This window comes from Enhydra lutris, unplaced genomic scaffold (assembly GCF_002288905.1).
Source record: "Enhydra lutris kenyoni isolate GAN:26980312 unplaced genomic scaffold, ASM228890v2 scaffoldscaffold46, whole genome shotgun sequence".
In the NCBI taxonomy this organism is placed as follows: Eukaryota; Metazoa; Chordata; class Mammalia; order Carnivora; family Mustelidae; genus Enhydra; species Enhydra lutris.
The window spans coordinates 6,883,746-7,169,035 of record NW_019154130.1 but is presented as its reverse complement, the minus strand read 5'-3'; the positions used below and the strand labels follow the sequence as shown (position 1 = coordinate 7,169,035).

The window sequence follows — 285,290 nt, the reverse complement described above, 5'->3', positions numbered from 1 at the left end:
TAATTTCACTTGCTATTTCCACCTTTTTAGTGTAGCTACTGGAAAAATTTAAATTCCATCTATGGCTCATATTCTATTTCTAATGGGTTGTACTTTTCTAAACAGTTGCTCAAAGAGATGCTCTATTTAAAAAAAAAAAGATTTGGGACGCTTGGGTGGCTCAGCTGGTTGAGCCGCTGCCTTCGGGTCAGGGCATGATCCCAGGGTCCTGGGATCGAGTTCCGCATTGGGCTCCTTGCCCCGCGGGGAGCCTGCTTCTCTCTCTGCCTCTCACTCTGCCTGCTTATGTGTGCTCTTTCTCTCTCTGACAAATAAATAAATAAATAATCTTTTAAAAATAAAAAAAGATTTATTTGTTTACTCCAGGGTGGTGGGAGAGAGGCAGAGGGAGATGAAGAGAGAGTCTCAGGACCCTGAGATTGCAACCAGAGCTGAAACCAAGAGTCAGATGCTCAATCCACTGCACTGGCCCCAAGATACTCTACTTCTTTTAAATTACTGGAAAAAAGTAATAATAGTTAAATTGTGTTGAGTGCTCAAGACCAAGCAACAGGTTATCTGTCATCTCATCCATCCCCTCACGTAGCTGTATAAGATAAGCACTACTGTGACCTTCATTTTACAGAGGAAAGAACTAGAGCTGAAAGAACCCAAGAAATAAGGTGGTATTTTAAGTAATGATGGGGGAGAGCTTAGTATTTGTGACCAAGAGGGCAGACATAGTAGATTGTATTATTTCCTCAATTTTTCACTCCTTCCTCCTTCCCCTGTAAAAGGATTGCAAGTCACCACCCCCACTTGGCCATATGACGTGCTTTGGTCAATAGAATTTGAGGGGAAGGGCGCCTGGGTGGCTCAGTGGGTTAAGCCTATGCCTTCAGCTCAGGTCATGATCTCAGGGTCTTGGGATCGAGCCCCACATTGGGCTCTCTGCTCAGCAGGGAACCTGCTTCTCCCTCTCTCTCTCTCTGCCTGCCTCTCTGCCTACTTGTAATCTCTCTCTCTGTCAAATAAATAAATAAAATATTTTTTAATAAAAAGAATTTGAGGGGAAGTGATGCACATCACATCCAAGAGAGTTTTAAGGGGTGTTACTAGAGTTTTCTCCTTCTTTCTTGTATGTTCCATCTGCCACAAGAATGGACACGTTCCTCAGGGCACATAATGAGAAGGTGCTCTGAGCAGAGCCTAGCAGAAGCACAGACATTAACGAGACAAGAAATGTGTGCATGTGGTAAACCATTGAAATCTTAGGGCTATTTGTTATGCGGCAAAGCTGACTTACACATTCACCCCCAGCTTCTGAGAAGGGTTGAGTCCTTTGGAGGAAGGCAGGCCTTGGTTCAAATTCCAGGTCTGCCGAGTATCCAATGTTTGGTGCCGTTGAGCAAATAAGTCACTTCACGTCTCGAGGCCCTATTTTCCTCATCCATGATATGAAAATAACAAGAGTGCTTCTACTTCATAGGTTATGGCGAGGATTAGATAATGTACACAAAGGACTTGGTGTTGAGAAAGGGCTCTGGTTCAGAGGAGAGAGAAAAATCTGAGGCACGGTCTTTTTCTCTTAGGTGGAAGGACCAGTTGGGCTGACATTTCAGATCCCAGGCCTGACCGATGCCTGATCCTGAGCTTCAGACTGGGACTGTCACCTCTCTGAATCAGACTCTGACTGGAAATAACCTGGAAAAAAAATTATGTAAAATTTAGGTTGACAAGAACCCCACAACAGCATCTAGCTTAAGCTACATCGGCTTCCTTCCTCCAACCTCTTCTTCCCAGCCTCGGGTCTCTGAAAGAAGCCCTCCCCCTCAAAACCCACAAGAACAGAAAACCCACAACTGAAGGTGCTCTGGGTTGAACTCTGAAAACTCACAACAAATGGCAAATTCGTTTATGCTGGTCTTATCAACAGATGCCCTTCCTGTTAGGCTGTTTGAAAAGAGAAACTGGTCCCTAGTCAAGTCAAGTTTGCCTGCTCTCGGATGGACTGGATGACCTTGAAGTTTCAGGCAAGTTTTTATGGTGTGGAAGTGGCCCATCTAAGAGGTCTGAGAAGACAGAATGTCACACTTGTGTGAACATTCACACACATATACAGGACAACATATACACTTGGACTTGAGAACTTTCCTTGGCAACCGGCAGATAACACAGTTCCCCCCACACCAGACCCAGGGCATAAAAAAATAATTTAAAAAATACGAAGTAGGTTGTATACCATAGAACTGATTTTGATTTAGCCAGTCCCCTGTTTACGTGACCTCCAGGGTTTTTTCCTACGTTGCTTGTTTTGTTTGCACTTACAAACGACATTGATATATACAGGCGGAGTGTAGCGGTTAGGACTTTAGATGCTACTTAGTTTGAGTTTCCTCTAAAGAGACTCAGAGACAAGGATTCTACTGCAAATTATTTAAGAGGTGATTCCAGGAAATATCAGAAGGGGAGTAGGTAAGGGAGGAAGTTAATAAAAGGGTGCACTTCACCAAGCAAATTACCACTGTGGGCGCTGGGACTCATTCTTTCTGGGAGCACTGGGAACCATAGAACGTGCCTCAGAGCTATCCCAGAAGTGAGGAGGAGAAGTACACAATCTCTAGAGCAAGGACTTCTGTCAGGCATTGGCTGAGGGAGGTTCCCATGCTAACTCCCTGGCACTTCTCATTGGCCCCCACACTTGCTGAGCTGGCCCCTGGTGGACAGAGCCAAGTCCGAGGGCTGACAGGAGGTCTGGGACCTGAAGGAGCCAGGTGAGGTGCCTAGGTTGCAAAATCTAAGGAGGTACTCACTTTTGGGGTTGTGCAAGCATGGGGTGGGAGATTTGAAGCATCAGATGGGCTTGCACAGAAAGGTGATTGCTTGAAGGAGGTCAGGGAGGCGCTGACAGCGTCTGCTCCAGGCTCTGCAGCCAGGCTGCCTGAGTTTGAATCCTAGCTTAGCCACTCAAGAGCTACATACTTTACTCCCCTGTGACTCACCTTCCACATCTGTAAACTGGGATAATTATAGTCCTTACCTCATAGGACTGTTTGGGAGGGTTACAATGGAGTCGTTCACATAAAACTCTTAGAACAGAGCTGGGCATAAAGTAAGCTCAGAGTGTTAGCTCTGATGACATTACCATGAATATTGCAGCACATATTTCCTGACATAGATCTTGAGAATCAAGGAAGCAAGATCACCTAATGGTCGAAAAGAGGACCTTTCGAGTCAATCAAATGAGAGTTCAAGTCTCTGATCCAGCATTTACTGTGTGACCTTAGACAAGTCACTTAACATCTCTGGGCCTCAGATCCCTGATGTTTAAAATCATTACTAAGTAATAACATACTTTACCACAACTAAAAACATTTTTTCCTAGTAAATAAAAAGATGAATGCAAGGTGCTTCTGTAAGCATTGTGCCTGACTTGAAGTAAAATGTGCGATAGGTCTTAGCTATGAGGGGAACCTGGGTGGCTCAGCGGGCTAAAGCCTCTGCCTTTGGCTCAGGTCAAGATCCCATTGTCCTGGGATTGAGCCCCGCATCGGGTTTTCTGCTCAGCAGCGAGTCTGCTCCCCCCCCCACACCCCGTCTCTCTGCCTACTTGTGATCTCTGCCTGTCAAATAAATAAATAAAACCTTAAAAAAAAAGATCTTAGTTATGACTATTGCGTGTTCAATTTTCCATACAAGCAGGAAGCTGCTGCTGTGTTGGAGGAGCCAGGAAAATATAATTCACTCAGCAATATTCACTGCACACCCGCAAGTTGTAAGACGCTAAGACGGGAAGTGAGGGCTGTTAGAAAGAAGTGTTAACACTCCGTCTTGGCCCTTTTGGAGCACTGGAGTATTTTTGTTCCTACTTTAATAAAATCATACATTCATGCCCTTTGCTTTGTTCCTCACTCCAGTGGGCAGAGTAAATTTACCAGTGGTCCTGAGATCATAAGCCAGTTCAAAAGAGGGCAAAGAGAAAAGCTAGCAAACCTTGGTCTCTGAGGACTTCGTGGATCCCCCTCGAAATCCCTGAGCTGCCCACTCATGAACCTGTTTTCATATGAGAGAAAGACAGAGTAATATGTGCTTGAGTGTCTGTTACATGCAGCCAAAATTAATCCTATGGTATACATCTCTCTTTGTTTTTTATCTTCTTATTTTTAGGCTCTTTTAGGGTGTGGCATGGGGGAATGGTGTTACCTGGAGGTTATCAGGGAAAGTTCTCAAGCCTGGCAAGGAGGAAACAGTTTCCAGGCTGACTCCTACAGAGTTTCCCTGCCCTGCCTGGCCTCTGCAGTCCAGCCCCTCCTCTTAATCTCTTATCCCCGTCAGAGGCCTCCAACCCCTGTTCTGCTACAACCTGGTGCCTCCTGCTTTCTCTAAAGACATGCAGCAGACACATTCATCTTTTCAGATCACGCCGGAGGCTGGAGAGGGTGAACAGCGGTTCAAGCTACCCCCACACCATCTCAGCCGTCTTCCCTTTCCTCTCTTTCCTGTCCTCACCAGGCACTGGTTCTACTCAGAACACACCTGTCCATCTTCCTGCCAGGCCCATTAGTAGAGCAGCTGGGCCTTTAGATCCTGACTGATACTTTTTTTTTTTTTTTTTTTTTTTGGCAGGAGATTTCAGAATTGCTGGACAATTTTCAGAAATAATTTTCTGGTTCAGCCAAGGACAGCCAGGTTAGAAATTTGGAGAAAGGAAGGCAACCACCATCTTCAGCAGCCATTTACTGTTCACCTATTCTGTTTTTCTACCCACCCATGCCTCATCTTTTCACCCTTCTTCAAGGACCAACACCTTGATTTTCTGCGGGACATTCCCCTCCCCGAAACAATGGTTCTCTTTTCCTGCATGACGGCAATGCCACTTCCTATGCCCAGAAGGGTCATGTGACCCGGCCCTGGCCAATCAAAGCCTCACATGCTCTTGGGCACAGTGATTGCTACCCCAGGTTGGACCACTGAAGAGTCAGACGAGGACTTTTGTTCCATCTATTAGCCAAGAGTTGGCTCCCTTTTTAGCTGGTCTTGGAGTTCTGAGAGGGGGGAGCTGCTAGCAGCCTTTTTTCCACCCACAGGGCAGCATCTGATGAGGAGAGTGGAGTTAGCACAAAAGGAAGCTAAAACTGAGTGGAGACACAGGAAGCCTGCCCTGTTAGCATCATTTGAGCTCCTGGATCAAGCCGCACCTGAATGTTTTCTTAATTATTATGCACTCTTCATTCAGATAAACAATTAACTACTTTGCTTAAGTCACTTGGACTTCAGTTTTCTGATTCTTGCAAATAAAATTCGCAATTTTCTATCCCCCTTCCCTCACTACGTCACCCTACAATATTCTATATAGTTTACTTATTTATCCTGTCTATTGTCCCCAACCTTCCCCCAAGTGCTGCATAAGGGCAGTAATATTTATCTTTTTGGAATGGAGGAGTGGGGTTCTGTTTTGCTGACTGACATAGTCCTAGATCACAAAATGGTGCTTGGCACATAGCAGATGCTCAATGAATATTTTTCAGTAGAAAAAATGAAGAGTCCTGCATAGTCCTGATAGGAGCTCTCTATATATAACCTCATTTGGACCTTGTTCCCATTTTGCAGATAAGGAAAACTAAGGTTGTGAAGTTTAATGTGTCCAGAGTGACTGGCCTAATTAATGGGCAATCTAACATTTACACCAAATCTTTCTGGCTCAAAGTCCACTGCTCTTACATTATATTGCACTGAAGTTCCCTTTATCATTCTGAAACAACACAGTCACCATGTCACCATGACAACTACCATTTACTGAACTCTTGCTGCTGCCAAGCAGACTCAGCTCTCTGCATGAATTGTCTTAGGGACTTAACTCTCCACTCCCCACCCAAGGAGATGCCACTAATTATCCCAGTTTACAGAGAAAGAAATCGAGTTTCATAAATGGTATCAGTGCCTTTATAAGAGACCCCACAGGGAAAAAAAAAAATAAGAGACCTCACAGAGCTCTGTCAACCCTTCTGCTAGGTGAGGACACAGCGAAGAAATAGCCATCTATGAACCAGGAAGCAGGCTCCCACCAGACGTCCATTCTGCTGACACCTTTCTCTTGGACTTCCGGCCTCCAGATCTGTTCGAAATATGTGTTTGTTGTCTATAAATCCCTCAGTCTATGATGGCTTTGTTGTCTATAAATCCCTCAGTCTATGATGACTAAGACATATATTACATGGTCAGAATATTAAAGCAAAAAACAGAAATTTATAACTAAAAAATAAAATAAAAGTACCAGGTATTCCAAAGGCCAGTGTTTTCCAAATTTCCTCATAACGTTTGCCATATCTTTATGCCCTCTGTATTATTACGTACTGAACATATTTAATCAACTTATAATTCTTGTATTTAAAATCTATTTTACAAAGAAAATTTTCATAAGTGAAGATTCAGTGTCACTTACCATAAGTAGAGGATAATTATATGTATATATGTATACTTTGAAGATAAAACAATGTCCTTAAATTCTTTTTTTTTTTTTAAAGATTTTATTTATTTATTTGTCAGAGACAGAGGGAGAGAGAGTGAGCGAGCACAGGCAGACAGAGAGGCAGGCAGAGGCAGAGGGAGAAGCAGACTCCCTGCCGAGCAAGGAGCCCGATGTGGGACTCGATCCCAGGACGCCGGGATCATGACCTGAGCCGAAGGCAGCTGCTTAACCAACTGAGCCACCCAGGTGTCCCGATGTCCTTAAATTCTAACTGGATGTTTTCTCACCTAACAACTGGACCTGAGGTCTAATTTCTCTTTATTAAGAAGAGATTATCAGGGTTAGGACACTGTTAAAGACTTGGCAACACCAACTGAGACTTTCTCTTTAAGTTCGTCCTTCCTAATTAAAATATTAAATTAAAATTTAAAAGTAACTCACCGCTCCAAAAAAGGATTGTCAGCAAAGGCCCATGGGGCTGGCAAATGTTTTCGTAAATAAAGTTTTATTGGCACACCACCACACTCATTCATTTACATATTGTCTCTGACTGCTTTCATTACAGTGGCAGGATTGAGTAGTTGCAACAGAGACTGGTCCATAAAGTAAAAAATATTTACTATCTAGCCCTTTATAGAGAAAGTTTGCCAACCCCTACTCTAAATCAGGTCACATTCAAATTCTGTGGTGTGGATTTTTTACCACTTTCTAGGAGAAGCACCTCCTTTTAACCAAAAACCCATTGCAATCTGAAAATGTCAAATGCCAACATCAGATGCCATCCTGTTTGTGTTGAAAGAAGCTCTTTTTTTAAATTTTTTTTTAAGATTTTACTTATTTATTTGAGAGACTGTGCAGGAGAGAGAGAGAGAGAGAGAGCACAAGGTGGGGAGAGTCAGAGGGAGGGAGAAGCAGGCTCCCCGCTGAGCAGGGAGACCAACATGGGGCTTGATCCCAGGACCCTGGGATCATGATCTGATCTGAAGGCAGCCACTTCACTGACTGAGCCACCCAGGCGCCCGAAAGAGGCTCTTTATTTATTTATTTATTTATTTATTTTTAAGATTTTATTTATTTATTTGACAGAGAGAAACACAGCGAGAGAGGGAACACAAGCAGGGGGAGTGGGAGAAGGAGAAGCAGGCCTCCTGCAGAGCAAGGAGCCCAATGTGGGGCTGGATCGCAGGACTCTGGGATCATGACCTGAGCCGAAGGCAGATACTTAACAACTGAGCAACCCAAGGCGGCTCTTGAAATGCAAAATCCCTCCCAGCTTTCTGAAGGCAACAGGCCAAAAATGCCTCCCTGATCCTGAGTGGGGAGGTAAGAAGAGCGGCCAGAACCACTTGTTTCCAGTGAATGGGTTTGTTGGGTGGTAGAATTGGGTGTGACTTTATTCTTTTCACTTCTCTATATTTTCCAAATATTTAACATGTTGAATTACTTGTTTAGGCTGCCATAACAAAGTACCACAGACTGGGTGTCTTAAGCAACAGGTGTTCATTTTCTCACAATTCAAGGCTAAAAGATTAAGATCAAGGTGTCAGTGGGTTGGTTTCTTCTGAGATTTCTCCCCTTGGCTTATACATGGATGTCTTCTCCTCATGTCTTTCCTAGTCTTCCCTCTCTACCCATCTGTGTCCAAATGTCCTCTTTTTTTTTTTTTTTTTTTTTTTTTTTTTTTTTTTTTTTTCAAGTCTCCTCTTTTTATTAGGACCCCAGTCGTGTTAGATTAGGGCTTACCCTAATTACATCATTTTTACCTTAACTACCTATTTAAAGACCCTATTTCCAAATGCAACCACACTGAGGTTAGGACTTCAAAATATGAATTTTACAGAGACACAATTCAGCCCATAGTGCACATATTATTTGCATTCTTTAAGAATGGACAGTAAGGGACGCTTGTATGGCTCAGTGGATTGGGCCTCTGCCTTCAGCTCAGGTCATGATCTCGGGGTCCTAGTTTCGAGCCCCACGTTGGACTCTCTGCTCAGCAAGGGGGCTGCTTCCCCCTCCCCCTCTGCCTGCTTCTCTGCCTACTTGTAATCTCTCTCTCTCTGGGTCAAATAAATAAATAAAAATCAGTTAAAAAATGGACAGTAAATTGCTAAATATTTTTAAAAGGCACACTAACAATTGTAGCAAACATTTTAATCCAAACTTTTTATTATGTAAGTAATGTGGGTCTAACACTTTAAAAACTCAAAATCATGCAGAAAGGTGGCAAAAGGAATATAGACACCCACCCACACTCAATCCCAGTCCTCCCTGTTGACAGTTTCTTGATATCTTCTAGAAATTTTCTCTACCTGAACAAGGATATACAATATTTTCATAATTTTATTTTACAAAAATAAGATTGTTTTATATATTACTCTACAACTTGCCTTTTTACACCGAACAATAAATAAATCATTGTGTATTTTCAAAACAGTACACACATCTTGTACCCCAAACTCCACCTCAACACTTGCTTTGGGAAAACCCAGCTTGCGAGGGGGTTCCTTGGAAGCAAATCCCAGACATCATGTCATTTCACCTAGAAACATTTCAGTAGCTATCACTAAAAGATCAGTAAAAGATTTTATTTTTAAGCATATCTACAAAATAAAACCAGAGGAAGAATATGGGTGGTGGTTTGGGGGAAGGAGGGTAATTATTCTTTTAATTTTTATTTCTGTTATTGATATTGCAAGGTTGATTTGGGGACTTTGGAATATAAGATTAGTAAAGAGCCATTTGTTTCCTACTTCCATTCCTACCATCAAAATAGACAAGGTTTGGGGCGCCTGGGTGGCTCAGTGGGTTAAAACCTCTGCCTTCGGCTCAGGTCATGATCCCAGGGGCCTGGGATCGAGCCCTGCATCGGGCTCTCTGCTCAGCAGGGAGCCTGCTTCCCCCTCTCTCTCTCTGCCTGCCTCTGTCTGTCTAGTTGTGATCTCTGTCAAATAAATAAACAAAATCTTAAAAAAAAAAAATAGACAAGGCTTTATAAGCCCCAAATATCACTTTGGTGCTCAAACTTCCTTAACCTGTAAAGGGGCGAGGCTAGAGAGAGTAAAAGCTGCTTTCTTATCCTGCAGTGATTGGACACTTCAGGGGCAGGCAGAGGCCTGTTTTGCGCCCCCATGGGATGCACCACAGATGGTCCCTGCTCCCCACTGTCCCCACATGCCGTCCTGCAGGCCTCAGCCAGACATGTGACAAGAAGCAAATAGCAACCTTACGTGGCACATCTCCTTGGTGCCCAGTACTGTGTTAAGCATTTACTGAGATCATTTTATTGACTCCTGCCCCCGACTATTATTGTCCCCATTTTGCACCTATACTATTAATAGCTTCAATTCATTTGTTTATTCAACAAATTTTTAGTGGGACCCTGGTATGTGCCAGGCACTGGGAAAACAGCAGTGAACCAAGCAGATGAAACACCTGCCCACACCGCGACAGAAAATGGGCCAACAAAGACCTGATACAATGACAGATGATGAAGAGTGACATGGCGAACAAGAGAGCAAGGTAAGGGGAGAGAGCATGATGGAAGGGTTGGGGAAGGGGGGCTATTCTAGGCAGAGTGATCGGCGAAGTCCTGTCTGACAGCTGAGGGGGACAGTTGAGTAGAGACTTGAATGGAGCAAGAGAACAATTCTCTGGAGGAAAAAGCATTTCTGTCGAAGGCTCAGCTCTAGGACGGGAGTATGCCTGAGATGTTCAAAGCATAGCAAGGAGGCCAGAGTGTCTGCCGGTGGCAACCAAGGGAGAAGGTGGTGTGGACCTAGGCTAGAGTGGGGAGGCAAAGCCTGCCCAAAGCTGTTCATACCAACTCCCAAGAGCTGGGTGACATTACATTGGTAACTTGAAATTGACCATGGTGAGAGTCTTTACACCAGGAAAATTGGCCAACACTGTACATCAGGGCTTTATTGCTTTCTTTTTTTTTTTTTCCTTGGAAAGTGGACTTACCAGCACACCACTGTTTGTAGACCACAATCTGGAGTTTAGATCTTACTCCAAATTTGAGAATAATCCATGGGAGTCTTTGGAAGCAGAGAGGGGCATGAGCTTATTTCTGTTTCTAAGACCTGGTTCCTGCCCGCCAGGTGGAAAAGAGAGGGCAGGAAGGCAAGAGTAGAAATAGCTAATTTTGAAGCATATTCCCAGAGCCATAGTGCAGTGGAAAGATCCGTGTGCCACCCTGAAGACGCAGATGGCTAGCTATGTAGTCTTCGAGAGTTTGAACAGTTCACATCCACACAACGATGACAGGACCTTCTAAGTACTATAACTGCATAATAGTAAACTTCGGCAAAACATATGGAAGCAACAGGACTTAATATATACAATGATGAAAAGTTAATTTATGTGTTTTGCTGAGATTGGAAGTTTATCCTCGTCTACTTTCCAATGGATCATTTGTGAACGTTAATAAGTAGTCATTTGACTTCTGTTTCTGTCATTCAACCAATAAGGTTCTTACTGAAGATCTCCCTCCCCACCCTAAAAAAACAGTTAACTTTGGTCCTGCAGACAAGGAATGATAGTGGCTTGGACTTGAAGGGGCTGAGTCTGGAATGGGTTTGCATTTGCTGATGGGTGGGGAGTATGAAGTGGGATCAAAAGAGACACATCAATATTGAGATTTACTGTGGCTGTTCATGTGTTCTGGTTACCTATTACTGCGTAACAAAACATCCTGAAACATAGTGGTTTAAAACAATCACGGTCATTTATTCATCTCTGCTCTACTTGGCCTCAGCTGGGCGGGGGGGGGCAGCTCAGAGGACTCCTTGGATGCTGGACTCATCTAAAAAGTCTTCACTCCAATGTGTGATGGTTGGTGCTGGCTGTTAACTGGGACCTCGCCCGTGACCAGAACATCCTCAGGGGACTTCTGCCCGCAGCCTGGTTTCCTCACAGCACAGTAGCAGTTTTCTCAGAGTGAACATCCCAAGGGAAAGAGAAAGTCTGGGGAAGCTGTGCTACCTTTCTCTCCCCCAGCTTGACTGAGATATTATTGATGTATAACATACATAAGTTTAACGTGTAGAAGTGATGATTCCATACATGTATATATCGCAAAATGATTACAATTAGGTTAGTTACCACCTCTGTCATATAAGTGTTGGTGTGTGTGTGTGTGTGTGTGTGTGTGTGTTGATAATATTTAAGACCCACTCTCACCAGCTTTCAAGGATACAATACAGCATCACTAACTGTACTTACCATGCAATGCATTTGATGCCCAGATCGGATTTATCTTAAAGCTGGGAGTTTGTATCCTTTGAGCAACATCTCCCCACTTCCCCCACATCCCCCAGCCCCAGGTAATCACCATTTTACTCTCTCTGAGTTCGGCATTTTAAAATTCAGCTTATAAATGAGAACGTACCGTCTTTGTCTTTCTCTGTCTGACTTATTTCAGGCCAGAAAAGAGTGGGATGGCCTATTGTACCTTCTGAGACGCAGCCTTGGAAGCCGTGTAGTGACTTCTGATGTAGGCATGGTCTCACCCAGTTTCATGGGTCAGGAGCCTGGATTCCATCTCTTGGCAGGGGAGTGGTAAGGTTCTAGAAGAGCAAGTGGGACTGGAAATACTATCATAGCCAATTTTGGAAAACACAGGCCGTGACATTGTGTTTTAGATACCATGTGAAGCAGCCCACGTATATGGTCTCGTTCAGTCTTGCACTATTCTCGCTTCACAGACGACACAAATGAGACTCAGAGATGTCACTTGCCTGAGGCCACCCAGCTACTAAGGGGACACACAGGGGTTTGGGTCCAGGTAATAGGCAAGTACCAGCCAAGCTGACTTGGAAGTGGCAGAGAATGGCATTTGGAGGAGGAAGTCAGAGACAGGGAGACCAATTTTGGGGAAACTGGCTGCTCTGCACCCCCTCGCAGCCCCCCTGGAATCCCCAGGGTCAGCCTGTGTTTCCCAAATGGCTCCAAGGCCTCAATGTTCTGCTAACTACCAAGCTGTGAAGAAGAGATAAGCTTTGAACATTCACAGACAGAAAAGACAATTTGCTCTGGGGCAGGCCCTGGGAGCCTGCTCGGACTTGGCTCTGGAGGGCCCTGAAATCTGGACAGAGCTTCCTGGCCAGGCTGGGTGGGGGCCAGCGTGTGGGCAGATGGAAAGGCTAGTGGAAAGCACTTATTCCAGAAAGCATCAGCGTGTGGCTCAGCTTCTCAGTGAAGGAGCTGGAGGGCCAGGCATTCCAGGCCACACAAAATTCAAGATCCGCAGAAGGCTTTCTAAGCTAAGCCGGCAGCCCCCTCACAGCAGTCGCTACTTCCCAGGAGAAGAGGCCAGGCGGGTGCAGAAACCAAGATGGTCTCCAGGGAGCACCAGTTTCTCTGCCCTGTTGTCCCACCATCAGCTTCCATAGTGGGCAGCCTCCATGGTTTGCCAGCATGCTGGCAAGGAAATGTTGGCTTGCTGCTGGCGAGGAAGCCCTGGCTTGGCGTTTGACACCAGAAAAAAACTGCCAGAATAATATGGGGACAGGGGGCCTCACAGAGCTTATTATTATTGCTGTTCTTTGCATTTCCTTTTTCTTCTTATTTTTTAAAGCGATCTCAGATTGTTTAGATTTTTTGTTTGTTTTTTGTTTTTTGTTTCTTTAGTAGGCTCTGCATTCAGGTGGAGCCTAACACAGGGCTTGAACTCACGACCTTGAGATTGAGACCTGAGATGAGATCGAGAATCGGATACTCAACCAACTGAGCCACCCAGGTGCCCATGTGTGTGTGTGTGTGTGTGTGTGTGTGTGTATACACACATATATATTTTTTTTAATAAACCATCTCAGGTATTTAAAAAATGATATCAAGCCCCCAGACTACAAAACCCAAGTGCCTCCCAAAAGGTGAATGCATAAACATATTCTTCTCTACCCTTCTCTACTATGGATACATCTCAGGAATAAAAAGATGTATTCTACCGACACGCATGACCTATATGAATCGTAGGACCACTGTGCTAAGTGAAGGAAACCAGCTGCCGGAAGGGCTCACTCTGTGTGATCCCATGTATCTGAAACGCTAGAAAAAAGAAATCTAATCTGTCATGATAGAAAGCAAATCAGCCGTTGCCAGGAACTGGGTGGAGGCAGACTGACTACAAAGGGCATGGAGAAAATTTCGTGGGCGACGGAAATATTCTGTATCTTACTGGGTGGTGGTTCCGTGGTTGTAGTCACTGGTCAAAATTCATTGAACTGTACACTTAAAATGGGTGCATTTCATCATACCTAAGTTGTACCCATATGAAGTTGTTCTTTTTCTTAAGATTTTATTTATTTATTTGACAGAGAGTAAGCACAAGCAGGGGGAGCAGCAGGCAGAAGGAAAAGCAGGCTCCCCACTGAGTAGACAGCCTGACATGGGGCTCGATCCCAGGACCCCCGGGATCAGGACCTGAGCAGACGCTTAACCAACTGAGCCACTGAGGTGCCCCAATAAAGTTGATTTTAAACACAGTAATATAACAGGATCCCACATAACCACCATTCCATTTAGAAAATAAAACATGAGAAAGAAAATTGCACTCGGTGTGTACCCATCCCCAATTCCTTCCTTTCTCCTTTCCCCCGAATATGATGTGGCCTTTATATTTTTACTACATGGATGCACTTTCCTGAATATGACATATATTTTTCTCATGTGTTTTTGTGCCTTTACTGCATCGTGTATATTACTAAATCAGTATTTTTCAAACCTCAGGTTGCAACTCTTTGGTAGATTTTAAAATCAATTTAAGGGGCCACACCAGCATTTTTATTTCATTTGCTAAAGATTCATTTGTTTATTTGAGAGAGAAAGAGAGATAAATGAGGAGAGGGGCAGAGGGAGAGGGAGAGAGAGAATCCCAAGCAGACTCCCTGCTGAGCATGGAGCCTGACTCGGGGCTGGACCTGGGATTCGATCTCAGTACTGCAATCATGATCTGAGATGAAATCAAGAGTCAGAAAAGAAGCTCAACCAACTGAGCCACCCAGGCACCCCACCCAACCAGCATTTAAAAAATTAGGATGCGGGGTGCCTGGGTGGCTCAGTCAGTTAAACATCTGCCTTCGGCTCAGGTCATGATCCCACGGTCCTGGAACCAAGCCTCGAATCAGGCTCCCTGCTCAGCAGAAAGTCTGCTTCTCCTTCTCCCTTTCCCTTCTGCTCCCCCTGCTTCTGCTCTCTGTGTGTCAAATAAATAAATAAAATCTTTTGGGGCGCCTGGGTGGCTCAGTGGGTTAAGCCACTGCCTTTGGCTCAGGTCGTGATCCCAGGATCCTGGGATCGAGTCCCACATTGGGCTCTCTGCTTTGGTGGGGAACCTGCTTCCCCTCCCCACCCCCCCGCCGCCTGCCTCTCTGCCTACTTGTGCTCTTTGTCTGTCAAATGAATAAATAAAATCTTTAAAAAAATTTTTTAAATAAATAAATAAATAAAATCTTTTAAAGAATTAGGATAGACTAGGGTAAGATAGGATTAAAAAAAATAATAAGTGTGTTATCACATATAGTAAGGTCAGTATTGTCTTCTGAAACTTTTGCCCTGGTTTTCTTTTTTTTAAAAGATTTTATTTATTTATTTGGAAGAGAGAGAGAGAGAGATCACAAGTAGGCAGAGAAGCAGGCAGGGGGGTGGGGAAGCAGGCTCCCTGCTGAGCAGAGAGCCTGACGTGGGGTTCCATCCCAGGACCCTGAGATCATGACCTGAGCCGAAGGCAGAGGCTTAACCCGCTGAGCCACCCAGGTGCCCCATTGCCCCCATTTTATATCTGTGTGTATGTGTACTGGATGGGAACATAAGATACCTTTCTTACAGCACAATGTGGCCCCAAAAAAGTCTGAAAAATACTGTCCTAAATATACAATACTGTTTTGTCATTTTATACTTTTATGTAAATAGTCTCCTACAGCACTCATCCTTCCCCAACTGGCTTTTGCTCCCCTGGACATGAGCTTCCAGATATACCCATATAGCTCCCTGTAGCTTGCTCTCATTCATTTCCAGCACTGCAAAAACATGCCTGAGTTATCTTTCCACCCTCCCATTGGATTTTTTTCTTTTGCCAAATGGGACATTCAAAAAATAGCTATCTGTCACTATCGCCACCATTTCATACTGGGAACGACATTTTAATATAAATAAAGCTGGAAAGCCCTACCCTGGGAATCAAAGGCAATCTTTTAAATTGAATAAATCTGGCTTTATGAAAATGCATTCCATTAGCCCCTGGGAGTTAAGATTGTTGTTTTTCTTCCTTGTTGACCATTCGCTTGTTCGCATGTTGTTGTAAACTAGGAAAAACCATAGTCATCCACATACACAACAGTCTTGGGCCAGCAACTTCTGGGGAGGAGGAGAAGAATGGAGTAGAATGGAGCCAGGGTTCCAAAGGAGCCTCAGCTATAATGTCTCATTTCCTTTGTTACCTAAAAACAAGTCTGAGTCAGACATGACCAAATGCTAACATTTGTTAATTCTGGAGCAGGAACAGGGTCATCCAAGCTTTGCTCTGAACTTTAAATAGTTCACCAAAAAATTTTTAAAGAATAAAATATTTTTCAAAAATTATCACCAAATTGTACTTGCTCTAGTTTCAAGTTTTAGTTTTAAGTCATTCGTTGAAAATATTTCGTCATCGGGGTGCCTGGGTGGCTCAGTTGGTGAAGCGTCTGACTCCTGATTTTGGCTCAGGTCATGATTTCAGGGTCGTGGGGTCGATCCCATAGCAAGCTCCACACTGGGCATGGAGACTGCTGCTCGGGGTTCTTTCTCTCCCTCTCCCTCTGTCTCTACCCCCCAGCTCCCTGCTATCTTTCAAAAAAAAAAAAATTTCATCACCAACCAGAGTTAGGAAATGTACCTTACATTTAAAACAGGTAAAAGACAGTTTGGTCTTCATGGTTTAAAACCCAGAACTCCTAGCTTGTCTGTTTACTCTGTGATCTTGGGAAAGTCATTTAACTTTCCTGGGCCTCATGTACCCCCATCTGAAAAAAAGGGGGGCTGTGACAACCCAAATACCCATCCATGGATGAGTGGATAAACAAAAGGGGGCGTATCCATATACAATGGAATATTGTATTGATTACAAATTGATTACAAATTGATTACAAAAAGGAATGAAGTACTGATACCTGCTAATGTCAGTGAACGCCGGAAACCTCATGCTCAGTGAAAGAAGCCAGACACAAAAGGTCACAGAGTATTGGATTCCACTTAGATGACATGTCCATGATAGGCAAATATAGGGAGACAGGAAACAGACTGGTGAGAGGCAGGAGTTGGGAGGAAGGAGGAATAGGGAGTAACTGCTAACAGGTTTGGGGTTTCTTTTTGAGGTGATGAAAATGTTTTGGAACTAGGTAGAGGTGATGTTTGCACAAAAGGCCATTGAATTGTATACTTTATTTATTTTTTTTTTAAAGTTTTTTTTTTTTTTAAGATTTTATTTATTTATTTGACAGAGAGAAATCACAAGTAGGCAGAGAAGCAGGCAGAGAGAGAGGAGGAAGCAGGCTCCCTGCTGAGCAGAGAGCCCGATGTGGGGCTCGAACCCAGGACCTGGGATCATGACCTGAGCCGAAGGCAGCGGCTTAACCCACTGAGCCACCCAGGCGCCCACTTTATTTTTTTTTTAAGGGGCGCCTGGGTGGCTCAGTGGGTTAAGCCTCTGCCTTCGGCTTGGTTCATGATCCCAGGGTCCTGGGATCGAGCCCCACATCAGGCTCTCTGCTCGGCTGGAAGCCTGCTTCCCCCCTCTCTCTGCCTGCCTCTCTGCCGACTTGTGATCTCTCTCTCTCTCTCTCCAAGTCTTTTCTAAAAGATTTTATTTACTTATTTTGAGAGAAGAGAAAAATGCCTATAAGAGCATGAGGGGATGCGCGGGAAGACAGAGGCAGAGAAAGAGAGGGAGAGAGAGAATCTCCAGCAGACTCCGAGCTGAGTGTGAAGCCATATGTGGGGTTCAATCTCATGACCCTGAGATCATATCCTGAGCCAAAATTAAAAGTTGGATGCTTGACTGACTGAGCCACCCCTGAATGGTATACTTCAAAATGGTTCATTTTATGAGAACTTTATCTCAAGTTGTAAAGGGGGAGGTCTGTGCCTCCTAGCGTTACTGAGGATAAAAGTACACATGAACACATAGAAGAGGGTCCCAGCACTGTCTGGCTGGGAAGCACCATCATTGCTCAAAGGGCCATCTCTCCCTCATGGGGAGAGGCGGGGCGGGGCTTATGTTTCACCCACAAAGTCAAGCTAGCGACCTGCCCAAAGCCACACAGTGAATCACCTGTGTGGACTTTGCACTAGAGTTTGGCTTTTCCAATCTGTGAGTCCAGAACAAGTGCACTCCATTCTGCTTCTCCAGCTTGATAGTAGAATGGCATTTTACTGTTTGTAGAATATTTTTCCCCTGGTGATTTTCTAACAGCTTTTCTTCAGAGGTTCAGCATGGCAGAATGGTTAGAGATTGTGGCCCCTGGACTCGGACAAATCTGGGTTCAAATCCAGGCTCTGTCTCTTCTCAGCTGTGTGCCTTTAGGTGAGTCCTCTAACCTCTCTGGCCCTTGATTTCTCCAGGTATAAAATGGAAATAATGACTTATCCTATGTATTAAGTGGGAATGAATCGAAAAGATAGATATATATAAAGCAAGAATCAGGTCAATGCCTAACACATAGTAAATTATCAGTAAATGATGGCTGTTGGGGCGCCTGGGTGGCTCAGTGGGTTAAAGCCTTTGCCTTTGGCTCGGGTCATGATCTCAGGGTCCTGGGATCGAGCCCCGCATCGGGCTCTCTGCTCGGCGGGGAGTCTGCTTCCTCCTCCCTCTCTGCCTGCCTCTCTGCCTACTTGTGATCTCTCTCTTTCTCTCTGTCAAATAAATAAATAAAGTCTTTTTTAAAAAAATAATGGCTGTTAATAGTGAAAAGAAGCTACTCAGACAAAGCACTGAACACATAGGGTTAAAGGTGACAGAAGAACAAAACAATTTCAAAGCCATTTTGTCACAGGCCCCAAATGCTTGAAAGCAGTGGTCCCTGACAGGGGGATGGGAGAGGGAGTGATTTTGACTTTGCAGGGGACGTGCAGTGGTATCTGGAGATATTCCTAAATGTCACTCTTGGGGAGGGGGTGTGTTCCCGGCGTCTAACAGGTAAACCTCAGGGATGCTGCTAAACATCTTACAATACATAGGGCAGCCCCCCTCCAGCAGACAACCATCTGCCCCAAGGTGTCAACAACGCCCAGGTTGTGAGACCCTGCTCTCACGTGAGCCTTCCATTGCCAGACTTAGCTCCAAATGATGGGGCAATCCGCTCTCCAGATACTGGGAGAGCTTGCACAGTGAGTCATTTTGTGAAGCTAAGGAACTTTAAGCAAGGTGATAATCATCATAATTTCTCTGTTGAGTAAGTCTGGATGGAAGTGCGTTTGAGGCCTTCTCTAAGAGAGACACACCCAACATCAACATAAACTCCATGAGGCCAGGTGATGAACATTGGGGAGGGTATGTGCTTTGGTGAGAAAATCAATTAAAAAAATAATAATAATAAATAAATAAATAAATAAATAAACTCCATGAGGGCCGATGATGGTTCAAGAGATTTTGAAAGACCCATGTAAATCCTCCTTGTCAGAGACCTATGGGAGCATCCCAAAGAATCTGGTCTCCTTAATTGTCCCTGGGAGGCCATGAAGACAGAGACTGGCACACAGTAAGCCCTCAATAAATGCTATTATTATCATCATCTCCATTGCCACCTTGTTACTATTATCTCCCCAAGTACATTGGAAGGTATGTTCTCACAACAACCTTCCGAGATGTGTGATATTGTCCCCATTTTTCAGATGAGGAAATGGAGGCTCATGCCACATTTTTCATCAGTCCCCTCCCTAATCTCCATGCCACTCATTATCCCCACAGACACTAAAGGGATCTTTTTCTTTTTCTTTTTTTAAGATTTATTTAATTATTTGAGAGAGAGGGAGCATGGAGTGGGGAAGCACAGAGGGAGAGGGAGAGAGAGAATCCCAAGCAGACTCCCCACTGAGCAAGGAGCCTGATGAAGGGCTTGATCTCACAACCCCAAGACCATGACCCGAACTGAAATCAAGAGTCAGATCTCAACAACTGAGCCACCCAGGCGCCCCCAAAGGGATCTTTCTCAAATGAAATCAGATCTATATATCTATATATAGATATATAGATATATAGATATCTTATTTATTTGTCAGAGAAAGAGAAAGACAGCGCAAGCACGGGGAGTGGCAGGCAGAGGGAGAAGTGGACCCCTCACTGAGCACAAGGCCTATGTGGGACTAGATCCAAGGATCCTGAAATCATGACCTGAGCCAAAGGTGGCAGATGCTTAACCAACTGAGCCACCCAGGCATCCCGAAATCAGATCTAATTTAGGAAAAAATGCTCTCTGGGTAACAATGTACCTAATTTTTTTTTTAATTTTCATTTTTAAATAATCTCTACACCCAATGTGAGGCTTGAATTACAACCCCAAGATCAAGGGTTACAGGCTCTACCAAACAGAGACGGGCCAGGTGTCCCTATTACGTACTATTTTCTGATCCAATGTTTCTTTATGATTTAGATGTCTTAAAAAATGAAGAGTGATGCCATGGTTGGGTTAGATGTTAACATTAAAGGGAAACTGAGTAAAAGGTATGTGGGAACTCTTTGTACCATCTTTGTAACTCTCAGTAAACCCCAAATTATTTAAAAATAAAAAGCTTATTTTAAAAAAACGAATCAGGGGTCACCTGGGTGGCTCAGTTGGTTAGGCAACTGCCTTCAGCTCAGGTCATGATCCCAGGGTCCTGGGATGAGACCCTCATTGGACTCCCTGCTCAGCGGGGAACCTCCTTCTCCCTCTCCTCTTACCTGCCGCTTTGCATACTTGTGCTATCTGTCAAATTAAACAAACAAACAAACAAACAAGAAAAAAACAAAAAACTTTAAAAAACAAGTCAGATCATGTTACTCATCTGACTAAAATCCTGCAGTGATTCCCCACTAGTCTTAAAATAAAATGTGAATGTCTTCCCTTGGCTTCCTAGGCCCTGAGTGGTTGGCCTTTGCCCATTTCTTCAACCTCCCCTCCCAACACTTGCCCCTCACACTATCCTTTGGCCTTTTTTCAGTCTACCAACGCTGGAAAATTGTCCCTGCCTCTGGGCCTTTGCACTTGCTGTTCCTTCTGTTGAGAAAGCTCTTCCCCTATGTAGTTCTTCCCATGACTCTCTTTCTTATCCTTCAGATATTGATTCAAAGGTCAAATCCTCAGAGTCCTTCTTCCATGTAGTCATGTGACCCCTTCTAATTCTCTCACAAAATTTATCACTCTGAAATTACCTTCTTTGAATGGTTTCTCTGTTCCTGCCTATCTCCTCTAATAGACTGGGAATTCCATGAGGGCAGAGACTATGTTGGTTTGCCTACTGCTATGTCCCCAGATTCTTACATGGGGCCCAACACAGAGTAAGGCCTCAATGAACATTTGCCAAAAAGAATACCAGTGTCTGCTGGTAATACCACAGGACTTTGAAACAAAGCTGTGGACCTTGTCAAAGGCTTTCACCCATATTTTTTCCTATGGTTCTCCACTTTGTACAAAACCACCAAAATACACAGGCAGGTCCAGATTTGCTGGCAAACCTCATCATCATTTATTTGTATCATTTAACAATCCTGATGCTCATTAAATTGAGATAAGGGAGGGAAAAGAGTTCACCCCCAACTTTCTAGAACAAAGTTCCAAATTTTTGATTAAGGACCAAATGTAGCCCAGGTATGTTTTGTCAGTCTCATATAGTGTTTTAGAAGCATTTGAGGGGCATCTGGGTGGCTCAGTGGGTTAAGCCTCTGCCTTCAGCTCAGGTCATGATCTCGGGGTCCTGGGATGAAGCCCGAATCAGGCTCTCTGCTCAGTGGGGAGCCTGCTTCCCCCTCTCTCTGCCTGCCTCTCTGCTTACTTGTGATCTCCCTCTGTTAAATAAATAAATAAAATCTTAAAAAAAAAAAAAAGAAGAAGAAGAAGAAGCATTTGAGTTCATGACCAGGCAAAAATTGGAACTTTTCACTAAAAAATGGAATGTCCAAGTTCTCCTGAAAACTCAGAGGATCTGGCCACATTGAGCCTGTTTCTCACATGGCCTCAATGGATTCCAACTGAAAGTGGCTGGCTCCTTGGGTGGATGGGTGTGGTCTCTCCAGCTCACAATAGTCTCTACTCTATCCACTTGGCTTAATTCTTTTATGGTGCCTGAATCCTCCTCAAAGCTGAAGTATCCCTAGAAATACAACAGAGTTTCCAAATAATTTGGCCACAGCCCCTCTTATGTGGAAGCTCAATGTATAAAACAGATCACAGTAGTAATAGTTAATATTAAGTTCTTACTGTGTACCATGGTGCTGCTCTGGTTGACACAAGGGATGGGGGACAAGAAACCCATCAGTTCCCCATCATCTCCAGCAGCCCCCTAAGAAAGCTCTGTGAATCCAAGGAAGAGCATTCAAAAAGCACATTTTAATCCAGTATCCTCATTATCTAGATGGGCAAAAGGAGGCATAGAGAGGAGAGGGGACACACCACCTATTAGACGGTAGCCTTTCAGGCAAATACTTGCCTGCTAGTCCTTAGGGAGGCCATTAGTATTGATAATGGCACATGGGAGAACTGGAGGACCAGTTCTTTCTTCCAAGAGCTGTTTGCTGGTTTCTGGGAGCCATTCAGGCCTACTCTGTGAGTCCATGCCATTCTCAGGCTCTAAGCCAGCTAATTCCTGCAGACATATGCCACCAAAACTGGACTCAAGGGGGGGTTGTTCAAAGAAGAATGGCACATGGATAGAGACCCTCCCTATACCCCAGTCGTCTGAATTCTTCCTCCAGCCCTGATGATGTCAACAGATATTAACAGACCAGCCATTTTGTATGTGGAAAATCATGGCACTCTTTTTGTGTTAGAGACACGTTTAGATCATTCCACTGGGTTCCACATTCATGTGTTAGAGGTGTGCTAGGTATAGGGGATTCACAGTGGTGGTTTGTTACATATGAACAAGAGCTTTGATTTCTAGCTGTCCTAGGTACCAGCCTGGATCTGCAACTTACTAGCTGTGTGACCTTCAGAAGACAACCTAGCCTCTCTGTGTCTCACTTTCTTCATCTGTAAAATGGGGATGACAGGAATAGTACATAATTCCTAGGATTGTCTTAGGGATTTGATGAGATAATTTTTGGCACATACCAAGAAAACGAGTGTAGTGTTTGTTTGTTTTCTCCACTGCACTTATCAGAAGCTGATATTTTTATTTGCATCTTTGTTTATTGTCTGGCTTACTAGATGACTCTCCATGAGAAGGGCCTTGTCTGTTTTACTCACCCCTGCTTTCCAGCCTAGAACAATGCCTGGCACAGAGTAGGTGCTCCATAAATATTTGTCTGCTGAATGAATCGCTGTCTTTCATATTACTGCTCTAATTGCCACTGCGATGATGCACCCTGCCCTGGAGGAGCCCAGAGTCTCGTGAAAACCAGCAAGAGCCACCCTGACCTCAACAGCCAACTGTTCACAAGTGCTGGGCATCAACTCTGAATGTCACCAACTGGGCCCTGTGCCCTAGGCTGACAAACGACACTTGTGCATCTTCTGGTGGACAGAGTTACAGCACGGGAGAATGAATTCGAAAGGGGAAAGTGCAGTTAGAAGCTGAGCCAAGGTGTTGGGGGGAGCCCTAACCCTCAATGCTCCACCCCAACCCACCTCCTGCCAGCAGCAGGGGAAGTGCAGTCCACTGTGCAAGGAGCCCGCCCAGGGAGGGCACCCCTGTGGAGGACTAGTGCCTGGGTGGTGCAATCACCTCGATGGCATTTGGGGATGGGATAGGCATCCTGTGTGCCTTGAGAAACAAAAATTAATTTCTAGGGGGTTGGGAAAGGGCTTTGCTAAAACGCTGCAGGAGCAAACAGACAAATGTAAAGGTCAGGAAAGAGAGCAGATGTTTCCCTGAATGTGGGCTGCATTTCCAAACACAGCTAAAGGCAAGGTGCAGCAACCCCGCCCCCAGTCCCGGGGGGTGGCATATTTTGGGGGCTTCTTGGAGAGGGGTGCACTTGGGGAGACCAGGAAGCCGAAGGGAACGGGCCAAAGTCTCCTAGGATGCCCGCAGAAGCCAGGATTGCCTGCACTACCCGCACTGCCGGCCCCTGCAAACTCGCTCCTCTCTTCCGGCCTCGATCTCCGACGCGCGAAATCTGCAGATTTTCCCTTTATCTGCTTGCACACGCTTGTTCTGTTCACCTTCGTTCTGGCTGGAATCAGGGTAACTGTTCCGATGATTATATAATTTGCCGAGTTCAAGAAAGATAATCCAAAGATAGGAATGATGAAAAATTTTTGAGAGGATTAAAAAAAAATTTCCCCAAATGTAAAAGTTACAGAGGACACACACACACACACACACACACACACACACACACAAATACCCATAATCCCACCACGCAGAATGGGTAACTGCTAAACTCTTGATTTATCTGGGAGACGACTTTTTAAATTAGTGACCAAATAAACCTTCCCCTACCCCCAAATCCCAGCAAATCTGAAATCTGAATCCAAAATAAATCAACCTACTTCTCTTCAATACTCTGTCGCCACCTCTATCGCATATTTCTATTAGGGGCTAAATTAGAGAACCTCCGAATTCTTTCGGTGGGCTTTCACATGGCCAAGCCTGCAAACATCCGGCCTAATGAACTGTATCTGGCGGAGGCTGCAATTCCACGAGCGTACAGATGCATCTTCCCCTCATCTCTAACTCCCGCGTGCAACTTTGGAGCTCCCGCTCCCGCCAGGGGGCCTATTTGCTCGGCCGGTTTGGCGGAGGGATCCCGCGCGCGATCGCAGTTACGCTCAACCGTCTTTTCCTCATTCCCGCGCTCTGGCCCCGCCTCCTCCCCTCGCTCTGGTCCCGCCCCCTCCCGCGCGCCTTTTGGCCCATAAAGAAGTCCCGGCCGGGCCGCTGCACTCCCCCGCGCGCATCCGTGCGCCGACCGAGACTGGCTAAGGAGTCGGCGGCCATTTTGTTCTTCTCGTGGTTCCAGTGGGGAGAGAAGGAGGAAGCAGGGAGCGGGGCGGTTGGGGGGGACCCGCCGCGGCTGCTGCCACCGCCGCCACCACCGCCTCTGTGCTCGAGGCGTGGGAAAGGAGGTGTGAGTCCCGGGCGCGAGCCGGCGGCGGCGCCGCTGCGGGAGGGTCGGCGGTGGGAAGGCGATGGCGGATATAGATAAACTCAACATCGACAGCATCATCCAACGGCTGCTGGAAGGTGAAGGGGTCGGCGGACGCGCTGCGGGTGGGAGGGCGGGCGGTCCCGGGCGCTCGCGGGGGAGGGGGGAGTTGGGAGGCGGGTTGGGCTTGCAGCGCCGACGGGAGTGAGCCCCGCGAGTTGGCTCGTGGAGCCAGGTGCTGCAGCCGGAGGGAGGCCGGCCGGGGTCCCGCACTTGGCCCAGCCCGCGGACCCTGCCGGCTCCGCTCATTCATTGCTCGGAGGTGCAGCCTTCTTCCCGGAGATTTGAAAACTCCGCTCCCCACCCCCACGTTTCCGGTCCGTACTCCCCTTGCGCCCCAGAAGCGGGACCAGCCCTTGGAGGAGAGAGGGCTGGGGGCCCCAGTCCGCCCTACAGGACGGCGTGTTCCTTACTTTCTGGTACCCGTCCTCTCGGAAAGCAATTTGATGGGGCTTTGGGGACTTCTTTCCTATCATGCTTATTTTTTGTGTGGGGCTGGGGTCGGACGGCCCATTTCTTGTTACTTGGTGGCGAACGTTCCTATCTGCTGAGGGTGTGGGAACCCATCCCCTCCTGCCTTCCCAAATACTTAATTCTTAAGTTACCCTATCTTGAAGAGGACTCCGCGCTCTTTTCTGAACGTGCCTCTAACAGGAAACCAGCGATGATAACAGTTGGGTTATCTTTCCAGTGTGCCAGGCTCTGTATTAAGCGCTTTGCGTTCCTCTCATGATTACATTCATAGCAATACTCAGCGTTTCTAAAGCGCTTACTGTGTGTCAAACATTCTTAGAGCAGTTTACACACATTTCATAAATTATCCCAACAATCTTGAGAGATGGGTGCTATTATTTTTTTCCCGGTTTTCAGAAGAAGCTAAGACAGAGGTTAAGTCACTTGACCAAGGTCACACATTAGTGACAGGTTTCAAAGCCAGCGGGGAGCTAGAACTTGCTACATGCCACCCATCTTATGTTTGAAGGAAGGAGGTTAAGCTTAGGTTAAAAGAAAGCTTTAATTTTGGCTGACCTAAGACTCCTGAAGTGCCTGACAGTCGATTCACATTGATGGCGGATACAGATGAAGTTTGGATTTTAAACAGGGTAGTTGAAGTGAGCGTCCCCCACCCGAATTTCCAAGCCTGTGTACTAAATCTCGTTTTCTGAGATTTTGGAAGAATTCGGATCCCTTGATTTGGGCACTGGATAATGAAGAGTTGGCTGAGTTTTAACCGCTTTTTGCCTTTATACTGTGCTCCTAAAATGTTGTACTGGAAGTGCTTGAGAGATGGAGTCCAGAGCAAGAACACTTGGGGCAGCTTTGGTACTAGAATTTGCAGATCTTTTAAATTAAGTCATTAAAATGAAATTTCTGAAAATATCTTAATCCATCTTGGATTTTTTTTTTTTTTTTTTTTTTTTTTTTTACTTTTATATTTTCTTAAAAGAAATATGTCTAGGGGTGCCTGGGTGGCTCAGTGGGTTAAAGCCTCTGCCCTCGGCTCAGGTCATGGTCTCAGAGTCCTGGGATCGAACCCCGCATGGGGCTCTCTGCTCGGCAGGGAGCCTGCTTCCTCCCTCTCTCTCTGCCTGCCTCTCTGCCTACTTGTCATCTCTGTCTGTCAAATAAATAAAATCTTTAAAAAAAAAAAAAATATGTCTATAAAGTCCCCTGAAATGCTCTTAAGATGTCGGTGGCATTTGTGGGTGAAAACCTTGTCACTCATTCAGGACTTGGCATTTATTATAAGAACTGTATTTTTCATATGTTTTCATGATAGTTAATACAGTCCTTTGATTTCTGTGAGGCCACAGACAGCCAGAAACCGATTAAAACAGTTTGCAATAAGAAAGGACCTTTTTAAATATTTTCATTTTAAGCCTTTAACTTTTGCGTATCTATACAGGGCAGATTAGCTGGGCTTTCTTTCACTGAGGAAACAAAAAATTGGAATCCGTGTTGATTAGAATCAGAACTTTAAAACCATTTAAGTCTTGTTAAGACCTTTGTTGCTTATAACTATTCACGTAACAGATTTGTTCATTTAGTCTTATTTTTTCAATCATTTTAAGAAATTTACCTTGATAAACTTGGATCATCTAAAATGAGATTGTTTCTTAATAGTTCCTCTTTACATGTTATGTTGCACTGAAAACCAGATTTTTTTATTTTATCATTTTTTTATTGAAATTAATAAAGCATTGCATTTTAGTGTCTCTGGAATGGGCTAATTGCACAATACTGTATACTTCAGATTTGCTTTTTTCTTACCAGTGTTAATTTGGCAGAGGAACGATTGAAGATGATCCATTGAGGATACAGATTAAACACAGGCGCGCGCGCATACGCGTCCATGTTAGAAAATGTTGATAATAAACTTTCTGATTTTTTTTTTTGTACTGTCCCCAAAACCTTTTTTCCTAAGTTGGTTTTGTTTTGTTTTGTTTTGTTTTGTTTTTTAATTTATTTGACCAGTGGTGAGAGAGGGAACACAAGCAAGGGGAGTGGAAGAGGGAGAAACAGCCTTCCCACCAAGCAGGGAGCCTGATGCCTGATGCCTGATGCAGGGCTCCATCCCAGGACCCTGGGATCATGACCTGAGCTAAAGGTGGACTCTTAACTTACTGAGCCACCCAGGTGTCCTTTCCCTAAGAATTTTAATTAAGATGTAAGTATATCTGAATATGTTATATGAGTTTTGTGATTTTTTTTTAAGATTTTATTTATTTATTTGACAGACAGAGATCACAAGTAGGCAGAGAAGCAGGCAGAGAGAGAGGAGGAAGCAGGCTCCCCACTGAGCAGAGAGCCCGATGCGGGGGCTCGATCCCAGGACCCTGGGATCATGACCTGAGCCGAAAGCAGAGGCTTTAACCCACTGAGCCACCCAGGCGCCCCTGTGATCTTTTTTATATGTTCAGAATTGTCTTTTTAAGACTGAAGTTTAGTTGAGAAATGGCTCAGTAATAGTACTAAAAAGGCAAGTCAAAATGAGGTCTTCTTTAAGAAAGCCATCATGTTGGTTTGGACTACAGCTTTGCAGTTGTTTTCTAGTCTAAATTTTAAGTAGTTTTTCCTTAAGTGAGGCATCACTTAGGTGACCTACCTTGGAAGCTTTTTCAGGCTCTGCCTTGCTAATGATAAAACTTGAAACTCCTTAGTTTAACATTCAATAATTTGAAGGACTGTAAGTAAAACTTGGTAGATTTAGAGAGAAAATAAGCCAGCTGTTGATTTGGACTGATAGTCCCCATGTTGGAGAAAAGTGAGAGGGCAGAGTTTTACTTTGTAAGTGACCTAGTTTGGGGAGCAGAGATGGCCAGTTCTTTCCTTACGTAGCAGGTGGTATAACTTACTTCACATCCAGATTTGCAAAAAAAGCATCTGTGGTCTGAAGATGACGATTGTCAAACTACAAGACCTTGTCAGGCTCTGCATAATTGTCCTATTTAAGTGATTTAAATATGACTTCTTCCTTGGCCCTCAGAACACATCTAGTACTTAAATCCTCTGATATGTAAGAGTTCATCTGAAAGTAGGGAGTGTTCAGATACTCTGAAACTATAAAATTAAGTGGCCCATGTATTTAGCTTTTTGGTGTAATATGAAACATGTTTATATTCTAATCTTAAAAAGGCAGTAGTGCCTGGTCTTGAGGATCGTACAAAGGACAAAAAAAAAGTTCTTTAAATTTTGATCAAAGAAAACAAAGTAATCTTCTAATGAGACCTCTGCAATTACTATTTTTTATTTATTTCTTTTTTTTTTAGTATTTATTTGACAGAGAGAAATCACAACTAGGCAGAGAGGCAGGCTCCCTGTGGAGCAGAGAGCCCGATGCGGGGCTCGATCCCAGGACCCTGAGATCATGACCTGAGCCGAATGCAGAGGCTCAACCCGCTGAGCCACCCAGGCGCCCCTGCAATTACTATTTTTTAATTGGTCAGATAATTTAACAATTGGCTTTTCTTGGAAACAATTATAGGGCGTTTTGTTGATAAAGACAGTAATATCAAAGCTTGTGTTACTAATTCCCTAATTTACAAGAAGTCTGTTTTGAGAGACCCACTGTCCTTCCCTCGCCTTGCAGCATGTCAGTAGTAGGCCTCATCCTCTCCCATGAGGTGGGAGAGGAAGGATCTCTTGGGGACATGATCTGCAGCTCACACCAGTTCTAAACCACAGCGTGGAAAGGATTACTCTCCTTGTGCCCAGAGTGCCCCCGTGTTTGTCAGTAGCAGGAGGCATCAGTGAAATCTAACAGGATGGCGTGTGTCCCGAAGTGTTTGAGGGAATGTGAGCCACCAGAGCAGAGGCCAGCCTTTCCTTCTCCCTCGCCGGTGAAATGGAGGCGGTGTGGGGCCGCGCATTAGTAATCCGTTTTCAAAGATAGAGGTTGGTCGGTGAGATTGTTTTATGTCTTTGATATTGCGGTCCTGTAATCTTTGACCTGTTCTGCAGATACGTGCCTGTGCCAGTGTGTTTGCTTGAGGTAGGTGAGGATTACTGATCCTGAAGCTGGGCAGTGGTCGATGTCGGTTATAGCAGCTTGGTGGTTCCACTTCATTTACAGTCACTGCAATTAGAAGACCTTAAAGATGGAAATGTGAAGGAGACAATATTCTGATGTGAATTGCTTTAAAACTGGAAGTCTTATTCAAGATGAATAAGGAAAATTTTCATATTTTTTGAGTTTATGGAATTCTGAGATGAATTATTAAGATTTAGGATCAGACCCGTTTCCAAGCATGTAAGAACAGATGATTTACCTAACAGGTCTTGATTATGCACCTTAAACTTCCAATGTCTCCACTCCTCCAGGGTTTGCTGGCACCCAGAGTGGGTGTCACTAGTATTAAGCCTTATGAAAATGTAAATTATTCATAAAATACGGGGTCAGACCTCAAGTCTAATTAGTGGTATTTTATCAAAATGGGTTGTTAGGCTGAAAAGATAAACATCTTTCAATAAACTGGTTTCACGTTAGGTGTAGAAAATTCAAGATACTTTGAGAGCAGTAGTGTTTTCCAACTATATCCTGAGTATTTGTCTTAAGAAAATTGGTATCACCTCTAAATGTCCAAAGTATATACTGTTGTAGCATTGTGTGTCAAAAAAAAAAAATGCACAAAGTATAACAGTAGCAGTTAGGAAAGTCAAGAAGGAGCGTGTGTGGTGCAGAAGCAATTCAGGTGGTCCCGAAGTAGCAAGTCTTCCTGCTGGTGACTGGATGCAACCAAATGATTCTTGATGACATTTTTGCGGTTTCTATTTTGTGTAGTTGTTTGTGGGAAAGTTTTAATGTTGCACATATTTGCTGCTGTTCGTCTTGGTTTGAGGTCTTCCTCTCCTAAATCTATCATGTAGTGTGAGGTTACTGATATTCTGTCGCTGAAATGAATATGATGTGCAGTAGTTTTAAGATCACCACCAACTTTAATTAAAGATTATCTTAAAACAGCAAAATTTGCCGCACCTTATTTTTATGCTGGTTATGCCATTCTTAGGTGCTCTCTTTGTGTGTGCTGTTTCTTTTAATTAGACTTACTTTCAACAGTTAAGAGACTTGGAATTAAAGAGCAAGAAGAATACTTTTTTATCACTCCTAGATAATCCCAAAGTCTTAAATTCCCTGGCGTGGTTTCATTTCTGCTTTGCTCGCAGCCGGGCTGTCAGCAAAGCTAGTGTTGATTGTGAGAAAAAGCTGTCGTTGCAAATAATCACCGATTGCATTCTTTTACTATTTCAAGTTTTTGTCAATTTGGTTTTGATACAATTGCATGGAAGTTTTTATCATACACTCATTTTAGTGATTTGCCAGGTAAATAGATAAGTTTCTATAGACCATCCTTGCTGTTAACAGCCATAATGCATTTTTCTGAATCTTTCTAGCCAGATAAAGGTTTTTACTCAAAAGTCATAAGTTTAGCATCTAAATTGGTATATTAATGTATTGATCACTAACCCACACATGTTTGCGATGCCTGCTGATTTCCACACAATGCCTAGCATCTGGGTTTGTAAGAAACACTCCCATCTGGAGAATGAAATTCTTATTTGTTGGAATATTTTGGATTCCTTTGGAGATTGTTGAAATAATTTGCTGTTTACTGTTTGAACGACCGTAGCTACTTAGGAAGGTGACATGACAGCTCTTGAATTTCCTACCAAGGGTCTTGTTTTGTGCATGTTTCTCCCATTGCACACACAGCACAGTAAGGGCTTTAAACCTCAAGGTAAGTATTGGTTGATGTTTATTAAGTAGAGCTGCACTGTTTGTAATTAGAGAGGTTTTTATTTAAAATAGAGATGTTTTTATTTTTTAAAAAAACCTTTGTCTTTTTAATGGTACTGAAGATAATATCCTTAAGGTGAACTTTTAGTTTTATAATCGTTATGAAGGGATAGTTCTAGTCTTAGCCTTTCTAATGAGCTGCAGTTACTAGTCTTGTTTTCTGTGTCCTCCACAAAGAAAGGACAAGGTTCTTGTCCATCCTGTTTACCAGGGTATCCCCAGCATCCATCAGAGGAGAGGGTCTGGCACATAGTAGATATTCCGCAACTATTCTCTTGAGTGTTTGAAGCATGGTTAGTAAGTATTGGTAGTCTTAACAAACAGATTGCCTAAATTCGTTCTGATTTAATACTTCTCAGTTGTAAGGATGCTTAATGATTTTATATTCTGTCTCATAATTTTCTTAGGAAGCGGAGACCACCATATATTAGGGTTTTGGTAGTTTGTCCTGTAAAAACTCCTTGGTTTGGAAGTTAAAGACGAACAAATCCTTAGTTGGGAGGGGAGTAGTATGGTAGCAGCACCACCAGACCTAGAGTTCATGGGGGCCTGGTGTTGTTATAAGCTCTGTGACCTTGGACCAAGTCACTGAACCTCTCGAATCCCAGACTATAACAGAAGTGACAGAGCATAACTTCGTAGGATTGTTGTGAGGATTAAGCGGCAACGTAAAGCGTGCTAGTGTGGTGCCCAGCATGTGGTAAGTGCTTGGTAAATGTTAGCTGCAGCTACTAGTGAGTGATTATTTGATGGACATTGAAAATAGTGAAGTAGATTTATGCACTAGTGGCCAATACGGCTATTTTTAAGAAATAGCTAGTGTTTATTTGAACTGCTAAAACCCATTTTGAAATCTTTATCTTTTTTTTTTTTTTTTTAAAGATTTTATTTATTTGACAGACAAGGATCACAAGTAGGCAGAGAGGCAGGCAGAGAGAGAGGAGGAAGCAGGCTCCCCGTGGAGCGGAGAGCCCAATGCGGGGCTCGATTCTAGGACTCTGGGATCATGACCTGAGCCGAAGGCAGAGGCTTTAACCCACTGAGCCATGTAGGTGCCCAGAAATCTTTATCTTTTAATTGTCAGACAGATCATCTTCAATATGAAATTTAAGAGTAATCCTAAATTTTTGCAACTAGAAAAATGTTCTGTTAAAGGCTGATAGGAAAATGACACTGTTGCTTTTTTAATTTTAAAGCAAAGACTCAGGTTTTTTGCTAATCAAAAGCATGTACTCTGGAAAGCATGTTTAATTCTAAAACCACATGTCATCAGTACTCAAGAGATTTATCCAGATTTCATTCACACAGCAGTTTGAGCCCCTGCCACGTCTAGCCATGGGCATGTACACTGCAGAGCCAGTCGTGTGGTCTTGGGGTTTATAGCCTACCAGAGGGTCCAGATGAATAGGTGGAAGCAAGGTGGCATTTATGGTACAAAGTATGATGTGTGTTGAGTGGTAGCCAAGTGTTGTGAGAGCATTTCAGAAAGCATAAACTAGGCTTAAGAGAGGAGAGGAGGTGGATAGGAGAGGCTCTCCAGGGCAAGGTAATAATGTATAAGCAGTCTTGAAGGGTGAGCAGGTATTTGCCAGTTGGTAAATGATAGTTTTCACAGTTTCTATTTTCATAATCTTATTGCTTGAGCTAATTGTGGGGAATTTAAGATGCTTTGGGACCATGTTGTTTTTAATGAGCACTGTTCTCTAGGTAGAAAATCTTTGTTTGTTCTGGAAAAACTGCATTTAATCCTTATTGCACATGAAGAATAATTTTTAGGGGCGCCTGCGTGGCTCAGTGGGTTAAGCCGCTGCCTTCAGCTTGGGTCATGATCTCAGGGTCCTGGGATTGAGCCCTGTGTCAGGCTCTCTGCTCAGCAGGGAGCCTGCTTCCCTCTCTCTCTCTCTCTCTGCCTGCCTCTCTGCCTACTTGTGATCTCTGCCTGTCAAATAAATAAAATCTTTTTAAAAAAATTTTTTAGATTGTTAGCAGTATTGCTTTTTACTTAATCTGTATACTCCACTCAGAGGACAAACAGGAGAACAGAGTAAGGAAGCTATCATAAACTATGTCTAAAGGTGGTAGTGGGAAACCCTCCAAAAGCAGTAAAATTTATATTAGCAACATTAACTTAATCTGGTAGCATTGATTTAATGGTAGCGTTTACATTAACAGTACAGCCTTCATTCCATACAGGTGTAGAATAATTACACACTCTTGAAAGACTTAAAAGTGGACCATTCATTCACAAGTGTGCGGCTCTGCTGAAAAAGATTGAGGTTGAAAACCAGAACCTTCTAGGAGTCACTTCCTAGCCAAAAATAAAAGTTTCCTGCTGGGCAATCTGCCCAAGCTTCTGGCTGACCTGTGGTATAATTGCTAATGATTGGGGTTTTCTGGCCAGTGAAGCAGGAATCCCACCGTCTTTCCATCAGGAGTGTTTCTTGAGTTCCCTACTGTGTGTGTCAGGAGAGAAAATTATTGTGGTTATGGAAAACCATTTTTCATTGCTCAATTGCTGTAGTATTATAGATGTGTCTGTTTCATATCTTCCCTCAAATTATCATTACTGCACTTTCCTCTTCATTACTTCTCATTTCATAATATTTTGATCAGAAGGAGACTGGTATTGGTTTACTTCAGTTACATATTTTGGGATCCAAAGTAGTAATTTGCTCAAGGCTATAGAACCAGTAAAGAAACTTAAGGCTGTAGTTCACTGCTCTCAGCATTTTCTCTTCATTGTGTGCTTCAAGAGTTTGGTCGTTCCCTCTTGTCATCTTTTCTTGTGTACTTTCTTTCATTGAAAAAGCAAAACCTCCTCTACACACTGTTGGGTTTCTGTTCAGAACTTGATCTTCAGAGAACTCAGGGATTCAGTGCTATTCAGACTGAAGAATGGCTTTGCCTAGGACAGTACTTGTCAGACAGTATTTCTCAGCCATTTTTTTTTAAGATTTTATTTATTCATTTGACAGAGATCACAACTAGGCAGAGAGGAAGGGAAGCAGGCTCCCTGCTGAGCAGAGAGCCTGACACAGGGCTCAATCCCAGGACCCTGAGATCATGACCTGAGCCACCCAGGCGCCCCTCTCAGCCATTTTTGATGGAAAAAATTTCTCAACAGACATCAGGTTTTTTACCTGTAATTTTTGACACTCTAACATTAAATACTTACAGAACAAAGCTAGATACAAACCAGTTAAACTTACTGTTTTTATTCACTTATTAGGCTGAATGACTTTGTAAGTTGAGTACAAGGTCTCCAAAACTGATAAAATTTAAATTCGCAACAATAATTTAATCTGATGGATATTGTGGTTTTGCTAAAACTAAATCACTTTATATTGGGTTTAATGGTGGAAGGATGTAACCAAACAGTCTGTATTTAGTCTGGTCCTGTGAGTTTGGTTCAGTTCTAATTCACAGAATGCTTTTATAAATTTTTTGTATAAAACAAGTATTAAGACTGCAAGTTGAGAAGAATCAGTCCCTGTATTTAACCATACCTTACCAGCAAGCAGGCCACTTCCTAACTGTAAGGTTAAGGTAAAATTAGCAATCCAGTGCTCTTTAATCTGTACTTAATGACTGTCTAATCTGCTATAACTGGAATCAAAACAGAAAATTTCATTTCCTGCCTACCTACCGATAAATGAACTCTTACAGGGCTGGAGTGCTTTACTTTGATAGTGAGTAGAACTCAAGGGTGCTCAGATATGGGCAACACACAGTGCTGTACCAGTACTTCTTTCTCCCTTTTCTTGTTTTGCATCTGTTCAGATTACTAGGAAGCCTTCTTTACAGCATCTCTGACATCCTTTGCCCCGTAAGGGCATAATCGTATTCAAAGATGCAGTCCCAGAGATTGCGCAGCAAAATATGTACAACGAGCCTAAAGTGATTCAGTGAAATACAAACAACACTTAAATTTTTTCATAGAACTCTTGAGGAAATACCGATCATCCTTTGAAAAACACTGATGGAGGGAGAGTTCTGAGCTTTTCCAGTCTCACCTTTATTTGTTTGTTTGTTTGTTTGTTTGTTTAAAAATATTTACTTAGAGCATTTGTATGCAAGGGAGTAGGGGGGTGGCGCAGAGGGAGAGGAAGAGAGGGAATCTCAAGCAGACTCCCTCGCTGAGCCCAGAGCCCAATACAGGGCTCGATCTCACAACCCCAAGATCACAGCCTGAGGTGAAATCAAGAGTTGGACACTTAACCGATTAAGCCACCCATGTGCCTCTCCAATCTCACATTTTTAAAGTTTGGGGGTTTTTTGGTGGTTTGTTTTTGTTTTTTGTTTTTTGTTTTTTTGACAGAGATCACAAGTAGGCAGAGAGAGAGGAGGAAGCAGGCTCCCTGCTGAGCAGAGAGCCCGATGCGGGGCTTGATCCCAGGACCCTGAGATCATGAGCCAAGACGAAGGCAGAGGCTTTAACCCACTGAGCCACCCAGGCTCCCCTAATCTCACACTTTAAAACAAGAATCCTTAGAACCAGCTCAGTAATGTGACGGTCTCTGACATCTGTACAAAGACTAGTTCATTTATAAGGTTGGAGAGGAGAAGACAGGAGGCAAAAAGAGATAGCCTGGTGGACAGGTTGTAGGTGAACAAGGCTAGTTTTCTGGCTTGGATACAGAACTGAGGCTGTGGGCTGTGCCACAGCGAGTCTGATTTCAGTAAGTAGCAAACGAATACTTTTCTAACAGTGTTCATACACAGAATGTGGCTCCTTGTTCAAGATACTCTAACAAGTCTTAACTTAGTATAGAAGATGCAACTAAATAATTGATGAAAACCTGAGATTTTACAGTTATAATTAGGAATTAAAACCATGTTCTTTAGAAGGGTTGTGAAAATAAAGTCGACCAGAAAACCAGTTAAACTATACTTTTGCCTCCTCCTCATTAAACCTTGTGCCTTCTCAGGTATTTTTAATTTGTATGTTAAATTGTATTTTGACTTCATTTGACTAACTGGAGTTTTTCTCCCCCACAGTGAGAGGGTCCAAGCCTGGTAAGAATGTCCAGCTACAGGAGAATGAAATTCGAGGACTGTGCTTAAAGTCCCGAGAGATCTTTCTCAGTCAGCCTATCCTACTAGAACTTGAAGCACCACTCAAAATATGTGGTAGGTTTTGGCACGTGAATAGTTGCCTTTGATTATGCCATTGATTGAGTGACTCGAGACTATACAGGTGCCCTTGTGTTAGCCAGCAGAATCGTTTGCTGCTTATGGATGATCGGTAACTACTTAAAATTAAATAACTTTACTTTTAGAATTAATACCTCTAATGGACTTAGTTTATTTAGGTGTGCTTCAGATTTTCTAAAAATTATTTCACTAAAGGAATATAAGCATCGCGGCAGAAAGGAAAGAAATGAGACCAAACAGAGCTGAGAAAAGGTCTGTACCATACGCATACATAGGAGTCACAGTTGAGCTTAAAGCGAGGCTGGTTATGCTTAAAACAGACTTTTCCTAGATACCATTTTGTAGTCTGTTTCTACAGGATAGATGCAGATAATGTGTATAAAAACTGAAGATAATCTGAGTAATTCTAAATATTCTAGAGTTTTTTACTACATTGATAAAGCTTATATGTATGTTTTTAAAGTAAAATGTTCTTTGGCATTATCTAGCAGGAGTTGAGAGCTGAATGAATTGGGTGTGTGTGTGTGTGTGTGTGTACCTTTGTTCACACAGGTCTGGGGCTCACTAGCAACGCAGCAGTTTTGCTGACGCAGTAACTCACAGGCTGAGCTGCCGGAGATCTGATAGTGGTCAGCAGACCTGAAAGGAAAGCCATGTTACTTGGCAAGAAGGCCTGCCTGGGCATTAATAATCCTTTCCACAAAATTAATTCTTAATTAGTTGACTTTGTGTGAGATTCTAGACATAAGTATATGCTTAAAATTGTTATTAACTCAGTTGAACTAACATGATACAAGATTGGAATTTAATGTTAGCCATCAAATTTAACTCTTATTATTAGGGGTCAATCCCATTATGCAATGCATGTTTAAAGGATGTCTCTCCAAAACTTTGTTAGTGGATTGAACAATAAGTATGAGGGCACTGTATAACTAAATATTTGCTTCTAGGTGATATCCATGGGCAATACTATGATTTGCTTCGACTTTTCGAGTATGGTGGTTTCCCACCAGAAAGCAACTACCTGTTTCTTGGGGACTATGTGGACAGGGGGAAGCAGTCATTGGAGACTATCTGCCTCTTACTGGCTTACAAAATCAAATATCCCGAGAATTTTTTTCTTCTCAGAGGAAACCATGAATGTGCCAGCATCAATAGAATTTATGGATTTTATGATGAATGTAAGTACTTTCTACATCTAAGAAGACTTAAACTGAGATACTTGGCCATAAACTGCATATACGTCTGTTATGATTTGTGAACATTTAGATGAAGTGTTACAATCTCTCGTTTTCTATTTCATTAACTTGCTCTTACCTTAGTTTTTTCTTAAGGTAAAAAAAATAACACTGCCACTGCAGTATAATAATGTCCTAGATTCTTTTGTGATGTGACTATTAGATTAGATTAAGAAGTAGTGGTCGCCGTGCTGGCTTCTTTAAGATCATCGTTGAACTTAATCCTTAGTACACCTCTGAGGACCTTTCCAAATGGTTTTGTTTTTAACAACTTTATTGAGATATAATTTCTTTCCATAAAATCTAAGTATACAGTTCAGTGATTTTTAATAAATTTATGGAGTTGTATAACTGTCACCACAGCCCCAGGCAAGCACTAATCTGCTTTCCTTCTCTGTAGATTTGCCTTTTCTAGTTCACGTAAATGGTATCTTGAAATATACAAATAATTGCTTTTTTTTGTGTGATTTCCCCCCCCCCCATGTGGCACATGTGCACCCAGGACAAACAGCAGTTATCCTAAAATGTGCTGAAAGGAGAAAGCAAAATTAAAAACAAAAAAATTATTTGTGTAATATTTTATACATGCTGTGACCCATTTTGGATTGTTTAGTTGAAGGTATACTTTGAGTTGTTAATTGACAAAAAACAAGATTCTTAAAGCCTTAAAAATTGCCAGGTTTGGTGGAATTTTTGTTGTTGTAGTGTTGTTCAGTAAGAATAAAATGTTTAAGGGGAGTTTGGGTCCTTACCCCATCCTCCTTTTGTGCTTATTAATTTCTGCCAGGAGAGGCTTCAGACAGGGAGGAGAGAGGTCATTAAGGAATTTGAATCACTACATTTGCCAGTGGTGATAACAAGGCCAGTAAAGAATTGTCACTGTGTCCCTCCCCTAAACTGTAGTCATAACTGATAGTGTGGTGTTTCTCCATCTCAGTTCCACACAGATGTGTGCAGCTAGCTCATTTGTTAGAAGTGCACTGCTAGAAAGATTATATTTCTAGACTTAGCTCTCCTACTATCACCCTCTCCCATAATTGTATGTTTGCCTAGTCTAAGGCCCTGAGACCTAGCTGGTAAGATGAGGTGGGGAGGGATCACCAAAGAAAAATCTTCGGGGTTTTGAACTGACTAGGGCAACTGAGTCTGTGGCCAGAAAGGTTGTTGTTGTTGTTTTTAAGTAATCTCTACACACAACGTGGGGATTGAACTCACCACCCCGAGATCAAGAGTCAGATGTTCTACCAACTGAGCCAGCCAGACGCCCCAAGAAAGATTCGATTTTGACAATGAAAGAAATACTAGTAGAGCTTATTCCTAAGATAGTGAGATGAGAGGCAGCAAGTTTTATCAGTTGTGTTTTGGATATTTGTTACAACTGATACTTTTTAGAACAGGTTAAGGAAAGTTTCCTTTTGTTTGCTGTTCAGCAAGTACTTTGATGTTTTCATTGATGAAGTTCAAATCCAGATAATCTCTTTGTTGTGACATATATCTAAATGTGAGGATATTAGCGACATTGTTTTCAGATTCTATTTAATGCCGAAGACTTTAAAAATTATTTTAGATGGTCAGCATTGGTCGATTCTTGTTTGGTCCTCAAGACTTACCGATTAACCTTGTGCTCAAGCTCCCCTCATCCCCCATCAGGCAGGTATAACTTGCCATCCAGTCTACTTGTGAGCAGAAAAGTGTCCTTGACATAGGTGGCTTTTGATTGATGGTTTGCAGACTTTTAAAAAAACTGATGATAATTTTATTAAAGTTTTCAAGTTACAGTGAAAAGTTTTATTAAAATGTAGACTTTCATGGAATAGTTTAAAACCACTGCTTTAAGTGATAGGCTTATTTCACAAGTACAACAAGCACTCTTATGTGCTACTGTTTCTCCCTCCGACCCCCACCCCAATTTTTTTTGTAAGGAGTGCAGTCCTGGAAAAGCTGGTATACGTTGTTAGATAAAATGCGAATGTGTGTTATCCTTTTCTGATACCAGAGCTGTCTGATCTGTAGTAATAGGAAACTGCCTTAGGGGTTCTGGCTCTGAATCCCTGGATTTGGAAGCTCGAAGAGACGTGGCAGTTATCCAGGCTAAACCTTTCTGGAGCCAGATGTTCCTACTGGTCTGGAGTGGCCTTAGGGAGGAAATAGAGAGGACAGAAAGGGTCCTAGGACTTAAGATTCTCAGAGGCAACAGGAGGAAGAATCCTAATTTCTGTTGAAGGAGCCAGTGGAGATAGCAAGGGAGTCTGCAAGACAAGTTGGAGTGTGTTTCATGAATAAAGAAACGGGGAGCAAAGCAGACTTCAAGAAGGAAGAGGCTTCGTCGGCACTGGCAAATGCAGCCTACGGACAAAGGGAAAATCCAAGTGAGCCATTGGACGGTCATTCAGAGATAGACTTCGGTAGAATATAGGAGACAGAACCAAATCACTTTTATGAATGGAGGTTAGGACCAGCCCAGCCTTGTTCTTCTGTTATTTTACTTTCTAAGTAAAAGGTTCCCTTTCAGCCTTCTGTTTGGCTTCCAGAACCCTCCAGTGAAGGAAGATCAGGGATAGGGAATTAGTGACCTCCAAAGAAATACGAAACAGGGTGAACCATGGTGAGAGTTATACCCAGTCCTAGAACAACAAACTATTAGGAGGAAAGACGATAGTCCTGTGCAAAGGGAGAAGTCAAGTATTTGTTGAATTTGTATTACATTCCAAACCCTGTGCTGAATTCCATACCTGACTGACTTTACAGTGGAGTGGAAGGTGTGGTTCGGGGACCTGCTGCTTGGGCCACTCTAACTTTCCAAAAATGTTCAGCTTTAAACCTGTAGATGTCCCTAGAATAAGAAAGGAGAGGAGACGAAGGACAGACTTGGCTTTAGGAATGAAGATTGTGCTTTGATCTTTGGGTTTTCTGGTATGGAGGTACAGGACACAAGGCACCTCACAACTGGGCCATTCTCAACCCAATTCAGACAGATTTGTGCTTCCAGAATTTATAAGTAGGTTTTTAACTCAGAACATAATTTGCTTGCAGGACCAGTGCCCTAAAGTCGTGCTTATGTCCAAATCACGCTGTGACTCCAGAATGCATGGCATACAGGTGCTGGTGAGGGGAATATAACCACCCTATAACATTGTTTCTGGGGGGAACGTTCTGAGCATTTCTGGAGTGTTAGTAATAGTTATCCTGGAGCACCTACAGTAAAGAGTCTGTATTCCCCTCTATTTGTTTATGCCTGCTAACTCGAGTCTGTAGGGCTGGGAGTTCTCTGGTACCATTAAGCTCTTAATGATAGTGGTAGATGGGATGGATGTTAACTCTCAGAAGCTTCCTCAGAAAGAAGATGGTAATGGCACATGTGTAAGCTGTTCATAATTGCCTCTGGGTTGGGATTGGAATTGGGACAAAACTGGCTAGATTCCAAATAGTCAGAGCTGCCACATTATTAATGAGGGTTAGTGATAACCCTTAATCATTACATCTGGGATTCTGATTTCAAACTTCTGTGGGATTTTAAAGTATATCTAGTTCTAAACCTGTGCTCTAGGGAATTTTTAATAAATCATAATTCTTGTTTACTTAAAAAGTAATTAGCACCTTACTTTGGGAGAAATTGTCCTGAGACAGTGAACCTGTAGAACACCAGTCTCTTATTTTAACCATCCTAAAATTTTCACAGGTAAAAGAAGATATAACATTAAACTATGGAAAACTTTCACAGACTGCTTTAACTGTTTACCGATAGCAGCCATCGTGGATGAGAAGATATTCTGCTGTCATGGAGGTATGTGGGCTAATTTTAGTTGCAAATAGATTTTGTTCGCTTCTGAAGGGGGTACACTTTGACATTCAAGTTGTCATTGGGATGACTTCTCTGTCAGGTGACTCTCCTTTATTGATGTGTTTACCATGGGTCCACTCTGGCACATCCAGGATCATTTGGATAGAAATCTAAAGTAAGGACTTGATTTGTTACAGGGAATTCTAGGCTCTGTAACAGTTTGACTTGAAAATAGAGCAGAAAGTATTTTTTAAGTATACAATGAAGAGTGATTAATATGCTGTATCATAAATCCTCCAGAATACTGAAAATGTGAGTAGACTTTCCTTGGTCTGTTTTTGATCCTCTCCTTTTAGAAATTTTTCTGACTTGGATTTTAAAAGCAATATTATTTTTCTCCATGATTGCACTTTATATAACATAATTAAAATAGTAATTACGAAAAGGATTTCTTTTCACCCGTGGTCAGAAGTTAGACAACTGTGGAAGAGCCAATACAAGGTATTTTAATAAAGCCATTATCCCTGCCCTCCTATACTTCAGATGGATTTGGTAGAGCTGGGCAAGGGATTTTTTTTTTTTTTTTTAATTTTTTAGTTTTTTGTTCCTGTTTTTGTTTTTGTTTTGTTTTGTTTTTTTAAAGTAAACTCTACCCCCAACATGGGGCTTGAACTTATAACCCCAAGATCAGGAGTTACATGCTCCACCCACTGAGCCAGTGAGGTGCCCCTGGGCATGTGATTTTAAACTCAGATGAAAGTCAGCTACATCTTAGCTGGTCCGATGGATTTGATGGACCTTGGACAGCACAGGTTTCCTGGAAAGCTGCATCACACCTGAGCATCTGCACCCTCTACACTCAGTCATTACAAATGGTCAATAATAAAATCTAGAATGTACATTGTTCATTATTATCATCAAAGGAGTTGAGGAGTAGTTGTCTATAATTAATTTTATAGGGCTCCGTATGTTGAGTTAATGGATTCCAAATACCATTTAGACATACTACGCCTGGCAGATTGGTGCATATAATAAATTCAGTGCTTTTTCAGTTGGGGTTTTTGGTGTTTTGTTTTGTTTTTTTGTTTTTAACCAAAACTAAATAAAAAAAATAGCCATAAAAAAAAAATCATAGCCATAGATTTAATTTAAGCCTTCCATGTTAGCGTCATTTAGTCTCTCTAAGCAGACGGAACTGTTAAAGTGAAGTTCTGTTTTCTTTCAATTTTTTTTCATGTGACAGGTTTATCACCAGATCTTCAATCTATGGAGCAGATTCGGCGAATTATGCGACCAACCGATGTACCAGATCAAGGTCTTCTTTGTGATCTTTTGTGGTCTGACCCCGATAAAGATGTCTTAGGCTGGGGTGAAAATGACAGAGGAGTGTCCTTCACATTTGGTGCAGAAGTGGTTGCAAAATTTCTCCATAAGCATGATTTGGATCTTATATGTAGAGCCCACCAGGTATTGATTTTGAATTTTACATGTACACTTAAGAGCATGTGTGTGAGCACAGATTCTCCTTATTGATTTTAGTGGGTAGGTATTGCTTATTCTACAAAATGTCTCTGCAGATGACCTGTAGGATATCAGGCTCAATGGGAAACTGAAAAGTGGTTTTACTCACCTGCAGTTTATATCTACTTACACTAAAAACATTTTCTCTCCAAGGTGGTTGAAGATGGATATGAATTTTTTGCAAAGAGGCAGTTGGTCACTCTGTTTTCTGCACCCAATTATTGTGGAGAGTTTGACAATGCAGGTGCCATGATGAGTGTGGACGAAACTCTAATGTGTTCTTTTCAGGTAGAGGATGCTTTCAACATTGTTTTCCTCTATTATGTCTGAATTTTACTTCTTTTTTTTAAAAAAATGACTGTTTTCTGCCTACTGTTCATTTATGTTGAGTAGACTGAATTTTTATTTTCCCATGTAATTCAGCAATCAGTGAACCCCTTTTAAGGGGAAAAAAAATTGTCGGCTTTTCCTGCCGTGTTGAATTTAACTGTTTTTACATTATTTAAATGGGGTTAAAAAAAACAATTAATTGGCTCCTCATGCTTACAGTTCCTTTACTATAAATCTAAAACTTATGTCAGTGTAATGTTCAGCTAAAATTAAAACCCCGCTTGTATGTGAGAATAGAACAAACTGCCATGTGCCAGATGTGCTGTGTGATTACTTCCTTCTCCCACCACTTTTCTCTAATTTCCACAAGACTGATTCACCAGGACATCATTTGGCCTTCACTTGGCGTAGAAGTATCATTTATACTTAAAGCCTGAGTCTTTTTCTCACTCTCTCACTACAATTAAACTTATACAATTTTAAGCTCGCCCAGTCATAATCATAAATAAAGCTACTGAGGTCAAGTGGCAGTCATCAGTTAAATGTCTCACCAACTATTGGGGAAAATTTGCAGCTCCCCGAGTTTATGAGAGGGCCCCCTGTGGGTTTGAGAAGCACTGGTGTGGGGAGCTCTCCACCCCCATGTCGGAGGGAATATCCTGGAGATGCTACAGGATCTGACTTCAGAAAATTGTCATTTTATCCAGAGGCAAAATACTTTGTCCCTGTATTTCATCTGTTCATCATAGCATTTATTATCAAAATGTTTACATATTAGCTATTAACATGTTTATGTTAATATGGTAGTGGGGCTTTCAGAGTTGTTGGGTCATTTTAAATGGTCAGAAACCTTTCTGAACAAAAGATTTGAGTGAGATTTAAGAAATCTTAAGATTTGGGGTTACGAATATTTCCTAAAATGGATTTACCTTTGAATCTTTGCAGATTTTAAAGCCTGCAGAGAAAAAGAAGCCGAATGCCACGAGACCTGTAACACCTCCAAGGGGTATGATCACAAAGCAAGCAAAGAAATAGATGTCATTTTGACACTGCCTAGTTGGGACTTGTAACATAGAGTATATGACCTTCATTTTTAAAACTGTAGTGTGTATTGGTCAGCTTGCTCAAATAGTGTGTTTGTGGGGCCCCCCCTTCCATTTTTTGAGTTAATGAATGGCATTTGCTGAGTTATAACAGCAAATGAAAGACTCCATTCCCAAGAAAAAATGTGTTCGTTTGTTTTTTTTAACTCTGTATTCCTTTTGCAAACAACTTTAATGATGGTGTTAAAGCTGTACACCCCAGAACAGTTTATCCTGTCTAAGGGGTAAGTGTACAATTGATCTTTTTAAAATTCAGTTCAGCCCATGAATAATGTAAATGCTCGTTTTCTTTAGGATATAAAGAGAGCCCTAGGGTGCTCAATCTGTACATGTTATTGTCATAAATGCATACTGTTGATACAGACCACTGTGAACATACTTTTTTTTTTTTTTTTTTAATTTTGTTTCAAAGGGATTGCTTTTTCCTCATTGTCTTGTCATGTACAAACTAGTTTTTATAGCTATCAACATTAGGATTGACTCAACCTTGCCAGCATCACTGGTATGATGTATATTTAATTAAAGCACACTTTCCCCTACCGTATACTGAAAATGACAATTAAAGCCATTATTTTAAATGTTTGTGACTCTTTCCTAAAGCCAAAGTTTCTGTTGAAATATGTATTGACACACCCTTAAGTACAAGGCGGCGTGATCGTGTACGCCTGCCACCTTCTTGGGGATTCAAGAACAGGTTTTTGGTTTTGAATAGCAGTTAGTAACATAGTGCTGTTTAAGCTATTAATGATTAAAGTTAATAACATTTTGTACAATTTCCATATAGTCTATTCATTAAGTAATCTTTTTACAGTTACATCAGGCCTGAACCCGTCCATTCAGAAAGCTTCAAATTATAGAAACAATACTGTTCTATACGAGTGACCGATCATGCTTTTTTGGCCTACATTCTTTATTCTGCGGTGAAGTTGAGGCTTATAAGTCAAAACAAAGGAACTAACTAAATATCCACCAGTTTATATAGAACTCACAGTATCTATGACTTTTTTAAACTAAGATCTGTTAAAAAGAAATCTGTTTCAACAGATGACCGTGTACAATACCATGTGGTGAAAATGAATTCAGACTTATTAAACGACAAACTTGTTAAATCCTCTCAGTGTCTATTTATCAGCACAATACACACAGGAGAACTGTTGATGGCATATTGAATAGATTTTAATGAATAAATTGCTCTGGAAACCACACAGTTTCAATTTGGATTTGTTTTCCTTCAAATAGTCTGTTTTCCAAAGATGGATTGTAATAGGGATGCTCATGTTTGTGGAGTTCTGACCCGACGTAACTGCGTTTCTGAAGCTGGGTGATGAAACAGCGCTCTCTTCCGCCCCTGCTGCTGGGGGGAGGTGTGGGACTTGGTGCGCTGCAAGGTCACCTGCATCCGTAGTATTCTGTTGGTCCGGGCTCGGTTGAACAACGGCTTTCTTTCCCAGACTCAACCACCAGTGTTCGCATGCATAGGTCTTTGCTTTCTTCTCGCTTCCCTGATTCATATGGAACACAGCATTGTGTCATATTACGTGTGTCACAAGTGTGTCAAGTGGATGTTAATTTCTCGAGGTACATTAAAAGTGAGTGAAGACATGTTGCTTGCAAAGCACTTTCTTCTATCAAAAACTGGCTTCTCTCAGGGAGTTGGGAGGAGAGCCTCCTAGTAAGAGACTGTTGGAGCCAGTGGTGGTGCGTGGAGGGAAAAGCACAGGGCTGCTGGAGTCCAGTCCCTTCTCCACACTAATGGTCTCTGGTTCTGAGACATTGGCAACGTCTTCCCCCTTAAGCATGCTCCTCTGTCAGGGAGGGAGATTGGATCTCCTGACCTCTAGTGCCTTATTCCACATTCTGTGACAAATCCAAACTTGTTTTATTTTACTTTATTGTCATAGTCTCACACCTCCCTCTTTAACTATAGGAAGGAAGATGAGCAGTGATTGATTATGGCAAAGGCAAATTTCATGTGTCATTAATCTGTGCCCTGGACATTATCAATTGTGTCACTTTGAGGATTTTGAAATTCTTTAGTTATAAAATTGGGCTACTCTACTCAGGTGATAGAGCATGGAGTGTGGTAGCTTGCTTAAAATTCTTTCAGAAAAGGGGCTCCTGAGTATCTCAGTTGGTTAAGTGTCTGCCTTCAGCTCAGGTCGTGATCATGGAGTCCTGGGATCAAGCCCCACATCAGGCTCCCTGCTCAGGCAGGGAGTAGTCTGCTTCTCCCTCAGCCTGCTGTTTCCCATCCTTATGTGCATGCTCTCTCTCTCTCTCTCTCTCTCTCTCTCTCTCTCTCACTCTGGTTCTATCTCAGATAAATAAAATCTTTAGAAAAATAAAACTAAAAATTCTTTCAGGAAGATCACATAGCACCAGGTAAGTGGGAAACAAAATCAGTCTTTGTTTTAGGACTTGAGATCTTAGGAGAGGTTCATAATTCGAAAGTAGTATGTTGCAATAAAACTTGAGTTCTTCCCTTACAAATCCTAATCTGCATTAACTTTACTTTCTCATTTGTTATTTCTCTTCATGTGCGTCTGAAGTCACATCTGCCTTTGTAAACCATTGGTTAAATTCTGTCCAGGTTCTGCCTCCTTTCCTACCTGTGTGATTTGAGTGAGTGACTTAAATGCTGAGCCACAGTCTCTCTTGTAAAACAGTGAATGTACTTGCCTTATTGTGAATCTTGAATGAAATGATGTGATATGCTCAGAGTAATGCTTGACTCATAATAGTATTATTCACTATTTGTTGCTTCATAATTAATCTCCGTTTCACGTGGTTGAAAACTCAGCTGGCCGGGGCCTATATAGCGTCTGCCTATTACATAGAGCCCTCTAATGACCTGATACTAAGCCGTGGACAGCCAAGCAACTGTGAGCACTGACTGCACACAAAAGAGCTAATGTATTCACCAAATACAAAAGAACCAGGAAACATGAAGTTGTTGAAATTATTAGTATAATATTTAGAATTCTAGTTTTCTTATGTGATTTTTTTTTAAGTATTCTTCTCAAGATGACTGCACCTGTACATGACCATTCAGAAGGGTGATAGCTGTTCTTATGTAGCTAAATAGTCTGTATGATATAGTTGAAACCCATCATTTGAAATCACTGGTTTGTACCTACTTGACTAGGCCTGCCCATGTCTAGCTCCAATGAACAGCACAGATGCTAACATGGCATACTTTTCAAGTCACAGATACATAAATGGAATGTGGGACATGGGGACTAGGAACAGACAGTTGAGTGTTGAGTCATGAAGAAGATACAGAATTCGATTGAGGGAAGAGAAGAGAAATCACCTGAGATTTCCACTGTGGGACCATGATGGGAGGTTAAAAGGAAACTGCTGGGAAGTGAAGATAAAATAATAGCTGGCAAAGTGAGGCTGAATGGGCAAGAGCACTTTAAAAAAGGTTAAAAGGTTTGAAGTTCTATATGCCCATTTCCCCATCTCCTACGAAAAGACAGACCCAAGGCTCCTTCAGCCTTGCAAACCAGCGAGCCGGAATCGGCAGGGATCCTGATCAGCTTCTCTCAGCTCTGTGAATCAGATGCATGCATCAGCCTAGAGCGGAAGAATGGGACACCCCAGGCTTTGCTTTCCTTGTGTGTAAGAGAACTAGAATACTGAGGGATCGTGAAGATGGAAAACCCACAAAAAGTACCTAATATTTGGCTTACACATAATGAGCATTCAGTGAGCAGCTATAAGACACCAACTAAAGATTGTTTCTAAGATTTACATAAGTGCCCCCCCATCCCCCCAAAAAAGGAACTTAGTTGGGAAAACTTGTCCAGACATAGGCAAAAATCAATTTTCATTCATCCGTGCTGGATTATATATGTGAGCTTCAGATGAATAGTAAAAATGAAGACCTGGTATTGCTTTCAGCCTCATCCCAAGACCAGTGAAATGACTGGAGTTCCTGGCATCCCCAAATTAGTACATGATTAACAGTTGGGTGGCCACAGAGAGGACTACTGCTTATCAGCACAATGGCTGCAGAAGCTTGAACAGACACAGCATTTGGATGTATTGCCTAGATCAGTAATTTCAAATACAGGTAAGTTAGTTGTGCAGGTTATGTCATTTTTTGGTCAGTCATTGAAAATGTATGTTAGAGGATGAGAGCACTTCAGTTAATTGTGAACACTTCTGTAATCAAAAATTAAGAATGCAATAAATAGGAAAAAAATGTTATCTAGAGAAGTTTAGGAAGAACTTTAACAAAAATTTCTAAGCATTAAATACGAGGCATGAAAACGATAGGAAATTGATCAGCATGGCGAAAATCTTAAGTGCTTCTGAAGATACTCAGAAGCATCTTGGCGTGCACAAGGCTTGAGGTGGAGGGATTGTGTACAATTAAATCATCAACCAGATTTTTTAAAGTCTAAGTACTGGGGAAGATGGAAGTCCTTGTCTTAAAGTTACTAGGACACAGCACTCAGGTTGGTGGTAGGGCCGGCCACAAGACACCTTGCTCTTCCACCAACCTCAGGTAAAAGTGAGCTGTCCACTTACTATGACAAACGTGCAGATGGCACAGGAGCAATAAAGCAACTGATGGTGCTAAGAAAGTTTCGTTCCTGCCTGAGGTCAAGCTTGGGAACATTCTGACAGTTCAAAATATTTTTTCGGTCTAGATTTCACATTCCTTCTTGTGTCCCAACCAAGCAGTTCTCTAACAGTGACATTTGGCTGCAACCGAATGCAGAATTTTAATAATCATTCAGCCAAGATGTATATTTGGGGCAGCTGTAGAAAAAATTCTAAGGATCCATTTTAAAATGTATTCCTTTTCTCTTCTAGCCACCCAATTAGCACAGTATCAAATACCATGTCTCCCAGAGAGGACCAGCCCACACACCAGTTGTTCAGGGCTGGTGTATAAGAGAACAGTAACCAGTCATTATGTTCTGGGACAGACTGGCTGCTTGACCTTTCCAGCAAAACCGTGGCAAGTTAGGTAGGTGTGGCAGGAGAGCAGGTGGGATAAAGATGTTTCTGCTGAGCTTGGCAGAAGTTCATTTGCTGTCTGCTGGGAGATTGGTTCCATCCACCAACTCTAGGAGCCTGCAGAGGAGTCCAGTTCTTTACCTGTTAGTGACCAAAATGAAACTGCATCTTTCCGAGTTTTGATGACCCACTCACAAACACCACTATGTCCCTTCTCCTGTTTAGCGCTAACCCTAATAATTAAGGGATAGCTGGAGTTGACTCAATCTCTTAGTTGGGAGGCCGTGAACGTGAATGAGAAGATGCATGGATCCGTGGATGAGGGGCTGGCTGGATTTTCACTAGCTTGGCTCAGATTGGTTTCCAGTCTGCCTTCTCTTTCTGTTCTAGGACCATGGGGTATTTCTCAAGACTGGAATAAGGACAAAGGAGGAAGGAAGGCCAACTAAAGAGTCACTGCAGTGCGAATTGCTTGTTGGGTGCACATTTTGGTCACCTGCTTTTACATTTATAGTTGCCAACTCCAGAGAGCTAGGATTCCTCTAAGACAATGCTGTTCATACTCTTGACAGGTGGAACCCTTCAAACAAAATTCTATCAAAGATATCCATAAAGTGAATTAAAAATCAGAATGGCTCTAAAAGCAGAGGCTCAGGGCTCAGGCCCTGCCAGCTTCAGTTCCCAAGGCTTGAAACCACTGCATTAAGAGAACTACTCTGCTTACAGGCCTGAGTTTGTAGACCAGCTTTGGTAAGACATCAGTACGGCCTTAAACTGTTAGAGCTTTATCGGACAAGGCATCACAGAGCTGAGAAAGCTCTGTGATGCCTTGTCCGATAGCTAACTGGCTAAGAAATGTAATCCAAGGACTCTCCCGATAGAAAATCAAATAGGTAATCACTTGAGGGTTATTTAGCTGGCTTTCCTTTCTTAGCATCGCATTACGGGACACAGATCAGGAAAGCATCCTGTAGATTGAACAGAACATCCGTAGGAGGCCACGGTTTTCTGTTGGGGGTTCCAGTGCCACTGTCTTTGTTTCCTGATTGTGTATTTGTATAATTTCATTAAATGTATTTCACTGTATGTATATCAAGGTATGTTACCATTTTATGTGTAGTTAGAGACAGTATTTATGTATATTCCTCTAAGTATAATAACCATGGTTATTTTATATTCCATCTGATTATTCCAATATCTGAATCTCCGGGGGTCTGTTTCTTTCATTTGTTATTCCTCTAGTTTTTCATTGTTTCCGTGTGTTTGTGACCTTTAAGTGGGAGATGCCCATTTTTTTCCTTGCATCTTTACCCATAGGCAGTCTCTGGCCTGGATGGAGGTTGAGTTCTGTCAGTCAAGATTGAGTTTGCCTCCACAGGTAGACTGGGACACTGATAATACAGAAACCTTAAATTCCTCACTTGAAATTTTTCAGATCATACAGGTATCGTGAAATTAGGCCTCAAACCTATACGTCCTAGTTGTGAATTCTCAGGAGAAAGCTTTTTATTTCCCTCCACTGAGTGCCAGGGCCAAGATAGGCAGGTTTCTTTGCTGTCTCCTTGTGTGTGGCAGAGTTGTTTCTTCTTCAGCTTTATGCCGTGTTCCTAATGATTCAGGGTCCGCTCTAATTAGGTTGAACCGGGAGATGCCTACGAACTTCAGCAGTGTCCTAAAGTTTGGAGTTTAAAAAAAAAAAAAAAAAGGCAACTTTTTAATAGACCTGGAGTAGGTCCTGGCCTTTATCCTCTTCCCCAGGAGCTGCAGAAAGTCATAAAAACTGAAGCAGAGGATCCATGGGGTTTTGTAGAAGCCTTGAAGACAGAAACCATTTTGGTGTTCCCCTGCCTCCCAAGCTCAAGGCTCCTGTCTCCACTTTGTGTAGGGATCAATCTGTTAATGCCAGCCCCGTATTCTACTTGATAAAAACGGACTTCTTATGGGATGCCTGGGTGACTCAGTCAGTTAAGCGCCCGCCTTCCGAAGGCTTGAGTCATGATCCCAGGGCCTGCGCCGGTTTCTCTCCTCCCCGCTTGTGCTCTCTCTGTCGCTATTGCTCTCTCTCTCAAATAAATAAAACCTTTTTTTAAACAAACATGCTCTTTATATTCGATTTAACATTTCAGTAGTTTTCATCAGGAGTGTCTCTCAGGGTCTCTTTCCATACTTTGGTCTCTCCAAGTCTCTTAGCTCACTTCTATTTCTATAGTTGATCTAATTAAGTGGAATCCTTGGCATTGTTTTTACTGCTGTTGGAGGAACCCAACATACCACCACTAACACCCAGACTTTAGAATCCAAAGTGCCTGTCAGATTTCTCTTTAATAGTCTCTCATCCTTTGATCCTGGATCTCACTTCAAATGGGAATTAGTTTTTACTTTATACTTAAATTGTTTGAAGTTCCACCTGCAAATCCTTTTAAGGTCAGAATGTGATACAGAAAATAGTTTACTGGGTAGGTGTATATTGTTGCGGTTATTTTAAAAACTCCTGTTCATTCGCAGTGCAGTTTTCCTCCTATAAGAATTTATCGACCACTTGGCTTCCACACCAGGAAGTGAAGCTGCTGTCGTGGAGAGATTAATTATCAGGACTGAGGGAAGCCGCACAACAGGCCAGACAGTGGAGGCTCCTCACCCCACAGTTCCACAGTTCAGCTCCGGGGTTATTGAGCTGGGTCCGTGAGCGCCCTGAAATTGTATGCAGTGTATTACCTCTGAGTGCACGTGTGAATCTTTCTAAGGAGAGGATTTACAGTTTCATCAAGTTTGATTAATTAGAGAGCATTTAAGTGGTGGTTTAAAATGAGTGAGTGTGCTTGGGGTCCTACCTCAAACTTCATTTGACTTGAAAGTGGCTATTCTTATAATTACTATAATTCTAAAGAGTTTCTAAAATACAAAGATAAATTCTTAAGCCTAGAATTGAATTCTCTCTCTCCCCTCCCCCTCTATGGTCTCATGTTTTAAAATGATATTTATGCACTCTGCTTGGTAATTATCTCACTGTGGTTCCTTTGCCAAGAGTAACAGAGATCCCGTTGGTAATAACTGGTACTTACATTGTGCGCGTTTGTGTTCATTTTGAGGAAACAAATAGAATCCTACATCTTCCAGCCATAAGGGAATTTTCTGAGTTGTTAATAGTTTCTCAACAATATAGATGGGTGAGATTCAGTTTAAGCTTTCTATTCCTTTAGGAATCATTTGTTACAAAGAAGTAGGCATGCAAATTCAGTATTATAAGGTTTTCTGCAAAAGTATGCTGCTCCAGCTAGTTCCTACATGAACAGAGAACAAACTCATGTTTGTAATGAGTTTGTGGATCCATGTGGCCTCTGGCTGGTTACAGTAGCTCCCAAGTCTGCAGAAGCCCACGTGGGCGGCAGGGGCTCCTCCTGAGGGTCATGCTGGGCAGCGGTTAGGGCACCGGCTTTGCAGGCTTGGGTCAGGGTGGGGATTGTCACCACCGCTTCTGGCTGTGTGGCCTTGGGTGAGTCATTTAGCCCCTCAGTGCTTCCCTTAGAACAGGGATGCTAAACTAACATCTACATCAGTGAATGCTGTGAGATTAAACTAAAAGCCAATACAAAGAACTGAGACCGAGCCCTATTATAGCTGTGCAATGACTAGAAGGCATTTTTTTTTTAGGATTTTATTTATGTATTTGACAGAGAGAGAGAGAGACCACAAGTAGGCAGAGAAAGGGGGAAGCAGGCTCCCTGCTAAGCAGAGAGCCCAATGTGGGGCTCAATCCCAGGACCCTGAGATCATGACCTGAGCCAAAGGCAGAGGCTTTAACCCACTGAGCCACCCAGGTACCCCGAGGCATTTTTTTTTTTAAGATTTTATTTACTTATTTAAGAGATAGAGATCACAAGTAGGCAGAGGCAGGCAGAGGGGGAGGGAGAAGCAGGCTCCCCGCTGGGTGGAGAGTCATGCAGGACTCAATCCCAGGACCCTGAGATTATGACCTGAGCTGAAGGCAGAGGCTTAACCCTCTGAGCCACCCAGGCGCCCCAACTATGAGGCATTACTATTGTAACTATCTCCTGCCACCAAATCCAGGTAGCATTAAATGAATGGTGTAAAACAGTTAAAGTAAAAACAAAAAAACCAGTGGTGTCTGGGTGGGTCAGTCAGTCAAGCGTCTAACTCTTGATTTCAGCTCCGGTCATGATCTCGAGGTCATGGGATCAAACCCCACATTGGGCTCTGCACTCGGCGCGGAGTCTGCTTATCCCTCTCCCTCTGCTCCTCCCCCAGCTCGCGCACTCACGCACTACCTCTGTCTCTCTAAAATTAATTAATTAATTAATTAATAATAAATAAATAAGTAAATTTCTTTAAGAAATTCTTAAAGACTTTGGATCAGTGAAACCTAAGCTGCTTTCATCATGAAAAACAAACAAGAAAAAATTCACTTCCTCACCATCATGTACTTGATAACCAAAAGTAGAATTTGTGAAAAGCACAGAACTGTCAGTATCTGCCTAAAAACATTTGTTCTTGTAACAAGCCACATTCCCAGCCCGGGTTCCTCAAGTGTGGGTTGAGGAGTACCTACTGATTTGTTGCCAAAAGAGGGAAATGAGCTCAGTGGGCTCTCTTACAGCTCTGTGATCGTGCCAGAAGGAAGCAGAAAGGGCCACACCCCCGAAATGAAGTGAGGACTGGACCTTGAGGGCCCTGGTGGGCCTGCGGGGGGCAGCCGCTCACTCAGAGTAGCGTGAGCTACTCCGGTGTGCATGGAACCCGGGTGCTAGAGCAAGGGGAGATGTTTTTTACTGTTTCTACGTAGTAGCTAGTGGTCGTGCATGTGATCAAAAAGTTGTTTTCAAGGGTGGGAAAGGAAAGGATAGGCAGTGGAAGGTCTCCTGAGCCTCAGTTTTCTTCCCCAGAGACAAGGAATCCCTAATTCCGTACTTTCATAAAGATAAGTTGATCCTTTTTTCCTAATTTTTTGCACACTTCTACATCTTGCTTTACGTAAGTCTACTAACCTATACTGAGTAGTAAATCTTGGGGATCCTCCTATATTATGTGTACATAGCCATGCCTTATTCCTTTTAGAAACTGCCCAGGATTCCTTTACATAGCTCTCCTGTTACTTATTAGCTGCATGTGGATGGACTTTTAGGTTATTTGCAACTATAAATCATGCTGGAATAAAGATTGTTGCCCATACTGAGGTATGCACGTGTTTAATTCAGGTGCTGCGAGTTGAATAAATTCCATGAAGTGAAATTGTGAATCAAAAGGGAGGTGGATTTTTTTTTTAACTATTCACTCTGGAAAAATGTCACATATACATCCCAGAAGACAGAAGAAGAGTACCGAAGCCCCAGCCGTCACCAGCTCAGAGCCGAGCCTGTGTGCTCTCCTTCCCTCACTGACACGATCGTTGGGAAGATGCCTGAGCTATCGCTATACCTATAGACACTTCAGTTTGTACCTCTAAAAGATGATTTTTAAAACCGTAACTGTAATACCATTATCCTACCTAATACCCAGTCAGCAAAATACTGAAATCCATGAGTTCATAATGACACAAAAATATTAGTTGCGCAGTGTCCATACTCCGTCATGCCTTCTTCATTTGTTAACTAGAATATGTCTCTGCAGAGAAACTTCCCTGAAGTTTCCCTGCTACTTGATTATCCTGAATTATATAATGTTAGTAGTCATGTTGTTAATAATATTCATATTATTGGGGCGCCTGGGTGACTGAGTCGGTTGAGTGTTCATCTCTTGATTTCAGCTCAGGTCACGACCTCAGGGCCCTGGGATCAAGCCCGTGTGCCTGAGTGTCTGGCTCCTCGCTTAGTAGGGAGTCTGCTTCCCCCCTCACTCTCCCACTGCCCTTCCCCTGCTCATGCCCCCCTCTCTCTCTAAAATAAATAAACAGATCCTTAAAAAACATACATATACACAAAATGGGGACACCTGGGTGGCTCAGTCAAACATCTGCTTTAGGCTCAGATCATAGTCCCAGAGTCCTGGGATCGAGTCCCGCATCAGACTCCCTGCTAAGCAGGGAGCTTCTCCCTCTCCCTCTTGCGTTGGTGGTATAGTGGTGAGCATAGCTGCCTTCCCTCTCCCTCTACCTGCTGCTCCCCCTGCTTGTGCTTTCTCTCTCTGTCAAATCAATAAATAAAATCTTTACAATAAAAAAGAAAAGAAAAAAAAGTCTCAAAATAAAAGCCACAAAATAATATCCATAATTATTCTGAAACCATTATATATACTGTAGGATAAAGCATGATTGTGTTACTATTGCTAGGAACTAAGATTTTCGCTAAGAGAAGAGATAATGTAATATCAAAAAAGTAAAAATTGTGTAGTCCTGAATCTGGACTGGACATATCAGCATAATTATTAAAGATTTATTTATTGGGGTGCCTGGGTGGCTCAGTCTGTTGGGGGTCTGCCTTCAGCTCAGGTCATGATCCCGGTGTTCCGGAATTGAGCCCCGCATCGGACTCCCTGCTTGGTGGAGAGCCTGCTTCTCCCTCTCCCTCTGCTGCTGCCCCTGTTTGTGCTCTCTCTCTCAAATAAATAAATCTTTAAAAAAAAAAAAGATGTATTTATTTATTTGTGGAGGGGGAGAGGCAGGGAAAGGGGAAGCAGAGTGCCTGCAGAGCATGGGGCCAGACACGCACATGGGACTTGATCCCAAGACCCTGAGATCATGACGTGAGCTGAAATCAAGAGTTGAACACTCAACCGACTGAGCCTCCCAGGCACCCTGATAATAAGAATATTATTAACAATATGACTACTAATTTTTTTTTACAGTTCCTTTTGTCCTTAGATTTCATTTTTAGTCCTGGGATGCACCAATTACTGTTTTAAAGTTCTTTTTAAGTTATGTTTATTTAATTTTGCTTTTGTATTTAAGGATAAAATAATTACCTGGTCCCAAAGTCAAGTACACAAAGCAAGGTACATTCAGAGAAGTCTAGCTTATCCCCCTGCCCTCTCCACCCTGTCCTTACCTCACTCTGTTTATCCTCCTAAGGGCATGTGCGTGTGTGTGCGTGCATGTGTGTGTGCACATGTGCATGTCTAATGGAAGTAACGACATCTGTATATTCCTCGGTCCCCTGTTTCTTGGAGAATGGAAGCCTATCACACACTTGCTGGCACTTTGCATTTTTCTTTAACAGAATCTCTTGGAGCCCATTCCATGGCAGTATTTGAGTTCCTCTTGCCCTTCTCTGGCTCCGTGATCCTACAGGGTGGGATGTACATACCTCATTGAACCAGTTCTCTGCCAGTGGACGCTGGGGCAGTTCCCAGCCCATGCCCTCATGGCAGTGTGATGGTAAGCCACTGGCACGTTCCTCCTTCCGAGTTTCTGGCCCAGTGTCTTTAAGATAGGTGCACAGAAGAGGTATTGCTGGCTCAAAGGGTAAATCTATATGCTTTTTGTTAAGTTCGATATATTAACTTGCCAACCTCCTTCCAACAACAGAAGGAAGCCCAGGACCATCCTTTGAGTGGGGAGTGAGGGGCAGCACCAAGAAGGACCGTCTCCTCTAGAAGTTACAGTATGCCAATGTGAAGCCTAGAGCTGCTACGTTTTGCAACAAGGGAGGAAACTAGTCTGAGGAGAAAACCAACACAAGGGGAGTAACAGGGCCAAGAGAACAGCAGACAGACAGCCAGTCTTGATCAGACCCTACCTGAAACCTATCCTACTACCAGACTTAGTTCAGTAAAGAGACAAATTTCCTTTATTGTATAGGTCAGTTTGAATTAAGTTTTCTGTTACTTGTAGCCAAGATCGGCTTCTTATGTTTTCCATCAACTTGGTGAGTGATGGGGAAAAAAGGAGCTTCTCAATAAAATGGTTTAAAATTACTATCAAATATCAACAGTTGTATCATTCAAGTTCGTATATTTCTGTTTTCCAGGAAAAAGCTTCACAGATCACCTTCGTGGACCAGCCCAGCCCACACCTTCTGGTGGCAAATGGGGTGGAATTGTGTGAGAGGTCTTTTTTTGTGCTCTTTCTCCCCCTGCTTCCTTCTCCAACAGCAGAGGAGTGAATTCCTCCCATGCTGATGGGAAAGCATTGAGCACCTACCAGTGCTTTTATAATCCCTCTAGATGAGCAGTCATAGCCTAAAGTTGTAGGGTGTAGAGAAGAAACGTTGCCACCAGCACGAACTGGTGTGGCTCAAGAAAGTGGACATTGTTGGTGACAGCCCAAGAAAAGACCCAGAACAAGCTGGGTAATGCCCATGTTCTGTTCGGTGCCAAACCCGGTGCCCATCCTGGTGTCGGCCCCCATCCCTCCCACCTCATTGTGAGTGCCAGGCTCCTCACTGAGCACAAGGTAGGTACTCTGATCCCCGTTTGACTGAGTAATGAGGAAACTGAGGCAGATTGTTCTTACTAAGCAAACGACACTTTTTTTAAAATTAAACAGTAGCCCAGCCCAGTAGGCACTCCCTAAACATGCACCAAGTAAATGAATGGTGCGTATTTTACCGGGGTTGCAAAAGCTGTTAACTCGTTAGTAGCTTTCTTCATTCAGGGACTATTTATAGCAGCTACTTTGCACCAGGCCCTGGGAAGACAGAGGTCCTGCCCTCGTGGATTTAGTCTGGTGGGAGGATTGGGCAGTAAGGCAAGAACTGAGTGGTGTGGACAGGTGTGCGTGAGGCAGGCACCTGGGGGTGCCTGGTCTGGGGGTGTTGAGAGACCCTGCTGAGGAAACGCCATTGTGACAGAGCTGAGCATGAGAAGGAACGGCTGGACCCAGCTGGTGGGCAAAGCATTTCAGAAGGAGGAACAGATGCGCCAGCCCTGGAGGAGGAGCCTGGCCTATGAGAGAAAAATCGAGCCAAGCAGGAGCAGAGTAAAGGAGTGTGGGCTGGGCATAGAGGAGCAGGCTCCAGACAGGCCGGGCCTCCTGCATTTTGATCCCAAGAGCCAGGGGAAGCCAGAGAAGTTTGCTGAACATTGTGATTCAAGAAATAAGTACTTTATTCCTTAACCGGTGGTAAAGACATGTTTTTTAGTTTTATAGTATTCTGCATAATTATTTGAATGTCTGTGATATTTCCTAACAAAGGGATGAGACTGTCAAAACTGCTCTCAGTACAGTGTGGGGAGCAGGTCTGAGGAAGGTAAGAGCGGGTGTGTGGAGACTGTTACAAGCAAGACAGTGGTGACATGGCCCGGGGTAGTCATCGTGAAGACAAGAGAGGATGTACCCCTGTGACATTGGGAGGCAGAATTGTAGGGCTTCACGTGAATCATGGGGTGGTGGGGGGGGGTTGGGAAGAATCAAGATCCTTTTCTTTCTTTTCTTTTTTTAAGATTTTATTTATTTATTTGACAGAGAGAGATCGTGCAACCACAACAAGCAGGGGGTTCAGCAGAGAGAGAGGAAGAAGCAGACTCCCCACTGACCAGGGAGCCCAATGCAGGGTTCGATCCTGGAACCGGGGGTCATGACCTGAGCCAAAGGCAGACGCTTAACCGCTTCACCGACGGAGCCTTCCAGGGACCCCTCAAGATCCTCCTCTAAGAGGAAAAGCCACATGCCTAACAAGAAGTTCTATTTCCATTCTAAAGACAACAGGCACTAGCGCATGGTGCTGCCTAGTGGGGACTCTGGGACAGACAAAACTGGCTTCAGATTCACCAGCAGTGTCATGAGGCAAGTCCGTCGGCCTCCCTGAGCCTCCATCTCTTTCCTTTAAGATGCTCAGTGGTGGGGCGCCTGGGTGGCTCAGTGGGTTAAAGCCTCTGCCTTCGGCTCAGGTCATGATCCCAGGGTCCTGGGATCGAGCCCCGCATCGGGCTCTCTGCTCAGCAGGGAGCCTGCTTCCTCCTCTCTCTCTGTCTGCCTCTCTAACTACTTGTGATCTCTCTCTCTCTGTTAAATAAATAAGATCTTTAAAAAAAAAAAAAAAAGATGCTCAGTGGTTGCGAGGATTATATAAGGGCGGGCACAGAGAACCTTTCCTCACACGGTACCAGGCACAACAACCAGTCAGTGGAAGGGCTCTGTCTGGTTGTTACGGAAAATCTAGATTTTTTTTTTTTTTTAAGATTTTATTTACTTATTCGACAGACAGAGATCACAAGTAGACAGAGAGGCAGGCCAGGGGTAGGGGGGAAGCAGGCTCCCCGCCGAGCAGAGAGCCCGATGCAGGGCTCGATCCCAGGACCCTGAGATCATGACCTGAGCCAAAGGCAGAGGCTTAACCCACTGAGCCACCCAGGCACCCCAAAATCTAGATTTTTTAACATCCGAGTTGGCGGCAGGATCTGGTTTGGATCCCAGGTCACCAGGTTCATCCACTGGTTCTCAGATTAGGTGCCATGGGACTCCCCTGCAGTGCTTGACAGAAATACAGTGATCTGGCCTCACCTCCAGAGAGTCTGATTGGGAAGTTGGGGCCTGGGAACGTGTGGTTTCATCGAGTTCCGTCCCAGAGTGATGCAGATCCTGGTGTCCACGGACCACACTCATAGAGACCCTGCTCCAGACCCTACTATAATAAGACACACTGACACTCCCCCACCTCCCCCCCACCACCACTGCCCAGGTGGTGGTGAAAAGAGGCCTGACCTCTCTGCCTTTGTCGGTCACTCTTCGGGGGCAGTGACAGCAGCACCAATCAAACCGGCAGCAGCAGAAAGGGAATTCGTTGGCCTGTGCAACTCACGTGAACAAGGCAGCTGTGAGCACTGCATGGTGTAGCCTCCCTCTAGCCATGAGATGCCTCCGCCCCTGTCTGTGTTGGCCTGATCCCCGGGCAAGCCTTCTCCACATGCTGCCCCCCAGGCCCAGGTGCAGCCATCCTTGCAAATGGCAGTCCCAGCAGAGGAGCTGTCAGCAAAGGATCCCAGCCAGAGGCTCCCGTGGAACCCCCCTGGCCTCGTTGGGTCAGCCACTCTCGAACCACTTGAGCTGAAACTAGGGGACAGCTGATGTTACCAGGAGAAGGGGGACAGATGCCGAGCAGGAAAAAACTGAAGACGGCCACCACACTCCAAAGGAGAGCTCCGATGAGAACTATCCCTGCAAACAGTGAGCTCTGGCAGGCGTGAGCCCCCAGTCGCCAGAGATGGCCAGGCTGTAGCCAGAGAGCATTTTGTTTTCTTTTGTTCTAAAGATTTTATCTATTTATTTGACAGAGATCACAAGTAGGCAGAGAGGCAGGCAGAGAGAGAGGAGGAAGCTCCTCCCAGAGGAGCAGAGAGCGCAATGCGGGGCTCGATCCCAGGACCCCGGGATCATGACCTGAGCCCAAGGCAGAGGCTTTAACCCACTGAGCCACCCAGGCGCCCTTCCAGAGAGCACTTTGTAAGGTGCTGCCCCAAGAAAGGACGTTTTCTTGCAAATACTTCTCCAGCCTCTAGACCTCAGCTCCTAGAATGTCCTTCCTCTGCCTTTTCCTAACCCAGGAGACCCAACTTCACTATCACTTTCCCAAGAAGCCTCCTGCCCCAGCCACCCTGTGGCTTTGCCTTCTGTGTGACTGTAACCGTAGCTCCCAGAGGCAGAGTGGGCTCAAGTCCTGCCCTGCCCCTTCATAGCTGGGTGACCTTGGACAAGGGCCTTCATTCTCTGAGCCCTGTTTCTCTCATCCATGTAGTACCTGGCCATTTCCCGAAGTTCTCCCTGCCCCTCCTCAGCCATCATCAACTTCTAGCTGTGTGCATGATGCTCTGAATAAAGGCATACTTCTCATGGTCCCTTGGAGGGAGGTGTCCCGGGACCGAGGGCTCCCCATGGGATGCGAGCAGCAGCATCGGAGCCTGGTCTGAAGGGACGGCTGGCATGCATCTGTTGTCTCTTGCTGGCTCACACCCTCAGTCTTGCTCCCTGAGATGCACGCACTGCCACCTTTGACCAGGAGGAAGGCCCCAGGAGTGGCAGAGCAGTGATCCAGAAGCCGCTCCCTAGAACGGAGCCACCTTACCTGCTCTGCAAGTCAGGCCTCCCACCTTTGGCAGGAGAAGTAACTTCGGGTTTGCTGAAGCCATGATAATTTGGGGCCCTCTGTTGCAGCAGAACATCACCCGAACTCAGAGCCCCTGCCTCCCGGGGTTGGTTGTGCAGATTAGAGAAGATGTGGTCAAGATGCCTGGCCCGGGGCCCAGTGTGCAGTGGGCGCTCCCTCGGGTGGGTGGCTGTTCTCCGCTCCCAGTTATCCTAGCCCTCTGCTCCGTGGGCCTCATGTGTACGAGTGGGCTGTTGGCCGGCCGTCTCCCGCACTGGGGTGAGCACCTTCACGCTGGTGTCTCTGTCTCCTCTCTCCCTCAGCTCTTGCCTGGTCCTTTGGATGCCAACGAGAGAAACCAACTCCGGCCAATTATCGGAAGACCGCGAGGCCCCCACAGGATGGCAGGGGAGGCCGAGACCCAGGCTTGGCACGGACAGACGTCACCGCCGCTGGACTGCCACACTGCTGATCCCGCCCAGATGTGAGCAGATGCCCACAGTGCGGGGTCTCCTTGCGTCTCTCCCCCAGGCCCCTTCCAGAAGAGGGGACACCTTGGTGAACACTTCCACCAGACCAGACCCAACAGGAGTAAGTTCATCCCCCAAAAGGAAAGTGAAATGGTCACTGAGCAGCGAATGTCCCAAGTATGGATGGGGTCTGGATGCTCCTGGAAGTGAGCAACAAAGACCCCAACCCACACAAGAGTGAACTCCATCACCTCTCAAAAACGGATGCCTGCAGGAGCTCCAGACCTGAGGAGGAAGAAGAGAGGAAGGCCCCTCCTGTGCCACTCCTGGGAAGCCCTTTCTGGAAGCATAACAGCAAGGACAGATGGAATCACCAAAACAGGTTTGGACTAATCTCCTGAGTGGAAGGAAGTTGAGGGGTTAATCCCAGGTCCACTTCTGGGCAGATGAGGGACCCATGTGGTGGAAACTTCTCCAGCTGGCCAGGAAGGCTGAACCACATGGTTGAGTATTTTCCATGAGTAACCAGCAGGTGGAACAAGGCAGTGGGGCCCAGTCCTTGAGTTCAAGGTCCTGCTCATCAAAATGAGTCCGAAGATACTTCCAGGGTCTTCTGCCCTCATCGCCCCAACGTTAAGCCTCACCCATGTCAACGCAGGAAAGATTCCAGAGAACTGGAGAATTCGGCTCCCAAGCATTAGCACCCGCTGCTCCTGCCACAGACAGGTAAGGAGTCCGTTGAGAACCCCAACTCGGAGCACGCGTCCTGCCCCAGCTCTGCTGCTGACTTGCTGTGTGGCCGTGTACCTAACTTTCAGAGTCTCTGTTTTCTGCATGAAAGTGGGGACAAATACTCAGCACACATTTGCCCGACATTCTTCTATTCTAGGGACCATCTAGGCTGGGGGCTCTGCGTGGGCCCTGCCAGTCCTCCCTCTGTTGTCCCCTCTCTCGGCTTGGTTTTGTGAGCGGCCACTGCTCCGGGTGGTTCCTGAGTCTCTTCTCTGTGTCCCTCCTTCTCTGCACCGTCCCTCCCTGTCAGCCCACTCGCCTCAGCTTCTGACACACTCACACTTCTGTCTTCCTGGACCACTGGGCCCTTGGCTTCCAGGACCCACACACCTTTGGCTTTTCCTTCTACCTCCAGTTACCCTCTGTGGCTCCTCTGCAGACTCTCCTCCCTGCTCAGCCTCTAGCTCAGCGCTGGGCCCTTTGTCCACACCTCGGGAGGAGGCTCTCAGCCTGCTTCAGGGTTTTCGATACCAGCTCTGTGCCGATGATCCCCTCAGAGAAAAACCCCACGTGTTTCTCCACGTCCTGTACTTTTGTTCCAACAAATGTGTGGGTTTTCCACACCCAGGAGTTCCGACACTAACGGCCTGGAGTTAGCGCAGACCCCACAGGTTAAATGCTGTCCCATGAGACCCTGCACCCTGCCCCCCGCTACTTCAGACGCCATTTGAAAGTCCAGGTCATCACCTGTGCCTCTTTCATAAACTAGACGTTCCCATCATCCCTCCGCGGGTTCGATAACTTGCTAGGATGGCTCACAGGACTCAGGAAAATGGTTTTCTTATAATTAAGGATTTATTCTAGGACACAAGGCATAAACAGCCAGATGGGAGCCATGCATGATGCAAGGTTTTAGGCCCAATACCTTGGGGCCCTCTCCAGGCACGTTACCTTCCCAGCACCTCCCTCCACCTGCTCACTTGCCAGGAAAGTCTCTCAACTCTTCCACTTAAGAGTTTTTTTTTTTTTTTTAAGATTTTATTTATTTATTTGACAGAGATCGCAGGTAGGCAGAGAGGCAGGCAGACAGAGAGAGAGGAGGAAGCAGGCTCCCTGCTGAGCAGAGACCCCAATGTGGGGCTCGATCCCAGGACCCTGAGATCATGACCTGAGCTGAAGGCAGAGGCTCTAACCCACTGAGCCACCCAGGGCCCCCCCCCCCACACTTAAGAGTTTTGACGGGAGACTCCATGGTGCACTCACAACAGCCTCCAGTCCCCTCCCCTCCCCTCCCCTGGAGGCTGGGGAGTGAGTGGGAGGAAGGGGAGTAGAGGTGGGACTGAAAGTTCCTGCCCCTGACAACCAGCTCCCCCCATCCTTCAGGGTTTTCCAAAAGTGACCTCATTCACATACACTCAGGTGTGTTGGAAAGGGACTTGTTATGAATAACAGCAGATGCTCCTTTCATCTTTATCACTTCTGGAGCCTTTCAAGAGCTGGGGGCAAAAAACAAGTATTATAAGATGCTCCTAGTGCTCTTATCACTTAGGAAATTATAAAGATTTTAGGCGGCTCTGGTCAGGAGCCATGCGCAAAGACCAAAATATCTATTTCTTCTATCACAACATCACACCCCGAACCCCTCTCCCAAGTTCCAGACTCAAATCCTACTGCACACGTAACCCCTCCACTTCGATAATTCAGATATAGTCACCAAGAACTGGTATGTCCCCTTCTGGGCTTTTCTGTCCCAGGGGTGGCACCACGCCACACTCGGGCGCTCTTCCTCGCCTTCCCCCTCCATGTCTGGTCCACACGCCGTCCGGTCTTGTATCCGTTCTACCCCCCGAATCCATGCCCATTTTTCCGTTCCTACTCCCAGCCACTACCTGGCCTGCTCTCCCACTTGTGCCTTCCCTGAGATCAGCTCCCTAGTCAGCCACCAGAGTTACCTCAGGAAAAGCAAACTGTTCAGTGGATGAAGATATAAGCAGACCATGGCACCAAGACCAAGCAGACCAAGCCACACAAGGGAATATTCAGCCACAGCAGGAATGAGGTGCATGAAGGAATCTCGAAAACATGCTGAGTGAAAGAAGCCAGTCGCAAAAGGCCACATATTGTAGGACTCTGTGTGATGGAAATGTCCAGAACAGACAAATCCACAGAGACAGGAAGCAGGTCAGTGGGTGCTTGGGCTGGAGGGGAGTGAGAATGCAGACCAGCTCCTGAATGGGTACCAGGTGTCCTTTTGAGATAACAGAGAAGTTCTGGAACAGAGTAGTGATGAGCGCTGTCCCATGTTATGCATGTACTGACCGTATATGACGGTTCGAGTAGTAAAGTTTATGTTATGTGTATTTCACCACAATAATAATTTATCTTATCTTGTCCCTCCCCTGCTTAAAATTCCCATGGCTTCTTGCACTTCGCATGAACTCCAATGCTTCCTGTCGTCCCCTGCTCTCCTCTCTGACCTACTTCTCCCCACTCTCTGCCCCTCCCACCATGTTGGGATAATTCTGGCTTCCTTTTGGTTTTTCACCAAGCCAGGCTCTTTCCCACCTCAGGGCCTTTGCACATACTGTTCCCACTAGGTAGAAGGCTTTCCTCTCCCTTCATGATCAGCTCTCCCTCAGTTTTCAGTGTTAATTTAAATGCCACAGAGAGGCCTTCCCCAACCCTCTTACCTCAGTGGGACCCCCTCTCTCTCCCCAGCACTGTAATTCTCTGCCATAACCCCCTGGTTGTTTCTTTCATAATACCACCACTGGGTCTTTGTGTGCCTCCCTACAGAGAGTAAATTCCTTGAGAGGAGGTGGGCTCTGTCTCATTCACCTCTGTGTTCTCAGTGCTTAGCTCATAGTTGGCACTCGGACGCTACTTGCTCAATTAAGGAAAGAACATCAGCTAGCAAGGGAAGGGATGGAGGCAGGATTTAAAGCCAGATCTCTTTGATGCCGACTCCTTTCTACTCCTCCACGTGATTCTGAACTATGTATAAAGCAGAAGCTTGAACCAAGTACCAGAGGAGGGGGTCAGAGTTAGCCATGACCTTTTAATGTAGCGATGTGATCATGTACAGGTACACCAGGCTTGTGTGGCTGTCACCTGCTCTAGATGAATCACACTTGCTGGCAAAGCAGCCTCTGGACCCAGACAGCAGATGTAACTCTGGAAAATTCCAAACAGGGCCCCGGCTGAGGTCTCATGGACTTCTCTCTCCTCCTTTCTCTTTCCTCGAATTCTCCTAGAGCCAGGACCAGGGTTTTGCCCTAGAAAGGGAAGTAGTCAACTGCAGCAGCTGAAAACACTGGCCCAGAGGAAACAAAACCAGCAGAGGCAACCCTCTCTCCCACTGCGTCAAGCCAGAATGAGCCCATGCCCTGGCCCAGTGCCAGCTCTCCTGGGGCACAAGCAGGCCAGACCTAGGGCCCATGCTCTGACCTTCCTCAGAATGTTCCCCGAACATCAAAAGGCGGGCTCCCAGAAAGCTCCTGGAACAGTGACAGACTCGTCCTTGAGCAAGCTGGGCTTACTGCTTGATAAGAAATGTGCAGTGGGGGGCAGGGACTCCCTTGTGCAAGAGGACTGCGTTGGCATTGCTGAAACCAGAGGACAAGTCCTTCCTCTAAAGCGGGAGTTCCTAACCCTTTTTTGCAAAATGGGTCCTCTTCTCCGGGGTAATGTTTTTAACTATGTAATATAGAATGCCTTGCATTACAAACCACCCATTATCTTGAAATGCTGTTATTGAATTATTATTGTTTTTTTTAGATTTTATTTATTTATTTGACAGACAGAGATCACAAGTAGGCAGAGAGGCAGGCAGAGAGAGAGGGGGAAGCAGCCTCCCTGCTGAGCAGAGAGTCCGATGCAGGGCTCGATCCCAGGACCCTGAGATCACCACCTGAGCCGAAGGCAGAAGCTTTAACCCACTGAGCCACCCAGGTGCCTCTGAATTATCTTTTAAATTGTGATAAATATATGAGAACTGACAGCTGGTTTAGTAACTACAGGAATTTTGAAGCAGTGGTGAATATAACCTAGATTTTAGGATATCTGCAATAACCGTCTTGTGATTTGAAGACATCTGTGATCTCATTGACGACAAAGCTGTGGGTACTGCTAATACAGGTGTGGGCTGTTACCTGCATTCATCATGGCAGGAAATGTTCAATTTCAGCTGATGAAAGTAAAGTAATTTTTTCCTATCCTAAATGACCAGCCTCTTAGACTCTCTGGACCGTAGAGGAACGTGCCCGAGCCTTGCCTCCCCAACTCACATGGGAGCTCTCTGAGGACGGAGCTGCTTATCTTATATTAAGTGTCTGGAAAGGGCCTGCCTACCACACGGCAGGCATCCAACATGGCTCTGTTGAGCCTCTTGGATCTTCTAGGCAGATAATCACATAGATCACAGATGGGAGATTCCCTCTTTTCTCGCCTCCTTTCTTGTCTCACTGCATTAGCTGGGGTCTTCCCTATGATGTTGAATAGAAGCAGTGACACTGGGCAGCCTTATCCTCAATATTCATGTATTAATTCATGCCGTAGAGATGTAAAGCACTTACCATGTGCCCGATGTGACAAAATTGAGATCTTTTCCCGTCCCACTGAGGAGACTGAGGCATTCTGTGGACGGAAATATTGAGAACATGACCAAATTCTCCCTACTTGCTAACCTGCTCTCTTAGGAGCCTGATTCCTCAAGAATACGGAAATAAGTCCCTGCTGGTGGTCGCAGGCTCAGGGCACAGCTAAGGCTGGCAGCTGTGGGCTTCCCCAGGACCACAGCAGAGCAGGCAGGGAGGCAGCACGTGGGAAGGATGATGAGAGATCAAGCCAGGGGCATGGCTGAGGCCACCAGCTGTCTACACTAAGCTTGTAACTGCAGGCAGAAGCACTTGTTAGAGCCAATGGAAAGAGGGATGCAGCCCTGGGGTGGGCAGTTAGGTGAGAAGATACCTGATACCTGTTCTCTCCACCTCTTCCCAGTCCTGAGGGAGTGAATGCAGAGACCAGGCCAGTGCACACACCCTCCACTCTGTCCAGCAGGCACTGGTAGGGGAGGGACACTGTTAATTAAAAACAAGATTGATGTGTAAAATGGACCAGAATAGGGGGCTCCTGGGTGGCAAAGTCAGATAAGCGTCCGACTCTTGGTTTCGGCTCGGGTCGTGATCTCAGGGTTGTGAGATCCAGAGTCTGCTTGAGACTCTGGCCCTCCCGCCCCCCAGATAAATATTTAAAAAAATAAAATGGGCCAGACTGGAGTTAAGGACTGGAATAGGAATGTTGCAATAAGAAAATGTGACCAAGGAGTCAGATGAGACTGAGTTGTTTTTGTTTTTAAGAGGGGAGAGAGCGTGGGTGGGGGGAGGATGGGGGAGAGGCAGAGAGGGAGGGAGAGAAAGAGAGAATCCTCAAGCAGACTCCCCACTGCGTGTGGAGTCTGACTCGGGGCTTAATCCCAGGAGCCTGAGATCATGACCTGAGCCAAAAATCAAGAGTCTGACACACAATCAACTGAGCCACCCAGGCTCCCCCAGACGGAGATGTTTTTAAGAGAGCCTACTGCCCTACAGGTCGGGGGGGACAGGATTGGGAAAAGCAGACTCCATGGAAGCCAATGGAAACAATACCACCCCGATAGGCAGACGACAGGCTCCCCCCAGAGATGTCCCCATCCCACTCCCCAGGACCCGTGAATGCGCTACCACACCTGGTGGAAGGGACTTTGCAGGTGTGATTAATCAAGGATGTAGCGAAGGGGAGAGGAGCCTGGATTATCCAAGTGGGCCCAATGTCAGCACAAGGTCCTTTCAGGAGGGAGGGAGAAGGGTCGGATCTAGTGGAGAAGGACAGATGATAGCAGAGGGCAGAGGCCAGCCGCCAGCAGCTGAGGAATGCAGGCCAGCTCTGGCAGCTCCACAAGGCAAGAATCCCCCCCCTAGAGCCTCCAGAAGGAACATAGCCCTGCCATCACCTTTGATTTTAGCTCTATTAAGACCATTCGCACTACTGACCTCCAGAGCCCTAAGATAACAAATCTGTGTTTTAAGCCACTGGGTGTGTGGTAACCTGTCACAGCAGCAATGGGAAACTAATACAGCTCCCAGGACTGAGACTCCTTCTGCCCCCAACTAAACCAGAAGCAGGGAGACGTGAAGGAGAGGGCCTCCTCCACCCTGAGGTTTGGGACAAATGGTCTTTTTAGGAAGACAGAAATTAATGGAAACTGATTCCAGGACAGTGCCAGGAATGAAGTGCGAGCAGAGTGCTGGGGCACCTCCGGAGGAGAGGGACATTGAAGCTGCGCCCGGAAGGTAAGGAGGAGTCAGCCTGAGCAAGGGGGCTCAGCCTCCAGGCAGGAAGGCACCTTCCTCTGGCGAGGAGACCTCCTTCCCCCATTCAGGAGTGGCCGGGCCTGCCAGCTTCAAGGTTGGCCATGCCTTCAGGACATTCTGCCCACTCTCCAACCTCTGCATGGCAGATACAGTGCAGGGGACAAGCAAAGCCACTCAGAGCCAACCCTAAGTAAACAGGACAGGGGTGCCACTGGACATCAGGCCCAGCCTCCCGGAGTGTGTGTGGTGGGGAGGGGAGTGGACCCGCCCCCACTCCATCCCGAAGGAGGAAGGAAGTGGTTCCCTCCTCCCACCCCTTCCCTCTGGCTAGCCTGGGACCGGATTCTCGTGATTCGCGATTGGCTCCCACGGGCGGGACCTTTGTCCATCTGCAGGAGCGCAGGAGGCCCCGCCACGCCCGGGCCTACGGAGCGGCAGGGGGCGGGGGAGGGGGGCGAGCCGGAGACCAACGGTGAGACAGACGGGCCAGGGCAAGGGCCCTGAGACACCGGCAAGAGCCCCGGACCGTGGCGGCGCAGGGTTAGAGGGCGGGCTGGGGGGAGGGGAGGGGGTCAGGAGGAGGGGCGAGAAGGGAAGGAGGGAGGGGCCGGGCGGCTCCGCGGGCGCGGAGCTCGCAGTTGCTGCGGTGGCCGCCGTCGGGAGGGGCGCGGGGTAAGTGCTCCGCGGCTGGGACGGGGCCGCGCCGGCTGTAGGCGCTCTCCCAAGCCCTCCCAGCCAGAGCCCTCGGAGGAGCGGACCCTCACCCGCCCCTCGGCCCCCCCCCCCTCCAGCCTGCCTGGGACCCCGCCCCCAGTTGCCCTCTGTTCCAGAGTCTAACAGCGCCGGCCGGCGCGGGCGGACTGGCACTCCCCTGGGGACCCCCTGCCCTGTTCAGGGAGTACTAGAGTCAGCTGGAGGAACAGGGCAGGAGGCCTGGTGCCACGGGACCTGGGAGGGAAGCCCCTTTTGGCCTCAGTTACCTCCCCTTGAAAACGGGAGTATTGGTAAGAACTACCCTTTCGTCCCGGGCTTACCCTGGAGACAGGTGCCTTCATCACCCGCTGAGGGCAGCAACAGGTGCGGTGAGTACCATGCTTGTCTCGGTCTTACAGGTGAAGACGCGGAATCTCGGGCCAAGCCACTTGCCTTGGGTCACCTGGCCGAAGCAGGCAGAGTCAGAACTTACACCCAGGTCTGTGTGAACCCCTAAATCCTTTTATTCACCATCACTGCCCCTCCCTGCCCCACCCCACCCAGGAAGACTTCGGGGGAGAAGTGAGGATGAAGGTAGTCCTGGGTATCCCAGGAGGAGGCTGAGATAAAATCTTTTTTCCAAGATTTTATTTATTCATTTGAGAGAGAGAGCATGAGCAGGGCGAGAGGCCGAGGGAGAAGCAGACTCCCCGCTGAGCAGGGAGCCCGACGTGAGGCTTCATCCCAGGACCTGGAGATCAGGACCTGAGCAGAAGGCAGCTGTTTAACTGACTAAGCCTCCCAGACGCCCCACCTGGGAATACTTTTAACCACTCCTGTCTTGGGGCAAGCTGTGCTGAGGAAAGAGAATGGTGGGTTGGAGACAGGTTAAACTCCGGGTCACAGAGGTGCTGCCCCCCACAGGAACTTACAGACCTCTCCCCACCACCTCTGCTGGGGGCAGGGGCCCTTACAGCCGCAGCCGTGGGGCTTCATCTCTCTATCACTCCGTTCCCTTGACTGTCCCTGAGGTTAAGCATGGTACTTACTGCACAGCACTGCTGAGATGAAGTGAGACACTTGGTATAAAGGATTAGCCCAGCACCTTGCCCAAGGCTACCACAGAGCTATGCCCACCCCCCCCACACACACCCTCCAGCTTCTTCCCTGTCCCTCTGAAAGCACCCCTCTGTGCCTGACACCTTTAACCTCAGGTCAGTCAGGGCTCTTCGAGATCTGCACTATTTCCGGACAGCTTCTTGAGTAAGCCAGGGCTGCCAGAGGCAACTTCTCGCACTTTTGAGTCCCTGGGGGAAAGACTAGTAGGGGCAGCATTTTGAAAATCTTTGGGCTGACGCTTGCACAATTCCAGAACCACTCCGAGGTCCCCAAGCCCTCTGTGATCACAGGTTTAGAGAGAAGGAGGAAGCCCAGACTCTTGTTGCCCCAAACCTGCTCCTCATCTCCTCCCCCCACATCTGAGCCTGCAGCAGGTTCTGCTCCTCAGCATGTTCTGAATCTGGCCATCCCTCTGCATCATCTTTTGCCTCCTCTTGGCCTCCCAGCCACCACTCTTGACCCCTAGATCCTCAGCATTGCCTCCCAAGCCCTCTGCAAGGTCAGAGTCTTGTGTCCTGCCTGGGTTCTCCCACCTCATGTTCCCTGCAGACCCACTGACCTCCTCTTTCTTCCTTGGACTTGCCGGGGTTTTATTTTGTTTCTTTGTTTTTGTCCCCTTGGGGCCTGTGCACACGGTCTTCCTTCTCCAGGGAATATTCTTCCCGGCCATCTTCTTGTGACTTAACTCTTTGCAACTCAGGGACCGCTGTCCAAGTCGCCTTCTCACGTATTCCCTGACCACTGCATCTGCAGGAGCCCCACTCGCCCGCTCTCTTCCTGCATTACCATTACTCCTTCTCTTTCTTCCCATGCTTAGCCTCAGGGGATCTTACCTTGCTTACGTGTTTCCCTGGTTCCCTGTTTGTCTACCCAGCTAAAGTATCTCTCTCCCAGTGCCCTGACCTTTTTCTTCATCACTTCAGATTCCCACCCAGAACCCGGCACAGTGCCTGGCATGTAGTAAATGTTCCAATTTTGTTGTACAATTGCCAGTCATGTGCGCAACCATCAGAGTTCTACTTGTCATTGCTTAACAGACTTCTTTCTGTATTTCTACATAGACCTCAGAATTGTTATTCCTTCTAACAACCCACTGCCTTTCTCAGCTGTTCTCTAAAGTGGGGCTTGTGGGGTCTTTCCAGGTTCTAGCCATCATATCCAAAGTAGCTTGTCCACACTGCACCTATGTTTTGGTACCCAATGATTTGAAATAATAGTTCCCAAACTGATGTGTTCAAGTCAAGAGTATGATTATTTTGAAGGCACTTGCCACTTATCACCAGAGGGCTGTTAAGGAAAAACAATGCCTGGCAGTGTGTGCAAGTTTCCCTACAGCCCCACAAGCACTGAGTTTTATCACTTTTGTTTTGTCTAGTTTAATGGAGAGGTCATGTATGTATCTTTAAATTTTCTGTTGCTTGAATTAGTGAAGCTGGTTGTTTTTCTATAAATGTGTTCTTTCTGTTTCCTGTCTTGTGAAGGAAGGAAATCTCCAGGGCACCTTAACAGCTCCCTTCACCTTTGCCTGTGCTAAAGGTTCCACTTGAGCCCGTCTCATGAGAGCAGGGTGAGGGCCCCCAGGGGCTAGAACAGGAACACACTGAGCTAGCTGAACTCTGCTGGTTGCAGAAGGCATCCTGCCAGTCGACCAGCAAGAAACCCTCTGAGCGGCCCTTGTTCCTGCAACCCATGCCACTGAGGAGAGAAAGAACTTCATTTTTTTGTTTAAGTCTTTATGAAAATTTTTTCCAATTGATAATTTTTTCTTAAATTATCAAAGCACATGGTGCGCAGGCTTATTCATTAGAACATTGGGGCAGCAAAAGATTGGGAAGTAATCCAAATTCTGATCATTAGTGGGACTACTACACACATTCCTCCAGGGAAACCTTGTGGAGTCATTCCAAGGAGTGCATTCAGTCTAGCACGTACTGATCTAGAACAATCGGAAATACTGTATTAGTCTCCAATAGCCGCTATAACAAATTACCACATATTGGATGGCTTAAAGCAACATAAATGTATTACCTTACAGTGCTGGGGATCTGACGTCCACACTCTGTCTCAGTGGGCCAACATTGAGGTGTTGTGTGGCCAGGCTGCATTTCTTTCTTTTTTTTTTTTTTTTTAAGATTTTATTTATTTATTTGACACACAGAGAGAGAAATCACAAGTAGGCAGAGAGGCAGGCAGAAAGAGAGGGGAAAGCAGGCTCTCTGTTGAGCAGAGAGCCCCATGCGGGACTCGATCCCAGGACCCTGAGATCACGACCTGAGCCGAAGGCAGAGGCTTAACCCACTGAGCCACCCAGGCACCCCCAAGCTGCATTTCTTTTGGACACTCGAAGGGAGAACCTGTTTCCTTTCCAACTTTTGGAGGCTGTCCACATTCCTTGGATTGCTGTCCCTTCCCTCGGTCTTCAAGCCAGTAGCGTATTTGAGTAACATCTTCAAATCTCGGACTCCAGTTTCTGGTCCTGCACTCACATGTCCTTCTGTCTCTGATCCTCCTGCTCTATTCAAAAAGACCCTTCTGATGACATTGGGGCCACCTGGCTAATCCCCATCTTGGGAGCCTTAATTGAATCGCATCTGCAAAGTCCCCTTTGCCATGTACAGTGACATATTCACGGGTTCTGGGGAGTAGGACAGGTACACCTTTGGAGGAAGGGGGTTCATTATGGAGCTTACCACACCCTAAAGGGAAGTAAGCAAGGTTTGGAGCAGTGTGTGTGTCGGCTCACATTTGTTGAAGTCTATTTATTTATTTATTTATTTTTAAGATTTTATTTATTTGCCAGAGAGAGAGAGAGAGAGAGAGCGAGAGCAAGAGCGAGCACAGGCAGGCCGAGTGGCAGCAGAGGCAGAGGGAGAAGCAGGCTCCCTGCCGAGCAAGGAGCCCGATGTGGGACTCGATCCCAGGACGCTGGGATCATGACCTGAGCCAAAGGCAGCTGCTCAACCAACTGAGCCACCCAGGTGTCCCACATTTGTTGAAGTTTAAAGAAGAGAAAAGGAGTAGATATGGATGTGCTTGCAAAGGCATAGAATACCCCTAAAGACCACACAGGAAACTGCTAAGAGTGGCTGCTTCTGGGAAGAATGGGTAGAAAGGAAGCTTACTAGTCACAGTGTATCTTTTTGAATTGTTTCAGTTTTTTGGTACATACCTGTGTCACCTACGTTAAAAATAAATTTTAAGAACTAATACATACTCATTGTAAAGGGTCAGACCTTCCAGGAAGTGAAGGAAAATACCTACAAAAATCAGTCCCCTCAACCTCTCCCTTTTTGTCCAACAATAACCACTGTAAACAGTTTGGCTTTATCTTTACGGACTTATTTTTAAAAATGCATATGTAATTTTTCACAGATTGGGTCATACTGTATATATTATGCTGTAATATGTATTTACATATACACTTTTTTTTTTTTTTTGACAGATCACAAGTAGGCAGAGAGGCAGGCAGAGAGAGAGGGGGAAGCAGGCTCCCCACTGAGCAGAGAGCCTGATGCAGGGCTTGATCCCAGGACCCTGGGATCATGATCTGAGCTGAAGGCAGAGGCTTTAACCCACTGAGCCACCCAGGCGCCCCTACATATACACTTTAATGTATGTCTATGGGTTGTTTTTTTTTTTTTAAGTTTAAACTGGAGTGAAATTCACATAACATGAAATTAACCATTTTACAACTCTGAACAGTTCAGTGGCGTTTAGTGCATTCCTGATGTCACGTAACGACCACCTCTATCCAGTTTCAGAACATTTTCATCAACCAAAAGGAAACCCTGCCTCTGTTAAGCAGTCAATCACCATCCCCCCCACCACCTCCTAGTCCCTAGCACCCACCAGTCTGCTTTCTGTCTCTGTGGCTTTGCATATTCTGGGTGTTACATATCAGTAGAATCATGTCATATGTGAAGTTTTGTGTGTGGCTCCTTTGATTTAGTGTCCTGTTCTAGGGGTTCATTCATGCTATAGCATGGGTCAGGACTTCATTTCTTTTTAAGACTGGATAACATGCCATTGTATGGATGCAACATCTTTCATTCATCCATTCATCCCCTAATGGACACTTGGGTTACTTCCACCTTTTGGCTAAGAGTATTTTTGTATATGCATTTGTCTGAGTGCCTGTTTTCAATTCTTTTGGATATATACCAAGGATGTGCATCCTTCTACATAAACTTTGAGCTTTATGCTATTTTCAGACACTGTTAACGTAAGCAAGTTAAAAATAATTTGTAACAAAGTGTCGCAAAGCACACACTAAGATAAATGATAGCAGGATGTCAGATCTAGACAAACATTTTCTTATTTTCCAGATCCAGAGAGGACAGGAAGATGGCTGCTTGGGATGAAAAGGTAAATTATTTCTGATAGCCCAGCAGTGTTAAAGGACCTCCCCAGGCTTGAAGACCATTCTGTTTGGTGTTTCAAACAGGATAAAGGGAAAATACCTGTTTGGGATGCTTTTGCTATCCCGAAGTGTTCAGTCACAAAAGTGGGAACTATAGCAGGAATTCACAAACCTCAAGATACCCCAGTAATCTGAATCAGATCCTTCAAATCCCACCTCTGCATTTTAATAATAACCCTGTGTCATGAGACCCAGACCTTCACCTCGCTGAGACCTCTTTCTCCTTATCTGGAAAAGGGAGAGAAAATCACCCTTGTTCCCGAAGGCTTGTCGGGAAGAGTTGAGGAGACCGTGATCTCAAAATGCTAGGCTGATACCGAGGCCCTAAGTGGCTTTTCCCTCCTGCCCATTTTACAGAGAAAGACACTTGGGAACAGAAGTAAAGCCACTTGCTCAAGATCACACAGGTAGGAAGTGGCAGAAATAGGATTTCACCCTGGCTTTGCCTCCTGTATCATGTGATCATCCCAAGCAGAACTATTAAACTCTGGGGTGCAGGGTTGTTGGGTTTGGGGGGACATCTGTTATGAAGGGTGAGGACAAGGTGGAAAGGAAATGTGGCTTCCATTTTAGTTGTTCCCTGGTAGGTTCCGGGGGTGCCTAGCAGGTAGAGCTGGGGGCTTAGGGTAGCAGCAGGGTGATCAGGGAGTGTCCAAGAAGCAGGGTCATGGGTTGATAGTGATGCCCTTTTAATGGTAAGAATCATTTGGATTTTAAGGCTGTTTAGAGTGTGGCAGGGGAAGTGGCCCATGCTGTGTGCTACCAATTCTGATTTCAGAAAAGTTGGAATCTGGGGGAAATGTTCCTCTTGGAATTCAATGAAATATAGCAGGAGAAGCATTAGCAATCGTAGCAAGAACACCCGCTGAGCACCCACTCTGTGCCAGGTATGTGCTTAGTGCTTTCTGTATGTTTGGTTGTTTAAGCCTCTCAACAACTCAGTGCATTAAGTGCTGTTACTTCTCTTTTTTTTTTTTTTTAAGATTTTATTCATTTATTTGACAGACAGAAATCACAAGTAGGCAGAGAGGCAGGCAGAGAGAGAGGAAGGGAAGCAGGCTCCCCGCTGAACAGAGAGCCAGACGTGGGGCTCGATCCCAGGACCTGGGCCAAAGGCAGAGGCTTAACCCACCAAGCCACCCAGGCACCCCAGTGCTGTTACTTCTTTCCTGCTCTTACAGATAGGGAGATCGAAGCACAGCAAGGGTTATTGATTTGCCCAAGGTCACACAGCTGGCCAAAGGCCCAGACCCATGCTGCCTGCCTTCCACGCCCTAAGTACGGACTAGTGATGGTGCCCTGTATGCTTTTCAGACACAGTCTATCCCAAAGATAGGCTAGGTCTCCCGGGCAAAGAGCTCCTGGCAGGAAGGGAGCAGAGAAGGATTGCAGGGGCAACAAGGGCTCTCTGGGGCAGATTCCTTCCCTCGGCCATTCCTTCACCTGACAAATGTTTCTCAGTGCCAGCTGTGTCCTGGCACCAACCCCAGCTGGCAGGCTGTACCAGCAGTACAGCAGACCCTGGTCCCTGCCTGCCTGTGGCTTCCTCTCCGGCTGAGCGAAAGATCCCTGTCAAGTCACAAAACGGTGTGTGTGAAGGGGCATGTTTGCAGAGCCATTAAGGAGAGGCCATGGTTCATGTGGGTCCCTCCCTGGGACCACTGAGATCAGAAGGGCCTCCAGACCTCATCAGATCACAGGCCTCTCTGTCTGACACCTGGAGGGCTGGAGTAGGTAACCAGGTGCTGAGGGATGACCGAGAGGGTGTTGTAGCAGAAGAAGGGGCCCATGCAGAGGCCAGAAGGGAGCCCGGAGCAGGGCAAGGTGGGGAGGGAGTAGGGGCATGGCAGGAAACTGGCAGGGACCAACAAGGTGGGAGGGATTTGTGAGTGAAGTGCCCAGAACCTGGGGCGACAATGGCCCTGGAGTGTATGCAGAATGGGGGACTGATGTTCAGAGGAGAAAGTCCGCTTTCCTTTGGAGGGTCACAGAAAGTTCTGCAGAAGAGGCAGCCTTTCAGCTGGGGCCTTGGGATTTGAACTCATGGGATCCAAGGAAAGGGCATTTCTAGCGGCAGGAATAGGATAGACAAACACCAGGAAGCAGGCTCTCCTGTAGAGCTCCACAGAGCAGAGCGGGATGGGTAGGGGCAGTGATGGAGGAGGGAGAACTCTAGTGCCAGAGCGGACTCTCTGCCAATCTGGGAGACGCTAGTAGACCACCTGCTGCTCTGTGGCTCCAGTGGGTGGACGGCCTGGATTCCAATCCTGCCTCCGCCCATGATGGGCTGCCTGACCTCAGGCCAGTTTCTGAACCTCCCTGAGCCTCCTTGTGCTTGGCCATGAGTGGGGTCAACAGTCCCCCCCGTGTACTTGGGTATTGGACGTACGGTGCCTGCCACCGCGGAGTGAGGAACTCCAGGAGTTCCAGCGATTGTCATTCATCAAAGGCCAATGGAAACACAATTCCTATTTTCTGTCATTTGTAGTTCCCTGTGAAAGCAGGCAAACCAAAAAAGCCGAAACACTTGGTGCTGGTTATTCTGTGGTGAAACCAGCTCATACCTAGTGAGGGGCAGGATCACCCCTACAGTTGTTCTGGACAAAAATTCAATACTGTGTGTCCAGAATCATGACAGTGTTCCTCATCAAACCTGGTCATCTCTCTTAAAAGAAAATGACCCATAAAAAGGAGACTAATTGCTAGCACCCTATTCCATAGCCCATCAGGCGCCATTGATAGGAGATGTGCCATTATTTTGTCCTATGGAGAAATGTGGTCTTGAAATTGGTGATAAACGTGCTAAAAATGAGGAGAAATCAGATTCCATAGTGAGAGCATTAACTTCTTGGTGCAGTTTCTTGGCCATTAAAAAGGCATAAATCTATGCACATTACTAGTAGGAGAAATACAGAATTGTCTGCCGTCTTTGATTATAATTAGAGAGAAAGAGACCTTAGGTGGATAAGAAGTCTGGTATGTTGGGTTTATCGTGAATTCCTTTGCTTTTGCTCATGTTTTCACGAAGCTGAAAGAAATAGATCTAGGGTAAAGGTCTATTCACTGGGGTGAATGACAAGCTGGGGATGGGGGCTGTGCAGGGGGTCTGACTGAAGCCAGGGAGCTGGTGGGGTGGGGGGAGAGGTTGAACGCACAGAAACCGCAGAATCACAGAATGGGGGTGCAGAGCCAAGGAGGGGGGGAGGGGGAATAACTCCCTGGACAGGGGAGGGGCACAGAGGCCCGCCAGTACCAGGAGCTGGCAAGAGCTGGGGAATATTGGGCCAGGACCACTTGTAGCAGTTGAACTTCTATTGAGTTAAAGGACAAGTTCCTTTTAGTAATTTACCCTTCTGGAGTTAATTGTGTTTTTAAAAAATTGTTTTAATCAATTGCTTTTAGGAGCTTTTGAATTGTCCAGCTGCCCTGGTGTCTGAGGGGAAAATGACGGTGTCGTAGGAGGAACTGGTGGGGTTTTTCAGACCTGTCTCACCCGTAGGCAGCTCTGCAGAGCCCATCTCCTTGTGCCTCAGAGTTCCTCTTCTGTGAAATGGGAACAGTGATATTCCTTCTCGGATTGTGGCGATCAGAGCTGCTCACTGAAGCAGGGCCGGGCTACAGTAAAGTTGCCGCCTGGAACAATTGCAAGGTTGTTCTCTGGGTTCTTGGCCATCAGCTCGCCTCGTCCTCCTCTTGGATGACGCGTGTTACCAGCCACATCTGGAGAACCTGAGAGCCGGTGTGCTTAGCCATCGCGGTAGCCCTTTGCTCATTTCTCGTGAGGCTCAGGGTTTACTTGCAGTGCTGGTGCTCACCCACAGCTGCACATGGGAGGTCCCAGCACCCAGGCCACCCCCAGACCAACTGAATCACGATCTTGGGGCCTGGGACCCTGGCCTTGGGTTTTTAAAAAGCTTGCAGGTGGTTCCAAAGTGTAGCCAGGGCTGAGAGGCACTGATTAGACTGTGGCTGGGGAGGGCCTCTCTCCGTGGGCTGCTTTGCAGTGAGGCAGGGGAGAGGGGCGTCCTGAATTCGGTTCTTCCCATCTTTTCCCGGCCAAAGCATTGCTAAGACGCTGGGGCTGGGAGATGCCCGGATGACTCGGTCAAAATGGTGATAGGTCTTCGTTTCTGGATGAATAACTGTTTTTTTCTTGGTATGTTTTCATTTTCTTTATGCTTTCATAATAAAATAACATGACTTATGCTTCCCAATTAACACGGCTGATATCACATACTTTGAGCAGGGCTGTCTCCTCTCTGGCAATCCCTTCCCGACCCCAGGGAAATAGACCAGGCCTGTCCTTCGAATACTTGTGTCCCTTTCAAACTCAGCTCATTGGTGACTCCCCGAGTCCTTTAAAGGGCTGCTATCTGTCATTTAAGCAACGGAATAGAATAAAATGGAAACCACCAGAGTGCTCGCACAGAGAAACTTGGTCGTAGAACACATGTGTGTCAGTGTGTATTAAAAGGCAAGATTAAAATTTGTTTTTCTCATTGAGTAACACTGGGCTGAGCTCCCTGCCCAGCACCCAGCCAGGTCCGCCCAGGGTGGTGTTCAAAGAGGTCGTTGCAAGAAGAGGGGGCTTTGGGCCAGGCAGCTTCCCTCCGAATTCTCTCTCACTGGCTGTGGGCCCTGGGGCAGATTGTTTGGCTTCCCCCGGACAGAAGTGTTTCGGTCCCCTCCTCCTGGGGTTGGTGCAATGTGTTCTGGGCGGGAGGGCGGGGAGCGGGAGCTCTGGGGTAGGAGGTAAGGGGGGTGGTTAACCGCCAGGCTCCTGCTATGACGGAATGTTCTTTCCCCCATCATCTCCCCCCTACCCCCGGCCTCGCCATCCTCTTGCCTTCCAAGGCTGGCAGATGACTCTTTCAAGATGGGAGGGATCCTGACCCAGCGGGAAAAGGAGAGAAATGTTGCAGCATCCCCGGGGGTACCTGGGCCTCGGTCGGGTGCCTTAGCCCGTAAGCAGCAGCCCCCACAAGCTGGTCAGCCACCAGTGGCAGTGGTTTTTGTCAACCTCAGACTTCCTCCCCGCCCTAGAGAAGGAAAAGCTGCCACGCTTATTTAAAGACTTCCCTGATTTTAAAAATAGGCATTCCTCAGAACACAAATTCCCGGGGGGCTGGGGGTGGGGGCAGCAGCCCTGGGGCAGGTCACCTTGCTCCTGGAGGTCATCCTGCCTCCCCACAGAGGAGAGTTTGCTTGTGGGAGGTGGGGGGGATTCATTCCACCATCCAGGCTATGTTCAGCAGGAAACTGCAGGACGGGCCCTGATGGTGGGGGACAGTCCCAAACACAGGACTCACTCAGTTCCTCCAGGAGCCAGTGGTGACTCTGTGGGTCAGGTGTCTCCTGGGAAGCTTGTGAGAGACGCGGTGCCCACAGTTTCTGCGGGGGGGCTGGGCACAGGGGTACCTTCTGTCCAGCCCTTGCAGACTCCCTGAAGGAAAGCAAGTGTTCCCAGTAAGCCCCGTTGCATACACAGTCTAGGCCCTGTGAGCTGTTCATATCAGTGAGTGATGGAACCCTCCAGATACTAGCCAAGGGCCAAGCAGGCCTTTCAAAGGACAGAAGCCTCAAGCCTGGTCTGCTCCGGGAGTGATGGGATTATGTCTTGAGATGTGCTTTCTAGCTACTGATGGAGCTGCTGCGTCCTCCATGTGAGAGGTGGGGGTTGAGGCTGGGTGGTGACAGAGGGTGGGAGAAGCACATGGCCCTGGGCTTCATGATGAATAGGCTGTGGGGGGAGGGGAAGGAAAGTGAGCGCAGGGGGACAGCTTCTCTGAGTATGTTTTGAGTGCGCTGGACTAGAAGACAAGAGACCCAGGCACATGTCCAGGATTGTCTGCTGACTGGAGGCATTTGCTGTGTTATAGGGCCTCAGTTTTCCCATCTGCTACGGGAGGGAAGATTGCACCTCAGAACCTTGATTCTGCATCTCACAAAATCTTCTGTGGCCTCAAAAAGTCAGCTTTTCTGGTATCTGGTATTTTCCCCTCATTGGCAGAGCATTTTAGCAAGAACAAAGCTGGTAGACTTGAGTTCATATTGGCTGACTTTACCACTTATGTTTCTTTGTTTTTAGGTGTTTGTTCTGTTCCATTGTTTTGGTTTTCTTACCCAGGGATTCCAGTAATGGATGTATTGATTCATTCTCCTTCCTGCCTGACCCCCAAATACTTCATTCACCATTCAGTTCTCTGTAGGCGGGATCTCCCTCCAAAAATGGCTATTTCTTAGGCTTAAATTTGATAGAATAAAATCTGAAAGTTTTTATTCACCCTCCAACCCAACCTCATGCCCTTCTCAGAGGGAACTGTTTGATTTGGGTCATCGATTTTGTCTATTTTTGGTTTTGTTTTGTTTTTTTTTTTTTAGATTTTATTTATTTTAGAGAGAGAACAGGGAGAGGAGCTGAGAGAGAGAGAGAGATTCTCCAGCAGAGCCTGACACAGGGCTCAATCCCAGGACCCTGAGATCATGACCTGAGCTGAAACCAAAGTCAGATGCCTAACTCACCGAGCCACCCGGGCGCCCTGATTTTGTCTGTTGTTGACAAAGATAGCATATGATGCAATCTGGTCCACGACGTGCTGGGGGCTCACTTAGAGTCTGTTTAGATCAAGGATGCCTCTCTGTGTCCGTGCCTACGAGTACACCCCCTGGCCGTCCTCTGAACAGCTGCCTGGGGTTCTCTAGCGCAGGTCTGCCGTTGCACGTGTAATGATGGACTTCGAGGTCATTTCCAGGTTTGGGCTGTCGTAGCAGCACTCTAGGGACCATCCACGTGCTTACGTGTGAGTCCCTTGTCAGGTCAAATGATAGGGACATTTTAGATTTTGGTAGAAACTGGTTAAGGCCGACCTCCTTCTTTGCTCCCATGTCTGGCTCATTGGAGAGACTCGTTTTTGTTTTTTTTTTTAAGATTTTATTTATTTAGTTATTTGACAGTGTGTGCATAAGCAGGGAGAGCCCCAGACAGAGGGAGAGGGAGAAACAGGCTCCTCGCTGAGCAGAGAGTCCTATGTGGGGCTCAGTCAATCCCAGGACCCTGGGATCATGACCTGAGCCCCAAAGGCAGACACTTAACTGACTGAGCCACCCAGGTGCCCCCAAACATCTTTTCAAAAATGAAAGAAACTGTCCCATTGCCCTCCTAAAACGAGTACCCCTTCCCTAACCTCTGTCATCCTGCCATACCATGTGACTCTGGGCAGTGGGTCTCTCCTCTCTGCACCTCAGTTTCCCCCTCTGGAGTGGAGAGTCTGCCCTGTCTACCTCTCAGGATTGTTAGAAGCATCAAGTGAGAGTAGAGGCGGGCGGAGGTGGCCTGTAAGCTGTGACCAAAAGGAAGAAGTTGCTGCTAGGATGGGTGGCAGGAACAGGCCTTTCCAGTGGTTTTGCAACCTCTGAAGGAGGCTGCTTTCTCCTCGGAGCCCAGGATGGACGTGTGGCCCACGAAGGTAAAGGGAGGGAGCGGCCACCCATCATAGGCTGACTTGGGTGCGTGCTCTCTGCCTTAATTTCCTGGAGCTTCTATAACAAATAACCACAAACTGGGTGGCTTAAAACAACAGAAATATATTCTGTCAGTTCTGAAGCCTTGAAGTCTAAAATCAAGGTTTTGGAAGGGTTGGTTCCTTCTGGAGGCTTTGCAGGAGCATCTGTTCTGTCCCTCTCTCCCAGCTTCTGGTGGTTGCTGGCAAGCTTTGGCACCTTTGGCTAGCAGACGCAGCACCCTAGTCTCTGCCTCCATCTGCACGTGGTCCCCTCCTCGTAAGGACATCCGTCTTTGGACTTACGGCCCACCCTATATTCAGGATGATTTCATCTCAAGACCTTTTAACTAGTTACACCTGCAAAGACCCATGTTCCAAGTAAGGTCATGTTCTCAGGTTCCAGGTGGAATTCCATGAATTTGGGGGCAGCCACGTTCAACCGACGATACGGCCCTAGAAGGCAGATCCCTGTCCCTGGCCCCACAGCCCTGTGCTCTGAAACATGGGCTCCCAGTCACAGCAGCCCAGGAGCAGATCCTGGCTCTGCCATTTTCCAAGCACATGACTTGGGACAAGCCACCAGCCTCACCAAGACCCAAAATGATGGCCTCAACCTCAGGGGTTTGTTAGGGACAAAATTAAATCATACATTTAAGGAATTTTAGTGGTATGTTAATATACTGAAACAAATAATGGAACGAACAACGAGGAATAGTAGAGGTCACAGCTCTTGTGTCTTCCTGGAGTTTTGGGGCAGGAGATGCTGAATGATAAGCAAATCAGGTCCCCAGAAGTAGGCTCTGGGAGGGAGCAGGGACATGGGGACTTAAGGGACATCAAGAGTCTGCCCAATTTCTTTAAAAATACCTTTTTCTGTGATTGTTGGATGACCACAAAATAGGGACTTTCCCCCTTCTACAGGGGATAGCTTCTGACCAAGCCCGTAAAAACAGACATTCATAAGAACATTTTTTGTCTCTCTTCTACATCTGTTTTTCTCATTTCTACCCCCCTCTCTCCCAGGTAGTAATCTTTCTGGGATGATACTTGTCGTGTGTAAAAGAGAAGTAGGTGATCCATTTACCTTCCAGGGGTAACTCTTGTGGTTTGCTGTTAATGCACTTGTTAAATAGTCACCGAACCCCTGCCTGTGACTGAGGGGGGAGTTTGCAGACCAGGGCAGGAGACAGACAGCACTGAGATGCCACAGCACTCGTTAGTCAGTAACAAGACAGGGAAATAGAGGAAGGAGGCTCATGCAGCAGGTGGCCACTAGGGAAGGCCTCCCCGGGGAGGTAGAATCTTGAGGTCTGTAAGATCTGAAAGAGCAAGAGCATGCAAAAGGCAAAAGATCCAGCAGCCAGTAGGCACAGTTGTGCCGCGTCCTAGAGCAAGAGAGAGTGAGGTACTGGGTGCAACTGGGGTGTGGCAGAGGCAGGGAGCTTGGGGAGGCGCCCAGGGGCTGGAGAGACCAAGAGAGCTTTGCTTTGTCCTGAAGGCAGTGGTTGGCAGGGGGCAGGGTGGGAGGCCAAAGGTCCTGGGAGAGGGGGCAGGTGAGAGAGCAGGGACACAGCCCCGTTGTCCCTGCAGAAGGGGGACCCTGGTCCCCCTTTCTCGTGTGGATAAAGGACCAGGCAGGAGGCCAGGTAAGGAAGGAGGCCAGTGCAGGCGTCCAGGCAAGCAGCGCTGGCAGCAGGAGAGGGTACGAGGGTGAAGAGAAGGCGGGCGTGAGCGGCCATGTCTAGGAGGTTAGACTGACAAGCCTAGAGGAAGACAGAGGAGCCTGAGATGAGCTTTGGCTCCTGGCTTGGGCAGCAGGGTGAAGGTGATGCTGTGCCCTAGGGAAACACGGAAGGAAGAGGGGATACAGGGAGGGGCGCGTAGGTGGCTTCGTCAGTTAAGCGTCCGCCTTCGGTTCAGGTCATGATCCCAGGTTCCTGGGTTCGAGTCCCCCACCAGACTCCTTGCTTAGCGGGGAGACTGCTTCTCTGACAAATAAATAAATCTTAAAGAAATAAAGAAAGGAAAAGGAAAAGAGTGGGTATGGGGGAAAGATAAGAAATCGATTCAGTTTTGGTCCTAGCCGAACTAATGACCTGGAAGGATGCCAGACATCAGGCTGGAGACTGATTTGCACATGAGACTGATTTGCAAATGTTCTCAGGGTTGAGAACACAGGTGTGCTGCGACCACCAAAAGGGGAGAGTTGCCCAGCATGAGCACGGGGTCAGGATTGGGGTCTAGGGGACTTCCAGGGGTGTGGGTGCAAGGCATGGAGACAGGAGAGAAATCAAGAGGAAGATGGTCAAACAGAACCAAGTTTACACTGAGAGGAAGCGGGACAGTCAGGGTGGGAACCCCATTGTGGACTTTGATACGGAAGCCTGATCCTGGAGAGAGTGGTGTCAGGTTGTAGTGGGGTAGCGAGGGTTAATGCGGGGAACATGGAGATGGGAGCTGTCCAGTGCCAGGGAATGTACTGGTCTTGATTCTTGGGGTGGCAAGTGACAGAAACAATTCGGTCTGGCGTAAGCCACAAAGGGACTCTGTCAGTTCCTGAGACTGAGGAGCCGGGGGTGGTGGGGGTTCCTGCAGAAGCAGGCGGCCGGACGGTAAGCAGAGGATTGGGATATCCCCGGACGGCGATGAAGCTGGAGGACTGGGAATGAGAGTTTGTGTTGCTGAAGAAGAACGGTGGGCACCCATGGGGGGCTGGTCCAGGCCAGGCCCAGAGGGTGGTGCTCTCTCTGTGTAGCTCACTGAGTCAGTCCTTCCACCCGCCCAGGCAGGTGGAAGGACTCCCGGGAGGAACCCGAGAGCCCAAAGTGGGTGGTGAGGTTGTGGAGGCCCACGACATTTTCATGAGCAGTTATATCTTTGACCTTTTCTGAAACTTCTCTGCTCTTGGTATGTCACATTTTTGACTTAAAACCAGAGTTGTTTTCTGCTCTGCTGGGTGCCATAAATATTTTCATCCCAAATTACTGAAAGTTGCTTTTTACTAGTCGCATGGTTTCAGAAAGAAAATTTTCCTCTCCTGTAAAATATAAATGTGGTTTTTGCAAAGCACCCCAAGGCTGCTACCATGCTGAGAACTAGCACCGGAAATTTCCATCTGACAGGTAAAGTGTTTTAGGGGGGAAATTATGGCCAGGAGCTGCTCAGAGGGCTTCAGGATAGCTGCAGACCTGGCTCTTGGTCACCCGTGGGACCCTAGCAGGGGGGGTCCAACCCGAGACAAGGGGTCACCCAGCATGGGAGACAGCGGACCACTGCCCTCAGCCAACGGATGCTTGATGGGCTTCTGCTCTAGGTCAGGCGTCCCATGAGACTCTGGGGACACAGGCCTTGTTTTCTTGGAGCTTAACTGCTAGTGTGGAAAGAGGAGTCATAAACAAATGGCCACATACACCAAAAACTTCTGATTGGAAACTGTAAAAAATACAGAGAGAGGTTATAAAATTGAGAAGCGTTCTGATTTAGATTTTAGGGGTCAAGGAGGGCCTCTCTGAAGAAGGGCCATGTCAGCTGAGCCTTCAGGCATGAGTAAAAGTGAGCCACGCTCAGAGTTGGAAGAAGAGTAGTCCAGGCTGAGGGCAGAGCCTGGGGAGAATGCAGAGCTGGGAGGGACAGAGGACAAGCAGCATGGCTGGAGTGTGGTGAGCAGGTCATGGAAGGAGATAAGGCCAGATCCCACAGGGCCATGCACATCATAGGAAGAATCTTGGATTTTTATCCAAAAATCAGGGGGCAGTGATATAATCAGGTGCTGAGATCAGGGGTGAGGTTTTATTAGGCCTGCTTGGGCTACTGGTTGGAGAACACACTGGAAGAACTGGGTCCAGGGAGAGAAATCCACAAGGAAGCTTTTGCAGTCTTTTCTTTTTTTAAAATAAAGATTGTATCTATCTATTTGACAGAGAGAGCACACGCACAAGTAGGGGGAGACGGAGAAGTAGGCTCCCCGCTGACCGGGGAGCCTGATGCAGGGCTCGATTCCAGGACCTTGGGATCCGGACCTGAGCCAAAGGCAGATGCTTAACCGACTGAGCCACCCAGGCGCCCCGAGGCCATTGCAGTCTACAGGGTGACAGGATGAAGGCTTGGGCTGGGGTGGTAGAAGAGGAAGAAATGAATAGCATATGTGGGGAGAGGAAAGCCAGACATGCTCCAGGATCATGGATGCAGAAGGAACCAGAAGGTTCACACTCAGGAGGTTATGCAGTGGTCATAAGTTCTCCTTGGACCTCTTAGTATCTGAGGAAGCCTCAAATCAGGAGCTCCTAATGCACTTGAACTCTACAGAAGACGGGGCAGAGGAGGCCATCTAGAATCCAAACTGTGGGATTCCTAGATGGAGCATTTCGGTTACTACCTTCTCCAAACTCATCAACTCCAACCTCGCCCTGCAGTCTTTGGAGTGTGGACTTCCCCAGGGCACTTAACAAGAAAATGTTGGGGCTCAGGGAGGCTTCTGAGAGAGGTGGTATCCTTTGTCCAAACTGGGAGCTTGGAAATGTCCAAGCATCATAGAGTAGATGAAAGGACAGTGGACTGAGGGCAAAAGAGTTCGAGTTCTGTACTCCCAGGTGCCCTGAGACCTTGAGCAAGCCCGGAGTGCCGGTCTCAGAAGTGCTCCCATCTCTGAAAGTGGGGAGATCAGACCAGGTCATCTCTTTGGACTCTAACCTTTCCTGAGCTCATGAAACCTATTATGAAAAAAATCTGAGTACGCATCAAAGGCGTTCTGTTGGAGAGAGATAATTTTATTTTACTTTGGAAGGTGTAAAAATATAAAAGAATACAAATACTGGGCACCTGGGTGGTTCAGTCAGTTGAACATCTGCCTTTGGCTCAGGTCATGATCCCTGGGTCAAGCCCCAAGTCTGGCTCATGGCTCAGCGGGTGTCTGCTTCTCCCTCTCCTCTCCCTCCCTCTGAACCTCCCCTTCTCGTGCTCTCTCTTTCTCAAATAAGTAAATACAATCTTTTAGGGGAAAAAAATACAGATATAAAGAAGTACTATATAATCACCACCCTAAATTAACAACTATTAACATTTTGTCCTATTTTCCTCAAATCTTTGTGTGATTTAAAAAGATGTTTGTCGGGGTGCCTGGGTGGCTCAGTGGGTTAAAGCCTCTGCCTTCGGCTCAGGTCATGATCCCAGGGTCCTGGGATCGAGCCCCGTGTCGGGCTCTCTGCTCGGCGGGGAGCCTGCTTTCTCCTCACTCTCTGCCTGCTTCTCTGCCTACTTGTGATCTCCATCTGTCAAATAAATTAAAAAAAGTTTGTCAATAGCATTCAAGTACTTTTTTTTTTTAAGATTTTATTAATTTATTTGACACAGACACAGTGAGAGGGAGCTCAAGCAGGGGGAGTGAGAGAGGGAGAAACAGACTCCCCACTGAGCAGGGAGCCCAATGCGGAGCTCAGTCCCAAGACCCTGGGATCATGACCTGAGCCGAAGGCAGATGCCCAATGACTGAGCCACCCAGGTGCCCTAGCATTTAAGTACTTTTTGACTCCTTTGGTTCTGAGCCCTGGCCCCTCCCTAAGGGAAAACACTATCTTGTATTTGGTGTCTCTTTTCAGTCTATTCGTTTTTATGTTTGTCCTCCCTGGTGTTCATTGTGCTTCTTGGATCTACATATTTATATTTTTCCATCAGATTTCAAAATGTTTTCAGCCCATTATTTCTCCAAAGTTTTTCTGCCCCAGTCTCTCTCATCTTTTGATACCCTGGGTATATGTATATTAGACCACTTGATGTTATCCCTAAGGCTCTGGGTTTTTTTCCCCTACCTTTTTTTCTCACCATGTTTCCACTTGATATTTTCTGTTGCTCTGTCATTAAGTTCACTGATCTTTTCTTTTACAGTATCTAATCAGCTTTGAGCCCCTTTGGATTTTTATTTTTTACAGTTTCCATTTCTCTTTTTAGATTCTCTATATGTTCCTTCATTAAGCTCATATTTTCTTTGAAATCCTTGAACATATTATAATAGCTATTTACAAGTCTTTGTTGGGCAATTCTATTATCCGTCCATTTTGGTAAGCTAGTGTTTCTTCTCATTATGGGCTATGGTTTTCTGCCTCACTTGTCTAGTAATTTTTTTTTAAAGATTTTATTTTTTTGACAGAGACACAGCAAGAGAGGGAACAAGCAAGGGGAGTGGAAGAGGGAGAACAGGCTTCCTGTGAAGCAGGGAGCCTGATGTGGGGCTTGATTTCAGACCCTGGGATCATGGCCTGAGTCAAAGGCAGACACTCAACAACTGAGCCACCCAGATGCCCCCGTCTAGTGATTTTTTATTGTATGCTATACATTTATAAATGCTACATTGTTGAGTATATTTTGTTGTCCTCCCTAGTAGAATTTGAATTTTGTTCCAACAGGAAGTCAGTTTACCTGGGGATCTGCTTGATCTTTTCAAGGCTTCTTTTTAAGTATATTTGGGACAGGTCTAAGGTAATTCTTACTACAGGGCTAGATTATGCATACTAATAAGGCATGACCTTTCTGGAATTTCAACTAAATTCTCAGGGTGTTCAACAAGATATCTCTACTCTGGATGTTTGGAACTCACACATCTCCCAACCCAGCCTTGTGTCATCTCTGGCAGTTTCTCAGCTGTTTAGAATTCAGCCAAAGTTGGATTTTTTTGGATTTCCTTCTCTGTAGAGCTTCCTACTCTCAGGTACTTTGCCATGCACATTCTTGAGGGAGGAAGGCTCAATAGTCTTGATGCCATAGTCCAGAAAGTACCTCTAGGCAGAAAGCCAGGGTGAGTGTGGGGGTTCACCTTGTATGTTTCTCTTTTCTCAGAGATCACTTTAAATTTTTCATTGTATCCAGTTCTATAGTTTTTTTATGGCAAGAGCCTTAATCTGCTACCAGTTACTCTATCATGACCAGAAGCAGAAATCCCCTTCTTTTGTATGTTTACACTTCCATTTTATACATTCCCAAAACAGCATATAGTAATACTTTGCATGTATTTTTAAATTTTTACATAAGTGGTATTATGTTCATATTCTTCTATGTCTTCCTTTTCAATTCAACATATATGTTTTTTGGGGGGATGATGGGCAGAGGCAGAGGGAGAGGAAGAGAGAATATTAAGCAGGCCCCACACCTAGCACAGACCCCGAGATGGGGCTCAGCCTCACAACCCTAAGATCACGACCTGAGCCAGAATCAAGTCGGACACTTAACTAACTGAGCCACCCAGGTGCCCCTAAACTCAACATATTTTTAATTTTTCTAATTTAGAAATATTAGAAAAGTATTTTTCTAATGTATAGTCTAATAATATTATATAATATATATTTTAAAAATGTTTTTCAAATATATTTTCTTATATAATGTCACCAATAAGTGCAATAAAGAAAAAGATTTATTTGAGAGAGAACGAGAGAGAACATGTGTGCCCATGTGCAGGAGGGGTCAGAGGGATAGAATCTTTAAGTAGACTCCCTGCTAAGTGAAAAGCCAGACGCAAGGCTCGATCTCATGACCCATGAGATCAAGACCTGACCTGAAACCAAGAGTCGGACACTCACTGAGCAAGCCAGGTGCCCCTTAATGTATTTGTAAAGACGTATCCACATTTATGTATTCATTTAGTCACTTAAATATTTGGGTGTTTTTGAGTGTGTATTAAGTGCCAGACACTGGATAGGCCACTTGCCCAAAATGGAAAAAGTTCTCTCATGGAGCTTAGAGTCTTGGGGGGGGGGGGGGTGTAGGCAGATAATAAACAGATAAATAAGTTCATATGTAATGTCACCAATAAATGCAATTAAGAAAAATGAGGTGCGCCTGGCTGGCTTACAGCATGAGACTCTTGATCTCAGGGTTGTGAGTTCGGGCCCCATGTTGGATGTAGAGATTACTTAAAAATAAAATCTTAAAAAAAAAAAAAAAAGTGAAGCAGGGTAAGGGGATATGGTGTGGGGAAGCGCGACCAGACCAGGTTTCAGCGGAGGTGATATTTGAGCAGAAGCCTGATCCAAGTGAAGGTGTGAACCGTGCAGTTGTCTGGGGAGGGGAAACATTTCCGGGAGGAAGGCCTGAGTATGCTGGGAAAGGAAAAAAAAACACCACATGTGAAAGTTTTAAGGAAGGGCATGACATGTGTCTCTGCCATTTGGGTTTCCTTGTAGGTGACCTATCAATACAGTTGCCTAGTTTTTAAAGGAGTTGTCCGTTTTTTTTTTTTTAATTTGTATGATTTCTTTATATATTCTGGACACGGAACTAAACAATGCCTATTAAGTACATTGCAAATATGTGTGTGTCCCACCCATACTATGGTATGTCATTCTAGGGTTGTGTATGGTATCTGTGTATGTCTATGTGAGAGAGAGAGAGAAAGAAATATAAAAGCTTTTAGTTTTGATGAATGAAGTCTGTCCATTTGTTTTGTGTCTTATTTAAGCAACCTTTCCCTATTTGAAGGTCCTGATGGTACTTGCTTATATTTTGTTCTAAGACTTCTAAATTTTTTTTAATTTATAAAAAAATTTATAAAAAATTTAATTTATAAAAAAAATTTATATGTTACAGTTAATGCATCTGAAATTTATTCTGTGTAGGGTGTGAGGTAGGGCTCTTTCATGTGTTTTGTTTTTTTGTTTCCTGTCATGAAGGTCAGGTGTCCTGGCCTCTCTAGCCTTTTCCCACTGATCTGTACGCCACCTCCATCACACCCAGTGCCCTATTGGGGTATGGGTCTGATTGGGCTCTTTTTTCCTGTTCCGCTGATCATAGTCCCCATTCTTGGACCCTTACCCCAAAGTTTTCATTATTGAACTTTATAGGAAATTTGATATCCAGTAGGGTCAGTTGGGCAAAGGGAAGATTATTTGCTTTCTGCTTTGAAGGCAGTTGTCTTTAAACCTCTGTCCATCACGCACTTCAAACTGCAGTGGTTGCACTTAGGAAAATGTATTTGCCGCTCACATTTCAAGAACTGATCTGCGGCATGAAGGGGGCGGCCCTCCCTTTTCTGTGAAACTCTGGGTACTTTTACTTTTGGCTTTCCACACCCCTGCCCCGCCAACTCTCACCTCCGGTTTTTCAGGTTGTGATGTCTCTGAACCATGGGGCCACTCTTCCGGTATTTACACGTGGTGGGTATTTTGTGACCGGGTTGTGGTACCAATTTCATTGGTTATTGCCAACCCGACCATAGTGACAGGCCTGATGGGTTCTGGGGTTTCCTGTTGCCTCACTGGCACTAGAACCCTGGATTCCAAAAATAAATGCACGAGAAACCACCGTGACCTCACAGTCCCTGCTTGCCTGGTGCTCCGAGGGCCACAGGGCTGTCTTCCCCTCTGCGGCCTGGCCCAGCCTGGGCCCTGCTCCCCGCCAGAGCAGCGTGAGGTCCGAGCGGTGTGGACGGGCTCAGAGGCCTCCCCGCCTCAGCACTGCCTCTGTTTCCCCTTCCCGCAGGCCGGCTCCCGCAGGGCCAGGGCAGCCCCGGCCCGGAGGATGAGCAAGTTCTTGAAGCACTTCACCGTTGTCGGGGATGACTACCACGCCTGGAACATCAACTACAAGAAGTGGGAGAATGAGGAGGACGAGGAGGACGAGGAACAGACGCCACAGGCAACCGCCTCCGGGGAGGAGGGCAGAGCCCCCGACCCAGCGGCAGCCCCCGGCCCAGCGCCCCGGCCCCCACTCGACTTCAGGGCCACATTGAGGAAGCTCTTCAGCTCGCACAGGTTTCAGGTAGGCGGGCAGAGGCCCAGGATGCCTGGGGTGGGGCAGAGCAGCCAGCCAAGAGTCACGAGGCCGGGGTGGGGGCCCGTCTCTGCCAACGCCCTGTTCGTGTGACGTCGGTCTCCTGAGCCCTAACCCTGGGTCAGGCGCCCCGTCCAGCGCTGGGCAGACCCCGTGCCGTCAGGGGTAAAGTCATGGTCCAGAGTCAGTGCGAGCTCTGTCCCCTGACAAGTGAAGGAACAAAATGTAGGCTGTCCATACTCGGCCGTGAGGAGGAAGGAGGCAGTGACACCTGCCATGAGGGGATGAGCGTTGACAAGGGGACACTCAGAGAAGCCAGACACACAGGACCACCTGTTGTCTGAGTTCGTTGATGCGAAATGTCCACCACAGGCAAACCCACAGAGACAGACGGCAGACTGGGGGTTCCAAGTCGGAGGGAGGGCAGAATGGCAAGGGCCTGCTTAATGGATACAGGTTTCCGCGTGGGGTCATCGAGACGTTCCAGAACGATGTAATGGTGATGCTTGCACACCTTGTGAGGGTGCTTGGTGCCCTTGAACCATATGCCAACTTCAGAATGGTTCACATTTTGTCACAGTAGCTTTAGGTTATGCAGGTTTTACTACCTACACAAAAAGTCAATGAAAAGGTAGACATTGGAGGCAGAGAAAACGTTCCTGCGTTCATTCGGCCAATACCGAGTGTCCACCCTGAGTTGAACAAAGCCAAGAGGGTCCTGCGCCTCCCAGACTTATCACCATGGGGGCTTCAGTCTCCTATTTTGTGGAGTGATCTGCCTGGTGTAGCCCACCGCTGACCTCCAGGTGCGCTGAGGGGAGAACACGGGAGGGACACATGGACTTCAAAGAACAGCAAAGGGTTCAGTGTCTGTCAGCATCTTCTGACTTTGAAGGACAAACACAGGCTGAGTCTGGTGGGTCCTGTCTCAGACCCCAGCCCTGAAGCAGGCAGGCAGGTGTCTGGAAGCCTGTTCTGAGGGCCCCAGGAGAAGACAGGAGGCCCAGGACACTAGGGAAGCACGTGGCGCCTTGTCAGCCCAGGTCCCGTAATGGAGCCATTCTGGGGACCCTGTGGCAGGTGTCCTAAACCGAAATAAACTAGTCCCTCCCTAGAGCTGACTTCCCCTCTGGAAACAGAAACAGCCCTTGCTTCTCCCATGGCTGCCTTTGTTCCAGGGTAAAATAGAAAGAAAAAAATGTGTTTTTTTTTTTTTATTTTGGTCTTTTTCTCGCTTTCGTATAGCTTAGAGAAATGAAACAGGCCAAACTCCCCAGCAGGCCTCACAGCTCAGTGCGTTCCTCTGTGGCTGTGACAGGAGAGGAAACATGATATTAAGTTGTTGGGGTTGAAATCCCAAACCCTCAATTTCAGAAGCATAAGGAGCCAGTTTCCTTCCAGCTGCAAGGGGAACCCTGGGTCTCCCTGCTCTGGGAGGTCCTTCGGCTCCTGACTGGGCCACAGGGCTGCCTGCTGAGCCAGGACCTCTAAGGACAGTCCTACTGGAGAAGCAGCAGCCTGACCGTTGAAACATAAGCAGAGATGCTTAGTCATTCACTGGACAGTTCCTTCTTGAACACTTTTGCTGGGGGGAGGTGGTGGAGCACAGAGCAGCAAGCATGGGGTACGCCCGATCCTTACTCTCAGAGGACCGATGGTCTGTGGAGAGGCAGGCACTCCAGGAACCATCACCCAGACTGATGCTGGTTGCAAGCGAAGAGAAGCCCTCTGTAGGGAGACAGAAAGAGGCTCTGAGAGATCCTGAGAGGAGCACGTGACCTAGGACTGGGTGTCAGAGGACATGTGGTGGAGGAGGCGACATTTCATCTGACACCTATAGCCCTGTGAATGGTGAAGGGAGGAACTTTCCAGGCAGAGAGACTGTGTTTGCAAAGGGCCCAAGATAGGAAAGGATCTGCCACACTCCTAGAATCGAGAAGGGTCCATATGGCTTACGTGTAGCGAGTAGAGGGAGAACTTGGTAAGAGAGGAGGTGCTAGAAGGTCTTCTGTGGGCACTGGGCAGCCATGGAAAGTCTCAATGTGTGGGTGGAGGGAGTGACATGACTGGATTTGTGGAGGGGCTCAGGGAGACCAGCATGGAGTGGGGACACCAGTTCAGGGCTTTGATCTCAGCCAGTAGAATCAGCACACAAGAGGATTCTGGAATCCCTTTCTGGGATACATTCTCTCTACCTGTTCCCATGGTTCGAAGCAGCCTAGGTGGCCTGGTGTACAGTTAATTGCTGTCACTTCTCACACAGGATGGTACAAGCACGGGAGGGAATACTGGGCGTGTTGGGCCTCTGTAGAATCCGTGGGTGGACAGTGTAGCTGAGCCAGGGGAGGACAGTCGTGAAGGTCAAGGAGCTTCACTTCATTATCTGCTCACTACTGCGGGGCCCTGTACTAAGCACCCATCACACGTTACCTTATTAGGTCATGCTCCTGCTGTCATTCGAGGGAGGAAAATGTGGTCAGCCCCATTTTCCCCAAGAGGACGTTGAAACTTAGCATTCCCATGGGAGGCTCATTGGCCTTGAGAGGTGGGCCAGGGTCGGGGGAGGCTAACACGGGAGCGGGCCCAGGGCCAGCGCGCCACACCACTGCCTGCTCCTGCTGGGCCCGGCCCTCTTCGCCCCTTCTGGATGCGGAATTAACCAGCTTCCCTGAATTCTTGGCGTTTCTCTTTGTGACGTGATTCCCCTCTGAAACAGCACTGCCTTGTGAAGTGGCCCATTCAGGGTCTGGGGATTAGTTAACAGAGGCCAGCACCGGGACCCAGGCATTGTAGTTTTGTGACCTTGGGTCAGTCTGTCTGGCTTTTCTTAACTGAGGAACTCACATAAAGTTGGTCATTGTAGTCAGTAATTCAGTGGCATTTATGTGGCACTTCCACACGCCGTGCAGCCAGCACCACTATCTTTTCCATCATGTTTCCATCATCCCAAAAGGAGATCGGGTACCCATCAAACAGTAGACCCCAGACACCGCTGATCTGCTGCGGGTACGGATTGGCCTGCTCTGGGTCTAGCTGCTGCTCTCGGACTTGTGGCTTTGCTGCACACTCCCACGGTGGTGTGTGGCAGGGGCTCCTTTTTTTTTTTTTTTTTTTTTTTAAGATTTTATTTATTTATTTGACAGAGATAACAAGTAGAGAGGCAGGCAGGATGGGGGGTAGGCAGACTCCCCGCTGAGCAGAGAGCCCAATGAGGGGCTCGATCCCAGGACCCTGAGATCATGACCTGAGCCAAAGGCAGAGGCTTAACCCACTGAGCCACCCAGGCACCCCAGGGCTCCTTCCTTTTTATGGCTAAAAATTCACTCTGTTTTTGATGTCTCTGTGCCTTGGTTTTAGACCAGATGAGCTCTCATGTCCTGTTAGCTCTAAAATAAAACCAAGGATGAAGGAAGAAAGAAAAAGGAAAAACCACCCGCCAGAGGCTTGGGGATCTTTATTGAGCTACGGAATTTGGATATGTGTGAAAACATCATTACTTTGCCGTGCAGTTTTCACAGTAAACCACGTGCTCGAACGCTTTAATTACTGAAGTGATTAGCTAGGGGCTGAAGTGGTCAGGAGGTTTACTAGTCTATTTTTGCCAAGGCCTGTTCGGTTCACCTGAAGGTGCCGGCACTGGCGAGAAAATGGCAGATGATCCCATTGAATCCACCTGACCCTATCAGATGGAGGAAGCAGGGTCCCAAGGGAGGCAGTGGGGGGGGGTGTCCAGAATTCCCAAGGGAAGAGAGGGGTCACACACTGTCTGTTGGGCTTCTTCCATTGCTGTTTCTACCACCCTGCCATTAGGGCCCCCAGCAGTGTCTTCACCACCTGTCGCACTGGGTTCCCCACTGTCGGTGAGAGTGCACATTCCTGGCACCCTGTCCCCACCATCTGCCCATCACCACCCCCCCCGACGAGCCTGTTATGTGGACGGTGGACGTCACTTAATCCAACTGCCTCAAGGACGGCAGTCCCTGGAGGGACTTCCATGACTCAGATCTCTGAGGCGGATCTTTTTAATTATCTATTGAGCATCTGTTCTGGGTGTACCCTGGCAAGAAAACCTCCAGAAATAGGAAAATTAAAACTTAAAAAAAATTTTTTTGCCATCTAGGAATTAGCAGTTTGGCTTGAGAGATGCTGAGAAACAATGAATGAATACAGAGGACCAGTGGTGACTGTCACTCAGTGAGCCAGGCAGAGCAGATCTGGGAGGACAGGCACTGCCCCGGGGGTCCCACAGGCCTGGAAGGTGTGCAGCTGTGGGCAGCGGCCTCCCATCCCTGGCATCTTCACCCAGTGGTTTTCCCTAGATGTTTCTGGCCCTTAAAGATGGAAGGAGGGTCCCTTTTTAGGTCTCACGGTTTCTCGCTCCTTCCCTTGGTCTACAGGTTATCATCATCTGCTTGGTCATTCTGGATGCCCTCCTGGTCCTTGCTGAGCTCATTCTGGACCTGAAGATCATCGAGCTTGATAAGAATGACTACGCTGCCAAGGTAGGGGGCCAGCGGCCCGTTAATACCATTCACTTATGGGCGCCTGGGTGGCTCAGAGGGTTAAGCCTCTGCCTTTGGCTCAGGTCATGGTCCCAGGATCCTGGGATCGAGCCCCACATTGGGCTCTCTGCTGAGCAGGGAGCCTGCCTCCCCTCCTCTCTCTCTGCCTGCCTCTCTGCCTACTTGTGATCTCTGTCTGTCAAATAAATAAATAAAATCTTTAAAAAAAAAAAAAATACCATTCACTTGTGTCTTTCCGGAGGTGGGCAGAGGGGGGCAGAGAGCACCCTTCTGGGAGTACCAAGTCCTTAACAGAGTTGATTGGGTGCTTCTAACCAAAGAGCAGAGAAAATGTCTTCTTTCCAAATTATAGACAAGCATTTACTATAAGCAGGAAACCTCATCTCACTCGAAGGCTCGAATCTCGAGTGGTGCTAGACCGCTGAGCTGAGGCACTGTCACTGCTTCTAGAGGGAGGGTCTGACCAGGAAAGGGATACTGTCCCATCTTTAGTGGCAGATGAGCTATCTCTCAGCCTGTCAACATTCTGACGTGGTCCCTATGCTGGAGATCTGCCTGCTGTTTATTCCCCAATTCACAGCTTCTGCCTGAGCCCATCCCAGACATTTGCGCAGGCTTCCCAAGGCAGCTGCTGGCTCTTCCTCTGTGGCCGGCCCGAGGCCTTCCACAGATGGGTGAATGTTTTTCCTCTCCCTCTACTTTTAACATGATCAGTGACATACCTGCTGTACTGTCTTTTAAGATTTTTTTTTTTTTTTTGAGAGAGAGAGCACAAGCAGAGGGGAGGGTCAGAGGGAGAAGTAGGCTCCCTGCTGAGCAGGGACCCCCCCCCCCAACAGCCCAGGATCATGAGCCAAAGGCAGACATTTAACCAACTGAGCTACTCAGGTGGCTGTCTTGTGCCTTTTTCCTCAACTTTTTATTATGAAAAATGACAAATATACTTTTCGCTACATTTATTTTATCCTCTGTATATCCATAAACACACCCATGTATTTTCAACCATTTGAAGGTAAGTTAGACAAATACTTCGAAATGCCTAAGAATAAGGTCTTTCTCCTACAGAACCATAATTGCCCCTAAAAAATTATCACCCCTAAAAAATTATCAGTAATTCCATAATGAGCAGCTTATATTCAAATTTCCTCATTTGCCCCAAAAATATGTTCTAATGCTTTTTTTTTTTTCCCCCAAACTAGAATCCAGACTTCTAATACGATACTTGGTTATATCTCCTCAGGCTCTTTTAATTTAGAAGAGTCCTCCCACCTTTTTCTTCTTTTTTTTCTTTTACAGTTTTATTTATTTGTCAGAGAGCACAAACAGGGGTAGCAGCCCGCAGAGGGAGAGGTGGGCTCCCTGCTGAGCAAGAAGCCTGATGTGGGACTCGATCCCCAGGAGCCTGGGATCATGGACCTGAGCCAAGGGCAGATGCTTAACCGACTGACCCAGGCATCACTCTCCCACCTTCTTTCCGCCCCCCGAGTCCAGCTAGTCATCTCGTAGTGTGTCCCACATTCTGGATTTGTCTGTTTCCCCAGAGGTCCTTCAACTTGTTCCCTTAATCCCCATGCACCAGAGGTTGGGTCCAGAGGCTCCGTAAGCAAGAGCGTTTAGCTAGTGGGCTGTTTCCTTTACAGCATGGCATGTCACTACAGGGATACTTGCTGGCATCACCAAAGGCAGAAAGTGTGAGCTCTTCCACTGTCCAGGGCCACTTTCCCTTTGCAGTTAGAATTTGCTGTGCAAAGATCCTCTTCCCCAGTTCGCATCCACCTGACAGTCACTGCCCAAGTCAGTGAGTACACTGGGGGATGCAAACTGAGATTTCTGGCATTCATTTTACATCTGGTAGGTGGGTGGTTTTGTTGGTTTTATACATATATAGAAGAGCTTTCCTTTTTTCCCGTATGTGTATGTATCACCAAGGACTCATGAATTTTTTTTTTATTCATTGTATTACAATCATAGTCATTCTGTTCAGGGTCCAAATTGTCCTACTAAATTTTGTCACTGTCTCTTCAGACTAACTGCTCTATCCTTTTAAGATGACTATGTAGTCTTTGAGCATTTTCTTGCTTTCTGGCCCCAAATAATGTCCCAGCTGCCTTTGTACTTTCCCTGTCCTAGAATGGAAATGGTTACTTTACTGAGAGCTAGTATTTCTTTTTTTATAAAGATTTTATTTATTTGACAGAGAGAGAACACAAGTAGGCAGAGCGGCAGGCAGAGAGAGAGGGGGAAAGCAGGCTCCCTGCCGAGCAGAGCGTGCGATGTGGGGCTCGATCCTAGGACCCTGAGATCACGACCTGAGCCGAAGGCAGAGGCTTAACGCACTGAGCCACCCAGGTGCCCCAAGAGCTAGTATTTCTAAATCAAGATCCAGGAACCCTCCTCAATTACCATCTACCTAAGTAATCATTTTTAGTCAATACCTAGGAGTCAGCCTTGGTCTTTAACAATTGCATAGCGCTCCATATGGAGGGACTATAATGCATTTGACAAGTGCCCTCCAATAGAATTTCTATTCTATGAACAAGGTAGAAAATCTTATGTCTGCAAATGATGCTACAGCAAAGATCCCTACAACATGCCTTTGTGCCCGTGTGAGCAGAGCTATGGGATGAAATACTAGCATTTGGAATTACTGGGCCGAAGGGCATGGCGGTTTTCAAACCTGCCATTGCCCAACTGCCCTTGTCTGTGGTGTCCCAGCCGTGGCTGCAGTCGGAGAACAGCCCCTGGGGAGTTTGGGATGGGTCAAGTGCATTCGCTCTGTGGTGCCCAGGCAGGTGCTCTGCAGCCCAGCGCGTGTGTGTGCCCTGCCCCGGCCTGTGGTTAGCCCTGGATCTGTTCTCACTGTGCCTCTTCTGTCCTCTCCAGGTCTTCCACTACATGAGCTTTGCCATCCTGACCTTCTTTATGATGGAGATTTTTTTTAAATTATTTGTCTTCCGCATGGAGTTCTTTCACCACAAGTTTGAAATCCTGGACGCCATTGTGGTGGTGGTTTCCTTCATCCTCGACTTTATCCTCCTGTTCCAGAAGCACCAGTTTGAGGCTCTTGGCCTGCTGATTCTGCTTCGGCTGTGGCGGGTGGCCCGGATCATCAACGGTATGTCCCCTGTCCTCCCAGGCCACAGAGGGACAGCTGGCTGGGCGGAGCCTGGGACTGGACCCAGAGGTCATGGTTCCTCCTCTTCCTGGCTGGTGTTTTCTAGAGAAAAATGAAGTGGTCTGTGTCCCACCACTGCCTCTGTGGCTACAAATTTATATCAAGTTACAGATGCTTTAAGAGGAACCACTTTTCTCCATTAGGCCTCGTTTTCATGATTATTAGAAGGCATTTGTAGAAAGGGTCACACTAAGCTTTGATTAAGTCCCTCCAGCTTGATTCTGAGAACACCTTTGTTTTTAATTTGGTGTTTCCTAAAGAATGTTCTACCAAATCCCATCCCCCTCGGAAGGGCACCATCCAGAAAGGGTGAAGTAAGCTGAGAAATGCTGGACACTAGATTCTGCTCTTTCGAGGAAGTCGGAGCACTTGTGGGCATGAGGAAGACAGAACGCCGAGTTCCCCAAATTGACCAAGTAGACACTTCCGGGGAAGTAACACCTGTTAGCCTGTCGTAGACTTTGGCTGTAGGGAACACTCTTGGGGAAATGGTGGAGGTCCTGTTCCTCACACACACCCTCGTGGTGCGGGGAGGCTCCGTGTCTGAAAAGCCATGTTCCTGCTGTTAACTGCTCAGCTCTTGGGGAACGAACCCTAGTCAGAGGTGCCCAAATGCTGTGAACCCACCCCATGAGAGTCACCTCCAGTGCTTCTTGAAGTCTGGTGTAGACCTTTCACAGGGTGTCTATTTTTGAAGCGCTACCCGGTGATTTGGGTGTCCAGCTGGCTTGGGAGTCCCTAGACGAGGGCCCAGCACGACAGGCTCAGTCATCGCCAGTGAGCGAGTGAGGCAGGCCTGTCCTCTGACACGGCGCTCCTTCACTGGGCAGCACAGTGGGTCCTGTCCCAGCCTCGCCTGCTGGCAGGAGTGTCACGTCTCCGACACAGGACTGGGTGAGGGGCTCTGCCCGTGGGCACCGGGGGCTCCCCCTGGCTTTAGGAGCCAGTGTGGATCTACTCATGAAAGCCCATTAAGAATATTCATTTGGGCTCTGTCAAGGGAAATAAAGGAAGTTATTCACTTACTATTGAATATGCTTATGCTAATTGATTACTCATTTAATAGAAAAACGCTCTGTGCAAAGGTTATATATCACGGAGGTAGATAAACCATTACGGTGAACGACTCATGAACACAGTTACTACCCTTTACTCTCGTGTCACACCATGGTGAGATTTGCTTTTGCAGATAAAACCAAATCCCTGAGATTTGTTCATTTTCTTGGTCTGGATGGTGGCAGGCCACAGGACTGCCTAATGCCCACTGTTGCACTGCCGTCAAATTTTGTGGCAGGACATGAGAGGTCTAAAAAAGCAACACAGGCTTCAGTTGGACTCAGACAACCAAGAATGCCAGCGACAAGGGGCCAGTGCTCCCGGGCCTCACGCCCACCAAGTCCAGACATGGTCGCTCTCACTTGGAAGGCACGGAGCATCCCCAGTTGCTACACATTCTTTTGAGGCCACGTCCCCACTGCGACGTGGGCATGTGGGAGCCATCAGACAAGGCTGATGTCCCCTCTGTTGGCCAAGCCTTAGGGAGTTGTTCACCTGACAGCTAAACCCGACTGGCTGTGCCTGTGGGAGGCGGGAAACCAGAAGCGGCGGTCTGACGGCTGGGCAGCGGCGCTGTCGTCAACAAGCTCTGTGTGAGGTTGTTTAACACTCATCTGGCCAAGCGACCAATAAAGGATTTCTTGGCCCGTGTGAGCTGGAGGGAAATATTTCCCTACTGGTTAGTGAGGAGCTCAGAAATGAAAAATCTGACCTTCCTGGTTCTAATGCCTTTAAGCGACGGACTGTTTTGTCTGCCACCGTTCTGCCCAACTGTACACACTCGGAAGGAGGACAGAGGTTTCTTTTCAAGTGGTTAAATCACAAACCTGTGTCACTGAGACCCTCAATTATTTTACAGGAATAATTATCTCAGTTAAGACACGTTCAGAACGGCAGCTGCTGAGGTTAAAACAGATAAATATACAGTTGGCCGCCAAGATCCAACACCTTGAATTCAGCTGCTCTGAAAAGGTAAGAAGACACTTTTGGGAAAATGCCATCTGTCTGCCTTTAGCACAGTGCTTCTCCCTGCCAGGTCCTTGCTTGGACACTGCCCTTGGCTCAGTCTTCCTTGTCCTTTCAGATTAGGCATCGCCTCCTTCCCCAGAGCTGTGCCAGGTGCCCCTCCCTGAGGACCTCTTGTCACTGCTGTTCCCCAGTGGACCCCAGCTGACTGTGGCAGGTCCGCTAGCAGACCCCACCAGGAGCGTAGCATTCATTCAGTTTTGCGTCCTTGGGGCCCACTGAATGGTTGCCACATCCCTGGTGAGGTGCGGCAGGTAAACTGAGTTATTATCTGCTTTTGTAATGATAGGAACGAGAAATTGAAAGACTGAACAAGCTATTGAGACAGAACGGACTCCTTCCTGAGGTCAACTAGACGTGTGCCTACTCCGTCCCAAAGAGAAGACCCCTGCCTCACGGGTGTGTACCTCTGATGACAAAGACAGCTGCCCCTCCTGGGGCCATTTCAGGGAGAGGTTTGGTTTGATGCTTTTGCCTCACCCCACCCAGCTCGGGTTTGGGGGGCTGGGAGGGAAAGTCTGTGGGAAGGCTTGCTCTGTCTTGGCATGACCAAGAGCTTCCCATCCCATTCTCACCCCGTATCACAATGTACCACAAACTATATCTTCCCACGTTGAACTCTGGACTGTTGCTTGAAAATGAACGACAAAGCTGGAAAAGTATGAAGTTGTATATAAAATTTAATCTCATCAAATATACTTTTTCACATTTCACATGTATGAGGAACCAAGGCATCCTTTCATATGAGCATTCTGAAAGACAAAAGAGGAAAGGAAGCTACCTTAGCTACCAGCCCATTCTAGAAAAGTCTTACCATCTTAAGCTGTTCTAAGCAGCTCCTCTCCGTGCAGATTCCGCCAGAGAGCTGTTCTCTGGTACCCAGCCCCCTCCTCTGCAGCCTCCATCTTCTAACTGGCTCCACCTTGTTCTACCTCCTGACAACATTTTTCTCAATTACTGTACAATTAACATATAAAAGAAACTCCTTCCCTTGGGCCCTCCTACTCTATCCTTTCCAGCATCCACTGCTTGGAACTGCTCTGTGGCATCCCGTGCAGCTCACCACATGGAGAGCTCCGGTGCCTGCCACTGAAACAGCAATTAGACCCAAGACTCCACAGAATGAAGACACTGGGGGGAAGATCCCCTCATGAGGCCGAGTCCGCTACTTGCATGATTTTATATACAATATTTTGCTATTTTTGTACTCATTTCCGTGGGACCTGAAAAGAAAACCTGAACTACAAACAATGAGTATTTTAAAAAATAACTCACACTGAAGCAGAGGACGCATAAGCTGGACAAACCCTCGACACCTGCTCTACTTCCGGGTCTGTGCCCTTTACCATCTTCCCAAAGGTGCAGTTTGGTTTCCGCACATGACCTATGTGCTGATGGGACCGGAAATCACCAAGACCAGACGGTGCCCCGTTCTAAGGTCCAACCGAGGAGAATAAAACTTCCAAAAGGAGGGGAGTGAGGGCAGAGGGGTAGTGTGTGGTCGGAGGGTAACCCCATGGGTCAGAGGTAGAATACTAGGATGTCTCCAAGGAGTCCAGGCCCTACAGCACGCGATTCTAGAGGTGATTAGCAACTTACGTCAAACAAACGGAAAGAAGAAATTAAACGGCAGCTTGGCGTTGATGGTTGGCCGAGCTCTGAAGCCTGCCTCGGCAGGTGCAGATGCGTCCACAAAAGTAACCACAGTGGAAATGAGAACCGTCCTCTCATTTCCTGAGTTGGTCTGTAATGAAAAGAGTGTTGCAAGCCCTGCCTTTCGGCATGCGCTCACGTGCTCAGGATAACAAAGCCGGGACAGGCTGCATTCCCTTCGGCCGGCCGAGGCATGGGGAGGGCTCCTCGGCTGCTCACTTGGGTGAGAGAGTTTTTCCCTAGGTTGTCCTAACCCACCAGTGTCAGTCACAACTCCATTTTCAAAGAACTTTAAAGATCAAATCCGAACAAGAATGCTAGCGTCAACTGTTGTCAGTGGGATTTTTTTCTCTTATAAAATGATTGCTGAATTGTTTTAAGAATTCAGATTAAAGTTCAATAATTCTCTCACGAAATAAATTTCATTATCACACTTGAGTTTTGTCTGGACTCATATCTTTACCCAGACCTTGAAACCCAAGTTAGACCTACCTCAGGAAAGGAGGATGAGAGGAGACTTGCAGTCACATTTACTATTTTAGCTTGTGGGTTTAGTAAGGACCCGTATTTAGTCCACTTCACTTCTATTACCAAAGCCACAGGGAGCTGGCAAGAGTCCTACACAACAAAATGCCATTAATCAATCTGAACATTACACAACCTCATGTCAAACTTAATCTGCAGTTCAGAGTTTTAATTATAAAATGTTTCACATATTACAAAATGTTCTGAACAAGAGAGTGAAGAGACTCGAAGTTCAGTTAAAAACAGCTGAGAGCACATATTTTCAAGTACTCAATGCTCCAAAAATATTTTAACACCTAAAGCATCATTTTCCATCCTCTCCTGTTTTGGAAGAAGCCAGTATTACTTGGAAGTTGTGGAGCTCCCAACACCAAACCATGGAACCTTGGGCCTTAACGGCCCGACTTCATCCGGCTCAGAGATTCCTGAGGGGAGAAGCTGGCATTGGGTGGGGAGGAGGGAGAGGATGGCATTAGTCATAGAAGTTAAACGCAATTGCTATCCAGAAGAAATATAAATGCTTTCCTTTATTTGACCTCATCACTTGGCAATTAAGCTGTTACACGGGGTTGGGGGGGATGACACACAGTGGAGTCCATGAGCTGTAAAAGATACGAACTCTGAATTCTCCATGTGACCCAAGCAGGTTGGAGATGTGGGAGCAGGCCTGAGGCCTCTGCCCGGGGAAGAGTGGCCATGGGGGCCAGGGCCTTCCCAACCTTGTCCCGGGCCTTTACATCGTGTTTGTTGGCAAATGTGATAACCACTGAAGTTGCATGACAGGTAGAAGGAATTCTACTGTAATATTCTACTTCTGTGTATGTTTTAAATTTTCCCACAAAAACAAGCTTTTTAAAATATGCCTCTTCAGGGCATGAAAAGCTAGCAAGCCTGCTAAATTTGGTTCCTGCCAAAAAGGCACGGATGGAACTCCTTAGCTGGGAACTGCCTTTTAGGAAGGTTGCAGGCTGGAAAAGTCTGTGAGGATCTGTTATTAGAAGAGGCAACACGCAGCCAGCAGACGCGGGCCTGGCGCAGGCTTGGGGGCCGCTGCCCCCTGAGTTTCCTGCAAGGTAGGTGCAAAACCCGCTCCAGGCCTCTGAGCTCCCTGCACCAGCACAGACCTCGACAGTGCACATGTCTGCGCTGCCTCTCCTCCCAACCTGTTTTCCCTTCTGAGGGGGCAGCAACAATGTCTTCACCCATCTCTGAGAAGCCAGAAGCCAGGCGCCTGCCTCACTGAGGCCGCAGAACTGAGCCAAGACTGAGCCGCTGAACAGCAGGGACTGAGTCATCAGCGGGCTCTGCTGGGGGCTCAGGAGGAGGGCCGGATCGGAGCTGGAGAGCGAGTGCTCACCCCATTGTCCCCCCCCCCCCCCGCTATAAATATGCTAAGCAGATAATGAGAGGCCTGAGAAGCCTCCACCAGCAAAAGCTGGGCGATTAAAGGATAAGCAGGAGAGCAGCCGCCCACACTCTGACGGCTGAGACAAAAGAGAAAGGTGGGCAGAGGAATCACGTGTGATCAGGAACCTCTTTGTAGGATGTCGACTTCCATTAAACTCTTCGGGGAACTTTGGAATGGAAAGCTCTCACGTGTGGGCTGCCTTCATAGACCAGGGAACAATGGCTGGGACAGCGATGCCCAAAGGAGGAGTCTCACTTCTTGCCACAGTCCTCACACTCCTCTGTCTCATGACGATGCCTCATGTCACACCAATGATCACAGGAACAGTCAGGACGGTGGTGAATCCCTATGTTTGGAGCGACCCCGAGGCCCCACAGATGTTACCTCATTGAACTCAACAACCATATGAGGCTGATACTATAGATCTCACTCCCTATTTCACAGACGAAGAAACAGCTCGAAGCCTCAAAGGCAAGAGAGCTAACAAAGGGCAAAATCAGTTTTCAAGACCCAGGCCCAGCTGATAACAAAGCCGGGGTTCCTGCCCAGAGCCACCAGCTGCCTCAACAGGTGGCTCCCCCAGCTGCCTCTACCCGCCCCCCCCCAAACCCCGGGGGCCCGAGGAGCAGTGGGAGGAAGAGACACAACTCACAGGTGGCCTTCAACTTCCCCTTTACCTTCATGTGGGATGCCTGGGTGATGAAGTGGACCGGTACCCAGTCCAGCACATCCTGGGCCTGGGAATTTCCAAAAGGGGCCACATAGTCCGGGAAGCCTTGGCCCTGCAGGAGGCTCTTCACTCTCCGCACTGCAAGCTGGCACGTCATGGCTTTGGGCAGTCTTTTGTGAAGGAAAAAGAGGTCAGTGGAATGGGGCTGTTGTTCATTCCAACAGTTCTCACAGGCCTCAACAGCACGCATGCCCTCACCAGTTGCCTTATTCTCTCTCTCCAAACGGATTATTTGACAGAAGCCAAATCTCTTCTGGCTTTGGCCAGGAAGAAACAAAACAATGGCCAGGGAGAAACAAAACAATGTTTCCCAAACTGCGTTCCATTGAGAGGCTCTGTACAAGGAGAGTTCTGTGACCAAAAGTTTGGGAAATATTGCATTCCTATGTCCCTCCTGGAGCACACCATATTAAAGGCTCTTATATTAAAGGCTCACCATATGAAAGGCTCTGAGAAGTCCTTATAGTAAGGAATTGTTGTTTTTAACTTCAATCTGGTGTTCCTCAAACACATTAACTGGACCACAGACATATCCCTACTGACGCTTTGGAAATGTAATCCAAGGAACACCTTCTGAGAAATACTGGTCTAAACGGATCAGAACGAATAATGTAAATGGTGTCTGTTAGTCTAACAAAACAATGATGTAATTACCTTAGGGGGACGTAGGGATGGTAAGTGACTGTATGGTAGGGTAGGGGAAGAAAGGGGAGACAAATCCTTGTCTTCCATAGTGGGAACTCAACAATTCATAAAACCAAGTGTTAGGTTTTTACATATAGGTTATCGACAGATTTGGCAGTAAATTTCCAAAAACTCAGCTATAAGAGCTGCAAGTGATTGCCTGCAGAGTGGGAGAGATGAGGGTAGGAGCTGGCGTCTTTATAAGCCATGCAGGGCCGTTTGACATTTGACACTCTATATACGTTCGATAGTAAAAAGATAAAAACAGAGGCCACATTCAGGCTTATTCTCCTTGGGTTTGTTGCAACACGTATATTAAGATTCAGAAATACTGGAAGGACTTTCAAGCAAAGTATTTTTACTGTGACCTCAAGTGCTGTGCAACCTTAAAACCTACGAAAGCCTTGGGATTTGTACCCTGCCACACGTGACCGGAAAAATAACTGCAACAGTTTTCCTCTGAATCACGAGAAATGGTTTATGGTTGTGAAAATTACAATTAGAAAACACAAGTACAGTCACTAGTGCTAACAGGTCACACCGCAGCTTTCACAGGTGCTCGCTGGCTTATACGGAGATTTGATCAACTCAGACAAGTTCCAAAAGCTGCAAGTTCTTCTCTTACCTTAGTTTACAGCCAGACTGCATGTCGTAACCAAATAATACTGGGGCCCGGATCCCCTCCACTGCGAAGCAATCTTGCTCGGCTAGGCTACGAAGAATAGTAAGTTGTCCGAATCTGTTCATGGTCTGAATAATCCCAGATATTCACAGAAAGTTAAGGGACTATCACCCAGGACTAAAGCAGTCTGATTCTCAGACCATGGTGATAGGTGTGTGACATGAGACATGACTGAAACCCAAATATCCCTTCTCTGGGCCTCTGTGATCTTGACAGTTATTTCCCAGGGCAGAGCAAAAAATGGTTCTATTTTCCTTGAGTAGATTCCCAGAAGAAAAATCCTCAGAAACTGTTCCTCCAAAATCATTCCAAGTTTTCCAAATGACTAAAGTTAAGAGTTTCTGCTTGCGTGTGTAATTAAATATATCTAAAAGTCTGTCAACTTCCGTCCTAAGATTTTCATTATAAAACACATTTCCCTGGGCCATGCTGTTCCACCCCCAACCACCAGTGTCCACATGGCCCTGTCTGCTGTGCAGCAGACCCACCACCCCTAGAGCACCCCCCTCCAAGAAGTCCAGGCCAAAACTAACCTCCAGCCCCCAGGACCCTCAGCAATAAAGGGAAGAGCACCACACATACATAAACCAGGAAATCAGCCTTCTCCACAGAACCAAAAAGGATATCCCTTCTGAGGCCGAAATCCGGCAGCTAATGGGAGCCCCACAACATAACCAGGGTTTCCGCTGAGAGGAACTGGCTTTGTATTTTGCTGAAAGACAATGGAGAAATGCCCCCCCCATAATCCTCATTTTAATAAGGAAATAGGGTGAAAATAAAACACTTCTCACAGTCAAATCTGGGATTTCTAACCAATAAAAGAATTTCTCCCCCTACTCAGACCTATAAATATATCTGCTGAGTGTAGGAGTGCATCGTTCTATAAAAGAAGGAGCTCCCGTGGAAGAGAATCTTATTCCAGGAAAGGAAAAAGATACAAGGATTCTGCCTGATTTTGTTACAAACACAGGCTACATAAAGCCCTTTGTTTAGTAGAGGTGGAAAGATGGTAAGACTTCGCAACAGATTTTTTTTTTCACTAAGAAGTTATGATTTTTTGACTTGCAATTAAATACATGTACAACATTGATCAAACTCACCTGAATGAAATAAATTTCAAACTTCTGCTCGAGTGCGACCACTGCCCGGCTCACCGTCCCCAGGAGGAGAGCAAGGCCAGCCTGGGCTACCTCCCCTGCGTCTGTGTACGTGATGCTGTACTTCACCTGAAAACAAGAGGGAACTCCACACACACCTGTGCCTGCTGCGTTTCGGCAGCTGCATCGGGACTTCAAAGTACACAGAGCGGGCAAGTCCTTTCCCATTTCTCCACTCGTGGAAGCTTGTCTCTCCTGTCCCCTCAGCTTTCGGGAGGTAACGCCTCAGCACCACCCCCGCTGCCAGGGCCATTTGAGCCTCTCTCTACCTAGTTACAGGAATTCCCAATCAGCAGGTTTGAACAGAACGTGATTGATCTCTGCAGGGGAAATGTGTTAAAACAACAGCAACAAGAACACATTCTGGGGCGCCTGGGTGGCTCAGTGGGTTAGGCCTCTGCCTTCGGCTCAGGTCATGATCTCGGGGTCCTGGGATCGAGTCCTACATCGGGTTCTCTGCTCAGCGGGGAGCCTGCTTCCCTCTCTCTCTCTCTCTACCTGCCTCTCTGCCTACTTATGATCTGTCAAAGAAATAAATAAAATCTTTAAAAAAAAAAAAAGGAAAACACATTCTGACATATTCTTGAAAGTCCCTAGGTTTGTGGAGAAAAATCACACGTGACTGTTTCAGAGCCCTTACCTAAAGAAGCATCCTCTAATGGTACAGTGGGCCGGCAAGCAGGAGGGCAAGTCAAGAACCAATATCCCAGGATGAGCCAGAACCTTCTGCAGAGGGCGTCCAGTGACCCCTCAGGACCATGCAGCTTGAGTCTGCCACACACAGACTCAGCTTTCCGCGCCAAATCGGGCACCTACCTCGAGAACGACGTTAGTGCAGATTTTAACATCCCCAGCCTCGACCAGAATCTGGTTCAATCTGACCGTGTCCTCCAGCCGGGTCAGTGTTTTATTCAGAGATTGCACGAGGACGGACTGAACAGTGACAGGGATCTGCGAAGTGAAGGAGAGCTGACTCATGGAGGACACTGCCCCGCAGAGATGAATAGGTCACAGTGACAAGAGCCTGAAGATAAACCTCCGCGAACACACTGCCGAGCAGGGAAAAACACACAACAGCACAACACGCATACTCCAACTGTACACTCGTAAAAATGCAGATGTTTACACGTACATGCCTGTACATAGGAAATACTAGAGAATATAACCCAAACTTGAAAAGTGGTTCTCTCCGAAAACCTACATTCACACAAAAACTTGTACACAAATGTTCTCAGCAGCAGTCATACAGCCAGAAACCGAAAACAATGCAAATGTCCATCAACTGATAAATGGAAAAATAAAATATCGTATATCCATAAAATAGAATAAAGGGCTGATTCATTCCACCACATAGATGAATCTTGAAAACATGCTAAGTGAAAGAAGCCAGACACAAAAGGTCACATATTACATGAGCCCATTTATAGGAAATGTCTAGAACAGGCAAACTCGTAGAGACAGAAAGTAGATTAGTGGCTGCCCAGGGGCTGAGGGAGAGGAGTGGAGAAGAATGAGGAGAGCCGGCTAATGAGCACAGGCATTCTTTCTGAGGTGATGAAAATGTTCTGGAAGTAGGTGGTAGTGATGGTTGCACAACCTTGTGAATGCACAAAAAACCACTGAATTGTACACTTAAAAATGGTGAGTTTTATGGTATGTGAATTATAGCTCATTCACACACACTCACAGCTCCATCACACCACCCAACGCGTGCATGTGCTCCCCACCACAGCACAGCTCCTACCAGTCAGCGCAGTCGCTCTGTACACACACGTGCACATGCTCCACAGTCCCAGGACACATCCCCCTAATCCCCATACCCTCCCTATACACAGGCTTGACTCAATTCATGCACAACCTCTACACACACCCTTACATGTACATACTGGGCGGTGGGATCATGGGAAGAGAAAACAGAGACAAATCTTTCACGCAGAATCAGGAAGTCCTGAATAACCCAATGCTATTAAAGGACATCTTTCATTTATGGCCACTGGCAGCAGAGTGACAAGCAGCAAGCAATCCTTTATATGGCTCAGCCCTCTAAGGAGTTGGGCCTCTTCATACTGTGTGACAAATCTGACGTCCGCACTAAATGTCAGCACCTAGAAACCACTGTTCGGGAAGGAATCTACCTTGTATCTAGTCATTTACATTGCTTTGAACTGTGCCCTCAATTGTGTACCATGCTGTTTATAATTCAAAATCACTAAGTATTTAAGCTGTCATTTTATAGATATATAGATAAATAGTCCTTAGCTGTCTGCTCCCATGACCAAGAAGACCTGTGACTGTCCTTGTAAGTCAAACCTCTAAGAACGTGACATGGTTCAGAGGCAAAGACAAGCTGCATGTGACAAGGGTGGCCGAAGGGCAACACCAATCCCCACAACACCGTCTGTGCAACAAGCCCTGTGGATGAGTGTGAGACCTATGGAGGCAGTCCCTTGCTACCAGGTCATGAGCTCTTCAGCTTATGTCCTCGAAAGACAACCCTGGAGTCCTTTATCCGAACCTACTGATCCCTGGTTCCGCAATAATGCAGGCTTCCAAGAAAATGCACACCCTTCCACACCAGCCTCTGACAGAGCCGTTCCAGTGGTATGTGGGCGCAGTTGGCAGAAACCAAAGGGACCAAGTTTAGACAAGCTTTGGAAAGACAGAGGGACGAGTGTAGATGGCAAGAGCTGCCCTGGTCTATCAAGAGCCACTGGAACGGTCACAGAATGAAAATGGTAGGGCTACTCTGGTTTCCTGAATGTCCTATTCGGCCGTATCCCATTCCCACACTACCCTGTGGCAAAGGACTAATGGATACTTTTTTTTTTTAAAGATTATTTATTTACTTATTTGACAGACAGAGATCACAAGCAGGCAGAGAGAGAGAGAAGAAGGGAAGCAGGCTCCCTGCTGAGCAGAGAGCCCGATGTGGGGCTCGATCCCAGGACCCTGGGATCATGACCTGAGCCGATAACCCACTGAGCCACCCAGGGCGCCCCATAACGGATACTTAACGATGAAACTATAGAGCCATAACTTCATCTGTCATGGTTTAATAGATATTCAATAGGTAGATTCAATAGATTCAATAGATATTAACTATTCCAGGCAATCCTAACAGGCTGCATTTAATGAGAAGCCTGGATCCAATATTTATATTCATCACCTAACAAATCTTGGAAGTTGCCTTTTAAAAGAACTTCAAGCAAATCTCTGGTATGAGTTGACATGTTTGTCCGTTAGAGCTCTGGTATCACACAGATCTGAGTTATAAGCCCCCACCCGCCACTTCCGGACTGCATGGCTATGGGGTGCACAGAAAGAATATGCGTGAAGCTTGTAACTTGGGGCCTGGCACACAGTACAGCTCGTCCAGGGTCGCGGTTGAGAGTAAGGTCTTTGGGGATTCCTGTTCCAGGTCTGCCACTTCCTCACAGCCTTAATCAAGCTAATCCCCTGCTCTGTAACTCCTGTGCCAGGGAGGGACAAGAACAGGACCTGCCTCCTAGGCTTGCTGAGACAACTAACAGACTTCAAACATGCACAGGACTTAGAACAGAATATGGCACACAGTACGTGCCTTCCCGTAACATCCCATCATCCTCACAGTAGGTCTTCCCTGCTTAATTGAATCGATCTCCTAGGCATTTACTCAATGAACACATAACCCACTGAGTGCCCAATACATACTAGGCCCCACCTTAGCACTACAGATATGTCATGAACAAGGCTGATGTGCTTGCTGCCCCCATAGACAGTTCAAGGTCTGAATGGTAGAATCAAAGCACTTTCTAGAGGCTGGAGGTATTTGAGAGCTAGTCTATTATATGGTTTTCACCCTGTGTTCCTGGGAGCCACAAGGTTCCTCAAAAGGAAAAAAAAATAGAAAATAAAACAAAACAAAACAAAAGATTCCTCAGAAGGACCAAAAAGAAGAGAGACAGGGAGATTGGGCAGGTGGAGGGCTCTGGCCCCCACCCCTGCTCCAACCAGGGGCTTTGGATTCAATCCAAGTTACACACTGGGAGAGTTCTGCTTGAGATCACATTTGAAAAAACTTTGTAACCAAAACAAGTTTGAAAAACACCTTCACAGATGAGGAAATCCAGGCCCACACATAGAGGTGTGAAGTCCAAAGTCACAAGACTATTTCCTTCCAAGTGTCTACCTCAAACACGTCTGTATCTCAAGACTTAATGAAATCAGTTACAGCAGGTATCGCTGTCCCAGGTGCTGCCTGGGTGCCGGACGCTGCACAGAGCCTGTCACGTGCATTCCCCCACTGGGACATCACGTCAGCCTCAGGGGCAGACACTTACCATCTGCTGGACAACTGGGGGGAATGAGGCACATGTCACAGGAGAAAACGATGGCAAAGCTGAATTTTGAACCAAGGCCAGCCAATCCCACAAGCTCTGAGAGACCATAACAAGGCCAACGCCCCAGGCCTCCTTGGGGACTGTACTCACAGACCCAAAAATAAGGGGTGTTAGATCCATGTTCCTTTGCTCTGACATATCCACAGAAAGATCTTGACCACCTGATCACAGCCTGACAGAACCCCTGAGCTGGGGTCCAAAAGAACCTACACCCACACCTCGACCCCTGAAGCTACCCCAGGAGTGTTCCACCCCTACACAGGTGTAGACATACACAGGCAAGAGGTTTCCATCTTCTACCAGAGACAGACAGTGTCTTGGGAGCTAGCCAACTCTCTGGACAAGAGACCAAGATCTCAAGGGAGGCCAGGAAAGCAGAGAAGCCAATCACACCCATTGTCCATGAACAGAGTCATGCCATTTAAATGTGAAAAAGTGCTAACTGCAAAAACAGGGAATTTGGAAACCTCCCCCTTTTGTAATTACGAAAGGTTGGGCCACTACAGAGCTTCCTCATTTCATTCTTTTGGCAAACGTTGTTACTGGCAGTAAGATATCCTTGTAATACTAAGTGTATTCATTTCAAAAGGCTTAGAAATAAGACAACGTATTATAAACTAGCTTACTTTCCATCAAGAAACACTCTTACCTCCGCCTCTGTTCTTAAATCAGGCACCTAAACAAAAAGAAACAACAAATTTTGTTAAGTACAATGAAAAACATTTTTATTGCTTTTTCAGACTACCGGTTAAAGGGCATAATCACCTTATTAAAGACTTCATAAGGAGGAAAACGGAATTTCCTTAATCAAGACTTACAACCCACATATTTTCATATCTATGTCATAATCAAAGAGGTAGCTTTATCTTCCTTCTATATTCATTTCCTTCATATTGGAAGCTTATAGAATACAGCAGCCCCACAGAGCTGGTCTCAGGAAGTCTCCCTGCTTCAGCGTAATCATTCGGTACTTTCCACATGGTCACCAGTGACACAGCGCTGTGGGGAAGATGTGGCTCTTAGCCTTCTGGTCACCCTGCTGTGCCTGTCCACACCAAAAGGCCACCATCGCTGGCCCAGACAATTTCCAATGCCTCCTAACTGCTCTTCCCACCTACAGCCCAAGCCCCTCAACAGTGAGGTCATCCCTCCCCAACAGAGCCAAGGACTCCTTCTAAAGGAGTACTCTCTTCACTTCCCAGCCCCGCCCCCGCCACTTCTCATCACAAGACACCCTACAGGGTCAAAGGGAGGGGGCAGAGTAGACATGTTTGGGGAGGCCTGTGCTGAGAGAGTTTTGCCTGCACACCTGACAGGCTACTGCCAGGACCACCAGGAGAAGGTATATAACTGGAAGAATTCACAGGCCTACGTAGCTGACTTATGAGAAGAGGGGAAGACGGAATGGGAAAGGAGAAGAAGATCTTCAACTCAATTCTGAAGACTGCAGTCCAGATGAATATTGATGTCATGGACCACCCTACCTCCTTTTCCGTTCCCTCCAAAATAAGGAAATCAGGTGGTGGAAATTCACAATAATCATATGATTTTTTTTCATCATTGAACAAAATCTTCACCTCTTACAACCCTCCATGGCATGCCCCAAATAAGAGGCCCAGTGGTCTCTCCTATCCCTCTAGGCTTCAGTCACTACAACCAGAAAGAAAGGGCCTCTATACTGCCTTGACCTCCCATGACCTCTTCTTTGCCAGCAATCCTATTTCCTGCCTGTTCTTTCCTGCTGATCTCATGTGCCAACAGAAAGTGGATTTTCTATCTTTTCTGGCCTCTCAGGTATCTTCTTGGTGCTACTGTGATCATTTCTGTCACAGACATTAAGATGTTTTTATAATTTCTGAAGTTTTGTGTTATTAAATAAAGTCTTTTTTTTTTAATTTAGGAGAAAGAATTATTGGTTACCATCAAAATGATTGAAAGCCAAAAACAAAACAATGAACAAAAGCAAAATATGAACTATATAAAAATAAAAATCATTTAAGTGATTATTTCAATATCTTTGGTATCAGCATACCAAAGAACTAGAGAAGAAAAATTTTAACTTGAGTTGTCAATCATGTACTGCAATTATTCTATACTTGTCATACTTCAAAAGGGTGAAAAGAACAGAAAACAAATCTGACGAATAAATTTCACTTCAAAATAATTCTTACCCTCAGAATTTTAGGACTGCTGTAATAAGCCATGCCCAGGGCTTCAATTTTTTCACACTGTTCCAAATTTATTCTTCTGGTGCACTTAACAGCTTGGTTCACCAGAAATGCTAGAAATCATAATATTCCCAAGGAAAAAAAAAAAGAGAGAATAAATTTTTCAACTGTTCAATGGTAATTAAAAAATTGTAGTCTAAGTAAAACCATAAAATAAGTTATAACAGAGATATACAACATGCTTAAAAGGGCTTAAAAATTATATTTTTAGGGGTGCCTGGGTGGCTCAGTCATTGAGCATCTGCCTTCGGTTCAGGTCATGATCCCAGAGTTCTGGGATTGAGCCCTGGACTGGGCTCCCTGCTCACTGGGAGACCTGCTTCTCCCTCTGCCACTTCCCCTGCTGTGTTCCCTCTCTTGCTGTCTCTCTCTCTCTGTGTCAAATAAATAAATAAAATCTTTTTTAAAAATTATATTTTTAATAGGTAATGCTCTCACACGATTCAAAATTCAAAGGGCACAAAAAGATACTGAGAGACTGTCCCTCTAATGCTTGTCCCCTCCCACCCATCCCCCCAGCCACCACCAGAGACAACTGCTTGTCCCCAGAGACAATCAGCATCAAGTTTATTGTGTATCTTTCTGGAAATATTCTATGCAAATAAAAGTGTGTGTGTATACATATATTTTTAGTATTTCTTTCCCCTTTTGGTAAAAAACAAATGCTATATATTCTACCCTTTGCTTTTTTTACTGAACAATGTATCCTGGAGTTCAGGCTATCTTAGAACATTAAGAGCTTCCTCCTCCTCTTTTTTTTTTTTTTTTAAGGGATAATTAGTATTCTATAATAGATATGTCATAATTTATTCACCAAGTTCCGCATTAACAGACACTTAAGTTGTCTCTAGCTTTGCCATCACAAACAATGCTGCAATGTACTATTTTGTAAGCGGGCCAGATTCTGTAGGACCAACTCCTAGAAGCAGAACAATGGGTCAAAGGGCATATTCATTTGCAATTTTGACACATATTGCTAAAATGCTCTTCACAGAGATTGTAACAATTTGCAGTCCTGCCAGCAGTGTAGATAAGTGCCTACTTCTCCAGAGCCTTAAATTTCTTAAGCTTTGCCAGGTCATTACATGGAAATGGTACCTCAGTTTGGTTTTAAATTACACTGTTCCTATCGTGAGCAAGGTTGAGTGTCTTTTCAACAGAATCCATTTCTGTTCCTATACGAAATGATGTTTCATTAGGGCCACATGCCACCATACGCTACTTAGCTAGCTTCTTCGCAGGGATGCTGCCTTAAGGACTGGAGAGCCACACCTGCTGCCTCCCACTGCCAAGAGATTCTATGAGGCTCCTGAAAGGACAAGCATGTCCTGTGGGAGGCAGCTGCGTGGGCTGTATCCCTGCTCCACCACTGTCTAAGCCTGAATAAGAGACTGAATGTTTCTCAGTTTCCTCGTCTAAAGAATGAATAGCCCGACCTTCAGGGATTACTGCGGCAATCAAATGGGAAAACACAAGCAAGCACACAGTAAGTGCTTAATAAATACTAGTTATTGACAAACTTTAGCTCCAGTGGAGAAAGAACTCTCCAAAAACTAGAAGGGTTAAACAACTGAGCAGGCTGGCTTCAGGTAGTGCGTTCCCCATCACTTCAAGTGCTCAAGCAGTGACTGAAAGATATGGTTGGAAATCTGACCTGCATAACCTTTGAGGCCTCTTTCAACTCTAAGACTGTTCCAGTTTTGAAGCCTGTTTAATTATGACTACTATAAATTTAAGCTTAGAGCAAACTATTTAGAGAGAGAATGAAAAATACCCAGTGTCTTACCTGCAGGGTTATTATCAGTGCACAGAGATGACATAAGGGGAGAGGGAAATCTCAAGAATGAATCTGAAGTCTGCAGAGGAGCCCCATACTGCAAAGAGACCAACCAGTAGGTGTTACGGCGCTATGAAAGCATTCATGCAATACACACCGGACACCTACCTTGTGCCAGGCAGCGTTACGGGCATCAGGAACACAGTCATGAGCAAAAAAACCAGATGCGGTCTTTGCCTATGTGGAGCTCACACCCGGCTGCTCCACCCCTTTCTTTCAAGGATATGTGTTTCTGTGTATGTGCATGTTATTTTATTTGCAGGCTTTCTTTTTTTAAGATTCATTTATTTATTTTAGAAAGAGCGTGTGTGTGTGTGTGTGCACGCATGTGCACGCGTGTGTACACACACACACGCAAGGGTGCATACGCAAGCAGGGAGGGGACAGAGGGAGATGGAATCTCAAGCAGACTCCCAGGCAGAGTGCAGAACCCTGTATCAGGCTCCATCTCACAACCCTGAGATCATGATCTGAGCTGAAATCAAGAGTCAGATGCTTAACCGACTGAGCCACCCAGGCACCCCTGCAGGCTTTTTTGTTACAGAATTCCTCTAGAAAGGTATATAAGAAACTGACATAGTGTCTGCCTCTGCAGACAGGAACTGGGTGGCCAGGAACAGGGGTGAGAGAGGTAGTTTTTTTATTTTATTTTATTTATTTACTTGACAGAGAGAGAGTTTACAAGCAGGGGGAGCTGCAGAGGGAGAGGGAGAAGCAGGTCTGCACTGAGCAGTGAGCCCAACATGGAGCTCGACACCAGGACCCTGGGATCATGACCTGAGCTGAAGCCAGATGCCCAACAGACTGAGCAGCCACCCAGGCGCCCCAAGGTAATTATTTTCTACTAGCAGTAATTATTTAAATAATAGACATAGTACACATTAAAATCGTAACAATGATGGGCCTTCCTTCCCCAAACCAAACCACATAAAACCTTTCCCCAATATTCAGAACAAAATTTACAGCTATTGTGCATACAACCAATTTTCTTGAATTTAAAAGTATCCAAATGCTTTGGCACCAACAAGGATATGGGGAAACAAATCCTCTCCTTCACTGGACCTGGAAGTTTAAACTCCTGTAATCTTTCTAGAAGGCAATCTGACATGGATATTTAAAATTTCCATTCATTTTGACTAAGTTGATCCAGTTATAGGAAGGTATCCTAAGGATTAAATCAAAGACATAAGTATCTATAAGAATGTTCATTCTGGATTATTTATAATAGAAAAACTGGAAACAAATGTCTGTTAATGGGTCAATAATAAAAGCTGATACATACACAGAAGGGATACTTTTTATCATTAATACATGTAGCTTCAACAGTGGCTCTACCAAGTTACTTTCCTATATAGAAGTTTTTCTTATCAGTTAAATGGAACAATGACTTATCCCTTTCAGGGTTGTGTGAATTAATATCTGGAAAGCTCTGCAAGAAATGTTAACTTTTACACTGATATGAGAATCCGCATAAGATTTATCACTGAATAAAAAAGCAAGCTTACAGGGCGCCTGTGTGGCTCAGTTGGTTAAGCAACTGCCTTCAGCTCAGGTCATAAATAAATAAAATCTTTTAAAAAAAGAAAGCATGCTTACAGAACAATGTAGATAACTATAAATCTTACTTCTGTACAATACTATACATATATTTTTATAGGTACATTTCAATCAGAATATAAACCAATCTGTAAACAGTGATTTGCAATGTGCATTTTAGTGGACACAGGGGCCTTTCCATCCCAGGTACCTCCATATTTTTAACTTTTAGAACTAGCACATGATGCTTCTGTATTTCTCTTTAAAGATGCTTCCAGGGGCGCCTGGGTGGCTCAGTGGGTTAAGCCTCTGCCTTCAGCTTAGGTCACGATCGCAGGCTCCTGGGATCTCGAGCCCCGCATCAGGCTCTCTGCTCAGCGGGGAGCCTGCTTCCCCCTTTCTCTCTGCCTGCCTCTCTGACTACTTGTGATCTCTGTCAAATAAACAAAATCTTTAAAAAAAAATAAAGATGCTCCCCAAAAATCTGAACCTTATTCAAAGTTAATATATACAGCATTTAAAGGTTTACTAATGAATGGATAAAAAATAGCACATATCTTCCTAAAGTCTGCAAAACTAAATAGAGCTTTGAGAAGAGGACCCAGGCACCCAACCAATCCACTCCGTGCCCCTAGCAATATGACTCAAGGACTCTGCTGCGTCTTTTAAGATGGAGAAGTACAAAGATTTCTGCGAGACAAATGCAGGCTTACTAATGAATAAATAACTTTAAACCCTATGTTAAAACTCAACTACTCATTTTTAATTTTTGTGATCTTTGATTTCTAGGCATGAACATTACGTCTTTACCTCTAAAATGTGAATTCTGTCTTGAGGAAGCCAATTTTGCTAAGAACATACTGAAAAATTAACCAACAAGGACGGGATATTTGCCAGAAGATAAGCGGCCTTGCTCGAGCTCGTGGCTCACCTTATACTTAGCAGGAGCTGGAGTGTCCGACCGGGTTGAGAAAGAAATCTCTGCTTCGGAATTGAAGGAAAAACCATCAGATGTTTTCATCAATTTATCAAAATTATTTTCATCAGGCACTTCTGGATTAATAAAGGATAACGCAGGTTTATCTGTTTTTAGAAAACGTATTCTAAATCAGCATACAATATGTACATGATATATATAACATAGTATTTTGGAGACAGTTTTTAGTCATATTAAGGTTGATGTGTAAAAAGTAGCCTCTCTTTCCATATTTACTTTACCCAGAATTTCTTGAGTCTTATTAAATAAACAGGATCTTCAGACTCAGCCTGCTTCTCTAATCGTGTGTAAGTAACGGTTTCTAAAGCCTGCAGGCAAACAGCACAACAGAAGCCAATAATAACCAATCTTTCTCCAGCCCATGGACTGAGGAGCCTGCTGCATTTACCTCGAAGGCAAAGCTCTCTGCAGATGGCCAAGGGACAAATGATTTTTTTCTACCCTCACACAGCTACCTCCAAACCAAAGCCCAGGAGAATAATGTGCTGTGTATAGGATATCTTGGGAGAAGGAGGAAATGGGCTGGTATGTTCACTTGCCTGGTGTTATGTCACAGAATCTGACAATGACTGAGCAGTCATTACTTTAGATTACAAATCCCAGAACACTGGGTGGCTCTGGGTGGCTCAGTCGGTTAGGTGTCCGACTGTTAATTTCATCTCAGGTCATGATCTCCGGATTGTGAGCTTGAGCTCCGTGTCCATCCTGGGATGGAACCTGCTTAAGATTCTCTCTCTCTCCCCTTCTGCCCCTCCCACTCCTTTCTCTTCCCTTCTCTAAAAAAAAAAAGAAAAAAAAAAAATCCCAGAGCATTCGCCTAGTTTTAAACTGCAAGGGAACAAATTCAAAATATAAAGATGTTCTGAAAAGATGATGAAGCTTAATTGATAAAACCACAAATACATCTCTGATCTTAGACATCTTGTTAACATTTTAAACTTACATGTCCTTTGGATCTAAACACCTATTTGAGCTAAATGCTAAGATAAAAATAAAGATCCTGTTTTCATGCAAATATTCTTAGTAAAAATAAAAGAGAAAACAGGAAATTGAAACCAAAGCTGAACCTGATTTTCAAACATTAAACCATGAGGAAATTAAAAAAAAAAAACAAAACACACACACATAACCTAAATAAACCTAGATTCTTATACGTGTCTACATATTATAAACTCCAGTGAAATGAAGTATGAGATTTCAAAAGACCACTACATAAGCACATTAGTTTTAAAGAAAATGCTCATGCCCAAAGGTCTATAAAGTTACTTGCAGGGGCGCCTGGGTGGCTCAGTGGGTTAAAGCCTCTGCCTTGGGCTCAGGTCATGATCCCAGGGTCCTGGGATCGAGCCCCACATCGGACTCTCTGCTCAGCGGGGAGCCTGCTTCTTCCTCTCTCTCTCTGCCTGCCTCTCTGCCTACTTGTGATCTCTGTCAAATAAAATAAATAAAATCTTTAAAAAAAAAAAAAAGTTACTTGCAGTGGCCTGTGAAACAGCCTCAGAAGATGCACCTTAGCCAAGCCGTAAAATTATTGCTTTAAATCTATCTGAATGAGACATATTTCCATAAAAGCACTTTTCAGATTTTATTTATTTATTTGACAGAGAGATAGAGAGTGAACACAAGTAGGCAGAGAGGCAGGCAGAGAGAGAGAGAGAGAAGCAGGCTTCCTGCTGAGCAGAGAGCCCAACTCGGGGCTCGATCCCAGGACCCTGGGATCATGACCTGAGCAGAAGGCAGATGCTTAACCCACTGAGCCACCCAGGTGCCCCTCCATAAAACAACTTTTTATTTTTATTTTTATTTTTTTTTTATTTATTTGACATAGAGAAGCAAGAGCGAGCACAGGCAGACAGAGTGGCAGGTAGAGGCAGAGGGAGAAGCAGGCTCCCTGCCAAGCAAGGAGCCCGATGTGGGACTCGATCCCAGGACGCTGGGATCATGACCTGAGCCGAAGGCAGCCGCTCAACCAACTGAGCCACCCAGGCGTCCCCATAAAACAACTTTTTAAACAGAAAACTTCCAGGGCTTCTTAAAGCATGTCACCATCAAATACTTACAGTTTGTAATATGAATGCAGAAAATAGATGGATTAATCTGGTCAACAAGTTTAAATATCCTTTGAGGTGGATTTGCTGTAAAATTCAATGAATAGATGGCTGCTTTTTGACTACAAAACTGACTATCGCCCCTGAAAATTAAAAAAATAATAATACAAAATGTTAAGGCATTCGCACACAATCTTAGCTAGATTATTTTAAAACTGTCAGATGCCTGTACCGTACTGTGTTAACAACTCCACAGAAGATATTCATGAAAGCACGATGTTAGAACTAAATCCACTTTTATTTAGTTGAGTGTTAAAGGGTCTGGCATTTGAAATTTTTTCCTCTAACAGGGAAAATATTAAGACAGGTAGAATAACCTTAAAGGAAACCTTGTCAAGTATGGAATACAGATCAGGGTATAATTTGATGTAAAGGAATCCTGTAAACTCTGACACAATCAATCACATAAAATTTTACACAACTTCAGATTGTTAGTACCCAAAATGGATTCAAAATTCCTTGTCTTTAGCATAAAGTGATCTTTAAAGGACTGTGAAAATCAGAAAATGTGAAGTCTTCTAGAAGTCTGGGGGCCTAGAAGTTAGGGTACAGTCAAGACTTCAACCAGTCCCAGACTTGAGAAACTCTAACCAATTTGATACAGATATGGTGTGGAGATAGAGATGCAACAAAAAAGGATCCTAATTTACCCACTGCTTTAAAGCCTTTTCTCAATATGTATTGCCCCAATATTTCCCATGTCATTGATAAGTTTTTGCAATATTATACGAAATGGCTTCACTGTATACCAACTTACTAAGATACTCCAATTTTTTTAGCCAAATCTCTGCTGTCGATTTGGGCTATTTCTAGTTTTCCCAGATTAATATAATACTATAACATCATCCTTGCACATATATCTTTATGAATGTCTCCAGCTATTTTCTTGGGCTATTCTCGCTGAAGTAGAATTGCTGGGTCAAAAGCTAGGTGTGTTGTTCAAGGCTTCTGAGACATACAGCCAGATCTCCCTCCAAAAAGGGAAGATGCTCACTCACCAATACCACAGTAAGAGTGCGTAGGTCCCTGTGCTCTTGCCAATAATAGATACTATCCAGTTTCTCCCCCTTGCCAATTTCATGGGCAAAAATCTGTTACCTCATTTTAATTTGAATTTTCTCATTTACTAGGGAGCTTAAACATTTTTCCATATGGTTATTGCTCATTGGTATCTCTTCTTCAGTATGGTGCTTCTTCATATCTCTTGACCATTTTTTATTACAATGTTTGTCTTCTCAAAAAAAAAAAAAAGGAATATCTTCTCATTGGTTTGTGAGAATCCATATCTTTAAGAATCTCTTCTGAGTATCATGTGTTGTAAATATTCTTTCCCTGTTTGTGACCTTTCAATTTTAAGTGTTTTTTGTTATATAGAATCATTCTTTTTTTTTCTTTTTTACAATTTTATTTATTTATTTGATGGAGAGACAGCGAGAGAGGGAACACAAGCAGGGGGAGTGGGAGAGGGAGAAGCAGGCTTCCCGCTGAGGAGGGAGCCTAATTTGGGGTTCGATCCCAGAACTCTGGGATCATGACCTGAGCCGAAGGCAGACACTTTAACAATGAGCCACTCAGGTGCCCCGAATCATTTTGATGCATTATCCTTCCCCCATCTGACTGGAATAACACTTATAAATTAAGTTTTTATACGTTAGTTTACACGTTTACATAATGATTCTTCCTATCCCACTACATAAACTATTTCTCCATTTAGTCAAATGTTCTGTCACTATATTTCAAGTTTTCTTCACATAAATTCTGAGTACTTAAGTTTTTTCTTTTTTTAAAATTTTGTTTGTCAACGAGAGAGCACAAGGCGGGGGGAGCAGCAGACAGAGGGAGAAGCAGGCTCCCCGCTGAGCAAGGAGCCCAGTGTGGGACTTGATCCCAGGACCCTGGGATCATGACCTGAGCTGAAGGCAGACACTTAACCAACTGAGCTACCCAGGTGTCCCTTAAGTTTTTTTTTTCTTATATGACATTTTTTTTTAAGATTTTATTTATTTGTTTGACAGAGACCACAAGTAGGCAGAGAGGCAGGCAGAGAGAGAGGAGGAAGCTGGCTCCCCGCGGAGCAGAGAGCCCGATGCAGGGCTCGATCCCAGGACCCTGAGATCATGACCTGAGCCGAAGGCAGAGGCTTTAACCCACTGAGCCACCCAGGCGCCCCTCATATGACATTTCTATTGGGTGTTATGAATAGGATCCATTTCCATTATATTTTTTGATGGTTACTGCTGAAGTATAAGGAAGCTATCATTTTATAAGTGGCCACTTTTCCAAAAGCTTTGTACAGTTCTAATGGTATATCAGCCATTACCGTGGACATAAAGAATATTTTTGAAAAAATATAAGTAGCATATATGAGACAACATCTAACACTGAAAAATTTACAAGGCCTACTGGGTCTTAAAGGATGCGCAGGAGTCAGACAGAGAAGAAATGGCTAATCCAAGGGTAAGAGTGGCATTGCCAAGGATGGGTAATGTACTGGTGTGGTCTAGAAAACTCTGAGTACCAAAGTTAGGCAGCACGGAGGATTCAAGATGGGGTTAGTAGGAAACAGGATCTGAAAGAGTTTGGGAATGGATCTAAATCCAGGCTAAGGAATCTGTAGGGAATGAGAGCTTCTGAAGGCTTTTAGCAACTGAATGACAAGATGAGGTGTGAGCTTACACAGAAGGAGGAGGAAGGGACAGACACAATGGCTAGTGTGAAGGAACACAGCAGAATGGAACTCCTTACTCTCCCCATTCTAGTCTCACAGAGTGGATCCGTTTCAGTTCTGCATATTTCTCTAGTCATGACCTTCAGCATGGCGGGGAGGGTACCTATTCATTCATATCTGCAACAGTTTCTTCCTCAGTTCCCTGCCACCAGGCTTAGTCCCTGTGACCCATCATCCATGCTGCGGGAGAACTGCTTAAGATGGGAATCCAATCCCCTCACTCCCTGCAGCCCTGCAGAATTCAGGACAAAAATCCAATTCCCTCAGCATACACACAAGACCCCTCGAGATCGGACCCCTGTCATTGTGGCACACTCTTCTCAGCCCCCTTCTCCAGCCACACTGAGCTAACTGTAGTTAAGGCAACAGCCATTCTCCTTCACCCCCAAGACTCCGCCACGTGGCTCCCTTGGCCTAGAATGCCTTCCACTGATTCCATGCTGACCAGTTTCCACTCGTCCTTCAGAACCCAGCTCAGACTGTCTCTTCTAGAAAGCGTTAACTAGTCCAACAGCCTAGGTTAGATCCTACTCCTCTGAGCTATCTCAGTGCCTGGGGCAGAACTGCCACCCACTCCTTTATCTCTCCACTCAGTGGGCTCCAGGAGGGCAAGCCACATCCAGCTCACCCTACATCCCTGGTGTTCGTGAAAGGTACGGCATGGTGTGAAAGGAGGCCAGATGTGAGAAGGCGAAGGGGAGGCAGGAGTCAGGGTAGCCCCCAGGTTCAGGCTTAGGTGTCTGCCTAAGAGAACAATGGTAGAGAAGTCAAGAGAATACTAGAGGGTGTGTTAGGGGTAGAGGGGAGAAATTCATTCACTGATTCAACTCACTTCTCACGAGGGCCAACTACGTGGCCGGAGTTGCGCTAGGCACTAGTGGCATAAGGGATAGTATTCTTGATCTCAAGTGAAGTTTACATCTAGTGAGGAAAACAGATATTAATCCAATAACCTTAACAATAAATTTACAAATCATTAGATGATAGGATTAGCTGTTAACTGTTTAGCAGATGTAAACAAACCTTTTATGAGTCAGAACCTACATAATGAAGATAATCAATTAGTTGGGATTATCAATTTTTATTTCATTATTTCTGCACTTCTTATTTAGGAGAAAGTCATAAGCAAAACTAACTCAAAAAAATTCTGAGGTCCTTTCCTGAGGGCACTATGGATTCAGCTCTAACTTCTATACCAGGGGTCCACAAACCATACCTAATGTTATAAATGATGTTTTACTGAAACATCGTCATGCCCATTCATTTACATGGCAGCTTTTGCTCATCAGTGGTAGAGGTGAAGAAGCTGCAACAGAGACCACTGGCCTCTGAAGCTTAAAATATTTACAGTGTGCCCTTTTACAGAAAAAGCTTGCTAACCCACATACTAAATAGTCTATATCTAAAATTCAGTATTGCCTAATGAAAGAAAAAATGTCATCTAAAATAATAGAGCCAAAATCTCACTCTCAGGCTTTTGATACTTATTAAGGCAGAAAAGCAGAATGATTTCTAACAAAGTCTGAACCAGATACCCAGAAAAATAATCTGACTACAACAACATACCATTCTCCAAACATTTTTAGTACATTAGAAGCAGATTCAATTTCCCATTGGTCGGTAATATACTTTCTCATGAGGGGCACCTGGGTGGCTTAGTTGGTTAAGTGTCTGACTCTTGATTTAGGCTCAGGTCATGATCTCATGGGTCGTGAGATGGAGCCGCAGGGCTGCCATGGAGTCTGCTTGAGATTCTCTCTCCCTCTGCCTCTGCTCCCCCTTGTGCCATGTGTACACTCTCTCTCAAATTGATTAAAATCTTATATTTTGGGGCGTCTGGGTGGCTCAGTGGGTTAAAGCCTCTGCCTTCGGCTCAGGTCCTGCATCAGGCTCTCTGCTCAGCAAGGAGCCTGCTTCCCTTCCTCTCTCTGCGTTCCTCTGCCTATCTGTGATCTCTGTCAGTCAAATAAATAAATAAAATCTTTTTTTAAAAAAATCTTATATTTTTGGGGGGGGTGCCTTGGGTTAAGCCTCTGCCTTCAGCTCAGGTCATGATCTCAGGGTCCTGGGATCGAGCCCCGCATCAGGCTCTGAGCAGAGAGCCTGCTTCCCTGCTCTCTCTCTCTGCCTGCCTCTCTGCTACTTGTGAGCTCTGTCAAATAAATAAAGTGTTTAATTAAAAAAAAAATCTTTTTTTATTTTTTTAAAGATTTTATTTATTTATTTGACAGAGAGAGAGACAGCGAGAGAGGGAACACAAGCAAGGGGAATGGGAGAAGCAGGCTCCCCATTGAGCAGGTAGCCTGATGTGGGGCTCGATCCCAGGACCCTGGGATTACGACCTGAGCTGAAGGCAGATGCCTAATGACTGAGCCACCCAGGCGCCTAATTAAAATCTTTTTTTAAAAAAGACAGTTTTTCATGGGAAAAACACATTGTATTTCCAAAAGCATTCAATCTATCAAGTATCAATTGCTACAAGACTAAATTTAACTATCTCTGAATAATAATTGGTCCCATCCTGAATAAATTAACCTCTTTTAAGTGCTGTATTTTTCAAAGACCTTTGAAGTCTGAATTACAAGAAACAAATCATTCAGAGGAGATTGTTTCTTTACCTTGTAATCGACTGGGAATATAATTTTCCATTGTTCTCCTATACAATGTGAATTGTGAGAATTCCTGGTAGATTTACGTATCAGAAAAGTACAAACAAAGCTTTCCCGTCTAATTTTTTGTTACAAGTACTATGTCCACAACAAAAGCTGTAAATTCAACTGCACTTTCCACCCTAGGCCACTTACGTGAGACAAATTCACTTATACAAAGCTGTACGCATTATCTGTTTGCAAATCAGAGTGAAATGTAATTCAATCTCTGAATACAAAGATTTCCTTATACTCTTAACGAAGTAGGCTCTGTCTTTTGCCTGCCCTATCATCCGGCGGGATGCAAATCGGGGAGAGATACTCTTCTGCAGAATGGTCTGGATAGCTTCCGAATGATGCAAAATTCAAGAAACCCAAGTTTGGGTGTTTCCACCTAGAAGATTTTTCACTTTCTGTCCCCAGATTTTATAATCTTGGACCAATGTCATCAAAACTGCATGGGACACTAACTTACATGACAACTGGAACTGAACAGGCAGAAAAGACACTGACATCTGTGGAGCTGCAATCAGGATCACAGCAGCAGTTGACGTCACATTGCGCAGGAGTCAGGTCACAGACGCACAGAGCAGCAACTACCGAAACAAAAGAGATGAGCCGCAGAACTTCACCACCAGCGGGGAGTGACTGCCCCCTGCCACTGCGAAGTGTTGAAAGTCCATTTCATACAAAAGGTCCATTTTATTTTCCCTATTGTACTTTGGGGGGCGATCTGTGAAGTGAAAATTAGTCAGTTTGAATGCTTCTCAATCTGAGGTTTCCCCCAAGTAGCTAGCTAATCATCTGACTCACTTGGAAAATGCTGTTTGTGCTCCACCTACAAAGACTCTGATTTGGTAAGCTGACTATGAAACCCAGGCATTGGCGTTTTTCAAAAATTATCCGGGTAATGCTGATAATTAAAATAGGTTTAAGGGGGCGCCTGGGTGGCTCAGTGGGTTAAGCCGCTGCCTTCGGCTCAGGTGATGATCTCAGGGTCCTGGGATCGAGTCCCGCGTCGGGCTCTCTGCTCAGCGGGGAGCCTGCTTCCCTCTCTCTCTCTCTCTCTCTCTCTCTCTCTGCCTGCCTCTCTGTCTACTTGTGATCTCTCTCTGTCAAATAAATAAATAAATAATCTTTAAAAAAAATAAATAAAATAAAATAAAATAGGTTTAAGAACTAGCATGCTAAATCACTTCTCTGCCCTTCAGAAACACCAGTTGGTCAGCTAGGAAACCCAGACATGTTTTTCAAAAACTTTCCAGATGATGCAGATAATTTAAGAACCAGCATGATAAATCACTTGCCGGACCGTAAGTACCACTGGTGTAATAGTACAGATTCCCCTGCCCCTTCTCTGGAGATTCTGATTCAGAGGAGGAGCCCAAAGAAGGCCACCAGGAATCAAGGTTCTCAAACTTCTCTCTCTCTCCATATGTCACCTGTGGCTTTGAAGCTGAGCCCGCATTCACAAACTATTGATCAAGAATCAAGCTGATTCGGGTGCTTCGTACTTGGGGTTCTGGAAATATCTTCGGTAATTTGTTTTTAAGATTTTATTTGAGAGAGAGAGAGAGAACATAAGCAAGGTGAGGGACAGAGGGAGAAGCAGACTCCCCGTTAAACAGAGAGCCCGATGTGAGGCTTGATCCTGGGACTCCAGGACCATGACCTGAGCCAAAGGCAGACACTTAACCAACTGAGCCACCGAGGCGCTCCTGTCTTCAGTAATTTAAACAATAAAGCATGAGGGGGATAGAAATCTCCCTTCAGAACATTTTTCTTTTTTGAGACAGCACATGAGGAGGAGTGGGGAGAAAGAGACTCAGGGTGAGTGAGAATCCACACCCACTGAGGAGCCTCCATGAAAGGCTCGATCTCACAACCCCGAGATCATGACCTGAGCCCAAACCTAGACCTGGAAGCTTAACAGACTAAGCCACCCAGGCACCCCCACAACATTTTTAATAATAATGACTCTCTGGATTTTTAATTCCCTATTTTATTCTGTCAAACAGGGGAGAAAAACACCTGTTTAAAGATGGCAGAGCATAAGAATGAAAAACACTGAATTCATGGTAGTAATTAATGCTGGGAAGGGGAGAATAAGATCGCGCTTGTCTTACCTGTAGTATTTCATTTTTTCAAAAAAATCTCATTCATAACAAACAAGGATCTCAAGGAAATGGCGGTAGAGAGTCCACACATTTTGACTTGCATGTATGAACTATTTCACAACAAAAATGAGCTTTAGAGAAATATAGCTCCAAAAGGGTAAAATAACATACTCTGGAAAGAAGTGTATGACTAAGAGGAGGAAGGTTTTGCCAATAAATACACAATCCTTTAATCTGAGACACAGAAGTCTTCCCCTGTAAGTTTATATACTCCCCTCCAGCCAACCACTCTTCCATGTGCTTAGTAAAATGAAAATGCAATTCACACATGCTAATATAAAATATAGTGTTTAGGCTCCCTGCCTTATGTGTTTAAAATTACAATCTTGATTTTCCAGAACTCAAAGCACTTTTAAGTAGCTCTAGTAAGACTAAGACTAGTAAGGACAGAGCAATAGTGTTTAATAACTCCACTGGGAGTGGGGAAGGTCTCTATCCAGGATGTGAGTGTCCTTAATCAGCTAACAAGTATCCGCTGAGCACTCCCAAGGTCTGAGTAGCTCTCAGCTGCTCTTCTACACCTCTTAACAGCGACATGCTTGGCTCTAGAGCAAGATACTAAGGAACAGAGCTCAGATCAAGATGAAAGTTATCACTTTTCTCTTCCACCTGTAATCTACCCCACACATGGTGTCCAGTTTTCACTCACAGTCAGCCCCTGCTCCTGTCAGTGGTATTACCTAAATATACCTGAAAAATGGGGATGACACACATCACAGGGGATTAAATGAGATACATTACATACAAAAGGCTTAGCACAGGGCCTGCTACACCGTAAGCAGTGAATAAATGCCAGCTGTCATCTATTATTACTTTCCAGGTCTAAAGCTGGGCCCTTTAAGAAGACGGAAGTGCAAATTCATCCCCCCCCCCATGCTGGAAAATAGCCCTGAACACATGCCCTAATAATGATGGTTCAAGAATAGCTTCATTCTGGGGAGAAATCACATAAACAGATGGAATACTTAGATGGATAAAAGAAAACCCAGTCCAAAAACCGTAGAGAATTTTGGATATTGAACACTATGCTGCAGTCTGTCCCCATCTATCACTTATTTACCTTCCCTACTAATAGGGTAAATCAACAGTTTTGATATAAAAGCTTTATTTTAAAAAAAGCTTTAGGGGCGCCTGGATGGCTCAGTGGGTTAAAGTCTCTGCCTTTGGCTCAGGTCATGATCCCAGGGTCCTGGGATTGAGCCCCACATCGGGCTCTCTGCTCAGCAGGGAGCCTGCTCCCCCCTCTGCCTCTCTGCCTCTCTTCCCTCTCCCCTCTCGGGATCTCTTAACTCAACACAGGAGGAATTCTGGGGTTTCATAATTCAAGTCCTCAGACAGGGGCGTAGTCACATTTAGTAAACTAGACTTCTGGCGTTTCTGTTTCATAAATGAAAAGTTCCAACACATCCTATGCATTCAGTTTCCACAACTGCCCAGAAACTTCGGATTTACGTAATTTCATCTCTGCTGCTAAGGTGCAACGACTCATTCCTCACTACGTTTAGCGTTAATGTTGTTCAAGACAACTGCAAGTAATTTCAAAGAGTTTAGACTGTCCCACTTACGGTGAGTCTCGGTTTCCTCTTCCAAGAAGGACAATGAGATCTACCCTACGGGTTCCTGAGACAATTAACGCCTATGAAATACTCGGCAATGCCTGTACACAGCAAGTGTTCAATAAACGTTCACTACTATTAGGACAGCCTCATCCGGGCTACCCGCTCCAGGTTGGATCACTCTAGATCCCCAGGAACTACCACTTAGTACCCACCGTCCGTGACCGGGGTGGGCCTGGGGCCAGAGGTGGGGACGGGGGCCTTGGGAGTTCCAGAGGGCCTAGGAGACAAGGCGGGTCGGGGAGTCGTCCGGGCTGCCTCCGTAGAGTTGAGGCCCTCCGTCGGCACAGGCGGAGTAGCCCTGGTCTGGGCGCTCACGGAGGCCCAGCAATCCAGAAGCAGAAGCAGGAGCGGCCGAACGCCCTGCGGCCCCATGGCCAGGCTGAACGCCGAGCCAACCGCTGCAGGGACCACGCGTTGCCTGGCAACCGCGGCGGCTCGGCGCGGGGCATTACGGGAAGGTCCCGCGAAGCCGCGCGAGACCGCGGGGGCGAAGGGCGGGGCCTGGACAAGGCTTGCCACGGAGGGGCGGGGACGGGGACGGAAAGAGGGCGGGACCAGGGAAACGCACAGACGGCGGGCTGTGTGAGGCTAGTGGGGGCAGAGAACTTGAGAATGACCGCGGTGGTTTCCAAGCGGACTGCGGCTCTTGTTTAAAAAAATGCATATTTCCAAGGTCTGACCCTGGATTCAGACTCAGTAAGTCTAGGGCAGTGTCCAGGAATCAGTATTTTTAACAAAGGTCCTGACGTAACCAGTGAGGGGACGGAAATTTGGGATCCTATATCCGAAAGCTACTAAATAACGAAGGAGCACAGTGACCACTTCATCGTCCTTGAATTTTCTCTGTCACACACCGTGACATTAGCTTCGTGTTTTTTGTTTTAGATGGCCGGATCTAAGGAGGTCGCCAAGTAACTTCCCTTCACCCTTGTTGTAATAAGGGGGGGGGGGGCAAATGAGCACTTAACTTTTTACAAACAAAAAACAATTGACAAAAATTAAGTAGAATGATGTGTTAGTTTTAAACGAAACAAGCAAAAACAAATTGAAAAAACTCTACAAAATGACATGGAGACCACAAGACTTACTTCAGTAAGGCCCCTCCAATCAACTGACTTATTTATAAAGATACCCCAGCCCAGGGATGTTGGCTATATGGTTGACACTTAATTTTCTTACCATTCATAAGTAAATGTCAAATTAAAATGTCATGGTATTTACTCAAACACATTTACCAATTAAGGGAAAAAATGCCCAAACAGTACATATACGCAGTTTATTAAGTTTATATAACAAAGCTAATCATCAAAGAGGCGCCTTGAGCACCTTTCTCTGGCATACCACAGAAAGTGTAGAAAAATATAATTGGATCAAAGGTGTACTGCAGATATTTCCTCCCCCACCCCCCTACAAAGGATTGCTTTAACATCTGACTGAAATTCTGGGCCATTTTTAACAACTGATGTAATGCTTTCCTTTAAAACAAAACAAAACTGTATTTTCCCAACCTTTATTTCATAACTTCTAAACCCAGGACTTGTTTCTGTTTTGCTTTTTTTTTTTAAACTTCTCTTTACTCTTTACCTCCAGGTACCACTTTCTTTTCTATTCCTTAATATCTGTGAATCACTTTGTCTTGTTTTCTGTTTTAAAGTTGTAGGTTGCTAGATTAAACTTTGATGAAGAGTCCTTTGGCCATAACATTTTCATTTTATGGTTCGGGAAATCATCTCAAAACCCCTTTTTGTCCAATCTCAAATACTTGGTAGGTTGCCCAAAGGTAATTTTATGACATCTTGCAAGGTTGAAATGAGGGCTACATCAGCTCAGATCCATTTTGCAAATCTTGGGAACACTGAGACTTTTCCTTTCACAGGTGACCCATTTCTGCCAGGCTTTTTTCATCTTTCAACCCAGAGGATCCTTCCTCCCTTCCTTTTCTCCTGCCCTTGGCAAGTTCCCTCATGAGGATGGAAGGGCACAAGGAAGACCAAGATCAATTTCTGTATTTTATCCAAAACTGCATCATTTGGGTTGTGCATAAATGTTTGTGATTTAAAATGTCCATCTGGGGGTGCCTGGGTGGCTCAGTGGGTTAAGCCGCTGCCTTCGGCTCAGGTCATGATCTCAGGGTCCTGGGATCGAGCCCCGCATCGGGCTCTCTGCTCAGCGGGGAGCCTGCTTCCTCCTCTCTCTCTGCCTGCCTCTCTGCCTGCTTGTGATCTCTCTCTGTCAAATAAATAAATAAAATCTTAAAAAAATAATAAAATGTCCATCTGTTTCTCTAGGATTATTGGCGTTCTCAATTCCTTATAGTCTGTGCCAACATTGGGAGGAATCGAGACAATTCAGCTTTTCGGAATTCTGCATTTGGAAGCTGCCTTATATGAGGAGCCTGAAAAACCAAAGACAGGAGTGGCTAGGTGGAAAAACAGCTAAGGCTGACTTTTTAACGCAGCATTAACTATTCTGACTTGATCTTTGGCATGGTTTGGGGTGAACTGGTTTCTAACCTATCTAAAATTAGGTATCCAGTTTTTCCTATCTTTATTCGACTTAGCCAAATATTTTACAGATAGAGAGGCAGAACCATCAAGCTTTATAAAAGAATTGCTCCGCACTACAAGAAGATCAAGGCTGTCTGAGGACAAAGGATTGACTCTACCACTTTGGTTGAAGTGAGCAGTCCAGTAATTGATTTCTAAATCAACATCCAGAAGAAAATAATCCCCAGCTTCTCTCCTCCTCCCATTCTTCATGTGCCAAATCAACCACCAGGCATCGTTCTTGTTCTGAAACATTATGGGGACAGGAGGACTGTTTGAGCAGACTTCACATTCTTGGAAGTTCCCAAATTTACAAGTTTGACCTTTCCTGAAAATGAGGTAAGAAATAGGTCACAGACATACACTCACAGGAATGAAATAAGAATTTCTTGCTTACCAAATAACTTTAAAACTGCATCCTATTAATGGGCTACACTGCAGTTTGAATAAACTAGTTGGGTTTTTAAGAATCATTTTTGGTTTTGTTATTTGCATACTGAAACACAATCACAATCAGAGTTACAAAAAATACCACTATACACTGCACTGAGACCAGATTTGACATTTTCCCACATTTACTCCATATTTCTTTTTAGTCATTTTCATGAGGGATAATATATATACAGTATAAATTTCTTTCTGTACAGTTAAACACATATGATCATGTAACTACAATTACAGTCAAGATACAGAACAATTTTACCACGCCCAGCCCCTTCCCCCTGGTCCAGCTCTTTAGGGCAGTGATCTATTTTCTGTCCCTAAGATTTTCTGTTCTCCAGACTGTCACATCAATGGAATCATACATTGTGTAGCTATTTGAGCCTGGCTTTTCACTTAGCCTGATGCCTTTGAGATTTATCCAGGTGGAACCATCCAGTGGTTCCTTTTGTTTTCGTATTTATGATTTTATGTATTTATTTGACAGAGAGAGACAGCGAGAGAGGGGACACAAGCAGGGGGAGTTGAGCAGTTTCCGTTGAGCAGGAAGCCCTATGCGGGGCTTGATCCTAAGACCCTGAGATCATGACTGAAGCTAAGGCAGCCGCTTAAGGACTGAGACACCCAGGCGCCCCCAGTGGTTCCTTTTGTGACTGTCTTATTACACTCTGTAATATCTTTGAGGTTCATGCAGGTTATGGCATGTGACAGGATTACCTTCTCTTTAAGGCTGCATAATATTTCATATGTGTGTGTGTGTGTGTGTGTGTGTGTACACACACACACACACACACACACACATATATAAAACTTTTTAAAAAATTCATCTGAGTGTAGTTGACACAATGTTACATTAGTTTCAGGTGTACATCATAGTGTTTCCCTAAGTGTATATATGATGCTACATGCCCCACAAGTGTAGCTCCTATCTGTCACCATGTAACACTATTATAATATTGTGTAGCCTTGGCACCCTTGTTGAAAAGCATTTGGCTATATATGCAAGAATTTATTTCAGTCCACTCCTTTTTCTTTTCTTTTCTTTTTTTTTAAGATTTTATTTATTTATTTGACAGAGAGAGAGAGAGAGAGAGAGAGAGATCACAATAGGCGGAGAGGCAGGCAGAGAGAAAGAGGAAGCAGCCTCCACCCTGAGCAGGGAGCCCGATGCAGGACTCGATCCCAGGACCTCAAGACCATGACCTGAGCCGAAGGCAGAGGCTTAACCCACTGAGCCACCCAGGCGTCCCTCCACTCCTTTTTCTTGCTGACAAGTTTTCCATGATGGATATACGCCAGTTTCTTCATTCACCAGTTGAAGGTATTTGGGTCTTTCTAGTTTTGGACAATTACAAATAAATCCCTATAAACATTCATATACAGATTTTGTATGAACATCCATCTTCATTTCTCTTGGGACTGTACACCTAGGAGTAAGATTTCTGTGTTGTATGGCGGGTGTCTGTTTAATTTTACAAGAAACTGCCCAACTTTTTTCCAAAGTGACTGTACATTTTGCATTCCCACCAACAAGGTAAGAGATTTCTAGTTGCTTCACATGCTCATAAAAACTTGGTATGGTCAGTTTTGTTTTCATTTTCATTTTTAGCTATTCTAATAAGTGTGTGGTGGTGTCTCGTTGTGGCTTTATTAGTGGGCTTTTAATAAATTCTGTCATCTTGTGACAGCACTCTTACACTGCATTTTAATCTTGGGGTGCCAAAAGCATTTGTTAAATATCAAATGAAGAAACGAATTCTTTGTTTTTCTATAGACAAAGAGCCTCAAAAAAAAAAATGGAAGTGAGTTGTCCTCTCCGTGCCCCTGAAGGGCCCTGCTCTCCCCTCCCCCACTTCTATTTCTATTTCTCTGTGGTAAACATGTTTTCATCATTGTCCTCAGGACCTGCTTGTAGTTCTGCTTTTATTCACCCTTGACTGGAAGCCTGTTAGTGAATTCTTCCTGAGGCCTGAACCTGCTTCATTTTGCCCTGTCATGGGGTCAGTCATTTCTATTACAGCTTCTTTCAAAGCAGGTACCTTTTGTTAACCTAAATTCGTTGGAAAGAATGTGGAGACCAAAGTGAGCAAACACAAGGTTGGGTAAGCCTGTGTCAAAAGCCTCAGCCTCACACTTTTGAAGTATGCTTTCCTGACCCAAAACCAGGACCCATGATCTGAACCAGGACCCATGATCTGACAAGTCTGCGTATCATTGTGACGACAGTGGAAAAAGTTGGAATGTCCTGGAAACTTCAGAGCTATCATGGCCATGGTTATAAAAAATCTGGATGGAAGGGTGCCTGGGTGACTCAGTCGGTTGGGCATCTGCCTTCGGCTCAGGTCCTGATCCCAGATCCCCAGGATCGAGCCCTGTATAGGGCTCCCTAGAGGAACCTGCTTCTCCCTCTCCCCGTGCCTCTCCCCTCCACTGGTATGCTCTTTCTCTCTCTCTCTCTCTCTCTTTTTTTAATTTTATTTATTTGACAGAGAGAGAGAGAGAGATCACAAGTAGGCAGAGAGGCAGGCAGAGAGATAGAGGGGAAAGTAGGCTCCCCGCTGAGCAGAGAGCCTGATGCAGGGCTCGATCCCAGGACCCTGAGACCATGACCTGAGCCAAAGGCAAAGGCTTTAACCCACTGAGCCACCCAGGTGCACCGTGCTCTCTCTCTTAAAAAAAAAAAAAATCTGGATGGAATCAACACTAATTCCAAACTCCAGAATCCCCATCTCTACATTATTGTTAATTTATTAGGGGGAAAAATGGTCTGATGAGAAAAGATTTTGTTTTTATTTAGGTCTCTTTGGACAAACACGCAAACTGGTATCTCTTTTTTTATCTAGATCATTTGTTAATTCCTTAAAAGAAAGAATAAATGGCCTTCCGATCTGAATCTAGCTATAAATTCTCCCTCAAAGACAGCTTCTTACTCCATGGGATAATAAAATATCAGTCATATTTTAACTTCTATCCAACAAGAATCATGAACAGGCCTAAAAGTTTCCTTTTAAAATGTTCTCTTCAAGACCTAAGAAGCTGGTAATTTGGGGGCACCTGGGTAGCTCAGTGGGTTAAAGCCTCTGCCTTTGGCTCTGGTCATGATCCCAGGGTCCTGAGATTGAGCCCCACATCGGTCTCTCTGCTCAGCAGGGAGCCTGCTTCCTCCTCCCTCTTTGCCTGCCTCTCTGCCTAGTTGTGATTTCTCTCTGTCAAATAAATAAAATATTTTTTTAAAAGCTGGTAATTTTAACAGTTTCTGGGGAGAAGGAAGGAAGGTGAGTCACTCTTCAATCCATTGTGCCTGTATTATTTTTCATTTAAAATCAAATTGATTTTTCTTGAGGTACCTGGTTGGCTCAGTCTGTGGAGCATGTGACTCCTGATCTCAGGGTTGATTTCTTTCTTTTTTTAAAAGATTTTGTTTATTTATTTGACAGAGAGCATGCAAGAGAGAGAACACAAGCACAGGGTGTGGGAGAGGGAGAAGCAGGCTTCCCATCAAACAGAAAGCCTGGTGAAGGGCTTGATCCCAGGACCCTGGGACCATGACCTGAGCCAAAGGCAGACACTTAACTACTGAGCTACCCAGGTGCCCCTCAGGGTTGATTTCAAGCCCCATGTTGGGCATAGAGCTTACTTAAAAAATAAATTTGGTGTTTAATTTAAGTGAACGTGAAAACAAAATAAATTTTTAAGACATATGTTCCTCGACTTTTTTTTTTAAAGATTTTATTTATTTATTTGACAGACAGAGATCACAAGTAGGCTGAGAGGCAGGCAGAGAGAGGAAGGGAAGCAGGCTCCCTGCTGAGCAGAGAGCCTGATGCAGGGCTTGATCCCAGGACCCTGGGATCATGACATGCAGGGCTCGATCCCAAGACCCTGGGATCATGACCTGAGCGGAAGGCAGAGGCTTTAACCCACTGAGCCACCCAGGCACCCCTCGACTTTTTTTTTTAAGATTTTATTTATTTGAGGATGGTGGGGGGTGGAGGGAGAATCAGACTCCCCACTCCGCAGGGAGCCTGATACAGGCTTGATCCCAGGACCCCAGGATCATGACCTGAGCCAAAAGCAGATGTTTAATTGACTGAGCCACCCAGGCACCCCTATGCTTCTCCTCTTAATCATCATTCTTATATTCCATTAAGGAAAACAATTAGAAAATAGGGCAAAAATCCTTCCTTCCTCCCAGCTTTGCCCAATGTCTACTGCTTAAAGTACACTTGAAAACAAATTTTAAAGGTTGTGAACATTTTATTAAGTCTAAAAAAAATTAGACCTAAACAAGTACTGTAGGCTTCTGTGATTGTACCATAAGAAATGTTTACTTTCAGGAATTATCAAAAATATATGTCACTCTTAAATTTTTTTTTAAGGACGGCACAAAGGGAGACCATTTGGCTACCCCACATACCTTCTGTCGGTCACTGGTCATCATGATTTGCAGGGTGGCTCTCCATTCTGACATTTCAGAAGCCAAATCTTTCCAGATTAGCTCAGCATTACTGGGCCATGATAAGCAGATCTTCCAGAGATCATCAGGAGAAGAATTGTCCATTTATTGCTCCTATTTATCCTCCAGATTTCACCTCCTCCAGGAGGCCCTCCGGCCCTGACCTACCAAAGAAGCAGAGTCTCACAAATTTCAGAGCAAGGCCAGTCTCAGTTAATCTAGTTCCATCTCTTATTAACTGGGTACTTAACTTTTCTGATGAGATCTACCATACTGACAGTTCCAATTAAAATCAAGATTATGGGGCACCCAGCTGGCTCAATCAGTGGCCATGTTGTGAGTTCAAGCCCCATGTTGAGTGTAGAGATTACTTAAAAATAAAATCTACTTTGGGACGCCTGGGTGGCTCAGTTGGTTAAGCCGCTGCCTTCGGCTCAGGTCATGATCCCAGGGTCCTGGGATCGAGTCCTACATCAGGCTCCTTGTTCAGTGGGGAGCCTGCTTCTCTCTCTGCCTCTGCCTGCCTCTCTGCCTGCTTGTGTTCTCCCGCCCTCTCTCTCTCTCTCTCTCTGACAAATAAATAAATAAAATCTTTAAAAAAAAATAAAATCTACTTAAAAAATAAAAATAAATAAAATCAAGACTAGAGGGTTTTTTAAAAGAGATTTTATTTATTTGAGACAGACAGAAAGAGCACAAGCAGGGAGAAGGGTCAGAGGGAGAAGCAGACTCCCTGCTGAGCAGGGAGCCCGATGTGGGGCTCCATCCAAGGACCCTGAGATTATGACCGAAGCAAGGAGCCCAATGTGGGACTCATTCTCAAGACCCTGAGATCATGACCTGAGCCCAAGGCAGAGGCTTAATGACTGAGCCACCCAAGTGCCCCAAGACTAGTGGGGTTTTACTTAAACATATTGATTTTATATATGTATTTCTTTTCTCCCACACCATAAAGGTCAGTTCTCGATAACGCCAACATAATTTATTACTTGATTTATCCCAAAATACACATTTAGCACAGGGCTAAGTCTCAGAATAACAATGTCATCACTATCACCAAATGCATGGGTATTGAAAAGACAGGAGGGACGCCTGGGTGGCTCAGTGGTTAAGCATCTGCCTCTGGCTCAGGTCATGACCCCAGGGTCCTGGGATCGATCCTGAGAAGCCTGCTTCTCCCTCTCCCACTCCCTGTGCTTGTGTTCCTCTCTCTCTGTCAAATAAATAAATAAAATCTTAAAAAGAAAGAAAGAAAGAAAGAAACGAGAGACTTCTTTGTAGCTGCACGCTTTCATTTAATTCCTCTGTTTTTATCATGTTGCCTCCACTCTTTTCTCTGGATGCTATCTCTGAACTTAGAGCTGTTTTGTTTGATGTTCTCCAGAGAATAAACAGCTAATCTTCTGCAAGGATCAAGGCAAGGTGTCACAGGAGAGTCTGAGGTTATGCTATTGGAATCCTAGGATATGTTACTGGTACAATTAATGGTCTGCTTTGACTCTCACCTTTCCCCGTCTCTGCACCCCACCCCGCCCCCTGAACACCAGTACCTGAAACCTTCAATCCCTGAGCCTTTCTGGGGCTCTGCAGCTGCATTCGGCTTGCTTCTCCTAGGCAACTCCTTCTGCAAGACCTAGGGCTTCTCCATTCACCCAAATCATCCATCCACTTTCTAGCCTCCAAAAAGGATTTGACAACTCTCAGGAGCAGTCATCATCTCTCCTGTTCCGTGTGGGTTTGGACCTTTTTGCTCCCTCTTCCATCATGTTAGTAGTGTTTCGGGAAAGCGCAGAGGTAAGTGGACGGGTCTTATCCACCATGTTTCTCTGTTTCATGTAAATGTGTTCCGTATCAGGAGTACAGAGGTAGCAGACTGAATGCTGAAAAGTACACCCACGGTGTTTGGGTCCAGATCTCTGGTTCTGCTACTTGCAAGCTATGTAATCTTGGGCATGTGTCCTGTGCTCACATTCCTCATATATAAAATGGGGATAATAGCGACACTGGTCGCAAAATTGTGTGAGTGTGTGACATGGTACTAGACACTTACTAAGCACTCTGAAGGTTTAAAAATGTTATTAAAGAAAGGGTGTAGGGTTCCTTAACTGGAAAGGACAAAATTGAGTGCCTAGTGGGCTCAGTCAGTAAAGCATACTGATGTGGGAAACAAACGCAGAAGAAAAATTATTAAATTTCCTTACTACCTAGAGCCCTCTGACAAGTCTTTGAAACAGAGTGACATTCTTCTAGGGACTCAACTGCCTCAATATTGACCGTTTGCTAAGGGCAAAAGGCAATCCTAGCCACCGCCCCGCACCGCCCCCCACCCAGGATCCTGTAAGTCTACTTTAACATATAAAAATTCCTTTAGGAATTTCCTTTATCTCTAAATCCCCAAGATACGTGTTGGTAATCATCTCCCCAAGCATATCACTCACCGATATACATCTGAACGGTCTCATGACTCAGGTTTTATTAGCCGGTAATAAATGACCTTCCCTCAACAATAGCTAGCCCCCTCAAGGTCCTGGAAACCTTGCTTCTAAAATTCCTTAGAGACTTATGCTATCCCTAACCCCCTCCCAACTTGAAAGGATATAATGGGTCACTCCTCTTGACCACAGTGCAACTCTTTCTGCCCACAGGTCTTGTCCCCATGCTTTAATAAAACCACCTTTTTGCACCAAAGATGTCTCAAGAATGCTCTCTTGGCTGTTGGCTTCAAACCCTAACATTCTTTCCTAGGTCACACGCAACTCCTGATCTCTAGGTCATGAATTTATGAATCTCTAGGTCATGAAAAGCCCCACGTTTGATGTACAGCTTACTTTAAAAAGGGGGGGGGGGCACCTGGGTGGCTCGGTGGGTTAAGCCTCTGCCTTCGGCTCGGGTCATGATCCCAGGGTCCTGGGATCGAGCCCCACATCGGGCTCTCTGCTCTGCAGGGAGCCTGCTTCCTCCTCTCTCTCTGCCTGCCTCTCTGCCTGCCTCTCTGCCTGCTTGTGATCTCTCTCTGTCAAATAAATAAATAAAATCTTAAAAAAAAGGAGAGGACAAAGTGATATTGATTAACTCTGCCAAAAGCTAAGGAAGAACACTTGATTCTCTGATCATCTTGTCCTCAAGTTGACTGTATTCTCAAGGTTTAGCAGCTGTGAATCTTGCAGTTTCATATTTGTCCTGCAGGTGGCAACCTTTGTCACCAAAACTTTGTTCTCAGCCAGCGCTGACCCTGAGGGGAAAAACATACCCTCTATCTTCATTCCTCCTTTGGTTTAATCATTTACTCAGTATTTACTGAGTACCTACTGTGTGCCAGGAACCACGGAAACAACGGTGGTCAAGTACATACCACCGCTGCCTTCTCAGAACTTAAGAGCTTGCAACAGCTGTGGAATTCAATTCAAAGAAGCTGAAAGGACCCTTCTTCTCCCACATTCCTCTCCCCAAAGAAAACTTCCACGTGACTGTGCAAGTATGAGGCACAAGCTCTAACTGGAGTCCTACTAAGAAACAGAAGGCCCTCTTGAACAAAAATGATGCTATAAAGGACATTACTTATCACCAATAATTTTTCAGGCCTACTGGTACTTAAAGATTTTCATACGCCCCACCCTCCAAGGAAAGGGTTGGGAGGCTAAGGGCCATTGAGATAGTTACCAACATAGAAAGGGGCATTGGGGTGTTGGAGTGGGTGGATGGGAGGATTTAGGAATTACAGGCCATAGATAACAATTCTCAAATGTCCCCCCAATTTTTAAGCCATACATCTCCTTTTGAAGAAAACTTATCCAGAATTTGGAAATAAGACCAAGAGAGGGCAGCATAGTTCTTTCAATGTTATCTAAGACATTGTCGAACAAGCCCACCTAAGGATGAATTCTCTGGCAGGGGTCTGGAAACTTTTCCTGTAAAGGTCCATATAGCAAAATATTTCAGGCTCTCAGGCTATATGCTCAACTATTCAACTCTGTTGTCTTAGCACTTTCTCTTGTTGTAGAGCAAACGCAGCCTTAGACAACATGTAAACAAATGGCTGTGACTGTGTTCCAATAAAACTTTATTACAAATGTAAGCATCAGGGCCAGATTTGGCCCCCTGGTGTAGATATAAGCCAAGGAATGTACCTTTGTTTGCCAAGTTATCTACTATTGGTTAAAAGCTCAGGTTTTTTGTCTGAGAGAGTTTCAAATCATTCCTGTCCAGTGGTGGTGGCAGGGGGAAGAACCCTGAAATGTATAGTCTTTATTACCCTGTGGAAATTAATCAGTTTTTTATTTAAGTTTCCTACTTCTCAAAATGCTCTCTGACCCAGCTGTTTCCTTTTTAACAAGTGGAATAAATTTTTCACATGTTTATCCTCTGTTTGAATGAGTCATGTTGTAACTTTTGACATTGTTTGTTATACTTTTATTGTTCCCCAGTAATTAGTAAAACCCATTACCTTCGAGCCCTGTGTTACCATGGAGGTAGCAAAAAAAAAAGAACTTAGGAATTGCATTCCAATCTGTTGTCAAACTCAGAGGACAGAAACCCCCTGTAGTAGGGACAGAGATTTTGTGCTTTTGGCAAGGAATTTTTTTTTAAAGCCCATATCATTTCTCCCACAAGTCCCTTGGCACGAATAAGTTACAATTCTTTATATTTCTAAACAATACACTACAGGAGGAGTCATTCGTCTTATCCAGTCTCAGGCATTCTCTGGGCTCTCACTTCCACATTTTAGTCCCCAAATCCTGGCCTCCTTAAATCCACTTTTTTAAAATAAGAACCTCACCAAAGTGTTATAAACTAAATGTTGACATTCCTCAAAATTCATATGTCAAAGCCCTAATTCTCAGTGACCATAATTGGAAACAGGACTTTTAGGAGATAATTAAAGTTAAATGAGATCATAAGGAAGGGGATTATGGATGAGGTAAAATAGGCAAGCCAGAAAGAGAGGCCTCAGAAGAACCCAGCCACACTGACACCCTGATCTCAGACTTCCAGAACTATGAGAAAATAAATTTCTGTTGTTTAAGCCGCCCAGTTATGGTATTTTGTTATGACAGCCCAAGCTAAGACAAGGCCAAACCTATTCCCACCCCAGGGCATTTGCACTGGCTGTTCCCTGTGTGTGGAATGTCCTTCTTCTAGAACTATAAATGACTAGCGGTTTTTTCTCAACTTTTCATTTAGGTTTCAGATCAAATGACATCTTTCAGAGTCCTTCTCTGCTTACCCTAATGGAGCCTCCCCACTGTAGTCATGTACCTGATCACTAGTGAGATCACCTATCTCTTCACATGTCTGTTGGACAACTGGGTTTCTCTTCAGAAATGCCCTCGTTAACAGCTAAACTGAGGCATATTAAAAATTTTAGGAGTTTCCTTGAACACAAATCATTTGAGGTAGTGCCAAACCATAAGTGGTTAGGAGCACCAACAGGAACTAAGAGCAAGACTTCCAGGAAGACCAGGAGGCAAAGCAAGGAAATCACTTGATCAGCTCTATGGTAAGTGATTGCCTTATGTGAGAGAGCCCAGTTGGCTCTTTGTGACAGGTTGTCCTTAGGTTTGAATTTCAAAACCTTGAGGCACCTACAGGCTTATCTTTGGGTTTGCTTATGTAGGCTGTTAGGGCACTAAGCCACCTCACTCTAACAGCCTCTATGTATAATTAATTTAATACCCTGTTGGTCATTTGTCATATTTTTTTACTTTTCTATTGAGTTCATTTTCTTTACTATTGTGAAGAAGTTCTTTATGTACTCTGGATACTAATCCTTTTTGACTTTATGCATTATAAATATCTTCTCTTGGTCTATAGATTATCTTTTTTTAAAAAACTATTTTTATGATGCCTTTTGTTGTGCAGAAGCTTTTTAAAATGTTACCTGTGGTAAAATATGCATAACATAAAATTTAAGATGCCCTTTTTGAGTTCAGCGGCATTTTAAAAAAAGATTTTATTTATTTATTTGACAGAGAGACAAAATGAGAGAGGGAACACAAGCAGGGGGAGTAGGAGCAGGAGAAAGCAGGCTTCCTGCCGAGCAGGGAGTCTGATAGGGGGCTCTATCCCAGGACCCTGGGATCATGACCTGAGCAGAAGGCAGATGCTTAAGGATTGAGCCACCCAGACTCCCCAGTTCAGTGGCATTAAGTACATTCATATTGCTCTGCAGCCATCACCCCGTCCATCTCTAGAACTCTTTTTGTCTTCCAAAACTGAAACTCCATACACATGAAAAAAATAACTCTGCATTCCCTCTACCCTTCAGTCCACAGTAACCACCATTCTGCTTTCTGTCTCTATAAAGGTGACTACTCTACGTACCTCATACAAGTGGAATCCTATAGTATTTACCTTTTTGTGTCTGGCTTATTTCATTTAGCATAATATCTTCAAAATTCATCCATGAGGCGCCTGGGTGGCTCAGTGGGTTAAGCCGCTGCCTTCGGCTCAGGTCATGATCTCAGGGTCCTGGGATTGAGTTCCGTATCGGGCTCTCTGCTCAGCAGGGAGCCTGCTTCCCTTCCTCTCTCTCTCTCTCTCTCTCTCTCTCTGCCTGCCTCTCTGTCTACTTGTGATCTCTGTCTGTCAAATAAACAAATAAAATCTTTAAAAAAAAATTCATCCATGTTTGAGGAGGCATCAGAATATCCTTCCTTTCTAAGGCTAATATTTTTATTGCATGGATAGTAGATCCCACATTTTATGTATCTACTCACCCATAGCTGAACACTGGTGTTGCTTCCTCCTTTTGGCTATTGTGACTAATACCGCCATGAACAAATAACAGTTCAAGTTCCAGCTTTCAGTTTTTTTGGGTGTATGCCCAGAAGTGGAATTGCTGGATCATACATTTAATTTTGGAGGAACCATCATACCAATTTCCACAGCAGCTCCACCAGTTTACATTCCCACCAACAGTGCACAAGGGTTCCAAGTTCTCCACATCCTTGGTAACATTTGTTATTTTCTGGTTTATTATTATTATTACTATAATAAAAATGATACTTATTATATTATACAGTAACCATCCTAATGTATGTGAGGTGCCATCTGTGTGGTTTTGATTTTCATATCCCTAATGATTAGTGATGTTGAGCATCTTTGCCTGTGCTTATTGGCCATTTGTGTATCTTCTTTGAAATTTCTATTCAAGTCCTTTGCTTATTTTTTATCCTTTTTTTTTTCCTGTTGTTGAGTTGTGAGGGTTTTTTTTTAACATATTCTGATATTAATTCCGTATCAGATATATCATTTCCATACATTTTCTCCCATTCCATGATTGCCTTTTCACTCTGTTGATTATAATCTTTGATGAACAGAAGTTTTAAATTTTGATTTAGTCTGAATTATCTATTTTTTCCTTCTGCTGCATGTGTTTTTGCAGTCATGACCAAAAATTATTGCCAAATCCTATGTCATAAAGCTTCTTCTCTGTATTTTCTTCTAAGAGGTTTATAGTTTTAGCTCTCATATGCAGGCCTTTGATTTATTTTGAGGAGCTTTAAATGTAATCAAATTGGTCAAAATGATTCTTTTTTAAAAAAAGATTTTATTTATTTATTGGACAGAGAGTGAGAGATCACAAGTAGGCAGAGAGGCAGGCAGAGAGAGAGGGGGAAGCAGGCTCCCCGCTGAGCAGAGAGCCCAATGTGGGGCTTGATCCCAGGACCCTGAGATCATGACTTGAGCTGAAGGCAGAGGCTTTAACCCACTGAGCCACCCAGGCACCCCAAGATCAAAATTATTCTTAACAACATGTACTCTTTTATTATTGAAGCCATCATTTCTCTTCCCAATATGTTTTTGACCCCTGGAATGTACTCTTGTATATTGTGTGAGTTAGGGGTTCAGTTTAGGTTTTTTCTCCAGAGGGATAACCAATGTCCTTTGAACACCATTCAAAAATAATTTTTTCCCCAGGGTGACTGGCTGGCTAGGTAGGAGGAGCATGCAACTCTTGATCTTGGGGTTATGGGTTTGAGACCCATGCTGATTACTTAAAATTACTTAAAAGATTACTTAAAAATAAAATCTTTAAAAATAATAATAATAGGGGCACCTGGATGTCTTAGTTGGTTGAGCATCCAACTCTTGGTTTCAGCTCAGGTAGTGGTCTTGCATCAGACTCCACACTCAACTCAGAGTCGTCTCAGGATTCTCTCCCTCTCCCTCTGCTCCTCTCCTGCTTGCACTCTGAATGAATAAATCTTTAAAAAATAATAAATAATAATAATTGTTTCCATTAATCTGTAATATTACCTTGGATTCCTCTCAAGTTTCCATAGATGCATGTGTCTCTTCTCCCTCTTAATATCTGCCTAGCTGAGCCTTCAGAAACTCATTTATTTCCCTTGTCCTATCTGTCTGTTTGGTCTACTAATATCACAGTTCTAGCTTTTAAAAAAGAAAAAACAAACAAACAAACAAAAAAACCCTGCCTTCTCCCCTCCAGTTTAGTAAGCCAATCCCTTCTTTGTCTTCCATCTTTCCGCTGGTTCTGTTCTGTAGCATGGCAGAAGCGTATTTTAAAAATAAAAAATAAAAAAATCTTCATCCCTCTCTGATTTCCTCAGCAAACATGTTTTCCAGAGACAAAGTCTTCTGGGTATAAGCATCATTAACTGCCCTCTTAGATTTCTCTACCTCAACTCATAAAGAAACACTGCCTCCTGTATAATAAGGGTTCTATTCTTTTCCTTTGTTTTCATTAATAAAATATACCTCATTCTGTGAGTAAAGTCAGGGTCTGAGCTCCCTAAATCCAAAGCCATGATCAAGGTTTACTCAGTTAGCAGAACAAAGCCATCCTGGGATCGCAGTGGTGAAATGAGCCTTACCAGCATGTGACAGACCAAATAAATGTTAAGAAATCAGCCCCTCCATGGGTCTGGCTCACGGCCCCAAAGGAAGCTCAGAATAGTCCACAGAAGAATGGATTTGAGGTTGTTAACTTTGTGGCATCCACCTACACTCTGTGTTCCTGCTGCAAAGAGGCTACAATCTCACAAAGAGCTCTGCAGACCCTGTATAATTTAGCTGCCGTGGCTGTTTTAAAGTCTAGCCTAAAGTTTTGCTGAAGGACATTCTACAAGAAGCAAAAAACCTGTCCTCCAGAGCCTAAATATTTGGAGACTAAAATTCTGCCCTCTTTAGAGTAAGCCTTTCCTGGGACAAAAAGATTTTTTCCCCCAATAACCTAATCCCTGTCCCCACCACCTGCTGAGGTCAAAGCTGTGCTCACAGGGGTAAGGTCAAGGCCTGCCCAAGAGACCCCTGTACTCAGGCCACTGCCAGTTCAAATCCCACCAAACAACTGTAGCTGTAACAAAATACGCAGGTCAAAACCCACTTGACCCACAATTACCTTTGAGCCTAGGGCCCTGATTGCAACAGAAACTGGATCTCCCTGTGCTATTTTAGCCCCCAAATGTCAGTCCTCCTGCCTGCCTCTTAAAGCTTTCTGAAGAGAAAATGAACACGTTGGGGGTAAACGTATGGGGTGATCATTAATTACACCCTCCTCAGTCTTTCCAAATTCTAAACCCACTGAGAAGTTGATGTACGAATCAGGCAGCCGGGGCTCAAAAGTATCAGCTTTATGGATAAGGCTGCTTGGAGATCATGGCTTCTGTGTGCTCTCAGTTCCCCCTTCTGGATTACAGAGATCCTCATGTCGGCTGGATTACTGCAAGCCTCCTCCATAGGGACAGGCTCCCCAAGTTGGAGGAGGAAACATGAGTACCCCATGGTCAGACCACAGCGAGAAAAAAAAAGAGAAAGGGACTGGGCAACATGTTCAGAATCTTGTCCCAAACCCACGAATCAGACAAAGCACTCCTCATCTCATGGAGGTACAAAAGGAAGAGCCCAGAAGTTTGCCTTCACTCGTTTTTCTAATGAGGATTGGGAGCTCCTCCTCCCCTATGTGAATAAGCAGAGGATAATTTCCCTCCTCACAGCTGCCTTTGGTTTGGGGACTTATTCTTGGTTCAATAAATGTAACCATGGTACCTGGGTCACATGACGTGTTTGTCAGGATTCACAGTATTGCAAGCCAAACTCAAACAGACTTGAGCATAAAAGGGAAATAATAGACGTTCAGGGACTGTTCCTTTTGCAGGTAAAGTTGGTTTCGGGCGTGTGCTCGGTGTCACCAGGCCTCTCTTTCTTACCCTCTGTAGGCTCTGCTTCTCTTTGTATTGCCTTTATTCTCAGGCCAGCTCTTCCCGAGTACTGGCAAAAATCGCCATCAGCAGCTCCAGACTTGTAGTCCACCAGCTTACAAACCCTGGTGAGAAGAAATTCGTAATGCTTTTAGTAAATTGCATGGTGGAGTTTCACTGGCCTACCTTGGGTCACGTGCCTTCACTCTGGACCAATCACGGTGACAAAGAGAATGCCGTGCTCTGATTGGTCAGACCAGGGCCATGTGTCCACCTCGGGTGTTGGATTACACCTGCAAGGAAAATCAAAATACTATTATCAGACAATGGGGGGAAATGGATGCTAGGTGGGAAAAAACGTGACCATCACACACAATGCAAAGCAAGGTAAGTTGGATGAAAAGAACAACCTGTGGCTAGTTCCTTCAAAAGGGATTGGCCGGGCAGGCACCAGGAGCTTCCTAGAGACCTCTCCAGTTCAGCCCAGCTCCACCATGAACTTTGTAGGGGATGAACATGTTTCTTCAGCTGTAGAATAAATTACTTGTTCTGTGTGATCTCTAAAGTTCTTTTGTTCAACAGCACTCATGTCCTAGATTTATTCAGCGCCTAGACTTGCCATGCAGTGTTCTGGAGACTTGAGATAAAGTAGTGAATAAAATAGACAAAAATTCCCTGCTCTCGTAGAACTTAAGTTTTAGCCAGGGAGGAGCCAAACAATTGACAAAATAGATGAGTCCTACAGGCTGTGAGGGAAACAGCAGGTGGGACTGTTGGGTAGTCACATGATTAGGTGGTCAGAGCGGATGGAACAGGTAAAGCAGGTGGCAAGTGCCCAGTCTATGGTGTCCATCGTTCTCACTCTCATTCTTCTTCTCATTGCTATTGTTTATTATTTTATTATAATTGTATTAAAACTTATTACTTTATTATTGTCACTGGCATATTAAAAGCATGTGGTGACCCCTTCGTGTTTCCAGCTTAGTGCAGGTAAGCTTAGCAAATAATGATCTCTGCAGTAGGTCCTCAACTATTTTTATTTATTTATTTTATTAAAAGATTATTTATTTATTTATTTGACAGACAGCGATCACAAGCAGGCCGAGAGGCAGGCAGAGAGAGGGTGGGGGAAACAGGCTCCCTGCTGAACAGAGACCCAGATGCGGGGCTCGATCCTGGGACCCTGGGATCATGACCTGAGCAGAAGGCAGAGGCTTTAACCCACTGAGTCACCCAGGCGCCCCTTCAACTATTTTTTAACCTTAGATGCAATTCATGCACTATAACATTTGCCCTTTAAAGTGCACAGCTTAATATTTTTTGTATAAGGTTGTGCAACCCTCTCCACTATCTAATTCCAGAACGTTTTTATTACCCCAAGAAGAAACTCCACACCCACTAAGAGTCACTTCCCATCCCCCCACACCCAGCTTCTGGCAACCCCTAATCTGCTTTCCGTCTCTATGGGTTTGCCTATTCCAGACATTTTATATAAATAGAAGCATACAACATGTGGTCTTTGGGGACTGGTTTCTTTAATCGAGCATCACGTTTTCGAGGGTCATCCATGTTGAGGCATGTGTCACTGCTTCACTCCTTTTTATGGCCAAATAGCTCCTAGACTACTTTCCTAGCCCTGTCCCTCATTATTCTTCATTCAGACTCTAATGTGGAACAGTACATCCTTGTTCTTCTCTGGTCACACTCTGCGTTTGTTTAGTTTCTATATCTTCCTCTCACACTGGCCATCCCCTTGTCCCCCTGCCTCAGACCTCTATCTGTGCATTCAGGTCTCTTCTAAATGTCACCTCTTCGTAAAGTACCCTTAGTACTTCTCCCACCCCAACGGGTCCCATTTCTCCTCCTCATGCTCCTTTTTTATTTCAACCAATGATGCTTATTTTTTCTATATATTTACTTAACTTTAACCCTCCTGCTCCACTGTGATTGCCATGAAGGTACCAATGTCTTTTGTCCTTATCCCACAGCCTCAGACATCACAAAGTGCTCTTCAAGTATTTGCTAACTTGCATTGCATTGTTATCACCCAGTCAGTGGTATTTGGGGGGCTTGGGGGGTTTTTTGTTTGTTTTTTGTTTTGTCAGAGAGACAAAGAGAGAGAGAGATCACAAGGAGGGAGCTGGAGACAGAGGGAGAGGGAGAAGCAGGCTTCCTGCTGGGCAGGGAGCCCAATGCGGGCCTCAATCCATCATGACCTTAGCCAAAGGCAAATGCTTAACCTTAACCGATTGAGCCATCCAGGCATCCTATCTACCCAGTAGTTCTAAAGGGGGGGGGGCAATTTTGTTCCCCAGGGGCCATTTAGCAATATCTGGAGACATTTTTGGTTGTCCTAACTAGGGGGTGAAGTGTGTTACTGGCATCTAGTAGGTAGAAGCCAGAGAAACTGGCTAAGCCCCCTCCAATGCACAGAACAGGGCTTTATGATAAAAAATTATCTGGCCTCAAATGTCAATAGTGCCAAGGTTGAGAAACATTGCCATAAACTAATTAGTGCTCCTTTTGAATAGGTTAGCAAAAAGAAATTAGGAGAGATCAGTGTACCACTCTGGCAGAAAATCATATTAGGGAATTTTTTTTTCTTCTTTTTTTAGGAGCTGGGGGTGACTCCAGTGCAAAGCTCTTTCCTAATGCCACAGAGGTGCCCTGGGAGCACAGATGGTATTTTCACCACTTGTTCGCCTTTGAGAGTGACAACTGACCTCCCAGGAATCTTTGAAGTGCTAGGAATGTAATTCTGTTAAGGAAGAAAACTCTTGGGGCTTTTTAAATCTATCCAAATGTCAAAAGGGATTTGTGCTTCTGGGGGAGGGCAGGAGAAGGTGCTTTTTTTCCCCAAAGTACCCTCTTCTTACTTCCCCATGATGGTGAAACTTTTCAGATCTGTCTCTGGAATAAATGATTCAAGGAAACCTGAGGCCCTGTCTCCTCTTCTTTCCAAAAACTGCAAAGGAGCTTTAAGAAAGGATTCTGTTCACATTGTGCTGTGGGTGAACAACTCATTTGCAGGAAACTCAAGGCACCGGTATCATTTAACTGGAAACAGCAGCCCCATTAGAGCAGAGGTTACCAACTTCAGAGTCACATCTTAGGTTCCTGCTCGTCTCATCCAACCGGTTCTTATGAATGACATGGAAATTAAATAATATATGCCCTGAAAATGAAAGGTAGGAGCAGTCTGAAGAAGTTTGACAAGGCAAGGAATAGGGGTTGACATGCTATTTTAAAAAGTTTGTCCTTGGGGTAGAGTTACCTGACGTCCTGGCTGGGATTTGGTAGTGGTGTGTGTGCTTAAAAGAACAACCTTTAGCACAGCTGGCATAGACATAAATGCCAAGCAGAGGATCCGCAAGCCTCCGCCCCCTCTTCTGGGCGTGCTCCCAATTCTTGTGGGTCATAAAATATAGCAAGGTGTGACTGCGACCTTGGAATCAACCATAAATGAACTTTTTCTTAGTCCACATACTTGACAAAATGCCGCTCACTATGCAAAGTGATTTATTCCATCCAATTTTTATGAAAATCCTTAAGGATAGAAACATATAGAGCACTTAGCACACTGTGAAACACAGAAGTGTTTGATGATGATAGTAATTAGGATAATGGAACAATGCACTTTGAGTGAATGTTTGGCAGGACTTCCGATATATTAAGAAAGGTATAAAAAAGAATCACTTGAAGAATGAAACAGGAATCCCCAGAGTAGCTACATTAATGTCAAAAGTGAACTGGAGGGCGCCTGGGTGGCTCAGTTGGTTAAGCAACTGCCTTTGACTCAGGTCATGATTCCGGACTCCTGGGATGGAGCCCCGTATCAGGCACCCTGCCCTGACCCTCCCCCATCTCGTGCTCTTTAGCTCTCTCTCTCTCTCTCTCTCTCTCGCTTAAACAACTAAATAAAATCTTTAAAAAGAAAGTGAACTGGAAAAGGACCAACACATCTGGGTCATAAATGTTTGTTTAAAAAAAAACTAAAAATTATTCCAAATTGGATCACTTGTCTCAAATCTCAGTTTTCTTTTATTTGTAACTACTCTTCATCCAATCATTCTTTTATCCAACAAATGTGATTTTTTTATATTATTTATTGTTCTTATTCCGTTATTCCTTCTTTTATTCAACATGCACTTACTAACTCCCTTACCATGTGCCAGACAGTACACTGGGTTCTAATAATACAATGGCAAATGATGTTTTGCCCTTAGGGAGTTTAGGATCTAGTGAACTATTCATTCATTCTTTCATTCATTTAGTAAAGTATTTACTGTGGGCCCATGCGTTCTGGGGATACAGCAACAAAGAACATAGGACGCTGAGGTAACAAAATTACTTTCTAGTGAGTAGAAAGAAGAGCGAGAGGATAGGCCCTGAAGCATCTGTGAACATGGCTGGAGCCCAGTTAGTGAAAGGACATGACACCAGATGAGATGGAGAGGTATGCAGGGGCTAGATTATGTAAAGCCCCATCAGGGATGGTATGTAATCTGTACATTCATACACACATACAAACATATTACACATATTTGGTGAACTAATCTTTCCATTAGAATACAAACTCCTTGTTAAATTTAGCTATTTAACCTAAATAATTTCAGAGAAAGTGTGTTAATAACAATCAAAATCTGGAGAAGGCTATTGTGATGTCTTTGTTAGGGGTGGGATGAGAGCTGAACAAAAAAAGCAAAGGAACTGCCTTTCTTGTCAGCGGCTGTCCTTCTGAAGAGAAGAGGTGTCAGCCATGGAAGGAGAGAACCAGGGGCCTCATCTTTGCAAGTCTTTGCCACTGCATGACCTGTCTGGGCACTCAAGCCAGAAGTCAGAAAACCTGCTTAGACAGGTGGACCCTCAGGAAATTTAAGATTTAGGGCAAAGAAATTTGGTTTCTGGAATTGTTTATCCCCAGATTGTCAGAATCATTTGCAAAGTCTGAAACACTTCTATATGATATATCTATAGTGGCCATTTCTTTATCTCCATCACTATCTGCCTGTTCACCCCCCAGTCTAATACGGACAGTAATAGTTCCTCAAATTTTCCTAAATATTATGTAAAATGGCTCTTCTTTCCAGATTGCCGCCTCTAAACCCTTCCAGTATATAAATTCTGGAGATGTCTCTAAAGTTGTGTACTTCAGTTTCTCAAGGTATGTACTGCGGAGTAATACTACATGACCTGACCCTTGTTTCTTTTGGGTTTTTCTTTGAAGGGATGATGGGGTTATTTAAAACAATAGCCTTTAAAATATATGGCTAAAACTGAGAGGAAACTTTCAAACAGCCCATCTGTGATTTTCAATAACTTAATTTAGGTTCTGTGTGCGGGGAATCCTCCCAGGTTCTGGATGCTAAGCCGTGAAGTAAAGAGACTACAACTCCCAGGCGAAATTGCGTCCACACCCTCTGCGCACGCTCGACCTCGGAGGCTATATAAGGTACGAGCCTGAGGGGGCGTGGCTTGGGCCTGAGCCGCGAACTGTGGGCGGGGTCACAGGCGTGGCCATGGAGGGGGCGGCGCTGCCGGCGCGGCCCGGAACACGCTAGTGGAGCGGAAGATGGCGGCGGCAGCGGTGGCTGCAGCCGGGACCCCACTTGGGCTGAGGTGGAGGAGCCGCCGGCTCTGACCTCGCTCTGGCTCCGGTGCGCGCGGCGGAGCGTGTGCGAGGCCCCGCGCGTCGGGCAAGGGCGGCGGCGGCGACTCTGCGCCGCCCTGAGGAGCGCCCCGGCGGCGGCGCTGCTGCGGCTGAGGAGAGAGCCGGCTCCGGGCCTCCGCGTCCTCCTGCTCCCCGGGCCCCCCGCCTCCTCGGGGGGGCGGCGGCGGCGATGTTCTCGGTCCTCTCGTACGGGCGGCTGGTGGCCCGCGCCGTACTCGGCGGCCTCTCGCAGACCGACCCCAGGGCCGGTGGCGGCGGTGGCGGTGACTACGGGCTGGTGACGGCCGGCTGCGGCTTCGGCAAAGACTTCCGCAAGGGCCTTCTCAAGAAGGGCGCGTGCTACGGGGACGACGCGTGCTTCGTGGCCCGGCACCGCTCGGCAGACGTGCTCGGTGAGTCCCCGGCCCGGGTCCCCCCACCCCAGCCCCGGATCCGCCCGCCCCAGCCCCGGATCCGCCTCCTGGGGACTCCCCTGCTCGGGGCTTCCCCAGTTTTTCCCCAGTTCCTCCTGGCGGTGAGAGGAGCCCGAGAGCCAGTAGTAGCTGTAGGGAGGGAGCGCTTACTATGTGCCAGGCGCCGTGCCAAGCGCTCCAAGGTGCGTTTTCCGTTACAACAACCCCCATTTTAGAGATGAGGAAACTGAGCCGCAGAGCGGTCGAGCTTTGTGCTCAAGGTCACACAGCCTGACACTGTGACCAGTTTGTCCGAGTCCAAAACCGCACTGTTAGTCACTCGGCTGTGCCGGTCCCGACGACCTCGTCCCTCCCCCCGGAGACACCTGCAGACACCTAACCTCGCACTTGTTCCCTCCCCGCCTCCTCCCTCTGCGTGCCCCGGAGATCTGATTCTTCGCGTGCTCCTGACGCCACAGCCTGACCACAGGCTGCGGGATCCAGAGCGGACTGACTGTCGTGAGCCCCAGACAGCCCAGCCGCATTCTTTCGCCGCCTCGATGGTGACCAGATCTCCATCCTTTTCGGAGTCTCGCAGGCGGTGGCCTGGTGAAAAAGCGCTCGCAGTGCATTCTCCCAAACTGCTCTGGCCCACTTGAGGTCACTTGGGGTGGAAGGGAGTCTCCTTGACCCAAAATAGAATGGTCGAACCTTCTTCAAACTGCCGCAAAGAAAACCTTGAGAATTGGTTAAAGCGTTTTCAGGCCGGGGCACCTGGATGGCTCAGTGGGTTAAGCCTCTGCCTTCGGCTCAGGTCATGATCTCAGGGTCCTGGGATCGAGCCCCGCATCGGGCTCTCTGCTCGGTGGGGAGTCTGCTTCCCTCTCTCTCTCTGCCTGCCTCTCTGCCTATTGTGATCTCTCTCTGTCAAATAAATAAATAAAATCTTAAAAAAAAAAAAAAGCGTTTTCAGGCCACAGGTGCTTCCAGAGGCCTATGCCAGTTACACCTTTGGCTGGGAGACTTGCGTATGAGCTTATAGAAAGGGCTAAATATAATTCACAAGCAGTCAGAAAGTTTATCATAATGCATGTCTTTGGAGACTGTGTGTATGCCTTAGAAACATATGCCATTAAATCTCTTTTAATGAGTAAAGCACTTCCTTTGAAATTGAAGGGCATGCTGTCATTGAACTTGGGTTCAAATGTCACTTCGGTTGCACTTCTCAGGTGAGGTTGAGTTTTTGACTGCTTTAAATTTCATATGCTGAGGCACAGTTTGGCATTGGAACAAATGGTCCTGTAACTTTTTATGACAATAATTATTTTTTAATTTGATTTCAGAATAACTGCCTATTATCTTTGTTTCTACTACATGTAGTGTTTGTGAACATGGTTACTGGAAATGTTGTTCTCATTTTATGAATGACCCCATTAGCTGTGTTGAAAAAAATCATTTAGTGTTTAGGCAGCACTCTTGATGTTAACTTTAAGAGGGTAGGGGAGGATTCAGTAGGAGTTCAGTAGGATTCAGAAGGAGCTTGTACATAGAAATCATACAAATTCACTTTGAAGTCAGCTTGACCCTGACTTAGTATCTTTTTTAAGAGGCTGTCAATAGCTGTCTTTTCCCATTACATTTAGAAGCTTCATTTAATGAGCTTGGGACCTGTGCTGCTTTTTCAAAATTGGAGTCAGTGCAACAGAATAGGTGATAATGAGCCACTAACGTTCCCCCTTACAAATCTGTGTGCTGGCTTTTGTGAAAGATTTGCAATTTGATTAATGATTTGGGGACATTTTAATGAATCAAATCCCTATGCTTAAGCTTGATTTTAAATTTTCTGAAGGCTACCTTCTTAATAAAGTAGGGTATTTATAAGGATATGGGGAATTTCGGTCAAACCCATTTTGAAAAAAGTATAAACCTACCATCTTGGCAGAAACCCTGCCAAACCTGGTTCTCAGCTTTGTCAACCTGTCTCTATGATACGTGGTTTTGGTCAAGAGCCTCTCAGCTCATTTTCCTCATCTATACTAGAGGATGAAGGGAGTGGACTGACCCTTAGGGACTTCTGACCATCATATCATATTTTCTTTGTGTTTTGAAAAAACCTCACCCTTTGTTATTTTGCACCTCAAATAGCAGGCATTACTTCCTATTGTATTCACATGGGTACCTTCAGTGTATTTCTCCTCTTTTATATTTGGCGCCAAACCAGTGGTTCTTAACTTTCCTTGGTTCACAGCCCCAGGAGTTTTGACTGCCCAAGGGCTCTCTCCCCAGAAAAATGTGCACGGAGACAAAATTTTGCATAGGCATTCAGGAACTTCACTGACCGCCCCCCCCAACAGAGTCCATCTGTGTACCACTTAGTGGTCCCTCCACAGGGACCAGATTAGGAACCACAGCTCTGTAACCCCTCCGAAAGGAATGCTGCCAGACATAACCAGACAGGTATTGCTTAGGTGACCTAGGGTTGGTCTTTGGCCATATTTGACAAAGATCCATTTTGAGAGAGAGAAAGGGAGAATGTGTGTATGTGTGTGTTTGATGTACAAATCAGGGGTGACAGGTTCTCTAGGACTGTCCTGTTTTGGAGGAGCTCTTCCAGAAAGTCATCTTGGGGTCCGCCTGAAACAACTTTTGAGTAGGCCTCATTTGAACTTTGGCTTCTATAAACCAATTTGTGTGATAGTGACTTCTATTTTATTGACACTACCCCATCACAGGCAGATCTGATTATTTCTTGCTATGAAAGAGGTGAAGCATCTCAGCAAGTCCTTAGTGAAGCTTTTCCTCTGGAAGCTGGAGTTGTAAACTGAAAAGCATTAAAGGACTGTGTTGAATAATGTTATGTTGAACTTCAGTGCTTTGAACCTCCTAGTTCTACAGATAATTCATTTTCTTTGGGTTAACACTGTGTTTGTTGCTAAATATATGTACAACTCACTGTGCTCATCTACAATTCCTTGAATGTTTGGAACAAAAGCTGTTTATTTCTTTTTTCTGAGAAAGAGAAAGCTGTTTTATTTCTTTAATTTAGAATTGATCTGTTCTATTAGTATACAGTGACTAAAAGTACTTGGTGCTTTACAGCATTTTTGTAGCGTCCCCACTGGATTTCTTTTAGGAAAAACCGACTATAGTGGGTGTGGTGAGACATAGGCACCACTCCTATCCCCTGGGAAACTGGCAAAGGTGCTTTCTCTTTATTAGGTCCAACTGGAGCAAACCAATACCATCAGGAGCTATGTGCACTTTTCTTTTTTTCTTCTTCATTGTGGCTAACCCCGAGTTCTCTCATTACTCTATATGGCATGGATGCCTAAGTACACAAAAATATGAGAGCTGCCTAGTGTGTAATTGCTAGGCCTCCCACAGCTCTAAGCTGCTTAACAGCAGAATCAAAGACTGGTGAGAGTTGTAAGACGTTTCACCCTGGACGCCAGTGAGGAAATGGAGGCCTACAGAGGGTCAAATGATTTTTTTTTTTAAGATTTTATTTATTTATTGGACAGAGATCACAAGTAGGCAGAGAGGCAGGCAGAGATAGAGAGGAAGGAAGCAGGCTCCCTGCTGAGCAGAGAGCCTGATGTGGGGCTCGATCCCAGGACCCTGGGATCATGACCTGAGCCAAAGTCAGAGGCTTTAACCCACTGAGCTGCCCAGGCTCCCCAGAGGGTCAAATGATTTTGCTAAGGTTATTCCACTAGTATGGCCGAACGAGGACCAGCACCAAGAGTGCCCATTACGTACAGTCCACTTTCTGTAGCATCACTAGTTAAGTTTTCCTGATAACTTGGGTGAATTCAAAACCAGTCTTCTCAGGTACAGTTTGTCCTTCTACTGCTTTTCCTGCTTGAGGGTGTGTGTGTGTGTATATTTACAACTTCTGTGTTCACACAATGACTCATAATTAAAATGCAACAAAAGTTCCTCTGCATGCTAAACCACGGTTTACTGAAACCACTTCTTTAAGAAATGGCAGCATGATCTATGCCATGTAAAATCTAACCTCGGAATAGAGTTGTAAAGTAATTCTTATAAAATTGCCAGTGTTTATTGAAGCTTGATTTAACTTGAAACCTTAAAAAGAAATGAAAACAATTTCATATTCTAGCCTTTGGATATGATTTTGATTGTGGCCAGGATTCTTGAAGTGTTTTTGTGAGTAATGCTAGTCTTAAAAGTAGTTGTCTTAAGGTACAAGAATTATGTGAACAATATAAGGATTAAAAGTTTATTTAGGAAGTGAGTAGATTAGTTAGAATTTTATATTTTCCAACAGTCATGATAATTTTAATATATTTGGTAGAACCTCAGTAGCTGAAAGTGAATTATCCTTTTAATAACAAAGTAGTCACATTGGGAGAGTGTTTGTGTGTGCTAATTTAAGCCTTTGAAGAAGTCATCTTTGGAATGTCCCTCAGCTAGATTTTAAGCTGTGTCAGGAAACTAGTTTCATTTTTATATAGTAATAATTTTCTGAAAGTCAAATTTTAGCTGGGTTTACCTCTTGACAGCAGACATGACCCTGGTTGAATTTTTAAAAATTGAGATACAGGGGGGAAAAAAAATGAGATACAGAATTCATCTTTCAGAACATTTAGCTTTTAAAGTAAAAAAAAAAAAAAAAAAAATGGTGGCATTTAGTATGTTCACAGGGTTGTCCAACCACCACCACTGACTAGTTCCAGAACATATTCACCACCTCAGAAGAAACCCCTATGCACTAGCAGTCACTCTCAGTCTTCCCTCCCTCAACCCCTGGCAAGAGAAAGTATAGGCTGACTAGAGATTTGCCTATTATGGACATTTCATATAAATGGAATCATATAAAATGTGGTCTTTTGTATCTGGATTTTTTCACTTAATATGTTTTAAGGTCGACCCACATTGTAGTTTGTCTCAGTGCTTTGCTCCTTTTTGTGGCTGAATAATATTCCAATTGTATGGCTATACCATGTTTTTTATCCATTCATCTATGAACGGACATTGGGTTGTTTCCGCAGGTACTTTTAGCTGTTGGAATAGTGCTGTTATGACATATCCATGTACAGGCTTTGGTGGAACATATATTTTTCATTTTCTTGGATATATACCCAAAAATGGAATTGTTGGGTCTTACTATAACTTTATGAGGAATATAGCTGTTTTTTATATAATTATTTTTATATACTTATAATCGAGCAAGGAAAATATTTTTTTAAAGGTAACAAATGTAAGTTCTAAGATTAATCAGTACTTTGTTATTTTTTTTTAAAGATTTTATTTATTTGACACAGAGAGAGAGACAGAGAGGGAATACAAGCAGGGGAAGCAGCAGAGGGAGAAGCAGGCTTCCCGCGGAGCAGGGAACGCGATATGGGGCTCGGCCGCTGGATCATGACCGGAGTGGAAGGCAGACGTTTAACAACCGAGCCACCCAGGCGCCCAGTACTTAATTTTTTTTTTTATTTTTTTTTACTTTCTAAAGATTTTATTTGTCAGAGAAAGAGAGAGCACCATTAGTGAGCAAGCACAAGCAATGGGAGTAGCAGGCAGAGGGAGGAGGAGAAGCAGCCTCCCCACTGAGCGAGGGTCTTGATGCTTGACTCATCCACGGACCCTGGGATCATGACCTGAGCTGAAGGCAGACATTTAACCTACTGAGCCACCCAGGTGTCCCTATTCAGTACTTTAACTATGCCTGATTTCATAATCTATGTGCTTTCAAGAGAAAATTGTGGACTATTAAAGGAAATGGAGGGTTGTGGGTTCAGTGAAAGAGCTTTCTAGGTCTCATAGAAACAGCAAAGCTTAAGAAGCCACTAACCGCCCCCCCGCAAAAAAAGAAAGAAAAAGCCACAAATTTGACTAGCTGCTGTCTGACTTTTCTGAGTGTTCTGTCATTGTGTAATAAATAAGATTACAAGGTTGATGGTTAGAGGAATTTTGCTGTTTGATTTTTGAATTCTTGCTCCCTGATATTTTTCTCATTTTGCTATACAGATATATTGTACTTTTCAGAGGTTCTTATAAGGCACAATATTTTTAAAGTCATTTCCTCATTTGTTAAACTGTCAAAACTTGTTTTCCTTTTTTTAGTCTTTAGAAATTCTCAAGCTTAGTTTTAAATTTCCCTAATTTTCAGCTTCTCTCAGTGTGTTAATCTTTTTAAAGAATTTTGAATGAATTTTTTGTAGAGCAAGGAATTGAACTTTGAAAGCATGACTGTTTATACTTTTTCGAAAATACTTTTTTGTTAAAAGGTTTTAAATTGTAGCAGGAGGTAAGAGACACGCTTTAGTTGGTTGTAGTGGGGTTTTATTGGGGGGCGGGGAGGGACTGGATCAGAGGAAGCTCTTCCTTGAACTTTAGCATAGCCTTATGAAACTGAGCAATACCAAAACTTGAATAGCTGCAACAGTATCCAAATGGAGTTTGTACTCAAGTGTGACTCAGGAAGCATTATACTCAGGCCACAGTATTTGACTTACTACCGTGTTCTTTGAGTAGACGCTTATGTCAAGTTCAAGCTAAATGTCAAATGCATTTTATGTAGGTCCCCGTGACTTTTAGAGAGGCCTTACTTGGGACTTCAGGTTCAGAATTTTCAGAAAAATGCTTTAGAAAAGTAAGTTAACATTAGTATTTCGTTCCTGAAGAAATTTGACTTTTCAAACAAGAAGTTCTAGGTAATTGAAAACAGTGTACCTTGTGAGTTTGTCTTTCAAAATTAGTGTAATTCTTGGTCTCATTTTAAGAAGTGGTGCTCTCTCTGTCTCTCTGTCTCTCTCTCTGTCTCTCTCAAGTAAATAAATAATAAATAATAGTAAAATAATAAATAATAAAGTAGTAAAATAATAACAAAGTACTGAATCCTAATTTTTGTCATTAGTAATAAAATTTAGTGATCTGTTTGGGAGTTGTCAAATATTTTAAAAATACAGTAGTTTTCAATCTCCTTGGGAGCTAAAATCATTTGTTTCCTATTAAACAATACACACAATTTTATAGAATTGCAGCATAAATCAAGACTTTTTGCAAAAACTGACTCACTGCAGAGGGCATTGGACTGAAAACACATACTTAATCATCTAAACTTGACTTGGCGAGTGGCATAGCTCTTTCAATTTAGTTTAAAATTTTGAGGAAAAAAAGATGCTTAGTTCTTTTGAATAAGATCCTGAATATAATTTTGGGTGGATTGAGAGGTGGCTGTATAAAACTTTTCCTTAAAGAGTGAAAATGCTTCACTCTTTTTCCTGAGCATTTATTCAGCATCTTGACCTAAAATATGATTCATCTTATCAGTGCTTTGTATATAGTGATTTAGATTTAACAGTGTGTTTTGTGTTTTACATTGTTTAATCTTTTAATTATGAATAGCTGCTTACTTATCTCCACTTAATTTGCATCTGTTTCCTTATGTATAAAGTTGACTCATCAATAAAGTCAGTATAGCTAGTATCATAGCTGGAACTTGGACCTAAGTTTCCTGCTTGTGTGTCTAGTGTTTTAAGTAAATGCTTTTGTTTTTTGGTTGTAAAAATAACACATGTTCAGAAAAGCGCAGTATAAAACACCTGTAACTCATAACTGAGCTATAGTCAGTGTGGTTTCCTTCAGCTTTTGTGTATATAGAATTGCATGTATACATACTATTAAATAAAGTTGAGTTAATATATATATTCTGCTCTGTAGTGTTATTTTTATTTAATGTAAACTGAGCATATTTCCATGCATAACTGCATAGTATTTTTCTGCACATATAACCCATGATTTGTTTAATAACCAGTTCTCTATTTTTAGTTATTTAGGTTATTTCCAGTTTTCTTTTTCTTTTTAAGATTTATTTATTTAAAAGATTTTATTTATTTATTTATTTGTGAGAGAGAGAGAGAGAGAGCACACACAACCAGGCAGTGTGGCAGGCAGAGGCAGAGAGAAAAGCAGGCTTCCTGCTGAGCAAGGAGCCCGATGCGGGGCTCAATCCCAGTGCGGGGCTCAATCCCAGGACCCCAGGAGCATGACCTGAGCTGAAGGCAGCGGCTTAACCGACTGAGCCACCCAGGCGTCCCTTTATTTATTTTTTTAAAGTCTTGCTTATTTAACTAATCTCTACACCCATTGTGGAGCTTGAACTCACAACCCCAAGATCAAGAACTGCATGCTTGGGCACCTGGATGGCTCAGCTGGGTAAACAGCTGCCTTCGCTAGGGTCATCATCCTGGAGTCCCGGGATCATGTCCTGCATCAGGCTCCCAGCTCAGCAGGGAGTCTGCTTCTATCTCTGACCTTCTACCCTCTTATGCTCTCTCTCTGTCTCTCTCTCTGTCTCTCTCTCTCTTTCTCTCAAGTAAATAAATAAAATCTTAAAAAACACAAACAAACAAACACATGCTTTACCTACTGGGCCAGCCAGGCGCCCCAATTTCCAGTTTTTTTTTGTTTTGAGTAACATTAGAGTGAAAGAGTATCTCTGCACCTGATTACTTCCTTAGAATAAATTCCTCAAAGAGTTCTTGAGTCAAAGGCTGTGAACATTTGCAAGGCCTCTGATATGACTCTTAGCATGGATCTCTCCAGAAAGGTTATGCTAATTTATACCTTCCAGTTGTTATGAAATCGCTGTCATCAAAAGCTTATTGTTGATCTTGAGTCTGTCACATTTAACAATTTTATAAATTTACCAGGTTCTTAAATAGTTGTTTTTGTGGTGAATAAGTTTGGTGAATAGTTCTAGAATTGATTGGATTGTTGGTATGAATCCCATGGACTACAAAATGACTGCAAAAACTTTGCCAGAGACTACAAAAGTGACTTACTACAAAGAGTGCTTTCTGTTGGGAAAGACCCAGTATTATTTTGACTCAGGCCAATTCCAACACATTTTTGTACCGGTTTTTCTTTTACTCATTAACAGACTATTTTGAAAAGAAAGGGAATTTCTTTGTGTGTGTGTATGTGTGCTGCTTTGACTGTACATTTTGACCTCTCAAGGATGCTATCATCCAGGAAGTTTTTTGGCTTATCAGAATTAGTCTCTGCTGTCATTTGATGTAGATGAAAAAGATTAGCTGTGCTGAATGAAACAAAAAGTGCTTCTGTTTTCACATCAGTGTTTGGATATAGCACTTTTGGATAAGAAAATAGATGTGAGCTATTTGCATAAGAGGTAGAAAAGTGTTAATGGCCTCTAAGTTAACCACTGATTGGTAATATGGTCATCAGTGTTGCTATGAAATGAAGTCTAGACAAGGATGTCTTATGCATACATTTTTTAAAAAGATTTTATGTATTTATTTGACAGCACAAGCAGGGGGAGTGGCAGGCAGAGGGAGAAGCAGGCTCCCCACTGAGCAAGGAGCCTGATTGATGAGGGGCTCAATCCTAGGACCCTGGGATCATGACCTGAGCTGAAGGCAGATGCTTAACCAACTGAGCCACCCAGGCACCCATGCACACACTGTTTTTTAAGAATTAACTTCTCGGGGGCGCCTGGGTGGCTTGGTGGGTTAAGCCTCTGCCTTCAGCTCAGGTCATGATCTCAGGGTCCTGGGATCGAGCCCCACATCGGGCTCTCTGCTCAGAGCCTGCTTCCCCCTCTCTCTCTGCCTGCCTCTCTGCCTACTTGTGATCTGTCTGCCAAATAAATAAATAAAATCTTAAAAAAAAAGAATTAACTTCTCGGGGTGCAAAGTCCGGCATTGAGCTCTTTGCTCAGCAAGGAGCCTGCTTCCATCTCTCCCTGCCAGCCCCTCTGCCTACTTGTGATTTCTCTCTCTCTCTCTCTCAAATAAATAAATCTTCAAACCAAAAAAAAAAAAAAAAAAGGAATTCACTTCTCTTGGTTCTTGAGCAACAACCGTGATCTTATCGTTGCTTTTTTTGTTCTTGTACACTGAATGCACTGAACAGTCAGAGGTCTTTGGATAACAAAGTGTGTTTTGTGAATACGTTCCATGTACGCATATTTATTTACAGATCATCTGAATTCAGTGAAGTAAATTAATGCTAATCCATAACCATCTTTTATTCTTTTATCAGAATTTCAAATTGAAAAATGGTTGGCTGGACTTTTTGTTAGTTAGGCTTAGTTTATTAGACTTTAGTTAGTTAGGCTTAAAGAAGAAGCATATTCTCCAACTTTTTAGGTGGTTAGAACCAAAGTAGAAGGATATGGGGCAGTATTTTTACTCTCTGAATCATTATTGAAACTTCTCTGAAAACATACATGTGTTGGTGTAATAAGGAGAAAGGAAAATTTGGGAAGGCTAAAATGGAGTCTTTCCTTTAAAACTAGGTCATGTAATAAATGTAATGTTGTGTGTGAAAGATAAAATATAGCTATATGTTAACCTTTATTTTATAGTTTCTAAAACAGGTTCCCTTTTCTTGCCATATGACTTAGAATCCCAGAATCTTAGATCTTAGAAAAAGGAACTCTTGGGAGAATTTGTCCTCCTGCCCCTTAGTTCACAGGTGACAAAACTAAAGCTTGGAGAAGTCATTTGGCTAGTGTCCTACAACCAGTTAGTGGCAAAGTAAGCTGGGAGTGGTGTCATCCCCTGACTCTTTTTCAGGGTTCTTTCCATCAAACTTTCTTACATGTTCTGTGAGAGGAGCATCCTGTAGCTAGCTCCAACCCAGGGCACACCATCTCGTGCAACTCTAGGTTGAAATACTGGATGCATTCTCGTTTTGGAGTTCTCAGATGAAAGTTTGTACATCAGAGTGTTGGTATTCTAACTTTTCAGTATAGTCAACTGAATTCATTGTTTACTGGTTGTTTCCTGTAAGTCCCTGATGGGTGCTATGAAGAAGACCAAGAATAAGAGAGACTTAAGCTCTGAAGTCTGGCAGGGAAGGCCACAGGAACAGTACGAAGAATACACACACATCAGGTGTTGTGGAAGCATGGAGTCAGGTCTTAATAGATAGGCTTTTCAGTAATTGAGGCAAGTGAGAAGAATGGTCAAGCTTTCCAGGTTGAGGGATCAGCAGATACGGAAGATTAAGATTCTTCAAACTACAGCTGCTTTATGGCTAGAGAGTAGTTTGGGCTGACCAAGTGGCTTTGGGAGGACGGTTGAGAATTGTTAGAAAATAGGTTGAGACCAAGCTGTTGAAGGTCACAATTGCCATGTTAAATAACTAGGTTTCATTGGGGGGGGGGGGTTGTTAGGAAGCTATAGAAGATGTTTTTGCCTTTGTTTTGGGTTTGCTTTGGTGGCTTTGGAAGAGGCACCACATTGAAATGGTACAAAATTCAAAAGGTATATTCTGAATTTAAAAGGATGCTGAGAGAAGTCTCTCACTCTTGACTTCTAGCTGCAGGTTCCTCTCCCGGAAGGAACTAATGTTATCAGTTTCTTGTGTATCCTTCCAGAGAATTTTTTTTTAAGATTTTATTTATTTGACAGAGAGTACAAGCACAGGGAGCAGCAGGCAGAGGGAGAGAGAGTGAAGCAGGCTTCCTGCTGAGCAGAGAGCCCAATGTGGGGCTTGATCGCAGGACGCTAGGATCATGACTTGAGCCTAAGGCAGATGTTTAACCAACTGAGCCACTCTGGCGCACCCCGCTCCCCCTCTCCCCACCGAGGATGTTTTTACCTATAAAAGTAGAAAAGTGTATATACGTGGAGGGTATTTGACAAGAGTAATAGGGACATAGTAATCTTATAAAAAGCAAAAAAGAAAGAAAGAAAAGAAAATGATACAGAGTGTAATGGGAGAAGAGGAAAGCAAAAGACCAGTTAGGAAGCTACTGAAATAGTCTGAGCTAGAAAAGGCTTTAACTAGGGCAGTTCAGAGTAGTCGGGCTTCAGAAATATTGCAGAATCAATAGGACTTAGTGATAATTCGACAAAGAGGGTGAAAGAGAAAAGAGAAATTGAAGTTGGTTTTTGAGGTTTTGCATCTGGGATCCTCCTTAAGTTTCTAGCCTACGGGTGTAGGTGGGTTGGCTGCCATTAATCAGGTTAGGATATGCAAGAGAAGGATCAAATTTGGGAATGGAAAGACAGGATTGCTTGGTGGAAGAGGCATTTTGGAGATGGAATCATCTGGCTCATGTAATGGTTAAGTCCAGCTGGTCTTTACTGAGTTCTGCAGTGATTCCCATTGGGATCACCTGTGCAATTTGGTTTTGATCCTTTGCTAGAAGGTCCAGGCCCATCCTGGACAAACTGACTCAGGAGGTGGTGCTTGGGTAATCTCCGTGGGCAAGAATTGAGAACTCTGGTGCCATGTACTAGGCCAGCCTCCAGAGATGAAAAAGATGGTTGGTTAGCAATGGGAAGAGACTCAGCCCTGAAGAGGAGTCACAATATAGAGAAGGGGAAAGGATATAGGAAAGTTGTGATAGAGGTTCTGTAATTATTGTAATTATCTAAGGAAGTGGTTTAGGCTAATTTATGTATCACTAGTTGTTACAAGATTTTCCATTTAAAATAAAGAATATCTAAGTCAGAAGAACCCTGGCACCTAGCAGGCAGCAGGCAATTAAGAAATAATTGTTTTTTTAAAAAGATTTGTTAAAAAAAAGAGAGATTTGTTAAATAAGATTATTTCAGAACCATTTCTGGAAAAAAGAAAACTAACTTCTTCAAAGTGCAGGTGGATCTGTTTTTCCTTGTGTATTTTTTAGACATAAGTTTGTTTCTTACTGTTAAATGTTTAATGAGATATTGAATGGTGGTGGATGTCTGATGGGAAAAACTGAATGGACCACTCATCTTTTATACATTATCTGTGAGTGGGAATTATCTTTTGGTTGTGACCACAGAACAGTGTTTGTAGACTACAAACACCTAATCAAAGATTGTTTTTTCTGATTACCACAGGCCAGACTATTCTCTATGCTGTTATTTAATCTTAAAGAAAGGCATAACTCTTTTATTGCATGTTGACTGGGAACTGAGCATTGTGGCAGGTTTTCTTTTTTTTTTTTTTTTTTTTTTTTTTTTTTTTAAGATTTTATTTATTTGACAGAGATCACAAGTAGGCAGAGAGGCAGGCAGAGAGAGAGGGAAGCAGGCTCCCCGCTGAGCAGAGAGCCCGATGCGGGGCTTGATCCCAGGACCCTGAGATCATGACCTGAGCCGAGGGCAGAGGCTTTAACCCACTGAGCCACCCAGGCGCCCCAGTGTGGCAGGTTTTCTTTAACACATTATCCCTGTTCCTCACATCAGCCTTGTGATTTCCATTATTATACCCATTTACAGGTGAAGATACTAAGCCTCAGAGAGCTACCAAAGGTCAGTCACCTTTGGTACACTTAACTCTAGTCCTGGAGCTGCAGTTTGAACCCAAATCTGACTCCAAAGCCTGTGCCCTTGCCTAGTGTGTATACACTGCTTTTCAAGTCAAATGATCATTTAAAACTTTGTTTTACTGAAGTGATCTTTACTGAGTCTGAATAGTACTTTGATATTAGCTATTCCTAGGCTAACAGTTGAGCAAAGCCCCTTCATTAAAGCAAATAAAGGCCTCAGTTGAACTAGTTCAGTGGACCACGGGGACTTGGGTGGCTTTAGGCCAGCCCTTTCTTTCTGGGCATCTCCTTTATGCCTGAATTCCTGCAGTATATGTCGTTTTGGGCTGATTGCTGGTCAGAGGTTCCTGGAGGAATGTAATAGGCATTTACCTGGAGGTCAGGTTTCTCTGCTCTTAGAGCTCTAACCTCACCTTTATTACTGCACTTTATCCGTATTAGTCAGAATCTTCAGGAACTGACCAAATTGCCTCTATCCTCAGCTTCCTCCCTCATGACTCATGGTTTCATCCTTCAGGGCTCGGATCAGCCACTTCTTTTCTCCATGAATATTTTTCCTGATTCCTTTAGCTAGGTGTAATCTGGTCTTCTTGCTTTAGTTTTTATTGGTGCATGTTTATTTTGTTAGAACCATTTACCATAAACCTCTCCAAACCCCTCTCCCCTGCCATAGTCACTACCATTTGATTTTAAGCTCCGTGGGGAGGAAATCTTTTGTTATATGTAAATTCCTTTAGCTGTTTTTCAGTACAGTGTCATGTATATAGAAAAAGTTCAATAAACCTTTCAATAAAAATTTTTTAAACAAAATTTTTCAGTAAAAAAGTGTTGAGTAACTTTAATATTGTGTGTAAGTGTAAAATGTAGCTCTAACTGGATTTATATAGTTTTCTTGATCCCTCCCATAACGGTAATATACATACTCATTATTGGAAAATGTGGAAAATAAAAAAGAAGAAAAACAATTACTGGTCCTATCACCCAAAGATCATTACTTAATTAAACAGCATGTAGGGGAAAAAAAATGAATTAGTGTTTAAAAATTAAGGGACAGTTCTCCACTTGGCAGGGTTATTTACAGGAATTATGTTCTCATTTTTTTTATAAAAGAGTTTTTGTGCCAGAGCTACATGTGACTCTTGACCTCTCCCAGAGGGTAGTATTTCAGTAAAGGCCAGCTCTTACTTTTATAGAGGGGTGAGAAAACCAGGGAGGTAAATAGTAACCTCTTTGGGGTTAGGTCAAGGACATATAGCTTAATTGTCATAAACATTAGGTTAACCTCTAAGACCAGAATTCTAGATCTAATCTTATAAATTATAAACAGAAGGAAAAATTCTTAGCCTAACAGGCCAGTACAAGTAAGCACACATCAAATAGCTAGACTTTAATTGCTGCTATTTTCTTATTTAAATGTCAAATTATTAGGTGTTATATAACATTTTCTAATATCTAGAAACTAACAGGAGTCTCAGCTTTAATAGAAGCCCTTAATTCAATAACACAGTAAGAGCCCTGCCCATTACTGTCCATAGTTCACTCTAAGTGTGAGCCTGTGATTTGCCTGTTGCTTTTTTCTATTTCGAAAGTATTGCTAACAGCATTTATTATTTGGGAAACATATGTTGCAGCTCATAGAGGAGTGCAATTACCTTTTCTGTGACTTCACCTTCAACTCTTCAGTTTGTGTGGTGAGAAGGTAGTGATTCCTACCCAAGTCTGTAAGATACCCAAGGTCCCCAGGCCACATGGAGCCAAATATTCCACATTAAGTGTTTGGTATTTAAACAGAAGAGCTAAAGTTAAAGGAAGAATATTTTATTTTAAAAAGGTTGGCTTTAGGGGCACCTGGGTGGCTCAGTCAGTTAAGCATCTGACTCTTGGTTTTGGTTTAGGTCATGACCTTGGGGTTGTGAGTTTGAGCCCTGCATTGGGCTCAGTGCTTAGCTTGGAATCTGCTTGGGATTCCTTCCCCCTCCCCCTCCCCCACTCTACTCCTCCCCCTGCTCTAAAATACTCCTCTCTCTAAAATAAAATCTTAAAAAAAAAAAAAAAAAAAAGTTTGACTGAGTTTCTTGAGTTTCTTTGCCTTCACACTGTCATTTCCTTAACTTCTTTCCAGCATTTTTCACTGCTTTTTTAAGGCAAGGTAGCTGCCCAGAATAGTCTGGAAGTTACTTTCTCTAGATAATGAAGTATTCTGGGCAGTAGGTATGAATATGTGTGTGTGTGTACATTTTAATTTGATTAATTATGAAGTAATTTTGTGTTTACTAAACTGGAAAGGAATAGCTATTTTGTTTGGAATTCTAAAACATAAAATGGACCATTTATTCCTGCGTTGGGGTCCTTATTGGAGTTCTGTTAACTGCCTCAGACAGTTTCATTTCTTTAGCAGAATTTGAGTTTTGCTTATAGGTTCCACTTTAGCACGTTTTATTATGGGATTGAACCTTTCTTCCTTTTCATTCTTTCAGCTTCATTGCCTCAGCTTTTGAGTTATCTGTTCTGCTTAGAGATCTTGAGTTCTTGACGTAGACTTGGTCTCTGGAGAATCAGAAGAAGCAGGTTTCGTTGTGATTAATGCAGAGTGGTTGCTTTGGGGAAACTTTTTGGAATGGGAATATATCACTTGCTTGTTAAAGCAGGAAGAACATCATAATCTATGTAATTTCACCTCTAGAGAACTGAAAGGACTGTTAGTCAAAGCAAATTGTACTTTTCTGAATAACTCAACTGTTGAATTTTTTTTTCCAGTAATCCTTTTTGTTCCCTTTGGGATAATTATTTGCAGATACAACATTTCACAGTCCTGAATCACAGGGGAGTGTTCTTAATGCCCAAATAGTTGAGGCTTCAGCAATGTTGATACAAATATGATCTGTTCTATTTGATAGATATTAAGCTTATACTCTGATCTCATTTTTCTTTAGTTATAATGCTTCATGTTGTGATGTCTCTAGACAAAGAAGTTTGGCTCTGAGAATACTAGATTATAGTATTTGAAGAAAAACCTCTTCATCTGAAAAGAAGCTGGCTATAGTACTGCAATAAATACCACCTCACCAGTGCCTCATTAGATGACTACTTGCTGCAGAAAATGTAAAACCAGATATCATTATCCCTCCTTATTCAACTCTTGTGATCGAGCCAGATTCTTACTCAGTTTCTCTTCTGGAATTTCAGTTCACTATCAAGTACCCATCCTAGTAGATAGGAGATGTTTTACTAATGGAAAAACAATCCCTATAGAACTGTCTTACTTTATTAGAGTGTGAGGCTCAGTGTTAAATGCCTCGAGATCATCAAAGATGCAAGAAATAAAGCTCTTACCTTTGAGTACTATTTAATATTTGAAATTCTGCCAGTCTTTTTTTGGATAAAATAAAATTGCCTTTTTTTTTTTTTTCACTGATACCTACATTAAAATTGAAATTTAGTATTTATTCTCTAGGCATCACTATCTTGTGGAAAATGTTTGCTTTGTAACTAATTGCATGTCAGTCTGAAGATGATTGTAGTAGAAGGGCTTAACTTCTTAAGCAACCTCATGACCATGGCTAATAATGGAGGACAGTGCTAGAGAGAAGGGCTTAGTTCAAAGTCTTTTTCAGGGTGAGCCTTTTGCAGCTACACAGTTAGGTGACCATAAGTAATTGGAAAATTGGGATTTTTAAGGTTCCACAATTTCAGCTTACCGAATCTATTTTCCTTCACTTTTTGGCATAGAACAAAGGTATTAATTAAAATTCTCAGCTTAATAAAAAGTTGAATGATTTTTAAAGTACAGTAAAATTTTGTTTTTAGATGTTTATAACTAAAGCAAAGACAAAAATGTGTTAGAAAAATGAAAATTGGTATTCCTTTAAGAATTTTTTTTTAAAGATTTATTTATTTGACAGAGAGAGATCACAAATAGAGAGGCAGGCAGAGAGAGAGAGCGAGAGAGAGAGGGAAGCAGGCTCCCTGCTGAGCAGAGAGCCTGATGCAGGACTCGATTCCAGGACCCTGAGATCATGACCTGAGCTGAAGGCAGAGGCTTAACCCACTGAGCCACCCAGGCGCCCCTCCTTTAAGAATTTTTTAATAAAAAGATAGACTTAAATGATGGGAAACACACCAGAATTACCCTTTCTCCTTTTCTCTTAAGTCTTCACTTTAGAAAAACAGTCTCTGGGAAGCTTAATCAAAATATTCTGTGAAAAATTGTAATTATCATATATATTTTCTAATTGATTATCTCTGACTTCACAAAACTGATATTTCCATGCAAATAGTACCTAAAGGAATTATCTACATTCTATAGTCTCCTCTCAGCCTTCTGCTTGGCTATTTCAGATATATAACCATTATCTTAATCTAATAATGGTTTTTTGTTTTGTTTTTTTTTTAAAGATTTTATTTATTTATTTGACAGACAGAGATCACAAGTAGGCAGAGAGGCAGGCAGAGAGAGAGGAATGGAAGCAGGCTCCCTGCTGGGCAGAGAGCCCCACGCGGGGCTTGATCCCAGGACCCTGGGATCATGACCCGAGCTGAAGGCAGAGACCTTAACCCACTGAGCCACCCAGGCGCCCCCTAATAATGGTTTTAATTGGATTTTTGGGTCAAAGGAAACACTTAAGCTAAAGGTATGCTGACAGAATGTCATTAATGGAGACATAAGATGATTACAGTGAGTTAAAGGAAATAACTTCTATATTCAGTATAAACTCTTGGCGTTCAAAGACTTCCCAGTTATAAACTCAGCCTACCTTTTCAGCTTCACCTCTTTTCATCTCTAAAGAAATTCTGTCATTCTGCCAAACTGGATACTTCCTTGAACTTAATCAGCTATCATATTTGTGATTGTAATTTGATGTCTAGAGTAAGGTGCAATTCACAAGTGAGCTCTTTGGCCAGGAATTCTCATTCCTAAGATCCCCACTTGAATTTATTACTGTCTGTGCTTTCTTTGACCATGTCATCTACCCCAGTGGTTTCAGTTCCCGATCTTTGTCAAAGATTTGGTGGCCCTGATTGCCTTCCCAGTTGCAGACTCATAGTTCCTGACTTCATACAGAACATTTCCCTAAAAATGTCCTCCTGGCACCTAAAACTCCGCATACCGCGAGACAAAATTAAATGTCTTCCAAAGGCATTTCCACCCCTTTCCCAACTGGGGAATCATCTAATCAATACTCGTTCCTAAGTCCAGAAATCTACTGATATAAAATACATTGATATCGAGTCCAGGTGTCTTTATGTATTCATTCCTTTGTATTTCCAGTGATTATTTTATTTTTCTTCTTAACTCTAACCTAAAATCTTGCAGCTGATGCCTGACCGCCAACCTCTTCCCAACCCATTCTCTCCATTGCTATCAGGATTATTTTTCCAAAGTACAGATTGTAGGGGCGCCTGGGTGGCTCAGTCGGTTGAGCTTCAGACTCTTGATTTTGGCTCAGGTCATGATCTCAGGGTCCTGGGATTGATTCCCCCACAATTGGGCTCACGTGCTTATTAGCAGGGAGTCGGTTTGAGGATTTCCCTCTCCCTCTGCCCCTCCCCCTGTTCATGCTCTCTTTCTCTAAAATAAGTAAATCTTTTTTTAAAAAATTAAGTTCCTGGGGGCGCCTGGGTGGCTCAGTGGGTTAAAGCCTCTGCATTCGGCTCAGGTCATGATCTCAGGGTCCTGGGATCAAGCCCCGCTTCGGGCTCTCTGCTTAGCGGGGAGCCTGCCTCCCCCCCTCCCCCGCCCCGCCTGCCTCTCTGCCTACCTGTGATCTCTGTCAAATAAATAAATAAAATCTAAAAAAAAAAAAAATTAAGTTCTTGGATAACAGTTCTTGGCCCTCCACAGCTTCAGCTCCTGCCCTGCATTTTTCAGCTTCTCAGCACTTAACCCAAACCCCCAGGCACACCTAATTGCCCTCCATTTGTTTCCTGTTACTATTCTCCCTTGCCTGTGGAAATCTGACTTATCTTGCAGGGCCTAATGTGAATGCTATTTCCTAAGCAAAGGCTTGCTCCATTCCCACAGTGCCCCGTGAGCATTAACCATTTGCTCTTAACCCCCCACCCCCCATAGTAGCATTTCTGGGAGCTGTTTGTCTAGTTCTGTGTGAGTGAGTAGTCGCTGCCCAGTAGAAGGCGAGCTTCTCATAGGCAGATGTGTCTCCCTCAGTTCTCTATTTCCTAATATTTACTCTACCCTCCATTTGCTCTTAGAGATGTTCTTATTCTTTGCTGTTTCGTATCTTTGGTATCTTAAGCAATCTCTCCTTTAACAGTTTTCTTTCCCTTTGAAATGTATTCTGAGTGAAATTTCTCTTTGTATCTGGATTAATTTTACTGTTTAAAAGGTGTTCTCCCTTTGTGGATGGAAGTTTTTGCTTGTTCATGAGAGGAAATACTCATTTCCTTGTAGACATAACCAACTAATATGAATTAAACTAGGTTTCAAATGTACCTGTGGTAGGTTATTCTGGTTTTAGCCTGATTCTAATCCCAAATATGACTCTTCCTCTTACATAACTTGTTCTTTGTAAGTAAATTATTTATGTATACTAAGGCCTTTTTACCCCACAGCTTTATTGAACACTTTATGTGCTTTTTGAATCTCCTTTTTTCCCTAAAGAGATTTCACCAGTGGAGCTTTGCATGGTATCTTTTTCCCATAGAAAAGCAAACAGGTGCTTGAAAGGTTGCACTCTATTCTGGGAGAAATCTGATTAATGTTGAAGGGCTGTGTCAGGTCAGACTCTATAACCTGCTGACAGATTATTTAGTGAGTGCCAGGATCAACTCTCAACGTTATCTCAGATTTTAATGGTTTTCTTGTGAAGGGCATTTGTAGGTGAAACCACTTTATATTTAAAATTAATTGTGGCTCTTAGATCAGACACTGGTTAAAGAGAAATTCTTTTCTCAAGCAGGCAGTAATTTGGAAAGAATGAATGATTCATCAGATGGAATTGCAAGGTTTATAATTGCATTCTGTATTTTAACACAAATTGTTGCCTTTAAAATAATGGTGAGGACAAGTTGCTTGGCTGGCTCAGTTGGTGGAGCATGAGGCTCTTGATTGTGAGTTCAAGCCCCACATTGGGTGTAGAAATTACTTAAAAATTAAAATAAATAATGGTGAGCTCTTACCCCTAATGAAAGGGGTAAAGAACCTCCTTTTAAACTACCTTAAATTCTCTTAAGAATTTCCAGATATCCTCAAAACTGCTTGAAAAACAGAAAAAAGTAATGCTTCTTCCTGGTAAGGTCTACCCTACCAGGAAGAAGCATTACTTCCTTATACTTCTCTCTCCCCACCACTGCTACACCCCTGTCCAGTATGCCAGTAAGTCCTTCTGTTTCACTGGATCTCAAATCCCTGCACTCTGACTGTACTGCCACCATTTCATGACCAAGCTACTAAGATAGACTCCTGACTCGTCCCCTTTTTCTGCTCTTGCTTTCCACACAGCCAGCAGAAGAATCTTTTTTCTTTCTTATTATTATTAGTTCTGTTTAAACTTTGTGTAATGGCAAATTTCAAATATGTAGCACTTCTCATTCCACTTCAGTTCCATTCATGGCCAATCTCGTTTTATCCACTCCTCCATCACTCCTCCCCCCTATTTTGCAATAAATCCCAGGCATCGTATCATTTTTTAAAAAGATTTATTTATTTTATTTTATTTTTATTTATTTTTAAAGATTTTATTTATTTATTTGGCAGAGAGATCACAAGTAGGCAGAGAGGCAGGCAGAGAGAGAGGAAGGGAAGCGGGCTCCCCACCGAGCAGAGAGAGAACCCTAGGGGGGCTCGATCCCAGGACTCTGGGATCATGACCTGAGTTGAAGGCAGAGGCTTTACCCCACTGAGCCACCCAGGCGCCCCTAGATTTATTTATTTTAGAGCGAAGTGCAAGTGCCCGGTGAGGGGGTTCTTGCAAAGGGAGAGGGAGAACAAGTTTAAAACAGACTTCATGTTGAGCACAGAGTCCCACTCAGGGCTCAATTTCACGACCCTCAGATCATGACCAGAGCTGAAACTGAGAGTGGGGTGCTTAACCAACTGTGCCACCCAGGTGTCCCCAGACATCATATCATTTAATCAACTGATTTGGAACTGCCCCATAATGAAATTTTGCTTACTGGTTGGTCACAAAAGGTAGGGAAAGTTGCTGCCCCAACAGTGATGTTGTCTGTCACCTTCTTTATACTTTTTGCCAATTATGTTCTCTCATGTTTTTCAGAATATATTCCATTTCTGCTGAGAAATGCCATCACCAGAAAACATGTTTCATGTGTTCCTTTCATGTTTTTCTGGGATGCATTATATAGGCATTCTCCTACTTTTGTACCATATATGTTCTTTAAAATGTGTGTGAAAAAAAATTTAATAAAATGTGTATGAAAGTTGAACATATAAAAAAATGCAAATATGTATGTAGGGAGGATGTTTAATGCTCAGCAAGCCTTAAAAATGATAAAATTCCTAAATATTTTTATTATGAAATCAATACATGATCATTATAACATTAGATTTCAAACTATAGAACAATATGAGGGAAAAAGCTAAAATCTCCCTGTTTGTCCACTGATCACTTGCAGTCTCTTATTTCTAAAACTACCATTAATACTTCTTACAGATCCTTCCAGAAAGGCTCATTTATGGTCACTTAAATCCTTAATATTACATATATATATATGATCTTTAGTTCCCTCAGTTTTTTTTTTTAAAGATTTTGTTTATTTGAAAGAGAGAGAGCCTACAAGCAGGCAGAGCAGCAGGCAGAGGGAGAGGGAGGAGTAGGCTCCCCATGGAGCAGGGAGCCCGATGTGGGACTCGATCCCAGGACCCTGGGATCATGACCTGAGCCAAAGGCAGCTGCCCAACTGACTGAGCCACCCAGGAGCTCTTCCCTCAGTTTGTTAGAATTTGGTAGACAGAAATTGATTTTAATGTTGAACAATTAGTGTTTTGCAAGGAGTTGAATAGGATATAGTATGATTTTGACTTTGGTGTCTTACTTTTTTTTTTTTTTTTTTAGATTTTATTTATTTATTTGACAGAGATCACAAGTGGACAGAGAGGCAAGCCAGGAGTGGGGGAAGCAGGGTCCCCACTGAGCAGAGAGCCCGATGCAGGGCTCTATCCCAGGACCCTGAGATCATGACCTGAGCCGAAGGCAGAGGTCTAACCACTGAGCCACCAAGGCGCCCCTCTTACTGACTTTCTTGAACACTAGTTTCCTCTTGATGAAGGAGTCTTGTAGGGACTCTGAACTCATCAACAGCTCTAGGGACCCATGAAAATCTCTATATCATTGCTGTCCAATAGAAATATAATATGAACCACACATGTCATTTTAAATTTCCTAGTATTTGCATTAGTTAAAAATAAACAGGTAAATTAATTTTAATCTTTAGCACATTACATCCAAAATATTTTTTTTTAAAGATTTTATTTATTTATTTGTCAGAGAGAGAGGGAGAGAGAGCAAGCACAGGCAGACAGAATGGCAGGCAGAGGCAGAGGGAGAAGCAGGCTCCCTGATGAGCAAGGAGCCCGATGTGGGACTCGATCCCAGGACGCTGGGATCATGACCTGAGCTGAAGGCAGCTGCTTAACCAACTGAGCCACCCAGGCGTCCCTACATCCAAAATATTTTGTACTAAGTTTTCAAAATCCAGTGTGTATTTTACTCTTTGAGGACTTCTCAGTTTGAATCAGCACCATTTCAAAGGCTCGGTCGTCAAGTTTGGTAGTGGCTGTTGTATTAGACAGTACAGGCCTATACAGAAAGGATAGTGGTTGTCTCTGAGGGAGGAGGAAAGAGGATGATGTATGTTCTTAATTTTCTTTCTTTATTTCATAGTTACCAAAATTTGAAGTTAGAGTTTGCTGTTTTTGATATTCTGAATGATTGCCAGCTCTGGCTCCGCTTTATTGTCACTACTTTCAGCACATTTTTAAAAAAACAATTTTCATTCTTATAGAACAAAGATGAATAATATAAACACTTCCACACGCAGATGATAATCCTGCTAGCCTCTTGGCTAGTAGGCAGTGCCACCCCGTGGTAGCTCACGTATTTATTTATCAATATATGAAAGATCAGATTCAAAGAAGAAAATGAGGAATAAGAGTATTAGTGTGTAGTTAAATTTCAACACTTTTCATTCTGAATTTCAGGGTAGATGTATGTACTAGTATGTAATAAAATGAACTGTTCAGAGGAGACAGGGATAAGAATTTGAGAAGTTGGTAAGAATATTCTTTCAATGTAATTTTTGTTCTGTTTTGTTTTTAGGGGTTGCAGATGGTGTAGGAGGGTGGAGAGACTATGGAGTTGATCCATCCCAGTTCTCAGGGACTTTAATGCGGACGTGTGAACGGTTAGTAAAAGAAGGACGGTTTGTCCCAAGTAATCCCATCGGAATCCTCACCACAAGCTACTGTGAGTTGCTGCAAAATAAAGTACCTTTGCTTGGTAAGTAGATATACTGTGTTTTCCTCAGTAAAGAAGCACATCAGATGGTTAACAACAAAACTAAGAAAACCACTTAGCAGCCCAGCTTTTTTTCTGAAGTTCTTTAGTCAGCAGAGTTTGATAGAGAAGCTATGAGCTCACCAGAATATATACTACTGCTCCGAGGGAATATAAATAAGTATGGCCATTTTGGAAAACAGTTTGGAATTATGGAATAAAGGTAAATGTAAAAAGGTAGTATGCCCTAGCAATTCCACTTCTGGGTCTACACCTTAGATTAGAGAAACTCTTTCACATCTGTGTATTAAGAGATGGGTATAAGAATGTTCATGGTAACATTGCTTATAATAGCAGAAAACTGAGAACGACCTAAAAGTCCACTTATTGTAGAAAAATGCATTTTAAAAAGGCAGCTTGGGGTGCTAGTGGCTCAGTCAGTTAAGCATCTGTCTTCCGCTCAGTTCATGATCTTGGGGTCCTGGGATTGAGCCCTGTGTCGGGCTTCCTGTTCGGTGGAGAGTCTGCTTCTCTCCTTCTGCTCCTCCCCGCAGCTTGTGTTCTTTCTCTCTCTCTCTCAGATACAGAAAGAAAAGGAACAACTTAAAGCTGCATTCAATACTCAGGAACATGTTGTTGAGGGAAAATAGAACATTGCAGAATACCACCTAACAGTCTGATTCCATATTTCAAATTCAAAAACATAAAAAAGTAAAACCATTTTGTTCAGGGACTCCAAAATAGGATAAAAGAAGAAAGAAAAGTAAGTGATTGTATAATTCAGGATAGTGGTTCTCTTCAGGGGTGGAAGAAAGGGAATGGGATCTGGTATGTAAAATTAAGTTGGGGAGTTCAAGTTGCAGATTGGCACCCCCAGACTACTAGCAGGTAGCTGATTAGTCTGTGAAATAGCATGGCACAAAATAAATCCCCATTAATCTTGTACTAGAAAACTTCCAGGGCGCCTGGGTGGCTCAGTTGTTAAGCGTCTGCCTTCAGCTCAGGTCGTGATCCCAGAGTCCTGGGATCGAGTCCTACATCGGGCTCCTTGCTCAGCAGAAGGCCTGCTTCTCCCTCTCCCGCTCCTGTTTCCCTCTCTTGCTGTCTCTGTCAAATAAATAAATAAAATCTAAAAAAAAAAAAGAAAGAAAGAAAACTTAACAAATACCTAGTGTGTGTTTATCTGATATGCTAATGGAGCATCTTTTGGCCAAGCTTCTACATTTGTTTGTTAAATGGTTTCCTGGGAACTTACCCAACAACTTACCCAGCCTTCTGAGCAAGCTCTCAGAAGGGTGTTATTAAGTTTCTGCTAGTTGCCAGGATCTTTCTGGTTACTAAAAGTAGCCTCCCCCCAAGTCACTGTCCATATTAAAAATCAACCTCTGTTACGGAGTTTTCCACATTGTAAAATTTTGCCTTCAATTTAAATCTTTTATAAGAAGGGGTTCTTTTCATCACGCTGCCATCTTCTGTCTTTGTGCTGTGACTAATCAGCTTGTTTTCCTTCTAACTGAAGAGAAACCTTGTCTTGAGGTTTCAATATACCGCTTTGTCTTAATCCGCTATTTTGGACATGCAATCTGGAGCTTGCCTGGCACAGTGAAACATCCTAGATTCTGTTTCTAGCACCTCTCTGTCAACTTGCCATATGACTTTGGGCAAACTACTCAACCTCTGACCCTCTTGCTTCGTTTGTTAAATGGAGAGATCTTTTTTTGTGAAAAGGAATGGCTCAAAGCTTCATGCAATACTCAGAAACATGTTGAGGGAAAGGGGACATTGCAGAATACTATCTGATAGTCTGACATCTAACAAAGAGCCTATAGATAGAGATTCCAGGTCCCAACTCCTGCCTGTTCCCGTGAGTCCTCTGCCAACATCCCTCTATCCATTTACTATGACTTAGAATAAGCATTTGGAAAACACCTGCCCTGATTTTGTACTTTGAAAGCTTTGGGGTTTTTTGCTGTGTTTCTTCCTTATCCCTCCTTCCTTTCCTGTTTACTGTCATACAGTTTGAAGATCTTAAAATAAATTTAAGGACTTCTTAGACGTTTTCTTACACTGAATATTATAATCACTTTTCTCGTAAAAGACATGTTGAAATAATCCTTCATTACTATGTTTGACACATAGACACTTCTCTCACCTAATCTACATACATACCTCTAAGCTTTTGTAACTAAGCTCAAGCATTTTTTGGCAAAGACAGCCTACTGAATTTTACTGAACCTCAGATATAATTGCAAATAATGATAACTTTACAAGATTAGGTAATCCTTTTTTTTTTTTTTTTAAGATTTTATTTATTTGACAGAGAGAGAGACAGCAAGAGAGGGAACACAAGCAGGGGAAGTGGGAGAGGAAGAAGCAGACTTCCACTGAGCAGGGAGTCTGATGCGGGGCTTGACCCCAGGACCCTGGAATCATGACCTGAGGTGAAGGCAGACACTTTAAAAACTGAGCCACCCAGGCATCCCAATCCTTTTTCTTTTTTAATCCAGTAATTGCTAAAAAGCCTATAACACAATCCAATATAAAGGTCAAACACCTATTTCTTGAGAATTTCTAGCTGCTTTTAGATCTGGGTTGACATCACAGGCTAATTGTTAATATGTATTTCCTCAGAAACTCTTAAGTGGAGTTAAGTCTTAGGGAGCCAGCATATCTTAAGAATTTGAGGGGTCAGTGGGGCACCTGGGTGGCTCAGTGGGTTAAGCCTCTGCCTTCGGCTTGGGTCATGATCTCAGGGTCCTGGGATCGAGCCCCATATTGGGCTCTCTGCTCAGCGGGGAGTCTGCTTCCCCCCTCTCTCTCTGCCTGCCTCTCTGCCTACTTGTGATCTCCATCTGTCAAATAAACAAATTAAAAAAATTTTTTTTTGAGGGATCAGTCCTAAAAAGGTTCTTTCTTTGCTGCACAAAATGTTTCATAGTAGTTTACAAAATTAGGGGATATATATTATTAGGATAAAAATATTTCCGTTTTAGCATGAATGATTTGTTTGGGTGCCTGTCTGGGTTTGTCGGTGGTCTGAACATGGGATGCTGTTGTTCTCAGCACTTCTTTTCTTCTTTTCCTGCTTGTTTCTCTCCAAATACATACAAATAATGAGCTCTTCTCCCAGTATTAGGTTCTCAGGGCCTGAGCCATGTGCACACATCAGTTATATGAAGAGGCAGAGGAGGAGTATACACTCCAAGCCTACATGATTCTGTAAGGCTGGGCTTGTCTTCATTGGTGCTGCTTTGCATATTAAAGCTCTGTCACTCACAAGGACCATTTTGACTCTAACTCAGCGGGTGACAGCCACCGGGGTAGCAAAATGATAGCCTGGGTCTGTCAGTGAGTAATAATGAGTCAACACGAGTCCTTCCTGCCCCAGGATTTTCAAGGCTCTACTACTCATCTGTCATTTTTCCTTCTCAGATTAATCCCATCAGCTTTCAGAAGATCTTTTGTGTGGTGATTCTATTGAAGTGTGCACTGAGTTAAGGAGGAAGGGTAATTGGTGATCGTAACTGTACCATAAGCTGTGCAGTAGGTTATCTGGAAGAACTGCCAGTTAGTTACAGCGCCTTTTTCCTCTGATTTTTTTTTTTTAAAGATTTTATTTATTTGACAGAGATCACAAGTAGGCAGAGAGGGAGAGAGAGAGAGGGAGGAGGAAGCAGGCTCCCCGCCCAGCAGGGAGCCCAACGCCGGGACTCGATCCCAAGACCCTGAGATCATGACCTGAGTGGAAGGCAAAGGCTCAACCCAGTGAGCCATCCAGGCAGCCCTCCTCTGATGTTTGATGGGTGGAGACTAGATAGCTTAGCATTAGGGCGTCAGGTTAGATAACAAGGAAATGGAATTTCTGAACATTATGATGAGATAAATGCTTAAATTTCAGGTTTTTTATATTAAGTTATACATTTTCATCATACATCCTTCATCAAGGAAGAATATCAGAAATTAAATTATCCATAATCCCACCCAGAAAACTATTATTATTTTAGTGATTATGCGCCCTGATTTTTTTCTATGTATGTTTGTGTGTAGAATAATGGTAATAGGAATTGTGAATATACTGTGTGCTTACAGCAGCCCCATGGGGTAGGTTCTTTTGCTTTTATTTCCTATTTTGTTAGGAAAAAACTGTGGCATAGAGAGAATAAGTGACTTTCCCACAGTCACACAGCTAGAAAACAATGGGACCCTGGGATTTAACACAGCTGGCTCCACAGCCTCTTTCTTTTGTTTTGCTTTTAACCGTCATCTTAACAGTTTAGCTTTTTTGCCTACTATTGGTTTATTTTTTAATTACATTAAATTTCACTTTTTTTGATGTATAATTTAAGTTTGATAACATTTTTTATTGAAGGAGACTTAAATGCTTAAAAACTTAAATACTAGCTTGAAATATACTTGTTTCACTTATCTTTCATTTTCAAATATATTTCTCTAATAATCTTAGTGGCCACCAAATAGCTAACACTTACTATATGATATAAGTGTTTGATATGATTTAACTAATTTTATCCTCACAACACTAAGAGGTAGTTATGGTCTCCCTATTTTGTAAATGAGGAAACAGGTCCAAAGAGGTTAAGTAATTTGCCCAGGTCACACAGCTAGTAAGTAACAGGCCAGCATTCAGAGGCAGGGAGGCTGACTGCAGAGGTCTGTACTCCTAAGTATTTATTATATGACAATGTGTAGCTTTCTACTATATGGATGTACTGTAATTTATTTAGCTGATTCCTTAATTTTAGGAGTGAGGTTGTTTCTAGTTCTTGATCTTTTGATCTTTTTTTTTTTTTTTAAGATTTTTATTTATTTATTTGACAGAGAGATCACAAGCAGGCAGAGAGGCAGGCAGAGAGAGAGGAGGAAGCAGGCTCCCCTAGAGAGCAGAGAGCCCGATGCGGGGCTCGATACCAGGACTCTGGGATCATGACCTGAGCCGAAGGCAGCGGCTTAACCCACTGAGCCACCCAGGCGCCCCGATCTTTTGATCTTAAACAATGTTTCTGTACTTATTTTGTTTACATCTCTAGTTGTTTCTTAGGAATTGCTAAATCAAAGGGTAAGCACATTTTTTAAGGTTATGTTGCCCTTTAGAAAGTTGTGTAGTGGGGCGCCTGGGTGGCCCAGTGATTTAAGCCTCTGCCTTCAGCTCAGGTCATGATCCCAGGGTCCTGGGATTGAGCCCCGCATCGGGCTCTCTGCTCAGCAGGGAGCCTGCTTCACCCACTCTCTCTGCCAGCCTCTCTGTCTACTTGTGATCTCTCTCTCTGTGTCTCTGTGTCAAATAAATAAATAAAATCTTAAAAAAAAAGAAAAGAAAAAAAGTTGTGTAGTTTTACTATGTTGTCACCATGGAATAAGAATGACCATGTTCCCTGCATTCTTGCCAATACCATGCGGTATCTTTTTTTGAATCTTGTTAAACTAATGGGCAAAATGGCTACTAGTGCGATGATGATTTTTTCATATATTTACAGATTGTTTACATTTACTTCGTGGTGAACTGTTTATTTTTCTATTTTGCCTTTTTTTTTTTCTCTGTAGGTATAGGTTTAAATTTTAGTACTTGAAAGTAGTGTTACAGGTTGTGTACATCAGCTTTTCAGTCTCAGGAAGGTCACGTGAGCTGTGGGCTGCAAAGGTACACAGAAGCTTTTTGCTCTCTGTGTGGAATGTGGTCTCTTCCCTCTGAACATTAATAGTCTCTGTAAATTGAACAGGATGATTGCACAGGCTACCTGGGAAAATTGGTTTTGTCAATTCATAGTGACTCAGTCTCCAGTGAAGGTTCTTCATGACCTCAACAGATGGAAATCTGGTTAAAAATTGTAGTTATGTGCCCTGTCTTAAATTTTAGTGAATTTCATGGAGAAGGCTTCCTGCCAATGACTAATGAGAAATGTCAGGAAAACATAACATTCTTATTCTGGCATTTAAGTATTAAAACTTAATATCTCAACAACATGCTTTTGAGCATTTGGCATAGATTATAGTACTACTGAAATGAAATAGTGTGATTAAATACCAGCCATTTTTATTGTTTTCTATCTCTGCAAATGGAAGAATTCAGATTTCAGGGGCCTGCTTCCTATATGTAATATAAATCTCTTTTTCTTTCCCCATCATGTTGACCCTGATCAGTTTACTATTGCTAGTTGTTAGAGGTACCAGCATGACTAAGATAAGCAAAGGAGATTCCGATGTGGCTTTTTGAAGTGATGGGATAAAAAATGTGGATGCAAAGATAGTCTTGGAAGAAAAAATAAATGGAGATCATTTTTGGTTCTAGGTAGCAGTACTGCCTGCATCGTGGTGCTGGACAGAACCAGCCACCGCTTACACACAGCAAACCTGGGTGATTCAGGCTTTCTGGTTGTCAGGGGTGGTGAGGTTGTGCACCGATCAGATGAGCAGCAGCATTACTTCAACACTCCATTCCAGCTCTCAATTGCACCACCTGAAGCCGAAGGAGTCGTCCTGAGTGACAGGTAATCTCCCCTCTTGGCCATTATGAGTGAGCGGGGCATGGCTGCTCCTCCTCCTGTCCCCTTTAACTACAGTAAAGATAGGCATTTTCAGTTGTCATGTACAATAAGAAGGTCCAAAGAGAATATGCTCATCAAAAGGACCTCTTAGTTTGACTTCAGAAGATATTTTGCTGGCTCTTGCAGCCAGGTTCAATTCAAATAAACACCCAATAATTTGACAAGACTGAAAACACTCTTCAAGCTTATAGAATATCAGTTTTTCATACCAAGACCAACATGGTACATATGGTTATAGTTGTTAAATTGTGCTGCAGAAATGAGTCATTATCCATGCATGCCACCGCCTGTACAAGATTTTGCATATGTTAGGGAAAAGTTCAAACAGACATCTGCTTTATTTATCAGAATAACTTCCTGATTCTCGGGGCCTTCTATTATATGCATCAAATAGAACTTTTAAATTGCCAAGACCTTTCCAAGACAATAACTACTTTTTTTTAATCAACTTTTACAGTTTATTTTTTCTAAGATGAAAATACAGAGTGAGGCTAAGCAGTTTCAGATTCCTCTGCCTGTAACAATTTTATAGGACCTGGCACAAACACTGCTGGTGATTCATAAGTGTTGTTAAATGGGTAATGAACCTTTTGTAAAAATAGAAGTAGTCTTGCAAGTGTCTATTGTCTCTACTTAATAGTTCTCATTAAGCCAGATCTTGAGTACAAACTAAGATAAAATGATTATTACTGCCATTTTTAAACTGAAATAAGTATATTATATAATTAGTTATTCAGGATTGCCCATCTCTATTGCTGACTCTTAGCTAGAGGGAAGCATTTTTTACTGTCAGATTAGGTATGTTACCATAATTGGAACAATATTTCATTATAGGCCCTTCTCCAGTTGGCTGTAATATATATCTATCCATATTAGCTACACTGGAGTGAGGAGAAAGCAAAACCCCAAGGGCTTGGTAGATAGCAAGCTCAGCTAACAGTTGTAGAGAGCAGTGTTTTAATTTTCTTTTATTTGATTCTTGTTTTGGCGTCTAAGTGCTAGAGCTGCTCTGCCATATCTCACACTCTATCTTTGGGACTGTGTGGTTAGGGCAGCACTCTGCCTGGCCTGCCAGCGAGGTAGAGGTTGCTTCCCCTGGAGCCCACAGACAGCTTGCTAGCATGTGACTTCAGCTCGTGTTTCAGTGCAGTCAGAAGTTTCCAGCGGCACAGTATGTTCAATCAAAATGGGCAAATCTGCAGCTGGCGGAACACCAAGCTCATGGGTGGGAGTGTTGGGAGAAGAGGACGAACTGTCCAATGGTAGTGAGTCTCGCACAGGCAGGATAGCAAAGGACACTCCTGAGGAAGAAAAACCTCAGCATAAAATAGAGCTTTGCTGCCAATCTGGTCATTAATCTAAACTTCTAGAATCTGATTTGTTTCCAAAGTCTGAGCAACTGTGAAGTGTCTTGTATTGTTTTTCTTTATTCCACAGAGGGAATCGACCTGGTTTCCACCAGTTTTAGCTTTTTTCCCCTGCTGCATGAAAGTATTTACTTTCTTTTTTACTTAGTTCCTCTTATCTATAAAATAGAATTTTAACCTTAATTTACAGGTTTTCCTTTAGTAGCCTTTTATATAAAGTGTTTGTGGTGTAAATGTGTAAGTGGAAGTTCCTGGCCAAAGCCCATCACAGCACTGTTAAACGTGCCCCTTCTTTGCTCAGTCAGGAGAGGATGAACCTGAAATTTTCTCAATGTACTTTGTGTAAATCCCCAGCAGGCATTGGTGGGCTATTTGTTTTTATGTTTTCTCTTCACATATTTTACATATTTTATAACACGTCAGTGACACAAGTTTTGGGGTCTTTCTGTCAAGCTTAGGGTGCTTTGGTGCTGGCTCCTCCTTTCTGGGTCAGTGTGTAAATTTTTTCTTTGTACTTGTTCCCTAATTACAGGTTAAGGCAGACTATTAGGCATTTCACCATTCCCTCACCTTGGAGGCTTGGATTCAGTGAAGCTGGCCTCTGGAAATGGCTGCGAACCAGCCTTTGAGAGGGCCATTAATTCTTTGACTGTATGATCTTTTCTCCCCACTGGGTGTACATCCCCTACACCCAGTTCTTGTATGTTTTCATCAGGTATTATCAGAAAAAAAGCCTTCCTTCTATCCTTTTTAAAGTTTTATACAAAAAGATGTAGCGAAAAATCTACCTCCTATCCCATCCCAACACAGTTTCTCTCCTCAGAGACAGCCACTATTATCTGTTTCTTTGCGTCCTTCCAGATTTATTCTCTGCATATAGAAGCATCTGTATCTATGGGTCTTCCCCCTGCCCACCCCTCCCCGCCAAACACACCCACACACCACTGTCTGTACGTTTCTTCCTTCATTAGCAATACATTAAGGAGATCCCACCCACCCCACCCCTCCCCCATTTGGAGGGTAAGTTACTTTGTTTCTTCATTTATTAGATATTTCTTGAAGACCTGCTATGTGCCAGACACATTAATAATTAAATACTTACTGTGGTGAGCACTCTTTAAGCCCTGAGAGACACACAGTTCTTACTCTGCCTTACTAGTCCATAGTAGTCCATACTAGTATGGACAGCTTGCTAGCATGTACGGAATACCATTGTAGTAAGAAATACCATTGTAGGTATTTCGTGTGAATTAATTCTTACGGGATTTGCACGTTCTTATCCATAGTGCTCTGTTGTTCCACTGTACGGCAGCCTCCTGAGAGCCAGAGTCAAGCCTGCAGGGAAATGATGAGTAGAAAATGAGTAAGAGAGGATGGAATTTGGCTATAAAGATTTAGGAAATAAAGACTCATTTCTACTAGGATTTTGCTTGTTAGTTCTGACTCAGAAAATAACCCTTTCTTTTAAACCATCTGTGACTAATCATCAAACTCAGTTTTACTTGGTAGAGTCAGTTAAGCTTTTGAAATAGTTATATCGGATTTTTCAATTAATTTTTTTCAAGGTTAGGAAATTTCAAAATGGTTTTTATTATTGATCCTGTTTTTCTTAAAGGCTCATTGCATTATAACATAGTGCCTGTTGAAAACTTTGAACCTTATCTCTGAAGGCCTCTCGTAACTTTGCCCCTACCCTATCCTTGTCACAGCCCGGATGCTGCTGATAGCACATCTTTTGATGTCCAGTTAGGAGACATTATTCTGACGGCAACAGATGGACTTTTTGACAACATGCCTGATTATATGATTCTTCAGGAGCTAAAAAAATTAAAGGTAATTAACTCAAAGGTTGGTAGGTGGAAACACTGGCCCTCTCTGGGCAGCTAAGTTTTACTGGTCCAATTGTATTATCTCTTTTTGTAGTTTTTGGAAAAAGCTATATTGAAACTTTAGGAAGACAATGGTTCTGGTCTTTCAAGCAATTGTAAGGGGAATTTTCACAATTGCAGAACTTGAGGGAAAAAGAAGTTTCTCATCCACACCTTTATTAAAGTGGTAAAGGCTGGAAAGCCCAGATGAGAAATTTCTTGTATTTTTAATGGTGTTAGCTCCTGGCTGCCTTAATCCTCTTATTCTTTTAACAAACCCAGCAGGTGTTAAAGTTGGGAAAGACAGGAAATCGCCATACTAGAGCCAGATAAGGGCAGCAGGCAGCTAGGGGCCTTAATATGACCTGAGCTGTCACCAGTAACGAAACAGTTCAGATTTGGCCCATACAGAAAGTGGAAGGAAGTGAAAACCAGTTTTTCCATATTTTCCTGGCTTTGAAAAAGCACTAACTCTGGGGGAAATTAGTCTTTTCCTATGTTCTTAACACTAAGCAGTATTAACTGTGAGTAAGTTTCTAAACTTTTTAAGCAGTATTTTCCTCACCTTTAAAGTGGGGGGTACCGAAGGTCCTATTTTATAGAGTTGTGAGGATTACCTAAGACCATGTGTACAAAATCCTTAGTGCCATGCCCCATCTGTGGGGTGCAGTAAAGGTCAGGTGCTTATGGTGCTAGCACTGTGCTCTGTGTGGTGAGGGGGGAGTAGCAGAAACGTCACATTCCCTCCCCATATGGAGCTTATATTTCTAGTGGAGGAAGACAGATAATACAAAGAAAAATATATGATAAATGTTGGTGGTAGATAAGAAGAAAAATAAAGCGGGGTAAAGGAATAGAGAATAAAGAGGGCTACTCTTTTAGAAAGATTGGTCAGAGAAGGCCTCTTTGAGGAGGGGACATTGAAGCAGAGGCCTTTTATTATTTATACTGAAACTATTCCAAATCTTAGAATGGTCGAGCTAAAATGGACCTTGTTTCCCACCCCCATTTTACAGATGAGGAAGTTGAAGCAGCAAGGATAAGGGTATGACTCAAGATTATACAGCTAAACAAGAATCTTTCATCATGATATAAAATGCTAAAGGTATTTTCAGTAGGACAACTGGCAGCTCTTACTGGGAGAGCAAACCGTGGTTGGCCAGGGTTGCATTCCTAAGCAAGGAGTCTTTTGAGGTCAACCTAAAGTGCTATCAAAATCTGCCGTTTTAGTCCCATCCAATTTTAGCAAGAATACCTTAAGAATTCCAAATGAGAAAAACCGCAAAAATGAAAATCCAGACTTTAGAGCCCAAGGCCACCCTAGCAAAGGGTGACATCTGATTGACATCTTGTGCAGACTCACTAGTGGTCCTTTTTATTTACTGAAGATGTAATGTTGTAAAGTCTTCTCTAACTGTGATAAAACTTAAATGGTGTAAACTGTGGTTAGATAAATGTTACTGTCTCAAAAAGTGATATTTGCAAGTAGTACACTTGCACGCTGAAATCATGTGAGGCATTATGGTAAAAATAATTCCATCATCCTTTCATCTTAGAATTCAAATTATGAAAGTATACAGCAGACGGCAAGAAGCATTGCTGAGCAAGCCCATGAGCTGGCCTATGACCCAAATTATATGTCACCTTTTGCACAGTTTGCATGTGACAACGGATTGAATGTGAGAGGTAAGCATTCTTTAGGAAGGTCATAGGGACTGACTGGGGACATAGTGGGATGGGAGCATTCTTGGCTGTGGGGTGAGGTAAACTAGAGCACTGGGGTGAGACTGGTGAGGTGTCCTTTTCCAGCTGTGAGCCCATGGCTTTGAGCAAGGTCAGCAGGCCCTAACACTGGAGGTCAAGAGCAAGTGCATGTCGTCATGTCTTCCCCACCGGGGATATCCTCCAGAACTGCACTTCGTTGGCTGTAGAGGCAGGCAGAACCTGAAGCCCTTTATTGCCACCATAGCACTGCTTGGACCTGAGCCCAGAAGGCCTCCAAGTCCGCCTAGAGGCCCTGGACATTCCTAACAGTTTAACATTCTGCCCTTCACGGGTCTGACATTTCATTTCTTCCTTCCCTCTGGCTTTGTGGGACTCGTTGACAATATTTGCCTGCCAAATTACCACAGCAGATTTTGAAGAGGGAAGCAATGTTAAACTGTCCTTGCCTAAAGAGTCCTTCTATCTACTGAACAATATGTAACTTTGGGAACAGGCCAGTAGCTCAGTCTTAGGGCTGGGATGACATGTTGGTGCTGCTATATCAGAACTCATGGATTTGGTCAGTTTCTTGCTGATACAATATTATGACATGTAAAGCCTTTCTTAGCCCTCCAGGAAGTATTAAAATAGAAAAAAGCACATGCCATAGCTGTTTGGCAGATTAGAATATAAGACTACTCCTAGTTTCAAAACATTAGATATGTTTGTCCAAATTAGGATTGTGAGTAGAAGCATGTAACTTTCTCGTCAGGCAGAATTTATCTTAACCAGATTTTGTCTTTACTGTGATTGCTATAAACAGAGGATGTGGTGGCCATTTTAATAGAGCGCCTGTTGTGAAGAGGCAGTGAAGGTTTTTGTTTTTTAAAAAAACACAAAACAAAAACTTCAATTAAGTTACATGTAATTTTTTAAAAACAATTCTCTTTATCAAGTGTTTTCTTTTTTTGCTAGAACACAACCAAACCTGCCTGAACTGCAAGCATCTGTCTCTTAGTACTTTCTTAGGCTTCTATTTCTAATTGACTTTTCCTTTTAAGATCTATGAAGACATTTTCATTTTCATTTTAGGTGGAAAGCCTGATGACATCACCGTCCTTCTTTCAATAGTGGCTGAGTATACAGACTGACTCGCCTAGGTGTCAACTCTGGCCTTTCCTTTCATCTTCCCAAATTCTCCCCTGCCATGTGTGCTGAGCCTGCTGGCAGGACTGTTTCTTTGCCACTGATCTTGATGGCCAGTGATGTAAGCCTTTTCCTGTCTTTTTGAGATCTGGTTGAGATCTTTGTGGAGAACCACTACTGTCGTTCACTAGCTTGTATCTGCCAGCAACTTTGAAGAGAATCAAGATTTGAAGATTGACCTTCACTTCTTACTGTCCTTTCTATGATGGAATGAAGGTTTTCAATGCCAGAATGGCTATTATGTTTTAAAAGTGGTTTAAGTATTGAAAATGAGTGATGTTAGTGAAGTGAATTCAAAATTACAATGTGTAAAAGGGATTTTAAAAGTCTAACACAAATTGTATGTTCTGGTACATCTACTAGAAACATACATTGTCATCAAAACAAATGTTACACGTGTACTATACAGTCTTTGTTAGGATGATTGGTGTGGCTTTATGTTTTCATTATAAACTCCTATTTTTCAGGGGCTTAGAATTCTGCTCTAAAACATTGCTCTGGATAATGAAGTCATCTTCCCAGGAGCTTTTTCGTTAAAAATTGGAAGAAAAATTTAGTTTAGTTCTATGGATGCAAATGTTTTTCTGGTTTTTAAAAGATGCTTAATTGTGCTCCTATGAGGAAAGTTCCGGCAGTTCATTGATTAGTCCAAATTATAGGCTTGTGGCCTGATGTGCAGGAGGCCTTGGGGAGCCTCCCTACCAGATTTTTTCAAAGGAAATATTACCCAAGATTATAAAACTCCTCAAAGCCTAGGAATTTTAATGTTATGGCTGAAATTCCTCCCAGCTTTCTGATAGGAGATCCCTATGTGGGAGCTCTAGGCCCACAGGCCTAATATGTTGAGAGTGGACAGCTGTAACTTTGAATCTGGTTGGGTTTTGATGTTCATGCTACTCCTAGTCTCCCTCTCAGACCTTTCATTACTAGCCTTGCTTTCCGTAGAGCACGCACCAAATTCAGGGAGTCCGTGTGAAAAGAGCACTGTGGGCAGGGGCAGCGGCACAAGAGCCCACGAGGAAAACTCCCGGTGATGATCTGACACTGCATTTGCCCCACACAGAAATTTAGCGGTCCGAATCAAGCTTAATGTTTACAGTTTCCGAATAGCCATCTTGCAGTGTATAGTTTCCTTATAAAACTACCCTGCATTCAGTTTTCCCTTTATCTGCAAGCTCAAACTTATTTTTAAGGTTTGTGTACAAGTCAACTGCTGTAAAGATCTATATTTTTGGGTCAGTTTTTTTTCCTTCATTAACTTGGTGGTAGAAAAATATATATACTTAGAAATCCTTAAATTAAAGCCATGTTTTATATATAAGTCAGGTAACATTGGTGTATAGATGAGAATGCAATTAAACCTGATGAGGATCTACTGGAGGAGAATACGGAAAGTGTCTTTCTCTAAAGGAGATACTTATTCCCTGGTTTATTGCATTAAAACTTACGTTTGAGGTTACCTCAACTTGTTTTAAAAGATTTTGTTTTGTGAATTTGTACTGTATATTTGAGTAACTGTCAAGCTTTTGTTTTATTTAAAATTGTTTAACATGTACCATGTACATGTCATTACTATATTTCAATGCATCATGCTTGTAACAGGCATTTCATTTATAATAAGAATGAGTTATTCATTTGTAAGCTGTTCAGTAATTTATCTACTATTCCTAAATTGGCATAATGTTAGATATCTATTTTGAATCACCTTTAATTACATGTCAGAATGCCTTAACTACCCTAACTTGACGAAACAGAATTCTTTGGTAGAAGAGATAGGGGACTGGGCAGGGAGGGGTGGGTGGAGTTACATTCTGTTTAAATACAGAGTACCCGTCGTGCTGCGATAAAACATGGAAGCGTGAGCAGCAAGTGGCGGGTATTTATTTTGCACAAACTGTTTGCAGTCTCTGTGTATTTAAAAAGTAAAGAAAGTTGCATCCAGAAGGGTTTTGTTAGAAGGAATACATTTACATTTGGGCTGACAATTTCGGTTCTTTTGTTTGGGTTTTTAATTATTTCTGGTCAGAGGTATGTCGCCTTATGATCTGGATATATTTTGCATTAATTTTCCAATGCCTACATTTAATTCCTTGTAAGAGCGGTGCTGGTCAAGTCACTGGCTTTTCTCTGCTCTCATTTAACCCATCAAACAGTCTCTTTAAAGCTAGATTGGTGATGTTTTACATGACTCATTTAATCAACTTCATCTTTTTTGAGAAATGACCATTAGAAATTGACAATGTTGGTGTCAGTGATATGAAAATAGTTGGAAAAGAATTTGAGTTTCACAATGGAGCTGACTTTGGACCTGGCCTATAGATTAGTGACACAGAATATTTTCTCTCTTTTCTTTTTGCCCTGTCCTTTGTGTGTGACACAGTTAATTTTATGACTGCCAGGGAGTGATGGGGGGGTGATCAGTTGGAGTGCTGCTTAACAAGTAACACTCCTTCCACTCCCAGTAGTTAGAGGCTCTGCTGGACCCATACTGGAATTTTCCAGGTCACAGAACCCAAATCTCTGTGGGGTGTGACTGCGATATACCAGTTGGTGGGTCTGATTCTGAACTTGATGTGTGTTAATTGCATTTTAAAATCAAGCAGAATAAAACACACACGTTTGCCTCATGTAATGGACTTTTATAACAAAGAGAATTTGGATTTCTAATTTACAAATGGCAAATTATTTATCCCTCTCTGGATGCACCAAAGACCAGTAAAGTTTATAGCTTTTCCATCTATATTTATAAAGCAATACTGTATTATAAAAATCAATATTTTTATCACATGCTTGAAATTTTTATTTTATTCTGTTTTAAAATGTGCACTCTAAACATATCAGAACCTTATTTCTTCCTGTGAACTTAAGCTGCCTGCGCACAAAAAAAATTCACTGAATGGATAATGCAGTAGAGTCCATTAGGCTCTTAGAAACTGAAAGAAGAGATGGGGGAGGGGAAACAAGTTATTTGTCCTGAATGACTGTACTGGCGTGACATGGTTGGTAGGTACTAAATCACAAAAGAATCCATTCCAGGTATGCATGTCTGGGGGGTGGGCTGTGTCTAGAGTAGAAACTAGATTTCAAGCTTTGCATGATAGGAGAGTGTCCTCTTCTATCAGCTGCATTTGTTCCAGATAGAACAGTCACCTTCAGGACCACCTTTAGTACCACCAGCCTACCACATGGAGCAACAAGGCAGAATTATGGGAATTCATGGAGTCAGTTTTGAGCATTTTGGAGATTGTAAACAAGATTGGTTAGAACTGTAAATGTTTGTACTTTTGAATAAGTTCATGGTTCCTTGTCACCTTATACCAGCTATCTTTGTTAGAAGCTACAGCATCCAATTTCCCTAGAAACTATCACATTTTTGCAGTTAACAAATTTCACAAGATCAAAAAAATCCCCCAAATCTGCTTATAAAATTGAAAATATGAAGCAGAAAAGCATTTGGATTCTATTCATTAAAAAAAATTCTTTGCAAAATTGAATTTCTCAACTAAAAAGCGACAGTGTCCATGTCAAAATTTTAACTGTTAGCAGGTAGTTTGTGGCAAAGATGGCTAAATACTGAAACAAATTTGAATTTGTGTATACTAATGAGCTGCTTTTTTCTGTTGAGACTATCATTATTTGTCTTACCCAAGAGGCAATGACCTGAATTGGATGTCTGAAATATAACTTATGCAGGAATAGTTCTGTAAATACATTTAAATAAGCTGTAAAGATATTTAATAAATATAGTATTTATACTAACCTGTGTAACTCCTCTTAATTTGAACTGTTACAGAGTAAGACACCAGTCCTTGGCATTTTGTTGGTTTCTATATCAAGTCCTCATTTCCAAGCCTCTTAGTCATTCTAGCAGGAACTCCTTAATTTGTATCTGTCATTTTCTCTCTTTTACTAGTTTATCCCCCTGAGCTCTTTTTCACCAGCTGGTTTACTACATCAGTTTAGCTGCCTCAAAAATTCCATCAAAATGGACTGATAATTGAATGAAAATATAGATGTTTTCCCAACTGAGAAGCCTTCTGCATCTTCCAAATGGTGTGGAATGAAGCCACAAAAAAATCTGGTGTCATTGAAACTTAACATTCTGTATGCAAATTCTAAAACCCAAATTATAGATAATTTAATAGTGTAACTATCTTTCCCAGACTGGTGCTGCACCCAGACAATTACTGATGACGGTGCCCTCACAGCCTATAACCCTTGGCCTGCTCGGTGAGTGAACCAGAAACTTCACCCTCTGCAAGCTCTATAGTTACTCGAGTATAAATGCTCTCTTTGTCGTCATCTGCATCTGTCAGGAATATGTGAAATGCAGTGTTAATCATCACTGTAAGCATAAGATATGTAAATCTTTAGCCTACAGTGTGAAAGGACTTGAAATTATATGGGCATTGCCAATTTCCACAAAAAGCTTGGTGAAAGCCATTTTCATTCATTGAGGAACATTTTGGGACAAACTTGAGTTTTTATTAGGTTATTGTGGGTAGCTCTGACTCATTACTAAGCTACAAGAGCCAAATTCATTCTGGTTTTAGTTAGAACTGTGTTCACAGTTCTAAAGTTTACTAATTCACTCAGCCACCTTTGTGTATGAATTCCTCACAAAATGTAAAGTACAACTGCTTGCCAGTTAACATTTCCTTGTGATTTGTTGGTTTCACAAAGACTTCACAGTAAGACATTGTGGAAGTCAAGAGTTTGTCAGGTTATATGTCAGGTTATAACTGACTGTAAACAGGTTTGGGGGAGGGAGAGGCATGCATCATATTATGTAATAATGGGTTTGTGCCAGATTTCTTTAGTCTGTTTGTTCAGGTAAGAAGCTAATTCTTAAAGGGGCAAAAGGACAGAGACATTCATCATCTACCTCATTTTACTCCAAACCTAGGCTTTTACAGTGGAAGTTGCTGCTCTATTTTAGATAATACAGAAATAACTTAAGCAGCAGTTCCATTAAATTATTTTCTGCATCCCACTGCAAAATGTATATATCACATGTGAAAATCAGAACAATTTAAGGCTGTAAAATAAAATTTCACAATTTATTAAAAGACTCCAAAGTGAGGGGGGTAGCTATATATTTTTATTCTTGACCTTTTTTTCAGGGATTATTTTTACTTAAAATCTTAACAAAATATAAAAAGCGACGGACAAAAAGTCATGGCATTACATGGGAAAAGACTGCATAGCTTTTAAATATGTCTCAAAGCACCAAAACTCAAATGTTTGCAATCAAATACAAAAGCTACCTACAAGTCACAGAACTATAAGCCATATTGACGCACTCTAAGTGGCGCTAAAAAAAGTCTAAATACCTTTATAAAACTGGCAAAGGAAACGCTAAAAGCTCTAGTGTGAACGTGCGTTGAATTGAAGAATTCTAATGAGCTTTTTCCCTGCACAGAAGACTTCTGCCTCCAAGCAGCATAATGGGTTTTAAGCAAATATGTACACTTAACAAGCAGCTATTTCTAGATATGGCTGTTACACAAGATGATGATGTTTAGCAAAGCAGAAGCCCATCCTCCCATTTCAAGGAAGTCCAAGACAGCATCTCTATAGACTAAATGTGAAAACATGTTTGAGGTGCGAGTGAACTAACAAATGGGCTGGGGGCCAATTCAGCTATCATTAAGTGTTAGAATGTGGAAGATCTGCCATTATTCATGTCCTCTTCAGTGTCACTTGCTGTTGCCAGACTGTCAAAACGGTGGTTGAAGTGTTCTTGCTGGTCAGAAGAAACTGCTCCAAAGAACATGCAAGAAAACTGGAGGGAGAAAAGTAACTCCACTGTTCATTTGAGTGAAAGTCAGTGCTCATTAGATGCTCCGGGTAAAAGCCCATTTTCAGAAACTTGGCCCATGTGGTCTCCCTAACTTTGATGGTCATGGTTCATGGAACCAAACCTTCATGACTGGTACAGCACATCCTAAAACAAAACCCTTCCCTGCCTAAAAGGAACAGTTTGGGATCAGTGATCTTCTGACTCCTCTGCTGGAGCCATTAAAACTCACACCAAGGGAATGATAGACAAAAGGACCCTCTGCAGGCAATCCTACTTGACTAATCCATCTTCTCCCCTTTCCCTCCTACTGCAGCTGAAGCTACCACTCCCAGCTACAGCCAATCCTTCCCTCCCCGTCTCTCAGGCCTACCCAGACTGCTTCTCTGTTGAATAGGAATACTAGCACTTAGGGTGCCTGGGTGGCTCAGTCATTGGGCATCTGTCTTTGGCTCAGGTCATGGTCCTGGGGTCCCGAGCCTGGAAGCCTTGCTTCTCCCTCTCCCACTCCCCCTGCTTGTGTTCCCTCTCTTGCTGTGTCTCTGTCAAATAAATAAAATCTTTAAAAAAAAAAAAAAAAGGAATATCAGCAATTAAGTGTCTCTCATCTTTAAAATACAAATAGCCTTGGGGCGCCTGGGTGGCTCAGTGGATTAAAGCCCCTGTCTTTGGCTCATGTCATGATCCCAGGGTCCTGGGATCGAGCCCCACATCGGGCTCTCTGCTCAGCAGGGAGCCTGCTTCCCCCTCTCTCTCTGCCTCTCTGCCTACTTGTTATCTCTGTCAAATAAATAAATAAAATCTTTAAAAAAAATAAAATACAAATAGCCTTATCCCATCCCGCCCCCTGCCTCAACTATTGCTTTACCTCTGCTGTCAAACTGTCTACTTTGACTGTCTCCATTTTCTCATTCTCTGATTCCTTAGTCTTGTTTCTTGCTGATACAAGAAATACCACTTCACAAACTGTTCTTATGGTCACCCCAAATCACCACATCCTTAAGGCAATGACCATTTTCTGTCTTTTTTTTTTTCTTAAGATTTTATTTATTCATGAGAGAGAGAGAGAGAGAGGCAAAGGCAGAGGGAGAAGCAGGCTCTCTGCTGAGCAGGGAGCCAGACGAGGGACTCAATTCCAGGACTCTGGGATCATGACCAGAGCTGAAGGCAGACACTTAACAACTGAGCCACCCAGGTGCCCCCATTTTCGGTCTTCATCCCAGTTGTTACTCAGATACTTTCTTCTTGTCCCTTCCTCAAGCCACACTCTCCTGGTTGCTTTTAGACTTCTCACCTGGCTGGCCATCTTCTGCCCACCCTTTGAATTAAGGTTTCTCCATCCCAGCACTACTGACATTTTGGGTCTGATGAGTCTTTGTTGCAGGGGCTGTGCTGCCCAGCAGAGGGTCCCTGAGCAGCGTCCCTGGCCTCTACTCACTGGACGTCAAGTATCACCCCCCTTCCCAAACTGCACCATCCAAAAATGTGTCCAGACATTGCTCAATATCCCCTGGGGAGCATAATTGCCCCAGGTTAAGAACCACTTCTGTGATGATAGTCCTCTCTTCTGTACCCTCTCCCTAGGAGATTCCATTCATACCCCTGGCTGAAATTAGCACCTATATATGCCAGGGAGTCTCAAAGTTAGAATTTGAACTTCAATCCATATATCCTGCCACTTACTTGATTTCTGCAACTTAACATATCCAAAACTGACTTTGTGATCTAAGTGAGCAGTGAACCTGTTTCTCCAAACCTAAGTCTTTCTGAAACCTTTTTCCTTTAACCTCTATAACCATAACCAAATCCTGTTACTTTTACCTCCACAGTTGGTTGTCATCTTTGGCCACGCCCCTCCATCTCTACTCTAAGGGATCACCATCTCAGATGCTACAACTGAGCTTCCACTCTTGTCTCACTGTATCCCATTCTTCACACGGTAGCTGCTTTGTTCTACAGTTACCTTTTAAAAATCCAACTCTGTACAGTGCACCCAAAATAAGAAGATATCTAGGAATAAACCTAACTAAAGAGGTGAAAGACCTGTTCTCTGAAAACTATATAAAAAAGATGAAAGAAATTGAAGATGACACAAAGAAATGGAAAGACATTCCATACTCATGGACTGGAAGAACAAATATTGTTAAAATATCTTTACCACCCAAAGCAATCTACACACTTAATGCAAACTCTATCAAAATACCAACAGCATTTTGGCAGTACTAGAAAAAACAATCCTAAAATTTATCTGGAACCACAAGAGAACCCAAATAGCCAAAGCCATCTTGAAAAAGAAAAGCAAAGGCTGGAGGCATCACAATTTCAGACTTTAAGTTATATTACAAAGCTGTAGTGATAAAGACAGTATGGTACTAGCACAAAAACAGACACAAAGATCTGTGTGAACCGAATAGAAAATCCAGAAATAACCCACAATTATATGGTCAGTTAATCTTTAACAAAACAAGGAAGACTATCCAATGAGAAAAAGAATGTCTCTTCAACAAATGGAGTTGGGAAGACTGGACAACAACATGCAGAAGAATGAAACTGGACCACTTTTTACACCATACACAAAAATAGATTAAAAATGGATTAAAGACCTAAATGTGAGACCTGAAACCATAAAAATCCTAGAAGAAAACACAGGCAGTAACTTCTTCAACACTGGCTGTAGCAACTTCATTCTTGGTATGTCTCCTGAGGCAAAGGAAACAAAAGCAAAAATAAACTATTGGGACTACATCCCCCCCACCAAAAAACAAACAAACAAACAAACAAACAAAAAAACTGTTCTACAGCAAGGGGAGCAATCAACAAACTGAAAGGCAACCTACAGAATGGGAGAAGATATTTGCAAATGACAGAGCCATTAAAGGGTTAGTATCCAACATACATAAAGAACTTATAGAACCCAACACCCAAAAAAGAAACCAATTTTAAAAACTGGATGAAAAGGGCACCTGGGTAGCTCAGTTAGTAAAGCATCCCACTCTTGATTTCAGCTCAGAACATGATCTCGGGGTCGTGAGAGCAAGCCCCAAGTCAGGCTCTGTGCAGAGTCTGCTTGTCCCTCTTCCCCTGCTCCTCCCCCCTGTGTGGGCACTCACTCTCTCTCTCGCTCTCTCTCTCTCTCTGAAAGAACTAAAATCTTTAAAAAAAAAATAGAAGACATGAAAAGATATTTTTCCAAAGAAGACTTACAGATGGCCAACAGACACATGAAGATGCTCATCATCACTTAACATCAGGGAATTGTAAATCAAAACTACAATATTACTTCACACCTGTCAGGATGGCTAAAATCAACAACACAAGAAACAACAGGTGTTGGTGAGGATGTGGAGAAAAAGGAACCCTTGTGCACTGTTGGTGGAAATGCAAACTAGTGCAACCACTAGTGCACCACTTCCCCAAAAAGTTAAAATAGAATTACCTCATGATCCAGCAATGGCACTACTGGGTATTTACTCAAAGAATGTAAGAACACTAATTCAAAGTGATACATGCACCTCTATGTTTACAGCAGCATTATTTACAATAGTCAAAATACAGAAGCAGGGCGCCTGGGTGGCTCAGTGGATTAAGCTGCTGCCTTCGGCTCAGGTCAGGATCTCAGGGTCCTGGGATCGCGTCCCGCATCGGGCTCTCTGCTCAGCAGGGAGCCTGCTTCCCTTCCTCTCTCTCTGACTGCCTCTCTGCCTACTTGTGATTTCTGTCTGTCAAATAAATAAATAAAATCTTTAAAAAAAAAAATACAGAAGCAGCCCATGTATCCATCAATTGATAAATGGAGTAAGAAGATGTATATATATACAATGGAGTATTATTTGACCATAACAAAGAATGAAGTCTTGCTACTTGCAACAACATGGATACATGTAGAGAGTATAAAGCTTAACGAAGTAAGTCAGAGAAAGACAAATTCCCAATGATTTCACTCATGTGGAATTTAAGAAACAAAACAGGAGATAAATAAGGGACAGAAAGAAACAAAAAATAGACTGAGGGCATCTGGGTGGCTCAGTTGGTTAAGTGTCTGCCTTTGGCTGAGGTCATGATCCCAGGGTCCTGGGATCAAGCCCCAACATTGGGCTCCCTGCTCAGTGGGGAGTCTGCTTCTCCCTCTGCCTCTGCTTCTCTTTGCCCCACTCATTCTTTCTCTGTCTCTCTCAAATCTATAAAAACAAAAAACAAACAAACAACAACAACAACAACAACAACAACAACAAAAAACACAACAGACTCTTAACTACAGAGAACACACTGATGGCTACCAGAAGGGAAGGGGACCGGAGGGTAAGTGAAATGGGTGATGGGGATTAAGGAGCACACTTAGTGATGACCACAGACAGGGTGATGTATGGAAGTGTTGAATCATTATTGTACACCTAAAGCTAATATAACACTGTAGACAAACTGAAATTAAAACCTAAAAAAAAAAAAAAAAAAAAAGTCAGAGGCAGAAGGGAAAACCTCACTGCAAAACTAAAACTTAGGCTAAAAAATAGTATTTAACAGACACTAAAAAAAATTTTTTTTTAATTTAAATAAAATAAGGCACCTGGGTGGCTCAGTCAGTTAAGCGTCTGCTATCAGCTCAGGTCATGATCCCAGGGGCCTGGCATCAAGGGCTGCATCCCCCTTGCTCAGTGGGGAGTCTGCTTCTCCCTCTTTCTCTGCCCACCACTCCCCCTGCTTGTACCCTCTCTCTGTCAAATAAATAAATAAAATCTTAAAAAAAATTTTTTTTTTAAATGAAAATCCAATTTTGTCAGCCCTCCCTGTTAAAGTTCTTCAAAAACTTTAAATGCCAAGGTACTTAAATGGCCATTTATGTAGCTTCCAGGACTCATGAGGCATGATCTGGTCCTCAACAACTGCTCTAACTTCACCCTATGCCATTGTTTCCCCTTGGCTCTCTGCTCTCTGCTCAGCCAGCCTTCACTTTCTTAAAACCACCACACTTCCTTCAGCACAGGGCCTTTGCACACGCCATACATGCACCCAATTCCACTACTTTAATCTTTCTAGCTCAGCCCAAACACCAGTTTCAGGGAGAAGGCTTTCTGACCTAAATTCGGTCAGTCACATCTTAAATCCTCTCAAAGCACCCTGAACTTTTCCTTTATTGAACTCATCACAATTTTTTAAATTAGCACATATTTAGTCATGTGACTATTTCTTTAATGTGTATCTCCCCCCTAGTCTATAATCAAGTTTAGGAATTCTTGTTTATTTTGCTCTCCATTGTATTCCCCACATCTAAGACACATGACCCTTAACAGATACTTATGGGAATTCCATGGTAGTTGGATGAATAAATAAATGATTGACCCCTGTTCTGGCTCATTCTCACATATCAGAGAGTGAAGATGCTCTCTGCAGAGTGGCAGTCAGACAGCAGTTGTGGAATTCTATTTCAGATGGAACACCCCAAATTAGCTGTGATAGATAGAATGCCCCCCCAATGGTGTGTACATCTTAATCCCAAGAACTTCTGAATATGTTATGTCATGTGGAAGAGGGAGATTAAAGATAGTAGATGAAATTTAAGTTGCTAATCAGCAGACTTGGACCATCCAAGTGGGCCCAATGGGATTACAAGGATCCTTAAGGTGAAGGAGGGAGAGGAAGAATAAAGGTCATGGTAAAGTGATGTGAAAAAGACTTGACCAGCCATTGCCTGTGGGTTTATTTGTTTTTTTTTTTTTAATTTTATGAGCACATTTCATAATTTTATTAAACTTTTAAAAAAGATTTTATTTATTTGAGAGAGCATGAGCAGGGGAGAGGGGTAGAGGGGGAGGAAGAAGCAGGCTCCTCGCTGAGCAGAAAGCCCAACACGGGGCTCAATTATAGGACTCTGGGATCATGACCTGAGCCAAAGGCAGATGCTTAACTGACTGAGCCACCCAGGTGCCCCCACTGCTGGTTTTGAAGATGGAAGAAAACCACAAACCAAAGAATGCAGGTGACCTCAAGAAAGTAGGAAAGGCAAGAAAACATTGTTCCCTAGAGGCTCCAGAAAGGAACATACCCCTGTCAACACCTAGATTTTAGCCCAATAAAGACCCATTTTTGGACTTCTGACCTTCAGATCCTTAAGACAATAAACTGGTTGTTTTAAGGCTCTAAATTTGTGGTTATTTGTTCTAGCAGTAATAGGAAATTAATGCAGTATTGGCTTTGATTTTAACTAGAGGCATAGTCTCATTTGCGTCTAAAGAATTAGCTTGGGGGTGCCTGGGTGGCTCAGTGGGTTAAAGCCTCTGTCTTCAGCTCAGTTCATGATCTCAGGGTCTTGGGATCTAGTTGTGCTCTCTGCTCAGCGAGGAGCCTGCTTCCTCCTCTTTCTCTGCCTGCCTCTCTGCCTACCTGTGATCTCTGTCTAATAAATAAATAAAATCTTAAAAAAAAAAAAAAAGAATTTAGCTTGGACCAAGGTCAAGGTTCTAAGGCTGGAAATGACCTAAAGATAGCACCTGCGTCCATTCAGTGTATATCACATGCACATAGCTCTTCATAATGTTTATGGTGCAATATAGTAGACTAGAAAGCTTACATTTACTTTGGTTTTTGAAAATTGCCCTGAATTTGCTATTAGGGTAAATAGTCTTTGCTACCCTCTCTGTACTAAACCTCTGTAGTTCACTGTAAATATAATTTGGACAAAATGGGGAACGGAGGCACGGAGGCCATGGGAAGGCTCCCAATAGTTTGGGTGGAAGATGATAAGGGTCTAAATAACAACCATATTGTAATTTCGGTTTTGCAGGAGTTTGCCACATTAAAGTAAATAATACCCTTTAAAATAGAACTGTGTTGGGGCGCCTGGGTGGTTCAGTCTATCAAGTGTCTACCTTCGGCTCAGATCATGATCCGAGGGTCCTGGGATCGAGTCCCATACCGGGCTCCTTGCTCAGCGCAGAGTGGGGAACCTACTTCTCCTTCTCCCTCTGCCTGCTGCTCCCCCTGCTTGTGCTCTCTCTCTCTAATAAATAAATAAAATCTTTTTTAAAAATAGAGCTTTGTTTTTAAGAATTGAAGTGGTATGATGGGAAAGTTGAAGAAGAGTCCTACAATGGTGCTCACGGAGCTTCCAGTTCTTTATAAATGTCACTTTCCCTAGCGAGGAAATGGAAATCTTAGTGAACTTCAGGGAAGCGAAATGGTCAGAAAATGTTTTTGTGTTGTTACCTTTGAAAAAGTAAGCACATTATGTGTGACCAAAAGCACAGGAGGAGAAAAATACTTCTGTATAATGAAAGACAAATTTCAGTTTTCACCTTATGACCAAGCTAGTAATACACAAGAGAAAATTGCTGTAACTGCTAGGCATATAATAGGTATTCAATAAACAGCATCAAACTGAATAACGAATGGCGTTTACTACCCAATTTTACTGGGCTAAAAGTCTTTTATACAGTGTAAGATAATGACTTTTTTTAAAAGATTTTATTTATTTATTTGACACACAGAGAGAGACACAGTGAGAGAGGGAACACAAGCAGGGGGAGAGGCGGTCAGAGGGAGAAGCAGGCCTCCTGCCAAGCAGAGAGACCCATGTGGGGCTCGATCTTAGGACCCCAGGATCATGACCTGAGCTGAAGGCAGACGCTTAACAACTGAGCCACTCAGGCACCCCAATATATACTATTTCTCCCTTCAAATTTCTAAGAAACATATTTTGAAACCAATAATAATAGCAACAGTAAAACAAGCTTGAATAGAACATTAACATAAACATGTTAAATTGGGACTTATTATTTGAGATACTTTAGACTCTAATAAATCATAGTTCTCTTCTGTTCAATAGATATCATAAGGGTTAACACAATAGCATTCTGTAAAGCTTATCATCCAGCTAGTAAAATATTGGTATTAGAATAGGTTACTAACTGGGACTCCACTATGAAGTAACTGGTAATATTTGTTGGGATGAAATTTATATTTGTACTACAATGAGTAAAGGATTTCCCAACCCAATTTGAAAAATAAAATGAGGACACTTATCTTAGAAAGTGGATTATATGACTTTAGCATTACCATTTGTATTCAAAGATTATCCTGTAAGCAATCATAATTTATTCTTTAAATCAAATGACCCAAATATCTACTTGAATATACTTTGTTGCTCAAAGAGCAATTTAAACTCTTGTACTGACAGCCCATAAGTCAGGCTGCTCCATTTCAGACTGGTTTCACCTATCAAAAAGTAAGGAAACTATTTTCAGGACATTGGGGTGGGCTTGGGCAGGGAGGCTGCCAAGGGAGACAGATGATAATTCTTGACTGAAACGTGGTCGTGCCTCAACGTTTTCCCTTTACCTTCCTCAGATATGAAGAGCCTGGCATCTCCTCCGTGTCGCTGACGCTGCTTTCTGGCACTTCACTAATGTCTCCATTCACTCTTTTCATTATAGGGCTGCCACAGTTTTCCAGCGCAGGGACATCTGTTTGAGTCTCATTAGGATGAAGCCTTTTGGGTGCTGTTTTTCTCAAGATACATCCCGGGGCCTTGCTGGTTACATTTTTACCAGTCTTTGAATTGTTGTTTGGTGAACACATCAGATCTGACCTGAGGTATTAACGGATTAAATGAATGAAATTTTTGCCTGGAAATGTATATTTTTATGTAACTAATGAAACAATATGGGATGACAATGAGAACACTAGTTTAGAGAAGATACTGAAACACAGAACTGATTGTTGAAAGTTTAAAATTTACCTCAAAAAAGTTGAAAATAGAACTACCCTACAATCCAGCAATTGCGCTACTAGGGATTTACACAAGGATACAAAAATACAGATTTGAAGGGGTACATGCACCCCTATGTTTATAGCAGCATTATCAACAATAGCCAAACCATGAAAAGAGCCCAATGTCCATTGACTGATGAATGGATAAAGAAGATATGTTGTATCGCTTCTTGGCCTTTTGGCTAAGATCAAGTGAAGAAGATGTGGTGTATATAATGGAATATTACTCAGCCATCAAGAAGAATGAAATCCTGCCATTTGCAACCAGGTAAATAGAACTAGAGTGTATTACGCTAAGCGAAATACATCAGTCAGAGATAAGTGCCATATGATTTCACTCTTATGTGAAATTTAAGAAACAAAACAGAAGATCATATGGGAGGGGGAAAAAAAGAGAGGGAAACAAACCATAAGAGACTTTTTTATTAACATATAATATATTATTTGTTTCAGGGGTACAGATCTGTGATTCATCAGTCTTTATAAAGTAGTACAGAACACACACCATAGCACATACCCTCCCCAATGTTTAGGAGATGGGATGCAGCCATCCCATCCCCTAAACCCCCTCCCCTCTAGCAACCCTCAATTTGTTTCCTAAGAGTCTCTTCTGGTTTGTCTCCCTCTCTGGTTTTGTCTCATTTCATTTTTTCCTCTCTTCCTCTATGAGCCCCTGCCTTGTTTCAGTGAGATCATATGATAACTTTCTCTGACTAACTTACTTCACTTAGCATAATACCCTCTAGTTCCAACCACGTTATTGCAAATGGCAAGATTTCAATTTCTGATAGCTGCACAATATTCCAGCGTGTGTGTGTGTGTGTGTGTGTGTGTGTGTGTGACCTTTATCCACTCATCTGTTGATGGACATCTGGGCTCTTTACATAATTTGGCTATCATGGACATTGCTGCTATAAACATTGGGCTGCAGGTGCCCCTTTGGATCACTACATTTAGGGTAAATACCCAGTAGTGTGATTGCTGGGTCGTAGGGTAGCTCTATTTTCAACTTTTTGAGGAACCTCCAAACTGTTTTCCAGAGTGGCTGCACCAGCTTGCATTCCCACCAACAGTGTAGGAGGGGTTCCCCTTTCTCCGCATCCTTGCCAACATCTGTTGTTTCCTGACTTGTTAATTTTAGCCATTCTGACTGGTGTGAGATGGTATCTCATTGTGGTTTTGATTTGTGTTTCCCTGATGCCGAGTGATGTGGAACACTTTTTTATGTGTCTGTTGGCCATATGGATGTCTGCTTTGCAGAAATGTCTGTTTATGTCTTCTGCCCAAACCATAAGAGACTTAGCAATAGAGAACAATCTGAGGGTTGATGGAGGGAGGTGTGGGGGGAGGTGTGGGCTAGATGGGGGATGGGCATTAAGAAGGGCACTTGATATGATGAGCAGTAGGTGTTATATGTAAGTGATGAATCACTGAATTCTACTCCTGAAACCAATATTGCACTCTATTTTTACTAACTAGAATTTAAATAAAAATTTTTAAAAATAAAGCTAAAATTTACATATATGATTACTTAGAAATTTTCTCTACAGATTCAAATTCTTCAGTAAAGCAACCCAGTGTGCGTGTGACAAACCTGTGATATCGTAACAGGGCCTGGGTTAGGAAAAAAAGTCAAATCATTATACATCTATACGATAAAATTCTATACGGTTATTAAAAATCGTGTTTCTAAGTCATAATCAGTGATAATGGAACATGTTCACAATATACTTTGTGAGAGACAAACAGGATAGAAAACTACATATCCTATATGATCCTGATCTTTTCTTAAAACCTTATGCAAAATAAAAAGTCTGAAAGAAAAAACAGTGAGCCAAATGTTAACTGTGGCTATCTCCAGGTGGTGCAATTTATCTTCTTTGTACTTTCCTCTGTCTTCCAAATTTCCCATAGTACCTTTAAGGTACTTATACATGGAAGCACCCTGCACCAAAAGAAAAAAAGGAGGGGGGTGGTGCCTGGGTGGCTCAGTGGGTTAAAGCCTCTGCCTTCAGTTCAGGTCATGATCCCTGAGTCCTGGGATCGAGCCCCGCATCAGGCTCCCTGCACATATTAGCACATATTTCTTGTACTGACAGCCCATAAGTCAGGCTGCTCCATCTCAGCAGGGAGCCTGCTTCCTCCGCTCTCTCTGCCTACTTGTGATCTCTGTCTGTCAAATAAATAAGTAAAATCTTTTAAAAAATTATTTAAGGGGCGCCTGGGTGGCTCAGTGGGTTAAAGCCTCTGCCTTCGGCTCAGGGTCCTGGGATCGAGCCCCGCATCGGGCTCTCTGCTCCACAGGGAGCCTGCTTCCTCCTCTCTCTCTCTCTCTCTCTCTCTCTCTCTCTCTCTGCCTGCCTCTCTGCCTACTTGTGATCTCTGTCTGTCAGGTAAATGGATAAAATCTTTAAAAAAAAATTATTAAAAAAGAAGTTATCGAGACAAAAGAAGGAAAAACAAAGGCTGTCCCCTTGTCCAAGAAAGAGTTCTAGGCAGTGAATAGAAACTTACCCGTGAAGCTTAACACTGTATCCCTCCTAAAAAATGACTGCCAAAACTGGAAATGAGGTTTGGGTAATAACAAAGATAAACCAGACAGTCCCGTCAAATTCTGATCAGAAGAGAAAAAGCAAATGTCTAGTGTGTGACTGGTGATACTCCTATGCTAGTTAGGTCCTACTGCAGCTCTTCCTGACTCAGTCACTATTTCTGATCTTCTCATGTTTTACTCCTCCATTCTTTCCCATATGAATGCCAATGAACTCTTTCAGAATAGGATTGCAGTGGCTTTCTCTAATAAAGATGTTAAAACATTGGCCTTACCTTTTTTGTTTTTGTGAAAGACACAGTGATTGCGGAGAAGATGCTCTACTTGGCTCATCAGCTAATGTAGCCAAAATAAAGTTAGCTTCCAATAACATATCATCGATACTTAAAGCCATAGGTCTAAAAACAAGCAAAGTAAGAGCAAGCATCATACATGTTTTCTGAGGGACATTAGGAAAATTAGAAAATGACGCTTCAGGAGTAAAAACAGACAGTAAAAGTCAAAGTCCTATTTGTCTTTTCACAAAGTAACATAGTCCTAAGAGCTGAAAAGGTCCTTAGACATCATCAGATCCAATTTCAAAAAGTGCATCTATCCTAACCCAATCTCTGAAATTTTAGTTCTGAAATGAAATATCATAGTTTCATAAAAATTAGACTCGTTTAAGTCATGTTTAATTTTCTAATTAGGCAATTAACTTAGCACCATGTCAAATTTTATAAATGTTTTCACTCTACAGAATGTATCTTTCTCAATTACCAATTTAAAAATGTCACGTGTGGCATCCTTCAAAATTTCCATTTGGTAAGTGTTGCTAGTAAAGTTAAGGAATTCTTGAGGTATGAATTAATTTCAAAGTAATCCAAAGGGTTTTATTATTGATATACAACAAAAGGAAGGAAGGGAGGAAGGAAGGAACTCAGAAAAGTTCCCAAGGACTTACTTCCCAGGAAAATCAAAATGAATGGCTATAGGAGCATGTGTAGCTTCTGAAAATGTCAGCATTCCCTGAAAGAAAAAAAGAAAAAAAATAGTTGGAATCTTCATTTAAAAAACTACCAGCGAAAGTGTGACACAAATTTTTGTTTACCTTCAATTCTTTGAAGCAGAATGTTATTTCAGTATCAACTCCAATTTGAAAGAAGTCAAACTCTTCCGGGCCAACAAACATTTCACTGTACACAGAATTGGTCAAATCTGTTCCACATTATAGGAAAAGAAGGAATAGAATTAGTTCCAGGGGTACTTGTTAAATTTTTATATGAAAATATAACTGTAAGTGGTAGATTAAAACAAATTTGACACTCCTTCCCTGAGAAATGGGATCTTTGTCTATGTCCCCTCCCCTTAAATTTGGGTAGTTGGGTTCTTTGACTGCTAAGATATGGTGCTATAAATGACCTGGGACTGGTTTCTGAGCCCAGGCCTTAAGAGACTGGCAACTTCCACTTCCTCTATCCTCCATCCACTTCCTCTATCCTACAACACTCACCCTTAGAACTTGGCCACCAGGCCGAGTTCATGCTATAGGAAGGCCAGGTTAATGAAGAAGCCATATGTGTGCAGTCACTCCGGCTAACAGCCCAGCTGTGCTCCCAGCATCAATTATCAGCCATGTCAGTGTGCCATGGATGGATTCAGATGATTCCAGACCCAGCCACTATCTAACTGCAATTGTATGAGACTCCAAGTACAATCTGTCTAGCTGAGCCCCATCAACCCACAGAAACATAAGAGATAAGAATAAATTATTTGGAGTTTTTCACTATAAAAATGTCTGGTATACACACTCAGAAACACACACACACACACACACACACACACACACACTCTAACTTTTCTTCCTTTTTCTCGTTTTCTTTCTTTTCTGATTGAAGTGTAGTTCACATACAGTGTTATATTGGTTTCAGGTATTTAATATAAAAACTCAACAACTCTTTATATTTCTCAGTATTCATCAAGATAAATTGCTCTTAATCCCCTTTATCTATTTCATCCATCCCCCCTCTGACAACCACAGGTTTGTTCTCTGTATTTAAGAGAATGCTTGTCTTTTTCTTTGTTCATTTGTTTTGTTTCTTAAATTCTACATATGAGTGAAATCATAAGGTGTCTGTCTTTTTCTGATTGACTTATTGCATTTAGCATTATATTCTTTTTTTTTTTAAAGATTTTATTTATTTATTTGACAGACAGAGATCACAAGTAGGCAGAGAGGCAGGCAGAGAGAGAGGAAGGGAAGCAGGCTCCCTGCTGAGCAGAGAGCCCGATGCGGGACTCGATCCCAGGACCCTGAGATCATGACCCGAGCCGAAGGCAGCGGCTTAACCCACTGAGCCACCCAGACGCCCCAGCATTATATTCTTTTTTAAAAAGATTTTATTTATTTATTTGAGAGAGAAAGAGAGGGCATGTGCAAACGAGCGGGGGTGGGCAGAGGGAGAAGGACAAGCTGACTCCCCCTTGAGCAGGGGGAGACTGATGCAGGCTCTATCCCAGGACCCTGAGATCATGACCTGAGCCAAAGTCAGACGAACTGAGCCACCCAGGTGCCCCTAGCATTATGTCCTTTAGGTCCATCCATGTTGTTGCAAATGGCAAGGTTTCATTCTTTTTTATGACTGAGTAATATTACATTATATATATACCACATCTTCTTTATCCATTTGTCTATGATGGGTTTGGGTTGCTTCCATATCCTGGCTATTGTAAATGATACTGCAGTGAACACAGGGGTGCATATATCTTTTCAAATCAGTGTTTTCATTTTCTCTGGGTAAACACGCAGTAGTGGAATTATTGGATCATATGATATTTCTATTTTTAATTTTTTGAGGAACCTCTATACTGTTTTCCATAGTGGCTACACCAATTTACATTCCCTCCAATAGTACACAAGGGTTCCTTTTTCTCCACATTCTTGCCAACACTCATTATTTCTTGCGTTTTTGATCTTAGCCATTCTGACAGGTATAAGATGATATCTCGTTGTGGGTTTTTTTTTTTTTTTCTCTTTAAAGAAAGGCAGACTACCACATGCAGCACCTCACTTGGATATGTCTGGATTCTTGGATGCTTGGCTACCCTACAATCTCCTGCAAATGGACCTTGAGAGTTTGCTTGAAGACCTAGCAGGGAAGCACAGCTATTCATATACCCTTGACCAAAGAACAGTCCTCCCCTATTGGGAAGGTTGTCCTCTGAGGGCACAGCTTTGGGAGGGACACACATGAAGTGGTGAGGTTCCCCCTCACTGGGGGACACCCGCCTAGCAGCCAGATCAGCTGAATCAATCCTGGTGGTCTATGGGATGACTGCTGTTGCAGCCACATCGCCCTCACATCTTCCTTGTGGTTTTGATTTGCATTTCCCTGCTGATGAATGATGTTGAGCATCTTTTCATGCATCTGTGCCCATCTGTATACATTCTTTGGAAAAATGAATATTCAAGTACTCTGCCCATTTTTAAAAATTTATTGATTGATTGATTTGAGAGAGAGAGAGAGAGTGAAAAGAGCTGGAGGCAGGATCAGAGGGAAAGAGAATCTTAGACAGACTCCGCCCTGAGTGCCTGACATGGTCTCAATCCCATGACCTTGAGATTACAACCTGAGCCGAAATCAAGAGTTAGATGCCGACTGACCGCACCACCCAGGCGCCCCAATCCGCCCGTTTTTAAAACTGAATCACTTTTAATAGCTTCATAGTATTTCATTATCTTTACTCTACCAATCTTCTGGTACTAGATCTGAAGTACAGAAGATGTCCCAAACTATTAAAAGACCTTACCTCTGGATAGTGGGATTTCAGGAGACTTTTTTTTAAATTAGTGCTTATTTTGTGTCTTTATTTTCTTCAATGAACATGAATTAATGTAAGTATAAGAACAAAAGATAAACAGTATAGGGGCGCCTGGGTGGCTCAGTGGGTTAAAGCCTCTGCCTTCGGCTCAGGTCATGATCTCAGGGTCCTGGGATCGAGCCCCGCATCGGGCTCTCTGCTCAGCGGGGAGCCTGCTTCTCCCTCTCTCTCTCTGCCTGCCTCTCTGCCTACTTGGGATCTCTCTCTCTGTGTCAAATAAAAAAAAAAAAAAAGATCAACAGTATATATTTTTTAAGGACCAAACACTACCCCAGAAATCATTCCTATCAAACAAGGAGGCTCATGTCACTTCTAGTGTACTATCATAGAGGAGTTTCAAAAATAAACATTGGGTCCCCAGTCAACCATAACTATAACTACTCATTAGAAAGCTGCTCACAGGGGTGCCTGGGGGCTCAGTGGGTTAAGCCTCTGCCTTCAGCTCAGGTCATGATCTCAGGGTCCTGGGATCAAGCCCTGCATCGGGCTCTCTGTTAGGCGGGGAGTCTGCTTTCCCCTTTCTCTCTCTGCCTGCCTTTCTGCCTACTTGTGATCTCTGTCAAATAAATAAAATCTAAAAAAAAAAAAAAAAAAGCTGCTCACAAGGGACAATGTCTTCTGGTTACTAAATGGCCATCTTTATTCAGAGATGACATTATGGAACACAAAACAGACCCTTTCACTAGCCAAGCATATATTTTCTAGATCATGCACTTCTGAGTGTCAAAAAACAATATTAGATAAGACTAGAAAGAAGCAATAATGGCACAGTGGTAATGAGCCTGTGCCTTGGAGCCTATGTTCAGATAATCCACACTTACTGTGTGACACCAGACAAGTCACTGAGTCTCTTCGTGCCTCACACAGAAAATGGTCATAATAATAGTACCTAAATCACAGAGTTGTTACAAAGATCACATGAATTCATAAATGGAAACCATTTAGAAAAAAAAAAAAAAAAAAAAAAAAAACATGGAGGGACACCCGGACAGTTCAGTTGGTTGAAAAGTCAACTCTTGATTTTGGTTTGGGTCATGATCTTGGGGTCCTGGGATCGAGCCCTGCATCAGGCTCCCCAGTCAGTCAGGAGTCTGCCTGAAATTCTCTCTCTCCCCGTCTCCTTCTGCCCATCCCCCTGCTCACTCTCTCCTTCTCTCTCAAAATAAATCTCCTTTTAAAAAGTTAAGAAATTTAATCATGTCTTATCTCCACTCAATCTAGGTAACTCTTGGAAGAGCTGACTTAAGAAGTAATTCGGATTTTCTGCCATGTGTATTTGCCATCTGGAATATTTTATATCTCTAGTTCAAAGCCACTTTTTCTTATGTGATTAAAGATAATCCCAATTGGATTGCTGGCCTCTTAATTTTTCTTTATGATAAAAACAAAGGGTGATAAAAGATGAAAAACGGGTGTCTGGCTGGCTCAGTTGGAAGAGCATGCAACTCTTGATCTTGGGGTCATGAGTTCAAGCCCCATGTCAGTGTAGAGATTACTAAAATATAAATACATAAACTTAAAAAGATGAAAACCAGACCTTAAAAATCTTAACTGAAAATATACTTTTCTCAGTAACGATTCTCCTAATTTTAAAATAACCTGAATTTCAAAGCTAAATATTTTAATTATTGATTATATTCCATTTCCTGGATCTCTTAAAAATTTTAACAATCTTTCTATATCTTACTGCTCTTTATTTTTTTTTAAGATTTTACTTATTTATTTTACACAGAGAGAGAGAGATCACAAGCAGACAGAGAGGCAGGCAGAGAGAGGGGGAAGCAGGCTCCCCACTGAGCAGAGAGCCCAATGTGGGGCTCGATCCCAGGAACCTGGGATCATGACCTGAGCCGAAGGCAGAGGCTTAACCCACTGAGCCACCCAGATACCCCTTTACTGCTCTTTAGACAAGAATAAATGTTATGCCACCAATGTTCACTGTATGGTCAGTCATCAAGAAACCCGGGGAGTGACATGCTATCCAAGAGCCACGACAGATGTAGTCCTTACCCATTGGTTCGTCACTGGAACTCTTAAGGCAAACACTGAGTGGGGTAACAGCAAGAGTAACTTCTTCTTGACTTGACGTAAAAAGAACAACGGCCTCAGCGAGCACTCTACAAACGTAATGAAAAGTATTATGTTGCTTGAAAAACAAGAAGAAAGAACCTTATTAATTGGGACTTGGATCTTTAATCTGGAAATAAACAAGGTTAATCAGCCGAGATTTTTTAAAAATTTACCCCCCAAAAAGCCTATCTTCTTTTTTCTATGTGAGCTGCAATATTTTTAGCATATTTTAAAATTCATTTGAAGGCCAAGAGAATAGTAAAATATATTCTTAGTAAGACATGTGAAAGCTATGGAATAAACCAGACACTGGAAGCAATGTCTTCAATTCTATGGTTTTATATACCCCATACATATTTGTAATGGCCTGCAATCACACTCCTGAGGGAGGTACTAGAAAACATTGCTGTTCAGAGAGAACTGGGTGGAACCATGCTGGAGGCGCAGGTGAGGGGTAGAGGTTTACGAGCAGCCCGTTACTTATATTTTCTTTCCATTTGTCACTTGCCCTAGATTATTACCTATTACTTTCAAGGTTGTCTTGACCTCCCGAATGCCCTTTTATCCTGGGCTCCCTTTTTCAAAATAGTTGTATTGATAAAGAATTCACATACTGTACTTCACAGATTTAAAGTTCTTTAACTTGTATTTCCCTAACTACTAAATAAGTTGAGCGCATTTTCACGTGCTTTTCAACCATTTGTATATCTTCTTTGGCAAATGATCCATGCAAATCCTTTGCCCGTTTTTTAAAAGATCTTATTTTTATTTATTTGTCAGAGAGAGACACAGCGAGAAAGGGAACACAAGGGAGTGGGAGAGCGAGAAGCAGGCTCCCCGCTGAGTGCAGAGCCAGATGCGGGTCTTGATCCCAGGACCCTGAGATCACAACCCAAGCCAAAGGCAGATGCCCAACAATTGAGCCACACAGGCGCCCCATGCCCATTTTTTTTTTTTTTTTTGGTCAGAGAGAGAGGGAGAGAGAGCAAGCACAGGCAGACAGAATGGCAGGCAGAGACAGAGGGAGAAGCAGGATCCCCGCCAAGCAAGGAGCCCGATGTGGGACTCGATCCCAGGACGCTGGGATCATGACCTGAGCCGAAGGCAGCTGCTTAACCAACTGAGCCACCCAGGCGTCCCTCCATGCCCATTTTTAATTAGCTTATCTTTATTACAAGATCTGGGCTACTTATGAAATTGAAGTGTTGTCAGATAAAAATGAGATTCTTAGAATGTATGTAATATTGACGTTAACCTGATGCTAGACATTAGCTCAGCAGTGTTTCTTGAGGCCAAAATGTCAGGAACACCTACCAGATTCATCTAGGAGCTTTTCCAGTGTTACGGGGGCGGTGTTTTATAAGATACCAAATAACCTGATACAAAAAAATTACAACATAAATGTGCAATTCAAAAAGGAAGAAAAATACAATCACTAATAAATATATGAAAAGATGTTCAAGCTCCCAAGGAATCAACACAACAAAATGGACATCTAATAATTCAATTTTCTACCTATCAAGTTAACGGAAATTTTAAAGACTGATCATGTATGTTACTTGAAAGGACTCCCCTACACTTCTGGTGGGAATGTAAATGGGCACAACATTTAAGATAGTAATTTGGTAGTCAGTATGTATGCAAATTTAAAATTTGGTAAGCCTTTGACCCAGTGATTTCATTTCTAGGACTCTGTGTTAAGCCTATAAGGTGACCCCATAGTGATCCCCACCTCCTGGTACTCATGCCTTCCTACAATCCTCTGCCGCTGAGTGTGGGCTTAACTTACCAAGTCACTTCTAACAGTGAAAATGGCAGAAGTGATGATAGGTCAGTTCCGAGATTAGGTTATAAAAAGACTTTGGCTTAGGGGCACCTGGGTGGCTCAGTGGGTTAAGCCTCTGCCTTCGGCTCGGGTCATGATCTCAGGGTCCTGGGATCGAGCCCCACATCGGGCTCTCTGCTCAGCAGGGAGCCTGCTTCCCCCCCTCTCTCTGCCTGCCTCCTCTCTGCCTACTTGTGATTTCTCTCTCTGTCAAATAAATAAATAAAATCTTTAAAAATAAATAAAAAGACTTTGGCTTCCATTTGTGAATTCTCTCTCTCAACCAGTCATCTCAGTCAACTCTCTTTCTGATCCAGTGGCCATTTTGTGATGATAATCAGATAGTGCACAGAGAGGCCTGTGTGGTGAGGAACTGAGGCCTACCACCAACCTGACTAGTGAGCTTGGAAGTTAATCTTCTGAGACCTTTCTACAGCCATGTCAGTGAGTGTGGGAGCAAATCCCCCCCCAAGTCCAGCCTTCAGATGAGACCACAGCCCTGGCTGACAGCTTGACTTCAACTTCACGAGACACCTTGAGCCAGATATACCCAGTTAAGCCATACATATAACCATGAAGTAATCAATGTCTGGTTTCTTAAAGCTCTGATTTTTGGGGAAATTTGTTCCACAGAAATAAGCAACTAATACACTTTTTGTGTGTGGCAAAAAGCTGGAAACAACCTACTTTTTCACTAAGAGGATAATGGGTAACTAAATTATGGTTCATACAATGAAAAATTATGCAACCATTAAAAACTATAAGATTGATTTAAGTGAACTGACACAGAAACTTAAAAAAGCAAGTTGCCAAATAATAGTAGGACATTTTCTGTGAAAAAATGACAAGTATGTGTCTCATAAATAATATAAATGTGAGAGGGGAGAAGAAGGAAGAGAGAGAAAGAAAGCTATCCATAGCTATAGGAGAGGGTGAGTTCCAGAGAAATTGGCTATATATGGAAGAAGATCCACAAGGGTATACACCAAATTGCTGATTGATGTTACCTCTGCCAACTGGGATAGAGAAGACAGGTAGAGGAGAAAAACTTTTCATTTTTTATCTTTACAACCCTCTATAAACTCTAGATGTATTACAAGGAGCATGTATGGCTTGTGTAACTTAAAACACAATAAGGATAAAATATCTTTGGTTCACAAAGTAATTAATGTTTAATGCTACAGCTTAACTAAATAATTGGGTGCACTTTTACTGACAAATGTACCTAACTCACTCTCTAAAGAAAAAATGCAAACACTTGGGATAAAATCAGTTTACATAAAAAATGTTAATGTTTCCTTGCGTTGTGTGTTTTATGACTCAGACAGAAGGCAATATATAAATGCAAAGTATTATTAGGTAATATATTTTTCTCTTGGTATCACTTAATGTAGAAAGCCACTAATGGGATATTTTTAGAACTTTCTTGCCACTAAATCATATTGCTACCACTAATCAATTACATTATCTACTATTATCTTTCTCGGGGTTTCCTCTTGACCTTGTAAGGAGATTTTTCCAAGTCAAATGTTAGTTTTTTTTTTTTTAATGTTAACTTTTTTTTAAAAAATGTAACTGACTTCGAATTTTAACTAAGGGCATTAGTTATTTACTCTACTCCCACATTATACTCAGAAAAAGAAGAATAAACACCAGAAAATTCATTACCTTGGTTGAATAACTAGTGTATTAGAACACATATTCTTTTCAAAAATAACTTGCAAGGGCTGACTTTCCTGAAAACACACATTATGAGTTCTTCTAATACCTTAAAAAGAATAAAGCAATCCGTTAATCATTTTAAGTGAGATGTGAACTATTTAAAAAGTCTAAGTTTCACAGCCACGTTAAAATAATAAAATTAAAGAAACATTTCCTGTCTGGCAGGTGCCTGTAGCTTAAGGAGCACTATTTTATGAAATGTGTTTATCGCCCCCTAGTGGACACCATGCAACATGCCATATCCCCGGACCAATCGGGCAGTAGAGCTCCCAAGTTCTTCTGAAATACGGTTATTTCTTAAACTGTATGTAAAATAGTGATTGCCCACTACAGTTCATGTAGCTATCATTCTCTTTCACTACCTTTCATCCAGATCTGCTATTTCTGGATTTCTGGTAATGATGAACGAACATCTGATCTGTGAATTCTTTTCTTCTGAGGGGAGGATGAGGGGAAGAGTGCATAGTCATAACAGCTAAGGCTCTACGTGCCGGCAACTGTAGTACGCATTCTACACACATTACCTATGGTCATCACAATATCCCTATGGGGTAGGCACTTAGTCTCAGAAGAGGAAACTGTAGCTCGGCGAGGCTGACTTTTACAAGGCTATTTTAACAAGGGTCGGTTGAATGTGAGTCTAAGTTTGAATATATAGCCCATGTAATAAAATCCAAGTGGGCTGTAACTTTCTACAGCATATTAATGTTGTGGTGGGACTCAAAAGGACTCACTAGAAATATTTCTCATCTAACTTGGATTTTTTTTTTTTTTCTTTTGGGAAGGAAGAGGAGAGGGAGAGAGAGAGAATCCCAAGCAGGCTCCTTGCCCAGCGCATGAGCCCAACCCAAGGCTCAATCCCACGACCCCAAGATCATGATCTGAGCTGAAATCAAGAGTTGGACGCCTAAGCAGCTGAGCCACCCAGGTACTCCTGGGTTATTTTTTTTGACACAAAATTAATAATGACAACATTTATTAATTTTGTAAGTATTTACTCACCACCTACTATGCACAAAGCTGTATTAGTTAGCTTTTGCTGGAAAACAACCCACTCCAAAACTTAGTGGCTTGAAATAACAAATATTTGTTATTTCTCACAATTCAGCTGAGTAGTTCTGGTTTCAGCTGGCTTAGCGGTGGCTGGAAATCTTGGATGGCTTCACTTTCATGTCTAGGGCCTCAGTGGGACAACCGGCACAGCTGAGACTGCTGGGAAGGCTGAGGCCTCCCACCACATGGTCTTAATCCTCCAGAAGTCTACTGTGCAGCACTTGTTCTCATGCTGAGGGAAAGGCTCCTGCCTTCACGCGGGAAGCTGCCAGGCCTCTTAAGGCCTAGGCTTGGAACTCACACAAAATCGCTTCTATTTAATTGATAAAGCAAGCCCACGGCCAGCCAAGATTCCAGCTGGGGGAACAGACTCCGGCTTTCGAAGGGTGGGGAGCAGCAAATAATTTGTGAGCACTTGTTTGGTAATCTACTACACGGGAACAATTTTAAGAGCTAGGGATTAGTTGGGGCGCCTGGGTGGCTCAGTGGGTTAAACCACTGCCTTCGGCTCAGGTCATGATCTCGGGGTCCTGGGATCGAGTCCCGCATCGGGCTCTCTGCTCAGCGGGGAGCCTGCTTCCCTCTCTCTCTCTCTCTCTGCCTGCCTCTCCGTCTACTTGTGATCTCTCTCTCTGTCAAATAAATGGGTAAAATCTTTAAAAAAAAAAAAAAAGAGCTAGGGATTAGCAAAGCACCAATTAGACAAAAATCTCTATCCTCACAGAGCTTACCTTCTAGGGAGGGGAGACGGACAATAAGAAAATAAATAATTATAGTAATTGATAGGTCACGTCATAATAAAGGCCACAGGAAAAAAGCAAAGCAGAAAGGGCATTAGGGGGTGCCAGTCATGGTAGAGAGCAAAGTTTTTTAAATTTCTTATTTATCTATTTATTTTATTTATTTGAGAGAGAGAGAGAGAGAATGAGAGAGAGAGAGCATGAGAAGGGAGAGGGTCAAAGGGAGAAGGAGGCTCCCTGCCAAGCAGGGAGCTCAATGCAGGACTCGATCATGGGACTCCAGGATCATGACCTGAGCTGAAGGCAGTCATTCAACCAACTGAACCACCCAGGCGCCCCGATAGATAGCAATTTTAAATAGGAGGTCAAGGAAGACCTCATGGAAATGAAGCCATCTGAGTAAAGACTTGGAGGAGGAGCAAGCAATATGATATCTGCAGAAGAAGCTTGCTAGGCAGAGGGCTTCCAACCCGTGTAGGACCTTACTGACCGTTGTAAGATCTCTGGCTTTTAACCTGGATAAATGGGGAGGATTTGCAGGGTGGGGATAGGAATTTGGAACACTGGAATGACATATCCAACCTATTACATCTTTGCACTCCTCCATAAATTTTTGGATATACTACAAAGAGCATGGCACTGTGAGGAATTACTGCGATTTTGATTTTGGGAAGACACAAAGCTCAAAAGTTGGCACAACTTACCCTGTTTTAAAAACTATTTTCAAGTTACTTTTGGAGCAACGGGTATTAGACGCTTGTGGTCTAAATTTCAAAAGATACCAAAGAGCAGACAGTGGAAAGTAAGTCACCCCCAGCCCCTGACTCCTGCCACCCCCCGTATCCTCCACAGAGAGAACCACTGTTACCAGTTTCTCCAGTATTCTTCAAACACAGCCTTGATATATACAGCACGATCATACCTCTAGAACATACCTCAAAATATTTCACTGAAGTGAATACTGGCATTGTCAAAGATGTCCAAGCAGAGAATATCTAATTTCTTTGTCATTCCTGATGCTCCTTTTCCTGCCACTTGCTGTCTTCTCCTTTTTCCTTATAGACAAGTGCCAAACACTTTCAACCTATACCTTTGCTCACATTGCTCTGTCCTGCTCCCTCCTCACAGGAGTTTCCACCTACTAGAAACTCACCCAGTTGTGGTGCCCCTAACCACAATGCCTTCCCTCTCCACCTTTCTCTCCTTTGAATCTCTGGTCCAAAGAACATCCACTGTACCCTCTTTATTTTATCTTATTTTTTTAAGTAGGTTCCACGCTGGCCACAGAGCCCACATGGGGCTTGAACTCATAACCCTGAGATCAAGACCCTGAGCTGAGATCAAGAGTCAGACACTTAACCGACTGAGCCCCCCAGAAGCCATCCACTATACTTTTTAAAAAAAATTTTATTTATTTATTTATTTGATAGAGATCACAAATAGGCAGAGAGGCAGGCAGGGGGCGGGGAAGCAGGCTCCCTGCTGAGCAGAGATTCCCAATGTGGGGCTCGATCCCAGAACCCTGGAATCATGACCTGAGCTGAAGACAGAGGCTTTAACCCACTGAGCCACCCAGGTGTCCCCACTATACTCTTTTTAAAGCATGTACCTCTTCACTGCGGTTTTTCTAGTCTTCTAGTTTAATAACAATTTTCCTTGATAGGCTGCAAGTGGGGTAAACATTTAGAAGTCCTGTTTTCTCCCCGGGTCATTTATGAACTTTATCTTGTGCTGCGCAAAGTACTGGATTGTAATGAGATAAGGAGTTTTGCGTTAGAATGAGAAATGATTTTCATTGAGAAAATCTTACTGTTAAGAACAACAACTGGGGTGCTTGGTGGCTCAGTCTGTTAAGTGTCCAAATTGATCTCAGCTCAGATCTTGATGTCAAAGTTGTGAGTTCAAGCCCCACACTGGGCTCCATGCTGGGAGTGGAGCCCACTTTAAAAGGAAGAAAAAAAGGGGCGCCTGGGTGGCTCAGTTGGTTAAGCATCTGCCTTTGGCTCAGGCTGTGATCTCAGGGTCCTGGGATCGAGCTCCACATCGGAGTCCCTGTTCAACAGAGTCTGCCTCTCTCTCTCTCTCTCTCTCTCTCTCTGACCCTCCTACCCACTTGTTCATTGTCTCTTTCTCCCTCGCTCCCTCTCAAAAAGAAAAAAAGAAGAAGAAGAAGAAAAAAAGATAAAAACAACAACAGCTGAACTAAAGCAAATGCTTAGTCACATGTTTGGCTTAAATTCTGGCATAAGCTCCTTATCATCTCACAGACCGGTAACAACAGTTTGGGGCCCAGCAGCCAGGTCACGGATCATTCTGAGTAGTAATGTCTCACGCCATCTGCTCCCGGCCATGGGACTCCTGATGCTAGGAGAGAATTCTACTTGCCATTTCATGAGCTCAATTTGGAACTTCCCTCAGTGGGTCCACAGAACTCTTGCAAACCTGAAGGGGTACGGCTAAGGAACAACCATTATTTTGGAGATGTGACATTTGCAGGGTTTAGAATTGTGGAGGTGAGTGATCCTTCAAAAATCTTGTAAGTTATTCAAATAGGACCCGATCCCTCTAAGTTCACTGTTAAGCGAGTTTAAAGTCATTAGCGCATCTGTAGAAGGCCCTTTGACAAAAACTTGAAACCCTGAAGTGGGAGGCCAGCCTTTGACATCACTTCATTAACACAAGCATATAAATCAAAGTTTTATTTTCACTCAGTAGCCCAGGGCTCTCTTCTCCTCTTACAGAAGCACCCCTCTGCGGGGGTGCTGTCCCCTTGAGCCAGGACAGGACATGGGACACATTAGCATGTGGCGTTATATCCGAGAGTGTTCTTCAGGAGCTCAGGAACTCATCTGTACCAACTCTAGGGCCAGTGCAAAAAAGTATGGAGAATTGGTGGAATTATTAGTAAAATAAATATTTCAGATGCATCTTGGTTCTTGATGATACCAATCGTTGTCTCCTATTCGCAGATGCTAAATAATTCAAGAAATCACTGTTCTGGAAACTTTTCGTGGTCAGATTTAGAGACGTTAGTCTTTTTTAGTAGCTCGTGTTTTTTCAATTGTTTTCTATCAGTAAAGAGTGCCAAATTTACATCACTGTCCTCAATTCCTTCCCAAATCCCAAACATGTATTTCTAGCAACTTATGAACTCTCTCTACCCAGGTGATTTTTCTCAACTAAATTTGAACCGTGTTTCCCCACCAGGTTATAGATACAAAATCACAAGCATAATCTGCCGTGTGCATACAGTTTTGGAAACTATAACCACACCAATTACATACCAGCATCCATGTCCTCTGGTCCCCTTCCCTCCTGAACTGGCCCTTCCCCATTTCGTAGCAACCCTGAGTTTTGGGGGGGACTAACTCTACTTCCAGCATCCCTAATAAGCCCTCATTGGTGCAAATCAAATCTTTTTTTTTTTTTAAAGATTTTATTTATTTATTTGACAGAGAGATCACAAGTAGGCAGAGAGGCAGGCAGAGAGAGGGGGAAGCGGGGTCTCTACCAAACAGAGAGCCCGACGCAGGGCTCGATCCCAGGACCCTGAGATCATGACCCGGGCCGAAGGCAGAGGCTTAACCCACTGAGCCACCCAGGCGCCCCTGCAAATCAAATCTTATCCCCCCTGCAATTAAATCTGGACCAGACTACACTAGGATTAATGTAAGTTGGTGCAGTTAGGGCAAAGCCAAGTGCTTTTGTTCACTGGATACGTGAGGTAAGGCTCTCACTCCCACTGGCTGCTGCTGCAGAAAGCCTTAGCATTGAAAGTTTATAACAGAAGCTGGCCTCAGGGTAAATCACATGGAGGAAAGTAGAACTGAGTGAATTTTAAGAAGAAAAGGAAAGAGGCACCTGGATGACTCAGTCGGATAAGCCTCTGCCTTCAGCTCAGGTCATGACCCCGGGGTCATGGGATCGAGCCCTGCGTCGTGCTCTCTGCTCAGTGGGGAGTCTGCTTCTCTCTCTTTCTCTGCCTGCCTCTCTGCCTGCTTGTGATCTCTCTCTCTCTCTCTCAAGTAAATAAATAAAATCTTGGAAGGGAGGGAGGGAGAGAGAGAGAGAGGAAGGAGGAAAAGCAGTAGCAGCTGCGGCAGCCTGGGTCAAACCATGTCTATGACCTAATTTCGAACTTTTCATTACACGAGCCGATATTCCTCCTAATTATTAAAGTGAGTTTGAGTTGGATTTTCTGTGTGTTTTTTTTTTTTTTTCTGTTACTTGCAACTCAAAGCATCCGAACTCCTACAGCTTGCCTACAAAAGCTATTAAAAATCAACCAATCACAAATATGTATCAGACATTAGACATAATCAAGGCACTTGAGAGAGTCTTCAGACACTGAAAAATGGGCTGTTTAAAATCTAACTGGAAATAAGTGATGAGGGTCACTGTAACAGCAGCAATCACCAATGACATAGTCCTCTCTCCGAGCCAGACACCACACTCTGCTTCGCACTGACAATCCTGCTTCCCATTCACAACAACCCCGGAAGGTGAGGGCAGGTAAGATTATCCCTATTTCCAGAAAAGAAAATGTGAGTTCAGAGAACTCATGAGAGAAAAACTCTCTAAAGGCCTGATACACGAGGGAGGCCATCTTAGATTTCTTCCTAAGTTCGCATGACTGTATGTAAACTTTGTTCGAACCAAAAGCCTGATGTATTGCCCGCCACATGTGCAAAGTCCATCTGCTTTGTGAGTGAGTAACCTCAAGGAAAACCATCTTGTCCCTGCGGCATCTCAATCAATGCTCCTGCTCCCCGCACTCCTTTATGAGGAAACTCGTGATGCCTGCCTACATGCTGATCTGTCATCTTTTCAGCTTTTACAAGATGTAAAAATGTACATAAGCCTGTAGAAACTGTTCACCCTCTGGAGCACTTTCTTCCCTGTGAAAAGTGTGTTTCCTCAGCAGTTGTCCTAACTTGGGCTCGAATAAAACTCTCTTGCTTTCTGAGATCCTAAAAAGTTTGTTCAGGGGCACCTGGGTGGCTCAGTGGGTTAAGCCGCTGCCTTCGGCTCAGGTCATGATCCCAGGTCCTGGGTTCAAGCCCCACATCGGGCTCTCTGCTCAACAGGGAGCCTGCTTCCTCCTCTCTCTCTGCCTGCCTCTCTGCCTACTTGTGATTTCTCTCTGTCAAATAAATTAAAAAAAAAAAAAGTTTGTTCAATTTGCTTTGACAAAGCTTATGTACTTTCACAAGCAAATAAGAAATATAGAAGAGGGGCGCCTGGGGGGCTCAGTCGGTTAAGCAACTATCTTCAGCTCAGGTCATGATCCCAGGTTCCTGGGATCAAGCCCCACATTGGGCTCCTTGTTCCACAGGAGCTTGCTTCTCCCTCCCCTTGCTGCTCCCTTGTTTGTATTCTATCAAATAAATAAATAAAATCTTTATTTTTTTAAGGGTTTTGTTGTTTGTTTGTTTGTTTGTTTTTGTTTTTACAGAGAGAGAGATAGAGAGAGAGGGAACACAAGCAAGGGAATGGTAGAGGGAGAAGCAGGCTTCCTACCAAACAGGGAGCCCAATGGGGGGCTCTATCCCAGGACCCTGGGATCATGACCTGAGCCAAAGGCAGATGCTGAATGACTGAGCCACCCAGGCACCCCAAATAAATAAAATCTTAAAAAAAGAAAAGAAAGAAATATAGAGGAATCGACACCCAAGTCTGTGATGTCAAGGCCTGCTGAGCTTTTAATTATGCTCTTTATGTGATTCTGCTATTATGTGAACTAAAATTCAAAGAAGGGGGGAAATCATGTTAAATCATTGATATTTTGCAGGGAAAAAAATTGAAGAATATAATAGAATATGAGCTTAAAATATTATGATAAATGTCAGGCAAAGTAACAGATGTAAGATAATTGTGACACTATCATAACCTTCCAGAAGACGGTTCCATACAAAAAAAGATTTGGACTTATAATATCACAAGCATGAGCTTTTTTTTTTTTTTAAGATTTTATTTATTTGACAGAAAGAGACATAGTGAGAGAGGGAACACAAGCAGGGGGAATGGGAGAGAGAGAAGCCAACTTCTCACTGAGCAGAGAGCCCAACGCAGGGCTCAATCCCAGGACCCTGGGACCATGACCTAAGACAAAGGCAGATGTTTAACGACTGAGCCAGCAAGGCGCTCCAGGAATGGGCTTTTTTAAAGCATTTAATTCTACTTGCTAACTTCAAATAAAATAGTAGCAGTTATAAAAGTTGTAACTAGAGCTAACACTTAGAGAATGTGCCAGGCATTTTTTTAAACACTGTAGAACTCTAACTTCCTATAACTCACTGAATCCTTACAAAAACCCAAGAATGCTGGGACTAACATGATCCCCATTTTACATCTGGGGCAAATGAGGCACGCAGAGGTTAAATAATCTGCCCAAAGTAGCAGCAAGGAAAGGACAGGGCAGGATTCTGCCCCAGACCTTGTGCCCTCCAGAATTCATGCTCTTAACCATCATGCTAGAGATACTCAAGCATGTAAATGTCTTGTGAGTAAAACATTTGAATATCTACCTGGCAAAGCTATGAGGCAGGAAATGTGTTTTACAGTTTGGTGTGACAGAGAGAATGTATAAAGATTTTGGCTCTTATTAGTGGGGCTCGACTCAAAGCCAGGCTCGGCGACTTACTAGTTCTGTGACCCTGGGGGTGTTAACACACTTCTTTCGGTCCCAGATACGGGACTATCTTCCTCCCAGATCCAGGACTATCTGACTATCTGACTTCCAATACAGGCTGCCATTATTCCTTTCTGTTCTTACCAAAGAACACTGCTACCAAGGCACTCTCACAGAATATCGTCAAGCAGCCAGATAATTTTAGAAACACCTATTGTTTGAATTAAAGTAGACATTAAAAAAAAAAGTGGTTTGTATGCAGGCAAAGCTTGTGCCGCTGACAAGTTGGAAAAGGAAAAAATTATTACCAATTACTTCGTAATACTTCTATGGAGACGTAAGATAATACTTTTCAAGTACTTACAACGGCTCTACCACAAAACCAGATTCTAAGCAGGAATGCAGTGAGAAATCTTAATTTGCAGTTTGAATACTCTAAACATAAAAAATACTAACAAAAAACACGCAGTGCTTTAAACTAGCTTTAATGACACCTACCATGTCTGCAAAAGAACTGAATGACGACTTTGCACTGATCGGATCTGGTGAAAATTCTGCAATTCTCTACATTTCTTTCGAGGGAATTCAGACATCTAAAGATGGGCAGAATTGACTGTAACACAAATACAACATAGAACAGCACATACTTAATACAGTTTTGGTTAGTTTAACTAACAAAAGAAGAGTATGTATATTCGTAAGTGAATAGGTTTGGCCTACATGCTTTTTTAAAAAATATTTTTAAATTTTTATTTCTGTTTTGAACTACGTGACTATGTAATGTCAACCTTAAAAATAAAATAGCCTGTGGGGCGCTTGGGTGGGTCAGTGGGTTAAAGCCTCTGCTTTTGGCTCAGGTCATGATCCCAGGGTCCTGGGATCGAGCCCCATATCGGGCTCTCTGCTCAGCATGGAGCCTGCTTCCTCCTCTCTCTGCCTGCCTCTCTGCCTACTTGTGATCTCTGTCTGTCAAATAAATAAATAAAATCTTTCAAAAAAAAAAAAAAAGAAAAAGAGAATAGCCAATATTAATTTCTTTTCTGGGTTGAGAAGGTATTTTCCCCTTCTTTTAACACTGTATTTTCTCTCTCTCTTTTTTTTAATTAAATTCAATTAATTAGGGGTGGCTGGGTGGCTCAGATGGTCAAACGTCTGCCTTCGGCTCAGGTCATGGTCTTAGGGTCCTGGGATGGAGTCCCGCATCGGGCTCTCTGCTCAGCAGGGAGCCTGCTTCCCCCTCTCTCTCTGCCTGCCTCTCTGCCTACTTGTGATCTCTCTCTGTCATATAAATAAATAGAATCTTTCAAAAAAAATTTTAAATAAATTCAATTAATTAACATAGTATAATACAAATTTCAGAGGTAGAGTTTAATGAGTCATCAGTTAGTTACATGTAACACCCAGTGCTCATTATATCATGTGCCCTCCTTAATGCCCATCACCCAGTTACCACAAACTCCCAGCCACCTCCCCTCCAGCAACCCTCAGTTTGTTTCCTATAGTTAAGAGTCTCCTGGGGCACCTGGATGGCTCCATCAGTTAAGCATCTGCCTTTGCCTCAGGTCATGATCCCAGGGTCCTGGGGTAGAGCCCTGCATTGGGCTCCCTGCTCAGCAAGGAGTCTGCTTCTCCCTCTGACCCTCACCCTGCTCATGCTCGTGCTCTCTCTCTCAAATAAATAAAATCTTTAAAAGAAAAGAGAGAGAGAGAGAGAGTCCTTTATGGTTTGTCTCCCTGATTTCTTTTTTTTTTTTTCAAAGATTTTATTTATTTATTTGACAGAGAGAGATCACAAGTAGGCAGAGAGGCAGGCAGAGAGAGAGGGGGAAGCAGTCTCTCTACTGAGCAGAGAGCCCCATGCAGGGCTCGATCTCAGGACCCTGAGATCATGACTGAGCTGAAGGCAGAGGCTTTAACCCACTGAGCCACCCAGGCGCCCCATGGTTTGTCTCCCTGATTTCATCTTATTTTATTTTTTCATTCTTTCCCCTTTGATCCCGTTTCATTTCTTAAATTCTACATATGAGCGAAATCATATAATTGTCTTTCTGTGGTTGACTTATTTCACTTAGCATAATACCCTCTGGTCCCATCCATGTCATTGCAAATGGTAAGATTTCTTTTTTTTTTTTTTAATTTTATTTATTTATTTGAGAGAGAGAGATCACAAGTAGGCAGGGAGGCAGGCAAAGAGAGAGGGGGGAAGCAGGCTCCCTGCTGAGCAGAGAGCTCGATCCCAGGACCCTGAGATCATGACCTGGGCCGAAGGCAGAGGCTTAACCCACTGAGACACCCAGGCGCCCCAAGATTTCATTTTTTTTAAAGATTTTATTTCTTTGACAGAGAGAAAGATCACGAGGAGGCAGAGAGACAGGGGGAAGCAGGCTTCCTGCTGAGCAGAGAGCCCGATGCGGGGCTCGATCCCAGGACCCTGAGATCATGACCTGAGCCAAAGGCAGAGGCTTAACCCACTGAGCCACCAAGGTACCCCAGATTTAATTTTTTGATGGCTGAACAATATTCCAATATTCCATTGTACATATATACCACATCTTCTTTACCAATTCATCTGTCAATGGACATCTGGGCTCTTTCCATAGTTGGGCTATTGTGGACATAGCTGCTATAAACATTGGGGGGTCCTGCATGCCTTTTAAACCATGTATTAAATGCAGAATAGATGTTATGTCCTGTGTAATAAAAAATTTCTACAATACCAGAGAATACCAGGGCCACTTAGATTTACCTTCATTCCCAATTTGCAATTTAAATTTGATGTTGTCGAATCATTCTCATTTACTTTCACTGAGGTTGACCATTGATAATGTTGAAAAAACAGAGGAGAGAAGAGGACACATCCGTATGCTGACCGACAAGAATTCACAGATCTTAGAGCAAGCTGAAAAATAAGAGGTATTAAGGAAAAAACTTTCTTTAAATGATTAATTTTAAAAATTCTATTTTGTTTAAGACTGCAATTAAATGTGTTCAAATAAGGCTGTGGGATGGTAACTGCATTATATGGACTACCTTATACATATGAATTATTATAAATATTAAATGGGTTGTGTCATCATTGTATATTGAATTCGCATACATATCCATACATGGATACACATCTATATTGAAAACATGGAAGTATTAACTCTAAAATCTTGCATGTTGAAATTGTAAAGTTGTAAATGCCTTTAACTTTAATGCAATATAAGTTGGCAGAAGGCAATTTAAAAGAGCGTAAGAAGATGGCAGCAAAATGGCAATCCCTTGCCTCATCTAAAGTGAGAAACCATCAGTCAGTGCCAGCCAACTACCGCCACCTGGGAATGCTGGCCTCAAACTGTCAGCTCTTCTTTTTTTTTTTTTTTTTTTTTTAAAGATTTTATTTATTTATTAGAGAGAGAGAGAGAGAGAGAGCATGAGCACAGGCAGACAGAGTGGCAGGCAGAGGGAGAAGCAGGCTCCCCGCTGAGCAAGGAGCCCGATGTGGGACTCGATCCCAGGACGCCGGGATCATGACCTGAGCTGAAGGCAGCCGCCCAACCAACCGAGCCACCCAGGCGTCCCAGATCTTCTAAGTTTTTAAGAGAAGAAAGAAACTCAGATCTTTATGTGGACCTTCCCAATTTTTAAGCTTAGGAAATTTTTTCATTTGGGGCGCCTGGGTGGCTGAGTCATTAAGCGTCTGCCTTTGGCTCAGGTCATGATCTCAGGGTCCTAGGATCAAGTCCGGCATCGGGCTCCCTGCTCAACGGGAAGCCTGCTTCTCCCTCTCCCACTCCCCTTGCTTTGTTCCCTCTCTCACTGTTTCTCTCTCTCTTTCTCTCTCTGTTAAATAAATAAATAAAATCTTTTAAAAAAAAAAAATGAGTGCATGGGGCTCCTGGGTGGCTCAGTGGGTTAAGCCTCTGCCTATGGTTCAGGTCATGATCCCAGAGTCCTGGGATCGAGCCCCGAATCGGGCTCCTCTGCCCAGCAGGGAGCCCGCTTCCTCCTCTCTCTGCTTGCTTCTCTGCCTACTTGTGATCTCAGTGTGTCAAACAAATAAATAAAATCTTAAAAAAATAATAAAAATTTTTAAAAATGAGTGCAATCCCACAAAACATATCTAGCCTCTTGACCATCAGTTTGCAAGATCTGATTTAAATCTCGTGTGTTTCTCTGCATGATTTTTATAATATGCTTTCAGTGTATTCAGATATGTAAAATAAAGATGAACAGTGAAAGGAATAATTACAATTTCTGGGTTTCCAAATTAACATTCAGTCTGGACTGGGATCTTTAAACATCTTCTTTTGCCTTAATAGATGGTATATCTTACTTACACCTTTTTCAGATGGGTCTAGCCACAGCTCGTCACTGATTCGTGATAGAGCTTGGATTGCTTTTCCAAATACTACGGAGAAAAAGAAAGGTACTGCTTACATTCTTTCCTCAAACAATAAATACAAATCATAGGACTACTTCAGCATTCACAGGACTCAAGTTTTAATGCACAAAAAACAGTGTTTTATAGATCAATGCTAAAAATTGTTTTAAATACATAATAATACTCTTGACAAAATGTGAGACATATAGTAAGAGCTCAATAAATTTACAGTGTGTGCAAAATGATAAATTGCACACTCTTCCTTTCTGTATATTTGCATGGAGCTACTGTGGCAAGCCAATTTCCATACTAACGTATTTTTAGACTTGGTTTAAATACATATATTACCTGCCTCCTCTCCCCTCCCAAAAAAGAAGTGTGAAAACAGAGCATGGAGGGATTTGAAGGAATTTAATAACTTCACAGGTGGCAAGGTCAACACAGAGAAATTAGAGAAATTAGAGGCATTCAAGATGCATCTCTGATATTTGAGGTTAGCGTGCAAGATGCCAGATCTTCCCACCAAACACACTCAGATGCCGTGTAAGGAAGAGAGGCTAGGCTGGGTGACATATCTGTCTAATCTGATATGACAGTTTTAATATTCTTAACAATTATGAATAAGTACAAAATGTGGCAGATAGAGGATACTATGCAAGCCCCATGTTGGGCTCTATGCTCAGCATGAACCCTGCCTCTCTGTCTCCCAAATAGATAGATAAAATGGATGGCCACATCAATCCACAGAACAGTAGAAAAAAGAAAAAATTCCAGAACATAAAATCAAATTATAATGCTTAAGAATCAGAAGCGTGTGAATTGGGGATGCCAGCCCGAAATTGAGGTAGAATGAAGGGGGACCGGGGCGAGGGGGGGAGGTTAGAGGCATTTCTCCCTTTTTATCACTTCCTATTCGACACTTTTTCCCGGAGCTGCCTGATGCAGACCTTTCACTCATCCAATGAATAGTTTTTGAGCCCCTACTATGTTCCGAGTACAACCTACCGCCATGCGGGCAGAGCAATGAACAGGACAGGAATGGATCCTGCCCTCCCAGTGCCTTGAGCCCTGTCCAGGAGGAAAAGCAAAACAATCATACAAATATTTGTTTATTGAGAACTGAGCTATACCCTGCTAGAGAAGTTCTAGAACACTGAGAACCTGTAACAGCCGGGAGCTTGTGCTTCCCTTTCCTGTTCATTACTACCGTTCCACGGATGGCCTCAACCCAGAGGAAGCTAACCACGACACAAGACGCCCTTCTACGGTCATTTCCATGTTACAATCGGTAGAAAACCGGTCTTCTCTTAAACAGAGACTTTCTGGAGTAACTGATGTGTAAGTACCATTGATAACATATAGCAGTTCCTGCGCCGTCCCGTCTATTACTGAGCTCTTTACATGCCTCTGTTTCATCCCTACATCCCTACACAGAATTTATGACTAAAATTCTGTCATTATTCTCATTTTTACAGAGGAGGAAACGGAGCCCCCCAGTGATTCAGTGAATTGTCCCAGGTCCTACATCGAAAAATGGTAGAATCCGGAATAAAAACCAGGTTGATGCTTTCCTCATGGGACTAAAATACTTGAACTGTTCAAACATCTTCCCCCTCCCCCCAACTCCTCCTCACGCAGTCCTTATCATTCTGAGTTTGAGGCCCGCATTCCAAATCTCTGTTCCAATGGTGCAGGTTCATTTCACGGACACTGAAGACAATAAATACTATGCATTAATCAAAGCAGACAGGCCCTCTTCTTCCCCTCGGAAGCTACTAGGAGCCTGGGTGGGTGGCGGCGGTTCATGGTCAGGCCTTGTGTCGCCAACCCCTACGCATAACGGGCAAAAGGGAAATCGCCACCATGAACCTTAGTCTCTCTCTCTCTCAATCGCCCTTTTTTTTTCTTTCCCTTTTCTACATAGGAAGGCAAGAAAAGTCCTCCACCTTTCACCTGACTGCCGCTCATCCCGCACTTCAGCATGGCCGCGGGCCCTAACAAGCCGCGCTCCAAGGCACGCCTCTGCTCGACGGCCCCCAGATGCCCGGATGTCGCCCGCTCTTTTCGAAGGTTCGAGATCTTACTCCTTCCCCCCCCCTCCCCTTCCCCCACCCCGCCACCATTTCCCAAGGAGCAGCTACGTTTTACGGCGGGGAAGGGCCTCTGCGGGCCTCCGTAGGCCGGCTTCCGCCGACTTCATCTGTCATTGGTTGAGAGCGAAGTGGGCGGGTCGCCGAGGAGCCCGAGGAAGAAGGCGGCGGCGGTGCTGGTAACTGAGCGGAGCCCAGTGACAGGATGGTGAGGACGGCAGATGCGGCGACCGAGGCCTAACTCTTGGCCGCGGTGCTAGCGTCGTTGGGAGCAACTGGGAGTCTCTAGGCGATTGCGTGGGCCATTTCGGAGTTGGTGGCGCGCAGCCCAGGGCCAGGCCTGGAGAAGGCCCAGGGGGAGGGCAGGAGAGGATAAGGAGCAGCCGCCTCTGGGTGCGGCCGGCTCTGGCCTCGCATCCCCGACCCGGGGGCCAGAGGACGTCCGTGGTTGGGAAAGGGCCCGTCTCAGCGGCTCGTCCAGTCACGAGACCCGCACGCCCGATCCGGAAAAGGCCTCTAGGACTGGGCCTCCAGCGTCCCCGAGAGAGGGGCATAGCATCCCCTCCGTTTCCAGACGTTTCCCTACTCCTTTCCCTCAAAAGGCACCTCCGGCTGCTTGGGGTATGCTGGTTGCCACCACATGTGTTGGAAGCTGGCTTCTGAGATGCAAAACGGGAAGTAACGAGCATAATCCCCTATCCATTTTAATTTGCCATCTGGGGAAAAGGGGTACAAACTATCCCTTTCGCCCTTGAAATAAAGTGCAGCTGCCATTGAAATGTGGTAGTGAGTCCCCAGGGGACTGGATTTGGCTTTTAGAATGGCTGGAACTGTTGTTTTCTAAAGGGTTTATGAGCTCCCTGAAATTAGAAAATTTTGTGAATATGTATGTTTTTTCAGGTAAAGAGCCAGTGCTGGCGCCAAGGGGGTACTTTGGGGAGTTTTACCTCAGTCGTTCATCAGATTGCCCAGCCAGCTTCAGGGCTGGCCCCCCACGCGCTGGTCTCCAGTAGGTTTCTGCCCCTAAGACCGTCCTACCTAAAAACTCAAGAGCTGCTACTGAAGAGGGCCCATAACTGTAATCAGATTTTCAGAGGTGCCTTTCACCCCCTAAAAAGTTAAGAACGTGTTCAAAAAGAGCTCCGATTATCAGTATTTTTGCTATTTGTGTTGCTGAGGGTAACTCTAAAGGGACTTCTTTTTCTGATAAGCATCCATGGTGTTTTTAAGATTATCACGGTTCTATGACAAGCATATCCTTTAAGGTGGCTTATAGATGTGACAGCCAAAGATTTATGGTACATGCTTCTTTGGTGTCTTTGTATACGTGAAAGGCGTTAATCCCATTTTTGATTTTTGCTTCTAAACAGACTCCAGTTCAGAGTGATCTGGTTTACAGGAATTTTGAGACAGTTTTGAGAAGATGACATGATTCCATACTCATGTTTCTAAAGTTTTTTTGAAAGATGAGCACTTCTTTAGGGTAGTTATACTGGAACATAACTTGTCACCTGAGATAGAATTGGGCAAAATTTAGCATTAGCTGATTCTTTTATGATTAAAAACCTTTCACTTGGCAAAGTAGACTAGAAATGTTCAACACTTAGTAATGTCCAGTGTCAGTGGGCAGCAAATTCAGGTGTGGAGAGGGTCCAATTTTGGCTGGAGGAATGTTTTTGCTCTTTTATCATCTTTAGTTGGTGACTTCACCATCTGATAATTTATTCAAAATGCTGTGTTAGGTCTATACAAAACAAGGATCTAGCTGTGGCATAAATTTTCCACCTGCTAGAATCTTGAGCATAAGAGAATTAAAATGAGTATACTTGAGGAATAGTCTTTAAGAATCCACAAAATGTTAGCTTTCATTTACATTGTTACTGATGAATTTTCCAAATTGTCTTATAAAATTCTAGACAACAGGAAACGAAAGGGGAGGAAGGCAATATAGAGAATAAGATGAGAAGCAGAAAAAATTGACAAGGCAGTTTTCCTTTTTCTTTTTTTACAATGTGTGTATGTGTGTGTCATGTTTAAAAATACAGCAAATGGTCCTTTTGGTGATGTTTTGAGCAAAGCCAATTTTTAACATTTTCTCTCATAACACCCAGAAATCATTAACAATTGTTTGCGTATTCATTTGATACGAGTTTTTTGTTGCTCTGTTTTTGGTTTGTTTCTTTTCGTTGCTTTCTTTTAACATTGGTCATGTTTCACCCTTTTTTTTCATTCCCCTGTCTGCAATCAACTTCTTCATTCCACTAAGGCTGGGCACAGAGTAAGTTTCTTCTCTTAGCTCATACTAACAACGGTGGTCGGGTGGCTGATTACTGGGATTTTCACCCTTTTACAGTCTCTCCAATAGGAAGTAGCCAACTTCCTATGCTTTGATTGGGTTGGTTCTTATTTGAATTTAATAAGACTGCCAGTTCAGGATCTTTTGCTGTCTCAAAAGACTATAAAGTTTGTCTAACCTGAACTGTCCACAAAGTGTGGAGTTTGGGCGAGGAAATTCCTCAGAGTATGACATTTGTTATGTGACACTATAATTTAGTCACCTACATGAAACAAGAGTCTTAGTAAGAATCTTTACTAATTTGAAATAATTTTTGTTTGGTCATTCCTATAGTTATATCTTTAAACTGCTAATAATCTGGGTACACTTGGGCATAATCCAGAATACATGATAGAATTGAGGTCATTGATCATTATGAAGTATCATGTCATACTAATATCTTTTTGAGCACATTCAGATTGAACAGCTCATTCATTATCAGTTCCAAAGATTTTCATTCTGCGGTAGACATACGCCCTTTATGAGTTTGAGGTTCTTTTTTTTTTTTTTTTTTTTAACTATAGAAATGTATTTTTTTTACCTTTTTCTCAAATGCCAGCTTCCCACATTAACTATGTACTTCAGTCCATATCCGAAGGGATCCCCCTCTAAAGATGAAGACTGTTCTCTCTCCAGGTACTTTTGCATTGATTACCCATGAGAGTTGAAACTTCGTAGTTGTTTTTAGTTTTACAGTAAGATGTCTTATCCGCGAAGATCTGGATTGAAACCATTTTTTTTTTTTTTAAGATCTTATTTATTTGACAGAAAGAGACACAGCGAGAGAGGGAACACAAGCAGGGGGAGTAGGAGAGGAAGAAGCAGGCTGCTTGTGGAGCAGGGAGCCCGATGTGGGACTCGATCCCAGGACCCTGGCATCATGACCTGAACCAAAGGCAGAAAGGCAGGTGCTTAAGGTCTGAGCCACCCAGGCGCCCCTGGATTGAAATAATCAAGTCACTGAACAAATACTAGCTGAAACTGCTCTTTAAAAAGAAGAAACTTATTTAACAATTTCTTTTTAAAGTATGCTAATTTTGTAATCTTGCGTTACTTCAGTTACTCTTCAGTTACTCTGTGTCCTGATAACAGTTCCTTTCCTTTGTAATCATGTTGATATTTGTTGCAAGATGAGTCAAGTTTGTTTTAGTAATAATTATAGTTTCACACATTTTGTTTTTGATTAATTTCAGTTCACAAAGTCTATGGTGGCAAAACTATTTTGTTTTTATTCTACTTTAGATATTTAATGTTTTCTTGGATAATATTAAGGAATAGTCATGCCTTCTTTAAAAGGAGTTAAAGGGCATGTACATTTATGGATGGGATGAAAACATCCTGTTACAGAATGAAGGTGTCTGTACTAATCAACAGGAAGAAATTGATTATTGTCCTTTGGATGACAAATATTTAAAATGACCTTTGACAATATTCCATTAAATGACTGAATTAAGTGATGTTAATATGTCAACTTTTGAAATTGTTAAATTAAGATTTTACAGGATTGAAGTTTTTTATTCTGTTATACTTAAGTACAAAATTTATTTTTGTCATCTGAGACTGTATTGCAACTCTAAACCACCTCCTGCTAAATTCATCACTTTTTTAGCTGATTTCTTTCTCTCTCTCTCTAATGCTCTAATGCACACGAAAGACTTAAAATGTTATTTTAAGTTTGGGAACCAAACTGAGGATACATAGGCCATTTAATCTAGGCAGTAAAAATATGACAGCGAGTATTTCTAATTAGAAGAGAGAACAGAGATCATAATTCAAAAGCATGTGTTTGTCCTATTGAAACTCTTTGAAACATAGGCTGTTTTTTTTTTTAAGATTTTATTTATTTATTTGACAGACAGAGATCACAAGTAGGCAGAGAGGCAGGCAGAGAGAGAGAGGAAGGGAAGCAGGCTCCCTGCTGAGCAGAGAGCCTGATGCGGGGCTCGATCTCGGAACCCTGAGACCATGACCTGAGCCGAAGGCAGAGGCTTAACCCACTGAGCCACCCAGGCGCCCCACATAGTCTGTTTTTATTCCTTTGTACTATATAGCTAATAGTTTTTAGTGACAAATATTGTAACTTTTGGCTGCTTTTCCTCTAAATAGTTTCAGTCTAGTAAACATAAATTACAGAATTAAGTTTTTTCTCTGTCACTACATTTTTAACAATTCTCTTCATTAATGTTCCTGGAACACTGGAATCAGTACATTATGTTTGACATTATAGCTGCAGAAATATGAATTACCATATCATTCAAAAATGCCAAATTCCATAGGACCCCACAGTATATTTTTCATTTTGCAATTTTTAAAATTCAGTGTCATTTATAGGTCTCTAAATGAATTGCTTAAGAAAGCCTGATTTTATTCTTGGTAAGTAGAATGATGACCTATATTGTGTATGCACACTGTTTATGACCAGAATAAGGCTGATTAGAACACAGTATGTAACATACCATACGTGTCTTTGTTTAAATGGTCATGATAACTATACAGATAACTTCTACTCTTTTGGGTTCTGGAATGTCTGCTTAGTTTAATTTACAAGGGGAGTTAAAGTTAAGGAGAACATCTTGTTTTGACGTCATGTTTGACATTACCCTTGTCTCACCTTGACACTTTAAAGTTGGTGTTGGTATTAGGAGACCTGCACATCCCACACCGGTGCAACAGTTTGCCGGCCAAATTCAAAAAACTGCTGGTGCCAGGAAAGATTCAGCACATTCTCTGTACTGGAAACCTTTGCACCAAAGAGAGTTATGACTATCTCAAGACGCTGGCCGGTGATGTTCATATTGTGAGAGGAGACTTCGATGAGGTGATGTATTTCTCTTTCCATTCACAAATATTTCTTTTCTTGATACCTACATGTATAAGCTTTATCCTTTACACCTGAGTTTCTCACCTGTCATGGTCTTTTTATTGTTGTTAACTTCCCCAATACAAATTTACTTACACTACTTTTTCCTTACTGTTTAAAAATCACCATGTTAGACTAAACATATTACCATACTTGTTCTAAACTGATTGATATGGACTAAAAGTGATTTTGTCACTTTTTTATAGTACTGTCACTTAGTTTATAAAGTTTTTATTACAGACTTTTCACCACTGCCTTTACTACCCTGTTCCAAGCCACCATATCACTTTCCTGTGTTCCAGCTTCCTCATTCTACCCTTCCTCCCTTCATAGTTAGTTCTCCAAGTAGCAACCAGTGTGATCCTTTTTAGGTGAAGTAAGATCACATCACGACTATGCTGAAAACCCTGCTGTGGGTCTCTAACTCCAGGGTTAATTACAAAAGGGCATGAGGAAGTTTGAGAAGGTGATAAAACTGTTCTGGGTCTTGGTTGTGGCAGAGCTTACATAATTGTATGCATTTGTCAAAACCCCTTAAATTATACACTAAAAAGTAATTTTAGTATATGTGAATTATACCACAATAAACCTGACTTTATTTTTTTTTAAAGATTTTATTTATTTATTTGACAGAGATCACAAGTAGGCAGAGAGGCAGGCAGAGAGGGGGGAAGCAGGCTCCCCGCTGAGCAGAGAGCCCGATGTGGAGCTCGATCCCAGGACCTCAGGATCATGACCTGAGCAGAAGGCAGAGGCTTTAACCCACTGAGCCATCCAGGTGCCCCTAAACCTGACTTTAAAGAACAGTTAGAAGTTCTGAGATTGCAGCTTTGTTCATTAGTTAATAATGAGATTTTAGGCAAATTACATCTTTCTGGCCTCAGTTTCCTCTTATGTAAATATGATTGGAGTAGATGATTTTTAAGAAGAATTTTTTTGCATTTCTGGGAATATAAGCTTTTTCACAAATCATTTAACTTCATTGGTGCTGTTTATTGGTGTTCCTTAATACAAAACTGAACAAGCATAGTGTCTTTTTTTTTTTCTTTTTCTTTTTTTTTTTTTTTAGTGGATTTTAAAAAAGAATTCAGATAACCTTTCACCTGGGGGCGAAAGACAGGGAGATGAGAAGGGAAGGGGCAGATTTCTTGTCAATAAACAGAATATAGGTTTGGTTTGTTAAAAACCTATTTGGGGTTCTGTTTATATTATGCTAAAGACAAGTTGGGTTGCAAGAATTAACATTTTTTGCTTCTGATTTAGCTTAACCACTTACTAATGTGTGACCTTGGGCAAGTTATTCTAACCTTTCTTTGCCTCAGTTTCCTCATCCATAAAGTGGGAGTCATAATAGAAGCTACCTCTTAGGATTGTCAGTATTAAATAGGTTGATATTTATAAAACCTTTAGTGCCTGCTTCATACTAAGTGCTGTATGAGTGTTATGTGTCATTATTATTTGAAGCCATCTATATAATTATTAAAGTCTGGGATATAATTTGAACACATCTAGCTTATAGGTCATATACCTAGGATTCTTAGAGGACATTAACAACTTTAGGGGAATAATTATTCTCTATAGCTTTCCCTAAAGAACCCAGATTCTGTTTAAAAAAAAAAAAAAAAAAAGATAAACACGAGGCAGGGATTGCGTGATAAATTCCAGTTTCCCTGAAATAAGGTATGTTTTGAGCATAGTTGTAGCCTTAGAGACTGAGGAGTAATCATATATTTAGTAAATGTGTTGGTTGTGGAGCACTGTATCAAAATATCCACATGGGATTAAATACTTAACCAGGTTAAGTACTAAATCGGTTGTTCTTAAACATCAGTATCTCTTAAAAATATATATATATGTATATACATATATGTATATATGTATATAATGTCTGTTTCTTATTCTAGAATCTGAATTATCCAGAACAGAAAGTTGTGACTGTTGGGCAGTTCAAAATTGGTTTGATCCATGGGCATCAAGTTATTCCCTGGGGAGATATGGCCAGCTTAGCCCTATTGCAGAGGCAGTTTGATGTGGACATTCTTATCTCGGGACACACACACAAATTTGAAGCATTTGAGCATGAGAATAAATTCTACATTAACCCAGGTTCTGCCACTGGAGCATATAATGCCTTGGAAACGTGAGTAGTAATTCGGGAATTTTGTAAAGTTAATAATTGCATGTGTGACATTTCATGAAGGAGGAATGCAACTATTTCAATAATTACAGCCTTTTGGGCAATCTTCTTTGGGGGTTATTTTCAATATATAACAACTAGAATTCTCCTTGAATCCAAATTGTTATAAATTGACATTTTTAGTGCTGGTGCTTTTTAGTACAAAACACTGACATTATTTATATTTTTTTCCAGAAACATTATTCCTTCATTTGTGTTGATGGACATCCAGGCTTCTACAGTTGTCACTTATGTGTATCAGCTAATTGGAGATGATGTGAAAGTAGAACGAATTGAATACAAAAAATCTTAAAAAGCCAGGCCTGTCTTGCTGGGTTTTTTTTTTTCATTCCCCTGTTCAAATCAAGTAATTAAACATATGAGCCACAAAATTGTATCACTTTTGTAATATTTTGCAGTAAAATATATCATCTTCTGTTAATACAATGTTCTAAGCTTCTTGTAAACTATAAGAATATATTCTGTTTCCATATTTGATTTCTATGAAAAAATGTCCATCATACAGTAAATGGTCATGCGTTAAGAAAAATTTATCCTTGTAAATATCTTCAAAGTTGATTATCTGGAACTTTATTACAAAAGTAGTGCATGAGGAAAATGAATCTAGATTTTCTTGTATACGTTTTTCTCTCCAGTAATAAACAGTTACCTTTCATTTGTACTTCCTTGATAAGTTGTGTTTTAATTTTTAAAAATCATGAAAATGAGAGACCATATGAAACTGTGCCTAAGCATTAAAGTGATGAGGTAGATGGGTTGACTTTTGGGGCTCTCTCATTTCTTACAATGCTCTAGAGGTCATATGTTGGGCTCAGATTTGATTTTCTAAAAAATATACTATATTGACATATTAGCAATAATTCCTCAAACTGTTGCTTTAAATTGCCCTATTCCTATATTTCAAGTTTTAATTGTGTATGTACACACACAAACAAACACACACATATATTTTTAAACCAGTGTTTAGAAAGGAAGCACAGTAGAGTGAATATATAATGTAAAGAGTCTTCTTGGTACAATTACTTCCAACTTACTCTGGTTTGAGAGTCCAAGCGTTTGGCAATTTTCATAAAATAGGGCAAGTTGATAATTCCCATTTTTAAGTTATATTCAAGCAGTAAATATCAAGTGCTATTTTGTATCAGACTATTTCAGAGCTTTCCTTAGCCAGATCAAGAAAATACTTGGGGCCCCTGGGTGGCTTAGTGGGTTAACCTTCTGCCTTCTGCCTTCGGTGTGGGTCATGATCCCAGGGTCCTGGGATCGAACCCCTCATCAGGCTCTCTGCTTAGCGGGGAGACTGCTTCCTCCTCTCTCTCTTTCTGCCTGCCTGTCTGCCTGCTTGTGATTTCTGTCTGTCAAATAAATATTAAAAAAAAAAAAAGAGGGGCGCCTGGGTGGCTCAGCGGGTTAAAGCCTCTGCCTTCGGCTCAGGTCATGATCCCAGGGTCCTGAGATCGAGCCCCGCATCGGGCTCTCTGCTCAGCGGGGAGCCTGCTTCCCTTCCTCTCTCTGCCTGCCTCTCTGCCTGCCTCTCTGCCTGCCTGTGGTCTCTGTCTGTCAAATAAATAAATAAAATCTTTAAAAAAAAAAAAAAAAGAAAATACTTATAGGGGATTCTCATGTTTTTGTTCTAGGACTTACTATATGGAGAAAAAGAATTTAGCAATTTATTGGACACATTTAAAGAAAATACAGTTTTAAGCGACAAGAAATTTTTAATTGTATCTAGCTAGAAATACAAGCATATATTACACATAACTTTTGTTACACAAATATCATTAGTACATGGAACTACATCAACCAGTTAATTACACTGTTGTAAACATTTCTGAACAAACTAAAATTACTTAATGACTTCACGGTGAGTAACAATACTATCCTAAATGTAGAAAGAGGACACAATTCACAATCCTCCCCCCCCCACCTTTTGGCACCTCATCAATTCACAAGACTGTCAAGTTCACATCAGGTGTTCTCCTTGTTCTTCAATTGACATCGATTGCATACATTTATTTAGTAAATCTTCTTCCTTTTTTTCTTCATTCATGTATGATTCAGAATCATTTGTAGAAACTGTAAGAAAAATAAGTTTATAATGTCTGTTTTGGAAATACAGGTGTATTTCCTGAAAATGGAGATTTGTATATAAGAACAACCTTCAAAATGACCTTAGTAGTAACCCTTTCACAAAAACAAATGGCCTGCAATTTTCAAAACTTAACCACTTCCTCCCCCCAAATCCCTTACTTTCCCAGTAAGTACTGTATTCAGCAAAGTTATTGTACAGCACATTTTCTGTCACTAAGTCCTATTTTGTCTTCACTTGTCAAAATCTTTTGGTTACAGGAAAGTCATAGCTTCAGCATTCTCTCTGTAAGCATTAAGTTCCTACTCCTCTCTCTCTCAGGGATTACAGGGACTTCCCCCTACCTGGGGTTCCTCCAGCTATTATTTTGGGACCTAGACTTACCTTTTCCCCTGCCATAACCCTCATTTCTTGGACTGTCACACAGCATTGGGATAGGGGTTCCGAAGGCCTAACTTACCTACTTTGTATTTTCTTCCTACTCACTGTAGGAACAACTACAACATTGTTTAACTTCCACTTCATCCTTCCCACTTTATCAATTCTGAGGAATCCTTCTGAACATTCTTTCTTCCCCTCTGGCCCTTTTCATTTTGTGGTCTTCTGAACTTGAAGGATCCTTGGGCACCTGGGTGGCTCAGTAGGTTAAGCCTCTGCCTTTGGCTCAGGTCATGATCTCAGGGTCCTGGGATCGAGCCCCGAATCGGGCTCTCTGCTCAGCAGGGAGCCTGCTTCCCCCTCTCTCTCTATGCCTACCTGCCTCTTTGCCTACTTGTGATCTCTGTTAAATAAATAAATAATTTTTTTTAAATGCTGATGAACTTTTAGGATCCTTTATGCTGATACTTACCAACTCTGGACTTATCTGAGTTGCTCTGCAAAATTTTGATACCACTTGGTTGGCTTGCTTCCACTGGTGTGTGTTGAATACTAAACAAAATTTATATAGGTGATACAGCCCTCTATGATGCCATACAAAATGCTTTGTCCCATCCAAAAATGGCACTATCTCATAAAAGTGCTATGGCTTGAAAAAGTCATGTTTATGGCTCTGGGTTCTAACAAATTCATTCTGTTAAAGTCTCTGACCTTGATATTGTAAATACCTTTGTTTAGAAGTACCTTGAATCTTACTCCCCTGAGGTGAGTATGTTCTTTTAAATGAAAGCAGAAACTGTATTTCATACTCACTTGGAGAATTATAAGCAAATCACATTCTAAATTTTAATGTCTTCTGTAATAGAAATGAAATTAATGGGTTTAATATTTTTTAAGCATAAGATCTTTCAAAATGCATATTTTTAAAATTCCACATTTACCTGATTGCATGAACAGTTTGCCTGGTTTTCTAAAAATCTTCAGTGACTTACATCTTGTTTTAGATGCATATCCAATTTTTAAACTATAAGAAAGAGAAGCATCTTAATTGGAATCAGCAAAATCAACAGCTGTCTAATGCATGTGGAGGACCATACAAATTCTTTTTATTAAGCTGCCAGCATCACTAAAAAGACTCTTTCAGTCTCCTAGGAGTAATTAACCCTGAAACACAAAGCTAACTATTTTAGTGCAGGTTGAATAATCAGTCTTCTTCTTCTCTTTTTTTCTTATTTCCTTTTTTGTTTATAGTTTTCTCCTGTGCAGAAGCAACCATATGCTCCTTCTGGAAGTGTTTGTACTATTTTGAATTTAAGTGGGAATTACTGAAAAGGCCAGTCTTGCCTATCTCTAGCTGATCAAGAAATTTTTACAATTCCACAAAGTGTGTTCTAAAAAGAGTGGCATATCCCAGTGAGATCAGTAAAGAGACTATAAGATCCTTTTGTGCTTTTCATCTAACCTCTTCTGAATTTAGCCAAATGAACCTATTAGGAAACAAGCTTTAATCTCATTTAGCTACCGTTCCAATAAAATTGGGGTGTATTTTCCTCTTTTTAAACAACAAGGAACAGACCCTTCTTTGTTTCTCACTGGTCGCCAAAGGGAATGCTGTAGGATCATTTCCGGTGCGGGTGCAGCGGCCATGTCAAGGGGCCCCGAGTCCACTCTCTCCAGTTGGTGTCGCCATGTGGTGCAGGGGTAATGCTGCTTCTGTGAGTAACGAGAACCGAGGCGGCTCCTGTGATGAGTGAGGATACCTGTCATACAGATCACCTCTGTTAGAAGACCCTCTGGTTTCTTGTAAGAACTAGTGAGAAACGAATGAGGTGCACCTGCCTGGCTTTTGTGAGCTGTGCTGGATCACGTGCATGTACTGCCTCTTCATTAACGTCCGCAGATAGTTGGCGTTATAGATCTTAGCGATGCTACATAGATAACGCTTCTGGCCTGTGGTGAGGTCTGGATGCTAAAAGACAAGATTTATAGGCACTGTAGAACAAGAGGTTGGCAAAATTCCTCATCTGAAAGGGTGAATGTTCAGGAAAGCTGCACCAAACGTACATTTTGCTTATTCAAATTCAACTATGCTAATCTGGCCGAGAAGAGAAAGAAATGGCCATTTAAACAGCACACGTGGGTCCGCCTGCCGTTTCCACTCAAGTGATTCAGATGTGTCTGAGGGGTGAGAACCACTGCCCTAGAAGAGTAAGGAGAGCAGGGATATGCTGCTCTGTCCATGAGTCTTAGTTCCTGTGTGGCTCAGTGAGTGTAGGCATATACCTCAAATACAATTTTTGAGGTATCCTGTGGCATCTGAAAGCGACTCAACTACTCTACTTGGTCTTAACTAAAGAAACAGTCTTTTCTAGCACCAGAAGAATAACTGTCTGTGTTGAACATACTGAGGGATAGTCTATGGGTCTTTGGTAAAAGTAATTTTAACTAAGATTTTCACTTGCTGATTTTAGAAGGTAACACTCACTTAAAATGTATATGTATGGGGGCGCCTGGGTGGCTCAGAGGTTAAAGCCTCTGCCTTCAGCTCGGGTCATGGTCCCAGGGTCCTGGGATCGAGCCCTGCATGGGGCTCTCTGCTCGGTGGGGAGCCTGCTTCCTCCGCTCTCTCTCTCTCTGCATGCCTCTCTGCCTACTTGTGATCTCTGTCTGTCAAATAAATAAATAAAATCTTTTTAAAAAATGTATATGTATGTGTGTATACACAGGATTTACTGAACTGAATAGGTAAATCCAGGGAAAAGTCAAAATGTTGGTCAGATAAATTGACCAATTTGCACAGATCTACTGTAATCTTCATTTGCACTGCTCTCACAACGATACTTCTGGCAGTTATGACCTTTAATAATGGGTACTAGAGGTTCGACCCGTCTTAAAATGCTGACAGCCATTTTCTTTATTTGCTTGCTTCTAATTTTGCAGACCTTCAGTGGAATCTGAATGAAAATGAGTCTGGGTTCCATCTCTGGAATGTAACTTTCCTTATCATAAAGCCCTTGAAGAACTCTTAAGATAAAGAATCTAGGGGCACCTGGGTGGCTCAGTGGGTTAAAGCCTCTGCCTTCGGCTCAGGTCATGATCCCAGGGTCCTGGGATCGAGCCCTGCGTCGGACTCTCTGCTTGGCGGGGTGCCTGCTTCCCCCTCTCTCTCTGCCTGCCTCTCTGCCTACTTGTGATCTCTTTCCCTGTCAAATAAATAAATAAAATCTTTTATTTTTTTTTTATTTTTATTTATTTATTTTTTTTAATAAAATCTTTAAAAAAAAAAGAATCTATAATGATAAAAATCCTTGTATTCATTTCATGAGTTTACTCAGCGGATAGTTATGGACTCCTGGATGTATGCTGACTGTACCTTATCTTCTGAAGTGCCTTACCCTCTAAGTAGCTCATCTTCAATAATAAGTTCATCTCTGAATACAAAGAGTTTGGTACTTCAACAAAATATTGGTATTTAGTTAGCATACCTTTAGAAAGGACGCATCTGTCACTGATTTAGGGATGTGAATTGCTTGAATTTGAGGAGTTTTCCACAACTCTTGCAGCTTGGCTATGTGTGTGTTCACTTTGTGTCCATCTTTGATTCTGTCTGTAGGCAAGGACATATTATGTGAATTGCATGAACAAACATCAGCTCAATAAACTGATTATTAATATCTATATATTTACACGGGTCTGTGATTATCCTGGAGTAGGAGTATGAGTCATTCTGTTAAATTTGAAGAGACTGTATGATATGGCCATTTGGTTTTAGAGCATACAAAACTCTAAAGATATTTATGAACATTTACTACATATATATCATTATATATAGACTACATTATTTTGAGCTCAGCTGAGATGCAAACTGTTGACGACAGCTTATTTTTGTTAGCTGACTGTATGTCAGACCACATTAAATAGGAATATACATGCAGAAGTTGCTCTGTAAAGATTTACAGCAATATTTTATCATTCATTTGACTTGAGCATATAGTATTAAAGTCAAGATAGAATAACACAAATTTTATATCTTTAATGAGACAGTGTTAAAAGGGCTTTGCAGAATTTTACTAAAACTTATTTTTACACAGTTTCAGTTATTTCAATGTTTTTAATACTGATGTGGGTAGATTGAAAGAACAGTCATTTAATAAAAATAAAAGTTGAGGCATATCTCGAAGAATGAAACTAGTTTTCAGTTTCAGATATTGCAATCAGGAACTTAATTTAGGGTATAAACTTCAGTAGCACTTTGGGGAAAAACAATATCTGGGAAAATTTAACTAGTAAATAACTATAACACTCCCCTTCTTCTCACATACTCGTCTCCCTCCAGACGGCTTTCTACCACTATGGTTAGGATCACTGTAAATCAGTTTGCATTTTCTTGAGTTTGATATAAGTGGAAACATACAGTATATATTCTGTTTGTCTGGCTTCTTTCACTCAACATAATTATACTGAAATCAATCAGTGTGTGATATGTAACAATAGTTCATTTCTTTTTATTGTTGGGTTATATTCCAATAATATACCACAATTTGATTATCTATCCACCTGTTGATGGACATCTGGATTGTTTCCAGTTTTATGCTAGTACAAATAAAGCTGGCAAAACAGATTTTTAAGTTAAAAGCTTGCATTTAGGAAGTCAAATTAAATAGCCACGGTTTTGTTTCAGTACTGACAACAAAGGTCACTACAGTTTTACATATTAAACTTTATTTATTTCTTCCAGATTTTGACAAATTGGGAGAGTTAATTCAGATAAGTAAGGGTTATATGTGCTTTACTGAAGACTAACTCGTTTGCCAACAGATGGAAAATCATCTGGAAATTATGTTATTACAATCTTTAAGATATAATTTGGAGTCTATAATAATAAAAGTTAAATTTTTTTAAAAATCCCTTTTCAAGTCATAAATGTGGACTAATTATCTAAGAATATATCTTTTATGTCCCTGCAAATCAATATTTCTGAGATGCGTTATTGTAGCCTGGACTGAAATTCAACTTCTCAAAACCTTGATAGCATTTCTTTACAGAACATGAAACATTTAAAAGTATTAAGGGCTCCTGGGTGGTTCAGTCAGGTAAGCAGCTGACTCTTGATTTAGGATCAGGTCCTGATCTCGGGGTCTTGAGAGTGAGCCCCACAGCCCAGCAGCAGCAGGGGGCCTCCTGGAGATTCTCTTTCCCTCTGCCCCTCCCCCTCTCAAATAAATAAATCTTTAAAAAAAATAATAGTTAAAGAGAAACACCCAACTGAAAAATGGGCAAAGGGCTTGAATAGACTTTGGATGTCTCCAAGGGAGAAAGTACAAATGGCCAATAAGCACATGAAAAGATGCTCACTATCGCCACTCATTAGGGAAATATAAATAAAACAACGATGAAGTCCCATTTCATACTCATAAGGATAACTATCATTTAAAAAAAATGAAAACAGGGACGCCTGGGTGGCTCAGTTGGTTGGGCGGCTGCCTTCGGCTCAGGTCATGATCCCAGCGTCCTGGGATCAAGTCCCGCGTTGGGCTCCTTGCTCGGCGGGGAGCCTGCTTCTCCCTCTGCCTCTGCCTGCCTCTCGGCCTACTTGTGATCTCTCTCTCTCTCTCTCTCTGACAAATGAATAAATAAAATCTTAAAAAAAAAATTTAAAAAAAAATGAAAACAAGTGTAAGCTAGCATGTGGAGAAACTCAGACTGTGTGCATTACTGGTAAGAATGTAAAATGGTGCAGCTACTGTGGAAACAGTGTGGTGGTTCCTCAAAAAATTAAACAATGATCACCATATGGTCCAACAATTCCATTTAAAAACCACAGTATTTATATGTATATATGCATTTTTAGGTATGTATATACACATAGATATGTGTCTGTGTGTTTTTCTCAGGTTCTGTAAGGACTATACATTTTCCAAGGAAGAGAATGAATCCAGGTTTATAGATCATTGAATTGAAATTGCTCCCCCCTTGGGGCACCTGGGTGGCTCAGTGGGTTAAGCCTCTGCCTTTGGCTTGGGTCATGATCTCAGGGTCCTGGGATGGAGCCCCACATTGGGCTCTCTGCTCAGCAGGAAGCCTGCTTCCCTCCCTCTCTCTGCCCTGCCTCTCTGCCTACTTGTGATCTCTGTCTGTCAAATAAATAAATAAAATCTTTAAAAAAAATAAAAAGAAAAGAAATTGCTCCCCCCTCAAAAGAAAAAAATAGTGATCTGCCTTTGGGGGTTTGTCTTACTCTTCAATCCATCAGCTTTATCCTTTAAGTGAGAGGAAAATAGCAGCATTGAGAAATAGTTTATATTCTTTGAAGTTGTTCAAGTTAGAATTTTTTCCTTCAATTTATAAACCCCAGGCCATACTCTATGCTTTTCAAACACAGTTCTTTTCAGATTCATTGCTATTTTGAAGCACTCTTTTTAAAATGCTTGATGTGAAATGTCTTAACAAGAGAGAAAGAACCTGCTGGATTGTTCTTTGAAAATCTTAATGACTAAGGTCACCAGGATGCTAATAAAGTCTATTTTTAAAACTCCATTATGTTTGTAGTTATAGCAAAATTAGCATCTCTGAACCATGTTTTTTGGTAGGTATTATCTGCTTTATACGTTCTACTTACCAATACCTTTGGAATTCTGATAATAAGAATGTCCAGCTGATCTGTTGGAAGGAAAAAAGGATTTAAATAATATGTAATAATTGACAGCTTTATAAGCATTAAAGAAAGTATTTCAAATGAAAAAAGACAGTATTGCATATGCTTTTTACTTCTCATGTTTCTATCAGATGGAATATCTTGCAAATTTTCTCCTGTAACCCTGGTTATATCCTAATGGCCCCAGGCTTTTTCAAAGTGGGTTATCTGAGGTTTTTACTATACTAGAAAGGATTTACCTTAAGCCAGATTTGGTCTTACTTTTAAGGCCTTTTAATCTAATTCCTGCATTGAGCTCAATAAAGAATTTGGGCTTCTGTGTTATCTGTGGTATTTCCTGGCTCTTTTTATTTTTAATAAAGTAACTTGGATATGGAAAAGACTATCTTGTTCTTTACTGTATGTAATTAAGGTATACTGGAATTGATAAATTGGTCTGGAATGTTTCTATTTTTGTACAAGTTCTTTTTTCTTCTTTCAAATTAAGACAAAACACACATCCTTCCTGCTTCCTTCAATTTATTCAGTGACCAAGTGTTCATTGATCTCCTGATATATGAGGATCCAGCACTTAGTCAAACACAATAATGAACAGAAAAGAATGCCAAGACCCCATCTTTAACAGCCTTCCAGGGGCCCCTGGGTGGCTCAGTTAGTTAAGCGGCTGACTCTTGATCGGGGCTCAGGTCATGATGATGATCTCGGGGTCCTCACTCAGTGGGGAGTCCGCTTAAGGATTCTCTCTCTCCCTCTACCCCGCCCCCTCCCGCGGCCTCCGCACTCTCTCTCCCAAATAAATAATGTTTTTAAGAAAGTCTTTGATCCACTATATACATAGAAAGTGGTCATGGGTGCAGCAGGAGCCATGACTGTGAGCTTTGGAGAAACACCCTGCAGCTTTCACTCTTAGGGAATAACTGATGGAAGCCATGAGGTCCTGAAGACTAGTTGTCATCAGCATCCAGGAAATAATAGTAAAAAAACCTGCTCAAAATAAAATGGATTTATGAAGAAAAACTTCAGGGGGAAGAAAATGTCAAATCAAGGTGCCTCTAATATTCATAATTATCTGTCACATCAGCATTATGAATTCCCTGGACCTAAAGGTGGCTAATGGCGCACACACGGAACTGATTTATTGACTTGGAAACCCTGGGTTGAACCTGTTTCTGCTGGGCCCTCAACCCCCTCTTTATAATTTTGTAGAGATCCTGTGGGAGACCGCATGTTTTCCAGCAGGTTTCGCAGCGCCCCCTCGAGGCAGAAAAATGCACCCAAGCAATTGTCGCAGTCACCGCGTTTAGTCATTGCGCCAACACTCAATCCTACCTCACAAGCCCTTCCCCTAAACAGTGAGTCGGCTTCCATCTGTCCTACCCCGAGCACAACAAAGGTTGTCCCCTCCTCTCACTTCAGTCCACCGGGGACGAGTCCTTTGGAGCAGCCAGCTCCCACCCCCTCCTCCACAGGGGATCACGACCCGGAGCCGGTCATCGTCCTCCCTAACCCTTCAGGGCCCCTCAGCCTCACCCGCCGCCGCCACCCTCGGTCCCGGCCACTGCGGGAGGCTCTGCGGAAGAGCTGCATTCTGTCCAGTCGGACACCGGACCCTGGCCGGGCATCTCCTCCCCGGTGCCCGGACCTCGAGCGGTGTGCGGAAGCAGCTTTCCCCTCTCCCCTCCCCCGTCAGCACGCGTGCGTCAGGCCGGGCGATATTGGGGGTGAAGAGGCGGACGCCGTATTCTAGCCCCCTCCGATGTGCTTCGGACACTGCCCGAATAGCTTCGGGAGAGCGGGGAGGGCAGATGCACGACGCTGGAATAAGTTGGGGGAGGGGCAGGAGTTCTTTAGTTGATTGCGCGCTTGCACGGTTTGTGGAAGGGATTAGTACATGCCCTCTAAAACAGGAGGTGCCTTCCAGACCTTCAGTATTCCAGACCCTCTACAAATTTGCAAATCTTGAGTGTCACCATAAAGGTCAAAGACCAGGACGCAAATCAAGGACCGAAGTCCCCAGCGCAGGGATGCAGAATGTTAGCCGTTATCCGTTATCACCAAGGCAACCAGGCGTCTCTAGCATCCCAACTGCCAATTTCCGCCAGCTACTTCTGCGCACGCGCACACCGCCTTCCCTGCCCACCTCCCCGCTTGCCCTCCGCCCCCGCGCTGAAGTTTCCTGAGAAGGCGTTTCACACGAGATTTGACCTGCGGGACGCTCCGTAGTCAGGGACGTGCTAGAACAGAAGGCACAAAAGGACTTTGGATTGCGATTGGTTCGCACGTGGGGTTCCCGGAACTCAGTGAGCGCCGCGCGAAGGCTGAAGGGAGCGGGGCGGTCAGCTTCTGTTGTGCGGCGGGCGGCACCGGCCACCGGGCCCGCAGACATGCCTCGGTATGCGCAGCTGGTCATGGGCCCGGCCGGCAGCGGGAAGGTGAGGATTTGGTCGGAGAAGAGAAAAGTCGGAGAGCTCGTGGGAGGCAGGGAGGGGATCCTGGGCTCAAGCAGGGACGTTCTGGTCCAGACCGGGGGACCGATGCGTGCTCTTGGCTTCTGCAGTCTGGGCTTCAGTGCTCGTCGTTGTGGTATTGAAAGTGAAGTAACTAACTGTGGTGCTAACGTTTATATTCTACTTATGCCCCAGATACTGCTTTTTAAACTCCTAATTCATTTTCAGAACAACGCTGTGAGAGAACTCCTGTTATTCTCATTTTTACGGATGGGAATTTTACAGAAAATGAGACACAGAAAGGTTAAGTTCTTTGCCCAGATCCCAGAGCTACTAAGTGACGGCTGGAATTTGCATCCAGTTTTGTGTAATCCAGAATCCGTCCCTGTCCCCCTCATAGAAAGTTCAAGTGAGGTCTCATTAAATCACTGTTTCTCAGAGCTTGACACATGGACTTCTGATATATAGAGACGATTTTAGGAGGTACATGGGCCTAACATTAATGAACATTGAATCGTATATTGAGAAAGTTACTCCCTTTTCAATCCTCTTTCAGTTTGCATTGAAGTGAAATTGTCAGTTTGATGCTTGTATACCTTTAATACTTCTTTAATCAAATCTCTTCAGAGATAAGATTTTAGAGCTTTTGACATTTTTATTTAGCCAGAATAGAAAAACTTTAAGGGATTTTATGGTTACCTTCATGTTATAACTGGTGTTCTATTTACAATAGAGGTGTAATTTTTTTCTTGTGAACAAGTATGAGTGGAGTAATATGAGAGACATTCAAATATAGAAATGGGTGAAGGTGTTAGTCAAATAACAGGAGTGTGAGAAGCACTGGAGTCTGTGGAGGTGTTGTTTGGCTTCAGTCTTTTTTTTTTTTTTTTTTTTTATTCATTTGACAGAGAGAGAGGTATCACAAGTAGGCGGAGAAGCAGGCAGAGAGAGAGAGAGGAGGAAGCAGGCTCCCTGCTGAGCAGACAGCCCCATGCGGAGCTTGATCCCAGGACCCTGGGATCATGACCTGAGCCGAAGGCAGGGGCTTTAACCCACTGAGCTCCCAGACGCCCCTCGCTTCAGTGTTGAACACATTGTTCTAAGGCTTGACCTATTCTGAGTGTAGGAGATCCACATGTGACTTTAATGTAGCCCTTGCCTACCCAAAGTCTATAGTCTGCTTGGGAAGATTGATAGATGCCTTGCCAATTAAAACATAGTGTGAGGGGCGCCTGGGTGGCTCGGTGGGTTAAAGCCTCTGCCTTCAGCTCAGGTCATGATCCCAGAGTCCTGGGATCGAGCCCTGCGTCGGGCTCTCTGCTCAGCGGGGAGCCTGCTTCCCTTCTCTCTCTGCCTGCCTCTCTGCCTACTTGTGATCTCTGTCAAATAAATAAAATCTTAAAAATAAATAAATAAAACGTAGTGTGATTGCATGGAGAGGGCCTCCTCTTCGGCAGAGAGAATAGTATGTCAAAAAGGTCACTGAGCATGATAGAAGTTATTTTCTATATTCCAGATGATTTTTCAGACTGATTGTGTTAGACAAGTACTTTCCTACAGATTTTTGATGCCTACTTTTAGAAGTATCACTGACGTGTTCTCTGTGCTAGTCACTGTTCTGGACCCTAGGGATCGTATAGTGAACAACAACAACAAAAAAAGCGCACACGCACACAAATCTCTGCTCTTGTAGAGTTTATATCCAAACATATTAAGTGAATTAGAAATAATTATCAAGCATTTATTATGTACCAGGTACCATGCTGGTCCTAGGCTTATAAAACTGAGTAAAAGACAGCCCTGCCTTTAAACAGAAAGTGGGAAAGACAGACAAGTAGCCTAGAAATTTTAACATAGTATGTTAAGGACTAAATGAGGGATAAGGAATTCACTAAACCAAAAGTTGCAAACTGATAGCTCACCTCTAGACTATTTATTGACCTCAATGTGCTCTCATTTGGAAATACCTCCCCTTGCTTGGCAAGCACATTCACATCTCTTGGCTTAAACATACCCCCCTCTCTCTGCACCCACTGAAACGTCCCTGACTATCCTACTTAAAGCTTTGTTTGGACTGTAATCATCTTGGTGGAGACATTGTGTGTTAGGTGCTGCATGGTATGATCAGAAGTCTTCCCTTTAAATTCCATGTGTTGCATGTTAGAGCAGCAAGGAACCTTAGTGGTCGTGGAGGCCACCCCAGTTAGAGACAAGAAAAGTGCGGGGGCGGAGGGGGGTTGTGCAGCACCTGGCTGGTTCATTTGGTGGATCCCATGACTGATCCTTGATCTTGGAGTTAAGTGTGAGCCCCACGTTGGGTGTAGAGATTACTTAAAAATAAAATCTTTTTTAAAAAAAAGAAAGAAGAGGAAACTGAGGGGCAAAGTAGAGAAGCACTTTGGCTAAAGTTACCCGTGAGTCCCAGCCATGTCAGGATCTGCAGCCCAGTTAGGTGTCCTGACTCCCAGCCTAGTACCTTTCCTGTTTTCAGTCAGCTTCTTGGTCAGTGAAGGCATAGTTTTGGCCTTTGTGGACACTGACCAAGGGATAGGGTGTCCCTTTGGGGATGCAGGGGGTAGCACTACACTGCCTGTCGCTTTGACCCCCTCGTGCCTTGTGACATTACAGAGCACCTACTGTGCCACCATGGTCCAGCACTGTGAAGCCCTCAATCGGTCCGTGCAAGTTGTGAACCTAGATCCTGCAGCAGAACACTTCAACTACTCCGTGATGGCTGGTGAGTCCTGAGCAGAGTCTCCCCACTCCTTCAGGAGAAGGCTGTGGAGAGGCCATGAGTGCTGGCTGCTTGGCACAGAAGCTGAAAACTTAATTATTATAGTCTGCTGCCCTATTCCATGGTGAACAATATCAGGCAGAATGTCATTTGGTGACATCCACTCATGATGACATGTGTGACAGTATCCTTTCTTGGTCTTTAGATTAGGAATTAAGTGAGTAGACTCCTCCCTCCTCCCTCATCACACTTCCCTTCTGTCCCCTTCCATGCTTAGTCCTGCTGTGGTGAATCGGGTTTACTGCAAATTGTAGTATAAGTGAGCAGCTTAACTCTTTCAAGTTTTTAAAAATTCTTTTAGGGGCACCTCCTGCTCTTTCTCTCTAAAAAAAAAGAAGGGCACCTAGGTGGCTCAGTGGGTTAAAGCCTCTGCCTTCGGCTCAGGTCATGATCTCAGGGTCCTGGGATCGAGCCCCACATCGGGCTCTCTGCTCCACGGGGGAGCCTGCTTCCCCCCTCTCTGTCTCTGCCTGTCTCTGTCTGTCTACTTGTGATCTCTCTGTCAAATAAATAAATTAAAATCTTTAAAAAAATAAAAAATAAAAATTAAAAAAAAATTTTTTTTTAAGATTTTTTATTTATTTATTTGTCAGAGAGAGAGAGAGAGAGAGCGAGCGAGCACAGGCAGACAGAGTGGCAGGCAGAGGCAGAGGGAGAAGCAGGCTCCTTGCCGAGCAAGGAGCCCAGTGTGGGACTCGATCCCAGGACGCTGGGATCATGACCTGAGCCTAAGGCAGCCGCTCAACCAACTGAGCCACCCAGGCGTCCCTAAAAAAAGAATTTTATTTACTTAATTTTTTTAGAGGGGCAGAGGGAGAGAGAGAGAGAAAGAATCTTAAGCAGGGTCCACGCCCAGTGCAGAGCCCAACTTGGGGCTTGATCTCACAACTGTGAGATCATGTCCTGAGCCAAAATTCAAGAGTTGGACACTTAGCTGACTGAGCCACTCAGGCGCCCCTCAAATAAAATTCTTTTAATTTATTCATTCAGATGTCTTTTGAACACCTACTTTTTGCCAGACACCAGGGTTCTAGCAGAGAACAAGGCAGTCATTATCCTAGCTTTCATGGACTTTTTAGCAGGAAGATGAGCAAAGGGATAACCATTACAGATTGTGGTAAGGACCACAAATTGGCCAATGAGAAGGAGTAATTGGGGAGGTTGCTTTAGGAAGGATAGTTGAGAAGAAATCTTAAGAAGAGAGATTTGGGCCCAGACCCAAAGATAGTAATGTCCTCGCCAAGCTGGGGAGAGGCCTTCCAAGATGAGGGGACATCAGGTCAATAAATAGCCTTGAGATAGGAAGGGGTTTGGTATGTTTTGGAAAAAGCAAACATGTCAATGAGCTGGAGCATCAGGAGTGAAGGAAAGAAGCAGGTAGGTGCTAGTAGGACAGGAGAATTTTGGGTTCTGTCCTGTTTTGTTAGTCTGTTTAACTGCCTTAACAAAATACCACAGATGGGGCAGCTTATAAACAACAGAAATGTATTTCTCATGGTCCTGGAGGTTGGATGCCCAAGACCAGGGCATCAACATAGTCAGGTTCTGGTGAAGGTCCTCTTCTAGGTGGCAGACTGCCAACTCCCCACTGTGTCATCACATGACGGAAGGGGGCAAGGGATCTCTCTGGGGCCTCTTTTATTAGAGCACTAATCCCATTCATGAGGCACCATCCTCATGACCCAGTTGCCTCCCAAAAGCCCCACCTCCTATTAGTATCACCTTGGGTATTCGGTTCTAAATATCAAAATTTTGAGGGAACACAGACATTCAATCTGTAGCATTGAACAGGAGAATGCCATTGGAGGGTTGAAACCAGGGAGAAGATTGATATCTGATTATTTTAAAGATAACCGTCTCTCAGGGTGCCTAGGTGGCTCAGTCGGTTAGGTATTTGCCTTTGGCTCAGGTCATGATCCCAGTGTCCTGGGATCAAGTCCCACATCGGTCTCCTTGCCCAGTGGGGAACCTGCTTCTCCCTCTCCCTCTGCCTGCTACTCTCCCTACCTGACGTTAATAAGTAAAATCTTAAAAAAAGAAAAAAAAGAACTACTTAAAAAAAAAAAAACTAACTGGCTCTCCAATGAAAAATGGACTCTAGGGCGTTGAGAGTAGAAGCAGGGACAAGCAGGCTGGCTATTGCACATGTCCGAGAGGCTTGGATTAGTGTGGTCATGGTGGAGATGGAAGCAGATGGATTCAGTGTCTACTTTGCAAGTACAATTAGCAGCATTTTGTGGGAGACTGAACCAGAAGGGTGTAAGAAAGGGAGGAAACCCCAAGGGTGGCTCTTACTAGACTGTGACTGTCATACTAGATATCTGACTTTAATTGCTAAAGAGAGTGTGTGATAGCATTTATCAGGAGGGAAGATAAGTCTGTTCAGGGTTGGGCCATTCTCTTTTCACTTACTAGGCTTGAGACGTCTGATAGATATCTAAAAGGTGATGTCAAGGAACCATTTGGATACTGTAATCTGGGACAAGATCTGGTTTGGAGGTATAAATTTGCGAGTCGGGGCTCCTGGGTGGCTCAGTGGGTTAAGCCGCTGCCTTCGGCTCAGGTCATGATCTCAGGGTCCTGGGATCAAGTCCCGCATCGGGCTCTCTGCTCAGCAGGGAGCCTGCTTCCCTCTCTCTCTCTCTCTGCCTGCCTCTCTGCCTACTTGTGATCTCTGTCTGTCAAATAAATAAATAAAATCTTTAAAATAAATAAATAAATAAATTTGCGAGTCAGCAGCATATAGACAGGACATAACACTCAAGGACTGGGTGAGATCATTTTAGGAGGAAATATGCTGAGAGAAGAGAACCCAAAACCAAGCCTTGAAGTTGTCTAATCATCAGAGGTCTGGAGGGGGTGGTGGAGTCAGTAAGGTCGGAGGAAAGCCAGGAACATGTAGAATTGCAGAAGCCAGGAGGAGAGACTAAAGAAATGGCTTGTGTGCTTGGTTATGTCAGGCATGGCTGTGAAGTTGTAGAAGATGAGGACGGAGAAGTGGCTGTTAGATGTGGGGGCATGGAGATGGAGGCGACTTTGCCTAGCAGTTTCCGTGGAGTGGTTTGAAGAGTGATGGCAGCATCCGCGGAGGAGATGGGGAAATTTCGGTGTGAAAGGAGCAGAGAAGTGGAGGGAGAACCGGAGGGGGTAGGAGGGTCAAGGGAGGTTGCCTTTTACCATTGGAGATGCTAACCGGAACGGGCTTGATTTGTGAACAGAAAGATCTGGTAGAAAAAGAGAAACTGAAAATGCCAGACAGTGGGAATAACTTCAAGAGCGAGAAAGGGGAGGGAGATCCCAAACAAGTGAGGAGTTTTCCCTTCACTGGGAGTAGGGTGGTTTTTTTTTTTTTCTTCAAAGTTTTATTTTTAAGTAATCTCTATACCCAGCACGGGGCTTGAACTCACAGCTCTGAGATCAAGAGTCGCACGCACCACGGACTGAGCCACCAGGTGCCCCAGGAGTGGGATGCTTCTTTTGTAACTAAAGGGAAGGCAGGGTGGAAGATACTGTGTGATACTGTAATACTGGTGAGAACACGGGAAACGTGCTTTTTGTTGGTTTCTGATTTCTGTTAATGACACGTGTGCCATCAGGACATGAGAGTGGCTGGAGGTGGGCGCACATGAGGTTGGGGAGGCAGGGGCTAAAAGAAGAGGAGGTATGAAAGAGTCCTCTTCTGTAGGGAAAGGGATTGCTGGGGCACCTGGGTGGCTCAGTCAGTTAAGCATCCAACTCTTGATTTTGGGTCAGGTCATGATCTCAGGGCCGGGAAATTGAGCCCTGTGTTGGGCTCCACACCAAGCATAGAGTCTGCTTAAAATTCTCTCTCTCCCTCACCCTCTGCCCCTCAAAAAAAAAATAAAGCTTTGCTTTTCTTTGGGATCATTTGGTCACACCCAACAAAAAGCACTGAAGCCAGCTTATGTAAAGTGAGGATATTCATTGATTGATTGACTGATTTTTATTTATTTATTGAAGATTTTATTTATTTATTAATTGACAGAGAGAGTCGCAGCAAGAGAGGGAACACAAGCTAGGGGAGAAGGAGAAGCACACTTCCCACCGAGCAGGAAGCCCAACGTGGTACTCCATCCCAGGACCCCGGGATCATGACCTGAGCTGAAGGCAGGTACTTAGTGACTGAGCCACACAGGCGCCCCAAGGAGGATTTTTTTTTTTTTTTTTTTTTTTTAAGAAGGAATTGGTGGGGGGCTGGGTGGCTCAGTCATTTAGTATCTGCCTTGGGCTCAGGTCATGATCCCAGGGTCCTGAGATCGAGCCCCCCATCAGGCTCCCTGCTCCATGGGAAACCTGCTTCTCCCTCTCCCATTCCCCGCCCCCGCCTTGTGTCCTGCTCCCCCTGCTATGTTCCTTCTCTTGCTGTGTCTCTCTCTGTTAAATAAATAAATAAAATCTTTAAAAAAAAGAAGGATCTCCCAAAACCCAAGAGCAAGGCTTAATGAGAGACTAGAACCCAAAACAAAAACTAACAAACTGGGGCACCTGGTGGCTCAATTGTTTAGTGTCTGCCTTCTGCTCGGGTTGTGATTCCAGGCTCCTGGGATCAAGCCCCATGTCAGTCTCCCTGCTCAGCGGGAAGTCTGCTTCTCCCTCTCCCACTCCTCCCGCTTGTGTTCCCTCTCTTGCTGTGTCTCTCTCTGTCAAATAAATAAATAAAATCTTTTTTTATAAACAAAAATAAAAAAAAAACAAACTAACAAACTGAAGCTGGCTTTCGCTGTCTCTGCCTTTTTCTCCCTCTTACAGACCAGCCTTCTCGGCTTCCGGGGCCCCAGCAAGGTGCCACGAACCTCAGGTTCCCATCACTTTCTGGTTCAGATGTCTTACTGACTGACTTGTGTCCTTGAGTCATCCTTTTAGAAAATCCAGTTTCATCGTCCCCACTTGAGTCAGAGATTTACCCCTCAGATAGGGAGAGAAAGTGCATAAGGTATTAGCCACCTAAACGTGGCTATGAGTGAGGCAGTTCTCTGTGAACAGATATTGTAGGTTTGTGCACAAACATTAAAAACCTTTGGGAGAACGTTGTAAATACAGATTTCTAAAATTAGTAGTAGAAGAGAACTATGCATATACCTGAATCTTTAAGCCCCTGCTGTAGGTGATTAAGCTACGTTATCTCATAGAGCCTTCATCCTTCAACCCCAGGATATATGATTTGTCCCTCATTTTATAAATAAAGTGAGGTATGAAGAGGTTAAGTAGCTTCCCTGAGGTCGTGTTAAGAAACAGCAATTGGGGGAATGCCTAGGTGGCTCAGTGGGTTAAGCGTCTGCCTTTGGCTCAGGTTATGATTCCAGGGTCCTGGGATTGAGTCCCACATCTGGCTCCTTGCTCAGCAGGGAGTCTGCTTCTCTCTCTGTCTCTCGCTCTTTTGTTCCCCCTGCTTGTACTCTCTCTCTGACAAATAAAATCCTAAAAAAAAAAAAAAAAAAAAAACCAAACAAACCAAAAAACAGCAATTGGTTTTCTTGGTTTGGTTTGGTTTTAATTATTTTAGAATAGGTAGTGTATATTGATGTGGTTTAAAATGTAAAAGGTACAGAAGAGTTAAGTATACAGTAAAATGTCTCCCTCCCAGGTCTATGTCCCAGTAACTGGCTCCCCTCCCTGCAGGCACCCAGTGTTGTCAGTTTCTAGGGTGTCTTTCCATAGAGAATCTATGAATATAAAATCAGATATATGTATTATTATATATCTGATATATATAATATATATATAATAATATGTATATTATATATATATTTTGTTGTTGCTGCTGTTGTTAACACAAGTGATGGCTTTTTTAAAAAAGATTTTTATTTATTTGTTTGACAGAGAGAGATCACAAGTGGACAGAGAGACAGGCAGAGAGAGAGAGGGGGAAGCAGGCTCCCTGCTGAGCAGGGAGCCCGATGCGGGGCTCGATCCCAGGACCCTGGGATCGTGACCTGAGCTGAAGGTACAGGCTTAACCCACTGAGCCACCCAGACACCCCTATCACATCCATATTTAAAGAGCTTCTTGGGGCGCCTGGGTGGCTATGTGGGTTAAAGCCTCTGCCTTTGGCTCAGGTCATGACCTCAGGGTCCTCGATTGAGCCCCATACAGGCTGTCTGCTCGGCGGGGAGCCTGCTTCCTCCTCTATCTCTCTGCCTGCCTCTCTGCCTACTTGTGATCTCTGTCAAATAAATAAATAAAATCTTTAAAAAATAAAAAAAAGAGCCTCTCCTTTTAATGGTTACATAGGATTCCATTGTCTGGCTGTACAGTAATTTAATTGGTTCCCACAAACACTACTACAGTGAATAATCATATACAGGAATAGTTTTACACATGTGAGTTTTTATATAATTATTAACTATCACTAACAAGGGTAATACCTAGGCATTCCCCCAATTGCTGTTTTTTGTTTGTTTGTTTGTTTTAAAGATTTTATTTGTTTATTTGACAGACAGAGATCACAGGTAGGCAGAGAGGCAGGCAGAGGGAGAGGAAGGGAAGCAGGCTCCCCACCAAGCAGAGAGCCCGACGCGGGCCTTGATCCCAGGACTCTGAGATCATGACCTGAGCTGAAGGCAGAGGCTTTAACCCACTGAGCCACCCAGGCGCCCCCCAATTGCTGTTTCTTTTTTTTTTTTTTTTTTTTTTCCAATTGCTGTTTCTTAACACGACCTCAGGGAAGCTACTTAACCTCTTCACACCTCACTTTATGTAAAAAATGAGGGACAAATCATATATCCTGGGGTTGAAGGATATATATCCTGGGGTTGAATGGATAGTCTTATATTCTGGGCCCTGTCTATCTTTTGCAGACATCCGGGAACTGATTGAGGTGGATGACGTCATGGAGGATGACTCTCTGCGGTTTGGTCCCAACGGAGGATTGGTATTTTGCATGGAGTACTTTGCCAATAATTTTGACTGGCTCGAGAGCTGTCTTGGCCACGTAGAGGATGACTATATTCTTTTTGACTGTCCAGGTAAGTCAGCAATTTGAATGTGCCATGTTCCTTGAAGTTGTGCTAATTCTGTCCCGAGTGAGAGAAAGTGGACTGAGCCTTCGTAGCTCTTAATTACACTACAGTGAGATACAAAGCTCTTATTTACTGGCTCTCGCTCATTCCACTGAGTTTACTGAGTGTTCAGTTTGTATGCTGGGAATACCACAGAGACCCAGGCAGCCATGGTCTTTGCCCTCACGGAGCTCACGGTCAAGTGGGAGTGCTAGACAGAATGAACAAAATCACCCAGATTATCACTTAATATTAATTTGTGACAGGTGCTCCCCAGGAGTAGGAAGAGCATCACATAGCAACAAGGTTAGGAGGCTTCTGATCACGTGGCCTGTAAGCTGGGCTGTGGGGTGAAGGTAAAGGAGTCCGTGGTCCAGGCAGAGGCACAGCGTGCCAGAAACCTTGACGCAGGAAGGAGTAAGGCGGGTTTAGGGCCCCAAGAAGGCCAGTGTGGCCCGAGTGCTGGAAACCCAGGGAAATGTCATGCGGTGAGGCTTGCAGGGGACAGATAATCACACACAAAACTTCTTTTTTTTTTTTTTTTTTTTTCAAGATTTTATTTATTTGACAGACAGAGATCACAAGTAGGCAGAGAGGCAGGCAGAGAGAGAGGGGGGAGAAGCAGGCTCCCTACCGAGCAGAGAGCCCGATGCAGGGCTTGGTCCCAGGACCCTGGGATCATGACCTGAGCCGAAGGCAGAGGCTTTAAGCCATTGAGCCACCCAGGCCCCCACACACACACAACTTCTTAAGCCAGCTTGTGGGTTTTAGACTTGAGGCTGACCTAGCTGTGATCATTTGTGGCTCTCACTTTATTTTCCCTCACTTAGTATTTCACTTCACCTTATTTTTTATTTTTTTTATTTTTAGAGAGAAAGTGTATGTGTGTACAAGGGTTGGGGGAGGTAGAGGGAGAGAGAGAGAGAGAGAGAGAGAGAATCTTCAGCAGGCTCCATTGGAGCCCAACATGGGTCTCGATCTCACAACCCTGAGATCATGACCTCAGCCAAAATGAAGAGTCGGACACTTAACCGACTGAACCACCCGGTGTCCCCCCTTTGTTTTAGAGAGAGAGAGAATATTTTGCCTTGATTTTAGTTGAACCCATAGAAAAGCACATACATCCTAAGCATACAGCTTGATGAATATTCCCAAAAAACACAACACCTTTGTAGCATTCGCTTTTGGTTCCCTTTTTTAACCATCTTATAGGAAAATTCTTTTCGTGTAGTTTGACGACTGCCTATTTCCTGTTTGTATTAGTCTTGTCATGTTCTTCATGTAGGTCAGATTGAGTTGTATACACACCTGCCTGTGATGAAACAGCTGGTCCAGCAGCTGGAACAGTGGGAGTTCCGAGTCTGCGGAGTTTTTCTCGTTGATTCTCAGTTCATGGTGGAGTCATTCAAGGTTTGAAGATCAGTCTTATTGATTTTTTTAGTTGTGGGTACAAGGAGGTGACAGGTCTCCTTTAAGGACTCTGTGATTGCAGCACTCTGGACATTTCAGAAACTATATTCCAGAATAATTTAGTATCCTTTATTATTCAGTTATTATAATGACACATTTTTAACTCAAAAATGATATTATGATATCATATAGATTTGGGGGAACTACTTACCAAGAAAAATGAGGCAGATGCATATTTTATAAGTATTTTTAATTCTCTGAGAGCCTTTTGTCTAGTTTATGAACTCTATTTCCCATTAATCGCCCTTAAGGAATATTCAGTGGAAAAGAGGTTAAGATACCATCTAAATTGAGATTTGTGATCACTGTAAAATTTTTTATTTTAGAGTGAAGGGAGAAGCAGAGGGAAAAGGAGAAAAAGAATCTTAAGCCAGCCCCATTCCCAGCACGGAGCCCGATGTGGGGTTCCATCCCACAACCATGAGATCATGACCTGAGTTGAAATCAAGAGTTGGGCACTTAAACGACTAAACCACCCAGGCATTCCCCCTACCCCCCTACCCCTGCTTAAAAAATTTTATTTTTTAGTAATCTCTATATCTAACATGGGGCTCGAACTTACAACCCAGAGATCAAGAGTCATTTGCTCTGCCAACCAAGCCACTCTGGTGCCCCATGATTACTGTAAATTAAATCTACCTCTTCCCTCCTTATTCAGTAACTACCTTTGGAAGCCAAGGGTCAACCATCTGATTAGTAGACTGTCTTTTCTTTAGGATGAGCATTTCTTTTACTTAGGCCAGTTTTGTTTCTGTGAGGAGCAAAAGCCTCTCTTTTATGTGGAGACCAGCGAATTTTCTTCGCAACAGTTCCTCTTCCCTTTTCTGTTCCCTCCTTCAGTTTATTTCTGGCATTTTGGCAGCGCTGAGTGCTATGATCTCTCTAGAAATTCCACAAGTTAACATCATGACAAAAATGGATCTGCTGAGCAAGAAAGCTAAAAAGGAAATTGAAAAGTGAGTTCACGTCTTCCATTATCATCAAATCTTAATTGCAGAGATGTGATTATCTATTATCTATTAGTCTACAAATCTAGTTTCCTGATTTATTCTTCCTTTTATTCATCAGTCTTCTTTCTCACTTTCGAAGGTTTCTAGACCCAGACATGTATTCTTTATTAGATGATTCCGCAAGTGGCTTACGAAGCAAAAAATTCAAAAAATTGACTAAAGCTATATGTGGACTGGTAAGTTTTTCAAGTTTTTTTCAATGGCCTGGTCAGCTGTTTACCCATAGCCAGGCAGTGGCCACCGTTATGGAAAGCACAGTCCAATCCTATTTCCTTGCAGAGGGGAAGAAGGTGGGGGCAGGCTATGGACTGGCGGGTCAGTAGTTTAATTTAGAAGCGGTTATTATTGGTAGCTGATAAGTTAACTGACATGTCTATTATTCCAGACCATTTGGGGAGTTCAGAACTGTCTGTACCCTTTTGAAACTTCCGATGGTTGTTGAATTCAGATAAATATCTATGAAAGAGTAGGTGTCTAGTTAAGTAATAAGTTAATGAGTGTACTGGGAGGTTAGAGGTCAGGAAAATCAATGATGACTTGCTTTTGTTCTCTCTCCCGCCTCCCTCCTCCTTCCACACACAAATGTTTTTAATCAGAAGTACAACTGGTTATAAACTAAAATGTAAGTTGAAAATTAAGTATTTTGTACAGCTTCAGAATGACCCTTTATGAAATTCCCAACGTGCAGATTGATGACTACAGCATGGTTCGATTTTTGCCTTACGATCAGTCGGACGAAGAAAGCATGAACATTGTGTTACAGCATATTGATTTTGCCATTCAGTATGGAGAAGACTTAGAATTCAAAGAACCAAAGGTAATTTTTAATCATTGACTTTAGGTAACCGTGTTTACCAGCACTCAGTGGCCTCCTGCATAATCCCAGCAACTCCTCAGATTTTGTCTTAGCAGCAGTAGTAACCTGGGCGTGTTGAGGGGGTGTCTGAAATTGACATCTGTCCTCAACAAGCAGTATCAGTTTTACTCTACCTGTTATTGAGGCACTGTTACCCAGTTTCTTTGTGCTCAGGGCTTGGGGGTATGTGCAGAGAGTAGATGAAGGCCCGTTGAACTTGGGCCACCCTCACATTTGTCTGCGCAAAGCCTGATGGTGGCTGTCATACACGACTATCTCAAGCACATTAGCCGAGAGCAAGTGTAAACTCAAGTAAAAATGCTTCCAACGAGATATAAGTGCTTTAATTTACCACGAAGCTGGAAAAATTCTATCAGTCATGCCTTTTGCCACTGTTAAGAGACACCTACATTGCAGCTGGGCATTATCTCCTGGGAGAGCATTACCTGAAAAATAGGTCAGCACATACTCGGTTTAACTTAGGGGAAATGAATATTTTCTGTTTTGTGTTTCCTTTGTGTCAGGAACATGAAGATGACTCTTCTTCTATGTTTGATGAATATTTTCAAGGACACCAGAATGAGTGAAAAATTTATGAGTAACTATATATGTGAAGCACCTGCGACTGAATCAGCAAGACATTCTTCTCTTCAAAGGATGCAATATCAGAAGGCTACTTACTTCAATGAAAAAAGTAATACTTGGCTCTTTCTCAGCAGCATGCCTGAATCAAATTCTAGTTATTCTGAAATGGCTGGTGTTTCAAGTGGAATCTTTTAGTATTATTTTAACAGCATCAATTTAGATCTTAAATGTTGAAATTGACATGAATGCACATAGATTTGTATATAATATAAATGAGCATTTGTGATACAGTTAGGACCCAGTCTACCTTTACTTTTACTATTTGATTTTTATTGTTTTTGAAGGTTTTTTTGGAGAGGCAGGAATTACTATAACAAAATACACACATCTGTGTCCCAAGGAAAAAATCTGGAAGGATATAGTTAAGACCATTGCTTATCTGTAGGTCTTAGTTTTCCTACATTGAAAATGTATAGTTTATGTAATTAAAATGAAAAGTAAATGTTTTAAAATATATATATGTATATAAATAAAAGAAATAGAAAGGTAGCATTAACCTTTTACTATACTTTTGTTTTCCAGTCAGAATTTGAAACACTCAGCCTGGGCAAGTTTTTGAATGAATAAATTTGCCCTAGTTTCAAAACATAGTTCATGATTTCTTTAAAAATACAGTTTGTAGGGCGCCTGGGTGGCTCAGTGGGTTAAGCCGCTGCCTTCGGCTCAGGTCATGATCTCAGGGTCCTGGGATCGAGTCCCGCATCGGGCTCTCTGCTCAGCGGGGAGCCTGCTTCCCTCTCTCTCTCTCTCTCTCTCTGCCTGCCTCTCTGTCTACTTGTGCTCTCTCTCTGTCAAATAAATAAATAAAATCTTTAAAAAAAAAATACAGTTTGTAGTTGCTGAGCATTTAAAAATTTATACTTTCCTGGAATAATAACAGATACACACAAAAAAATGCAAAAGACATTTTTTTCTTTTAAATGTGCTCATTGGTTGAAGTGTTTTGTTTTCAGTGTTTTTAAGTTCAGTAGCGTTGGGTGTGAAAGCATGGAAAGTCAACAGATATTTCTCTAGCATGCCATGGCCAGGCCCTACTAAAGCAAAGTAGAATCTAACTTACTGAGTTCTGCCAGACCTTATGCTAAGAAACATTTTACATAATCTCCTCCATTTAATAATGGGACCGGCTTCATTGGCCATTTGGCCCTGGATGGTCCAGCTAACACAAATTAAGCCCTTAAAAAAACCCACAACTGAGGTTAAATTTTTAATCATTCTTGGACTAGATAGCAGGAGTACACCTATAGTGTCACTGATCACATTTTAATTAAAGATGGTGCCAAGTGTGAGGAGTCATAGCTACTAGTGGTAACTTGTATTGTGGGAGCTTAGGCTAAGGGCAAAAGTTAGGTGTTTACATCATGGTCCATTGGTACGAGCTATTGTCATGGGGGCAGTCAAGAGAGAACATGAGTGGGTATCTTGAGAATGTGCTGTCCCACTTGGGGCTTCTCCCTATGGCCGAGAGTACTGGTGTTGCTAATTCTTAGAAATTTTATTTTTATGGAAGAAAGGAAAGGCAACTTCATTTGCCCTCACTGCTCCTTGAGCTATTTTTCATGGTTCAGGCTTTGAAGAATCCAGTGTGTGCCTCTGGGCAAGAAGTGAAGGGCCAGATTGAATTTCCTTCCCCTCTGGACACAGGTTTCAAAGACAAGTATGTCCATTCCGTCCTCAAGGATTTCATTGTCTTGGCAGAGAGCCTAATGTGATTCTGTGGAAAAATTTACTGGTGGGTGCTAGGCACTGGGGATAAAATGGGAACACTCAGGGCAGACAAGGCCTTACTCTTTTGGAGCTGACATGAGGGGCTCTTGAGACCATAATCAAGGAAACCTTGATAAGGAATGTGGGTAGAAATGAAAACAGTAATGAAATGGATAGTGACTAAGGGACTTCTTTGAGCTCATTGTCAAAGAAGGTTCCTGAATTGTACTATTTGCCCAGAAACCTGAATGAGAAATCAATTGTAGGAACATTGAACAGAGTATTCTGTCTGAGGGACTAGCTGAAGAAATAGCCTGAGACAGCAATGAACTTGGCTCTTAAGGTGATGTTGAAGAAGATAATCAAGAGGATGTGACCACTGGTTGACCTTTGAACTGGGCCCAGACAATGGGAGATTCTTCACCCCTCCTACCCTTCACTATGAGAGATGTTCTACAGACAAAGACTGGAGGGAATAAGGTGTTGAGACCATTGGACGTGACTGAACCCAGTTAAGTCCTCTGTACAAACTTACAACATTCTGGCAGTAGGTGGGTGAAGAGATCTACTCTTGTCTCTCCAGAGATAATGTTAAGGAATTAGCTGGCCAGTTAGGTAGTCAGGGCTAGGGTCCCTAACAAGAAAATATGATGCATTCAGGACAGCTAAAATAAAACAGCACTGACATCCTGTTTGCAGCTTAGACAGGACCACACTGACATTCTGCTTTGCAGCCTTTGCAGAAATGACTTATGCAAAGCATCCTAAAATAAGACAATTAACCACAAAAGCATTTGTCAATACCATAGGCAAGGGGCAAGTAAGACATAAGCTCCCAAATGTCAGCAAAAAATAAACAGACCATCAACACATAGACATCGACTAATAGGCAGATGCAAAAGAGCTCGTAAAAACCCCTAAACTTAGAAACTCTGAAGGTAACCCACTTGCATCCCCCTCCCTCTCCAGGAGCTTTGTACTGTCTTGCTCAATAAACTTTGCTTTGCTGCCCACCACTCTTCATCTGGTCTACCTCTTCATTCTTTGAAGTAGCATGACCAAGAACTGCAGGCACTAAGGGGACACAAAATCCTTTAACAGTAAGCCTCACAAGTAAGTTCCCTCGCTTACTAAAACCACCACCTGTACATCAGATTGGTCTGCCTCTTCAGTCTGTCCTTACCCTCTGTACAGGGGCCAGTTTGCAAACTAACACATGAAGTGCTTTCTAGCAATAGGTAAAAAACTGCACTTTTAGGATGTTCCAGGCTTGTGAGTTTTAAGCATTTTACATGTAGTTCATTTTATCCTCAGGAATCTATGAGGTAAGTAGTATTTCCATTTTCGGGAAATAGAGGCACAGAGAGGTTAATTAAGTTGCCCAGAATTACACTGCTAGGAAATGCTGGAGCTGGGATTCAAACCCAGAGTCCGCTTTCATAGTTTTTACACAAGAAAAATTGGAGTACAGAGTAATACATAAATCCCTTCTAGAGCACGCCTCTTTATGCATTGTTAAATGCAGAACAAACCAGTTGGGTTCATTTATTCACTTATCAAATACTTATTGACGCTTACTATGTACGTCACTATTACAGGTGCAGGGGATGCAATAGTGTACCAAACAGACAAAAACCCAGCCTTTTTGACATTCACATGAATGGGAAAACAAATAGCAAAAGTAAGCTAAATAATAAAAGAATCATAAGGAAGAAAGAGGGAAATAAGGATGACACAGGGGAGTGGAGTGGGTTCAATTTAAAATATTGTGATCCAGGGAATGCTTCACTGAAAAGATGAACTCAGAAAAAACCCAAGGCTTCTGGAACCCAAGATCTAGCCCAACTTCGCGTGCACACTTTACGCATGCGCATCACTCACAGCCCCTCTCCTCGGGCGCCCTCTAGTGTCCCTTCGACCGCGCACAGCTGCAGCAGCCTGCGGCGGGACAGCAAGACCGGAAGTTCAGCGTCCTCCCCTCACCCTCCTCTTCCGGCTAACTTCCGCTTACCCCGCCCGGGCCGCCGGACCGGAAGCGCCGAGCTCGAACCCCATCCTCCTCGTCTATCTTGAAACCGGGGCGCCGTCAAGATGCCGGTAGGGGAAACAGTTCGCGGTGTGGGAAGATGGCGAGAGCTTGGGGGGAGAGCGGCGAGAAATCGTGCATGAGCTGAGAGAAGCGGGCCGAGGAGGGCAAAGAAAAAGCGGGGCTTGAGTGGGGAAGAAGCGAGAAAAGGGGGCCGGTCGCTGTAGAATGGAGTCGGCGGGGGAAGGTGTCGGGCAGGGGGGACGGGGCCGCAGCAGAGTGGGTCAGAGACCCTGAATGTGCAGAGGAGGCTGTCTCGGCCCCTCTCGCCCCCTTCGCTCCAGTGCCGACCCCTTCTCTCGCTCTTTCTGTACTCCCCGACTCCGGCGGGATCCCTAAAGATTCAGTAAAGCCGAGAAGGAAGGGCTGTGCTTTTTATTTTTCATTTCTCAAGTCTAGGTAGGGTCCGACTTCTTTTTCTCCCTCCGGCAGGCCCACTTCCTCTTCAGCCCTAGGGGGCGGGTCCCTCCCGCTGCTTTTCACTGTCATACCCCACTTCCCGGACTCCTCCTTTGTCGCCCCGGCAGTGGTGGCCACCCTTAGCTGCCGGGTGTAGGGCCGTCAGAGCAGACGCAGGGTCCGCTTCTGGTTTCCAGGTGTTTCTGTTTTCGTGTGCCTCCGGGTAGGAGTAAAATTGGTAGTGGTCTGGTTGTCCTTCATTTCTGACAGCCAGTCTGGTGGCTGTCGTTATCGCCATCATGGTCTCCATTTTGCAGATGAGGAAAAGAGGTTCAATAACGTGATTACTCACACACAAAAAACATTACTGAGCGCTTGCTGCATGCCAAGTACTGTTAACAGCAATGAATAAGGCCAACACATCCCTATACTCAAGGAGCTTACCTTCTAACGGGGAGACAAACATGTAAATGTAAATAAAGAAAGAGGTTTGTTTGTTTGTTTGTTTTTTAAGATTTATTTATTTATTTGTCAGAGAGAGATAGAGAGCACAAGCAAGCAGAGTGGCAGGCAGAGGCGGAGAGAGAAGGAGGCTCCCCGCTGAGCAAGGAGCATGATGCTGGACTCCATCCCAGGACCCTGGGATCATGACCTGAGCTGAAATCAAGAGTCTGAACAACCCAGGCTCCCAGAAGATAGTTTCAGATAGTGGCAAATGCGATGGAGGAAATAGATGGATAACAAGACAGCTGGCGAAGGGGCAGGCGGAGGCTGCTTTAGATGAAGCATTCCTGTGACCAAAAGGACCAAGCCCTAGATAGAGATACTTACTTGATGAATCCTGTCGGTACCGTTCAGTTCCTGCTGTCTGCCAGACAGGCCCTGAGCTGTATACACACTGCATGTGAATTATCCCATTTAATCCTCACAGTGACCCTGTGAAGTAGATACTTATTGTTCCCATTTTGCAGAGGAGGAAGTTGAGGCTCAGGGAAGTATAGTAACTTACCCAAGGTTTCAGTAACTCGTGGTAAGTAAAGCCAGATTTTAAGCTAGACTTTAAAAAAGTCCTGGACTCATTCCTGGACTTCCCTGTGATTTCTTGTTTAATACCTGCCTCTTCCATTAGCTTGAAGGTTCTTCAAGGGCAGCGATCATACTGGTCTTGCATACCATTCTATCACCATGCCTTGCACAGAGAAGGTGCTTGCTAATTGGTAGGTGAATGAGTATGTGAATATATATATGTATATGAATATATGAAAGAAGCACAGATATGCTTCATGTGTTACTAAAAGCCAGACATCTTATAAAAAGCAGAACTAGGAATCCGCATACAAATTGCTCTCATAAATGTGATTTCCCCTGCCCCTTTAACTCACACCTACCCACTGAGAGCAATAGATACCTCTTCATTTTATAAAATTGGAAACAGGCTAAGAGAAGAAAAGTGATGTCTTGGTCAAACACAGGAAGTGGCAAAACTGAAAATCTAGTGCTTGGGTTCTGGCGTAACAATAGCTGGGGGGGGGCGGTATACCACTGATGAATATGGTGTCTGCTTATTTTTGTAGCATAAATAACTCCCACCAGTTACCAATGTGATGTCACTGAACATGAAATTGGAAGATGCACAGTAGCACACCCCTACATAGTATTTTTGGCACAAAGATACAAAAGTGATAAGTAACCTTAAGATCATAAATGATATGAAATAATTTTTTAAAATAGGAGATAATGGATTTTGGGTATTTATTACCATGTTTTTAATATAATCTACTTAGTTGCAAGTTTATATAATTTAATTTTTAGTAATGGTTACATTTAACAACCAGCTTGCCTCAAAATTTGTCAAAATTCCTCAAAATTTGGGCACCTGCCGGGCTCAGGTGGAAGAACATGCAACTCTTGATCTCAGGGCTATTGAGTTTGAGCCCCGCGTGGGGTGTAGAGGTTACTTAAATAAATAAAAATATTCTAAAAATTGCTCAAGGGCACCTGGGTGGCTCAATTGGCTAAGTGACTGCCTTCAGCGTCTGGTCATGATCCTGGAGTCCTGGGATCGAGTCCCGCTTTGGGCTCCCTCTTCAGCAGGGAGTCTGCTTTTCCCTCTTGCCCTCTTCCCTCTCATGCTCTCACACTCAAATAAATAAAATGTTTTAAAAAAAATTGTTCTAGAGGTGCCTGGGTGGCTCAGTCAGTTAGGCGTCTGCCTTCGGCTCCAGTCATGATCTCAGGGTCCTGGGCTTGAGCCCCACATTGGGCTCCCTGCTTGGTAAGGAGCCTACTTCTCCCTCTCCCCCTGCTGCTCCCCCCTGCTTGTAATCTCTCACTCTTGCTCTCTCTCAAATAAATAAAATCTTTAAAAATAAATAAATAAAAATTTAAAAATTACTCAAAATTTACCATTTACTTTTCATGAGCCAGTAAGAGCCAGCTCCAGCATATCGCTGCTATCATCCTTTTTTCCTCCTCTCCTAGTTAATCTTGGGTGGGTTCCTCATATTTCCTTTGGAGAAATGTTACTTGTCTGCCCCACTGACATTTGTTCTCTTTGTCTCCGTATTCTTACCTGGCTTGCCATTACAGGCTTACCACTCATCTCTCATGGATCCGGACACCAAACTCATTGGAAACATGGCACTGTTGCCTATCAGAAGTCAGTTCAAAGGACCCGCCCCTAGAGAGAGTAAGTTGAAACTTCTTTCCATTATTTTCAGATTTTCGTAGGAAACATCCAACAACTCTCTGACATTATCAAATCAGGCAAATTCTTAGCTCAGTCCTCTGTCTCCGACTGCTCTTGTATTTTCTGTTTGCTTGGTAGATACACATTCTAGACTTTTCAAGAGCATGAGTATATGTTGTATCTAGCAAGAAAGTATATTATTGCTCCTGAGATCTCCTGGGTATTTTGTTGAGAGGGAAGAGGAAATGTGCTTAATTCTCAACACTGTTCTATCATCACTCTCAGTTCTTACAAAGTGCTTAATGCTGCTACTTCTGTAGAACACCATGTCCCCATCCTTATTCTGTCATAAAGCTGGAGGGAAAAAAAAATTTTTAACACCTTCCCCCATCTATACCTACTTCCTTTATTCATTTTTCAGGATCTTCATTTTCACAGTACCTCGATCTTAAATCTTAAGTGTCCTATATAACATTACACATTCTTTCTCTTGCTTTTTTCAATTTTATATCTTTGCTTTCTTTTTTGGTACTTTCTCTTTCTCAAACCATTTCTTATGCTTTAGAAAGCCCCGTTCTTTTTAGATTCTTCTGACACATTCTTAAATGTTCTGCCAACAGTGTAATTTGTATTATATTAGACATGGTTTCCCTGCACCCAGAAAGCATCTGCACTGAGTTCCATTCAAGGTTTTCAGGACCATGGTTTTCATTGCCAATTTTGTATTGACCCCATCTTCATTCCTCTGCCAGACTATTTGACGTGACCCCTTTATAATTTTGTTCTCAACATCAGTCGAAAGCTCAGTAAACTAAATAAATCTGGTGCGTCACCACGGTTCTTACTTGATTCTGAAGTGAAGGAAAAGGAACAGATGGGGAAAAAAGAGACCAAAAAGAAAAATAATAATCGAAAAGAATTATAGTGCAAAGAAAGAATAAAAAATCAATATTGGTTTGGATTCCTTGAGAAGAACTCTTTTAGATCTGTACAGAATACCATGTAGCATATCAGAAGGTGCAACTGACCAAGGATGGGGTAGATCTAATTACCACCTCTGCAACAATTCATGGGCCCTTGAGGGAGAACAGGACCCCAGGAAACCAGATCTTAATGGTTTCTGTAGACAGGGAATGAATCCCTAGGGTGTGGGATTAGAACAGAACTGCAATCATGAAGGAGTACAAGCCTGTGCTGTGAGCTGAATAACTGTTAACATTAATTAAATTCATTTATTTACATTCATCAGACACCTTTTTAACACCTTTGTGTGCCAAACAACCTTCTAGGTTCCAAATCTTGTAGCCCACCCCCCACCCTCACATGGTTATGTTTAGAAGAACCAGCTGGTTTTGTACACACTGAGTCCTCTGAGGAAGTGTCCTTTTTCAGATAAGAAAATTGCAAGAACAGGGGTGCCTGGGTGGCTCAGTGGATTAAGCCGCTGCCTTCAGCTCAGGTCATGATCCCAGGGTCCTGGGATTGAGCCCCGCATCGGGCTCTCTGCTCTGCGGGGAGCCTGCTTCCTCCTCTCTCTCTGCCTGCCTCTCGCTGACTTGTGATATCTGTCTGTCAAATAAATAAATAAAATAAGTCTTTAAAAAAAAAAAAAAGAAAATTGCAAGAACAGGAGTCTAGAGTTAGAATTTTGTTGAAATTCTTTAGCAGGGGAACGACAGGGTTAAAGACAGCTGAATCAGAATACTAAACCTCCAGGATTACTTTGTGTTTCTGCTGTATGAGAGGGTTAGCAGTCATGGACTAGAAATATAAATAACTCTCTGGAGGGGGAAAAAAAAAACCCGTCTCTGCCTTGCTGCAACCGCCTGCCGGATATCAAGACCCTGGGATTTTGACCTTTTTAAAATAAGAAAAGGAAAACACAAAACTGCCCAAGAAATTATATAATGAGATCTGTCTCTGTCGCAACAGTATTTCTGGCTTTTCTCAGTCTCTAGCCACCTAGAACAGCTTGTACAAGTATATTTTAAGTCACAGTTTTCATAAAAAGAAAGACGTATGTGTGAACCCGGTGTGTTCCTAAATGACAATTGAGACTTTTTTTTTCCCCTGAAACTGCAGTATGTTAATTCATATAAAATTACATTGAATACTTCTTATTTTTAAACAACAGTTTATCAAAGTTAGTCTGTCTCACTCTATTTTTATAAATGCATTGAGAGATGTCTGGAATGATGTTCACCAAATGTTAATAGTAGTTATTTCTAGGTAGTGAGATTTAGGGTGACAATAAAATATTTTTCTGTACTGATTAATTTGTTTCTAATGAGTATACTTTTTATAAAAACAGTAAAGCTATCAGAATAAACCATGAGCTTATTTTTCTAGAAATTGTTTCTAAAGACCTTATGTTTCAATGGCTTTGTTTTATTTCACTCAACTCCAAGACTTGTGAACATTGAGCTGGGGTTTTTTCTCTACAGCTTTGTCAAGTGTTATTTTTACGCTTAGCTAATGTTCTCTGCCTTCCTCCCCTTACGTCCTGTTTAGCAAAAGATACAGATATTGTGGATGAAGCCATCTATTACTTCAAGGCCAATGTCTTCTTCAAAAACTATGAGATTAAGGTAAAATACAGAGCTTTTAATATTTAATTTAGTTTTCTGATGGGAATAATAACCTCCCTGGCAATCAGGGTTGTTCTGAGGAGTAAATAAAATTAAATGAGTTTGTATGACCTTAAAAACCCAGAATAGGGGGGGAAGAACACACACACACACACACACACACACACACCCAGAATAGCGCTTAATATTAGACTCTGTATCAGTATTAGTTTCTCATTTTTCTTCCACAGTCTATACCATGGGTCAGCAAACTATAACCTGAGGGCCAAATCTGGCCCACCATCTCTGTTTCTAAATAAAGTTTTATTGGAACACAGCCACATTCATTTTTTAATATATTATCTACGGCTGCTTTCACGCCACAGCAGCTGGATTGAATAGTTGTGACAAAGACTATTGTGTCCACAAAACCTAAAATATTTAATGTCTGTTCTTCCCTAGAGGAAGTTTGCCAACCCATGATCTAGATGTTTTTATTCATTCAACATTAACGAAGCACCTACTGTGTGGCAGTCCAGAACTAAAAAATTCCGCATTGTAGCTGTTATTTTTATATACTTTTGTGTCCTGGACCTGAGATGGAGAAATAAAGAAAAGTTCAGTGATCCTGACCCTTCCCTCAACTACCCTTTCTTCCTTTCTGCTCTTCTTTCGAGGAATGAGGTCAAAAGGAAGTTTAGAAGCAGGGTGGCAGAAAAGGAGAGGGGGAATGGAAAAAAAAGAACTTTTCTGAGTTCTTCCTATGAGCAAGTTACAGGAATGTCAACAACTTTTCTTGATAATATTTTAGAATATGGAACTTCAACCTCTGCTTGCCAAACTTTGACCTTTTGGAATCAAACAGGGTGTGAAATCTTTTTTGTAGGCTTTCGGGCTACAAGTAGTAGTCTAAACATCCTATGATATTCACAGTGTTTTTTTGTATTTATTGCTTGGTCTAAGTGTGATGTTTGTAGTAGGTGTAAATAAATGTAATTCCGCCACATATCATTATCTCCTGAATGTCCTATGCTCTTAAAAATAGGGGCAGGTGTAGTTTGGGTTCTTTTTTAACTGTAAAATCTGACCCGAAGTATGTGCCACTTTTGCTCAACACCTAGTCTTCACATTTTCATTTTGGTTAGATCTAGAGGTGGGCTCTTGGAGCTCTTCAGGAACAAGATACACAGGAAGTATCTGCTTCCTCCTCTAGAGTCAGGAATGCTTTTATTCACGACAGAGATCCTGAAGTGAAAGGGTTTTAAAAATTAGCCAGCCATATGGTGCACCTCAGGCTTTCCAGGCAGTGTTAAACTCTCCTTCCTTCCTGAGGGAGGGGCTGTCGGCACAGCTCCCTGCGATCCAGAGGCAGGGCAGCTCCACAGCTCCTGCAGTTTGCAGGAGGTGGTTCCCTCCCCCGGAGCAGACAGAAAGGTGGCTTGGGAAGACTGCCTTTGGCGAATGGGAGCTGTTGATGCTATAGAAACTACACTTGCACAGTTTTTGGTTGATCCTCAAAAGACAAAGCCCAAGTTCATTTCTTGCACGTGATAGGTTAACGTTTTGATCAGGACTCTTTTTTAACTTTTGTTCCTCTCCATTCCCTGCAGAATGAAGCTGATAGAACCTTGATATATATAACTCTCTACATTTCCGAGTGTCTAAAGAAACTCCAAAAGGTAATTAAACTTGGATGATTGTCTACCAGAAAAACACAGTACTAATACATGTTCACCCTCCTAGCTATCTGGACTCGTTGAGAGTTTAAGGGCAAGTAGATCATACTTCCTCCCCCTTAGAGCATGGACATAAGAGGAAAATCTGAATGTGGGTTCTAAACTTGTAGTTTAGTTGACTAATTAGAACATAAGGGGCTGGTGTTTTAAGGCTTTGCATGTATCTTCCCAAGAAAGAAATCTTTCTCAACCCCATTAAGAACTCTGAGCCTAGGATATAATTCAAGGGTTCATGAGCTTGAGTAGGAAAAAGATTACGTCTTTCTTTTCACTAAACTTGTAACTGAGATTTAGCATTTAATTATTAATGTAGGCAACAACCCACAGTAGAATCAGCTATACCTGTGACTTTTTCTCCAGTAGAAGTCACTGCATTTTCCTTTTTTTTTAATTTAATAATATTTTTTTCTTTGACAGAGAGAGAGCAAGCACAAGTAGGGGGAGTGGGAGAGGGAAAAGTAGGCTCCCTGCCCCTACAGCATTTTCATATTACATTTAGAGTTGAGGATATTTTGAAATTTCATTTTCACTCATTTCAGATATTAGTTATTAGGCCCATGGCCTGGATCTTGTCATTTAGTGCATTAATAAAGAAGCACAAGTATGAGTGTGTCATAAATTTGGCTTTTTAATATTGTAATTACTGTGTTTGACTATAATTGATTTCTTTTGTAATTTTGTTTCTTTTCATTCATTTAAAACATTATTCTGGGGGCATCTGGGTGGCTCAGTCAGTTAAACATCTGCCTTTGGCTCAGGTCATGATCCCAGGGTCCTGGGATCAAGTCCTGCATCAGGCTCGTTACTCGTCAGGGACCCTGCTTCTCCCTCTGCCGGCTGCTCCCCCTGCTTGTGCTTGCTCTCTCTCTGACAAATAAATGAATAAAATATTTTAAATAAATAAATAATAAATAAATAAACAAAACATTATTCTGAGGAGTCCACAGGCTTCCCTGGATTTCAGAAGGGCACCCAAATACAGTAGTAATCCCAGATATATCTACTTAGACTTTAAAAATTACAAATTGGATGTTATTATCTTTTTCTCTCTAAAGTATGTATATGTGTATAATTTTTTTTTTTTAGTGCAATTCCAAAAGCCAAGGTGAAAAGGAAATGTATACGCTGGGAATCACTAATTTTCCCATTCCTGGAGAGCCTGGTTTTCCACTTAATGCGATTTATGCCAAACCGGCAAACAAACAGGAAGATGGTAAGAACAGGGTTTCTACCTCCCTCTCTATGGCACAAGATTTCCTTCATTTGACTTTTTAGCCGCCCCCCAGCCCCGCCAGTGTCCTTTTCTTGATTGATGTATAGGTCGAGAGCGGACTCCTTAGCACGGTTATGATTTTATGAGTCACTCTCACAAAAGATTCTTGGCAACAAGTGTAACCCATAGAGAATCTTTTGAACCAAAATAGTTATAAAACCATTGGGACTGTCATTTCTATTTCTTAATCCTGTTTGAATGTGTAGAAGTGTATTGCCAGCGTCATTGTGCAGACCAGTGACCAGCCCAGGAGGGAGGCATCTCAGGATGTTCTTTATTGTTCTTCCCGCTCCTTATTGTAGAGGTGATGAGGGCCTACTTACAGCAGTTGAGACAAGAGACTGGACTGAGACTTTGTGAGAAAGTTTTTGACCCTCAGAATGATAAACCTAGCAAGGTAAGACCCTCGCTTTTATCTATTTAGTTGATAAATAACCTTTTATCATGTAGCTACTATTAAACAAACTGAGGCTTTCCATGGCCAGAATACTTTGAGTTTCTGCATTGCAGTGTTAACTCCGAGTATGTGCTTAGTACATGGTAGGGATTCAGTGAGTCACACTGCGTAATGAATCGCATATAATAAACATTTTTGGTTGTATGTTCTTACGTTAAGGCATTGTAAATCCATAGGGCAGATTTTTTGTGTGAGATGTCTTGAACATATTAACATTTTTTTGTCATCATAATTTTGACTGACTTGTGAGTCAGAAAGACATGTGTTTTTACATGTGTTTTCAAGAAGTTTATAACAGGGACTCCTGGGTGGCTCAGTTGGTTAAGCAGCTGCCTTCGGCTCAGGTCATGATCCCAGCGTCCTGGGATCGAGTCCCACATCGGGCTCCTTGCTCGTCAGGGAGCCTGCTTCTCCCTCTGCCTCTGCCTCTGCCTGCCTTTCTGTCTGCCTGTGCTCGCTCTCTCTCCCTCTCTCTCTCTGACAAATAAATAAATAAAAATCTTTAAAAAAAAAAAAAAGAAGTTTATAACATAAGGGATGACAGGCCAAGATTAAATGTTGTTATTACATAAATTTCTATTCTGACCTTACCTTGAACTTGCACTGTGATTTGACCACCACTGTTCATTCTGTTTTATCCCCTCTTGTTAGTGGTGGACTTGCTTTGTGAAGAGACAGTTCATGAACAAGAGTCTTTCAGGACCTGGACAGTGAAAAGAGCCTGGGCAGACACTTTCCACAGTCGTGAGCAGCATTTTACAGCAAGATGTACACAGTTCTTTGCCTTTATTTGATAAAATTTTATACAGAAGAGAGAAGACAGCAAAGTGAAGAGAAGTTTCTTCACTCGAAGAGCTCTTTATCAAGAATTTGGGTGGGGGAGGGAAGAATGGGTTGTTGAAGGGTGATTTGAACTTTCTGTAGTATTAAGCTGGTGCTTAATAAAAATTAAGTAAGAATAAAGAAATTTCTAACATTCCATGTCAAAAAACTTTATTGCTCATCTTTGACATTCACTTAAAATTTTTTTGAGATACTATTCACCCTTTTAAAGTGTACAATTCAGAGGTGCCTTTGTGGCTCAGTCAGTTAAGTGTCTGACTCTTGATCTCAACTCAAGTCTTGATCTCAGCATCATGAGTTCAAGCCCCACATTGGGCTCCATGCTGGGTGTGGAGCCTACTTCAATACATATATACATACATATATACATACAATTCAATGGCAGTCACCCCTCCCCCATTCTTTACCTCGTCCCCTGACTACCACCACCCCCCACTCCTTCAACCCCCAGCGACCACTGATCTACTTTCTGTCTCTATGGATTTGCCTCTTCTGGACATTTCACATAATAGGGTCATATAACATGTGGTCTTTGTATCTCATTTCTTTCACTTAGAATGATGTTTTCAAGGTTCATCCATGTTACTACACTAATAGTTCTCCATTCCTTTCCTTCTTTCTTTTTCTTTATTGTGGTAAAACATACATAACATTACCATTTTAACCATTTTTTTAAAAAGATTTTATCTATTTGACAGACGGAGATCACAAGTAGGCAGAGAAGAAGGCAGAGAGAGGAGGAAGCAGGCTCCCTGCTGAGCAGAGAGCCCGATACAGGTCTCTATCCCAGGACTCTGGGATCATGACCTGAGCTGAAGGCAGAGGCTTTAACCCACTAAGCCACCCAGGCGCCCCCATTTTAACCATTTTTAAGTGTGTAGTTCACTGGCATTAATTACATTTACAGTGCTGTGCAACCTACACCACTATGCATTTCTAAAACTTTCTCAGTACCCCAAACAGAAACACTAAACATTAAACAGTTTGGGTGACTGTAACCCCCAACTCCTGGTAATCTCTACTTTCAACCTCTGAATTTGCCTATTATGGCGCCTCATACAAGTGGAATCCAACATTTGTCCTTCCATATCTGGCTTTTTTTACTAACATAATGTCTTCAAGATTCATCTATGTTTCAGCATGTATCAATACTTCATTCCTTTTTGTTGCTGAATAATATTCCAGTATACACACTGGATAGGCAATGGAATATTATATATATTATGTAATATATATAATTACATATCCCATTTTGTTTATCCTTTCATCAGTTTATGGACATCTGGATGGTTTCCAAATTTGGGCTGTTATGAATAAAGTTGCAGGACATCCCTGTAATTTTTGTGTGGACATATGTTTCCATTTCTCTTGGTTCTATAACTACCAGTGGAATCGTTGAATCATATGGTAACATTGTGTTTAACTTTTTTTTTTTTCCGAAAATTTGTTAGAGGACAACCACAGAGAGGGGCAGAGGGAGAGGGAGAAGCTGGCTCCCGGTTGAGCAGGGACCCTGATGCGGCCCTCAGTCCCAGGACCCTGACATCATGACCTGAGCCAAAAGCAGACGCTTAACCGCCTAAGCTACCCAGGCGCCCATATAACTTTATGAAGAACTGGCAAACTTTTTCCACAGTGGCTTCACCATTTTACATTTCTTTTTTTTTTTTTTTAATTTTATTTTTCATAAACATATAATATCTTTTTATCCCCAGGGGTACAGGTCTGTGAATCGCCAGGTTTACACACTTCACAGCACTCACCATAGCACATACCCTCCCCAATGTCCATAATCCCACCCCCCACCATTTTACATTTCTAACAGCAAGCAATAAGGGTTCTTTCTCCATGTCCTCACCAACAGTTGTTACTTTATAGCTATCTGAGTTGTCACAAAGCAATTATCTCATTGTGGTTTCAATTTGTACTTTCCTACGGTTGTTGAGCATCTTTTCATGTGGCTATTGGCCATTTATGTATCTTCCTTGGGAAAATGTTTATACAAATTTGCCTTTTTTTTTACTTGAATTATTTATCTTTTGTCGAGTTGTAGGAGTTCTTTATATGTATTCTGGATACTAGGCCCTTATCAGATATATGATTTGCAGAAATTTTCCCCCATTTCTGTAGGGTTTTTTCATTTTCTTATGTCCTCTGAAGCACAGAGGTTTTTGTTTTGTTTTGTCTTAAAGATTTTATTTGAGAGAGAGCACAAGCAGGGCAGAGGGACAGGGACAAGCAATCTCTGCTGAGCAGGGAGCCTGACCCAGGACTCAATCCTTGGACCCCGGGATCATGACCTCGGCCAAAGCCAGACGCTTTCCCAACTGAGCCACTCAGGTGCCCCAATGTTTTGTTTTTAAAGACCTTATTTCTTTATTTGAGAGAGAGAGCACAGGGGAGGGGAGGGGCAGCGAAAGGGAAATGGAGAAGCAGACTCCATGCTGAGCAGGGAACTGGACTCGGGGCAAATCCCAGGACCCCAAATCATGATCGGAGCTGAAGGCAGATGCTCAACTCACTGAGCCACCCAGGTCCCCCAGCAAAGAGGTTTTTAATTTTGGTGAACTATCATTTGTCTATTTCCTCTTTGGTCATCTATGCTTTTGGAGTTCTGTCTAAAAAACCATCATGTATCCAAAACATCAATGGACACCTAAGTGTTTTCTACCTTTAGCTCTTACATTTAGGTTTTTGATCCATTTTGAGTTACCTTTTATAGATGATGTGCGGTAGAGGTCCAGCTCTATTCTTTTGGACACACAGCTATCCATCTTTTGTAGTACCATTTGTTGAAAAGACTCTCCTTTCTCTTTTGAATTGAATTGGCTCCCTTGTCAAAAACCAGGTGACCATAAACTTTCTAGGCTCTATTGTCGGTCCTTATGTGACATTCACTTCTATATTTGGCCAGTTCTTAACATTTAAGAGGTTTTCATTATTTGGCTGACAAAAGCAGCTATTATGTGAGTTGTTCCAAATACTTACGGGACCATGTATTTCCTGGTATGTTGAAGTTATGAATTAGATAATTCAGAAAGTTCCTTGAGTCCTTTAGATATAAAGTTACTGTACTGCCATCTCTATCAAACCTATATGTGTTTGTCTCTTACTTTAAGGCATTTGTTTCTGTATCTACATTGGGGTTATATTTGGCCCCAAATACAGAAACCCCAGTTTGCAGTGCCTTGGGGATCTTATCTTTTATTTTGTTTCTGGAAGCAGTCCCTGAATGGGGTAGCCATTAAAAGATGGCATTGAAGATGCAGCCTCCTCTAATTTCCTTGCTCTACCCTTCTTTACATGCCACAGTCGAGCATCTCTAGATGCTCCTGCACCCCTGGCCTGGGCAGGGGGAAGTGGGAGAGCATGGGGACTGACGGGCATACCAGCTGAGTGCCACCTTCTATACCCTCAGAAATCCTGTCCAGCAACTTGCACTGTGTATCCTTTCCGTCTAGCTACAAGGGAGTCTGGAAAGAAGAAAAAGTTTAGCAGAGCATGTTGCTACCTGATTATTTGTGTTGTGCTGCTGAAGACAAAGAAGGTTATATAGAAGCAGAACTAAGTTTCAGATTGTATTAAAACTGGAACTTGATGGTGTTACTTGATAGAGTTGATCCTGAAACAACATGGGTTTGAACTGCTTGGGTCCACTTACAAGCAGATTTTTTAAAAATATTTTTTAAATGTTATTTATTTGATAGAGTGAGAGCACAAGCAGGAAGAACGAAAGGCAGAGAGAGAGGGAGAAGCAGGCTCTCCACTGAGCAGGGAGCCCAATGCGGGGCTCAATCCCAGGACCCTGGGCTCATGACCTGAGCTGAAGGCAGACGTTTAACCAACCGAGCCACCCAGGCACCCCTACATGCAGATTTTTTACAAATACAATAGGGTAAATGTCATTTTCTCTTCCTTATGATTTTCTTTTTTTTTAAAGATTTTATTTATTTATTTGACAGACAAAGATCACAAGTAGACAGAGAGGCAGCAGAGAGAGAGGGGGAAGCAGGCTCCCTGCTGAGCAGAGAGCCCAATGTGGGGCTCGATCCCAGGACTCAGGACCTAAGCTGAAGGCAGAGGCTTAATCCACTGAGCCACCCAGAGGCCCCTTCCTTATGATTTTCTTTAAAACATTTTATTTTCCCTAGCTTATTTTATTAAAAGAATATAGTTTAAAATGCATACACAAAATATATCTTAATTGACAGTTTGTGGTAGTGGTAAGGCTTCCAGTCCACAGTAGGCTATTAGTAGTTAAGTTTTTTGGGAGTCAAAGTTATACACAGATTTTAGACTTGGGGTTGGGGGGAGCCAGTGCCCCTAACCCCCATGTTGTTCAAGGGTCAGCTGTATTTCCATTTTGGTTTTATGGGTCATTATGTAATTATAATTTATGAGTTAAATGTACTTGAGCCATCTTGTTTGCTGAAGATCTGAATTATGGACCAAGTATGAATTTCACATACCCAGGAGTATGGTTATGTAAAAACAAACTCCACAAATACATGAAAGCCAAAAGAGTGTTTTTACTGGGTTGTGTTTTTGTTTTATAATTCAAATTGTTATCTAAAATCAGATTCCAAGGGTACGTGCATAGTTCAGTTGTTAAATGTCTGCCTTTGCCTCAGGTCCTAGGATCGAGCCCATCCTTGGGCTCCCCAGCTCAACCCGGGAGTCTGCTTCACCCTCTCCCTCTGTCCCTCCTCGTGTTCTTTCTCTCACTCACTCTCTCAAATAAGTGAATAAAATCTTAAATAAATTAAATTAAATTAAATTAAAATCAGATTCAGCATTTGGGTTTGAACTTCTGTTACAAACTCAGACACGTGTCAGAAAGAAAGCAAGCCACGGTGATTCAATATCAAGATTATTCATATCAAGGTTTATTTATAACAGAAGAGTTTTTGTTTGGTTTGGGTTTGGTTTTTTTTTTTTTTTTAATTGTGGAACCTTTGTGATAGCAGCCACTCACCATGATGCCTGTTCCATTAGTGTCAGCGGGGCAATCACAGACAATACGAGCTAAAACCTGGCTTCTAAAACCTTTCCATTGGTGCTATATGATAGTAGGAGTTTTGTTTTGTTTTTTTTTAAATGCACCTGAGAGAACAGTCTTCAAAGAATCCAGAATAAATTATACATGAAGGGTAGCATAGTGAGTTTTAAAATAGAGCTTTCATCAAAATGTAATGCCAGCATTTTTTTTTAAAGATTTTATTTATTTATTCGACAGAGAGAGATCACAAGTTGGCAGAGAGGCAGACAGAGAGAGAGAGAGAGGAGGAAGCAGGCTCCCCACCAAGGAGAGAGCCCGATATGGGGCTCGATCCCAGGACCCGGGGATCATGACCTGAGCCGAAGGCAGAGGCCTTAACCCTCTGAGTCACCCAGGCGCCCCTGTAATGCCAGCATTAACAGAAGATTGTTACAAGGTATGCATGACTCTTTAGGGAAGGCGGTTTTGTAATAATTATATATTTTTTTCTTTTTAAAATTGTGTCAGAGTTTTAAATGTTCATCCTTTGTGATCCAGCAATCAACTTTAAGCTTTGTTGAATGTTGAAATGCACACACACACACCTGGAGTCATCTTTTCATAGAGAATGGGACGAATTGTGGTATCTCCATAAAATGAAATATGAGGCCATTAAAAATAATAAAAGATTCTAACTATCCTGTCATGGAAAGATATCTTTATATACTTCATTGAGTCAAAAAAAAAAGAGGACAGCATTATAGTGTGATTCCATCTTTATTGATTTAATTGTATGTACTCTGGGAAAAACTATGGGAGCACATACACCAAACCATTAACAGTAATTATCTTGGGACGGAAGCAAAATTACAAAGACCTGTCCCTTTCAAGTCATACGTACTGTAATTCAGTCACATATGTGTTACCTTCATAAGGGCGAGGGGAAAACTACTTTTATCAATTAAAAATTGATAAAAAATGAAATATTAGAAAAAATTAACATTAGCCAAAAACAGGCTAAGGACAACAGTCACCTTGTCTTTTTTTTTTTTTAAGATTTTATTTATTTATTCGACAGAGAGAGAGATCACAAGTAGGCAGAGAGAGAGGGGGAAGCAGGCTCCCCGCTGAGCAGAGAGCCCGATTTGGGGCTCAATCCCAG

At 43.3% G+C, this 285,290-nt stretch overlaps 10 protein-coding genes across 25 annotated transcripts; 6 read left to right on the top strand and 4 right to left on the bottom strand.

Annotated features, from left to right (window-relative positions):
* Nucleotides 1-24,549: 24,549 nt before the first annotated feature.
* On the top strand, nt 24,550-45,398 carry LOC111156372 (protein phosphatase 1 catalytic subunit gamma). 2 transcript variants are annotated; one of them, XM_022517201.1, is made up of 8 exons: nt 24,550-24,811; nt 36,067-36,198; nt 37,173-37,403; nt 41,140-41,244; nt 42,485-42,708; nt 42,916-43,050; nt 44,038-44,098; nt 45,007-45,398. In XM_022517201.1, exons 1-8 carry the CDS (start codon nt 24,757-24,759, stop codon nt 45,075-45,077), a joined length of 1,014 nt encoding a protein of 337 aa, XP_022372909.1. In that variant the 5' UTR covers nt 24,550-24,756; the 3' UTR covers nt 45,078-45,398. The 2 variants fall into 2 exon arrangements, with proteins under 2 accessions (XP_022372909.1, XP_022372910.1); XM_022517202.1 differs by lacking the exon at nt 24,550-24,811 and adding an exon at nt 32,385-32,499 and having other exon boundaries at nt 44,038-45,398.
* A 23,788-nt stretch (nt 45,399-69,186) lies between these two features.
* On the top strand, nt 69,187-103,187 carry LOC111156429 (hydrogen voltage gated channel 1). 5 transcript variants are annotated; one of them, XM_022517330.1, is made up of 8 exons: nt 69,187-69,233; nt 69,806-69,885; nt 74,831-74,870; nt 91,890-92,168; nt 96,578-96,682; nt 99,587-99,818; nt 101,794-101,906; nt 102,250-103,187. In XM_022517330.1, exons 3-8 carry the CDS (start codon nt 74,850-74,852, stop codon nt 102,313-102,315), a joined length of 816 nt encoding a protein of 271 aa, XP_022373038.1. In that variant the 5' UTR covers nt 69,187-69,233; nt 69,806-69,885; nt 74,831-74,849; the 3' UTR covers nt 102,316-103,187. The 5 variants fall into 5 exon arrangements, with proteins under 5 accessions (XP_022373038.1, XP_022373036.1, XP_022373037.1 ...); XM_022517328.1 differs by lacking the exon at nt 69,187-69,233 and adding an exon at nt 69,333-69,365; XM_022517329.1 differs by lacking the exon at nt 69,187-69,233 and adding an exon at nt 69,571-69,697.
* A 373-nt stretch (nt 103,188-103,560) lies between these two features.
* Nucleotides 103,561-131,452, bottom strand: LOC111156428 (tectonic family member 1). 6 transcript variants are annotated; one of them, XM_022517320.1, is made up of 14 exons: nt 131,209-131,452; nt 127,736-127,856; nt 121,837-121,967; nt 119,711-119,862; nt 117,193-117,280; nt 115,350-115,459; nt 113,828-113,854; nt 109,616-109,750; nt 108,743-108,868; nt 108,269-108,354; nt 107,586-107,726; nt 106,224-106,386; nt 104,106-104,231; nt 103,561-103,704 (listed from the first exon to the last, which is right to left on the bottom strand). In XM_022517320.1, exons 1-14 carry the CDS (start codon nt 131,426-131,428, stop codon nt 103,561-103,563), a joined length of 1,770 nt encoding a protein of 589 aa, XP_022373028.1. In that variant the 5' UTR covers nt 131,429-131,452. The 6 variants fall into 6 exon arrangements, with proteins under 6 accessions (XP_022373028.1, XP_022373029.1, XP_022373030.1 ...); XM_022517321.1 differs by having other exon boundaries at nt 113,834-113,854; XM_022517322.1 differs by having other exon boundaries at nt 119,711-119,763.
* On the bottom strand, nt 104,230-105,504 carry LOC111156430. Its single transcript, XM_022517332.1, has one exon. It carries the CDS (start codon nt 105,431-105,433, stop codon nt 104,690-104,692), a length of 744 nt encoding a protein of 247 aa, XP_022373040.1. The 5' UTR covers nt 105,434-105,504; the 3' UTR covers nt 104,230-104,689.
* A 22,785-nt stretch (nt 131,453-154,237) lies between the features above and the next one.
* LOC111156392 (PTC7 protein phosphatase homolog) lies at nt 154,238-195,179 on the top strand. 2 transcript variants are annotated; one of them, XR_002641200.1, is made up of 7 exons: nt 154,238-154,725; nt 178,285-178,464; nt 184,766-184,964; nt 188,098-188,221; nt 189,813-189,942; nt 191,053-191,227; nt 193,629-195,179. XR_002641200.1 is itself a non-coding variant. In XM_022517239.1 (6 exons), the coding sequence occupies exons 1-6, from the start codon at nt 154,503-154,505 to the stop codon at nt 191,109-191,111; spliced, it is 915 nt and encodes a 304-aa protein (XP_022372947.1). In that variant the 5' UTR covers nt 154,238-154,502; the 3' UTR covers nt 191,112-194,925. The 2 variants fall into 2 exon arrangements, 1 of the variants encoding a protein (XP_022372947.1); XM_022517239.1 differs by having other exon boundaries at nt 191,053-194,925.
* A 963-nt stretch (nt 195,180-196,142) lies between these two features.
* Nucleotides 196,143-232,645, bottom strand: LOC111156391 (RAD9 checkpoint clamp component B). The gene is made up of 12 exons (XM_022517238.1): nt 232,495-232,645; nt 230,505-230,575; nt 228,929-229,081; nt 226,681-226,795; nt 217,705-217,804; nt 214,152-214,258; nt 209,371-209,477; nt 209,224-209,288; nt 208,556-208,678; nt 205,298-205,547; nt 196,843-196,951; nt 196,143-196,159 (listed from the first exon to the last, which is right to left on the bottom strand). Exons 1-12 carry the CDS (start codon nt 232,529-232,531, stop codon nt 196,143-196,145), a joined length of 1,254 nt encoding a protein of 417 aa, XP_022372946.1. The 5' UTR covers nt 232,532-232,645.
* Nucleotides 232,646-232,750: 105 nt separating this feature from the next.
* On the top strand, nt 232,751-240,691 carry LOC111156452 (VPS29, retromer complex component). Of its 4 annotated transcripts, XM_022517369.1 has the most exons (6): nt 232,787-232,846; nt 234,905-234,916; nt 235,533-235,609; nt 237,616-237,791; nt 239,738-239,973; nt 240,205-240,691. In XM_022517369.1, the coding sequence occupies exons 3-6, from the start codon at nt 235,588-235,590 to the stop codon at nt 240,320-240,322; spliced, it is 552 nt and encodes a 183-aa protein (XP_022373077.1). In that variant the 5' UTR covers nt 232,787-232,846; nt 234,905-234,916; nt 235,533-235,587; the 3' UTR covers nt 240,323-240,691. The 4 variants fall into 4 exon arrangements, with proteins under 4 accessions (XP_022373078.1, XP_022373075.1, XP_022373077.1 ...); XM_022517367.1 differs by lacking the exon at nt 235,533-235,609 and having other exon boundaries at nt 232,761-232,846; nt 237,600-237,791; XM_022517370.1 differs by lacking the exons at nt 234,905-234,916; nt 235,533-235,609 and having other exon boundaries at nt 232,751-232,846; nt 237,600-237,791.
* Nucleotides 240,692-241,736: 1,045 nt separating this feature from the next.
* LOC111156486 (family with sequence similarity 216 member A) lies at nt 241,737-251,041 on the bottom strand. Its single transcript, XM_022517418.1, has 7 exons — nt 250,683-251,041; nt 249,117-249,157; nt 245,983-246,104; nt 244,337-244,466; nt 244,074-244,257; nt 243,439-243,521; nt 241,737-242,106 (listed from the first exon to the last, which is right to left on the bottom strand). Exons 1-7 carry the CDS (start codon nt 250,772-250,774, stop codon nt 241,994-241,996), a joined length of 765 nt encoding a protein of 254 aa, XP_022373126.1. The 5' UTR covers nt 250,775-251,041; the 3' UTR covers nt 241,737-241,993.
* A 324-nt stretch (nt 251,042-251,365) lies between these two features.
* Nucleotides 251,366-266,034, top strand: LOC111156485 (GPN-loop GTPase 3). 2 transcript variants are annotated; one of them, XM_022517417.1, is made up of 8 exons: nt 251,366-251,584; nt 254,228-254,336; nt 261,212-261,379; nt 262,698-262,822; nt 263,723-263,838; nt 263,972-264,068; nt 264,581-264,709; nt 265,273-266,034. In XM_022517417.1, exons 1-8 carry the CDS (start codon nt 251,537-251,539, stop codon nt 265,333-265,335), a joined length of 855 nt encoding a protein of 284 aa, XP_022373125.1. In that variant the 5' UTR covers nt 251,366-251,536; the 3' UTR covers nt 265,336-266,034. The 2 variants fall into 2 exon arrangements, with proteins under 2 accessions (XP_022373125.1, XP_022373124.1); XM_022517416.1 differs by having other exon boundaries at nt 251,467-251,611.
* Nucleotides 266,035-269,068: 3,034 nt separating this feature from the next.
* On the top strand, nt 269,069-279,288 carry LOC111156515 (actin related protein 2/3 complex subunit 3). The gene is made up of 7 exons (XM_022517461.1): nt 269,069-269,197; nt 272,175-272,274; nt 274,786-274,862; nt 276,452-276,520; nt 277,664-277,790; nt 278,153-278,247; nt 278,959-279,288. Exons 1-7 carry the CDS (start codon nt 269,192-269,194, stop codon nt 279,019-279,021), a joined length of 537 nt encoding a protein of 178 aa, XP_022373169.1. The 5' UTR covers nt 269,069-269,191; the 3' UTR covers nt 279,022-279,288.
* The last annotated feature ends 6,002 nt before the right edge of the window (nt 279,289-285,290 follow it).

Bases quoted from the DNA above. Each gene is read 5' to 3' on its own strand.
- LOC111156430 (XM_022517332.1), bottom strand. From the start codon at position 105,433: ATGACTCAGTCCCTGCTGTTCAGCGGCTCAGTCTTGGCTCAGTTCTGC.
- LOC111156485 (XM_022517416.1), top strand. From the start codon at position 251,537: ATGCCTCGGTATGCGCAGCTGGTCATGGGCCCGGCCGGCAGCGGGAAG. The intron at 262,823-263,722 runs GTTTGAAGATCA...TCCCTCCTTCAG, and splicing joins TCATGGTGGAGTCATTCAAG to TTTATTTCTGGCATTTTGGC. The intron at 264,069-264,580 runs GTAAGTTTTTCA...CCCAACGTGCAG, and splicing joins CTAAAGCTATATGTGGACTG to ATTGATGACTACAGCATGGT.
- LOC111156452 (XM_022517367.1), top strand. The intron at 237,792-239,737 runs GTGATGTATTTC...TTCTTATTCTAG, and splicing joins TGAGAGGAGACTTCGATGAG to AATCTGAATTATCCAGAACA. The intron at 239,974-240,204 runs GTGAGTAGTAAT...ATTTTTTTCCAG, and splicing joins GCATATAATGCCTTGGAAAC to AAACATTATTCCTTCATTTG.
- LOC111156515 (XM_022517461.1), top strand. The intron at 274,863-276,451 runs GTAAAATACAGA...CATTCCCTGCAG, and splicing joins TCAAAAACTATGAGATTAAG to AATGAAGCTGATAGAACCTT. The intron at 277,791-278,152 runs GTAAGAACAGGG...TCCTTATTGTAG, and splicing joins GGCAAACAAACAGGAAGATG to AGGTGATGAGGGCCTACTTA.
- LOC111156372 (XM_022517201.1), top strand. From the start codon at position 24,757: ATGGCGGATATAGATAAACTCAACATCGACAGCATCATCCAACGGCTG. The intron at 36,199-37,172 runs GTAGGTTTTGGC...ATTTGCTTCTAG, and splicing joins AGCACCACTCAAAATATGTG to GTGATATCCATGGGCAATAC. The intron at 42,709-42,915 runs GTATTGATTTTG...TTTCTCTCCAAG, and splicing joins TTATATGTAGAGCCCACCAG to GTGGTTGAAGATGGATATGA.
- LOC111156428 (XM_022517320.1), bottom strand. From the start codon at position 131,428: ATGGGGCCGCAGGGCGTTCGGCCGCTCCTGCTTCTGCTTCTGGATTGC. The intron at 117,281-119,710 runs GTGAGCCACGAG...GTCTCTTTGCAG, and splicing joins CAGCTCCTGCTAAGTATAAG to TATGGGGCTCCTCTGCAGAC. The intron at 104,232-106,223 runs GTAAAGGGGAAG...TTTGTTGTGTAG, and splicing joins CCCAGGCATCCCACATGAAG to GACTCTTGCCAGCTCCCTGT.
- LOC111156429 (XM_022517326.1), top strand. From the start codon at position 91,638: ATGGGTTCTGGGGTTTCCTGTTGCCTCACTGGCACTAGAACCCTGGAT. The intron at 92,169-96,577 runs GTAGGCGGGCAG...CTTGGTCTACAG, and splicing joins TCAGCTCGCACAGGTTTCAG to GTTATCATCATCTGCTTGGT. The intron at 96,683-99,586 runs GTAGGGGGCCAG...TGTCCTCTCCAG, and splicing joins AGAATGACTACGCTGCCAAG to GTCTTCCACTACATGAGCTT.
- LOC111156392 (XM_022517239.1), top strand. From the start codon at position 154,503: ATGTTCTCGGTCCTCTCGTACGGGCGGCTGGTGGCCCGCGCCGTACTC. The intron at 154,726-178,284 runs GTGAGTCCCCGG...TTTTGTTTTTAG, and splicing joins CCGCTCGGCAGACGTGCTCG to GGGTTGCAGATGGTGTAGGA. The intron at 188,222-189,812 runs GTAATTAACTCA...CTTTCATCTTAG, and splicing joins AGGAGCTAAAAAAATTAAAG to AATTCAAATTATGAAAGTAT.
- LOC111156391 (XM_022517238.1), bottom strand. From the start codon at position 232,531: ATGCTGAAGTGCGGGATGAGCGGCAGTCAGGTGAAAG. The intron at 209,478-214,151 runs GTAAGGACTACA...AATGTGGAACAG, and splicing joins TTCCAGTGACGAACCAATGG to ATTTGACCAATTCTGTGTAC. The intron at 208,679-209,223 runs GTAAGTCCTTGG...GCTTGTTTTTAG, and splicing joins CATTTTGATTTTCCTGGGAA to ACCTATGGCTTTAAGTATCG.
- LOC111156486 (XM_022517418.1), bottom strand. From the start codon at position 250,774: ATGCCCGGCCAGGGTCCGGTGTCCGACTGGACAGAATGCAGCTCTTCC. The intron at 244,467-245,982 runs GTATGCTAACTA...CTTGTCTTTTAG, and splicing joins CAGATGCGTCCTTTCTAAAG to CATCCAGACCTCACCACAGG. The intron at 244,258-244,336 runs GCAGGTGCACCT...TCTGTATGACAG, and splicing joins GCACAGCTCACAAAAGCCAG to GTATCCTCACTCATCACAGG.